The following is a 288,358-nucleotide window of genomic DNA, read 5'->3' on the forward strand; positions in this document are numbered from 1 at the left end:
AAGAGTATCCTTTAGGTGCTAAATTCTCTTCTGTTTCAACACGTTTGCAAGCGGCACTACTCCCGGATTTTTGGTTCTACTTAATTCCTGGCCAAGAGCTACTGTTCAGTTGTTGACCTGTTTTTGTAGGTAGAAACAAAAGGGTAAAAATTGCTGAAATTCAGTTATTCAGAATTATAATTTTACTAGTATTCATATGCTCATTGACAAAAAGTAGATAAAAAATAAACAAACTTACACATTAGAGCGATTATAAAGACAGCCTGGTAATTGTGTTACTTACTGTTTGCATCACATTAAGAAACTCTTTTAATTAGTATTGGTTCATTCTCAAAATCTCTTATTTCTGTAACAAGTGATATAGTAGAGTGTAAAAAAGAAATCTATAGCAGATTACAAAACTGTTCTCTCAGATAATGGACTACTTGAGTTTAATCCAAATTAACATAGCGAGTATCATTGGTATTCATGTTCTAGAGAGTAACATATCTAGTATTAGCTGTACTTACGTATTTATACTTTAGGTTGTAGAACATATCTTTTACTAACAGAAATGAGAGGGCTGGCATCACATGTACGAAGATTTTGGCATTCAGAAGATTTTAGATAAAATACTACACTTATTTCACAAATGCCTGAACGTTTAGATTCTTGAGGTAACCTGGAACATTTGAGGAAAAAAAAAAAAAAAGAAAAAGTAACACAAGTGAAATTCAAACTTAATTCTGAAGACTTGAAATCACAAGTACAGCACTAAAATTTTGCAACTTGCTACTCGCATATGCACCAGTAGGAATTTTTGTGCCCTCCACTAAGAAAACAGCTAAGTTTGTGCAAGAGATAAATCAACAGCAGCCTGCTGAACAGCACCGAAGGTCTTCAAAGAAATCAAAGACCAAATGCATAAATTCTTTATGGGAGGAAAAACTGAAAATTGTTAGTCCTGATTCTTAAAAGAGTTTTCTTGCATTACTGAAATCGACCTTATATGACAGTACGTTGAAACCAGGTTATAGGCCATTTCTGAAAAGTTAAAACAAAACTAAAAAATTCACAGCCCATTAAAACAGAAAACAAAACTCATGGGAACTGACTTAATCAGGGAGCTCTCTCATGTCCACACCAATAATAAGAGATGCTTGAGAAGAAGACAGAGGACAGTGGACAAGCACAGAATAAGCTGACTAAACTGATGGAATAAACTGACAAAGCTGACAGCTAACTTGACTTGCTGACTCATTGAGAAAGTTTGAAGCATTCAAAGAAGCATGACAATTTTTACTTATTCCAGGTACTAAAATTGTTAGTAACCTTCATAAACTGATCTCAAAATGTTTTGTCTGTTTTGCCAAATGCTTTGACTCAATATCCTGTGGCACTGAGCTTCCTTCATTATGTGTCTCTTAACTACTTTTAATAGTAGACTAAATGCAAATTAAAATGACTTTTATTTCTTTTTGGACACTTCCTGATTGTACGTTGGAGAGAATAATACGCAGGAGACTTACATTTTCCTTCTGTATACTTCTGATGTATGCTCTTCCTTCCTCGTCAGTCTCCTAATTTAAGAGAGAGTCCAAATTTCTCCGGGTATCATAGTCTCAGAAGTGATTTTCATCCCTTTCGTTATCTACACTTTTTACATTTTTGCTATATTGATTTTGAACTGAAACCATTTAATATTTATCTTTTCCTCTTTTTCTTGCTAATTTGCTGGAATGAAAGACTACACAAGACAGAGAATCAAATACCTGAAACCCGTGTTAGATTACGTGCCTGATGGTGCAGACTGTGGCCCAGACAACCTGCTGTGAGCTGTTCATTGTGTGGTGTTCTGAGTTGTGTAAAATGGATAGCTTCCAGCTTGAACTGGCACCCTGACTGGACTCTCTGCATTGCTAGGATGTACTAGACTTGCTACTGATGTGACCTGGCAGATGATGTTGGGGCTATTTAAAGCGTGTCTATATGTCACTGCACAAATGAATAGGATTTGCTGTACATCTGGTTTTCTCTCACTACATGCAGTTACACGGTTTGGTCATGTGGGTTCACATCTTTCCTTCAAGTATTCCTAAAGTTCCCTAAACATTGTGTCTAAGCACAGACTTGAATCTGTGGTATTAATGTGAGGTAGGACCCAACAGAAAGAGCAGGTAGACCCATATAAACCAGATACCAACCTGCAACTTACTGCAGCCAAACAGCTGCTCTAACAAAACTTAATGTTGAAGATGGGCCAGCGTGACCCAGCAAAGTGGTCGCCAACTCTAGAGGTTTTATGTTAGTCTGATGCCTTGGAAAAATGAGACCCTGTATCAATCATAGGGAAGGAAGTTAGGGCCTCAATCTGCAGATACTTGCATACATACTTAATTTTAGAACTATGAAGTACCATACATCTTGAGGTCAAAGAAGATATTTTTGTGCAGAAAGCATTACATATCGTTCAGTCTTCACCAGTTTAGAGCCAGGGAAAGAGAGGGGCCAATACAACAGTTCAGCCAGACTGAAGAAGTTTCAAGTTTTAGGTATCAAAATCTCTTAAGACAACTGATGAAAGCAACAGTACGGCATTTAGAAAAGTGGCCTAGTGAGGTACTGGAAAACAGCTTCACTAGACTAGTAAAAAGGACAGAAAATGCTGAGTATTATCACTTAGCATATACATAGGATTATACTTTTTCAGAAAAATCTACAAATATTAAGAATGAAAGGCAACACTAAAGATTTAAGGAAGAATTAAGCTGAGAATTTCCATGATCAAATATTCTGAAAGATAATCTCATTCTAGTCATCTCTGGTATTCACATATTTAATCAGTGTAAATATATCACAATAAAATATACATTGCTCAAAGACTAGTGAATTATATTCCATTTCAGAGGTCAGACTCCCCAGTACTTAAATTCCTCAGAGCAATACTATAAGCAGTCAGGCCAAAACCATAATTTTCTATAGATGGAATACCTCATATGAATTCAAACCACTTTTCATAGTTTAGAATCACAGTTCTCACTGATGCAAGAGATCAAGTTTACAGAATCCCAGTGATTTGGAGCCTTTTATTTAAAAATTGAATATTTAAATTCAAGTAATCTATCAGCATAGTCGAAATTTATTTCCCATATGAGTTTTACTGTAGGACAGGAGAAAAGAATTGTAGGAAGCCAATTTTTACCAGAAACCACTACATTTCTACTAGAATGAGTCTACCTACTACTGTCAGTCAAGCATGACTTACTGAAACTCTCATAGCCCTGGTAATGTTTTCCACAATACCTTAAAATAGGCTTACGTTAAAAACAGACTTACATTGTTGATAGTTTTACTGGACAAACTATCTTATTGTGTAGATATAGCTTATATCAGTCTGTACTAGTAAAGTTTATAGTTTCTCTAGCAAAAAAAAAAAAAAAAAAAAAAAACATGTAGACCAGCAGAACATCCATGCTGAAACAGCTGCACCTGCTCCAAGACTTTTTCCAGTATAGAGAGGTCATTAGAAAGAAAAATCCCAGTCTTACATGCTGTACCTCTAAATAAAACTGACCATAATCAAACCTTGTCTAGGGAGAATTCAAAGCAAAAATATATTTTTTAAAAATTCTATTGTTTCTTTCGACATTTTCAATTAGCTTTCCAGCTGGATTACAGGTGGTGAGGGAAATAAATCTTACTGAGCTCTTTCAGTGAGCTGAACAGTCCAGGCTGGAGGTACATGCTGCCTTAGGAATGGAATGCTACTCGTGGGAAACTCAGCCATGCAACAGCTGCAGACTAACCATGCTACTGGGCGACAACTCTGCTATGTAGGAAAGCCTAATTAAAAAATCTCCTGAATTTAGAGTAAGAGGGAAGGGATCCTGACTTCTGAGGCACCTCAATAAGCTGCTTCGGGGAGCAGGGAGAGATGGAGGCAAAAATGAAGATTGCGTGAATTCTCTTCCTTGGAGCAATGGTTTCAGAGAACTGCTTGAAGACAAAGCACACAGCTCTGTCACAGTTATCAAAGTATACACACACTCACAGAGTGAAGATTACTTGTATTTAAAAGTCTCAGAAGAATATGATAACAAAGCACTGCAAGCATCTTAAGGCATTTCCTGCCTTTTCGGTGTAATTTTTTCTAACCTAGAAAAGAGGTATTGGTAAAAAGGTATACAACTCCTTTAGTGAAATAACATCAGCAAAATGTACATCGATTTGCCATAGGACATTAGCAACCTCAATTATATTTTCAGAAACAGCATGTTTTTGCACTCACCTGAGCAGTAACAATGCTATTAAAAAGGGTGCAAAAAAGGATACAGAACCCATGAAGAATGGAGTCTATTTATTTTATTTCATCTTGCATTTGAGTTGTTAAAGCAAAGCATTCTATACATATTATTTAGCTATTTACTGCCATTCTACATCCATTATAGACTTTAACTGCAGAAAGACAAATGCAGGGACAAACTTGTTAAAATAAGCATACTGACAATGCTTCTCTGACTCCAACAAATATTTATTTAAAAATAAGATTCTGCCAGCAACTGCTCATGTGTTTCTTTTATTAACAGTTAACGGCTCAATTCACAGAACTTTGAGATACAATGAAACATGTAGCAAAATGCAGTGCTGATAATACTTGTTTTATTTTTACTAAGCATTCTGCATAGGCAGAATATTATGGTAACCGTGGAGCTACTGATTAATCAAACACCTAAATGGAAAGAACCTTGTGAATGATGGGAACTTTTAGATACAAGACGATCCTATATTTATTTATATAGGCAAAAAAACCCTCATTGTCACAGCTAGTAGGAGTTATTACCTGAAAATACTTGTGTGTGCATTTTAAAGTAATGTGAGGCAGCTGTACAGCAGATGGTCATAGTATGATTGCAAGTTAGCTAAGGCAAAAACCTAAAGAACAAATCTAAGTATTTTTACCTGTTTCAAAGCCAACTAGCATTGCAGTGACTTAAAAGAGAAAAAGCGCAATGCATTTTATTTTTTTTTTCTTACCATTGGCTCTAACTGTGCAAAAAAACACAACTGGAATATCTTTGAATCATTGCAGTGAGATGCGGAAAAACAGAAATTAAAATGGCAGCATGAGCCAGAATGGAAACTTTACTGCAAGAAAAAATATATCAAAACATTGCATTAAAATATTCTAACACATCATTTTTTTCTTCTAACAGCTTCTAACAGATGAAGCTAACTGTCAGCTTGTGGCATCTATAAGAATACCTGCTGGAAAACAGACAGGGTGTTTTTACCTCTACAGCAAAATCAATTTGACTAGTCTTAATGGCTAACAATTTCTCCCTAACAGACTGATTTAAAACAAGAAGTTATAATATTCTAGCTCTGATTTCTCATCAGACTAAATATTTCTTCCTTTAAGGTTATTTACTGGGTTAACTGCATCAGCATACCTGTATGAGCGGATGAATAGAGTTGAATGGCCTAAAGTGTTCCTTTCAAAATGTTTCTGTTATTACTCCCTTAACATTTCAAAACAGGAAAAATTTTCAAGTGCTTTTCCAGTTGCAGACTGATTTCCTGAAGAACTGCTGCTATGGTAAATTGCAAGGAAATACCTCAAACAGTGTTATATATGCCATACTTAGAATTTCCCACAGTATGTAGGTGCTGTAACCAAACCGCAACAATGGAATTTTAATAGAGAATAAATATTTCTTTATAGTTTTGCAAATACTCCTAGAACAATTAGAATGTAAAGATTCATTTCTGTCCTTAAATCACGTGTTGCAAATGATTTTAAGGAATTTTTGACTGTTGTGTACAATACACATAAGTCTTTGGAATTCAATAGTCCTTAGTAGCACTTTGCATTGAAAGAATGGGAGCATTCCACCACATTCCACATTAATTCATTGCTACAAAAAATAACCACAGACGGATACATCCACTAACTGCAGAATTCCACGTTCTTGGCCCACTGCAATTATGTGGTGCTGAAATTCTTTGGATTTGCAATGTATTTAACTCATATTAGTTGTGCATGAGAAATGTGAAGTGGTTAATTCACGTTATGCTAGGCCCTTAAACCTTCCATAAAAAGTACATCTTTGCTGATTGCAAATACCAAGTCTGTTCATAATTTATTATCATTACAAAATGCAAAACCACACCATGATAACATGTACTTAAACAGTAGTAAATAGCTCTCCCGAAACTCAGAAAATATGTGCATTCATCTATAATTAAAATTAATATTAGGCACTAACCTGTTACTCTACAGTATATAAACGGTGAAAGAATGTTCCCAAAATGACAGTACTCACACTGGAAAGCATAGGCATTTCTTTTAAACAAATTCGATACTATAATGCTGCTACTTTTTGTTTTCCTAGCATTATTTTTCTGGAAAAACTGGTGAAGTGGAGAGAAAAAGAAAAGCTATAAAAATGTTTTTTAGATTCATCATTATATTTCACAGCTACACATAGGAAGCTGTGGTCTTCTTATCCTAACGTTATCTTTGCAAGCATCTGGAAGTAAGTATTTGTGTAGGCAGTTTGGGAGCACAGGAGAGGAGAGATCCTCCTCTTGAACAAAAAAGACTGAGCAAAGAAATCCTATTCCCTCTTTAGTCAGTGTAAATATTGCCAGCTATTACAGCGGGGACAGGATTTTCTCCTTAGTCCATCTAACCAACAGTTCTCCTCAGTCCTATCATTTAATTTTAAAGCAGAATTTGTTTTATACTGCAGACAAATAGTACCCTAGCACCTTGATTGGTTGGTGCTTAATGAAGTTACTTGTGCTGTCATTAGACACACTAGATACCGATTAAAACACTTAATGATCCCTCTTGATTTTAAACTGCTGGCTTGGGTTTGTGAGATGCCACCAAAGTATCTTTTTCTTTCCTTCTCTCCACCCCAATCAAGCTTCTCCTTGTGCTTTTTCTGTTTCTTCAGGATCTTTAAAGATTGTGGCTCACTGGCACCATCACGATCACAAACCAAATAATATCACAATGTTGAACACTGCATTGTTCAGAATACATCAAAACCCAGTTTATAAACACTGCAAGACACAGTCATCTCTAAAATACAATTTGTGGGTTCCAAGCTGAAGCTCTTCCTAAATGTCAACACATTGACGATCATTAATATAAAGAGAACTCCAAACTCAGAATAAACTTTACATTTTTAAAGTATCTGCTGAAAAAGATAATCCTGTAAATGTAAAAACAATTTAAAAGATTTACTTCAGAGCTTGACCATGGAAGACAGTGCTACATTGCAAGATGATGGTGTTGGAATGGCATTCCCAGATGACAAGGCCATTTTTCATGCTCTTCAACAAAACTGCATACCATATCATCTTCCAGTGGGAAACATGTGTATCTCATAGGCAAAATGACAGTCAATTAACTTATACTCAAATACTGTTAATCTCTAGAAATATTAAGTTCGGAAATTTTATCTGAAAAGGGGAAAAACACAGTAGTTGTATAGCGTTCCACCTTCCTTGATAATAAATCTTATCAAGACTCTTGAGATGAAATTATACTTACCAAAAAAAGTGTGCTTAAATACTAAAATCTGCTGTGTCAGAAGCTTTTAAGAAAACAATGAGTGAATATACTGAATTTTATACTTAATACAAACTTTAAGACCACAGAAAATAAAAAAGTACAAGTGTTTGTATATTTTAGCACCATTATAAAAGTTAGGATTCATATGCCGATTTCGTCACTGTGGCTGTACCTTGCAGCTGGTGTAGCTAATATGAAGCACACTGACTTCAGTGATCTTTGAGAGAAGAATAATTCAATTTTCTGATCACAAAGAATAATAAAAGGTTTGCATTTTTTTTCTTTTTTTTGTCTTTTAAAATTAATTTTGATCTTGATTTTTATTTGGCAGCCAGAGTGCATTGCTGTCAGCTAAATCCGAGTCCGAGTCCTTTTGGTCTCTGGATCGCTCTTATTGGTTCTGCTATCCCTTTGCCGTCTGGTCCAAGACCTGTGCCAGGAGTCCAGCCCATACTTTGAAGCATTCTGTTTCCAATGTTGTTTTCTGGGATTGGTTGGGTGTTTTCACCTACAAACCCTGAGATTAAAGAAACACACAGCATTAATCAGCGCTGCCTGCCATGTGGAGAAGAGCAGGATAATCTCCCTTAAAGCTTTAAACCTTCTTATTCCCCTAATTCATCTAATAGGTTGCTAGAACAGGCTGTCTTTGCACATGTTGACCCTCCTGACTGCGTATGATTCTAAACTAGCACAGTCTAAGGCTTTGCTTTATTTTTATGTTTTTAAAGACTAGCTCAGTTTTAAAGCATTACAAATTTTGCTGCAGATCCTTTACATTCCAACAGAGCATTTTACACCAGTCTCAAGGAACACAAACCACCTGCACAAGTCTACCAATTCGTAGAAAAGATTACCTGAATTTATTGTGCTATATACAGTTACTAAGCTGAGGGACATCATACATAGTATCATGACCATCTTTCTATTCTTACTAATATTTATGAACACTCAAGTAGATCTCCTTCAGTAAAATATAACAAATCATTTTTGGTTAAGCAGTTACAGGTGCTCCAGAAGCAATACAGACAAGTGATCTAGTACTCTGAAATCCAGTTATATGTTTACTTGCTTTTGGTTTTATTAAAAGCTATCAGAGAGATTTAATACACGCAAGCACACTTTTTTGCATTTCCAATGCTGTTTAATGCTGTTGCCAGCTTTCCTTCTGTACCATAGAGATCTCAAGAGAAAATGCTGTGCACTCTCTGCAAAAAAGATTCTGAGGACTGCAAGCGTTCATATAAAGGATTCACGTTCTTACGAATGCAGCATAAAGAAATGTGAATGACAAATCAAAAAGCTGTTTTTTTCCCCCTCAACTAAACTCCTCAAGCTCAGCTTCCAAAGCTGATATTGGAGAAATCTGTCCCATACGCAGCTGCCTTGCATAAGGGATATAAATAATATTTGATTCAAGAACTAGCAGTAAAACTTAGCAAGTTATACTATACAAAAAACTTTTAAAAGGGCTGAAGCTTTTGCAGTAACATGAACGGTTGTAGGTATCTTTTTAGAATTTTGTTCAAAACCACCCTCAGCAACACAAAAAAGAAAAAAACATACTACTTTAGCTGCTTAACTTTCTACCTACTTACTCTGGCCTACTGTTTTTTGAAAAATACTGCAGGAGGAGACCTTGGTTTTGTGGTTTTGGAGACTATACTATCTCGAATCAATAATTTACCATTGACAAGCAGCTGGTTCATCGTTACGTTAACTTACTAAACAGGAACACAACAAAAGTTGAACAAGCACTTTTGAAAAGCCTCATTTAACACACACATAAAAAGAAAGCAAAGCCCCACAGTGGAAATGACATACACAGATAGAAGTTCAAGATGAGAGGTGCACACTAAAAACCTTGTGACAACTGTGGTGACAAATTTACAGTGCTTGAGCATTATTCACTATATATCTGTTTATATTCAGTAAAGCAGTGGCTACCTAAAAGCTAGATGGCTTCCTAGTATCTCAATTTCTGAGTCAAAGAAAAAGAGAGATGCACTGACAGAAAGCACCCTTTAATACTGGTTTGAAGCTATGCTTAATGCTAGGCTTAAAATAAAGGTTTTTAAGTCACTGGGTCCTGTCCCTAAGACACTTCCTCTTGAACTGACCAGCACAAAATTTAATGACGAAGACTTCCTTTCTTTTCAGGCCCACACAGGCAGAGGCAGCTTTCATACAGACAAGTCCTTTATACTGCCTGGCATAAACAACACAGGCTTTAGGACCTTCTTAATTATGTCTTCTAGGTCAAAAAAATAGAAGGAAAAAAGTCTACAGTCAACAAAAGTAATGGTACACATCAGAGCTAAAATCCTGGAAGGCTGTTTTGGTCCGCTTCTCACAACAACTTATGGTAAAAAATGGAGTGTGGTTCCAGTGTCTGTGGGACAAGGAAGGATGGGGACTTAGAGGAGAAGAACCAACAGATCCAACAAGCAGGAAAGAGTATATCATGATCTCTAAGAATATATCCAAGAGTATATATATATAACCTAAGAGTATATTATAGTATATCAATATTATACATACCACATCAATACTACACTACATAGCATATCAATACCATATGCAGTTTATCAATACAAAGAATATATCAATACATCTAAGAGTATACCATGACCTGTAAGAATTGGAAATATTTGACCATTCATAACTCTGTCTAGACAAAGACAGAAATGCTGCTGGAATGGTAAGCAAGGCATAGCTTGAGACAAAGTAAATAACTTTCTTGTCAGTCCTCTTGGGGGAAAAATCCAAAGACTTTTTCATGTAAAGTATGTACCTTTCTATATGAATTTCAAATTTCAAAACAGAGCAACCTCACAAAAAAGTTATGCAGAAGAACAATCTGTACTCTGACATATGTTATTTAATAAACTGATATTTCTATTTTTAAATTTTTTTGCAGCAGCTGAACATGTTTTTTCTTTCTCTGACTGACAGGATAATTGGAATACTTTTTGTTTTTAAAGGCATTTAAATACTTCTAAAATGTATAGTATAATTATTTTTCCCTTTACTATACATATTTTTCTATCTCCTATAAGAATAGCAAAACCTCCCCTGAAGCTTTCTGTTTTATTCTTACACTTAGCCAAGTTAAAAAAAAAAAAAAAAGGCAAAACCCACTAAGAACTTGGCCTCAGAACTCTCTTTGGGCACACACTCAAACAGTACGCTTTATCCAGACAGTCTGGAGGCCTTGTAGAACAGCAGGAAAAATAAAAAACCAAAAAGCCCCTTAACTCGTCCATATTATGGGCAGGCACTTTGACTAATTATTCTCTCTGGCAAATGACATGAATATGAATAGTTTACATTTTAATTTTTTAAGAGATTTAATATATACAGGTTATTCTTTTGCAGTATAGTCAGTTTTTATATAAATATATATCTATGTTTGTCTTAAAATATTTCAAATGATTGATGAAGGCCGCAGGAATGTTAATTTGCAATGCAAATATATTTTACTTGAATCAGAAGAATATTAATAGTTGTATTTATAACTGTCCTTTTCTTCCATTCCATGACCAATCAGCAATCAGAAAAAAAAAAAATCTGTGTTTGTTGTTTGTCTGCATAACGGGATAAACTGCTTTGGGCTTTTAATTTTCTAATTAAAAGCTGTCATTATCCTTGTAATATTCATCTTCAAGTTCAATTTTTAATTCATACCAATGGTACTTCTTGGACTCACCCATAGATCCTTTTCGAGAGAATGGTACAAGCACACTGGCCTTGTGAAGGGCTGTGCTACCTCTGGGATGTGTTCAATCTCGACCCATCCAGGAGCAAGAACAAAATCAACCCACTGTGCTATCCCACAAAAAACAACTATGCAAAATCAGACAAAAAGAAAAGCAGCGATACACTTTTCTAAGTTTACTGCAGTAAAAGGGTTGGTGTGGATGCACAACTTCTAAGGAATTCTCCATACTAATAATTTGTAGGAATCTCTTATGCAGAGTCTTTTCTTTCCACAGACTGATAATGTGTTAGCAACCATAATAATTTGCTTCCTGATTTATCAGGTGAGTAGTCTACCCACAGGAGTGGTTGCCATTACAAAAGCGAGGTGCAAACAGTGAAGGAACACTAACGTGCTTGACAGGATAGCACTGTAACAGTCCTTCACTTCTCTTCAAGGTCTATATTATGCATATGGCCTCACATACATAGAGTATAGAACCTATGACTGGAAAGAGGCAAATTTGAAAGGCAAAAACAAACAAAAAAAGCCTTTATCAGATTTATTTTATTTTGGTATAATATTTATCACGGCATTAAAGGCAAGTTTCAGGGAAAAACAAAGGTATGCAATTTTTCTTAACAGCTGTTGAAACAGGTATGTCCTGGTTAAACAGTACTCTAACATTCAGTGCCATACCCTTGATTTTACAGTGATTGCCATGAATTAATTTAATTCCATCTGTAAGCTAAAATCAGATCAGAGGTCTAATGCTGCTGCAGGCTCCACATCTGTTTAATCATTTTTGGATACAACAGCTTGCAAAAGTTCAGGTTTTAAATTTGCTTCATATTTAAGAAACAATGTTACACTAGTGTACAACACCCTCAGCAGGAAACAAATAAGCTTATGCACAGTTTTGATCAGACAGATCCATTTCACTTTACTTGCAAAATGCTTCTTCTAAAGAACTTAAAAGCTCACCAACTAAGCTATCATCTATTATAGATTAATAATAGAACTGTGATCGTATAAACCAATATTGTGACGATATTGACTTGGATGGTCCAACTTTTAGATTAGATTAACATCAAGCATGTTGGGTTTATATCATGGTAAATAAAAATCAGAATGTAACTAGGCTCAATCTTCTAAATAGTCACTATTTAAGAAAATGCTTCAAAATTTTTTTTTATTCTTGTTTTCAGTCATAGGAAACAAATGAAGGCATATGGAAGTAATTTCACCTCTGGCCACTGAACTATTTTTGATGCTAAGAAAATGTTTTTTTAAATAGTTGTGAGAAAATGACACTGTACAGAAATATAGTCTTGGCCTTTAATCTATCTTTTATATGATTAAGACTTGTGGGCAGAACACCAGTGCCACAGAGCATACCACAGCTATTATTTCCTTTTCTATCACTCCTAGCAGCCTTAAATCCTTTAAATCCTTTCCTAGAAGGATCTCTTATTCCTTGGGCAATTTTTGCAATACATAGCCTGCTAACCCTTACCCCCTACCCTGGATCTCACTTATGTCTATCACTGCAGAGTCAGTCTTTCTACCTCAAATCTTCCAAGGAGCATTGTGGATGGTAATTCACTTGCGTAATTGGCTCAAGAGATGAAAATCTTGTATCTGCCTCTCTTAGCCACTAATCTATCCAGCTGACTGCAAGCCTAATTGGCAGCTTGTTTAGTAATTTGGCTCCTAAAGTGCTGTATTGATGTTGGATAAACAGCCAATGGAAGGAGAAACGATACATGCTGCTTCACTTTAAAAGCTAGTGCACTTTCCCCCTTATTTTCTGAAAGCATTTAATATTCCATCTGATTCCTCACTAGATAGATGAACTCAGAACTGCAGAACAGTAGGGACTGATGCTGATATACAATGTAATTTTACGAAGAATGCAATCAAAATAATAAATTGCTATACTGTATCTTTTTTTGTGTCAATTCTCTGTAATTAAAAAATGGGAATCACAATAACGCCTAGATGTTTATATTCCTAAAACTGTTTTGGATGATTGTAGAGTCATTATGAGCACAGTTGACAGCCATATTGTGATCTTTAAAATCAGTACCTGCTGTGGTTTTCACAATTCAGTATATTATGGGTGTATATCTAAAAAAAAAAAAAAAGTAACAAATTCAGTTAGGAAAAAATGCCATATTATTTAGCTAAATATTTGAGATTACATTTTTAGACATCCCTCACCCTGAGTTTTCTAAGAGTATGTCTAAAGAACAACATTGCAATGATTACAGTTCAGGTAAGTCTGCTTGCATTGTATTTTATTCCAGCTGGAAGGATAAAGATAGCAGAGAGGACAGAGTCATAACTTCAGTGGGTGTTGCTAACCTCCATATCTACCCAGTAACCTTAGCAGAATTCTGTTAAGGTCTGAATTGTTTTAGCCTCATTCCTATTGCCCCATTGCTAGGCATATTAAAGGAACTGTCACATAAGGCAGCAAGGATAGAGGTATCCTTTCTTGCAGCAGAGGCCCTAAATTCACAGCCATTTCCAACCCTCCCAAATGTATAAATATAAAATACACACAGACGAAAATTCAGACACTGAACTGTCAGGTTTATCTGGTCTTCCAAGCTTGACTTGGAAATGGATTTGCCAGTGCTCTTCCCCTAGAAAAAAGTCTGTATTTTATTTTCATGCTCTATCAGACTACACGGTGGGTAAAAGTGCATTCTTCCACCTAATCAGTCTTTGTTACTAGGAAAATTTGTTGGAAAGAGTCAGAAGTACTAGAATCCCGTTCATTTCAGGTAAAAGGAACCTTTTCAATAACCAAGACTATTTTCGCTTGGGTCCAAACGGCGTCAGTTTTACTCCTCGTCTGTGCTGACAGAACAACTGTCACTGGCCTGCTCTTCTGAAGAAGCTTCTCTGCAATGAAACATTTTAAATTTGCATTTAAAACCCCTCAAAACTTGGTAAAATTGCTCCCTTCTGATAATCATTCCATGACCTTTATGAAACTAACTGTAACCTTACAGCAAATTGTAGAGGGAAAGGATTTAAATTACAGTAATAACTCTCAAAAATGGACAGCTCAGTTATTGTTAATTTCAGTAGAGAGATTAAGGATTAAATGGATATTAGGACTACGCACACTACTGTGGCTCTCTATCTAATCCAAGGCAAAGTCGAAACAAACTGCCAGTATAGTTGGAGGTACAGTTGCACTTTTGCTGCCTGTTCTGTGCCTAGGTGGTTGGAGTATTGTCTTCTGTCAAATTAATCTTAATTAAGGATAAAGATGAAGTCAATAAAACAAGGCAGATAAATCTGCATGTTTTTTACTACAGGCTGAAAAACTATTTGTTTATTTATTGGGGTACCCACCTATTATACTACTAGATTCTACTTTACAAAGTAGTACAAAAATAATGAATTCAAGCTAAGAACAAAAATGAACAGACTGGGAACTTTACTGAGATTTCTAGCTAAGACACTGCGACGAGTCTAGTTTTGGAGGGCTTTCTAAGAAAAGGAAGGCCTAGGAAGAAACTGAATTACCTCATTCCGTTTGAAAGTAATGTACATCATGACACATCTGGTGAACTGCTTTGCCACAGATCTCACTCTTACCAGTTCTCTTAAAAACGTAATCCTGTCACTTAATAAGCAAACAATGCTTACTGACGATCTCTCTGCTGGTAACGAAGACATCACAATGCAAATCTTGGGTATAACATTAGCATTGGCAATGTCAAGATAAATGTTGAAAGGTAAACTTCTCTAACAACCAAAAAGTCAAAATTTCTTCTCTTTGTACTGGAAAGCAAAAGCAAAAGTAAACATTTTCTTTATGAAATCCTAATACTACGGGTATCTATCACAGCTTTTATCAGAACCCTGTCTATCATTCCTAGAGCTTTTACAGAAAGACAGAAAATAGCAATCTAAACTTGCCTGTGCCTGGAAACCTGATCAATGAATTTTATATTCTCATATTACAAAAATATTTTCTCGTATCTTAAACAGTTATTTTTATTCCTCTGAAGTGGCAAAATCTTTTTGCATAAAGCTATCAAGTTACTGCATAAGCCTCTTTCCCTCTTCAAAAAGTAAATTACAGACCAACAAACCTTTAAGAAAGGTGATTTTTGCATAATCTGTGACTGGTTCTATTTGCAGCAATGCTCCCTGTTCCTACAGGAGAAAGAATAACTAGTCACCTACAACTGAGAAGTTGTTGTGGAGAGCTAAAATAAGAAGTTACATTGGCTGGAAAAGAAAAAAAAAGAAAAAAAAAGCACACACATTTATTCCTTGCAGATTTTAACTCCCAAACATCTTCCAGATAACAAAAGTCTTCTGGTGTCATCAACTTAAAGTAAAATGATAGAAGTATCATCTGCTGCAACTGTGTCCTTTGCTGGTTGAGTTCTAAAACTAAAAAAATTATCTAAAATGGAGGAATCTCTCTATGGGGAATCATTTTATTACGTTACCTAGTCGAGGAAGACTAGAACTCGCAGAGCACATAAATGACCGGGAAGATGAGTATTCCTACGGACACCTCTCAGTTTCACTGAAAGGAGAATTCTAACTCTCTAGCAACCCAACAGGAAAGTTATTCTTCATGTGTACAACTGTCTAATGAGAAGTATCTCTGGAATTTGGGGGGAGGAGTGCGGAGGGAAGAAGCCCGGTTAAGATTTTTTTGGCAGAAATTATTATATGTTGTCTTTAAGGACACTTGCTGGTGATATTCTGTTAGGCTGGTTTTCGATTCTTGAAAGTGAGGTCAAAAATCCCACAGGAGACAGTTTGAATTGTTTCCACAGGGAAGAAGAAACAGCTGCTGTAGGAAAGAGTCTCAGAGTCATCTGGATAATTGTTTTTGAACCATTTGCATTTAGGGGGAAGATAGCATGTAGGAAAGATAGGTACAGTCTTCTATTAACCTGAAAGTGACTTCTTGAGGCTGTACTAGCTGTGTGTACAGCCTGAAGAATATTGTCTTCTCTTACCCTGTTTTTCTCTACATCACAAGAAGTTCATGAGCAAATTCACAGTGTAAGCTCCGGTTCTTGTTGAATTGTGGGTCTTTTGAAGTTTGGGACTGAACTCTCCTCAATACTCTGATGATTATATGAAAGGGGCCCTGCCTGAACAAACAACCTCCGCTCAACATGAAAAGTCTTTGGTCTGCAGGGACAGCAGTTTCAACTACTGTATGGTATTCTGTGATCTTTTTATTTTTGAACTGATTTAGTGAAACAATATGGTAGCAGAAGAAAAAGAAAGGAATAGAAAGAAGTCCATAAAAATCAATTTGCTGCAGAATTAGAAAAGAAGAGTATCCACAGGCTGAGTTATGAAACAGATATGCTTCTGTACCCTGGAAACAATCTTGGTAGACGACAGATAAGAAATAGTGCAGCGCAAAAAGAAGATGCCTTCACAACTCATGCAAGTGTTATATTGGTCTGAGAAAAGGGATTTCTGTCTATAGAGCTTGTATGTTTAGTAGATGGAAAAGCAGTGAGTCAAGCCAAAGAAAAGCAGGCATAAAATAGTTTTGTCTAGCATCTTAGAAATGTATTGCTAGTTCCTTCAAGTAAGCAGAAGTCTGCCCCTTCTCTGCAACTATCTTGAAGGTTGACCTTCACCACAAACTTAGCCTCAGCCGCCTCTGTTATCACAGTGTAATCGTAATCTTTTTCAAATCATCATTTTGGTACTGCAGATATTCAGGTCTGATTTTTAATCACTGACATATTAAGCATCAGCAAAATAGTTTGCTTAGCTGTTCAACTAGCAATTTTTAAAAAGGAATGAAAATATGTACCCTTTTGATTACCTTGTTAAAGTGAGTCATGATGGCATTATGGTAGTGCTCAGTATTTCTGCTATAATTAAGAATCTGTCATATTTTTCATTAAAATACATTTTTTAAAATGAGATGCATACCTTGGTCATTTCAAACAGTACCAGCCTGAAGGGTAGCGTGAAATCTGCCAACTCAGTAAAGACATTAACACTTGAAATTTGCTTTTGCAAAAAACCCCCAAAAAACAAAAACAAAACAAAAACCACACAGTATTAGCTACGATACCCATAAAAATGTTTTGCACAATAATTTACATATTTTATCTACACATTCTCTGCATTTTAACTAGAAAATAGCTTTATCCTTTTAAAATCAGATTTTGCAGGCTTTCAGTCAGTCACTCCTGCTCCAAACTGTGAAGCATGCTAATGTGAAAAATCAGATCAAAAAAATTGTTTTCAAATAGAAGGAAATGGCTATTTACCAGGCACATAAGTAAAACATCCTTTTTATTCTGGATCAAACTTTCTATACTCTGCAAATTAATCTACTAACATCCCACAGATGTCAAGCAGAATTTGTACCCAAAGATAATTTTTTTTCGTGAATAAGATCTAGAGGTTTCTTATTTAAAAAAAATCTAACAGGATACAGGGATGGAACAGGAGCTGATTAATAGATAAGACTTGTACAAAAGAAGAAAGACAATTGCAAGGAAAGGAATTAGGGAAAATGCAAATTCAGTGCATGAAAATGGCACCTGAAGTTCTGAAACACCTACCGATTTGAAATGAGACTTGTATCTGGTAACCTAACATATTCACTGAAAATATTACAAACATTCCCTACGCATATGTTTCAAGTATTAAGAGTACTTTGTAGAGAATGACCTTTCTCTTACATACACATTTTTTTTTATTATTCATCATTTTCATTAGTGCTGGACACAGTATTGGTAGGGTTATTTCTGTGATAATGGATTAGTTTGTCTAGGAAGTTTTTATAGAAGCTTGAGGGCACTGTATTACTGCAATGAAGTACGTCAGGGTGTCATACAAAATAACACTACCACAGAAGTAGTCAGAAAGGGCAAGAAGTCATTGAGAATGACCTTTTCCCAAATCTGACTATATAATCATTGAAATAACATTGATTACATGGAGGAAGCTGTGCAAAAAAAGATGATGTTTATAATGTACAACACTCAAACTAAATCACAGGAAGTAAACAATTTCCCCTAGTATCTTTTTTTAAGTTGATAAATCAATTATCTACCTCAGTGCAGTGGCAGACAGATGGGACTATATCAAGCATCCATAAACCAGAAAATTTATTTTAGTAAAAATGCAGAATAGGATATTAGATTCTCTACTGTCAGCTGGTAACAATCCATATCTAATAATAATTCTTGTATTTTCTTCCCTGCTTTTCAACACAGCTTTTCTTCACCTTTACAGATGACATCTTTCAAACTGTAAAACGCTCTTTGCTGCTCAAACTTTCTTGCTTCAATAGTTTCTCACTGCTGTACAAGTAAATCTACATCCTTTGCTACTAATATACACAAACCTATTGGTATGTGACTTTGACTCCAGACTGAGAACAGGCTATAAATTTAGAAATCAATATCTAACTCTATCAATATTCATTTTACTTTTTCAATACCAAATACAAAGGTGAAAGAGCAGTAAATAAGCTAGGGTACTGAAATAAATTGGTTGTTCTTGTCACAATTAATAAATGTTTAACCAATAACACTGCTTGCTACAGAAGTCTATAGCTTTGTGGGTTGTCTGAAAGTAGCAGGTGCTACCCTTGCGAGTCTCAAAAGCAGAAAGCATATTTCAATGTTTAATTATGTCACCAGTCATTTTCTCTGTGAATACTTAATCCAAATATTTAATTTACCATTTTCAACCCTGTGCAAAGTGCTACAGGAATTAATTTACCCGTTTGCTTTTCAAACAATTTGAAAATGAAATACTTTTTAAAAATCTAATTGGCTCATGTTAGGTAAAACTTTACTGATTTGCAGTACACACAACTCAAGAAAAACCTTGTAATTAATCACTTATTTACAGACAGCCTTTCAGGTTTCACTATGGTGTTAGAAATGGAGGGAGATTATTACCAGAACGTTTCTTTTGGTCTGCAACTTTTATTTATGCAAATGTATAATTTTCTTTTTCTCTTTCTTTTAAGAAAAAAGTTTTCCTAGAAATTCTAATATGTAAAATCCAGTTCTTCTCTCCCTGCTGTCTGCCTAACTAATGCTGCTAACAGAAAAGGAATCCACTAGTGAAACAGTCATTCATTTTAATCCAAACTTTCCGAATGCATTTCCATTCTAATAGGAAACTCTTTTCCTTTCATAAGACGAAATACTGACACAGACAGGCAAGCAGACATCTTAATGGATAAACAATAATTTAGTTGTGGTGAGATTAGTGATGGAGAAAACTGTAATAATTTTCAAAATGTTATATATTACCTACCCTTATGTAAAAATTTATTTAAAGTTTACCAAAATGTATATTTGCTTAAAAATTCTCATGGATCAAATGTAGAAAAAACTCTTTAAAATAGAAGAACAAAATTCCTCACTTCTCTTATACAGAACAAAACTGAAAAGAGGAATTTGAAAATAAAAATAATTAGTTAAAAATACCTTGTATGATACCTTTACCCACCACTACACTCTTTCATCCACCATGTAAAGGTAAATTTGGGGGAAAAGCAGTCTCTAAAATGGTGAAGATGTGGATACATAATAGTGAATGACCATATGACATATTTGCTTTAGTATCAAAATATTGGCTTTGCAAAGATACGCAGGGGAGCCAACTTGTAAAATAAAATACTGAACACTGCAAGCCCGAGGTAAAATGAATAATAAAATGAATTTCACGATACTTCATACCCTCTCAGTACAAAATGACATCCTCTAGTACTTGAAAGTTCGGAAGTGAAAATCACCTTGTAGAAATAATTACATTATCCTCTCTTCAGCCATTAAGTATTTTTCTTTCTCACTCCACATATGTTCAGAGCCTTAGAACCTGACCCATACATTCTCTTCTTCTGTACTGCTGCCACTAAGGTGCTTTAAAAACATTTTAAATATTATTCTTGCTCTGCTCCTGCCACTGAGCTTTGAAACGCTGAAATTTCAGAAAGGGGAATTCAGCCGGAATGCAAATATTAGGCTTCTCTAAAGATAATCTACCTAGATGGTAGGGGTACAGATATGTTGCTATAATAATTGATATACGACTGCCATGTGCAATCCAGAGGCTCACATATTGCCAATAAATAAATAGTCTAACACAGAGACACACATTGTCTAATCTTTCCAGTATGCACATATATAGTTAATATAAGCAAACTGATGAGACTCCTGTAAATCACAGCTAGGTATTGAAAAAGTCGTTTCACAGCTGTGACATCAGCAAAACGCATGCAACAGTTGTGACCTCGCAGCCGTAAAAATCTTTCAGAAACGTGCCTGCAGTGTTCCCGATTTAATCTATTGCACTAATTTTAAAGCTGTTTCACAGCCTTATCTCCACATTTTCAATTGTTTACCCAAGAATTCACATTCTGCCTGTCCTGAGCATGATACTTATAGCGTGCATTTGCATTCCTCACAGAAAAAAAGGTATCTTACCTCTTCCTACCTTGTACTGCTTGAACCAACATGAGCAGGAATCTTTAGTATCTGTGGTTCTCAGTATATGAAAACAGATTTATTCTTTTTAAAGAAAGATGGATCTTTTAAAAAGTCTATAAATTGGAAATGTTTGAGGAAAAACTAAGAGAGTCTATTTATTTCTTAATCTCCTTTAATAAATAAGGATAGGATAGGTCTGAAGTTATTTGGAGAGTTACTGGATTTATCAAGCATTTCTCCAGGTCACTGACCTACTGCTTTGTATCTGAAGATTTAACATTTTGTGTTCTGTCCCACGAAATTGGTTACCTGTGGGTCCTGGCAGGGGAGCAGCTTTCCTTCTCCGTTTGATGTCTCCCATACACAACGATCCTAAATGTACGCTGGTTTGCCTGCAAGTAATTATAGAAGAAAACTATTAACAAAGGAAGGAAAACATCACATAAACACACAGCTTGTATAATCCGAACCTATGTCAAAACATTCTCAGCGAAGATGAAGCTGCACAGCCAAGCCACCAATCTTGTTTATATCGAAGCATAATTATGTTTGTTGACAAGCACTCAGTATCTAAATGTAGCATCATAAATTGTTACTTGAATGAATAATATAAAAGGAATGCTTTTTAATTTTCAAAACTGGCAATCTTTCTAGCTCAACATAAAACAAAACACTGTTGCTTCTGACAGGACAATAGCTAAGATTAATTATCTAAAGAGCTCACAATATTGTTGGTAGGTTATCAATTGGCTAGTAACACCTAACTGTCAGAACAACATTTATTACAGGAAAAACATTACCAATTTCTTTTAAGGTAGAGATGAAGAATGAATGAGAACACATGAAACAGCAAACTCTTCAAAGGTATGTGAAATTAACTTGTTGCACACCAATTTGTCCTTCTCTAATTCACTAGGAAGATGTGAAAAAGATGTATTGGAAGCACAGTATCTTGTATATTCATTAAACTATTATGAGCTTATACTTTTAGGCTGGAAGAGAAGTGGAGCTGTAGAAGATAGCAAGCAAGCAAATCTTATTGTGCCACAGCAACTGTATACAGTCAGGCACCACAGAAAAGGATAAATTCAGATTTTTCAGATCTGGAATTTTGGCATATAATGTGGTTTAAACTCTTAAAGGAGAACTATAGTTAAGATTTTTCTTAAAGTAATGTGCAATCTCTGCAGAATGGGACATACGTGGCCTAAATTTCTGAAAAGCATTAGAACAGAAGAGGGAAAATACAGAGTAATTTATGGAGACATATTAAAACTATGGAGTTTATAAATGTTACTCAGAACTGTGATTCTTTTCACAGTACTGTGGCGGGTTGTGATAAAACTACAAGCTGAAAATTGAATCTGACATTGTACTATAGCATAGCAATACACTCTCACTCAAGGGACCCGGTTGCATTTTGGATATAGGACCTATCCTTTACTGCATTTAGAAACTTTTTAAAGCTATGCTGCTTCTAAACAAAAAACAAATGATCAAGGATGTCCAGACACCACTGAGATCTGCTCAGAAACATAAAAGAGTGAAAACAATGCCTTGCTGAAAAAGATGACGGTGCATAAGCTTCTACACACTTCTTTTTAAAAGAGATATAGTAAATAAACAAGCACTACTTCAGATAATTTAAATAATAATAAAAGAAATTTAAGGTTTACACGGGAGTGCACTCTTGCTTCATTTAATGAACCCCTATTTCAGCACTTATTATTTAATTCTCTTATTTTAAAATGGACTTTTTTCCTTACAAGTTTGGGCGTAGCTTCAGAATTTATTGTACATATGAAGAAAAGTAGTATTTAAATAACAAACGAGAAAAACAATGCTAGAGAAAACAAACATTTATCCATTTAACATTATTATCAAACACGCCAAATAAGTTATGTGGTAAATTATATGTTAAATGGTGTTCAACTGCATGTTTGCTCTTCAGAATGAAAAAGGCAGAAAGCCTCCAGGAATACAAGAAGGATGAAAGATAAAAATTAATAAAGTCAGGCAATTGAACCTGAAGACCTGAGCTACAGGAGTAACAGCTAGCAGTGCTTGAGTTATTTTACACAGAATTGATTATCTGTTACGCTACATTGAGATATCTAGATTATCGATCTGCAAGATTATGGTACTTGGGTCTCCCCACTTTTCCTCTAGGCACACAGAATGGAGTTGCAACAAATAACACTAAGTAAGGACTACTTTGTTATTGTTGTCACCCTTCATGTAGAACACAGCAGTTACTTTTTAATTTAAAATCAATGAGCATCTGAAAGGCAGCCTTGTTCCTTCAGCACAAATGAATCATTCGTCTTTGCAAAGCACAACAATCTGATCACTAGCCAAGGTGAGAGTGGGTATTTCTTTGCTGTTGTTGGAAATTCTACATGCCACAAATAAATAACAATATGCTAGAGCACCAATTAAGCTTTGTCAGATTCAGTTTTACGGCCGCTAACGTCAAACATCAGACTAACTCCAGAATCTACAGAAGCATTTAGTTTCACCAGGTCTTAACATCTGATGCGCGCTGCTGAAGTAGATCGCAGAGGAACAAAAGGCTACATTTTTCAAGAGAACCAGACACAGAAGTATCACTGTTCCTGGACTGGTTAAGTCAGAGGAAACGAAGTAGTATATACTTCAGCAGTAAAACAAACACAGCCTCACGCATAGCACATTTTGAAATGCTTGTAATGGGGGTATTATAAAGTAAGGGGAACTCTGACCCTCAGTCAGGCTAACTTCAGCATCATGTTTCTTAACATTAAGTCAGAATAGCAAGGATTACAAAAAGGAAGAAAGCTATTTCTCTCTACTTATCCATAGCTTGCTTCTAGCTATCATTTATAAACAGTGCTCGGAGGGAAACTAGGCATTTTATTAGGGTTAAAAAAAAACAAAAACTTGTTAAGACCACCTTGCCTGAAAACTTGGCTTTTGATGTGCTGATGACAGGGACTGGAGCAAACAGTGTCAAATGGAATAATTTTTAAAGAAAGACAACAGGAACTTGTCGCCTCATTGTATGCATTTACAAACAGAGGCTTTTCAGAGCATTAGGCCTAGTTAAAGCTGCCCTCTGGATAAAAAGTGTTCCCAAGCAGCCTCAGACAAGCTGGGGAGACAAACAGATGTGACTATGGTCCCTGGCGTTTGGCAAGAACACTCACTGTCAATAAGAAAAATATGAGCACGGACAGGGCATCAGCTGCACCACGGTGGAGCAGGCCTGCAAGTGTCACAGCAGTGGCAAAGTTGCGGCAGAGGGAAATAACAGGGCTGCAAAAGCCAGGCTGGTGTGAACTTACACTATCAGGCCAAGAAATTGTTGTTGTTGTTGTTATTGTGTCATGCCTCAACATACTAAACAAAAGCACTGGAAAAATTACTGTCAGTTTTTATTCATTTTTCATCTTGCATACTGTATTTAAAATCCTTTCCACTCAGTAAATAAGAGCTTCAAAAATGATGACAGGCTGGGGAAGTCTGGTAATAATAACAAGACTTCATTAAAATAATAAGTATAATAAAAAGTAGTTTTGTTCCAGCAAGTACTTTTCTCCTCTGCATAGAAGTGATGATACCAAAAATAATTTACAAGTATCTATGTATACTTGTGCCAAACATTCATTTGGACAGAAATGTTGTTTCCTCCTTCTTAAATAGTTGCAGTCTCTGTACCATTTTTTCTCCTCAAAGTAATTGCTCTTACTATGGTTATATGTCTAGGGTAATATTGCTTTAAACTCCCTAAACAATTCTATCCATGCCTTCTCAGTGTAAACTCTTATTTTTCTGCAATTTTTGTATTTTCAGTAAGCAGGTATTTTTGATGAGTGCCTTTTCTGCAATTAAACATTAGCTTATTACAAATGGCTTGGAGAGGTTAAGTCATTTTTCTATCTAACCTGACCTTGTGGTCAAAGGACTGTTTGGTTACAATCCCCAAGCAGACTTCTGTTCTGTGAAGGAACAGTATTTTTTTTTAATCGAGAGTCACCTTGTGAACCACTGAACACATAAAGTGGTTCTTAATTTGTTTAACACTGTTGCTAGCAATTAGCACCTTCTCTGTTATCAGAGTTACAGTTTCACCAGCCCAGTCAATGACAAGGACCATAATACAGAAAACAGGGTGCAGGACAGCAAACACTCCTGAACACTCCTGAATGAGTCCTAGTTTGCTGACTGATTTATTGCATGCTTCTGTAACCACTACCATCCCACATGTAAAAAACTCCTCCTTCTGCAAAAACCCTAATCAAACCCAGTAATTCCTGTGATTAGTTGTTTCAGTCTCTTGCAATGGAGATACAATGCTATACAGTAGGCAGCTAGTACACTGCACTAGTACAATGGCCTAAACTAGTGAGACTGTCATCTCATTTAGAGGACCTCTGGGTACTAGTGCAGTCAAAACAAAACATTTGCATATTTATTTTACATTTCTCATTGTAACAACACGTGTGTTGATCATTTTACTCTACTGTCTCTCTGCATTTAGCAGCTGTCACTTTCCTTGCAAGCTCCAATCCTTCATCTGATACCAGCACAAACACTTTTGTTGATGTATTGTAATTGTGCTGTTGGTACAACATCATTAAATACGAGCTTAATCTCATCCCTTAGTATATTTAGGCCTTTAAAAATGTGTATATTTCAGCAGTGTCAAACCATTTGACAGACTATACTTTGTAGCTCTATGACATTGCAAAGATTACTTGCAAGTAATGAAGGTGATGATTGTGTTTTCTGTTTGTGTCAAAAATGCATAAAAGTGCTGATTACTAACAAAGACAGATGTGGAAGAGTTTATATTTTTGTTTAACAATTAATATTTATTAAATGTCTGTACTCTTTATTTAGAAAAGTGCTGCATACTAATATGAGGCAATAATGTTTTCAAGAAGACTAGATTTTTATATCATAATTAAATGAATCTGTAATGATCAATACCTGCCTATCCATTACATTCCAGTTAACATCTCTCTCACCTGAGGAATAAATTCATTGTTGATAGTAACACACTGTTCTGCCACAGTATCAATGCATTCCTGCAGATGGCTGTAGAACTCTTCAATTTTATCATCATGGAATGCTTTAGTTAAGGTAGAGGCTTGGTAAGTTTATAAGTGAACTTCTTTCACAAGAGATTATAATAAGGCAAGAGTTCATCAGTTTGCACTTGAGAAGGGACATGAGAGAATTATTTGGAAGCAGATATGTAACCATCACTGTCAGGTCTCAATCTCAGAACAGAAATAGATATGAAATGGATTTGAATGTGGATAGATATGAGTGAAGAAACAGCACAGTGAGGACTACAACTCACTTCAAGCTTGAAATGACTCGATAATTTCTTATGAAGTGTAATTGAATAGGGAGTATGTGAAGCAGTGCTCAGAGCAGCACAAAAAAAAAAAAAGAAAAAATAGAATTCACCATTGCATAACACAGAGGAAAGCCAGTAAAATGATTAAAATGAGTTGTACCTCTCAACTTTACAAAATCAAAATATAACCTGAGCAAATCTCCCAGAATTCAGGTATCTTTAACACAAAAATACCACAGAAGAGGCTCTCAGATCCTTAAACAGATTAGTCGTGTAGTACAGCTTGTCTCACTTAAAATATGGCTGAAAAAACACAGACCGCTGTGTCTGGTTGCCAATGGAAGTGCATCCTTTCGCACTACTTAAACTGGAAACTGGGATGTACTCTTACCTCTTACTATACCTGCCTAAATCTCCACAAGTGGCAGACAATGGCTTTAAGACCACCTGTGTCCATGCAACACAGTTAAGGAACACAGTTTAGAGGTAAATGCAATTAAACTCTGTTATCTAAGTACTTCTAAATGTCCAGTCACGCTATTATCCAATTAGATACGATGAACACAAAATTCTGCACTTCCATTTGACTGAGTCTCTGTAAGTATGGACTTAATCAAAAGTTAACACTCCACTCCCTGCCAAATCAAATACACACACTAGCCAATTGGTGCTGTAAATTTGGGAAGGCTATTCTGTACTACTTAGGCATAACCAGCACTTCTAATCTTTGCCTCAATTATGTATTTCAGTATAACTGTGGAAAAGAGACGATAACTTTACATTATTACACTGAAAAATGCAAGGGACATTTGTTTTCGAGGGAAAATATATTCAAAACCAATGGCTAAGGAGATTATTAGGAAAGATTTGCTTGCAAATCTTGAATTTCCTCTTTTTCTTGTAGCACACTACTTGGCCCCTGGTCTGCAGTTGAATGCTCACAGAATGGTAACCCCGCTGTAATGCATGCGTCACAATGACCATTACATAGAGGGATTGCCCTTGTCCATCCTGCAAAGGCATCCACGTTCTTTTGATCTCACCCACAGCGCATGCGCAGCACCAGTAGAGGTACAGGATACTACTCTGAGGACAATGTTTCTAAGCAATAGAGGAAGACAAAGAAAAGTGATCAAAATAGTTATTTTAACAATGAAGATTTGGACTCTGCCTCTCAGTATTATGAAATAGGGCAGTCTTGAAAAAGAATCCCGTCATGTTTTGCTAAGACTATTTGAGATAAACGTCACTCAGTACAATTGGATTTACCTGACTTTAGGTCAAATCAATGTCTGAAATCGGTTTTGTTGTTTGTCACAGAAACATGTCACATGCTATCTGGCTTCCTGGTAGTGATTTTGGGCAGTCAATGGGAGCATTATGAGCCAGAATGCTAACCAGAGCCTGCACTGATGCTACTATGATAGCTGCTTTCTTGGTGAACACTTTTTCCTATGAATCTTTCCAGTAAAAATACTGTTGGGGATGGGACACTGAGATTGTATGTTCAGTCTGTAGATGAGGTCTACCTCTACTTCCATCAGTCCTTTTCCATGGAGAATTAGAGAGATTTCATGGCTTTTATGGAACCAGCAAAAGCTGCCATTGATGATTTTTAACATCATGAGACCAATTTTGGATATCAGCTGGTTGAATTTTGATAATAGCTTAACTAGAGAATCAATTAACACACCCATTAGTGTTACCCTCTTATCACATATACCAGAACCTTTTGTATGGAGCTTGGCTTATGTACTCTGGCTTTAATCACAGGAAACTTACAGTATCAAATTGAAAGAAGAGTAAAGTGAAGAATTTTATATTTTGTATCACTGAATTAAAAAAAGAACTGGGCAACAGATAAATATATTAAATATCCTTAAATGAAACATTCATACAAATTTTGACCAAAATATACATATGATTAGATATTGCTATCTAACTGCCATATAGATTATGCCTATATGGCACTTTCATGTACCATTGTGGTGCTGACAACAGGAAAACTCTGTGAAAAAAAACTGCACATTCCTACATAGGAAAGTAGCTAGTAGTTTGTAAATGCAATGTTTAAAACTATAAATAACAAAGTACATAGGTGATCAGTACAACTTACATCTCTCCTGGAAAAATCAGAAACTTAAAAATCTCACTGTCTAGTTTGCATGATTCTGTTTTCAGTAAGTGAAATCACTCAGAAATACATATATATTCTCCCCTGCTAACTTTCTGGAAGCTGTAGAAAGAACAAAACCAAAACATGAGAGTAATGACAGTACTAAAAGGATTTCTGTCTTGGTCGGTAGTGGTACACCAGTACTGCCATAAATTAGTCTTATCTGCAAAATATGTTAAAAGTCTTCACAGAGATTTTTCATTCAGCTCTAAAAAGTGGCAAAATAATAACGAAATTATACAATTGACATGCAGCACATATATATTAATTTTGAATGCTTAGGAAGATGAATATAGATTTCTTCTTGCTATCCCTTCTCTCAGACAGGCGAAATCAGAATTCTACACTAGATTAATCTACTTCTTTTACAAGAATTGCGGCTTTTCTTCAGACTTGTCTAAGTAATGACATCACCTATATAAAGGATTGCAGCATCTGCCTTCACAAGTGTGGAAGCTATTACATTAACCACAAAAATTTTGCACTTTGTTTTCCCTTTATTGTTTTAAACAGATATGATAAAACAATGGAACTCTATCAAACTTCTTTCAGACTAAGCCAGACGGTTCACAATGCAACTTTAGACACGAATGACACACTTGTTTTAATGGAAGTCCTAGTGCAATCCCAACTATGAATAAGAAAATACAGTCCTTTGCCTCCCATCAGATCATCTCCTCACCAAATATTGTATCCTAATACTTGCCTTTATGTTGCCTTTCCCAGCAATTCTGAGCCTTATTCAACCATAAAAGTAGTCCAAAATTTACCTAACTAATCAACTCTACACAGGCATAATTTTAACAAACACAATAGAAAATTAAAAACTTACACCACTAAATATGTTGTGACACTCAATCTCAAGACACTTTTACTTTATCTGAGAATCAAGAGTCTCTCAAAAAAAAATGCATTAGAGGCTTACTGCCCTCAGAAAGGATAATGCATTGTTTTTTCTTGTTTCTAATTAGTAATTTAAGCATATGTTCAGCATTTAACTCTAAATGTTTGCCTTTTCCCCAAGCTCTAAGACAGCTGTCCAAGATGTGAATGCCAGAAAACATTTAAATATCAACATCTGTTGAATTATGTTAATTTAGTGTAATATAATTGGGCATGAGTTGGAATTGATCAAAAGTATATGAATTAGACAAAGGCAAATCTAAACCAACAACCTGGTGTACAAACAAGTCAAAGAACACTAAGGGAATAAAAACAATAAAAAAACACCTTATGTTAAAAATCAAATAGCTAAAATTATACTTTTCTTCAACAAATGCTATGATTTCACATTTTCAAGATAGAAAACAAATATCTATAATATCTCTTATTTTTTGACAGTAAGTTCCATTATTATTTTCTACCAAGCAACAGCTGAGAAAAATAAATGCTCATAAATGTGCAATTGTGAAATGTAGTTAGAAAACAGGTTGCTATAACAGAATATCATCTTGTTACAGGACAATAATCTATTGTTCCATAAATTATAAAGCAAATACATTTTTTTGTTTCTTCTTGATCTTGTGCCAACATTGTTGATATCCAACAGATACAGGCCCTGACCCAGCTCGCAGGTGCTTGGAAAACATTTTTTAACTTGAGCAATAACCACAGGCTGAAACAGATACTTCCACAGAAGGGCTCTTGACAGCTTACTCTGCTACATTATTTCTTCATTAAGTATTACAGTTACTAAATACAGTAAGTACAGGACAAATGTGTTTTGCTGAAAAGAATTTCAAAAATATGTCTTACCTATATACATCTAGGTTATGCTCACAGAGTGAGGTTAACTCAGTGCAAACATTAGTGTCATATCCCAAATCCTTTACTTATAGGACTAACACAGATCAGAGAAGCAGCACTGCAAAACTGCACCATAAATATCCAACATGGTAGCTTGAAACTGGGACAAGAGAAAGGACGGAAGCACTCAACTTCTATGCCAATTTCTTTCTTTGTCTCTATGCTGAGAACGTGAGCGAGCATGGCTAACTGGAATGGACATGGTCCACTAGAAGAGACCAGTAATACAGTTTACGTAGGTAAACAGCCAGCACAATATAATGATTTTTAATCGGTCATTTAGACCTAGATATACACCAGTGATCCTGAAGCTTTTCAAACAAAATCTAATAAACACTATAGTCAGTCTTTAATCTACTGCCTTCCAAATGGTTCCAAGAAAATAACTGTTGCACACCCAAACACCAACTTCACTCTCCTCTATAGTCCTTCCCCTTCCATTTTTTAATGCTGCGTTTGACAAATAAGCCTTCAAACAATCTGATTAGCTGTCCTAAATAGTACAGCTATAATTCAGTCAGTCTGGAAAATATTAAAGGTATAATTGTGTGCAAGAAGTGGTGGCAGAAGGATCACCAAAGCTGAGAACGAATGTTAAGCAAACAATGCGTCCTTAACACTCTGTAGCCATTTCCTTCAGTAACTACATCAAGTATAAAGGGTCTGCATGAGTAGGAGAGAATGCAAAATTTGACTTTCCAATAACAAGGAATAGCAGGTAGAGCACATCAAAGAAATGTTGATTTTTTTGCTCCTTTTTAGTTTCAAAATTCTTTAATAGCATTTTTAAGTACTGGTATTAGCATTTTGAAAATATATGTAAAGTAATAAGAGCCTTAGCAAAGCAAATTCTCAAATCCAAACATCAGCAGGCTGAAAAACATCCTTTTTTTCCTTTTGGCTTGGACAGTTGCTGAACATTCATTTTCAGAAAGACTGAAATATTACAAATGACCGAATTCAAATACCATAATAAAAATAAACACTGAAATTCTATATAATACTAAATAAGCTACTTATATTTTATTCTAACCTCTTTCTCTCCTTACACGAAGTCACAACATGAATAGAAGTCAATATATCTATCCCTGTGATCAGAATTTAGTGACACTGCATCAGTGATTGTGTCTCAGAAACGAACACTACTGCACCATTAGAGTGAATCTGCACCTGTGCTGCTTTAAGTGTACCAGCTTCAAGGATCCCTCCAAACTGACATAAAGACCGCATAAACAATTTAACAGAAGCCTTGCTACAGAAAGAGGCAATCCCACCCTTCCTTCATGCATGGATATTCATCCTTATGTTTGTGGTACGCAGCTTTCATGCACCTTTTGGGGAACTAGACAAGAGAAGATCCAAATTCAGGGAGAAAAAATACCTACTTTTGTTTCAGTACAGATCACTGCCCCCACGTGAGTGACTGTATGGCCACATAAGCATTCATGTTGGCACAGATGAGTGGCAGAAAACAAACAGGAGAACAGAAAAATGCTGCTTTTAATGGCCATGTTGGTTAATACAAGACTAAATTGTTTGTGAAACTACACTGCAAGTTACTGTGCATTAGCTCCTTCACAGAGCTTGAATAGTAGGAAGAGCCTTCAATCCTTCTCTGAAGTCCAAATTAATTTTATCCTAATGCCGTTAGCATTTTAACAGGTAAGCTAAGAGAAGCAAAGCTTGAGCTGTTGAGCTCAGACTGGAGCAAATTTCATTTTATTTAGTTACCACAATGCTAAGATAACGCACTTGAAAGTCTGAGAAACAAGCATATTATGTAATAAAATTCAGGTATCTGAAAGTGAAGTTTGCTATCTGTCTATCCAGGGGAAAATTCAATCCAGATGGAGCAGGAGTATATCATTTATCTTTTTCTTTCTTCTTCTTTTTCTTTTTTTTTTTTCTCTTTTTTTTGGTTAAATCAGGACAGATTGACTTTCTATTAGTTAGTGCATTAATGTTTACCTGTAATTCAATTTTGCAAAAATTTGCAATACTGTTTACTATTGAGCAGCTTATTTATGTACAATATTATGACGTGTATAAGCTTTTAGTAGAGTAATAATGAAGTTTTCTCTGTGGTTTTGTAGCTAAAACTTTACTTTGCATGAAAGCTGCAATGAAACTTTGGAGTATGTGGTAAAATATATTTTTCAGAAAGAGGGCATGGTGTCTTTGAATTTTCTGACACTTCTGCAAGTGTACTCATACGCTGAGTTGGAACGATATGATACTTTAATATACTTCATCTCCAGTGTAAATGTAATCAATGGATACTTTAAATCTGCTAATACACAAGCTTCAAGATTTTCATAAAGTTAAATCTCATTAAGTATCACATACTGGTTATATTTGCAAATAATAACCAAACAGCTCCCCCATCCTTACAGAGGTCTTTTCAGGACCTGACAAATAGGGCCATACTTTAGAAAACTCCATCAGGAACTACCCTTTTCCAAAATAGCAAAGAAAACAGTATGTCTCAAAAATTCATGTAATTTAATCTGGAAATAATTACTAAGCACCAATCATAACAGTACTGTTATTGCTTTGTGGCGCTCAAATGAAGAGATAAAACTGCTTAGTTAATTTTTAATGATGTACACACATTTGGATTTTAATGTTATATTTGAGTCTCCTGGATTATCTCTGGAGTTACAATTACTACCGCTAATAATCTTACACTTAAAAAGGAATTTTAAATATTACCTCCTTTTAAAGTATTTTTGTTGAGAATATGTGTACATGTGATTGCAAAAGTGAATCATGCAGTAAAAAAGTTTCGCATTCCTTAGTTTTACTGCAGGGTAAGTATGTGTACATTTTCACATATAATTTTCAAAAACAGGCTGAACTCACCTCCTCTTGTGTAATTTCATTCCACAAAAGCCACATTAAACAATTACAGTTCTTGTAATTAACCAGTAGTCTAATGTACAGTTTTCTTATCCCAATCTATTAACAGCTGCTCAAAAAATGTAGTAATTAATGGTTTCATTTATTTTTGGCAAACCTGCAACACGACAAATAGTTTTGTATCTGCTGCAAATTAGGACTCTTTCCCAAACAACAGATGACACGGTGGGAAAGAGGGAGCAGAGAGAATCCTTGCACATCTTTGCCTCTTTAGAAGATCAAATAAAGAGCAGCTGTAATGCTATTTGTCACATCTGTGTAAAAAGTACAGTGATGTGTATCATCAGATGAAAACGAATGAGCGCTGCACAAATCTACAAACAGGCATTTTCCTTACAAACTGGGAAAGGATAAAATTAGTATTTCTAACTAAAGCAATAACATATTTTGAAAAGGTCTCATATTTGGCGTCACTTTTCTCATTTTAGGAGCTTCCTTTATATACTAATTCATAAAGAATACCATTATTGCTACAAAATAAAATCACAAACATAAAAAGTAGAGACTTCCTCTTCTCATCAACGCAAGGCACCCAAATTTAAACAGGACTGAGAACTATGGAAAGGGAGGAGGGAAAGAGACAGCTAGCTACAGGAAACACTGAGGAGCTATGCAAAAACATTCCATTCTTTTTATTGACACTTATCACCATTTAGTAGCATCTGACATCTTCTCCTTGTACAACACTTCTTGCACTGCTCCCAGAATCTTCTTTCCCTGAAGGTTGCTTTCACATGTGTATTTCGGGCTGCGCTGTTACCAAGAACAGACTTCAAAGACTTCTCGCCAGCTCAACACAGAGCACCAACAGGTGATCACTGGAGGAATGGCATAGACTCCTCATTTCACCCTACAGTAACTGCTGAGCAGCTGGCTCCTGTTGATTTTTAAGGAAATATCAAGGCAGCACATCTAGCTCAGGTTATGGTCCATTTTGCAGCTCCAAGAAGCAGTTAACTCTCATACTAAGCTGCTGCTACGTTGACTAGAGTATTAGCACTACATCCATTAGCTAGTTTCAACCTGGCCTGCACAATGCTAAGCCACTTGGAAATCATTTTTGTGAGTGTGACTTAACCTTCTTGCCAACCAAGGCTGAAGTGCATAAAAACTGTGAGAAGCTTTTCTTCTTTCAAAGATTGGTGGGAGAGCATTTGAGTACGGAAAGCCAACGTGAAATTACCAAGATGACAAGTGACAAAAATGCTGGCATCATTTTTCCTTCAGTTTATCAGAACATGCATGTGTCATAAACCTCACTTACAGTACAAAAGGGAGAATTAAACATGAAGATAAAATAATCAAAGTCACTTAACAGAAACACACTGTAAAAGAAATGACAGAAGACCATTATGTATGGTTAGGAAGAAATTGCATAAGTTTAACTTACTTAGGAATCTGCTGCTTTTCCAATCAGCAATTGTGATACTGCCAGATTATAGCATAAGCTAACTAGTCTTGCTGCCCGTATGACCAAAGGCAAAATATTAAGTTGCCTAAGTATTCTGGTTATCCCTCCATCAAATGTGGATATAAGTACTTCCTAACTTTATAGGGGTATAGTGAGGATTAATACATTAAGAGACAGGCAAATATTTGTGTGACAAAGGCTCCCCAAATACTTAATGATATAATCACTTGAACAAGATAATTGTGTTATAGCAGCTCAGCAAATTACTGTTCAACTCTGTGTCCTTGGCCGACAAAATGAATGGTCTTAGCCCTGGGGATTTTTTTTTTTTTTTTTAGGTAAAACATATTTTCATAAAACGTTACAAAGAAAATGAGAGTAAGAAAATGTGTTTTACCTCCTGATTGGAGCATGCAAACAAGAAGCACGTGATCAGTTACAGTTGTTCAGCTGCCAAGCAGCAACTTGTTAACTCAACATAACTCAATCATGTTCAGTTGTTTGCCCACAGCCTAGGGCTACAGATAGACATTTGGTCTGCTAACAACTGCACCAGATGAAGACATTACTATCCCAGGCTATTTGTTATCACACATCTGCTGGAGATTATCATCTCCACAGTTCTGCCTGGGGAAGAAATCATGTGAGCACTCCCTAATCTGGTTTACACAAAACCAGCCAATTTAATTTAAATAGGTGAGTTGAGCTAACCAGGCTGGTTTTGCCTGAAGCAGATTAAAAAATGCAGACAAAAAACCACTTCACTGGCAAAAGAGTAGAGGATGAAAATAAGCCGCTGGGAGGGTTAACATCTTCAAAGAGTGTGGCTAGATTTGGGAGGGGACAGTTCCTGTCCTAATGCAAGGAAATTGCCTGAAAACAGACAACATCAAGACTATGCAGCAGAAAAAATGCAGCTTCAAAACCAGTAATATTTAGTACTGTCTATATATACTTTGTCATTGATTATTTTAAATTATATTTTTACACTAAAAATTATCTGTCAAGTAAGCATAAACAGATTTATTATTTAAGTGTATCCAATACAGAAGATAACGTGTTGAATTGTATCAGCATTAAATAATCTACCCAGGTTTTAAGTTTTGTGTTACAGGACTATTCCTCCTTAACATTTCATTCATCAGTAGCCATATCAACACTTCTCAACAGCTGAATTATCTTTCCACTAATTAAAGCTGATATTAGTTTGTATAGGATTGGCTTAATGTCTTGTTATAAATGCTGGAGCTCACTGTAATTTTTTAATTTTGACAGAAGCAACCTAATATAGGCAACCCAGTATAGTAAAAGCTCACACAGAAAGTATTAGCATTTTTCCACTAAGAAGAGACAGTTGCAGACCAATGCAGTGTTTAGACCTACCTTCCTGATGTAGTTCTTGACTAAGTTATTCCACAAATCACTGCTCTAATGTAATACAGGCATTTATTTACATACTGCCTACATGCTGAGACAAGAACTGTGTTCACTCATTGAAAAGGAGTAAGAAAAGTCAAGGCAAACATTAAAAAAGCATATATATCATATATATATATTTCATATACATATGAAAAAAGAGAAAATGTCTTTCAGAATAGCAAACAAAAAGATACATCCCCACACCCTAGAAATACAGGTGTCTGAAAACTATATAAAGAAACACCTGAAATTCAGTCTTGCTATAGCATCAGATTAAACTGTATTCCGGACAAGCACAGTATTATAGAACTTCCAATAGTTACTCTCTGCTGTTATTCTATCACTGCATTTAGCAACAAATAGCAAGACAATACAAAGTGTTTCTATTTGTAACAGACATTACTTGTTGTATGCCTCTTTTTAAGGCGGTTACTCATCTGAATTATCTCGATGTGTCAACTGTAAGAGTTTACAACAAGCACATCCTTTAGAATAATTTAGAATTAATTTTAGAATGTTTCAGACTTTCAGGTGTGTGTAAACATTTGCATTCAACAAAAACATTAACCCTAAATGCCTGTAGTGGACTGAAATCATGAAATGATTTAATGTTACAATGTTACTTAATTTTGAAGGGAGCTGAAACTTATTCTGATGTAAACTTGGGACTTTCTACTGGTATTACTGTAGCTTTGTGGGTTTTTTAAAAGTATTTGGGCATATGCAAACATCTACATGACATATTATTTCCATTTCAAGATTCCATACACAATAATGAAAATGCACATTTGCAAGGAAGGTGGAGTTCACAATTCTACTAACTCTGTGAACAATATTTGCTATTGAACCAATAGCTTCTATAGGTACCTTGTTAAGTAGAAACATTTTCTATCACTCTGTTAACTGCTGAAACTAAGATTAATCCTTTTAGTAGAAGTGACAATTTGAAATTAAGTCATGACAAAAGCAGCCTTCAGCTGCTGATTCAGTAAATCTTACTATGGGAAACCAAAACTTTTACTAAAACTTTACTATCTTACTATACTCAATGAATTTCATTCATAAGGAAAGAAACGCTACCGGAATTGTCTTGAATTAAAGGAGAGTAGGATAACTATGCATTTGTCACATGCTGGTCCTATGTGTGAGAAATGCATAATCTCCATTTTGTTCACAACAACTTCTAATAAAAAGTAAAATTTTACCTTACGGAACCCTTAAATCGTAGGAAGGAAGTAGCCACCACAAATGACATTGTTCTGAGAGAAAAAAGACTACAGGTGATTTCTACACATTTGAAAAAAGTAGCACATTAGCCCAGGAGACTTTACGCTACAATTTATGGACAATTACTAGGCCACAAATTACCTTCCGATGGCCAATGGAGAAAGAGAAAAATCTCATAGTGCAAGTTAAATCCTTATTTCCAGCAGCTAAATTATGACCCTAAAATGACTTAAAATATAACTTGTTTCTTAATACTTATTTTATCCCAACTTTATACTTTAAGCTCCACGTAAACAGCCTGATAGTTAATGCATGTTTATGGTGAAAATTCCTATCTAAAGGGGACTCTTGTATTACTGTTCTGAGCAAAAATACAACTTGACAGGTATGCATGCTAGAAAACCTGTGCAAAATTTTTCAATTCCTTTTGGCTTAATATAAATGGTTTAATAGACAAACAAAAGCACCATTTCTGAAGATGAACTACCAACACTTCTACAACCACCTTTTTTGAGTGTTTAATCAAAACTTGTATACAATGAAATAGATTCATATTTAATATCCATATTTTTGAAGAAAGGGTTGGTCTGACTTTCCTGATATTCGTCAAAGCAAGAATTTAACAACATTAAAAGCTTATTTCAGGATGGCCACAAACATACTGAAAGAAAAATACTTGAAAGACAAGTGTGTTGCCTCCCTCAAAAACATAGCCTTACGTGATGATACAAACCTATTATGACTTTTTCAAAAAAAAAATTTGATATCACACCTTCATATTTACAAGACAACATAACAATTTGTAAGGTATTGCGTGTCGGAAAAGAAATATTTCTGTAATTTCCCATTTTTTTAAAAAAATACTCTTTTAATAACGACTACAGAGTTAACTTACCTGCTAGCTGTTTTTACTGAGCTGTTCTTCTTGTGTCCTCTTTCTGATCGGTTGTCTCGTAAGAGTTGAAGCTACCCCAAAAAAGTTCAGAATAGTCTCATAAGCAATTCCTTTATTTAAGTTTTAGAAGTGTTATCCTGAAAATACTATTCTTTCCCATCTTGTGTAATGTTTTTAATAACTTAATTGGCTGCTTTTTCTATACTTTTCACCCAAGACTCTTAACAACAATTAAAGATGGCCACCTAATTAAATTTTGTTAAAATACACTAATAACTAAGATTGTGACACATAGCTGTCAGTTTAAATTCCTAAAATAAGTGAAAATGCAGAAACTTTAGCATTCTAAAAACATATTGGAAAGCCAAAATTTAGTGTCCCACAATTAACTTATCCTGAACTGTAAAATTTTAAAATTTTCAATATTTGCATTTCATAATTAATTTAGATTTTTAAAACTGCATAATGAAAAGTGTTAGAGATCTCCACTTAAAAAAAAAAAAGTTAAGGTTGGCACTTGTATTTAAACACTTATGAGGCACTTATAAATTCTTCTGAGCCCTAAAAACTTTTATAATTTGAAAGCTGTAGAACTGACAAAAGCATAGAATTAAGACTTCCCATAACAGTGAGATACTCAACTGAAATGGTGAACTCAGCTTTTAGAACAGACTTCAATTTACTTTCAGATAAATAGAGGAAGACATTTAATTCAGACTCCAATTCAGAAGTCTATTTCCAGCGTTATGATGTTTGTAAGTATGAGTAAATCGCTAGTAACAGCAAAAACTGTCAAAAAATTACATAAAGAAGTTAAAACTGGACAGTATGAAATAAATAAATGTTTCTTGGAAGTAACCATGTACTAAACAAAGTACAAAATGAAATACTGTTTAGAAATGGACTACAGATAAACGGAGCTAATATTCACAGGAAGCACATTTAAAGGTCCATTGGAAATTAGGAAATGATGAAGTTTATGATTTTGCCAACCATACCTCAATCTTGTGCATGAGCACGGACTCCAAAAGATTATACCTTTCTAAGAATTATGCTTGATTAATTTTTCCTCAACTATTTATAGTTTGTTTCTTATATAAGGAGTGCTCTGTCATTTCAGCTATCCAGTTTTCAGACGCAGTAAAACAGTGCAGTCTGAATTTAAAAGAATCTGGAGGCACAAAGATAAGAAACCTTATTTTGATATATTTTACCAAAATATTTTTTCATTTTCTAAGCTAACAAATCAGAATACTTGCAACTCATATCTAAATGCAGCCACAATTTTTACCAGTGTAGCAATCATATAATGTGTATCTCATGATCAGGCTGGGGGAACAGTGTTGTTGTTATCAACACTTTCTGGCAGATAAGTAAATTACAGTTATAGCAAGTACAAAATACAGATCATCTATGAAAATTTAGATGTGGCTGGTTAGTTATTTAATAACTTAACTTCAAAAGCTAATTAAAAGAGAAATTATTAAACTCATGCAAGTTGTATCTGTAGTTATATACTACAGACTTCCATAGCTGTAAACTTTAGTGAGAATTTTATAGGCTGTCAAAAGGAACAACCTTCACTATCATAATTATGTTGCCCCATCATTCTCATTTCTTTTACTTGCCTAAAAATAAAAAATACATTAGGTAGCAGTAGCACCTGTATTATTTGATGATATTAGCTGTACTTCAGGATTTACGATTAGTGTGTAAATTATAAATATAGTGAATGTCAGATTGTCTCTGCCTTTAGAAAATGCAAAATAAGCAAGTAAAATTTAAAAATAATTCAAACTTACTATTATCTGAGAAAAGATGCATATATTTATCATTGTATACAGGTCACATAGAGACTTTTCAAACTGTAAGCATGCTGAATGGACATTACCAATATGTATGATAAGTTAGAATATTTTTAACATGGAAATTTGCATGCTGTTTTAAGTTTAGAACCTTGAAAAGAGTACAAATCAGTTAACTACTCTGTTATTTGAGACAATATATTAAAAAAACACTTAAAATTACTCAAACTCATTCTAATCAGTAAATTTGACTACTTATAGCTACAAAATTTCAGGAATATGAAGAACATTAGCCCAACGGAACTTTTTCTCTTGTTTAACTCAATGTGTGATTAACTCAGTGCGTTTCTGTAAATACGGATCATATGAAGCTGTCTGCTAGAAGCTAAATAAGGGTTAGTCAGCTTTTGGTAACATGCTAGAAGTTCACAATTTACAGCTAAAACTATTTTTAAAACTTTTTAAAACTTTTTTTCATTCTGACAGTTTTGAGGAAGTAGAATGACTTTGAGAGATTCAGCTTGCTCTGCAGTTCAAAAGAAGGGGTGGGGGGATGAGAAAGAAGATACACTGATTTAAACTCTGACTTATGGGAGCTAGAAGTGTTCATGATGGTTCTTCATAAGATGAATCTTCCAAAAGATTCTGTATATCTTATTTCTTTTTGATGTTTAATATCTATTTAAACATGTAAAAGTACTAGTGAACTGACACATCTAATTAAATTAAATTAAACTCGGTGACATCAATTTTTATCAACTTAAAAATATACAAAGGAATTTCACTCTTAAATTCCAATACATTGCTAATATAGTGTTACTTTTACTGAATTCTTGAAAAATCTATATATTTAAAAAAACAAAAAGAGATTTATTTTCACATGTTACAGTTCCTGGACTGCATGCTCTCTTTGCACCTTGCTACCACTACAGCAAGGTATTATGTTGCTATTCAAATATGAACCTGCCTTCATATTCCCCCAAGCACACCTCTGGGCTTTGGCCTCTTAGGGACTTCATTTTAGGGTCTTCTCAGCAGGCAAACTGGTAGTTTTTCTCCCCAGTATCTGCGCTATTAGCCTCTTCGCTTGGCTAGATACAATGGAGATTTAATAGCTCCTTTTCTACTGTTGAGGTCTTTTTAACCAATGAAAGGCAAAAAACTGGAATTGAAGACCTTCCTGAAGGCTGTGCACTCCTGTCTTTCTTCTGTATTTCTGGATTTTGAGAGTTAAACATTTTTGCTTTCCAGAATTTATAGAACCACATCACTTAGAGATACTAACACTGACAATAAAATTAATTTAAAAAGAAAATATTCTATCTTTTAATTTAACCTGTTAAAACCCAAACAATCTTAACTAAAATTAAGTTATTAATTAAAGATTTTAATTAAGTAAAGGACTTTTTCAAACACACTGCTGTTGATAAGTTTCCTCGTGAAAAAGGATGAAATTAAACCCGTTTTGTTTATCCATTTTAAACAATATTAGTTCAATGCCTCTGGAGAAGAGGTAGTTAAATTCCTTTATATATCTGAAGTAAACCGTTCTTGACCAAAGCAGTTCTTACCTGGCTATGTTCCTTCCTAGCCCCAGGGCTAAACCAATGGCTGTGGGAGAAAAAGAAAAGACAGGTTTAACAATATAACTAACAAAGCACATGCTGTCATATGACTAGTATGTGCGTGCTTTTGGGTATTTTATTGTCTGCCAGGAAAATACAGCCTTCGGCTATGCTTTATTTTAATGGGATATATTACTGAACTCTCAAAGTCTGCAACAGTTTTGAAAGGACTGAAAGAATGCACATAGCTCTACAAACTGTAGTAGCCATCGGCTTTATAGGCAATTATATTTTGTCAGACAAGCTAAAATAATATATAAACGCTAATATTTTATTATATTATAATGAATGTGCTATTAATAAAAGTAATTCCATGTATATTCATCTATAGCTAAAAAGATTTTTAACTATTGTGGACTAGCTGGTAGTTGTCACTATAGTATTATTTCATAAACTAAAATCTGAATCTACAGTGAAATTCAAAGTCAATAAATTCAGTAGCTTCATTTCTCAATACAATTGCATAATTTGCACTATTGGCAGCCTTATTTTGCAGAGACAGAAGTTTGTAATAATAGGTTGATTTGAAGGTACAAGAGCTAACAATGGCTTTTCCCTCAAGAGAAATAACAGGATATTAACACTGCTTCCCATACACTATAGCCATATAGAACCGAATTAGCATGTGAGCATGGCTGTAGCAAGCATTATGCAAACCCAGGGCCAAATCCTGACACTTGCAAAATGAAAAGGAGAAGTAAACAACAACTAAAACAAAGAGGTCCTGAAACTACATATACTACCTACATTTTGCTCCTGTCACTAAGCATTAGATTTTTGGGGAAAGGGTAAAATAATTCCGTCCACTATAATAACGCATAGAAAGACCATCACATTATTTACACATATGGTTATCTGGTTCCTCCGAAAGTGACAATATAGTGAAAGACTGCAAGCTTAATCTTGTCATTTGATCACCCTTCTTCTGAAGTAATTAAATTCAACGCAGGTTAGTCTATAATCATGTATTTTTTCCACCGCATATTACATCAGCCGCAAAACGCCACCAACACTTTTAGTCTAATTAATGTACTTTGAGAAGAAGCAAGTCATGGGAATTGTCTCATCTGGCCTAAACTACACTTTGCTTTTGTAAGTCTCAAATCTGAAAGTTATTTGTTCATGATCAGTCAATCCTCTCATTTTTATACTGTGAGGATGTCATCATGCTCTAGAAGGAACGTAAGACCCAGTTGTGACAGAAACAGAGTAAATACTTCACTCCTTTTTCTACTTTTAAGGTGATGAAGGAAAAGGAGAGGTTGGAAATGAAAAAAGAATAATAGCGATAAAGTTAGACGTATACTTTGAGATGAAAGTTAGACATGAATACATGATGGACATGAAACATTCATGAAACTGTACTGAAGAGTAAAAATTTTACCGTAAATTAAAAGCTGGGGAAAACGGAGGGAGAGTTCATGCACATACAACTTTGATGGTGGCAGTGTATGAAAAGAACCATCACGTTTGTGAGTGATCCAATAAAAAAAAGGTCACAGACATTCAGGTGAAACTTTAAGGAAGCTGATGAAGATAAGAAATGTAATTGTTTAGATCTAAAATCCGTGTAGAAAAGTGTCTTGTCTCTGGCTATGGTCAGCAGCAAGTGTTTATGCACGATCAGCAGAATGGGATAGGTATAGAATGATCCTTCCCAGATAAACTCTCTGAGTTTGTGGCAAAACAGTGGATTACAGACTAAACGATTAATACAAATTACTTCTACTGAAAAAATATATCACGGTAATTTGAATGCGTTTCATATTTATATCTTAAAAAAATCATGTCTAGATAAAGAATAATACCCCCTCTAATGAGAGGGATATTTCGCCACACTGATTATTATGATTTTGGCAATTCACTCAATTCCAATTTTTTTTTGCTTGTTTGTTCTAATAAAATGAGCAAAAAATAAAAACCATTATGAGAAAGTCTCAGTTGAATTACTCTAAGGTAAAAATAACTATGAAATCACAACCTCTTTAGTTAACATCTATATCAGTGAGTAACGACGCAATAGAAGTAGGTCAGCAGAGTAAAACAGTTGGTACTGAGGAACTGATGCTAGTACTGTATTTTGGGGAGATTTGATTTTAAACGCTAGTCTGGGCCTATGGACTCTGTATCTCCATTAGCAGTTAGAACACGTAAATATACCCCCAGACGTATTATTTCTTAGTCATATGTGCCCTATGTTTTAGATTTCCAATGTGGAAAATACTGGAAAATTTCATCTTATTCTATTTAGAAGAGATTGTGAAGAAGTAATACTGCTAACGTTGTCAGCTGAACAGAATCACAGTTTACACTGATGTTACACTGAAGTATCTAAATAAACTGAATGATATTTTGTATTAAAATGTGTCCAAAAATTAATTCAACCTCTTTCCATGGAATTTATGATAAATTTCATCCTCACGTAATGTTTAAGATTCCAAGATGCAATGCTTGTTTATTTTCCTATATGTTAGCTTAGAATTTCTGAAATTCTTTCCTTTGGAGAAAATAAGGAAGCAAGCATTTTAAGCATCCTGTTATATTTATTATTTAGCCTAGTTTATAGCATTAAAGAACACTGTGCTTTAGAAAAGTATATACTTAAATTTAATAAAACTCATTTAGAAAGCACTAAACTTCATATATGAGTAAGAAATACACTATGAATTACAAAGGATTATAAATACAATTTCTAAATAAGAATCACTATGTAACTGTGCTGAGGCTCTCTTACTGGATGTTTGTACAGTTGTACAATGAGGCTTTGGGACAGAGGTACTACTGTAATGTAAACAATAATAAGAACAACTATAACTCCCATCACTGATACTCACTCATGGTGAAGAGAATCCTGGGATAAGTGAACTGTTTTCCTGCTACCACCTGGTCCTGGAGTAATCTAAATGAGAAAAGCAGGAAAATAAATCCTCTTTGAATTATGATATGGTATAAGCCCACAGTGATTATTTATCAGGAAAATATATTGCAGATACTGAGAAAAAATAGAGACAGCACACTAATACAGTAAATGCAATTAGCAATATCTGTAATTTTTAAGAAAAGTCTGACTGTAGAAAGGTTCCATGTAAGATTTACCAAAACCTCTTATGTCTAACTCTGAATGGATTTTATGTACGTCAGGGAGGTAGCTTACTTCCAAAAATTCCATGAAGCACTTACTTTCCTAAAAGTGGAAGTTAGATATTTTGAAAATCATATTCAGCGTGTCATCTTTAATTTATGGATAAGAACGGCAATAAATGTATTAAAAAAAAATACTCCCAGCCTTTGTATCCAATACAAAGTTTTAGAAGCTCAAGTGGATGTAGAATAAAAAGCAAAGATAAAATATTTACAACACTATACTGTAGACCTTGTCTATGCCTTTATTTGCACAGAAACCAAAATGACATAATACTCTCCATTTTTTAAGAACAATCACATGCAGACATCTGCTGCAGTGTGCAGCAGACGACGACATTCTGGCATTATTCAAAAACGCATTTCAGGCAGCTTCATTTTTATCTTTAGAAACTGCTTAATAGAACTATTTTGTTTGCATCTGAAGATAGGTAAAAGAAGAATTAGGGACCACCAAGTTGCACGCTTGAAGAAACAGAGCTGAAAGCAAGCTGCTGCTGTTGGAAAGAATGCAGGAACAAATGTTCAGTTCCCTGGGAGACAGTTTCAGAGTCATTAGATGACCAAAGGTGGGAAGAAGTCAGATATTCTCCCACTTTGAAAGGAGAACACAAAAGCTCAGCAAATAATATATATACATATATGGCTCAGGCATCCTGAAAGTGCACAAGCAGAGGATTCATAGATAAAGGCAGCCTACTCCTCACTAAAAGAAAAAATGCACTCCACTTTCAGAGAAAACAATCCCTATGCTCTCCTGGTTTTACAATGGGGAAAAGCCAGGGCATTTGGAGCTCCATGTCGGAAAACTTTCAAAGAACATTTCCTGAATTATGTGCAAGCTCCACAGGGTTAAAGTATTTAGCCAAATCTGCATCACTCACCTAAAGAATAACATTACAAAGGGCAGAATCGAGACACCCTAAAGGGCTGTTGCTTTTCTTGTTAATAACTTGCTGCAGAAAGGTCTATGCAAATATCTAAATCCCCGGTAAAGGGGATCATGGCAACTACATAATCTTGCTACCTCAAGGACTATTTTCAGCACAGAACACACACGGGAGAACAGCATCTACTCGTTTACCAGCACTTGGAATCTACAGTTTTACTAGATTTACTGAGGTCTTGCATAGCCACGTGATAGTAATACAACTGTGATCACACTTTAGACAACAATTTATAGAATGTTATAATCTATCTTATGATCAGAGCAAGAAACATCAATTCACAAGGACAGACCTAGAAATGCAAAATAAATATTTTAAATATGTAATTTCTAAATTTTATGATTAATAACTAAACTTTTGCTTTAACAGCATAGGTAAATATGTAGCTCAACTCTTGAGAGTTACATCCTGCATTAATCTCAAAATGAGGTTTTCATGCTATTCCAGTGGGTATCCCTGGAATATAGTAATCCATTTTCTACACTATGGCTATAAGAAAAGTCGACTGTGCCTATGTCATGCTTTGTTAGAGGTTCATGATCACATTATCTCATGGTGGACCTGACACTTTTATTCAGTTTACAGTATGTTCTGTGTACAGGCAACTTATTTCCTTTGCCAGGGCTGCTGACAACCTTTTCCACACTATATTAATCTTGTTTACAGACTTTATCTTGGTACAAATATCAGAAAACTGAACTTTTTATCTCAGGGAGAAAATAAACAACATGTTGACAGAAGCAAAAGCTATTTTCTGGACTAAAATTGGTTGTTTACCTGAAGCCATACTTATGGAAACAAGTTTAAGTCTTCAGCTCACTCAAAATACATAATCCAAAACTTAATAAGCATGGAAATTTCAAGAAAACTCAGTTGATAAATTGCCGGTTCTAAAATAATACATAAAACAAAAATGTGGCTTTCCACTAAATTACATGAGAATATGAATTTGTTTGGAATATAGTTACAATTGGCAAAAGTGCACTGGCTTAGGTTTCTCTTAACATACCCTAGACAACTTCAGACACTGAGCAGCCATAGAACATTTATAAAACTAGATTCATAAAGCCTACTTAGATCTTTATGTTAGACTGAATGCTGACGACTGCAAGATTCACAATCTTTTAATGCATATTCCTATTTGTAAAACTGCCATCCAGTACGAAAAAAGAAATCTATCGCCGGTCTTCCTCTGCTAAGTCACCATTAGCAAAATCTACTGTGCAGCCCTCTGGAAGCTCCACGGGACAGAGCGCCGACTGCTCCGGAAAGAGGCAGGGGAACGCTGAAACCAAAACAAACACCGGCTCGATTGTTCAGCTCCTCGACTCATGCAGGAGAACTGCAAAGCTGTCTGGAATTGTTTTACGTGATGAAGTCTCAAAGCTCAAGAAGAAAATCAGGGCTTAGAGTAAGTACTACACCTAGTTACCCAACAGAAAACTAAAGAGCATCAAAGTTTTACACAACTAAAATTTTGTAGGAGTTGTGTGTGTGCGTGTGTGAGTGTGCCTACCAGGGAATCAGAATCACAGTGAGTGTTTAGAAGACTGACAAATCAGACCTCCTTTGAACTTGACTGAATTCACTCTTTTAACAACACACTTGTCAATTCTTAGGCAATATTAATCACCACCTTTATGTATACATACAAAACTGCTAGCCTTCAATAATCATATTCTAAATTAGCTGGGAGCATACAATACCACGGAGCTGACGCCATATAGTTAGCACTGATGTCTGTAGTCCTTGATGGTTCTTAGTCACAGAGGTTAAGTTGATCAGCATGGAGAGCTCTTTGATGAGAGAAGCCGGAACTGAAGTGGTCCTGTGTTCCTTCTCATCAAATTTTCCTTGCTTATGCCTCATATTTTTATGCTATCACTCCCTCTCAGAAAGGGGGGAAGGGGTTTCCTTTGCTCCTGATACTGCGATACTGCTTTTCTTGTTTTCTTTTATCTTGCCAATCTTCCCTCCTGTGTACTGGGCAGAACTTATGTTGCACTTATCTTGTGCTTTGTTTGGCAGCTTTTTGGTTTTGGATGCGACCTACACGCAACTATACCCATCTTTGTTTGCCCCTCTTGCGATCACATTGTTCACACACTTACAGAAAATGTGCATATATTGTGTCTGGCTATGCTATCACACTGTGTTTTAACAAAACCAGTTACATACTGTTATTAGCTACACTATTTTAGTTCATTTAGGCCTGGTTTCAAGGCAAGCTAATATTAATTATATCCCAATTAATGCAGTTGTAACAGACCTCTGTTTTGGCTACAGTCTTACTGGTGTGAAGGTATCTGCTCCTCTGTGTTGGGATAAATGCCTGAGCCATAGGCAAGTTAGGCAAGTTAAGTGTAATCTGAAAAAGCACATTTTTACAACTATAATGTAATGTACTGCAAACTACTTTTGCCACATGCTGTACAGTAAAGATTACATAATACTTTTTTTCTGAGTGATAACAGATATAACAATATTCTTCTCAAATCTTTTGATGGATCCACGCTTGGAAAAAAAAATGCCACAGCACACTCTAAAGTTCATATACAACATGAACAGAATTCTGTTTTCAAAAGCTCATTCCTACGAGTCATTAAAATGCTTAGGAAAGGTCCAGTAACCTCTTTCAAGCTGTTTAGCAGCATATTTAATAGCCTTCAGTTCCAGGAAATAATAGATATTACATAGGTGGGTTATCCCAGAACTGAACATGATCACGCTCATACTGGAACTTAGGTAACTATAACTAATATGAAAAGTGGAAGCATTTCTAACTATTTTCTCCAATTAAGAAACGCAGCTTTTTACAAATTTACTAGATGTAGCAAACAGTCAGGAGTAACGGATGTCTTAGAGGATGGGGAACGATATCAACTTTCAAAAAGTTCAAGAGAAATACAATGGGTCTTCACACAAGTATACTCTGCTGCACTCAGCAACGTGGCTTAATTACACAAATCAATGTAACTATGAGTCTGAAGGCAAACTAGGGTTGTCCTTTCAGACCTCCTTGACCCTCACATTCCCCCTTTGCAAAGTCTCTCCAGCTACCCATTTCACACGAGACACTGTAGTCTGTAGCTGATATAAATGGTTGAATATGAGTAAAGTTTAGGGGCACCCTTGATACTCTTCACTTCTCCTAGCTACAAGTCCTTTTACAAGTCCTTGCTTGAGTAACAAGAAAAGGTTGCGGCGGCATACTGTTTAGAGAGTCTCTGAAACACTGGTACTAAAACTCCTCCAAATAAAAGTCAACATACACTTACTAAGGATTGCATTGCTTGAGAAATTAAGACCTATACTGACCCACAGAGTAAAATGGAAAAGCACTGAAGTACATGGGGTTTGCTTTGTGAAGTACACAGTGTGGTATCCTGCTACCTCAGATACTACATCTGATAAACTTCAGAAGCGATATATGGCAAGGATGATGGGTTAAGTGAAAAAAAGACAAGGAAGAAACAGGATTATGAGGATTTCACTCAGCAGAAATAATGCTGAGCATAGCAATTGTTACTTTGAAATGCTAAGAACATGGAATTAAAGATACGAAACAGACAATGTAGCTGCTTTCACCCGTTTCAGGACTCACGAAAATATGAGATTACAGCAAGGCATGGAGAGCTTTCTAAGTCAAACCCTACTTTTTAGTTCAATTTTCTTCTTTTCAAACAAGGAAGACGTTATTTACCATCCACTGTTAAGTATTTTGAGAGTTATGAACAAAAATCACCCCATTCTAGCTAGAAATGGCAGCAAGCTGCAGTTAAATGCTAAAACTGCTGAAATTTTACATTTTCAGAGCAGGTATTTTTGTCTTAAATTATAATTGTGTTTATAGTTTTTAAAGGAATCATTCCATTATATCAACAACTGAAGGTAGAGGGAAAATTTACTTTGCCAACAATAAAATATATTTTTGCCTATAAAACTACTTTCAAGCAATGAAACAGGTTGCCTAAAGAGGTTGTGCAGTCTCCATCCTTGGATGTTTTAAAGACCAGATTATATAAAGCCTTGAGCAAACAGGTCTGACCTCAGTTTGCTTTGAGAAGGAGGCTGGACTTTATGACCTCCAACCCAAATTCTTCTATGTTCCTAACTGAATTGATTTTAATATATCTATGTCTGAGTTTTTACAAAAACAGAAAAAGTACATATATGTTCGGGTACGTCCGCAAAGAAAACGAATCCTTTTAATGAGTATGGATCTTTTAATGAAATAAACCTAATAATGCTATTTTAATGTATATACTGTAGGTTGAAGAAAAGGTGTAGTCACCTGCCCACAAAAAATAAAATAACATTAAACAAAAAATAGTTGATATCAAGACTCAGCAATTATTTCTACCTCTTATTTGAGGTATATGTTAAACTTCAGTCCATGGAAAATATTTATTAGTTATTTTTAAAGAGATATATGATAGAGCTCCCAAGTAAGGCTGTGTTCCATACAGTTAGGGTTTTTTTTTTTTAATACTTAATTTATTCAGTTATACAAACTACCATTAAATACTCATTCAGCTATACCTCTTCCCCCTAATTTGTCCCATACTGTCAGGTGCAGGTATCTATTTTACGAGGTACAGGTAAGTGACTAGGTACATTTCCTCTTTATAATTTATGTTTAGCTTAGGAAGTAAACTTTTTTAAAAATATAAGCTACTTCTTATTGATAAGAGAATATATATTGGACCTTGGCTATGTTTTTCATTACTGGAAAAATACATTTACCTTAAAATTTAACTGATATTGAAATACTGAAATCGACTGGTTGCATTTTAAATTGAATTTTACACCAAACACTCCATAGGAGAGTCCATACCGAGAGGGCATTACCGAGCTCACTTTTTCCAGGCCAGATATAATAAACAGAATGTTTTTTCCCTACTATGCAAAAAAGTTTAAACAATCCACACAAATAATTACACACATACTTGACTGAAATGCCTAACTTAGCCATCACTGTGTCAGGTCCATAGTATACTCAAACAATAAAATTTCAACAAAAATATAGTTACGCAGAGGATGCCAACCACTTTTCTAAATGAAAGAATAGGTAATGTTTTTCCTTTCTGTAAGTCTGGTTGACTCACCATGAACAAATGAACACATATAAAACTTGATTTTATTAAGTAAATCTTCTCAAATCCAGGAGAATAAAAAGTACCCTTTCTGAGTTCACACATTTATAGTATCTTTCCATAAAGACACTAAGCTGATGAATACAATTTGAAAACTTTAGTAATAACTCCGTGCTTCTTAGGTAAGAATTTTTGCCTAACAAGTTGCTGTCCAAAACAAAATACAACTACAATCAAACCCCAGAAAATAGGATGCGGCGGTGGAAACTGATACAGTTTTAACTACAAAATCGTAATGGTACTTCCATAATTCACAGATCTGTAATTGCCAACTTATAGGAAACTGGATCAAAAAATATCAAGGGAAGAAATAAAATCTATTCTTTAAATTTTATAACCCTGATTAAGAGCATTCTTATTATTTTCATCATCAATTTATTATCACTAATTTTATACCCTTTTTTACTAGAAGCACAGGAAAGCAGATACTTCTACCACTAACTTCTTATTTTTGCAATTACATCAGCATAGTCAGCACACTAAGGCAAGTATCTCAGGTTTTCCTTCCCTCTGATATCGCAGTCTTTCCTATCAAAATTATTAGGCTGTTATATATTACATTATAACAAACAAAGCCCTGGATTTCAAATATGACTTTTAAAAGCCATAGACATAAGCTATTTAACTTGGAGTGATACAGAAAACTAACAAAATTAACACAGTTTTCATAGGCCAGATTTCGGCCATTTCCGAATATTGCCATAATCTTTGTTTGATGTTACCACTACGTACTTATTCCCTCTACAGACGTTCTCTTGCTGAAGGACCCAAACTGACCATTCCAGGGAAGCATTTCTTCATGGTACAGATTGCCCTTAAGTGCAATGCTCAGTCAAAGCCTGTTCTGTGAAGTCTTCATGAATCTACCGGCACTTCATGGTCCACTGGCAGAACAGTTAATTTTATGCCAGTTACTTGCTAATCTACTTATAAATTCTTTTAAAAGTGACATCCTACTAACATAAAGTGTTATGAAGTTCAAAAGAGGTCATTGCCATTATGTTTGCAAAATATATTTAGTGCTAAGGAAGGAGGAACATAAACTCAAGAAAATAGGTCAAAAGACATGAACCTTAATCCTACTGCAAATACACCTCATCTGTCTGCACATATTTTATTGTTTTGCATTCATAAAAAATTAAATAAAAATCTACACACCCTAGATAAAATGAGAATCAGTAAGTTTCTTGGAGTTAGCAAGCCCAATTTCCCCAGCCTCTCTAGCCATTTCACACATTGTTAAGAGTTTTCTCTACATTTCTTTTCACACAAATGATCAAAATATCTCTACCTTTTTGTACATGGTATTCGACTGAAAGATTAACAGCTGGAGAAGGAAAAACTAAGTGTTTTGAGACTACAAAAAGGAAAGTCTACTTGTGAACCTGGCTCCTTCAAAGAAATAGGTAACATTTAAATATCATTTATAGAAAAGCCAATTAGGGCCTCTCCCTATGAATCAATGTTATTACACATTTTTTATCTGTTGCTTTTAAGGCAAAACCTGAACTTGAAAGGCATATTAAAAAAAATGAACAAGATTTCTGGGAAGAGAATGGGATAAGTATTTTTTAGTTAAAATGGTTAACACTGACGGAAAATCATGTTTTGTCCTAGATCTTTGTTGAATGGAGATAATCTTGTATACTATTGAACAGGTTTTGATGATACATTGTACTGACATACTGCAGGGTATATGCTCCCTTTAGATATGTGAGACGATACCACTTAAGGGGCTGTTAAGCCAGAGGAATTAATTACCAACACATAACGCAAAATAAATTATTGATTCTGCAGAGAAGGCATCAGGTAACATGAAAAGTAAAAATATTAGTCCGGAAAGAAGTTAGTAAGAGAGTTTCTTTTGGGACCTCTTGTGTTTAATATGAAATAGTACCATGTAGCACCTTAGTTTCAAGAGCAGCTCAGAATGCTGCAAAAAATGAATTGATTTTATTGAACATTAGTAGGAGTCTCAGGAAGAAAATATAAACCAGAAAAGCTTCTTTTTTTTTTTTTCCTAATTAAGGCAGTTCTAGGTAAAAGGACACACATAACATCCACAGGTCTACGTAAACATACTGCATAGCATCACTATTTCAATTTGAGCTGCAACTCCTAGTTAAGAAAAATAACTATACTAGGAAAAAAAAATCTTTGTGGTAGCTGTCTGCATTATATTAGACATAGTAAAATAAGGTAACAGTCCAAAATCTGCAACTTCGTTACTCTGTAAACACAGCTAATATTGAACAGATTTTATTTAAATTAAATCAAATTGCCTATAGTGCAAAGAGCTATTGTCTAAACGCCGAGGTTATCATGGGGCATATGAAAAATCTTTATTACGACATTTTAGCTGTCTGTTTAGAAGTCACACTCATTCTAGGGTGAAATCTTAGCTTCACTAAGTCAACAGGATTTTGACTTCAGTAGCACTAGTTAAGAATGACCTAAAATGCTGGAAAGATGTCTTTGCATTTAAATATCCCATCAATAACCGAAGTTAGCACATGGTGATATAGACAGGAGCAGAGCATGGTGATTAGGATACCAGGCTTGACATGGGAGATATGGGTTCAGTTCCTTGTTCTCCTGCACACTTTCTGTTTTAACCTTTAGTAAGTCATTTTCTTCAGCTCAGGTTCCTTATTTGGAAAAAAAAAAACAACAAAAAATGTACAAACAAGACCCTCCTCCCCTCAAAAAACAAACAGACAAACGCAATAGTGTTTTCTTACTTCATTAATGTAATGTAACAACAGTAAAGATTGTATCAAAAATAAAGGATATAAAAATATCCCATCATTGAGGCATATACTTTAAGAGTGCTTGTAGTATATTATTAAAGGTGATTTTTACTCCTACTGCCACAAGACTTATTACAGGAAACAGAAAATGTCAATATTAAATGCATTCCACTTCCAATTCTTCCAGATGTCAACAGCTGAAGCATTTACGCGTATAAGCAGAATTACTCATAAGCAGAACTCTGTAAGTACAAGCCTTAATACTACGACAGTTTATGGCAGTGTAAGCTTACTCAGAGGGGATTAAAAAACACATGCACACAACAAAACCCCCATTTTCAAATCACCGTCCAGCTTCAGCAGCAAGCTATGAGTGGCCTCTACTGGCTGACCAAAGGCTACATAAGTCACTAAGCTTTTGCTATGTGTTATGACTGGTATCAAGTGCGTGAAGAAATGCTCATATAAGGAATATATTCAATGGTATTAGGTAAATCATATACACCATGGCTAAAAATAAAAGGCAAAGAAAATATGAGTCATACATATATAAAGTGGGAAAAAATACATTTAAAGTAATCTTGGTGCTCCTAAGATATGTCAAAATATATACTGTACATATATATGCACACATAAGTCGATTTTCCAATTGCTAAGGACTATACTACAATATACTGTGCAAGCTCTAAATGTGAAAACAAGCATAAATCCCAAGTAGTTCACAATTCATTCTGTTTATATATAAAGGCCAAATTACTTCAATTATGACATCAACATTTTGATTTAGATGCACACTTAGAAAGTTTGTTGCATCATCTGAATAGGCACAAAACAAGAGACTGTGCAGCTATTTGTGTAATAAATGTTGAGTTTTCCCCAGTTATAACATTAAATACAATACCTTACAGAATAACAATGAAAAAACTAAAGTATGAATGCAAGTGCCTCTATTGTTACGACAATCTAAAATTTGCTCAAATTACATAAAAATGTTACTTTTATTAACAAAGAGGAGAAGCATTATAATTAAAGATAAATAAGTATAAGTAAAAAGTTGTTTTCATAAGACAGGAATTGTGAATAGCACAACTTGAATAGGGGAGAGTAAAAGCTGCCCAAAGCAGAACTAACAGTAAAAAATACGTATTAGGTTATTCTAAAATATCAATATTCAACTGAAAAACCTAATATATGAGATGGAAGTTTAAAAAAAAAAGGATGAATAAAACAAAAGGTAGGATCACTAGGAAGAAAGTCATTCTTTTACTTCACCTTCCTTTTCTGTAGGAATATGTACTTGCTTTGCCATTCACCCACATTTTAATTGCACCCTAGTAAGAAGGATTACTGTCAAACATAAATGACTAATGATGCCAAAAGGTAATCACCTTCGAAAGCAGTAGTTCTGTGCTCACACACAACATTGCATTCTGTGATATCTCCAGCCTCTGTTCTCACTTCTTCCTCATTTCAGAATTCAGTCCCATTATCTTGACTGCTCAAAATTGTTCACAGGGTTATCTTGCTGACATATAAGATAACCCGCCATCTCACTAGACACCACTGGGATATGACATGCTGACCCACAGTAAGCCCTGATTATTAGCCTGAAATATATACCTTATAAATGGAGCTTCTAGCCAAATAATTTGTTTTAAAATCTTTTCATCTTACTCATACATTAAAACTCATTTCAAACATGCTGACAACAGTTCCATTAATACATAAAACAATGAATGTTATTTAGATGCATTGATGTTACATTTCTCGTATCAGACAACAGATGAAAACTCTTACTATGAATAGAATGCGGACTGCAAGTAATGCCTTTTAATTTTCAAGAGAGAACTGAATTTTAGTTTTATCAGGTATAACTAAATGAAAAAAGGGGGGGTCAGCCACTAGAATTAAACAGAATGCCTATATGCACTGAAGCCCACAGTCCGCTTTGACACAATAAAGGTTAGCAGCAGCAGAAGCACAGGGAGGTCCCCTTTGGCTGTTGCATCTTTTCCATATGACTACACTTCCAGCGTTTGAGAAAGTAGTTAGGAATACCAGTCATAACTAGAGGTGGATAGAATTGATCTGCTATTATAATTCATCTTTCCCTCTAAGCTGCAGAACAGTTTCTTATTTTAGCACCTAGAGTTCTGTACAATCTTAAAGCCTTTAACCGGGTGTAAATTTCACTTGCTTGAAAATCTTTGCAGCTTTTAAGTGCCACACATGAAAACCACTCAGAGATATTACAGACTGTTCAACAAAGCACAAATAACAACCTAATTATTGTCAGGACAGTGAGATGAGAGGAAGAGGGTATTAGAGAATGTTGACTGCAGCATACCTGAGAATTTCCCCCATGTACAAAACAATCCTGGTATCAGTAATTTTTGGTTTAAAAGGCTACATTTCACTAACATTTGGAATAAAATGTCTTTCAAAATTTGTATAGCTTGATAATAGCAAACCTTGTAAAATTACAGATTTGAACTACTGAAATAAAAGCCTGAACTTTCTGCATTTAGACTAGACAACATTTAAAGAATGAGTGTCCACAAAACAATTTTTGATCATTTCAGGTGAAATTCAATCCCATGAGATGGGCCCACACAAGCAGTATAACCAATTTGGCAAATTTCATTATTGTCAATATTAAAAGTGGATGATACTTTTCATTATTTTGAGCTTGCTCTCCCTTGTATGTTTTACCCTGAAAGCTTATGTATGATTGGCCAATTTTAGAAATCTCTGCATTTGCCACTTTCTCTGGCATCTGAACTTGTAACGTATGACAATAACCATTGTCTCAAACTGTAAACGTAAATGTCAGTCAGATGAACAGGGGACCAAGCAGAAAGCTCAGAAATCAACTTTTCATGGGGCTCTTTTAAGGTCAAGCTAAACTCAGACTTAAGATATCTTTTCTGTTTTTCTCCCTAAGCAAAATGATGTAAAAATAAAATACATTTTAAAATATATTACAGTAAATATATTTTTTTCTTGGTAAGATATTCTCAAACTTGTCCATCATCTTGTCTTCAAATATCAAATGTAAATAATTCATGAACTCTATTATAGAAGAAATGGAAACAAATAGGTTCTAATACAAAAAAAAAAAAATCAAAAGTGGTAATTCCACCTATACATTTTAAAAGGGACTGCCAAGCTTCTTTGGCTTCATAGTGGTCCCACACTGCAATATCACAGCTTAGAAAAGGTGGCGTTGCACTTGAAGACTTCTTATGTAATGCATGCATTGAAGATGTATCCTATGCCAAAAGCTCATGACTGAATTGTGCACAGTCATCATTAACTCAGATTTTAAGATTAAACTGCATCTATCTTGCTTTCAAGCCTCTTCTTATCAGTGAGCGTGCTTCAAGGTTTTATTTGTGTGATACTAAGCCCTACATAATGGAAAACTCTCGTAAGAGAGAGCCTATAGTTCCTTACGGTAATTTCAACTTGCGATGCTTTGAAACGATGGCTATCCTGAAAAGCTATTTCATAAAGGAAGGCAAAGCCTGTGTCTTAGAAACACACTCCAGCAAGAAGGAATATCACTGCTATTTTATTTTAGATTTTCTGGTTACTGATATGAATATAAAAGTCTCATGTTTTTCACAGTGCACTCAACGCCTATTTGCTTTGTTATGCAAAGCAAATCCTATGTTGTTATGTGTTCTGTTAAAGCACTGGATGCTTTTGAACTTGCGGTGTCAAGTTAAACTTAGTTTTACTATTAGTGTTATTATTTATCATTCTAGCAGGAAGTTGTATTTAGTATGTGAAACAAATTTTTGCTCTTTTATTTTTAAATTTAAAAATATGTAGAGGAAAGCTAGTTTTGTGGGAAGAGGAGTGCGCGTGGGTGTGTGTGTGGGTGACTGAGGAGGGGGACAGGGAAAGGTGACTGACTCACTAGTTGCCTCTGCAGCAAGATGGAAATCAGGGCACTATTCTCATTTACAGGCTCTTGTTCCACTCTCGGGATTAAGGTGAGTGGGTGACACCTTAGTTTCCCCCAGTGTCCCTGGTGGCATCAAGTTTACTTGGCTGGCTGGATCCATCAGAATAGGCTTTGGCTCTTATATAACACACAAGCTGCCTTGGGCTAATGAAATTCCTGATAAGACAGCTTACAGGCAGCTTCTGGCTGCTGAAAACAGATCCTTTACTTACGAGGCACTGGTGAAGTGCCACAGTAGGAGTTAGGACAAGAACAGTAACTGGTCCACTGGGTTCTGACTACAAGGGGGGTTAAGTAAAGAGCACTTTTCTCTTTGTTGCAAGTGTTTAAAGATGGTGTTGCAGGACAAAGAGAGCAACATCATTTCTCAGGCTCCCATCTGCTCATTACTGGGCAGGAGCATTCCACCAGTAAGGTAGCTGCCATAAAGCTGTAAAATACATTTGGCTAGGTCCTAGAGAAGACTGATGTTTCATCCACCTCAGGATGGAGATCACACATCAGAGAAGCACGGCTAGTGGCGATCAGCACTCCCTATCAAAATGCCAAGGGAATCTTGAGTTGCCCTCACTAGTGAATTAGAGGCAGAGATGCTAGCTAAACTACAAACGGGAGAGAAGATCTAATGGGCAGAATAAGGACTTGCTCTGTTATTAATGGAAAACAAACAAACAAATAAAACCCCAAAGTAAACAGAAGACAAGGAGAAACCAAAATCTAAGCATGCAAAAGGAAAAGTCACGGCCACAGAGAATATCTTGAATCAAATTTCAGCGTTTTGTATTTATATGGGTATGTTATTCTGCAAATTGCAAAAACTAACTCAGTCCCCGATAAGGACAAATCACCCTAAAGGCTTACAACTTGTATAAGAGCATGACGTGGCTCCTGAGACAATGTCTAAGACCCAGGGAAGGAGGGAGGGGAGTAATGACATGGAAATCAATACTATTAAGAGTTACAGTCACTGGCCTGAAAAATTCTACTTGTCCAGAAGTTTTGATTGTCTTGTTTGTGGTACAATCTGATGGTCCCCAAGATGCGTACTTCACTTTTCAGTGAAAGGATTCATTTTCAGTACCAGTGCAAAGGTAAATATTCCTATATGGGATGCTGCAATTCATACTTGATTTTAGTTTGGGATGGAAGAAAGAGGAAAATGAGGCAGAATGAAAGCAGAAGATATCAAACATAAAAACTACCGTGCTCTCACAACACACTTTTTTGGCATGAAGACTCAATTTCAATTCAAGTAAGTAAGTAGAAAACAGCCTTTAAAGCTCATTCCAGGAAAGAAAGATTTCAGGATTTTAAAAAAATATATTAAATATATTTCATATTTCAGGAACAGCAGCTGGAAGAAGTAAGAGCATTTAGAAAAAAAAGAGTAATTGGAAAAGCAAGCAAACCTTCCCCCAAATTTACATTAAGATTAAAAACTAAGAGGCTACTGAAACATAACAGTGACTAGACCCTTTGATGAACGGTGCCTGAGGAATTATTTGAATCTCCCTGTTTGTTTTGAGGCTCAAAGATATCAGGTTCATTAACTTGCTTCATCTTCCATACTATCTCCTAGATGCTTTAGTAGTAAGACCACCATCACAATGCTCTGCTCAATGCAGTACTTGTTATCTAAGTTGGCTGTGGTATGGTGTGGGACACAGTTTACAAAGTTAGTAAGTGTGCATTTCTTTTGCTGCCGATGCATAACTATGACTTTTGCTTACTAAATACAAAAATTTCAGGATCAGTACTTTTTATTTATTTACTGAAGAAAAATTGTGCTGATGGGCTATTCCATTTCCTGCCAAGTAGCTGAAGACTTAACAGAGTACTGGAACAGAGGCTGAACTGAGAACACTCAGCATGTTAATGATGACTGGTTTGGTTTGCAGGCAGGTTTGGGACTAGAAGGCATGGTAGGCTCCCAGCGGTTGGCAAGACATCCACGAAGCAGCCCTGAGTTCATTAGAAAAAGAGTGCTTGTCAGGAGAAAGTATGTCTATTTAGTTATGGAACTGGATATCACAAAATTAACTGGAAACTGCTGGTTTAAGAAAAGTAATTGCAGATAAACAAGTCAGTTATGCTTAGGGAAACATACATACCTGGGCAGAATTGAACATTTGGCTGAATCTCTTAAGAGATTGAATTGGATGGCAGCTTTGAAGAAGTATATATTGGCAGAGAGCGTTGTTGCATGCATCACGCCTCCTGACAGAGTTCAGTTGTGCAGGTGGCCAAGGGATAATCCTCAGAAGAAAAATATATGGAAACAGCCAGTTGGATTTGGCATTATGGCCCTGGTCTAAATTTGCATTTGTCAGTAGTAGTCTTCTGCACTGGAAAAGTAGTAAGCATCTTTGAATCTTCCTGGACTGTTCTCCTTCCACTGGTGTGACTATACTAGACGAAGGGATTTCAGTTTTTTCACTGAAAAGGGTGAAGACTGGAGGCCTTGGTTGAGGCTTTAGATACAGGACTTACGCCCCTGCTGTACTCCTTACGTGTACAGAAAAGTAAAAGCAATAAACTTCTCCCCAGACTAAGTCAGGTGTTACTAAGATTAAAAACGTTACAAAAGATGTTACAAAAAGATTTAAAAAAGATACTCTGGTGGCCAGGACCTATAGGGACAAGCGAGGCAGGGATATTTTACATAGTAGTAAGTACCAGAGAAGGGATAGAATGGCAGAGACTAAGGATGCATTGAATAAATATGTGGAAAGAATAGCATAAAAGATAGACATAAAATGAGGAGAGCTATGAGGCTAATATAGGGCCAAAAGAAAGTAGCAGACTTACCTTCTGAAATAAAGTTTTGACAATGATCTTGTTGATTTCTTTTTGTAGTTTGTATTTTAGTAGATCAATTAACTCAAACTTTGGGAATTGTTAGCTCAAAGTTGTTCTCAAATATATTTTTGAGGGAAATAATAAAAAAATTCTTAACTTGGCTTTCACATTTTTGAGACTTTCCTCCTGGAAACTACACAAAACTACAGGTTCTAATTATGACCCCACAAGTTTTTAAGTAGGACAAAACAAAAAATATTTTAAGAGCTATTTTTTTTATATTTTTAAAGCATAGATAGGTAGTGACATATTTATTGGGAGAAATCTTGTTGGCAAGAACAGAGATGTTCACTGAAAAGGTGCCATAAGTGCCATGAAATATTCGGGAACATTTTCAAGCTCTTTCTGCATGTGTCTCTACATGGTGGGAAAAAATTAGAGACAAAACTTGCAGAAATTTCTGAAAGTAATCAAATCAGTTTACAATCAAAAGGAATGATGCAGCATACTACTGAATCACAGGTCATTTGTCCAATGCTGGATCAGCAGATAGTACCTACTCAGGGATTGCCTGCCCTTCAGTAAATGGTACTGTTTGCATGGTTCACAACACTTCCTTGGAAAAGCAAAAAACATGAATGACTAGCAAACTTAATCTTTAGAAAAGATCAAGTCTGACATTAACTTATGCAGGCCTCCTTGCCCTGTTCTAGTTTTGTCAAGGAGAGCTAAACTAGATTCAAACAATATGAAATGTCCTGAATCTTGGGTATTTCACATTCATCCAACTTAATACACAAATAATTTTTTTGTTTGTTTTAACAATACCAATAAAATCATTTATCTTAACTCCTTCCTCAGATAAATAGTATTTCTGAATCTCTGATGCCAGGGTAAATTCCTTTTCCCATGAAACCTTTTCTGAGAAATATCGTTGACTTCAGTTCTATTACAAGAATCCATCCTCACTTCTTGCTTTTATTTGCAAACCTATGAGATTAGATTTGGAAGCTTCAGCTCTAACCACAGAACTATTCACTCCTATTATAAGATTTGAGGAAAGAACAACAACAGTTTTCACTCCTCCAAAGTGAAAACACATTGGCTCCAACAGTTTTCATATCAAACCACTTGGACAAATTTTAGTGCTACAATTGGCAAGAGTGTATTTTCCATTTGTATTTTATTTGAAAGTTTCTGAAACTATGATCTACTACTATAATGCCATTTCATCCCGATGAACAATCCCTCTTTCTCAGTAGAGAACTTACGCATGCTCCTTGAATTCTTTGAATTGACTCTATTCATCTTTAGATGAGATCTTAGTTAACCAAGTGCAAAAATATTTCCAACGAAAGGCAACGTATGCAGTCATTGCAATTTGGTTCTCTGGAGTGATTCAAGAACAAAACTTCTACGTAACTACAGCAAAGTAAAGCTTCCACAAGTACATAAGCAGAAAAAGGCAGACTAGAGAAAATGCGGACCCACTGGTAAAAGGACACAGAAAAGGCTGAGGTACTGAATATATTCTTTGCCTCAGTCTTTATTGGTAAAATCAGCCTTCAGGAACCCCAAGCCCCTGCTACCAGAGGGGAAGTCTAAAGTAAGGAAGACTCTCCCTTGGTAGAGGAAGATTGAAGGTTAAAAAGAAACCAGACATACCCCAGCCCATGGGCCCTGATGGGATGCAGCCACAAATGCTGAGGGAGCTGGCCAATGTCATTACAAAGGTCATGGTGACTGAAGGAGGTTACTGAGGACTTTGTAGAGAAATTGTTTTAATATAATTTGTTCAAATTGTATTATGCTTGGAAATACGGCAGTTCTAAATAAAAGAACTGTTTTTAATCCAAACATCTCAGTGTGTCAGGGTATGTGTTATCCTTTCACCTGATGTCAGAGTGAATCAATGAATGTCTTCATGTCAAAAGACTGGGCACATCGTCTGCTCTGTACGAACAATATTTTCTTCCTGTTGTGCTTTTAAGATTCTGATCTACACAGAAGTAATTGCTGCTTTCCTCAGGGAAGAAACTGGAGATTTAGATAGCATTAATGTGTCATCCTCTCCCCCACCATGTTATTTTATACAGTTCTGGAAAAGCAGTTCCTAAAAGTTTTAGCAGTGCATATTTTCACAGTTCCTCCGGAGTTAGATTAAGTAAATGACTAACCATTTTTGAGCTGAAAATCTTACCCCTAATAAGTTATAATGGAGTTCTTTCCTTCAAAATCTGGAATAATTTCTTTACATTAGAAAAACTTAAATGATGCTGTAGATAAGAAAATGAGTGGAAGACTAAAAAAGGCCTGACAAAACAAAAACTTAGCTTCCCAAAATCTGCAGCCATTCATTTTAACGAAACACTTAGGTCCTTACTAGACCACAGATCACTAAAGAGAGAACGAACAGAACAGCAACAAACTAGTATGAGACAATATCCATCAAAAACGTTTTGAAAGTTGCTCTTTTGCTGACCATATTCATAGAAGTGTGGGCTGGTTGTACCTGCCACCCTCCATAGACATTAAAACAGTTCTCATACCTCATTAAAACATCACTTGAATCCAACTCATGGAAGTAGTTCTAGAGGTTCTAGGCTTCTGAATTAGAAATTTTAAAGATGTCAGACAGTAGCAGAGCAATAAAATGGGTTATCTTTAAGGTATTTGAAAACAGGAGCCTTAAAATCCTCAACTGGCAGTGTAATTTTTACTTAATTTATCATATACATGTATATCCTAAAAGCTGGTTTTTTATTAATGTATAAAAGGGCATTCCTACTAAAACTATTTAATTTCTCAACCTTATGACTCAGATGAATAAATAAAAAAGTCTGCAGTGAATACTAAGCTCCCAAATCAAATTTTGTTTGTTAGCTGTCTTAAACACTTCTTTAGGGATTGAATGAATGTTAACTGTATTTTCTGAAACTTGCTGTTCCCGCCAGCTCTCCGAAGTGACTTGAAATTCCAAAAATTTTGCAACCCATGTGACAAGACAAGCTTATTTCCATACCAAAAAATTAAATTTCAACTCCACTGGTGTCTCCTTTTCATTCATGTGTTTCAGGAATACAACACTGTAATAAAATAGCGTATTTTGACATACCTATTACAAACATTTAATTGGAGAAACACACCCAGCACATCTACACATTCCCAATATAACCAAGTTTTAACCAAAGCCTTTCCTGTTAAAATAGTTCAGTATAATACATGTTTTCCTTAACAGAAAATTAAAAATCAAATATAGCATTAACAAAATTAACAGGTCATCTTAGCTTTTCCTGCACTTACCAATCTAAGACTAAGAGAATAAGCGCAAGTAAATGACAAATTTATTGTTTTGATGATACAGCTATATGTATCATCGGGCACTGTTTGTAGAACTGCTACAGCTACACTGGGAACAGATATGGACTTATATTCTATCTGAGTTTATCTAAATTTATCTAAAACGTGCACTGCGTATTACATGCTTATTTCAAAATAGAGTTGAAATATCATATTTAACTAGTAAATTACATGCCACATATTCATACCTCATCTCAGGCTCACAAAACTGAAAATTCCAACATTTCATACCATTAAGTTGCACCTATTTGACAAAGAAACTAACCACCTCTAGTATTTCACCAAAAAAAATGAACATGACTACAAAGACGTTGTACAGATATGTTACTTCCTGCTCTGTTAGTTTTGATTTTTTTAACCTTTGCTTACTTTTTTGAAGGGACTAGCTTTTCAGCTGGTGTAAACATGCACATTAATGAAATCCTTACAGTAGCTGAAGAGCCAGTTTTAAAACGTGCACCTGTAAATATTTACATTCACAGGACAGTAAACGTCAAATAGACTTGAGAAAGGAAATGTGAAGATCCAGAATACCTCCTGTCTCATTCTATATGGATAAACTATAACCTTTAATTATTAAACTGTTAATTATCTCACAGTGAGAAAAGGCTCATTGGTTTACATTTTGAAAATAGCTATAACATATATAAACTTTTAGTATCTTTTGGCTCTGTTAGCAATAACAAACAGACTGACTGCTAGATATTTGAAAAGGGCAGCTGCCACATTGTTCCCTAGGTACAACACAATGGCAGGTCAAACTTTTGTTCCTCTTGTCCTACAAACAATTTTCAAGCCTGTGCTCAATAAATAAATTTGGTCTCAGCACTCCCAATCAGGGCTGCACAATCCCCTCAGTAGCAGACCTATGATAAATGGACTTATTTTCCCAAATCAAACACTTGAATTTAAATTCAGATGAGTTAATGCAAAGGTCAACATTGTAATCAGTTCTTTTGATCTTTATAGAATTTCTGGAGTAATACATAATAAATCTGAAACAAGGCAATTTGCGGCTCTGTATGTGTGACTGGTAATAAAAATCTTAACGATTAGAGCCTTTATGTACTTAGGGAACGTTTTATAGTAATAGCTATAGTGAGAGCCTCAGTGCATGGGGAATGATGGCAATAGATAACACAAAGACATGATTGCTTGATTGTTTATATAGTTTATACAGTATATACAGATTATAAATTAAAGCACAAAGTTCCTGAAGAATTTCCCATTGCTTTTATAATATTCTATTTTGGATTTGTATCCTCTAGAAAATGTGATCTTGATAAAAACTTGTGAATTTAATGAAGATTTCATGTACTGAGAGTTTTTTTGTTTCACACTAGGATGTTATGTAGGACAATTTTAAAGTAAAAGAGATGAAAATATCTGTACACAAAGTATGTACGTGTGCCCTGTGCTTTTATAAAAAAAATTCCTTCTTCTAAAAGCATGTATTTAGAAATACAGTATGCCACATCCCTTAGGAACACAATACTGATCAAGAGACAAAAGGTACTCCCTTTTAAAGGGAATGTACAATGCTAGAAGTACACTCAAACATCAGGAATCATAAGAGGAAATTTCAAGACGAGTAGAATCTCTTCCTCTCTCTTTTTTTTTTTAATATCTTAATTTTCAAGTTTTTTCAGTAATCATCAGACCATTACCCAGCCAGTCCCCAAACACAAACACACACAAAACCCTTACAACCGTCTCCCTTTTCCAATCTTTATAAAACATGAGACATTTAGGAACTGGTGTCAGAGAACACCTTCCTCACATACAGTTACATACTAGAGAGAATAAGGGCTAAAGTTTAGAAACTGCAGCCAGAACACTTTTTCAGGAAAACCAAGACTAAGGAACTATTAGCGATGAGTGTATAGGAAGGACTCTGGTCCACAGCTCATTTCTGTGGCTCATCCACAGAAAAAACAACTGAGAAGCCAGGTATCAAGGCAGATCAGCTGGTCTACATCTATTCAGTGAAGTTAACAGATTAAAAAAAGGTGATTGTTTACTTCTCCTGCCTAAATACCTGCTATCCTTGTGTGGAATACACAAGCACCTTTTTGGTAAAAATAAAACTGCTCTTTATCCTACTCTGAATTCACTTAGGTGTTAATTATACAAGCAAAGTAAACACACCACCCCACAGAAACATTACAGGGTGATCAGGAAAAAAAAGATAAGGTTTATTACTAAGCCTTGGTAAAAGACACCATCTCTTTCCTCATAAAGAGGATGCCCTTTCACATACTCTGTTGGCATGTTTGGAAGATGTCTCTCAAGTCTCATCAACCAAGATATTACTACTGCTTTAAGCTGAATGCATTTGCTGCCTCATGAGGGTCACAAAGTACACCTAAGTCTTAAGAATTCTGTAAAGAATCTGACTAGATACAGCATGACAGGTTCATTAAAAATTATCATTAGTCATAAATCAATATACCACCTGGCATATATAATGGATCAAAATCACAACTGATCACTTATAGAAATGATTAAATATACAGAATCTTCTTCCAGTAGATGTAGTCCTAGTGGCACTCCATAGGAGTTTGATATAGATACTAAAAAGAATCTAGTTAAGAATGTCAAATTAAAAAAGAATAAAAATCAGTGGATAGCATGCAGCCAATGTTAAAATCGATATTGTGGCAAGTATAGACAGATCAGTTTTTACACCTCTCTCAAACTGACCTATTAGGTGAAACAGGCTGCTGCTTTTTGGTGATTCTGAATTATTTTGTTAAACTCTCATCTCCCTTCCTCAGAAAATGCTGGTTCATCAAAATACTGTTCAAGAGGATGAACCAAGATTGTTAAGACTGTCACGGTGAGGGCTTTCTCCACTCTTTCACAGGCATTTCTTGTATTAAAAAAACATATGCTACAAAATGGCCAATAGTCTTACGAACAAGACATGTTCTAGCAGCAAAGTGACTGAACAACGATGATAGAACATTGGTTCCCCGTACTATAGTTTGGAGAAGACAGAGGGAAAGCACGGCATACAAGGCTTCAAATACAACTACAAAAAAAGCTTGTAAGTCGTCCCTCACGCTTAGTGAAGTAATAGGCTTAAGACTGCAATAAAGGAGATTTAGATTAAAAAAACAGAAAAAAAAAAAACCAACCACCTTTCCTATGATCGTGGATGACTGGAGCAAAACGCACAGGAGGCCCCAAGAACGGTCACTCTCTTTTTAAAGAAACATACTGAAGAACTCACTTTAAGTGTTTGAACTGGAAAGCAAGTGACAGCACACAAGCGTAAGACTGTCTAAAGACCACTTCATCACATTGGAAGAACTGCTTTCACAAAACTGTATTACCATTGGTGTTAAGGTGACAGTTTGACTGCATTCATAGTAGGGGTACTTGAACAAACAGAAGACACCAAGATGAAATTGCTATCTTGTGCACAGGACTACATAGTGCAAGAGAAAATAACATACAAATTCCATACAAATACCAAAGTGTAAATCTTCAACCACATTTTAAATTCAGAGACCATGCTGCACTGGATTTCTGGCTACAAAAAAGTTGAGTCCAGAACGATTCTAAGAGAAAGAAAAGTAACTTACATTTGAAAAAATGGGAAAGGGAATGCAGAGGAAGGATGACATGGCAAAGACGTTCAGCTAAGAAAGCAATCTTTGTAACAGCATTCTAAATAGATATAAACAGGCAAGAATGATTTTGTCAAGCCTAGAGAAGAAATAGTAGCTGAAAAAACAGAAAAAAGGGAGCCTGAGCAAAAGATTAAAACTGTGTAGAAAGAAAAAGAAAGACTGTTTCTTAGTGAGACAACCAAATAACACGATTTAGAAAGAAAGCCAAGTCAAAGCTGACAAACACTACTGAGTGAAATGACAAAGGCTGGTAGCATTCTCCACAGTGACTTAAAAAAAAAAAAAGAGGATCATCTAAATGAAATAAATAAAAACTAAAATAATGAAAGCCCAGATAGTGTACCAGAGTATTACAGATAACGGTGAAAGTGTGTGAGAGATGGGGATAAAGACTAGTTAAGGATAATTTCTTGTTATGAAAACTGGCCTTATTATTTACTTTCCTATAATGCTTAAACCCCAATATTATAAACTATATTCTTTTTATTATTTCATCTACTGACATACTGGTTTCAGCTAGATTATCACAAATAATTCCCATCTGTTCTCTCAGACCACCATTTTGTTATTTTTATTCAAACTAAGACCATTATAATGGCATGCCATCATTTCTATCTAAAATATATTTATTCCAAACAAAACTATGCTTGTAGAATGCTAACTAGGAACTTATTTTCAGCTAGTGGATTAAAGGGTTTTTTTCCCACTGCTTCTAATATGCAACGGTAATTTAGTAATTAAACATTTTGGTAGTATAATTAGTGCAAACATATATAACTATCTTAGTAAGAAATATAATAATTAAGATGTGCAATTATACAATTACATGTAATTACATAGTCTTTCTGAAAACTTTGCTTGACATGATGTAAGACCATTCTAAGCAATTCTGAAGTCTTTCACAATATAATTTGTGGATTATATCCAATAAACTAGCTCATCATTGCAGATTTAAATGATGAAATGTTTTTCTTCTACACTACAACTGCTTGCAAATGCAAATATTACAGATAACACAGCAACCAGTAATGGTAAAATAGCAGTAATGATACGTACTCACGTTAACAACCTGAACTTTACCCTGAAACAAGTATATGCTTTCAAGCCAGTTCCTGGTGTAGAGTTGCTCTTACCATAAAAGGTGCTTTTGCTTACCACACTGAAGAAAAATTAAACGATTTAAGTTGTATATATGTCTGTACAGAAAGAGCTAAACAAGGTACTACCATAGCAGTTGCCATTTATTCTTTGGTTGGAATTATTTATACATTTTAAATATAAACACAATTGGAATAAAACAAAACAAAAAACCAGGCAAGACGTATGTTCGAACAGATATACTGTTGGACTGGCATGATGTACATAAAGTTTTAAAACCCTGAGCAATTTCTTATGGTGTAAAGATCGACTAGGGAACAACTGAATAAATAGAAATGATTGTTGCAAGCAAAATTTTGAGTGTTGAATGTACAGAATCAAAATATAACCTGTACTGCTGAGAATAGACTAGAAGACACCTGCCATGAACTGTTTTTATCATAATTTTTATTAAACAGCAGCTTCTTAGGAATATTATGAATTCACATGCTTTCTTTGTGCTAATCCTTTACATGCTAATAGTGTTGCTGTATAAAAAAAAAAGGGAGCTGTAGTGTTGTAGAAGGGAGAAGAATATCATTACAGTACAACAGGTACAGAACACTGCCATAAAAAACAACCACTCCTGGGCTTATTGGGAGAACACTGACATTCTGCAACATACAGGTTCTAAAAGTGCATTACTGCAGTATCTCTCGACTTCACTATATTAACAAGAGAATTCCATCATATATTAAATGTAATTACTGGACTTCTGACTCAATTAATAAATATTGCTAGCATTTAGATTTCTGATGTCAAATACTATAGACTACTGGAGTTCTAGGCACTACAATTTGAATTGCATGCTAGTGGGACGCAGTATGTTCGGATTCTCTTAAAATGCTGTTTAAAGGAGGACCAATCCAGAAAGCTAGAAATTATCAAATGTTTGTGTTTTCTCAAGAACGATTCTTGCTGTCACATGGCTAAACTGACCAGCAAGGACGTTCAACAGGAGAGAGCAACAGAAGAGAGGAAAATCAACAACACCCACCTAGCCAGAGGACCGAACTGAAGAAGGCGCAGGGTTATCAGAGAACTAGCTAGAGCAGAACTTGAAACTCTTTCAAAGGAATTTATTCCAGGCTACTTTTCTCTCCCAAATCAGAGATGAAACATATCAAAAGTTCATTTAGATTATAACCTGGGAATTTGTCCCTGTCACAAAGTGTCACATCTCCGTGACCATAAGCCTGCTCATCTTTTGCAGCTACACAGTCACTTTCTAACTCCTGAATTAGTGTGTGAACCCGCAATGTATCGGTTACTCCTATCTGTGAAAAATATTTTGTTACTGCAGGATAAACTGAATATGTATAAACTGTCCTGGGGGTAGATCCACACCTTACAAAATTACGATAGACAGTCATTGGAGAGACTCCAGAAATAATTCCAGGAGAACAGAAATCTAGGAGTTCTTCCAACACTATGTTCTTACTTGCTTTCCCTCTTGTCCACAAATGTTACCTTCTGCTCCGCCCAGTGTACACAACTTCAATGCAAAGACAGAAAGGTATCCACACACAACTCTATGAGCTGGTAGTTAAAGATACTGTTATGTCAGGTGCAAGGTGGGGGTTAAACAGCTTCACTAGCTGAGATGGACGAAGAACCTAGAGCTTATACTTTTCCTGATGCATACTCCAAATGGTAAGCAATTAATGCAAAGACTGGGATGATGCTTCTGCCACGACCACTGCAGCCACTCTCTCCAAGGGCACCTAAGCAGGTTTACACACTCTTTTCATGAGAAGGCTCTGAAATTTGAATTCCACTTCACTAAAGGAACCTGTCTACAACCCTGCCTTAAGTGCCTAAGCTCTGCAGAGGTAGATGGCATTTCAAATATATCTCTATACTTGATAATGCTATGCATTTCTTTATTCTATGCATGATTTTTTTTTTAGCCTGACATGCTGGAATGTGTAATTACCTACACATACATTGTATGGGACACCAGGGAAATGAATAAAAGTTTTTTTTTTTCCTCTTTATTCTAGCACCCAGAAATCTACAAGATATCTATTGAAGTGTAGTTTATAGATGCTTAAGTCTTTCGAGTCTTGCTATCCTCTTAGCGGTCTTACCATAATCCTCTGATGATAATAAAAAAATAAAAAACAGAAAACAGATCAAACCTAGGACAGTCTTCTATGCTTCCAGAGTAAATGAGTCAGTCATTAGTCAGTGGAAGAATAGAGCCACCTTTTGGAAACATGCAGCTGATCCAAATTTCTTCACCTCTTCAGTACTGCAATTTAGACTCAGTAGGTACAGAAAATGAACTCAAGAGAATTAAAAACAGGGAATGAAAAGAATTGTATCTTCCTTCCACAGCAAACATTTCTTAGTGCTTCAATTCATTCTGAAGGGCAGGTATATGGAGAAAGATTTTTTATAACATTAGCGTTTAAAAAGATGAACACTAGGCAACATTAACAAATATTATTTAAGGATTAATGCTTGCATTGCTTCCCAATTCCCAGTTATATTTCATAAAATTCTTAATGTCACCTTCATACCAGTTGCTACATCAGTTGTTACAGTGAAGAAAAAAAAGTACTTTTTATTTTTTAATAAATATCTCCTGTTTCTTTTTCAATTTAATTATATTGAATGACTTCTCTAAACTCTTCCCATTGTATCCTACTACCCCTTCCTTTTGTTTTTTCCACATTAGTCTCTTGCTGTCTTTCTGCTTTTTCAATTTATGCAGCTCGATCTTACCAAAAAGTAGGTGAAATGAAACACACCTGATACAAACACAGTACTGTTTTGGTTTCACTGCTTGTGAAATAAATCTTTTGCTTCCTGTTTTTACAGTCCTAGGTTTTAAACTAGTAAAGCTCCCTGGGTTTAGGATTATCATTCACTTTCTATTTCTGTATTGCCCAGCTCAATGAGAACCTGAAGCTTTGTGTTGTTTTAGGTACTCTCATGATGCATTGCAACAAGATAATCACTATTTATTTACCTTATTTGCTAAAAGTTGCAAATTTAATTGACAATTTGCAACCAGAATGCACAAAAAAATCTCAGGACCGTGTAAGAGTCACAGAACAATGCTAACTCCATGATACACACACTGATGAACACAGCTTAAACAAAACTAAGTAGTACTCTAAAATATCTACTTTGGAAGCTTGTGCATGTGGGTAGCATCCATGTCCAACAGAGGATTTCAGCTGGACAATGATGAAAAGTCCATATGTTACAGTGCCACCATAAATTATGTTAGAACGTATGGTCAGGCCACAGAGGGGCTCCAAAAATAGGTTAGAAGCAGCTCTCCGACTGAAAACAAATTGCCTAGATTCCAATATGAGAAAATAGTGTTCTTGACATATATTTTCATGTGGCTACTGCTGTTTTGAGCTAAGTCTATAGAGATGGAATACAATATGCTGCTGCTTTAAACTTGGAAGTTGTCATTCCGTCCAGATACTAAAATGCAGAGAAATCTGCATGGGTCTGATGCCTCTAGGCTTAAAGATTTATTACAAAATAAAGAAAAAATGAATGATGACATGTCAGTTGGCCTAGACCTCAGCTATTGAACCTGCATTGTGGAAGGACAGAAATCTCAAAAGACTCTTCTTAAAATCATCATAGACATTAGAATGTTTGTAAATCCACTATTATCACAATGTTTAAAGTGTAACACTTTTGAAATATAAACATGAGAATATTTCGTACAACCCAGAATGACACTGTCCCAGCGCACTTAATATATTCTCTTAAAATTAAAAGAATAACTGACTCCACATATTTATAATGCATCACTTTACAGCTTTGCATCGTTTAAAGCTGAGATTAAGCTTTTTAAGAACCTATTATGAATGTAAATCAAGACAGCTATACAGAAGAAACTGCTTTTAAGCAGCTTAAAATCTAGACATTATAAGATTCTCACCCCTAATAAAATCACCTTCATTTTAAAATGATGACATCTGATGGGATTTTTTTACCGCTTGCAACTAAGCATCTTATAGCACAAACACAAAACAAATTTACAAAGCGTAATTATATTGACTTCATAAATTAATTTTCAATAAACTCAATTGTTTTATGCTCAAGATCTGCCACACCTCTAAGGGGAAAAAAAAAATCAATCTGGGATTCGCTGATTAACATGTTATGTTGATTAATCCTATGATCTCATTGATATGTCTAAAGATCAAACGAATATTAGATAAACTGCCATGTTAAACTAAGTAGTATTCGGTTTTCAGGCTTTTATTTCTGGTGTACCTCATCTCCTTTTTAAAAATAATCCTTCATGCTTGTCTGATAAACACATTTGAAAGCTACACGTGTGATGTAAACCTGGTAGCCCAGTGTTTAGCAGAGAAAAGTATCAGGTTAAGAAGCATTAAGAGAATTAGGATTTATAGTAATTACAAGAAACTTGCTAGAGGCTAAACCACCCTACTGCTTCTGCAGTAGCACTTACAGTATTTTTGCATTTTCACCTATTTATTGGTTCTTTTTTGATTTTTTCAAGCAATCTAAAGCGTTTTGCTGGTTAAATAAATACAGACAAAAACATTCAATTGTGTATGCAAACACATATTTCTGAACCTTTCTGCATTACAGATCTAAAGTTTTTACTAACTTGGCACTGACCGGTTTAGCTTGGCTTCTTGGCTCAAAGAAATAAAAAGCTTTTTTAATGTAAAGAGCACTTAGATCACCTTTGGCTAAGGTAAAACAGAAGCTTGAAGTAAATGAAAAATTTAGTTATTTTAATTGACATTGCTGTACCAAACAGCACAAAGCCATATTGTCCCACAGCATGAAGTGATCAGATATCTGCCCAATATGATGGACAGCTCTGGCCCAGTGAACAGGCAAAAAAATCCCATTTACTCTCTGCCAGATGGGACCTACTGGACGCTTCAGCGCAAACAACTCATCCTTCTTCAGACCTTCTTGTCCGATTCTTGAGCTAGCTCCAGCTGATAATGATGGATATCAAGGCTACAGTAAAGTGGGTGACAACAGCAGCCTTGTTATAACTGCCAGTCTTTCAGTCTTGTCATTATTACACGCTGAAGATTTATTTGAGTTTATTGTTGTGCACTGGGTCTAGCCATTTACAATTCATCACCTACTACAGAAGGTTCAAGATAGTGGCTATAGCTATAATTGCCACCTCCACCTGCTTCTAGAAATTATGAGGTCACTAGCTAGGGCAGCCCAACATTCACAGAGCTTCACAAGTCATGACAAGCATCCACAGCAAATACCAACGATGTTACTCCTTGTATATCTGGAACCATTATTTTGGGTATTTTGGAATGCCAGATTTCGTCTATAGTTATAGTGCATAGCGCTAAAATATTTCAGAATGTGTGTGAATTAGAACTTCAGGAACAATGCAATAAAACTTTATACCTGCCTTAATTTAGTGAGTTAGTGTTGTAACTCTTCCATATTTACAAACTGCTATCTACTTAATCTAATATCTATCTATAAACAACTAATGTTAACTCTAGTATAATGGGTGTATGTGTTTCAGACAGACTTTAAGACTACAAAACAACATTAGGCCCAATGTGTTAAATAAGTCAGAAAAAAAAATGAAGCTAAAGAAGAAAACTCCATGCAAAGATTCATGTGCTTCTATCATGGGTTTCTTGCTGCATAAGTATTTTAAAAGTTGGAACTGCTTACTAACTGTTAAAGTTTTCTGCAGTATTGATAAATATTCACAAATATATTTAAAAGCTAAATTCATTGCAAAAAAGGAAATGCTGTCATGACAGAACAACACTGCCCCCTCATTAACTCCTGCATACACAATACGTACCAATATATATTCGAGCTTTAATATAATACTCCCAATACCCACTTAATTTTCTCATCATTAAAAACATCATTGTTATCTAAAATGAAAATCTGTTGGACGTATAGATTTGTCTTCTGTTAGTAATCATGGATATATTGCTAAGAAAACCCACCAGCTTCTCTATTGTTAACAATACTCTGAAAATCCTAAAACCCACTATATGGAAACCAAGAGTAATGCTTCTGCTGTTCATTACAGGCAGTCATTTAAGGGAGGAGGGAACAACTCAAGGTTTCAGTCAGGTGTCTTCATGAAGGAAAAAAAAAATAAAATTCTGTTCAGGCTTATCCTGGGCTGAAAGTCATCAATAAAAAGGGTTAAATAGGACCTCACCGTAAATGATAAGTAAACACAACAGAAAGGCTCCTACTGAAAAGCTATTCACAAGCGGCAGCTTTAGAAAAATAAAAATAAAATGCAAGTCTGATCTGGGTAACGGTTATGCATCTTATTTAAGCTTAAGCCCAAGAAATAACACTGTTAAACTTTCTGGTATTGTTAGATGTTCAGTATCCTTTCATTTCATATGTCAACTATATTACATTACTTAGAAAGAACTATGTGGTCTTTATGAGGAATTTACTAAGTGTGAACTTACTACACACTCTAGAACTTACAGAACTACCATATGACCATTGAGGTCATGAAAAAAAACAGTTCAGGCTTCAGGTCAGTCATTAAAAAGGTATTTTCCAACAGTCTTGTACAGAAATGCAAACACGCACCAAATGATTAAATTATTCAGAACTCAACACGACCCAGCTTTATTAAAATATCATTGATGGATTTTCACATTTCCCTTTCAAGTAACTCCTTGCATCCAGGAGAAGGTCTTTGCTCTCCCTGCTCCCTCCCCTGCACCTCACGTCAAACAAGGAAGAGAAAGACAAAACTGTCTTGAAGTAATTTTTTTTAGAGCATTATTTATTCAGTTTCTAAATATAGAAGTATCTGACACAGGAAAATTGAGGTCTCCTCAGTCATGAGGTTTCCAGTAAAGGCTGACAACTTTCCTTCACTGCAAGATACAGATAGTCTGTTCAAAAAAAGAGCATCACTATACTAAGAAACTGAAGCACCTTTCAGACTTTACATCCCAAAGCAAAGCCTTATACTGATAATTAGTTATTCCCTAGTAATAGGGTGAAATAGGAGATGGTTTATTGAGACAATCTTCCATTGTTTCACTTGTTTAAAAGTCCAAATCAGGCCTGAATTTTATTATGTATAATTGATGCATAAATACATTTACATAAATATTAACTTAAAAATACATGTGATGTGAGGAAAAAAAAATGTACATTTGCTTTGCTTTAAAGCCTGAATAAAAATAGGGTTTTAGCAAACAAGGGGGTCTCAGATGCCATTAAAACTAGGAAGAAGTTCATCCAAACAATGTACAGGAATCATTTACAGAAAATGAAATCGGAATACTAAAAACTGGAAAAGTGACACTTCAAGCAGGTAAACATTGTGTTTTATTTTTGAAGTATATTTAATCCAGCACAAGTTGGCTGAGTCTGTTTTTCAATTTTACAGTTTAAAATATTTTCCTATTTAAAACTCCATCATAAAATATCATTCAGACTACAATCAAAACCTCAGTAAGCATCTGTATACTCTGACAGACACTATATGGGTATCAAACTTTCCAGGTTCCACTTAAGGCACAAGGCATATTTTCAAGAAGAAAATATAGTCTAACTGAGATGCTTTTAAAATCATTTCTTTGTCAAATATACTGTATATGTTTCATGAATAGCATCCCCAAATCACGTGAGAATTTTTGAGGAGTTATGAAAACAATACTGTGCAGGCTTAGCGTCAGATTTTGAAAACAAAGTTTTCTTGCTCCCAGCATGTTGTTAAGGCTTTTCCTTCCTTTTTTGTAGCTCAACCCTTTGGGCAAGGTAATGAAACCCCTGCCTCCAGCCCTAAGAGCACCACCACAGTTCCCACATTGTTCACTTATTTGATTTTGAACGTGGAAATCCAGGTTGTCCCTTTGCTTTAGTGGAATGCACAAAGAACTGTTTGTATTTTATTTGTTGTGATCATATCTAGTTTCGAGAAACTTAAGACAATTTGTAAAGAGATCAACACTGCACGTAAGGGCAAAGCAGAGAATGGGTAGGTGAAGAAAAAGTGGTAGGCCAAACGCTGTTGGCCATCCCTAGCCCTTTACCTCTGCATTGAAAAAGTGAAAGAGCCCCTTAGCACTCATGGAGACTGAGTAAAAAGTGAGTTTACTGTCCCCCTTTCAGTAATTTTCTGGTGAAAAGGGACTGGAGCAAAGATTAATACCAATACTAACCATTGCAAGTGCTAATCAATCTCTAATTTTTTAACAAGCAATTAAAAATCCCACAATTAAACTAAGTCATTTAAAAACATGCATGCAAGGGCAAAAGGGTAAAGCTTTAAATCTAGATGTTTGTTAAATTAAATATTCAGTAACAAAACGTATTCAGTAGTGTTTCCAGCAAACAAGAACCCCTAGAGAAAAGTTAAAGAAAATAAAACATTTTGGATTATGAAGTGCCCTTTCGTTCATTCATAATGTTCAAAAGGCATGAAGCAAAATGACTCGTACAGGTCTTTTCATGTGTTTTAAATAAAGGGATGGCAAGTGAATGGATGTCAAGAATCTTAGAGGAAGAATTAATTAATGCTGAAAATATAAATAAAATAGTGACACAAATGCAATGTTACAAATTACTAAAATAGATTTTAAAAGTTTTTATAATCCCGTAATTTGACATGTGATAAAAATCATCACTTAAAAAAGATAACATTATTTGCAAATTGAGCAAGAGGACCTGATGATAGCCATATATAATCAGTTGTCACCTTGCAGCTCAATTAGCCCTCATGTAAAAATGAGGCATGTAAGGAGAAATGAGGTTTTGACATTATCTCTGCCAGCAAGATAATTACACAGCCTTCATTTAACAGTAGGGCAACACTACTGTAGCAACAAATTAACTCAGCTCCATTTGCAATTCATGGTGTGTTTTCTCATTTAATACCATTTGTCTTACCCCAAGTGAATGTTTCCATTAGTTTTCTCCAGCACAGCAAAATACTGTTTGACTTCACACATTACATCACCAACTACTTTAGTTCCAGTAACTTCTAGAAAGCTGTATAAATTCCATTAAATGCTTTTCCTTCTCTCCTCCAAAAGTTTTAATAAAACCATCTTTTTTTTTTTTTTTTGGTTTATAGCCAAATAATAATACAGCAGGTGCTTTTGGATTTAATGAGTAAGGAACTGGTATCATTCTACATTCATTTTTCTCCTATAGTTGACACCAAAAGCCCCATCCTCCTTTGTTTTATCAAAAGTATATGCATACACATGTGTCCATTATGACTCCAAATTAAAATTCACCAGTGTTGGTGATAAAATAAAACATTGCTGAATGGAAGCATTATTAAATAGTTTGTGCACGAAACTGAGACCAGAAGACTTCTAAAAGAAGAAGGGATGATAGTCTGGGTTTATGTTTAGAAACTGTGCGCACAGATTTTTTATTAAATGTGCAACTTCTTAAACAATACTACGCAAGGGACTGCAGACCAGATCCGCCTTCCCTCAAACTTGGATATATGCTTACTTAAAACTTCTAGTCTTATTTAAATGCTTGTGTATCCCATAGCAGTACTTAATATTTGAACAGAGCTCTGGAGATATGATGTATTGTGCCTGTACAAAACATTCAAGTACAAAACCATACGACTAGTCTTCTTGGTAGCAGTCAGCAGCCTGTAGCTTTTCTAAGTTTCAAAAAAATAATCAACAGTCACCGTCCAGTGGCTCCACCGCAATTAACTCAGCAGCAAGTAGCGTAACTGTCTGAAATGTACAGTATTTCGTAGGCCTAGAAAAATGTTTATGGTGAAAGCTATTACATTTTTTGTACCTATTTTAATGCCAGTCATCTTTATAATTGCTAAACCTTTTTCTGAAGGCAATATCAATAAAGTTTTTCCCAAGTCTTAAAAAAAAAATAAAAGCCTCTAAGAGTAGGCCCAATTTGCATCAGAATTTGAATTGCACTGGAAACTGGAAAATGGACAAGCACTGTCTACGTCCCATGCGATTCAGCAGAAAAATCATTTACACGTTTCCAAGGCTGATTTTTTAGCATTTTCATTCCCTTCCTTCACTGTAATAAAAGAATCTACTTTATTAGTTATGCAAAATTTCAAGAGGATTCCTAACTACTGATCTTCAAGAATTCTTACTATAAAAGCTTAAAAACTACTACAACTACTATTGTGCTGACAAATACATAAAGGAGGCAGTAAGGGATCGTCCATCACAGTGACAATCCATCATAAAAATAACCCACCCAGAACACGTAGGCCTAAAAACTTAAAATGGTGACTGTTGCTATTATAAATTGTGGCACCTTCAAACGGTCAGTTTTCTCCAACTTGAGCTCCTGTTTGTCTGCTTATGAAATGTAAGACTATTCCCCTTCCCATTTATAAACAAATTAAAAAAAAAAACATTGTCTTTTAATCAAATACTGTAAAAGATTAGCTGTTGTTTTTTGCACCAGTTGTAGGTTAGTTATTGTTCTCATCACACTGAAAGCTTATCCAACAGATGTCCTCCTCTTACCCTCCAGTAGTTCTTTGTGCATTCAAGATTAACCCACTATCCACAGTGTTTTTCTGTATTAACGAGCATGAGGTATTTGGAGGAGTCTTTGTTGTCATAAAATAAGGAAAGCTGCACTAAAAGCACTCAAATTGTGTTCACTTGCAATGAATAAGAGCAAAATACGATGACAGCACTTTGTGTAAGGTATTCCATGCAAAAAGTAATTAAAGGAGTTGAAAAACGTATTATATATATTCTTTTGAAACTTTACTTCATTTGAAATTGGCTACCAATGATGTGCTGAATGTCACCTTTTTTCTAGTAAGAATGAACAACCTCTCTGATAATAATCTAAATCACTTTAAAAAACCTGTTTATGCTTTTTAAGGATTTAACAAACATGAACTGTGTGCCTGTCAAAGCAACAACCATTTTCCAAATTAATTAAACAGAATAACGGATAGAACTGACACACAGCTGATTTATTTAACTAAAGTTCACAAGATATATTTAGCCTATAGTAAAAGAAAGGGTGTCACTTTTTGTTATACGATTCCAAGGTGACTGCTTACATTTTGAACCGTTAGGCTAATTCTAGCCTGAGCACAAATCTGTCTTTTATTTCATAATTAATTCTAAGTGTCAAAACCAGTAGATGTCCTTTTTTGTATCAACCTACTCTGTCTGTTAAGTATACCACCATAAAAATTAGGTTTGAAAAACAGAATAATGTTGTGACAGACTGAAAATACAGTAAGAAATTTCTGAAGGAAATACAGAATTCAGGCTCAAGCAGGCAAGCAAAGTGAACTCCTTAACTCACTTGATAAAGACTCCACGCATACTTAGATTTCTTTTAATACAAAAACTGAAAGTTGACAGAAAATTAAACTCTTTAATCAAGCCAGTATCTTAGTAAGAAAAAAACAGCCTCGTTTTAAATATGTATGTATTTTAAATCATTACCCAGAATATTTGCATACAGTATGTAGGACCTCTACCATGTACCCTCTACTCTTAGGGGTAAAATGCTGAGAGGAGAAAGGAAGGGAAATGACAGAGCATGGGTACTCAGTTTAGGAGTCTTGCTTCATGTTAGATATTAACAAAGGAAAGTAGATTTAACAATATAAGTGCTCTAACTCACTCAAAGCTCCACTGTCTCTGCAAGTGCTTAAGTGCTTTAAAATTTAATTCTTAAAGAGTTGGATCCATGATACGACTTCTCCAGAACCAGGTCCTTAATAGCTGCTAGTCATCATTTGCAGTCAAATTAAGGAAGCACAGCTATGCACATCTTTTAAGAATTTGGACTTCAATATGCGAGCTCTAAACACCCATTCTCCCTGAACACTTCTTCCATTTGCAGAAATCTTTAGAGAAATGCTAAATCTTCCAGCGTGCTCAAAACATCAGATCTGAGCTCTACCTGGTTGATGTCTCAGGTGTCTCTCTAAACAGTCTTTCAGCTAATCTTGGTTTCAGTAGAGTCAGTTGGAGCACGTCCTCCTATAACAACAACTCGAAGCACTTATAGGGCTTAAGTTAAGACAGCTTCACATTCTAGAGGGGGTTTTGATCTCCACTCTAACAAACTGAGAGGCAGTCACGGTTCTGTAGCACCGGACATTGCTATGTTGATTGTTCTCAAAGATGCCTATCTTCCATTTGTCACCTTTCATGTTAACCCAGACCTCAACACTTTTCCTGAAGTCTCACCCCTGATACCTCAGCATCAGTTAACATTAACTTAATCCTCAAAACTGTTCCTTTTCGTATTCCCAGAATCTCTCAATGACCCTTTGAACCTTACTAGCAGTGATATTGAGGTCTCAACCTTCCTTCTCTGCTGTTCTGATCTTAGGCAAAGGTTCAGGTTTCACATTCAAAGATAACAGAATTCTGTGAACACTACCACCACTGTCACATTATCTAATCATCATATTGATTAGATCCATCATCTTCCACGCCCATACACATTTCCCCCTATTCTGCTCCATTACATCTTCTTTCTCTTGTCACTGAGATCAGACTGTTGTTTTTATGCTTCTAGCATTAGCAGCTGACTTGGTCCAGTGCCTCATACACAGAATGTTTTTCCTGAACTCACCTGTATAGCTTCCACCTTTCCTCCAGTTAATTCCCTTTGGAAGATTCTCATCTGCCATGCTGCCCATTGAAAATCCAGCTAATTTGTATTGGCAAGTTAATTTGAAAAGTCAGCTTATTCTTATTTACAAGTGATGGTCAAATACCGTGCTATACTACTTCCCTTGGTCCCTTTTGTATGTCTGTTTTTAGTTCCTTGGGGCAGGGACTGTGCTTTTTATGTTTGGAAAGAACCTACTACTTTATGAAAACAATAGAAACTAAATACAAGTATATGACACTTAAGTCTACTAGGAACAAAAATTCTACATTGTGAACATGTTAGAGGTGACAGAGAAACTCCTCCAATAAAATAACAAAAATTAATTCTGCCAGTGTTTCTGCTAGCTTTCGTTCAATATCAGGCTTCTCTAGACTAAGGCAGCCCTCCAGTCTTTTGCTCTGGAAAAAAAAAAAAAAATTACAGGACTGCTTGAGCTAACTTAACAGCATGCTGCCACTGGAGAGGGAAAGGGTCTTATTAATCTCTCCTTTCCTATGTCCCTCATATTGCTTGGCACCTTTCATCAGCTATGACATTTATTGGATTTAGTGAGCTGATTCAACTCACTGAAAACGCTGGGAGGAGGGAGGGGGGCAAGTGTACAGTTTCAAGTTGAGTAAGTTCAGAGAAATACTTAACTACTCTAATTGGTGGAAAGGAGCAGGATCAATTGAGAATGTGGACCCTCTCTTACCTCCTCCCCCTTTAGGGGCTGCAAGCTGTTAAGCCAGCTCAGCTGTTCCGTTTAACTTCACCTTAAGACACTGGATAAATTGTTAATCTTCAAGGTGCTGGTAAGAGAAGATTAAGATAAAAGATGGTTTCAAATTCTCTGCTGAAACAAAGGCCATACTGCTGCCTTAATCCATTCCACCTTCAAAAAGATGGAAATGGAATCCAAAAGTCAACAAAGCCCAATCACAAGAAAAATCTAATTTATGCAAGGAAAAAGTAAACAAACATTTACCTAATGAATGACATCAGTAAATAAGTTCAGATGAATCACTCTGGATAAAAATTTTCCATTTTTATAATATTGTCATTATTAAGTGAAAAAGCCTCTTAACTCATTTTATAAATTGAAACAATATATTGCAATCACTTTTTAAAGGATCTCACACCTGTTTTAAAAATATTCGATGGAATATCTTAATAGAAAGATTCTCATTCTGTAACAAAAAAGGCTAACCTTTAAAAATATTCATTGTTTTTAATCTTCCCCTCATTTCATTTGTTGACTTTCTTGTAGGAAGGAGATAGACAAATGTACTTAATTTTTTTTGTCATTCTCTTGAATTTCAAATGCTTTTTCTAATTCGTCCAACAACTGGTTGGATAAAATTAATCCCATAAGTAAGTTGGAATGTATATTAGAAAGAAAACACGATTAAAGAGCTACGACATGGCACTTCCCAATATTAATAGGATCGTTGGATGGGATCACTGGATAATTCAGTTTGGAACGGATCTCAGGAGGTCTCCAGTCCAACCTCCTGCTCCAAGCACATTCAGCTCTGAGATCACCAGGTTAACTCAGAGCTTCATCCAGTCAGGTCTTGAAAATTGCCAAGGACGGAGAGAGAACGCACAATCTCTCTAGGCAATGTGTTCCATTACTTAACTGTCTTTGTGCTGAAACGAAATAAGACATTATCCGAAATCTGAGTTCTCAGCTCAGGAGATAATCACTATGTATTTCAGTCTGACAAAATAGTCAAGAAGAGAAAAAAATGAGACTGAAGACTAGCGTGCTGATGGTCAAAAAAGCTAGTAACCCTTTTTTATTACTATTATTAAAACTGTACCACGGTCTTACATTCAGATTTTTGTTCTGTGGAAGAGATTGTTTTGAGTTTCAGATTAATAAAGAAAGTAATTGCAGGGTACTTTTGTTCATCATTAGTTACCATATTCCTATTTCAGTCTAATTAATACCTGGGTTGTCAGCATTATTAATATAGAAGCCAGTAATACGTGCGAGTCTCAGAACAACAGAATATTTCAGTTAAAGGAGCATTTAAAACAAATACTCCTCAAACAGGGAACAGTGTTCAGCCACTCCCTCCAAACCAGTAGATAATGCTCCTGTGTACAGTGAGTGTATTTAATATATAATAACTATTATACAGTGCATGTGCATAGCTACATGAGAAATGCAGCATGTTTCCCTAAAATAGCAATGGTCTGTTAAAGATAAACTTATATTGGTTATAAGAATTACCTTACTGGTCCAATGAATATGATTATAGTTACTTTTCAGTGCTTAGACAAAAAATTTAGAATTTCCATGTATTGGTGTATTAACATATAACATTATCAAATGAAAATATTTTAATGTAAGAATTTAGCATAACATAATATTGTTGTTCTTGCAAGCTTAGATAGTTAGATAGTTTGTAGTTCTAAAAGTAGAGACTAACCTCTTAAACTGCTATTTTTTGCTTCAGAGAGAGAAAAGAGGGAAAAGTTAAAAAATGTTAATAAGGATAGATTACTATATTATGCTTTCTATGCTTCTATTTCTGGAAGCAGCGAATCAATATAATCAAGATGTCAATAAATAAGTAGTATGCATTTTTACTTATAGCAAACCAGTTTGTTGGTTGTTAAACTAAAACAATATTTCCTTAAGAATGTTTCACATAATAGGTCGTATCCTCAGAGAGCACAATCGCTTTGAGAACTAGCTGTACTTAACAGGTCAAATACCTGTGCGGCTTGGCACTAAAAACCCTAATATTGAAGATAATAACTTCTCTATCAAACACCAAATGCTCCATTTTGTCCATTCCCCCCCCCTCCCCCAACCCTTTCTAACACTCATGCAGTACTTTTAAGAGGACAAACTAATACGTTAGACTGACAGAAGTGCTACCAACGGTTTACTTCACTATAGTTGATCAACAACTTTCAAGAAGCAAAGGTTTTGGGCAAAGGGTAAGAGGAGGAAGTTTTGACAAGGCAGTAAGCCGTGCTATAGACTCTGCCCGGCTAACATTCTTTGCTGATTTTACAGTGGTAACTCCCAAGATAAGCATTGCTTTGATGCAGGACTACCAAAGCACTTGAATTTAAATGTTTCCCTGTAAAATTTAAGCACTCGGTCAAGTGCATAAATCTCTTTATCAAGCGACTGCATGCACCCCTCCAATATTGAGTAGCATTCAGTTAGCCAAAAGACTAAGCGAGATTAAGTCTCTGCCAAAACTACTCTTTGCTACTCAACTAAATCTGACATGGTTTAAGAAATAAAAGGTGTTTAATTAGTTGTTATGGTATTTTCTGAAACCTTGGGCTTATGCAGTCTACCCCACTCTTACTCAAGTCAATACCAAAAAACATCTGCAATGTTGCTTCAGGCCCACGGAAGGCAATGAGGCATACTTCTGTTCCCAAACTGGATACACACTGGTGCCAAAAATAAACATGAAGCTTCAGGCAACAGAAAAGACAGAGTAAGGTGTATGGGGAGGAGAAAGACTATCATTAGTCCACCAAAACCAAACGGGTTTTGGAATAACGGCACAAGTTCACAGAGCCCAACTTGTCCATTGTAACTTACATAACCAACTTACATAACTTTGCCTAAAGGCAAAATCCCACCGGCAGACATAGCAGGACAGTCTAAATGACTTACTAGTGCTGAGAGGGGCTGTTCCACTTCACCCTTTCTGTCCTGCTGCCAACTTCATATTCCTGTCATAGCTGATATTTCAGAGCTCCCCTACACCACTTCCAGTTCACCAAAAGATCAGAAAGCTAATACGGAAACAAAACTGGTATTTTTTTCTGTTTTGGAGAACTGAAGCAGCTCAAAAACAGGTCTTATAACCCAGAGCTACGGCAAGGGGAAGGGGAGGAACCATATGGTCTGGAGCAGGTGAGAGAAGGAGAAAAGATCTAGGATGGAGTTAAAGAAGGCACCAGGCAAGGAGAAATGCCTTTTTTTTTCTGGTAGCAGGAAATGATTGGATCAACTTAGTCACCTCAGAGACCTTGTATCTCCATTTTTCAGGTATACTTCTCTTAGAATCTGAAATATCCACTTTAATTTTCATTAACTGAAAAACGGAAATAACTGAAAATCTTAGCACACAAGCAATATTTTATTTCCTTTAAGCTCCAAACATAATTCAGATAACGCAGTAAACACCTGGAAAGAGGCTTACTTAATCTGTGACAATTCACATGCAGAACTGCCTCCTTTCACATTAAATGAATTGTGTTATAATGGAATGAGTGTGATACTAGAAAGAATTGCTTACAATTGCACATACAAGAAAAAAAGATAGCTAAGTCTAAATTAAGATGTTGGCTATGAAGTTTCCAATAGGACCTTGACATGACTGTTGACCTACTCATGACATGATCACACCAGTAAGGATTTGGAATTCTATTAGTATTACCAGAGGAAAAAAGTCAAGGAGTCATCAGGAAAACAAATCTATATCTGCTACTCCATCAGCCAATTACTGTTGTTAAAGTGGAATTAGATGGGTATTGACAATGCGAAGGGGAGAAGGATTAAATAGATGACTGAGTATACAGCTAGCATCACTTTTCTGTTTTTTGCTACAGAAAGTTTGAAAAAAAATCTCACAAGGGGAAGGAATGTACTGTACAGATTACAGGATTATAAACTCGATCATGTCCAAGAAAAGACAGGTATACATATTACTCTTTCAGAGAATCATAAAACCAGGCCAAGTACTAAATACAGTATTGAAGTGGAGTCCACTAAGGCAATAGTACGACTTGATATTAACTTGATAACACGTTTCAACCTCAACTATCCAAATGCCATAAAGGAAAGCAAATAAATTATCTAAGTATTTTGTTGTTTATATAATCAAGAACTATTTCAAAGAACTAGATGAAACTACAAATATTCTCAGTTAAACGGAGCAGTAAACACAAAAAACCCAATGGCTTTAACATGTAAGGCATAACATTGTAACATGGCAACATGTCTTTTTAAAGGCTCCAATGATATAAAAAAAACAAAAAAGGGGGGCTGGGTAGAGCTAGAATACTTATTATTTATTTTGACTGATATAACAGCTATCAGACTATCAGGATTTATCACAGGCTGCAATTATCTTTTTCTAATTTCTTCAAAAACAAAGACTAAATATGTGAAGAGGGCAATTACACAGGAAATTTTTTTTTTAACTCCGGGATCAGTAAGTCTGAACCATGAATTCTGGTTCTGTGTAAATTAAAGAAAGAAACGGGCACCATAATATTCAGTTTGCTGCATATTATGATGCCAAATAAATAACAAGGATGGCAGGTGATATAATACAACGGAAATAGAAATTCAACAACTCCATTCCTTTTCATTTCCAGCCATTAAAAATTCCTAGTGAGGGATACAAAAGATAGTATGAAAATCAGCATTATTATTTTATTTTAATACTTATTCGATCTGACAGATGTAAACAACTGTATTTCATATACAGTCGAAAATCAAGGAGTTAGTATGCTATCTTTTATATTAAAGACTTCAGCTGACTAAAACCAACATACAGCATCAATTCTTAATCTGGGCTTCCAGGAAGCATGTTTGCTTCCCCCTTGACCCATCATTCTTGAAACTCGAGAGACCCGCCCTTCTTGAAAATTTGCCAAGAATCTTCTTGGTATTATCGTTTATCAGTACCTCAGGGAAACTTAACCTTAGACATTATTAAAACAGGAGAACAAAACATTTTTTGAACCTTCAGCTAAGAACTAAAATAAGACTTAGAGGTCACTACAGCCACAGGTCTAACTGTATTCAGAAATAAAAGATTTTAGTATGACTTCTATAGATAAAAGCTTCATGTATAATGAACTGAAACACACATAACTGCCAAAACAACTATAGATAATAGGGGATACTAATTACTAAACATAGCTGAACTTGCCAGCATGTAATAACAAACCAGTAGGTCCAGTGCTTTTAAAGCTATTATTCTAACTATCTCTCCCTATTCATGATGTATTCTAGATACAGATAAGGGAAAGAAAACAAGCAACTCCACCTGGCTTCTCATGGCTTTACACCTGACATTTACCTGACTTCGAGGTCTAAAGAAGGTGCAAACATTGATCAAATATTGAAGTATTTACAAGGTCACTCCCATCTGGGTTTCTCTCACACTCATAACTTAACTGAGTGTACACTGCAGCCTTTCCTCAGGGGAGTTATTAAATTTAGATTTCTCTCCTCAGCCTGAAGTTTCAAGAAGTTTAAGGGATTTAATAATCTTTTATATCTGTAAGATTGTCAAATTTAGAGTAGGATTGTCAAATTAACTAGGAGTTTCTGAAGTTATTGGAATAAGGTGGGGGGGAAGAGGAAAAACTGACCAACGGAATGATAGCACATCTCATTTCCACAGGATACCCAGTTAAAAGAGCCAGAAAAAAATGGCTTTCCATTAGAGAATAATAATGATAAAAAAAATCATAAAAATATTTACTATACTAGTAAGACAGAGGTATCAGAACCATAGAATACACCTCCACAAAACAGGTTATCCAGTTCTAGTTATATATTTCAATTCATTCATTCATAAAAACGTCCAAGGTAAGATAACTTCAAAACAATGCGATCTGAAGAAACAATTTCAATAGTTTCTTTGTCTCTAAGCTGTACTGGCTGTACAGAAATGAAGAAACTCTGGGAATAAATAATTCTTCACCAAGGATACAGAATAAATAGCACAAAATTCATGGATTATTAAATGTTCATATGCTACAAGGCTCTGGCAATCACTTGTTAGTCATATCCATGTGGAAACTAAACACCCAATTTCCAGAAGTTTCTCTAACTTCCCTGCTAAACACTGCTTGAATGAAAACTTTCATCTACATAAGCACTTTTACAGTTTTCCTTTTTTTCTTTCTTTTAATAGACTATTTCCGTTAAAATAAAATAACTGCCACCATTAAAACAGACGCTTAGTTTTAAAACCTAAATAACATGCACGTTTAATATCAATAGACGCGTGCTAGGCAGACCAGAATAATCTAGAATGTTGACTTAACTTTTGAAAGTGAAAAAAGAATGACTGCCAGTTTCTTTTTCAGCAGAGAAAAACAACCCTGTATCCTTCATTAGTGAAGAGACTCTCGTGATGACGTCTAGAGTCTGAGCAACCGGCCCAAAAACATTTAAAAAAATACAACACCAGTTTTGGAAACTGGCCATTCCCCAGGCGGATTTACCTGGCATTTGGAAATATTTACATGTGCTAACTAAGCATGCTCTGCTAAGTCTATGTTTACAAATAAAAAAGAAAAAAAAAACAGCTCGAATCCTCTAAGTTATTTCATAGTAAATGGTTATGCAACAGTATTTAGTTCGCCTGCATCAGACAGATATTTCAACTACCAAATGTTACAAGATGGCTTCATCTTTTGTCAGTTAGGGAACATTTGATATATCTGTAACAGTGATTGAGAATAAAGGGTGAGAGAACAAGAATACACATACAGGTAACATACAGAAACATAAAGTTAAACCAAATCCCCTAAATGTAACCTGCCTTGCAGATCTTTTTAATTTATTGGAAAACTTGCTGTACTTAATATTGACATAGATGTGTAAATCAATACATTTGGAACGAGCAATGTATTTTAATTTAAAAATGTTCAAACTGCAGCAGTAAATCTACGCACTTAGCACACACCAATCAGAGGAGTTTGCTCAGTGGGTATTTTTGACAAAGTAGGACAAGATGCTAAGCAAAGCTCAGGTGCAAGTAGTGCATGACAAAAAATAAACTCTTTGAAAAATGTACTGGTTAAAAATACGGATACATGGAAATGAATCCTATTGAACATTAGATTGAACATAGTTCAATCACAGTACAGGATAGAAAAGTGATCAGAATTCACTAATTTTACATCTGTTTTGCAATCTATGCTCCACCAACTTGCTACTATCATGAAGTTCAGACTACTTTTGTACCTATGCAATTTCCAGCAAAAGGAAGGTCAGGAGGAGGAGGAAGAAAAAAGAGGAAAAAACAACTCTAAGTCTCAAGTATTAAGTCCCCCCGATTTGTTTCTTAATACTGCCCCCACACATTATCCACCTGCTACTTCAAAACTACCCTGACAGCTTTTCCAGTTTCACAATATCTTAGATGTATTAGGCTTAATAACTTTCCAGTAAAAATACATAAATCTAAAAGCAACAATCTCAATTTCAAATTTTAATGTTGGCATAAAAACACAACTACAATCTGCCACAGAGAAGAAAAATGACAGCTTTTTAAACATACCTACGGATCAGTCTATTTCTATATCAGCACAATATACTTTTAGCATGTCCAAAAATGAAACTTTGGTATGAAAACATTAATAAAAGGCATTATGTATTATATTTCTTTATTTTTGGATTCTATTAACTATGTATCCAAGAAGTAATCGGAGGAAAAGCAGCAGCCAAGCTGGGACGGTCTGAAAAGGATCTCAAGTTAAGAAAACACTAATTAAGATATTCCTTTACTACTTTTTTTTTCCGGTTCTCATTTTATGTTCTTTGTCACTATTTTGTCCTGTTTGCTACACTCTAGCATATAATCAAAATTTTTGCAGTTTCTCCAAAATAATTCATCTTTAAATTCTTAGTACTTTGAAATTGGACCACAACTTTGATCACAACAAATTAGTGCTAATAAGGCCAACTGTTCATTCACCATGATGTTACGCTAAATTTGTGATGAATGACAAAAGATTATTACTTTACTCATAAGTATTGTAAGAGAACATTAGAACTGAGAGCCAGTTTTAAATTACTCAAAATAGAATTCAGCAGCTGGCTTCTTCCAAAGAATGCGAAAGTTAACCTCCTTTCACTTCCTCTCCATCTTCTGTGAATAGTGACCAGTAATATGTTAATTTCTAATAGCTAGCCCCTACTTGAAACTACAATCTATAAATGTAAGCTCAGAAAATGCTTCCAGGAGATTGTTTTGTATAATAAAAAACAAAGGTTTTCTAAGAATTACCTCTAGATGGAAACTCCAAAACACATTATAAACTTTCACAGTATTTTCAAACTAGTGACGTTTCTCCAGATGCTGTAACCTGCCCAGCAAACTGACCTGGTACCCTTTAACATGATAGTGAGAATAAAGTCTACTGAATATATCATTATAGTCCTTCTAAAAAATTTGTCATTTGACATTTTAGGCTGAACAGAGTATTAAGCAAATAAGATGAAAGAATGTTTATTAAATGATTGCATTGCTTTAGTGACACAAATAAATGATTTTTTAAACCTATAACCATTGAAAAGTTGTAGAGTATGCCTTACTATGTTAAAGTAAAGAACATATTGACAAAAGTTGAAGGGTCTTCTCAGCACGTCTGGAAGGGAATTGGTTTTGGAGGTCTGGCTTGCTCGCTTTATTTTTGGTTCGGCCAGCATGTCCAAAAGCCAAGAGTTTTGTAGGCCTGACTACTTGGCTCTACTTACACCCACCTCCCCTCTTTCTCCTGCCCTTTTACCTATCAATGAATTAACTTGGATTCTATCAATATATGATATAATCTACTCAAATCATGATGAAAAGGTTCGTTTGATATTTTTCCTTTAAAATGGTGATGTTGTTGCAGATGATTATTTCCTGCTTCAGTCTTTCAGGTAGAGTCCTCTCCCAGACAACATACAGTAGCTGTACACAGTCACAGGGTACAGAATGCCAACTGTATCCTGGCAAATATACTATCTTTATGATTATTTGGATGCTGTCTCCAAATCTGGACTTCTCTCTCAGCTTACATACCTATCTTGTATCACATTTTTGGCTGTACTTTACATTGCGGGTGGGGGTGTGAGGGGAAGACCTGACCTTTTCTGTTCAGCTGCCAAGGATGTTATCAAAGTATTATGAAACTTCCATTTTGAATACCAGTGCACTCTTTCTGGCTGCCAGCTGCAGTGCTCCATCCCCTGCTATCTGTTTAAAACCCTCCTGCAAGGATGACTGTCCTGAGTTGGTCTTTGGCAGCTCAGACTCCAAGCGCTCCCAAGCAGCTGCAGTATTCTGTTTGGTGAGTACAGACTGACACGTTGCTAAGCAAGGTCTGCTACTGGTTTTCAGTCTCTGCTGCTACCATTCTCCAAAGGCATTGTGTACCCTGTTTTGCCTTAGGTTTATTGTGATAAATAGATTTACTGAAACTAACTCCAAAAATTGTACAAACAACACTGGTAAGAGATAAGTGATGATCAATTAAAAAAAAAAAAAACTTACAGAAGCCCCTCCTCCTTAGCCAAATCTGAACGCAAGTCTACTAGGAAAAAACCCACGTCATTAATATTGAGGCTTCTGTAATCCTGAAAATAGCAGTCTCAAAAAAAGAGTTGAATATTTCTATTGATAACTTAAATACGAAGGTCGTTACTGCTTCTCTGACAGTAAGAAGAAATGCCATGAAGTATTTTTGTGGAAAAGCAGAGTCCAGGAAACAGATACCAACGTACACCAGGTGGCTTTTATTGCTCTCACTGTCCCAAAGTCTTTCTTGTGTTTTCTCTTCTACAGCAGCCTCTAAAGAATGATACTAAATGGCAGTCCAATGCAGGCTCAATGCAGGAGAGAACAGGGTTTGTTTGGTGTCTTTTTCTCTTAAACCAAGTGATAAAGCAGCATACTCTTTAGCTCACATTTGGATTACACAGAGCTCTTAACATGGTTACTGAATATATGAAGTCTAACAGTCTGGGCCATGTAATGAGCCCCTCCATGCAGTAGGTTACGTGCTCGGAAAAAGACCGTGAATGGACACTGCTACTCATGAGCTCATACTTTATGCAAGGCTTCTCTGAACACTTAACACTGCTAGCATGCACACCTCCTCTGATTCCTTAGGAACACTACAGATTGTGTGTTGTTTCTGAAATTCACGTGCCTAAATCAGGTAGGGAGAGGGCTGAATGTCTGAGTTTGGCAACTGGGAAACAATGCCAGGGTTCGGAAGTATCTCAGTAGAAATGCAGAAGATAATGATACATACCATCAGACTATCAGAAATGAAAGCCTCAAGCATTAAGACTTGACAAGACTGCATTGCATTGTTTTCCAATATAAGTATTTCATGATTTTAATTGTTGCCAGTAAATCGGAACAATATGTATTTATTAAAATATTTAAGTATAAAGAAGTATTTTGCATCTGTTTCTGGCAACAGAGAGAATATGATCCAAATAATACATTAGCAACAACCACCTTTTCCTTTAACATTTCAGTATTTTCAAATTACTTTATTTAATAAATATACATCTTTTGCCTATGGGCTTTACATCAAGGCTCTTCTCTTCCTCTTCTTAAAGCACATGCACTATAAACCCTATTCTGCGTCACCGATTTTAAATTTCATCTATAAAAGTCATTTTACATATACTACAAATAACAATATATGCCCCAGTTTGAATATTACAGCTGTAATTCAATTTCAAGGTTCTTCTGTCAGTATTCCAGTATTGCTCTCTTTTTCAAGACGCTACTCAAATCCTTCTCAGTAAATTCACAAACTACCACAAATCAACAGCTTAACAGCTGATGCATTGCATCAAGTACTTCACTGTTTTTTGACATTTTTTTCCCCTACCCCCCCCCCATAAGTGAGAAATTGGTCCTATAATATAAGGATAAAAATTAAAAAAGTTTTAAAAAAAAAGTATTGATTCCACAATCATAATTCATACCCCCTGCAACCCTTTACTACTTGCTGTGTGTTCTCTCTTGCACTCCTACCAAAATGGAAGGGAAGGTCTTATTAGCTGTTGGACACAGAGACATGCAAACCCAGAATTACAGTCTAAATTCCACGAAATCCCTGTTGCTTGCATTATGCTAGCTTTAAATGCTCAGAAATACCTTACTAATACAAAATGCCAGGCTCAGACTGGATGGAATGGATAGAATTTAGCCTCTCTGAATCTAGATTACAATCTCAAGAAAGACTATTTTCCCTCTATAAAGCCTGAGATTGCATCTTATCATCTATCATTTTCACAGCAGTGATGGTATTGATATGATCACATTAGGTACAGTGAGCATATTTAGTAACACTAGACAGTTTTCTACACTGAAGAGAGAGCTTAGCTTTTTGAAAAGCTAACTACTGTACTTGGAAATTTATTTTCTTCTTGTTAGAAAGCAAACTGGTATCATAGAACTAATTTGGACTGCTCTTAAAATATTACTAGTAAGTGACAAACATGTAGATATAGCTGTTATCCACGCACACGTCAGATGTTTCTGTACAAAGAGATGTGTTGCACATGGTTACTTACTTATTTTTCAGCTCTAACTTACTTTCCCTAAAGCATTTTATTGAAGCAAATAGTTTGCATAAGTAATTTTAGCAGGAGACAAATGAAAAATAACATTTTTCAATATAACTCTTCCTCTCCTATTTTCCCTACTTTCTTTGTTCTACTGTAAACATCTACAAATACAAAACAAGAGCAAAGCTACGTACCCCTAAGCAGGAGACTTGCCAGCCTTTAAGAGCAGATGAGTAGCAAGTTTGTCATAGCACCACAGGACTTAATAAATTTACATATCTATTAAATACTAAATATTTTATGCTATACCAGAGCTTGCTTTCTGTGGAGACAGTTTCCTATTGTACTGCTTTTTCCATGCAAAGTCATTGTCCTACTTGGGATTTCAAAATATAATCTCTTAGCTTGGATTTCTGAGGAAGTCGCCTGCAACTTTCACACCTTCTACCACTCCCTCCCTAGCTTTTAAGCATATTAGCAAATTTCAACTGACAATGAAAGGAGAGGCGTCTCCAAAATAAGTTTCCATTTGTTACAGTGAGTAACACACTCAAATCGGTACTCTCACTCTGGGGAGACATCAGTATGAACTCAGCAGACAATTGTTATCCTGCTGGCTGGCCAGCCAGCCAGCCCGCCCATACATGGAGGTTGGAACAATCCACATCATATGCTGCCTCTTTTTCAAACCGGCAGCAAGTAGACGTGAGAATTGTATGCGCATGCAGATTTAATTGGCATCATCGGGAACAGAAAAAAGTGTGAAGTCAGAAGAAAGGGGAAGGGGGAGCTAAGGTTACGTGGCTAAGGGATTTGGTAAAGTGGCAGTAGAAAGTAGTAGTCCTTAGAAGTAGTCCTTCTTTACTGGTAATGGTCAAGAAGAATTGTATTTAATAAATGGATTTTATATACAGTCAAAATGCAAATAGGCATTTTTCACATCTTCAACCTGTTGAAAATGTGTGTTCAGAGTCTGATATGTGCAATTTAACAAGGTAAAGATATACCCCCAGATGATCAAGTAGGCACTTCAGTAAAACTTAAGAGAAACAGCACCCATTCTTCCAGCCCACAAATCCAAAAGTCTATCCTCCCCAAACTTCAGCAAAAATATACATGGAGTCCACAGACATCCAAAATATAGAGAGCAAACCAGTCACTTCATTAATACTTAAAGAGAATATCACTAGATATTCTGACTTCAAATCTTCTTAGTGGATGGCTATTTGAGAGAGGCAAATACAAGTAAAGTCCTATCTAATAGCTTATATTAGATAAGGAACGCCAAGGCAATGCAAAATCAACAGTAGCGATACAAGAAAGAAATCACTGCAAAAACTAACACTAAAATCCCATGTCTGCTCTTTGCAGGAGTTGTTAACAGTAACATATACTCCTTTTACACTCAAATTTGGTGAGATAAAGATACACAGAGATGATAGACAACGGTAATTCAGCAAAACTCTTGGCTCAACTTGCTCCACTTGAAAGAGGTTAAACATGGATTCACCAAAGGGAAATCATGCTTGACCAATCTGATAGCCTTCTATGACGGAATGACGGGCTGGGTAGATGAGGGCAGAGCAGTGGATGTTGTCTCCCTGGACTTCAGCAAGGCTTTGGACACTGTCTCCCATCACATCCTCCTAGGTAAGCTCAGGAAGTGTGGGCTAGACGAGTGGACAGTGAGGTGGATTGAGAACTGGCTGGATGGCTGAGCTCAGAGGGTTGTGGTGAACGGCGCAGAGTCTAGTTGGAGGCCTGTGGCTAGTGGTGTCCCCCAGGGGTCAGTCCTGGGTCCAGTCTTGTTCAATATATTCATCAATGACCTGGAGGAAGGGACAGAGTGCACCCTCAGCAAGTTTGCCGATGATACTAAACTGGGAGGAGAGGCTAGCACACCAGAAGACTGTGCTGCCATTCAGAGGGACCTGGACAGGCTGGAGAGGTGGGCAGAGAGGAACCTCCTGAAGTTCAACAAAGGCAAGTACAGGGTCCTGCACCTAGGCAGGAATAATCCCATGCACCAGTACAGGCTGGGGGTTGACCTGCTGGAAAGTAGCTCTGCCGAGAAGGACCTGGGAGTGCTGGTGGAAAACAAGTTAAACATGAGCCAGCAGTGTGCCCTTGTGGCCAAGAAGGCCAATGGGATCCTGGGCTGCATTAGGCAGAGTGTTGCCAGCAGGTGGAGGGAGGTGATCCTGCCCCTCTCCTCAGCCCTGCGGAGGCCTCACCTGGAGTACTGTGCCCAGTTCTGGGCTCCCCAGTACAAGAGAGACATGGCACTCCTGGAGAGAGTCCGGCGGAGGGCTACCAAGATGATTAGAGGGCTGGAGCACCTCTCCTAGGAAGAAAGACTGCAAGAGCTGGGCCTGTTCAGCCTGGAGAAGAGAAGATTGAGAGGGGATCTCATCAACGTGTACAAGTATCTGAAGGGGGAGTGTCAAGAGGATGAGGCCAGCCTCTTCTCCGTGGTGCCCAGCAACAGGACAAGAGGCAATGGGCAGAAACTGAACCACAGGAAGTTCCATCTGAACCTGAGAAAAAACTTCTTCACTGTGAGGGTGACAGAGCATTGGAACAGGTTGCCCAGAGGGGTAGCGGAGTCTCCTTCGCTGGAGATATTCAAAACCCGTCTGGATGTGATCCTGGGCAATATGCTCTAGGTGACCCTGCTTGAGCAGGGAGGTTGGACGAGATGATCTCCAGAGGTCCCTTCCAACCTAAACGATTCTGTGATTCTGTGATTATCAAAAAAAAGAAAAAAAAAATCGCACATCACTGGGAAAATTTCAGGGCAGTTCTCCATAATCTCAGCCTTCCATAGCCTAACATGCTACTGCATTTGACAGGAACACATGCTAATGTCTGTCAAAAAAAACTGTCTTTTAACTAGCCTCATTTATTGCCAGTTTCTAAAACAGAAATTGCTGCATACTAAAACAGAAATTGCTGCACAAAACCATGCCAAACTCTCAGCGGATTTTTGAGCCAGTGGAATTGGCACTGTGAAAATGAATGTGTATTCCAGGTTTGGATTATCACTTTTGGGAGAAAAGGTTTAAAGCACCTGTGGTTTGCCAAGTTTTCCCAGATTGCTCTTCACAGGCAAGTTCTTAAGCGTATAAGTGCTGCCACTCAAGTAAAGCAACAATATGCAATCTGGTTTTGTCAGCGTACACAACATCTGAGCGAGAGCACCTAGCTTTTTAGTCACTTGAATAAAAGATATATAGTGCCTATAGAATCTTCATAAGAATGATCTACAAATCTAGACAAGCACCACCAGCTTCCTCAGAACACTTAGACTTAAAAGATGTGTTGAGGAAAGCTCTTTAAAAAAAAAACCTACTCTGAGAGAATTTGTGCCAGGCATTTTGCCAAAGGATAGATCATTAATGGTTTCAATGATCTTCCCTCAGAGAGGGGGTTGCCAAGACAAATCCTCTTAGTTATACTAGAAAGGTTAAGTGAGGTCAAAAAGTCCCACCTCTCTCCAGCTGTGGGCACTTCTCCAGTCTGATAATTTTGATAAAGAAATAAATGAATGCTTTAGGTGTTTATGTTTAATTAGTCTGATGCCAGCAGAGTTTTGAATAACTGGTATTATATTTGGGCTTGCGTCTGATTTGATTAGCTCTCCTAACAGCCTACCAGCTCTGTCACCCTACTGGAATAATCTGTTTTGCAGAAGTCAAGGCCATTTGAGACCTCTGGGCTACGTGTACACTGACAGCATGGTTGGCCACTTTCAGTTTGTGCAGTAAGACCGAGTAAAATAAAGGGGAAACCAGATGTACCTGGATCTCCAGGCAGTTTTCTGTGTCCCTTGAGGTTATGCTAGGCAAGAGATCCTGTTTTTTTCCTTATGAAGGCATAAGAACTAATTGCACTTGTAACACGCTTTGAAAGTCACAGACAGCATACTGGACAATACCTCAAGGATATTATTTACCTTCCACAGCAAACCGTCTAAACCTCCACCTCTTCCCTAAAGATTTTATGGACAAAAGGCAAGAATTTATCTCCTCTCAGAATACTACTTCTGCTTCTACTTTATGGAGCAACAAGAGCATAACTAAAAAAAGAAAGGGCTTATCATATTTAGCACCCCTACGAAACAGTTAGCAAAAATGAGTACTGAGAGCTATTGATTCAACTCCTATTATTTTGAGATCAAGCTTCTTTGGCTTACCAGTTTAAAGAAAGGACTGCAGAAGAAACATATCCAAAAGAAATTCATTAATTTCTGGGAAAAAATACAGACTATTTGAACATAGTAAAAAAACATGAACATAAACTGAGGGAAGATCATCACCTTCTCTCAAAGAACCAATAAGAAACAGTGTATCAATTGCCTCTAATAATCTTGAATGATTTTACTAACATTCTAGTGAAAGCTCTCTATGAAATTAAGAAAAAAAATATATTTTCTACTCTCTCCATCACAATATGGTAAACTGGCAGACTAAAGATATAATGGAGCCAACTTAACACAATTGGTAGTTTCATAGCTATTAACCTAGTATTAAAATTGTGCTAAATGATTACGGGCCTACTTCTCCAAGGTCCCACAACCTCTGAATACATCAGCACAACTAAAAGCAGCAAGGTAGTCAAACCAAAGCTTTCCATGTTCAAGTGAAAGAGATCCTGCATTTGCTGCTCTCTAAGATTGCTCAATAGCTTTGACTATACCATCCACAGTAGTAATTCCTCCCAAATAAGCCTATCATTCACAAAAGCTTCTGCCCCAGCAAAATGCTAATCAATCCCCCTGCCTAAAACCGCAGGAAACACACCCAGACAGATAACTTTTCTTAGAATACATGTCTCTAAAAAAAGATTATACATCTGGACAGCCACTGGAATTTGCTAACAATGCATTATAGTGACTCTGCTTATGTGTTTTCATTTTTCATGATCACTAATGCTGTGTTAGTTTCCTTCCTCTTATGCATTTCTTCCAAGCACAGAATGTGGCAAAACCAGATTTACTCTTTCCACGTATCATGCATCCTCAGGATGTTCCTTGCAATGCTGCTTTCAAAGGTAATTTCTTTGTGGCTCTTTCTGATTGTTACTACTAGTTAGGTGATCTCAACTGCCCCATGACAATGACAAATATATATTTAAAGCAATTAAAACAGACAACATATTTATAACAACTTGCTTAAGGGAAAAAAAATGGACACACCACGTCTGTTGGACTCCTCCTCTAACTCTGTGGTGGTTTATGCTGCCTTTCTCATGTAGGCTGTGGGTCTACAGAGCACATACTTCAGCATAAGAGTCTAAATAGGGCTCTAGATAGGTTTATAAAATTGCTGTAAACTCACCTTCTACAGAATTGTAAGCTGCATGTTTCAGGTTTTTTGACATGCTCTATTATAACTGAAAATAGAGTAACTGGGTAAGATTGATTTTGAAACTTTAAAAAGATAATACTTACCACCTTGCTCTTGGAGAATTCTATAACTGTATGCATTATGACATGCATGTTGCCATAAATACCTTGAATATTAGATTTGAATTTGTAAATTCAATTGTAAACAATTAAAGTAAAGCTTACCAAATGTGTAATGGAATTGTGCTTCCATATAAAAATTAAAAATTAATTTTAAGAGACAGACATGAACACATTGACACTATTTTCAGATGAGCAGGTAAGACCTGTAATTAAAGCCTGATCTTTGCCTAAGAAAACATCTGTTTTACTCACTGTGTAATTAGTAAATTAATGAATTCTAATTCATCCATACAAATGATTTTTTTCTCTCCAAAATCAATCATTTCAACACCTAAGATGTTTTCAACTACGTAAATTTACCAATAAGTGATACTGTAGATCAAGTTCAAATTATGCATGTGATTTTCTTCATAGTTATGTTTGAAACATTTTCTAATCCTCTCCCTCTGTTCTGCCAACATTGGCAGTTACATTATAAATAAAATGGATCTGTGCATTAATACATTTTGTGTAGTACCATACCAGATTAAGCTTCTCAGACAGTTCTTGTCAGAAAACCGATCTCATTGCATAACTGGTTTTGAACAGGAAATATGCTTATTGGTAGATTTAAAAAAAATTAAGTCTATCCCTCTCTACCCCATTTTAATACGTAGAGAGCAGAAAAATGAACAGTGAACACAATTCACAAAGCAGATCAGCAGATCAGTCATTAAAGAACACAGTGATGATATATTCATTTCAAGCATTTTCTTCTAAAAAAAGTTACTTTTAAAAACACGAAAAGGTAGATGACCACACTTTGTAAGAGGTTAGCACTGGATAATTACCAGAAACAAGACATAACTGGAAACATAGTACTGCAGATCACAGAAGCATATTGTTATGGTCTTGCTGCTATAAAGGAACGACAAAGAAAGGCTTCTGCTGTCCTATTATGTACGGCCACTGCTGGATTCTAATTCAAAGAGGCAATTCTGCTTGCCTACATTAAAAACCTCTGGCTAAAAACTACATATCTATTCATTTGCTATAATTCTTTCAATCTTCCTCTGAATCAGGGAGATGTGTAGAAGAAAACCAGCTAACAACCTCATAAGTACTTGTTTTATGAATCTGGCCCTGAGTCAAGAACTTGCAGTGAAAAGTCTTTTAATCACCTTCTTATCAGAATTTACTGGATTGTATTTAAGTTCAAGGGTATTAAAATGTGCAAAGGAGACTATGAAAAAAATGGCTGGGTTATAGACTTTAACTTCTTAAATAGAAAATTGAATCAAAATAGATTTTCTAATTTACAATGAATCAAAAGAAAAAACATTAGACCATAGCAAAAGTGGCACAAATGTATCAAAAAGCAAATGAATAAACATTTGAAAAGATTTATTATTAGAAATAGTAATAAATTTTGGAAAGATGAATGAATTTTAGTTAAAAGGTATAACTGACAATTTATTGGGTGGGAAGATGCATTATTTTCCAATTGTTATCCACCTACAGTAAAACTGATTTGTGTCCTATTGTATTTTATGGAAAAGGAGAGAGCAACTTTCAGTGATTTAGATTAAATGTATTAATCATAACCAGGCACTGTGAACTATATATCTACTATTAAAGAAGATTTTTGACATTTAATTCTGTAGCAATATTTTGGCTCTGTACCACTCTTCCTAAATCCAATTCCTGCTACAGTTGGCAGATTTCTCCCTTTTAATTTTATGAGGCTTAAAGTAGCATTTAACCACCCAAGCGGTAAATAATGCAGGATTAGAAATATTTAGTGTTTTGTTTCCCTTTGAACAGTACTAATCCATCAACCCCCAAATATTTTTAAAACATTTTTCACATTTTAGTAATATTTAATATAAGATAAAATACGTAAAATACTCCATGTAGATGAAGTAAAAAAAACACACAAAAGCTTAAATATATGCATGTACATTACTGAAATAGAGGAATTAATTTAATAAAGACATCAGTACAAAGAAGTCTTTAGTAAACACTTTAGTATTTAAATATTACATATGATGTGATAATTACATAGCTATGTTGTCAGATTACTGAGAATAAATTAAGTGTTCTGTTCTTCCTAACAAAAGGTCTCAATACATGTCAAAATATTTATGCTCAACTTAACAATGAAATGACCTACTTTTTTTTTTTTACTTAAAAAAAATTTACTTTTTCTGCAATCATTTTCTTTCTATTGCATAAATGCTACATTTCACTGCATGGGAAAGCTGCCTAATGGTAACTTCTAACAGGTAACGTTCTCAAAACTATTCTGGGCACTGCAAATTCTCTTAAATCATCTTAATTTTTTCAACTTCTACAACAGTATTAGATCCCAGTTCAAAAAAAAAAAAAAAAAAAAGCAGCAGGACAGCAAAGTCCCAATCACTGTATACATGCTTTCTTTTTCAAAACTTAACACAACAAAAGTAAAAAAATTTCTTTCTTTCAGTTTGGCTATATTTTACAGAGAACAAATCTAATCATATAATTTTCCCCTGCACAGTCAGCCTACTGCATCTATTTAAGTCTTTGTATATGACAGCTCTTAGAAATAAGCGGGGGGGGGGGGTATGAGGGAGAGGGGAATGGTACACATTTTTATCTAATGCTCTTTTGCTCTTTAAAGTGAATTTTACAAGTGTTTAAAAAAAGTGTATACACATTTATATCAAGAAAATCATAGTAGAGCTTGCTCATCAGCTGGTAGTAAGAAAAAGAGTGCATAAATAGACAATTTCAATTCTGAAAAGTGAAGATAAGTTTCTTCCTTTACCCTTAAAGCTACAATCTGCGAAGGTGTTAAGTCAGCATCGAGAAACAACAGAGTAAGAAAGGTATTCTCCTATGTCTCCATACAGGTTTTAAAAGTCAGCTGTCAGTGAGGGACTACCTACAGTTAATACAGAAAAGAGGAAGAACAAACCATATGCAAAAAGAAATTAGTTCATCACAAGCAAGTTTGTAATTCACTGCATCAAATTGCAAAGGGCCAAGTGGAACAGATTTTTGAACAACTATTGAGACTGTTGGACTGAGAGACCTCTTGTGATCAGTTATTATGGATTAAGCAGGTCTCCCCTACTCCACTTGGTAACAAATTAAGACCAGCAGTTTCAGTGTGCTAACTGAAGATACAGTAACTAACAGGCAAGGAGCAGCAGCTTCTTGAACTGTTACAATACAGTCAGAAGTGCTGATGTTGAACAAACCTTTTTTTTATTGTCCTCTGTTTATTTTGATACATGACATGAAATTCAGTAATAGGACAAATGGTTTAAGTACATAGAAAAACATAAAGATAATACAAATATTGTGTAGTATATGCAGTCTTTTCCATTCCAAAACATCAAGAGACCACTAAATGCACGACCTTTGAATCTTCCTGTGACTCACCTAACAACCTGGAGCATAATTAATTTACTGGGAGCCTTCATGAAGTGGCCTTTCCATTCTGTGGCTGCATATTAATCGTTCATTTAACATTATTTTTGCAGTCTCTTGATACTGGATAAACATATTTACGTATCCACTTCTGCAACTCCTTCTAGCTGAAAATCTCAGAGAAATATGACGTGAATTCAGCAACAAAGCCTGCAATCCTGTGAAGAAAAGGATCTTTTCTGCCTTCAGTTAGATGTATGCACTCCGTTGGGTAGTGCACTTTTCGGAATACACACTGAGGTTCCACATAAGTTGGAAGCAAATGTGAAGAATACCATATTCAGCTGAATAGGTAGGAAGAATATAGATAGGCAAAATAATTTCTAGAATGGTAATTTATGTTCAGTAAGAGGCCAAAAATTTAATACGTTCCACAAATGGATTAAACAGTTTTATTACTAGTCAGAAAATATCTTTTGCTATACTGTATTGCTATAGGTTCTGTGTTGCTTTGGAGTAAAGTAGCAAATCGCTACCTGTGTTACTTTTACCACTTTCAGCCTACACTGAAGTGGTGGTGAACTGAGGTAGCTTAGTTTCATATATGAAAAACACTGGGGTAGGTGACATGCACAGAAGTGGGCATAACTGTGCCACGAGTCTTGAGAGAGATGATCTCTCCACTCTATTATAGACAAGAAACAGAGAAAAAGGTTGCGAATGTGAAATGAGTTAAAACCATTCACAGCATATCCTACTACATTTGAAGGGATGTTATTTAACATACTCTGGAGGAGGAAGAGGAGAGAGGGTGAGATAACACTTTTCTCATCATATAGTCGCAATACTAAAAGATATTACTATCTGGATCTCAGTCCTGTTAGTCTCAAAAATTAAGATGTCAAAGGCTGGAATTTCAGAACAGATCGTATATTAAGGAGAACTAGTACTAAAATAAAAGTTAAAGTATAGCCAAAGTTAAAGTTTATTTGCTGTAAACACTGTATGATAACTATTAAAAGACTTAACAGTTAGTTTCTGAGAAATTTTGGATACTTTCTTCCCTCCTCCAGTTATGTTCTCAATGCTTAAAACTTGATTTTTTTTATTTCAAGAAACAAAACGGCAACACATACATAATTTTCCAGAGCATTCTCTAGAATAGCATTTCACATTGTAAAAATTGAAAATGAGTCTTGAAACACTCTTCCACCTCTAGCATGACAGAACATGAACTGAGGGCATAGGTTTTTTTTTTGTATGTATCTTTTGGTAGCAATGTCAGTTTAAGCATCCTCTGTGAAATTCCTAATTACTTGTTCTCTTCTTTGACTCTTCTCCTAGTTCTGTTGGAACAAATATTGGTGGGAGTACAGGGTGAACCAGAGAACAGAAATAATTTAGGTTATGAATATGGGTTTGGGAGGACTTTCGATGCCGCCCTCCGGCCCTTTTTTATTCCAGATCTCTTCCCTTGTCTCATTGCCTTTGAAGAATAAATCTATTTGTTCATTCCACCTTAAGTTCTCCTTAATTTAGGATTTCAGACAAAGTTCACAGTTACCTTTTCTTTATGGTTTTTCAATCTAGAAAAAAAATTTTCCTTTGTAAAATTTAAAGGAAATTCAGAACTACTCTTAACAGTGCATTCGTCTTCTACACTGATGATATCTAGGTTGGACAGATAGCAGTTAAGTCACAAGTAGGTTAATTGTGACTACAGCAGCTGTGGTTCTCTCCACTACTTTATAATTATTTTTAACCATATGTAAAGGTAGTGCTCTATTATCTGTTTAACTAAAGTCAAAGTAATCAAATAGAAAGGTAGAGGAGTACCTGTTAATTTCCATATTATACCTCACATTACAGAAGGAACAGAACGACTTTCTTGGGAGATTCAATTTCATCATAACATACCCTGTGTTTGCTACTTCATTTTTCATGCTGTATTTTGAACTTATTTGATATATGCATCTCCAAGATAAAATTTTGAAGAGGATATTAAAGGTTCAGTTTAGTTCACTATTCTTACAGCTGCCTCCTACACAGTATATAAGCCACTTATACTCAGAATGTGGATATAAAAAAAGATACATGCAAGCTGCAATTTGTATTTTCATTTTTATTATACATGAAGCAAAATTATATGACATTAATTTCCAGTCTTTGCTTTATAGTAATGACCTGACAGGTGACCTGCTAAAAAAACCGAACACTGTCATCAGATAAGAATTTTTTCATCTATAGTATATAAAAATCAAGCTAGAACAGAGCTAGATAAAAAAGAGAAAATATACATATTTTTTGAGTTATATCTCCCAGATGCTGAACAGTATAAGTTCAGAAGTCTACTAATAGGCTTAATCTAGACTGCTTTAGATGCTGGAAAGCTAACTGGCAGGGTATTTCTATTAGATAGCCTAAGTGTCATTATGAAAATTGTGTCCCTAAGAATGACAACCATATGAAAGGCAACTAACAGCTTACCTATTTTAAGTTGCTCTGTGTCTATTGGTAGGACTCATTCTCCTACACTTCCCTCTTTCAGGCAAAAAGAGGATGTTTCCAACAGAATGGAAAAACTACTCCTGTGAATGAGTTATTATGGTTTAGCATATGGTTATCAAGAAACCATTTCAGGAGTTAAAGAGTTGTACCTGATGTTGTGCATACTTTCAGTTAAAAATGCTAAACTTAATTTTGTAGCTTAAACCACTGTCATGACTTAATGTTTATGATAATACTACAGCATAAATTAATGAGTTACTGCTCATCAGCTAAACCACATTAACTGCATGTGTTCCTTGCCTACTACACATAATATTTTCTGTCTGTTCTCAGAGTTAGATGATCAACTCCCCCATCCCATCCCAAAAAAGCTTTCTTCTACCCTATCAATCAATTTTAAAGGCTAATACAAGGAAATACGACTCCTAACTTGACACTGGGATATGAGATGTCATTAGTTTATTGTCAATTCTTCAAGATGTCACTGTGAGCTGTTATTAGAAGGAAGCTTCTGGGAGAATAGGTGGCATTTTAGGAAAGGATTTTTTTAAAAAAAGTTATGTCTAAAGACAAATTCTTTCCATTGAAGTTGCATTAAAACATTTTTTGTTTTTAATCACAGAACCAATAAGGACTTAAGAAGTCAAAGCAAGCAAATTCCAGATTTCTAGAAGAGCAACACAACACATTCAGCCAGACACTAGAAAGTGGGATTTCTTTGTAGCAATCAGCAGAAAAGAGGAATAATTACAAAGCTGCATATTTTAAAACCAAAGGTTTTAAGAAGTCATGATTACCTTTAGAGAGAGCATAGACAGAACCACAGTTAATCTGCTCAAGACAGACACATACTGAAGAATAAGAGATGGCATTATGCTATTTGCCCTGGTTTAAGAGTAAACTTCAGTGTAATTTTAGATGACTATCATTTGAGTTGTTAGGTTAAGGTGAATTACAAAGAAAACTGTTCAGACTAACAGTTCACAGCACTTGTCACTATGAGTAAACTGCTAGATACATGAAAAAACAAATGAACAAAAAAATACAAACAGCACATTTGGCATTTCTGAGACTAATGCTTGAGGGCAATTATTTTACTGAAGTGAGATGTCATTTTTGACACTGTACTTAAAGTGAGAGTCCAGGAAAAAGATTTTAAGTCGTCACATTAACATCTGCTAGAAAGAAGTTAATCTTTGATATTTTTAAATGTTTTGATCATTGTGGCAGATGAAATACACCTAGAAAAACAACTGAGAGTTCTCTATTGTACAAATGACTGTTTCACAAGCTGTACTTAAGAGATATCTTTATCTTAACTGATGTTTAATGTGCTACAATTTGTTGGCAAAGTGTAATTGTTACTTCTACAAACTATGCATTGGCTAATGCATTAAAAAGATTTTTTTCCTTGATAGGCATACATTGTATAAGAACGAACACAGGCCACGTTTCAAGGCTATCTACACTCCACTTCACAGGATAAGTGACATTCCATAACTTTATTTGCCCTTACAAGTTACCTTCCCTTCATCATTTATAACGACATTGTATTTTCAAGCCCTTGGGATAATCATAGCTCAACCAGTCTGAGCTAAAAGAGAAGAAATTAACTGCTAAATGTTTTGGATGCACAAGGAATATTTAGAATGGTGTTAGTAGTAAGGGTAGGTCAGAATCATTACTGAAGACAACACTCTTGAAGAGGTTATCTGTCAAGAATTTTTGGAACAAATCTATATTATTTTTGTTGACTCTTTTTTTTTTATTTTTTTTTATTTACTAGAAGCCAACCAGAGATGTTTGGATTTTGTAAATGTTTGCATCTGTGCCCTGCGGCAGGAAAGGGTGAAGAGGGAAGAAGGAACTGGGCTGCCAGTTGTTTCAGATCTTTATTACTCAAATCAAACTTTGGTACCAAGCCTTAAAATATGGAATGTAAATAACTAGAAGAATGGCTTATGTTAACCTTAGTAATCAACGTTTCCATTTGTTGAGAAATCAGATTGCTGACTGGTAAAAACTTTGTCAACTGAAGTAACACAATCAAAAGAGATACAGGAGTGTGGGGTGGGTGCGTGTGTGTGGGGGGAAGACTCCCCCGCACATGTTCTCATTCACTAGTAAGTGTCCTTATAATTATTAGAAACTAACTGTATATATATGAGCTATATACATATATGTATATCTATATATTATATTTTAATGCCTCAGTAACAGAACTGAAAAAACTGAACAGTCTTAAACTTGTTGAAATTGAACCATTTGGTGTTTGAGTTATTTGTGACTTCTGTTTGGCTAATGAACTGCAGCTTCAAAGGAGGCAATAGTAATATTTATGCCCGTTTACTGGTTTGATGACACCAAGATGGTCATAGCTTTTCTTTAAGGAATTATTATAAACGTGACTCAAGGGTTACGGTAGGTTAAAAAACATTGCAAGGAAGACTTTATTAAACCTTTCAGATCCAATAAAGGATATACAGAATCCAAAATACTTTGTATATCAGTTATAACTATACTGATGAAACTGATCTAATTCTAGTATTCTGCCTTAACCAACCACACAACATTTAACTGTGTCTTGAGCAGTGGTCCACCACTGACAGGTACCACTAAGAAATACTCATCTGCAATGAAACATAATGTAGGCATGATTATGATTCATTTGATGAGTGCGCTAAGCTATTATTAAAGTCACTAAGAAACATTTACTCTTCCATCAAGCTCTCAGCCATGGCAGGTAAAAGAAATGATATCGAGCTTTTGTCAGTACATATGAAAGCTTCAGCAAAAATGCACTTGAAAATTTATTTGTGGAAACTAGAACATCTTAAAACATATGGCAGCTGTAAGAATAGCAAGCAGTTTTCCAGTAAACGAAAAATGAAGTTTAAGATGATCATGGGGAAATATGCAATATCCTTAAAACTTACATTCCATATTTGAAATCCACATTGTTTAGAATGGGGTTTTGAAAACTGACAGAAGCATTTTTTTCCTTTGCTTTCTCAAAAAGGAAAATATTTCAATTTGACCATGTTCTGAAGACTAGAAAACAGCCACCTGACTCACTTCGCAGGATAATTTTAGCATTCTAGCCAAGAGTTACTGATCACTGGCAGAATCAAAGGTGTGGCCCATCCTGCCAAAGCAGCATTCCCTACGGTACCAGCCTGAGCTTTCTGTCCCTGAAAATAATATCTGCAGGACATAAACAAACGTACCTACCTACTCTATGAAAAAAAGTTCAATGGACGAAACCAATCAAAAAAGGTTGTCCCTCCACTCTGTGCTGTAAAACTAAGGTACTAAATTGATTAGATCACATTCTTTCAATTTTTGTTATACTCAGTTCATTTTGCCTAAGTAGATACAAGTTTGAGACAATTGCAAATAAGAACATATGAAAAATTAAAGAATAGCATACTACAAAATGCTTTAAAAAAAGAGCTCAAAATATATGTGGTGACAGGGAACTAATACAAACATTATAAAAAATAAAAGACTCTACCCTCCTAGTCACTTAAGAGAAATTTAATTCACAGCTTTAGCAGTATAAGGTTTCAGAACGTCATCATCAGACAGAGGTCTAAACTTCATGATCTTGGGCAAGCGAAAGTCTGGAACTAAACAAGCGTTTAGTCTTATCAGACTCTAGTCCGACATCCTGCTGGATATCAAATAACATCACTCATACTTCTACAAAGTTTGAAGTACTGTCTATTGCTCTAAGTGACAAAGGTTATCTGAAGAAAGTAATTAAAAACTGCACAAACAAGTTTTATTTCATATACTTAATTGCAACTGAATTCTGTTTACCTGACTGTAGGTCTCACATTAAATCTGAAAGAACTCTCCATAATACTGAACTAAATTTAAATATGGGAAGCGGTGGTGTTTTCTGGAAAGTTGCAGAGCATCCATTAAAAGGCTTGCTCCTGATACTGTAAAAGCAGTCCCAGTTACTCTTTAAGAAAAGATTTCTTGATCTGTAAGTAGGTTTCTTCTCTAAAGCCACTTCACTAAATTTTCAAAATATTTTTTATGGAAAAGAAAAAAAAGTGCCTGCTTCTTCAGTTAGAGAGAACTTAAAAGATGAAATATTTGATCTGATTTTACATTTTGAAAGCAGTTAATCTTGTGATCTTTAAAAAGAGTCATAGGATTTGACGAACTATCGAGACACCAGACCTTGGAATAACAAGTCTCTCAAATGTAGCTTTCATGCCTGATGCATTTTTGCATAATTACAACAACGTGTAGTCAAGCTCAACAGTACAACTGCGCTAAAAGAAAAATCAATCCTGAGAGTGCAAGATCTAAAATATCTTCAGTATCATGAAATCAAAATCCGTGACAGACAAGGGTGAGAGATGGAGAAGGCGGCCGGGGGGGGGGGGAGGGGGGGGAAGTAGTCAAAAAAAGGTATAATTTTTATAGGACATGTCTTTTTGGAGTTTAGCCCAAGGAAAAAACTCCTTAGATTCCTGTCCAGATAGAAAAACTAGTGTAGCAAGAGATGAGACATCCGAATGCCTAGACAAAACTCTGGAATGTGTCTCCCTGTCTCAGGAACGGAACTGTATCTAGAACTACACAAATAACAGCCCAGAGAGCAGCATTGATTTTTAAATCCTACATTTGCACTTACTCGTATGGAAGAGTTGTAAAGAAAACAGAGAAACTGTTTAGTCAATGAGTGCTGAGTTGAGCAAAATATTAAAGAAATCACTTCTATTTTCAGTAACTATAGTTAGTGCTAATTTTCTTTTATTAGGGCTTGTGTGATCACTCCAGGAACCCATTCAAGAAAGCATGTCCTTAAACATTGAAGGAAAAGAGTTCACCTATTTTACATGATAAAAATAAACACAGGACAAATTCACATTTCTAATGCATCTAAAATGTTAGATTCCTCATTTTAGTCTGCTAAGCACCAAATTTTCTCAGGTAATTTGTTGGAAAGGCCAGAAATATAATACTGCATAAATGATATGCAACAGAACAGAAATGTGTCTGGGGGAAATGGTTAATCAGATCATATACAACTGCAGAATTCAACCAAATACAATATGATGTCAAGCAATAACCTTGTTAAAAGACTTCATTAAATGCTGATATGTAGCACTGATGTGGTAAGTGCACATACCATGTTTCTGACTATGATTACAAAATCGCTACTACAAACTTGACATGGGTGGAATCAAAAGCATAATATATAGAAAAACCACAAGTGCTTATTTCTTTTCAAAGAAAGGTATGTTACAAATTACGCTGCCACAAAACAAAGCAAAAAGGCATGAAATGTCAGCATTACCGTTGTATACCATTATATATGCCTGACAAATACTATTTAATTAGATAGGCACATTTTTTATGGAATCCCTATCTTTAATGAGTAGGCTGGACAATCCAAAGGATATAAAGCACTTTCATGACATATTTTTTTTCATTTCCTTGCTTAGCTTTTTATTATCTCCTTTATCATGACTCATTCAACCTGGACATTGGATTAAGCAGGGATTTTTCAGTATTTGCCTTTCCAACCAAGTTTTTACAACACTGGACCAGCCAGAGGCAAGTAAGATCACTAAAAAACGTGTTCTGATTCAAAAGCAATACACTAATGACAGAAAGACAGTTTGTTCAAACTAAGCAAGTAGCCTACTGAAATACAAAAAGAACATCTAGACAGCATCTGAGTGGCAAGTATGGCTACTTCAGATTAAAATTCACCAACTGGTCCACAGAGAGCAGCATGCTTCCTCTGATTCTCAGCTCCCGTTGCTTTAGAAACAGTGGCCTAAGTTGGCAATTTCCTTGGTACCATACCTAGCCTGTTGGTTCTCTTACAGGAAAAACCCAAACAGTTGGGCATTAAACATTTTTAGACAGAAAGAGATGATATAGTACAGTCTTAGCATACCTATGCATTTTGCCTTCCCAAAACTAGTAATCTCTTAATGGCTTTATTAGCTGCTAAGGTTCAGAACCTTCAAAAGTATCTTTTCAAAAAAAGATTCTTAAACTTACCCTATGTGTATGTAAAGGGCTAACTAAAGGTTCACATTCCCTGGGTATAAGATATCCTTAGACTGAATCCATCTCAGCATATAGTGTTTAGGAAATGTGTCTTAGAAGGAAACTTCATTTTTTGCCTTATCTCACTTTAAAGTATGTGTAAGAGCAATGATATAGACATCAGACTCCTTGCTGTTAAAAATGAAAGAAGCAGGTCACCATCACAACTCTGTTCAATGAGTTGAGTCTGCCCTGTTCATTCCTCAGGATATTAAAATTAATCTTTCTAAAAGCATTTTTGCTGCTCTTCAGTGTTACCATCTAATAAGAGTAATTACTTCTTGTTCTGTGTTATCAGATATCACAGGTATTAAAAGACTTTCTTTGTCATCAGATTGAAGTAGCCAGGAAAAATTTTCTTTACAAAGTGACAACTGATTTAAAAAGCAAGTTCGTGTGCTCTGACTTGTATAGCTACATTTTCAAAGACTGATGCAGCACAACAGTGCCCACAAACATAAGTATTCATTAACAAGGTTAGAAGATCAGAGAACTCTGCATTTGAAGCACTACATTCATTCCATATATGCACTCTTGCCTAAATATAGTGGTTTAAGAGGTGTGCTTACATGTCAACCTTATTTCACAACACTATGTAAAAGATGTATTTAATAACTGGAGGTAACTGAATTATCATTCTTTAATAGATCAGCTTGCATTTTTCTCATAAAAGGAACCATGATACCATATATGAGATATGATCCCTGGAAGGCAAAATGGGCTGCTAAGGACAATACAGGAAACGTAGCAGAAGATAAACTTTCTTTTATTATATATATGCATTCACAGTATATCTTCATCAATTGAAACTTGATCACCTTTTTACAATTTGGAAGAAAAGGCAGTTTTTAGGGTAGTTAAGCTATGTATCATCAATGCCATGAAGCTAACCTATCAGTTATAATAGCTCCTATAAAATACCAGAGTGAAATTGCAATAAGCCTAGAAAATGGGCTACAAATCCCAGATATGCTCAAGCAAGCACTGAACCAAAAATAAAAATAGGAAGATAGGAAACCAAGAACTAGATAGCAATCATCTAATTCATGACCACTAGCAGCAGAGATCATAGGTCAAGGTTTTAAAGTATCTTATTCAGCACAGCAATTATTGAACAGATACTCTGATTATCAAAAAAATCCCTCCCTCTTCAAAACAAGTTAAATTTCTAGCAGTTCTTTTCTATTATCTGCACATGCAGTCTCTCTCATTTCTCAACAGCACCTTATTCTGTTTAGGCAAACTAACAGTGTTCTCAAATAGTAAAGATTACTGATGCTGCAATATTTAATCATGCTGGAATGTTTGTTATACATTGATAGAGAGTCTCCTAATTTTTCCTCCTCTTCCAAATACTATTCATATAAGAAAAGAATAGAGAGCACTACAGTGAGTACATTTGATCTTAAAACGTCCACTCTTCCCCATGCCCTCCACCTACAACGAACAAACTCTTAACGATTCATTAAAGTTTTATTTTAGTAAAAAGCTGCAGGAAAATCTCACTGTTTGGACTGTGTATAGAAGCAAAAATAGCTAGATTTTTTTTCTTTCATTATAAATATAACTATTCTTAAAGCTGAAGACCCTGAAAAACAAACAACTGTCATTTGTAATCAGATGCTAAGTAGTTTTGTCTAAAGGTATGTGATGGGTATGACAGGTGCATTAATAAAATTACTTTTAGTTTTCTAAGGGTATGTACCCTTTCCCTCTCAAGAAAGAAATCAACCAAACAAAGGAGAATAAGGATAGATTTTTCAAAGTGGACTTTGGAGAGGAGGAAAAAAATAGTACAGTATTGTACCATATATCCATCCTAGAATGCTTTTAGTATTAAATAAAATTGAACAACTTGGGTCTGATTTTTTCTTCTTCATAAGAGAGGGAAAACATGCTTTCATGTTAGATAAATACAGAAAACTTTCTTAAATAAAAGAACAAAAAACCCCTCTTCCTTCATACAGCTCAGAACAAGTAGTGAGGAACAGTCTTAGACTATTTCTGCCATTCAAGTAAGTATATACAAACATTCAATTGAAACAGAATGGCAGTAGGAAGTAGTAAATGGAAGTAGTAAACTAGACATTATTTAAAAAAGCAAACAAACAAAATAAGCAGTAGTAGCATTGTAGTCTTACCATTCAATTATTTATCCATACCATTAAGACAGAAGCATAAGAGGAATAAATACATTTTTCAGTTGTAAGAACAGCTTATATTAACTTACGATAATAAAAGCACCTACCAATGTCGTCTGGTTTCCTGAAGCCTTTTTTATGTTTCTTGCTGGCATTCCATGAAGATGACTAAATCTACTCTGGAAACCTACAAATAAGAAGTGGGGATTGATTTAAGAGTATTTCCTATACCACAGGAACAAGAAAATTATCACTACACAGCAATCTATTGATCTATGCCACTGACTTCAATTTAAAAATATATTAATATTAATATTGCCAAACATGGCACCTACGAAAATAAAGAGCAGAGAATGGGAAAACCGTGAGAAAGATTAAGGTGTCATGAAAAAAGAATACTCTCCATACATTTTCTGACTGCAGTTCTAGTTCCATGCAGTTTGCTGCATAAGCTGAGCAGACCATACTGAAGCAGGTGAATGACTTTGCATCACTTACAACTTCTTTAGTACTAGTACTAGAAAGTTTAAAATCTGGTGAACAGGCAGAGACTAGATTCAGCAGAAAATAAGGCTCACAAAAGAATCCACTGCATAGAGAAGTAGAAAGAGAGAAAATATTCTTTCTGAGCGTAAAAGGTCCTTGTGGTAGATGGAAGATACAATAAAATTCTTTGGCAGCAAGCTCAGGTCCGACAACATCAGCCTTCAAATGAGTGGGTTCCTAGCTGTGAAGGCAATCAAGTGCGGGAACAACTTACCATTGGATATACTGGATCCATAGTTGTCAGAAATCTTTTAAAGAAGGCGGGGGGGGGAGGGGGGAGAAGCATAGCTTTCTAAAATGTATTCTCAATCCCTGCCATAAAGAAACCCTTCACTCCTCTCCACAAACAATATGGCCTGAGCATAAAGCAAAGCAAAGCAGATGATCATACTGATCTTTGAATCTACAAACTAAGATATAATTCTAAAATTATCACAGAAGCCAGCAACAAAACGTAATATAAAGACTCCCTTTAAGTAAGTCTCAATAATTCTCAATGCAAAAATTGTGACAATAACAGAGTAGGCTATCAAAATCAGCAACTCTTACACTTTCTGACTTTTCTAATCACTGCTGTCTAGTCTTAAAAATTAAGTAGTTTAGGGATAACAAACTGGTAACTCCCAGATTTTGTCAACATTTTACATATTCTACACAATCCACAGACATTTTTCTACGAAATCCAAGTGATTCTAGAGTTTGCATTTGATTGTTACCTACCTCTTCTCCCTGAATGGGACATAAGAGGGAAAGTACCAGTTAAGATACTTTCAAAGACGGGATCAGGCAATTCTCTCTCCAGTTCTGTAGCGTCCTCCTGTTCCCACCAAGGAATGACTCCTGTAATTCCACAGGCTCCGCCAGGTTCATTTTCATGAAACCAGTCACTCTGCTCATCGTCACCTGTGTGAGGACAGCATCCCCCCCAAGGCCCCCAAAAAGAAGGAGGAGCAGAGAAGATTTAAAAAAAAAAAAAAAAAAAAAAATCAGATGTTACCCTCAAACACTCTGACAGGACAGTAATTTCTTTTGCTTTATAGTTGTACAACATTGTATATAGCAGTTCTATTTGGAAAAATATTTCTCAGTAGGATTACGAGCATTGTCATCTATAAAAACGTATAAAATGTAATGTTTTAAAACTAACTTAGAATAGTGAAAAAAACAATAATAAACTAGTTAATCCTTTGTTGATAACTGCAGAGAAATCCATTTAAGCAACTGCACTTTCCGTATTAACAAAACAAGCCTTAATTTCCTGCAGGGAATTAAAAGGTATAAAACTGAAACTAGTTCTTTGCAGCTGATAATAGTATATAATTAGCTTAATTTCATGATTTGTATGGCTAGCAAAAGGGAAAAACAATCATGAACAGATGTGACTGAAATTAATCTGATTAAGTTCATTTAGAAATAAGTTTTGAAAAAGTTGATTTTAAATGAAAACAGACAGTGCCATTTGATTGAGAATCATACTACATTATGCCGTAAAGCTTGTCATTTTTATTAACCATACCTATAGAACTAATATTTAAATATTAGGACTCAAAGTCAAATGCAAGACAAGACTGAAAGTCTAATCTTAAACTTAACTGATATAAAATATACCAGCAATTGAAAATAAACGTTTTTTAAGAGAAATAGCAATTCTTTTATACAAACTGGCAGTTGACAGTAGATCAGAAAGTAGCCTCATAAAACATGGCAAGTATCCTTTCGTACACTCAAAAGTTACATTCCAAAGGACGTCTTCTATATGCTAATTCTACTTCAAAGTATCCAAACCATGCCTCACTATTTCTGTATATATATTATTTCTGTACGTGGTGTTTCAATTTTTAAGTAGGTGGGACTAAACAAGAGACAAATGTAATATTTATTAGATGCTTAATTTTCTGTAACAAAAAGCAACTGCGTAAAATTTCATTGCCGCTCAGCCCCATAATGGGAAAATATAAGTAATGAAAGCCAAAATTTGAGGAAAAAACACAAGATTCAACACACCTTTTCCAAATATTCTTCTCCATGCAGAAACTTATTTCAAGACCAAGTGCAAGAGGAAACGGCCATAAATATTTGTTGAGAAGAGTATAAAAAATACAGAATAATTAAGGCCTCTCACTGGTCGCTTGCAGGTGAAATGTGACCTTTAATTGTTGAATGGTCACTGCTAACACCAAAATTACTAAAGGCTAGAGAATAGAGGAACTTTTAGAGTAAAGAAGGAAAAAAAACAGAGTCAAAAAAGGGATTCTTAGGTCCAAGTAGTATTTAAATTTCTTTGTAGATGACATTTCAGTTGACTCTCCATACTTCCTTTGATCATCATTTATAGCTATGACATTTAACTAAAGCAGTCACCATTAATTCTCACCTTGTTTTCCTACAGACAGGCATGGTTTCTTTGGAACATGTGTGAATACTGAACAGAGATAGCATCAGGAAGAAGAAAAAAGCAGAAGCACATCTTTTCACTAATTCTGAATTGTGGATCTTCCGAATCACGGAAGACGGACCTTCCTGTGTTTCAGTTTGTGCCCAACGACTCTTGTCCTGTTGCTGGGCACCACTAAGAAGAGTCTGACTTTGGCTTCTTTATATCCTCCCTTCAGATATTCATATACATTGGTAAGATTTCCCCCTCAGCCTTCCCTTCTCCAGGCTCAGTATTTTCTCATATGGAAGATTGCTCTAGTCCCTTAACCGTCTTTGTAGCCCTTCCGTGGACTCACTCCAGTAGCTCCATATTTCCCTTGTACCGGGGAGCCCACACCTGGACCCAGAACTCCAGGTGAGGCCTCACTGGGGCTGAGTAGAGGGGCAGGATCACCTCCCTCCACCTGCTGGCAGTGCTCTCCCTAATGCAGCCCAGGATACCTTTGGCCTTCTTGGCCACAAGGGCACACTGCTGGCTCATGGTCAATTTGTTGTCCACTAGGACTCCCAGGTCCTTCTTTGCAGGGCTTCTTTCCAGCAGGTCAACCCCCAGCCCGCACTGGTGCATGGGGTTATTCCTCCCCAGGTACAGGACCTGGCACTTCCCTTTACTGAACTTCATGAAGTTCCTCTCTGCCCATCTCTCCAGCCTGCTGAGGTCCTTCTGAACGGCAGTATTAGCCACTCCTCCCAATCTTTTATCACCTGCAAACTTGCTGAGGGTACGCTCTGCCCATCATTCAGACCATTAACAAAGAAACCGAACAGCATTGGACCCGTATTGGCCCCTGAGGGACATCGCTAGTTACTGGCCTCCAATTAGACTTGACTAAGGCATATAAAGATGCAAAAACATTATGCATACAAGAGGAAAGTGTTGAATATTTGTTGCACTTTAAATTACTGAAGAATTTTTAGGTACATCACACTGTTCAAATGTTACCAAGGAGAGATCTGTCAGAGAAGAGAAACTCTCTAGATGCATGCATTTTCAAATCTCAATCCTAGACTAGTAAAAAAAAAACAAACTGGTGTTTAGAGAATATCTCTGAATGAAAATAAGCTCTAAAATACTGTCACATTAATTCAAAGAGCAAATAAAATCCAAAAAACTCACACAGTAGTAGTTTGAAAGGCAGTACTTTGATCACATGGTCTTATGAAAAAATTGGAGCAACTGAGGAATTAAAACTTAGCCAAAAGCTGTTTTGAAAATCAACCTTTGTAATACAATAAACCTACAGACAATCTTTTGGAGAGTAAAGTCACTTATATTACATTGAAGTTATTTATATTAAGTTATAGATTCAGGATACCCTGCTACAGCATTTCAAAAACCCTGAAAGAGAGCTATACTTCAATTCATTAAAATAGTAATAACAACTGAAATACAGTAATTGACCTATGAAGTAACTTGTAACGCTTACAGAATTTCAACTGATGTGGTTTGAGGGGTGGAGAAGGGAAAGATTGTTTCAATACCTTGTCTTCCCTCATCATTGGTAAACAAACCAGCATCACTGCTGCTCAGACTGCTGGATTCACTGTAATAAGAGAAAGAAAGAAACAGATCAAAAGAGCAACTGATCTTTCAGTTGTAAAATTTTAAGGAGACAAGGCTGTGCTCAGATGGAATTTAAGTCCAACAAAGAACTAAAAGAAAATAAGATTTTTTTTTAAAAAAAATCAAATTGCAAATATCCTAGTTCCATTAACTACAAAGCATATTATTTTTGGCGCATAAAACCATGGGAATCTAATGGTACCCTGACAGTAAGCCAGATGCGACTGCAATGAGGCGCTGACACAATTGATGCATTTTATTATCTGCTTCCATCAAACGCTCCCTGGTCCTTTCTTATGGTGTGCAATTCAGCTTGATCCTGGAACACATCACTGCTCAATAAAACAGGAAAAATCTCAATCAAAAGCAGTCCAAGCCTTTCTTCAGCACACAAAATATAAGAGCTTGAAGACAGAATTATCTTTGCAAATATTCTGGAAAATACACTGCTTAAGGATTCATTACATATTACTTGGGGAAAAAAGAAAAAAGTTTACAACGGTAGCCCATTAAATCAAAGTAAAGGTCACCCCAGAGAAAATGAATATGATCAATAGGATCATAACACGAACAAAGAAAGGCAAGTTACAATTTACTTTTCCACAACTTGTCATGGCCTTAAAATTAGAACATGGGCATACAATACGCACACACTTTTGAGAGCATACTTTGTTCTTTGTTGTACACACGTTATTACAAACAACATTCCATCTGTCTCCAAATATTGAAATAGCCTCTTGTCTTTTAATAACACAGACCACAATCTGATGAGCGTCACATTAAAGGATTTTTTGTAAACTAAATATTTTGTCTTTTGTAAGTAGAGTAGCTCTATTAAGGAAGCAATATATCACCAGAATTTAATCAAGTTATACTTACAGTGAGATGCAGAAGAATCTGAAAAGGTCACCTCAGTTCACCTAACAAATTCAAGTACAAGTTATAAATCCTATGGCTACTCTCATTGTTGTATACAAGCTATGTAAAAAGTTGAGATCAGTAACCTTTCTACGTTTATTCATACTAAAATAGACACTTGAATTCAACTGATTTACTATGTCATTTTTAGTTATTTCCTCTACATATTTAGATTAGTTTTAGTTTTGTTTCTAAATATCTAGCATGCTTAGGAAAACTATTTCTTTTTAAATGTACATCTCAAAAGTAAGCCTCAATAATTTTCAAGTTTCTAGAATCAATTATATAAAATAGACTAATTTATGTTCAACTGGAACTATATACCTGTTTTTGTATCTTCCTTTTGGAAGCATTCCAACAGGATTCGTACTTAAATATATCAGAAGCCACAAACAGTCTTCTGCAGCTATCATTTATATATATAAAAATGTATTTGAACAATAAGTTCAAATACAGGAACCTTAGCTGTACCTTCTACTTATACGAATTCTTACTGCATAAGCAGTATTTATACCATATTTTATCCATAATACAATTAAGTGAGACCTAAGAACTCAACTTGGATAACTGCCCTAAATAGAAGAAAGATGACAAGCACTGAGCTATGAGAATGGAACCATATTTAAAGGGAGTGACCAAGATTTGAACCTCCTAATATTGTAAAGCTAGGCAAATCCTTAGTAGCTTCTTTCTAGAAAGCATCTCATCCTCGCTTTAGTTACAGCATAGATGGCATCACTGTCCTTACATTTCCTTGTGTGCTATATTATATCATATAGCTTTCTTTAAAACAGAACATCCTTTTTCATGGATTCTTCCTGTCAATTTATTGTTGTCTAATTAAACACATTTTTTTTTCTTAAAAAATGAAAGAGTTAGGAAATCCTGTATACATTTTAGCTCTCTCCACTAAAAATTCCCAACTTGGAGAAAAATAGCCTCCTTTTTCTAAGGAACAAAAGGAAAGAGACACTTTAAACGTGCATATAACTCTTACTGTAGGAATAGCCAGCTCATGAAGTCATAAGCACTGGAAGCTTTCAGAGGTACACCTAATGACAGGTTTTTTTTTAGTATTCTGCTTTTTTTTTTTTTTTTTTTTTAATCATAAACTACAACTCTGGCATATTCATGGCAGCCACAGCATCCATTTTGCTCAGGCCACAGTCAAACAGGGCAGGAATTACAGCTGAGAGCTGCTACATGGCAATCCCTTAACTGGATTAAACACAAGACCTTCGGAATTAATTTATTACTTTTTAAATATAATGAAAGCTGTTATGATGGAAGTTACTTCCAGTTTTAATATAACTTTGCACTTTAGATTGTTAATTGCTTTGCAACAAAAATTCTTCTTCCAGTAAGACTTCTGGGGGGAAAAAAACTCCAAAACAAACAAACAAAAAAATCAATCCCCCAGATTTCTTTTCTATAAAATAAGGTGTGCAAGTAAAGTCCAAAGGAACAACTCTCCCCATCCCTCCCCAAAAAGAAAAACCCCAAACCTACCTTTCACAGCTTTACTTAGACATCTATGAAAACAAGGAAGAGGACATAATTTTTATTACTAGTCACTGTTCAAAGTAAGTTGCCCTATGCCCTGGTTTCCTATGGACTTGTGACCTTTGTTTACTCATTAATCCCACCCCAAGAACTGACCAACCACTGCACTCTCAGTGATGGGCAAGCTGGTGGGTGCCTCTCAGAGGGGCAATTTAGATTTCTCCTCTGTTCAGCCATCTTTATAAAAGTGTCTAGGAACTAAATATCATTCAGAACTCCATGCCTTGTCAGATTTGGTTGAAACTGGACAAGGAATTAAGTACTGGGGATGGGGAAGAATGAGGAAAAGGATAGGTTCTGATCACAAAAGTCTTATAGTTCTTAGGCTCAAAAGTAGCCTGACATGAATTCATCCTATTACTTAGATACTGACATTTTAACAGCTTGAAGATTCCTCCTTCTACTACTGAATCCTGCACTTAAGAGCATTACTGTTGCGTGGCACCGATAAAACACTCCAAAGAAATGTCACTTGCTCATTAAGCATTTTTAATATGCACTTCAAATATACATTATGCTAATTTAAAATAACATAATGTTACATTGCATACACTGCAGTGCATACACCGAAACCTTCTCCTCACCAGCTCTGGATCCAAGGAATTTAACTCCCACTTCAGGCAAAAGCTGTAAGGATTAATTATTGGCTTCGTTTGGTTTTTTTTTTTTTTGAATTAAAAAAAAAAAACACACTCTAATTTTGAGGTGTAAGCGTTAAATTGTATGCACACAAATATATAAAACTTTTTATTTTGTACATTTTTTACTTTGTATTTTTCTCCTCCAGTAATCATTGCTGAAAACATGAGTCTTACTAAAGACATTGTTCTCTCTCCATACCTTGTGTAATCTTAGAAGACTCCTATTCTCTTCTAAAATCTCAGCCTTTACTTATAGCACATTCGTGTAAGATTTTGATAGTTGTTTCTGAGTCTTCCAGTTAAATGAGATAGATGAGCAAACAATACAGTCATCGTTGTATTTAAGCACAGCTAGTTTAAAAATCGGAGTTGCTTATTCATATACAAATTGTTTAGAAACAGTAGGCACCCCAGAGGCTTCAGTCTGATGGGTGTGTAATCACATTTTTGAATAAGAATTTTCTAATTCAATGATTTCCAAACCTTTTGGAACAGATGACCATTGCAGGAAGTTTTCCAGAATTATGGATCATCATTCAACCATGGTCATGAGCAGAAAACACTATGAAGATGAGATGGTTTTCAAGGCCATTTATGGGGTCAAAGATAAAATTCTGAAGTATAATATGAGAAATGAAAACATTAGGTGTAACAAAACACTAAGCGTTTCAAAAAGAAGAATGGATTTGTAAATTCATGATGTTTCTTCAGCATAAAAGGATAGTCTGAATGACCTGGAAGCAGTACACTGTTTGAGCGTCTACAAGATTTTCATATTGGTCATGCCTCCCTCCACTCAAAAATTAGCTACAGAATTTTTGAGTTTGATAACTGTTACCCTTGCAGCTTAACAGAAAATCATTAAAAATTAAGGTAAAAGAGTCATAAGAATATATACTTATGATAAACTATGGAATGATTTATAGCTCCAAAGAAACTTTCAAATCACCTATTTCTAGGTACCAAACTTGGCAACACAGATTTCCAGTACTGAAGAAGAGGGAAGTCTTCTAAAGGCTCCCTGACAATACATCCTCTTAACTTATTTGCCTAAATGAGATGTCTGAAGTTAAACTGGCTGCCCTAAAGTACTGCTTCTGCTCTAATTCAATTATGAAGACATTAGGTACAATCTTTAAGGCCCAGGTTTATATGGCTGTTTCAACGGCTTATCTTCCTCAGGTGAGAGACAGAACTACCACGTAATAAAAAGACTCTTAGAAGAACTTGTTTAACAATAACTTGTGTTAGTCATTTACCAATACTGCTATTATTACAGCAACCAACCTGCCTATTTTAGCCAAAAACCCTGAGTTCTATCCTTGCATTTACTTATCCAATAAACAAAAGGCTCAATAGTATGGATAAAATGCCTACGAGAAACAGGAACACTGTTGCTGTCAAGCAACTGAGCAAAATTATGTGTTTTAATACAAGTCTTTCCTGATGACAGTTCTGCATTCAGAATAAGACACACAGGATAAACGTAATCAGGCTTACCAGACCCTGCAGGTAAGATCCCTTGTGTATAGTGGAAAAATGACTTACACCTTACTGTGTTGTCAAAATGGTACTTTGGAAACAATTACCATTGTAGCATGCCTGCTGTCTGCAATGGATGGATGAGGTGTACTGCCAAAGGGTCATCATTCTCCCATTTTTCTAATGGCAAGCTCAGGTGTTTCTGAACTGTAAATTGGTTTTTACATTTCGTAAGTGATGTATATCCTTGGCAACCTGCAGACTTTTTATACCCATGACACATAAGAACATACTGCCTAAATGGTGAATCTAAACATCAACAACCTTTCTGATGAACTGGGAACAACTAAAGCACCAATGTTTAGCAACCGGAAAAGTCTTAGTTTTCTGTCTAGAAAGTCTTGAAAACCGTCACCAGTTGAAACACACAGGAAAACAACATTTTAATCATTTGTGTGTTCTATTTTGTCATTCTTAATCTTGAAACAGTTGGAATATATTATTTCAAGATGTTTTCTAGGTTATTCCCCTGCCACTTGACTCTACATCTGAATTACTAAACCCGATCAACTCAACATGCCAAAAATAGTAGACTTAAGTCAAAAAAAAAAAACCAACCCACAAACGATAAGAGTAGCTTATTAAAACAGGTACAACTGATGTTTGCATTTTGACTCTGAAATCAAAAAGAATTCCAAAGGCTGCCAATATCTACACTTACAACAGTAATATAAGCAAATATTATCCAAAGATTCTGTAAGAAGTAAGAGAAAGAATAACCTGTCACTCATGTTCTCATCTGAGCCCTTTTGCTCCTCATACTCCATTTTGTCCTTATTTGCTTGGTTCACTTCTTCATTTTCTATAACTACTCCTTCATCCAAGATTTCTGGTCCTTGTCGAGCTGCAGCTACTTTTCTTTTTTTCACTTTGCTCTTGGAAAACTCTTGATGTTGGTATGATTTATTGTCATTGTCCATTTCTTGATCTCTCCTGTTATCCTGCTGTTGAGTTATTGTCAGTGCATTAGAGACTTCTGACGGCGGGTCTATTGCCATCCGCTTCACCTTTCTTCTCCTACGCAAAGTTCTGTTTCCTAAACTGTCAACAGCCAAATCTGGTTCATGCCATAGAGGTCTTTTGCCTCTAATGTTATTTAAGTTTGAGGAAGGTCGACGCTTAGCAACCAACAACTGGTCATCAGAGTCACTGTGGTCTTTCTTATTGGCATGACTTTCCCTGTAGTCTTTGCTTGATTCTTCCAAACTGGAATCAGAACCTTCACTTAAACAGTGACCAGTCTCCCAGGGATGATGGGTGGTAAATGAACGTCTCTTTCGTCCCCTCCTTTTTCTTGCCTGTCGCTTTAGAAGGCAAGACACACTTCGAGAATGATCTCCAGTATCAGCAAAACCTCCTCTGGCTTGCTCTGAACTTTCTTCCAGTGCCGAGACCAGATCATGGACTAGCTCCTCCATAGTCCTACTGAAATGCCTGTATTTTCCAGGAAAATAAAAAACAAAATAAAAAATAGTAAATCAGAGATGTGTTAATGCATCAATTCTACAACACTTATCTGCCAAAATTACCTGAGTCACTGCAAGGTAGTCTCAACACCCACCCTATAAAAAATATTGTGCTTTTACTGCGAGATAAAACTTGTCAGCCATTCCTACATAATTCACAATCTATACTAGTATACATGACTTTTAAAAGGCATCATGCCTAATTTCTGTCTGGGAAATAAGAGTAGCATCTTTTTCTCATTTGCTTTTGACCCTACTTCTATCGTTTGATTTTATTTTATCTCATCACATTTTTATGTTTTTCAGAGATTCAGTGTGGCAACTGCAGTAACAGACTAAGAACATTCAATATAAGCGTAGGCAGGGAGCACACTAATTTATGAATAGGAAGCTGAATACATAATATTCCTCCTTGATGGTATATTATGGAGTTCTGTTTAAGAGTTGTCACTAGGATAAAAGACTTTTAAGGATAATTATCTCTTATCTCTAAATGCCAGGATAGAGTTAAAACAGCAATTCTTTAATTATATAAGACTTTTTTTTTTTTTATAGTGACTAATTTTGTCTTTCCAAATGGCTGATATCTATTTGTTTTTTTTAAAATAATGATTCAGTGGAGTGATACTGAGAGAATGTCCTGCTACAGGTAATTCCAGAGGAGGAAATGTGATGTTTCCCACCACATCCAGACACTCACTCCTACCAAATAACACACTTGTGTAACGAGAGGGGAGAAAAACAAAACAACCACCCCCTCCCCCCCCAAATCCAAAGAACAAAACCAAAAAAACCTAAACTCACAATATCTGATTAAGGACCTATCTTTTCAAATGTTTCTCTCCTCCCTCCTCAAATGTCACTAGTATTTAGCATGTCGTCAACTCAATATGCTTCAGAAAGTTCACCTATGTGTTACAAGAACACAATTATGAAAAAAGAAAAGACATTAACAGATTACTGGTGAACTCTACAGAGAAGGCTTATAACCTTCAGAGAAGGAGTAAACATGCTGATCAGATTCTCACATCAAAGTCAAAGTATTACAAGTCCTCTTTCTTCTAGGTAAAGTTGAGAGGAACGCTCATGATCATTACTACATTATGCCCACTGATAAATATGGAGGAGTGAGTAAATTATGTAGAGGTACGTTTAAAAGCAAGACTATTCACATTGTTTTCCAATAAATGTTGAAGGAGGCATCAATGAATAATTTTCTACCCATATTAGTGGAGCTATAGACAGAGAGAAATTATGGATGCCACACTCTCACCACATACTCCAATGTTAAAGGCGCTTAGATGGGATGCCTGAATAGACAGCCATGAACACAGAGCACACAAGTTTTAAATATTAATGGAGGAACTGAAGAGCATGTTTATTTAAGAAGAAACTCAATCTTACCTTAAGAAATGCTATATTCTCCTTTTAAAAGGCTTCCAGAAACATTTATTTTAAACGTTTCAGTTGCATGATATGGATCACCAAAAGAACAGAATGTGACAGAAATTCAAGCGCACTTTGAGGTCCTTAAACTACTGTGTCACTTGCATTTATTTCTATTTCTTCTGTTTCTAGCTTGTTCCAATCTCTAGTCCAATAGTAATAACTCCCTCTTAATCTGACACTTTATTTGGTTCTTAGTACAGCAGAATCTTCATATAATCTTTTTAAGGGGTGACACACAGCTCTGGAAAAATAGCACAGTTCTCCTTAATCCATTTGGTTCTCAGGAATCAAAACCTTCATAATCACAAAAAATATTTCTTAGAAGTAAGATATGCAACATAACCGGAAAAGCATTCCAAACTAAGCAGTGATTAGCAGAAAATTCAGAGAGAAAAAGAGACATAACAGCCAATTAATCTAGACCATACTTTCAGAGGCACGTGGCGCTATAACAATTTAAAACCAGTTCTTATTTTTAGTTCTCAAAGCTTCAGTCATTGCAGGTTTTTTTTTTTTTTTTGCTTGTGTAGGCAGGAGTTTTAACCATTAGTAGAGACAAGCCTGTGTATATTTGTGCAAGTCTTCTATACATGAGGCTTAAACAGTTTGCAAAGTCAAATACCTCAGCACATGTTTCTTTGCAGTTAGAATAACTGCACTGTAGCGAAGGCACTAGCCTCTTTAGTGTCATTTTTAATGCCCACAGCTATCTTTTCAGGTACACATACCAGAAGCGATGCTCTTGAGATATAAGGGGCTTTCTACTACTTCTGCACTGGTGTAACAGGAGTGTCGGGCTCAGATAGATGAGCTCCACTGGATTTATTTGGGTTAGTTCAAGGAATTACTCTCTCCAGCCAGAGGTTTTTACATACATAACAGAGCTGAAAGAAGTGGAAATGCACCAACAACTCAACTAGTGAGCATAAACCTACTCATCTCAAAAAGGACAGGCTTCTGCTAACATGCCAGAATGAACTGGAAGAAGTGAGTATTTAATCTCTTTCTGCCCGTTCTGCAGCAGGGGCAGTAGAAAAAAGTAAAAGAAGAGGGGGAAAAAGGGATACTAATGTCTTAGGCCACAGTTTATGATGAATTTGTTCAACTCAGTCCCTAATCCATATGGATAACTATATCACCAAAAAAATCAATGTAGCAATTAGTTTGTGGTGGGCAAACCAATTTATTTCAGATAACAACATAAGTACTGTAGTAAAGTTACTCTAGTTCTATGAAATACTGTAAGACCAAATAGAATATTACTGAATATTACACTTAGCATTCATACATCTGCTCTAACCTTGTCTTGGATTTCCCAATAAACACTAGCAATACAAATGGTGCCAGTTCAAAAGATGAAACTTAGGAGGAGTTGAACATCCTTAAGTGTTTTGGAAGTAAGGGGATAGTATGATTCTTAAAAGGTCCTGGGCAGTAAGGCACTTAGTTCCTATCAGACAGCCACTTTAAATCTTATGCACTCCTACAATTAATCTTTTCTACTGAATATTAAGTCTCTTCATTGATCAAAGCTGCAACACCTGAATTGAATAAGAGCTGTAATAGGGCAATGACCTTGTTTACCCTACAAATTGCAGCCATGATCTCATGTATAATAGAGCTGTACCCTAACTGCATTACGTCTCAGAGATCAAACTCATTTTATAATTACTTTAGCATATTTCCTTAGTATGATTATGAGAATTACTTCATCAGTTGGGACATCAGAAGCTCCTTCGTAACAGGCTCAGAATACACAACACACTGCACTTTTTTACTCTCACTGCTCTTTCAACGTGCCAGTGATCAGCATTAAACCTATACGACGGAAAACCCAAGAAATCACTTTTGTGTAATTTTATTGGATCTTTCATTTCTCCTGCTATGGTTAAAGAAAAAATGGCAACATTAACCAGGAAGCACAGTTAGTCTGAATATTTATTTTTAAAATTCAGGAGCGCTTTATTATGGCATTATTCATCAGACAATTTCAGTTTTCACAACTTATTATGTTGTTCACAACCAACTGTCAAGCTTTTATTCCAAACTTATGAAGTTTATTTTAATTGTTTCTGCAGATGTTACTTTAGTAAAAATATCTGTGCGGGAAATTGGTTGAAAAATAACTACAATAATGGAAGCCAGACAAAAAGTGTTAAAGATGTAATCAGCAAGTACTGACTGTATTCAGTAAGATGAGAAATTTTAAAGCTTGTAATAAGGAACGTAGGACAACATATTAAGATACATAAAATGTTAAGCCACAATTTAACATGACTCACATAAGGCTATGAAAATTCTGTTACAGCAACAGCCCACAGCTAGCAATAAACTGTAATGTCTTTGCTAGGAGAAGATACTATTTTACTGTAAAAAAAATACAGTTTGCCTACACTGACCTTTACGTTTACCTGAAGCAATTTCAGTGCAGTTCACCCATTCCCTCTCTATCTGTTACCCCAAAACAACAATAAAAGTACTGTTTGCAGGAAACAGCGTAACTGCTTTTAGGTACTCCAAAACAGTTAACACAGCGTGTGTTCACCATTATCATTTAGTATCGAAACCACAAATTGAAATAGGCATTTACTTTTTCAGTGCAATCAAATATTATATTTCTAGTTCACTTCCCACCTAAAATGCCTGACAATATAGAAGTCTTGTCACTCACAAAATATTTAACACATTTACACACTTGTGTGAAAGCTAGTTTAGTTACACCCCCCTTAAAGAGATGTGATATCTTTTATTAAACCAACTGATAGAGCTGCATTTCCATTTACTCTCTAATTCTGTATTCTTTTGTTAAACAGATAGAGTTTCGTTCAGCAAAAGCTATGCTGCATCTCTCACGTCAATTCCGCAAAGAGTAGGGTAACCATCAATAATGAGTCTAGAGGAAAGCAGTTTCCTCAGAACCACGATTTTTGCTCTCTTCACAGCCAACCTTGATGACCATAAGCTAAAAGCACAGGAAAAATCAAGTAGCTCCATGAACAATCAGACTATGAAACATGATTTTCTATAATCTTTTCTCATATAGATTCTCTGATGTCTCATAACATGGCTGTACTTACACTTTACCTTCATCCTCAGACAGGCACTAAATTGAGTTCCATTTCTCCACCTCAGAAGTTATTTTCACAATGGCTTAGAAACATAATTTTGAGATCTCTGCTTTACTGCTAAACATGAACAGACGTTGATTTAAAAAAAAAGTGAGCGAGAAGGAGCGCGAGTGAGAAGGAGCGCGAGCACTGTTCTTTGGGCTATACATAGAGGGGAAAATACAATATAAAACCCATCTTAATAAAAATTTTAAACAACCCGTAAGCGACTATGGTAAATGAGGGAATAACTGATAGACCCATGTCCTGTAAAAGCTTACGGCACGCATCAGCTACAGAAAATGGGGCCAAGATTTTGTAAGTTTGCCTGTCATCACATGGCCATCAATGAGAGGAGAATACAAAGCATCCAGTCCACATCTATCCATGTTTTTAGGTGTTCTCCACTGGACAACCAGCTACACAAAAACATAAAATGGCCAATATGCATTTTGTCTCTGTACCAAACATTGCTGCGTGGCATAACAGCTAGCTATCAAGCTATGTAGAATTGCAGTATCCTTATTTACTCTTCTACCCCTAACAATCCTGCCCAGGGCTTGCTGAAGACACTAAGAGTCAACAACATGCAGGGTAGCTTTAAGATTCAGATCAAAGAAACTTAATACAAATTTAATTTTTGTTTTAAGAAAACAATAAACAGACAAGGTCACAACAGACAAACGTAGAGAAACCGAATATCAAAACTCATAATTACTCTGAGTTGCAGGAGACTAGAACTCTTGAGACAAGTCAGGATATTGTACTGAAGCATGTCCATATACGAAAAGGGAAAAATAAAACCAAAACCCCAGGCTATTTTTCATCTTCATGGTATGTCAACTCTCCTTTTTTGCAGTAAGTTACATTTGTATATAAAACAGTTTTGTAAAATAAAAATATCGAAGGATTTTTTTTAAATTAAATTTTATAAGAATCATCATTCTTCAGCTAAGGACATATCTGCTACCTTTGCTGGAATTTTCTATTATTCTTTTGCTATCAGATATACAGCTCCCATACATTTTGGCAGAAAATTGCTAGTAACTTTTTGGTCTTCCCATCACATACTACCCATCAATTGCTGGTACCATCTCTGCATTTGAGAGACTTTTTTAGACAAGCTTTGGAATTCCTCTACACTTGACCTATACAAGAAAGTGTTATAAGTATTTGAGAAACAACGGAATTTTAACTGATTATGCTGATGATCCTCTTAAAAATTAGCACCAGGACAATTTGTAATAAGTACATCTGACTTTTCTAAAATTGCTGACTATCTAAGAAAGCACAACAATACAGTATATCCAATTCAAAATTTCAAACAACATTCTCCAGTAATATTTAGCAGAGGAAAAAAACCCACATCAGTACAGAGCAACATACACAGTCAGAAAGATGCTGACATGAACTGCATTTAACAAGGCTCTAATGCAAATGAATTGGTCAGCCAGAAATGAGATTTGGAGCCATTTATCATGAGAGGTGGCAATTCTTACAATCCCATTGCTGCCATTTACTGATATGCTTGCCCTTTTCAGAAGTCAACTTCATTAATTAATTGTCAAGGTGGAGAATCACATGAACTGTCAAATGATGGCAGCATCAAAGTCATTATCAGAAGAATCAGCGTGCTCAGGACGTATCCAAAATGCAATCTATTTCTAAGTTGTCATATGTACTCATAAAGGAAAAACATTCAGCTTCAGAGGAGCTTTAACACCCAAAATAAAAAATTTCATTCTGCGGAAGATCAGAATCTACCAACTTCTTTACGGTCTTAATGTTTTTAGGGAGCTAAAATCCTTGAGTTTCTAAATCAAGCATTACACCTTGAAAGAATATTTTCCTTTGTTTCTTTAATACCACATTTCTCTCAAAAGGATCTCTCTTAAAGGACAGCTTCTGAAATAACTCCTGTATAAGGACAAGAAAAGACAGCGGCTCCAATGAGTAGTCAGAGATTTAACAGACCTTCATAGCTGTTAAACTAATATTCCAATAGATAATAAGATTTCAGTTATTTTCTCTGTACTGAATTCCTCTGGGCTGCGTATTTGGACAAACAAAACCATTAATATCTGATGACAGATAGAGAAAAACATCAAGTTTCCATCTTTTGTGTTGCTGAAAAGTTTTTAAAACCACTGGAACTAAATTATTTTACGTGAGCACAAAACAATAAAATTTAAAGACAAATGACAGGTCAGGTCTACAATGAAAACTTTGAGTCTCAGAGTACAGATATACCTTAGGCATGTCTTAGGCAGTGGTGTTCTTACTGCATGCACACTAGTACTGAGATAAAAGACTTCTGCCAGTACAGCATACATCATTCTCTGAAAGTGCTATGAACTATACCAGCAAAAGTAAAGTTATATTTATGCAAGGCAAATTCACATGCCTAGCAAAACTATCAAACTTTTTCTAAAACATATATTGCATGTTGGGAAATACAACTCTTCTAAGAAGGCTCTTTAATTAACAAAAATGTAAGAAAGCCATGAAAACACCCACAGGAAAAAGAAGTGGTGGTAGTAGTACAAGTGGGGAAGGAAAGGAGTTTACTATTTAAGAAAGCTGAACGCTAAGCTTTTCCTCCTCCCTCTTCTTCTTCATCCACAGAAGAGGAAAGCAGATTTAAGATCCGGGTTCCCACCTGCAAGTGCCTGTATACATAATACAATGAGATCTCAGACTTCTTGCTCAGCAGTTACGGCTATAACTTTTACCATTAACATAAAAAAGCCTCCCCGTAACCATTAATAAAAATGAAATTCACTAGAAGTTATCAATTGGAATACACAACACTTCAACTAACGCAAGCTTTCATAATATACATAGAATAATCTCAGGACCAGTTTTAACTGAGAAAGCTTTTCACAAGAATGATTTGAGGTTTACACTAACAATAAGATACGTAATTTTGAGAAGTTTCACTGTTTTTAATCTTTGGAGGCATATAATGGGGAAAAACAAAATAAAACACAGCATTCTTTTTATCACTACTTAGAAGGATAATATTTTGTGATATTTCTCTTCTATTTCATATGAAACATTCTCAATATTTTACACAGTGACCTGAAGTTTTCCAAACTATCAGCTTCTTTTAAGAAAGTTAACATACTGTTTACATTTGGAAGCCACAAGACACTTAACATTTCATGAAGAAAACGGAAGGCTTCCCTGTTGCCTGCTTAGGCCATCTTGCTTTCATCAACAATCGCTCCGCTACCAGTCTTTCTACCTCCATCTCTATGGCCTGCTAACAAAACTTGCTTTTCCCTCTTCTGTGCATATGCATTCCTCCCATCTTTCCTCTTTCAGTTGCTCGATTTCTCCTTTCCTCAATCCCATAAGAAAAATAATACGCTATTTAGAATCATTATGCTAATATCTGGAATTACATAAAACAGTAAATTACACTGTACTAGAACTATGTATATGTTTCTTGCTCACAGGTTATAACCACACTTGTTGATTCTTGTTTCAGACAAAATATAGTAACTTCAGAAAAACAACTGCACCTTACTGCCTGTTTCTGCAGCATACATCACAAAGGATGTAGCCCTTCAGGGTCAACAATTAAAAAAATTAATAACTACGTTTGTGATGAGTTTTTGTTTTTCTGCAAACAGGATAGGTTTCTTCTCCCACCCCACTGCTCGCTTATAGGCACAAGGGAACCTTCGAGACGTGCAAGTGGCACTTGCCAGGCCTCGCAGCCCTCCTCCCCCGAGGCCTTTGGCGGAGAGATAAGCACCGCGCGGGCCGGGGCAGGCCAGGCCACCCGCTGCCCGCCGGGGTGCTGTGAGGGCCGGGGGAAACACTTGTCCGCAAGTTTTTAAGCCTCGCACCTGGCACGGAGATGAGCTCCCTCAGAGGCAGCGGGCTCCCCCCCCACCCCCCGCCCCAGACACCGTCCCTTCCCCCGCGCCCTGCGGCAGAGACACCCCCCCCCCTCCCCGCGGGCGGCCCCGCTCTCGCCCCGCCGCCTCCGGCCCGGCCCGGCCTCACCAGCTCTTTCTCGCCGCCTGAGCTCGGGTCGGGTTAGGCTCAGCCACCCGGAACATGAACCCGGCGCCTCCCCCGGCCGCTCCCCGGGGAGGCTGGCGCCGCTTCGCAGAGACTGGGGCAAGCGGAGACGGGGCGAGGGGCGCCGCGGCTGAGGCTGGCGGGCGAGGGCCGGGCGGGGAGGCTGCGGGCGGCCGGGGCTGCTCCTCACTCCCCCATGATGAGAGCCCGGAAGCAGCTGCGGCACCGGCAGGAAACCGGGCGCCACCATCGCGCCTTCTCCCCTCCCGCTCCGGCCCGCTGCCCGCGGGCGGCGCGCCCCGGCCCGCCTGCCGCCGCGGCCCCGCTGCCGCCCGCAGCCCTGCTCCGCGCGGTTCCCGCTGCCGCCTGCGCCCTCCTTGCTCTGCCGGCGGGACGGCGGGAGGAACGGCCACCCCCGCGCCCGCGCGGAGTGGTACGGCCCCGTTGCCATGGTGGCGGCGTCGTGAGGGAGGCGGAGGGAAGCATGGCCACCTTGGCCAGGCTTCAGGCGAGGCTGCCGGCCCTGCGCGAGGAGTGTTTCCGTCGGAACAGGTAACGGGGGCGGCGCGGGGGGCCGCGGCCAGACGCACCTCCTCGGGCTGGGCTGGGGCGCTGCTCGCCCCTCGCTGCCGCAGCCCCGGGGCTCCCTCCGTTAACGAGATGGCGGCACTCCTCCGCCCTCCCCGGCGGGCGGCGCGGCGCGCTCCCTGCGCCTCGCCGTGCGCTCGCTGCGCTGCGCTGCCGGACGCCGGGGCCGCGCGCGCGCCCAACCGCCGCGGGCTGCGCGTGCCCAACTGCCTTCCCGCGGTCGGGCGTGGCCGCCATCCCGTGAGCCCCCCAGCCCACCGCCAGGGAGGTCTGAGGAAGCACCGGCGTATCGGGGCAGGTCTTTTTAGGGAGTGTGTTTATACCCCGAAAAAATTACCGACCTTCCCCTCCCCAACCTCCGGCTAATCTTGAGCGGAAATTAGCCTCCTGAAACTCAACGTTTAGCTGCTGAAACTTCTGAGTGTTTTATGCAGTGCCTTTCTTGATTTGCCTCTCCCTTGTTTATCTTAAACAGAACTGAGTTTGATGTTATCGCTACAGTGATATAACTCTTTTATCAAGGGTACTTACACAGTATAAATCCCTACTCAATATCCATAAACTATGAACACCTCCTCTTGTGGCTCAAATTTCTATGTTACTGGAGATTTAGTTTATCCTGTCAAATGATAGCACTTTCTAACTAAGCGACAGAATCCTCCGGCCTCAAAGTGAGTTGATGTTTGTCCACACTGTTAAAAACAGATATATTTCTAAATTAGATTATGCAGCTTGGGATAAGTTTTGTCTTTTTGTACTAAATTAAAGAGATACTTCTTCTACTAAAGATCTGAAACGTCCTGTACTACAGAATGGCAAACTGTGATCAAATCACCTGTTACCATTCTCTTGACTAAGTGGGACTGTTTTGCTGCTTATTTCTTTATAAGGTGGTGGTGGAGGCCGACTTTTCACAGATCATATTTTAAGAAATCAAAGCTTTGACACATACTTTTCATAGGTTTCTACTGAAAACCCTTTTATACAAATATATTGTTGCAGTTACTAAATATGTAACGTTAATATCCAAACAGATTAATGTTTAGAATAGTTATAGCTTTTTTCTTTACTGTTCATTGACTCAATCATTTTAGAAACCAGTTACAACATCATTAGTATAAATAACAAAGCTCTCTAACGTTGCTAAAAGTTACACAGAGTTCAAGTCTTGCCTGTGTATGAAGCATCGTGTTTTCTTGTTCTTTCCCTGAACTATAGCTTGTCCTCTTGTGGATGTACACGCAGCAGTTCACTAAGTGAGCATCAGTTACAACAGATTATACTTGTATTTTGCATGTTTCGGGTTAGAAAGAGCAGGCTGAGCCAAACATGGAAATTCATTGGAGGGCAGCACGCTTGATGTTTCGGGATCTGTTTTTTGGCACAGCTTTCTAAAAATGAATTGGTTCCTTTTTAAGAACAGGCTATAATCCATCAGCTTCTTGAAATCCACAGACCTTCAGCTGAGAATTTAATTGAGAGCCTTCAAACGCTCCAGTTCAGCCACTGAACAGCTGATCTGTAATCTGATCTTTGGTCTTTAGGGCGAGAATTTTGGACTTCAATGAAGTAGTCAGTAAAATCTTGAAACAAATCAGAATGTCTTTTTCAGTGCTTTTAATACATCCTTATTTAACTTTTAAATTAACAAATTAACTTTTGGCATTGAAGTGTGTTTACATCTACCTTAATCTAAATCATCGAAAGGTACAGCAGAATATAGATTACCAAGTATTTGTCTTATTTATATGAGTTGTCTTGGTTGCAAATAAAGTTGCTTTGTTGCAGGGGTAGAACCTGAAGGATTTACTTCCATGTGTGTCAAGCACGTTTTAAGAAAAAATAAAAATATTTCTTTCTTCACCTGTCTGTCAAGAACTAAATACAGAGCTGTGTAGAACATCGAGAACGTGCAGAGCGTCTAACACAGCCTGACATAAGCAGACCCTTGTGGAAAAGAAGTACTTTGGCTAATACTTACTGTTGCAGGAGGAACAGTGCCTTGAATTAAGTCCTCAAATTAGAAAACTAACTTTCTTTATCTTTCAAAATGCATTTGCTATTTTGGGACTTTACATCTATTCTATTAAGGATTAGGGCAGGTTGATGACTGCAATATCCTGCCTGTTGGTTGTGGTTAGATGGGTGATCAGTTTACCAATTTTTTTCAGATCTTAGTAATGTTCCTGACATTCTTTATGCAGAACTCCATTTATATCTGAGGTACAGGGGCTCCTAAAACCAGGATGTCTTTTTAGGAGAAGTGTCTTTTTAGGAAAGGACTTACCCAATGACAGCCCCATGGAAATACCTTGAGAAATACCCGCTTAGGATAAGCATTAAAATGTAGAGGATCTGTGTAACACTTAAAATTTGAGAATGCACTGACAAGTTTATAACTTATTCTTTCAATAGCTTACTTTTATATGCTTTAACATCTGTAGGTCAGATATTGACTTTGAGCGTGCGTAGGTAACATTCAGTAAAGTCTTTGAGAAGCGTTTGTGACTATATAAAAGCTTGATTCAAACTGTGTGGCAACTATGCAGTCTGATCAGAATGGCAGATATCAGTTTGAGCAACCTAAACCCCAAACCACTCCATTTGCTAGCATTGTTAGTTGAAAGTATTTGTGGAACTATAGTGTAAGAAAAACAAGTCTGTTGGTCTGCTCAAGTGAACTTTGTAGGGACTTGTAAACTGACTCAGCTAGGCAAGACAACAGTCCGACTAGACAACTAACATGGAGTAATAGAGGAGAGGGTTTCTGCCCTTCCAGAAGCAGACTATTGTCATTGGCCATTGCCAAGTAGGTAGGATTGGTTTTGGAGCTGACATCTCGACCTAGGCCAGTCCCATGTGTCGTTCGCTTCCAGGCTGTAATTGTGACTGCCCAGCCAGGCCCAAACAGCTCATACATTTTACATCAAACTCATTTCCCTTGGGGTAAAGTTTTCTGGAGGTGTCTAGACTGTAAAGTCTAGGAAGCTATCCAAGAAAGGAACAAGAGAGCTCTTTACTATAAATGGCTGCTTTGGTATTGACTTGTTTTGTGGTCTTAGTAAAAGGATGGTTTGTTTTCTGCAGTTTCCAGATATTGTAATGGGTCTGATGCACATAATGTGACAATGAAAATCTATGTTCATGTTCATGTCCATGTAATGTGATGTGAGAGCACATGCTGCAATAGCAGATACAAAATGAATGGAGCTAATGTCCCTTTAGGAAAGAGACATTAAAGTAGTAAATCAGTAATGAGGATAATATTCAGTTATCAGATATAAATGACTCTTGTTAGGGTTCACCAAGGCAACTAATGTTGACATGATACTTAGATAGTTAGAAAGCTAACCAGTATTAATCTAATTGTTATTCTGTGAGAGGTGTGACAAAGTAAACTATTTGGTAAAATGTTCCAAATAAAAATGTGACAGATTTAAAAATGTGTAAAAATCCATGAAAATTACAATATAATTTTAACTTCATCAGCTTGACAGTTCTTGACATTTTATTATGAAAAAAACATAAATAAAAGCTAGACGTGATCTTGTGGCTAGATTCCACCCCTCAGCATTGAAACTGATCATAGCCATGATTTCTTCCTGAACACTCTGAAAACTGTCTTTTAGATTCTTATTTTTCTTTAGGTGTCTTTTTACTTTGTCCCAGTTACAGTTCTCCTAGTAGAAGAATTCACAGAAAAAAGAAAGGGGAGGACTATCTCTGGGAATTATTTTCAGAATTTCTGATGGGGACTTTTCACTTGTGCTTCTTTCCCCACCTGTGCACCTGCCATTTGCCTGTACTACTGTATTTAACACAAAGCTTTGACAGCTAGTGCTTCTCTAAGATCTGCTTGAAGTCATCAGTTCTCCACCTATGTCTATCGTGTATCTTCAGCTGCTGCACTGGTATCTCTTTCTAGATAACCTTTTTTCTTTTGTAACTTAAAAATAAATTCCTCATCTTTCCCTGTATTCTCTCTTCATCAGTTTGTTTCCTTTTCTTCCCTCCTTGCCTGCCTACATCACTCCCTGATAGTCTGCCAGATTTGTTTCTACATTATCTCCAGAATCCATGTCTCTGAATTCCCACTGTGAAGTCTTGTCAAGACTCACAATCTTTTGCTTCAACTACTGTAATCCCATGCTAAAGATCCCCATCATCTTTCAGAATCTGTCCAAATTACTTACTAATACCGTTTGTTTCCAGTTCCTCTTCAGATCTCTTCCCTGCCTTATTCTTTTATGCAACATTCAAATTTCACATCCTGACATTCCAAGCCTTCTAAAGGTTGGAAATTTCTGCATCTTATCTCCTTTCTGTGCTTTTATTGCTCCATGCTCCAACTCGTAATATTCTTTTCTTCCACTTTCCTCTCACTTTTTCAGTCATCTCTTCCTCTTCATATTTCTCTTTAAATTACTTCCAAAGAAACTAGCTAAAAGGCTAAATTCTCTACTTTTATCCTGCAAAATAGTTCAAAATTCATACTAATTAAAAAAATCTACTAACAAGGTCTGTCACCATTAGTGATGTTATCACTCTTCAGTGATAATATACAGGTAATGTTCAAATACATTTTTATGACGTATACAAAACACTTTACTTGCACAAGATCTTACTCCTAATATTCAGTTCTTATTAATGCAGTTGACATTTATCATAATATTGACCATGGTTAATTTATTTAATTTTCCTGTAGCTATCCAATTTGGTACATAGTTATGGAATTTCTATTCAATTGAGGACTAATTTTTGTTAGAGCAGTATTCATATTTTTCACCTTCAAAAAAAGAAGTCCCTGACATACTGGCATGGATATTCAGTATTACAAAGGAGCACATTCTCCCCAAACGTATGTTAGCTGCAAGTTACAGTTACTCTAGCACTGAAGTAGCTTACAATGATGTTTATTTTTCCTTATGTTTTTTAATAGTTTGTTTCTGTAGTAATTTTTTAGGTAGAATGGTTTAGGATAATTTATGTATTGTTCTGAGGCTGTCTGATGTTCTTTTTCCTTATTCTCTATTCCTAATAAAGTTTATAAATTTTGTAAATTTTTAATAGTTTACAAATTTATAAATAATTTTTAAACTCCATATTTAGTTTGTTTTTGTTTAGTTTGTTTGTTTTTGATTCTAAAATGTTTATGATTTGAGTACAGCCTCTCGAGTGACCAGTCCTCTACTGGGGACTTTGTTATCTCTATGGTATGTAATTTATGTAAATTGTATTGTTCTGCACTGTTATTGAACTATGTAGAATTACAATTTTAACTACAGGCAAAAAAAACAGTGAAAAGGATCACAAGCTGCAACAGTAAAAGAAATCCTTATAAGCGTTTTTTCTTTTGATACTAAATTATCATGCTAACAAGTATTAATACTTTTTATACTTTCTATATCTATTGTAAAAATATTTACTACTTTTAATATTTTCAGATCTGTAGATGAATACCGAAAGAAAGAGTATAAAGCTGCTGTCAAAATCCAGAGCTGGTTTCGAGGACACAGAGTCCGAGCCTATATCAGGTAAATAATTTGGCCTATTTTAATCTCTATTTCAATCTTTAATTTTTTTCCAAAATTTATCATTGTATTACTTGGCTTTAAGAAAATGGGAGGATTCTGAAAAAAAACTAACCATTATTCTGCTTTTATGTAGAAAGAAACGTATGCTGTCCCATGTGAAAAACAATAATTTTTTATTTTTAGAACTGCATGTGATTAAAATGGCATGATACTGGTAAGTAGCATGGAAATAGCCACTTTTTCAAGACAGATATTGTTTAAGAAATGGCCAAAATTTCCCTCATAAAACATAGGCTACAGCCATTCTGTGCATTTGTTAAAAAAACACTGATAATCCATTGTCCATTGCTGGTTCAGGTGTGTCATCACAGGATGCAGTCATCACATGCATGCATTTGGTAGGCATACAAATGTGGTATTTCACTCCTCAAAGGAATAATATGTATGTCAGAAACCCCTACAAAGACAGAGGATTGATTAGGCAAACTGTTCCTCTGGGTTGTCAGCACATGAGCGACTACAGCATGCAATGGAGGAAAGTGAAAACCTAAGTGTATTTGTCAAACTGTTCTATAGGCAAATTCTCTCCCAAATGCACGTTTGTAAATCATAATGACCCAGAGCATGTAAGAAGAACTAAACCAATGAAGTATGGAAGAGGATTTTCTCTGCCACTGTATATGGACTAATCCTGCTCAGTGTCCTGTTTCCAAAGTTGAATGTGGTGTCTGACTTGAGAGCACAGGCTAACTCTACAGTCAGTTGAGAGCGCTCAGAATTACCCTCTCATTTAGGTTCTCTTTATCACCCTTTAGAAAAGCCTGCTTTCAGTGAGTTATGCTATAAGTACTGCAAGGTTTCTAAATTAGGTGTTCATAGGTACTGTGAACGCCCTAACACACAGCGTTTTGTAAAAAGTCTCAAAATAATAATTGCATTATCTTATGCAAAATTGATGTCAGACATCATTTGCAGGATTTTTAGTCTCATAATAAAATATATATGATAAGGACAGAGTAAAGGTTTACGTACAACTAAACTGATTTTAATTTTAAATGAGGAAAAAGGTAGTCTAAAAATCTCAGATAACTGAGGCTTTTGTCAAATATCTGAAAAATAAGCAGTGGAAATTTTGCATTTGACTGAAAAGATTCTGAGCTGGTCAGATATGTTTCATTATGTTTCATTAAAACCGTTCACGAAAATAAAATGAACTATTATGCACATTATATTCTTAAGAATATTTCATAAATCTTTTGTAATGACAACTGGAACAGTATATGAGTAAGTTTGCAGTGGCCCTTTTATTCCAAAAGCTAAGTACTTGTGGGTTGCGTATAAAAATATGCACATATGTATAAGTTTAAAAGTGTGTGTGCATGTCTACATATACTTTTGCCTAAAGAGTATGTTTGCAATGGCTTGTTTATTTGGAATAACTATTGACAATAGACTGTATATTACTTTTAATATTGCAAAGTAAAAAAGTATTTACAGTTATTTTAATAATGTCCCAATATAATTATAGTTTTGTTAACATACTTCTTTTTAGATATTTGAACAACGTGGTAATTATTATACAGAAGTGGTGGAGAGGTTATCAAGGCAGAAGATACTTCAGAAAAATGGTGGCGGTAGGAAACAAGTTTTTAAATTTTTTGTTTACATATATTATAGCATAAATTTAAAGTAATACGTTAACTCATCCTGAAATTAAAAAGCTGAAACTCAATCCTGTATTCAAACATAAGCGTGCTTAACTTTACTTCCATGAAAAGCACCATTAATTTCAGTGAGCCTACTCATGATGGTCATGTTAAGTTAGTGCCTAAGTGTTTGCAGCTCTGGAGCATTAGTTCCCAAACCAGCAATGAGATCTGCTCATGCAGAAGCCTGCCTGCATGATGCTAATTGCAGGATTGGAGCTTTTGGAGATGCTTTTTTCCTGGCAGAACTTTTAGTTCTTAAAATAAAATAAGCCAATGTTTCTACACATTGCTGTTCTATGTTTTAGTGGTTTAAATTTCTTACTTTATGAACCCTGAAATACTTGAGGTTTTGCCTTAAAGCACACAGCAGATCACAGTCAGTCTAATTCCCTTTATGGACTTGAAGATAGCAAAAATGTATGAGAGCATACTAGCTAAAACCTCTGTTAAGCGGTTTAGGAGATTAAGAAGAAGCTAGTTTGCCTTTAGCATAAAACAATAAAATTTTTAATAAGTAGTTTATTGCACTAATTTGTCAATTTATGCTAACATTTTACATTGCAATAGTTTTTAACTTATAAGTCATTTACTCTTGATTAGTTTTGTTAAAGCTGAATTGTTGCCTTTCATTCAAAACAGACAAGTCAAAAAAACTGAGCAATAATAGCTCACATATTACAGCTAAAGTCCATACCTCCTAGTAAACTGTATTTTCAAGCCTAAGGACTTGTATGCCTGAAAGCTTATGCGCTTTTCACCAAGTCTGTCAGTAATTTAATAAAAGGTTTTACCTCTTCCGACTTATATTTCCTAATTAATAAACTATGAGTTATCCTTCAAGGCTAAGGTTTTCATTTTACCTTCCACAATATTCTATTTTTTACAAAGTAGATAGCTGGATGCTTGAATTGAATTCTATTTTGAAAAAAAGGTGGGCCATCAATTGAATATTGTCCCTGAGTTTAGGGAAGGATTGTTTAAGCTAGAAAAACCTTCTGTGGAAGAGGAGAGACATGATAATGTTGCATATGTTGAGATTTGTTAATAAAAAGAGAGGACCCTTCAAGCCACGGGGAAAAAGGAAGGATGAAATCAACCTGCTTTGAAACATTGACACAAGTTGACAAAGATATTGTGGAACCCCCTCTACTGTAGGTCTTTAAGAGCAAGTTAGACAAATGTTTGGCATGGATGGTTTAGATATACTTCGGGCAGAGTTTTAGGCCAATTTTTCTAATAACATCCTCTCAAGTTCTACATTCCTTCGCAGTTAAAACACTGTGGAGTGGTGAATCAAAAGCAGGGTGATTTATGTGTTTCTGTGCCTTTCAAGATTTGAAAATAAGAACCGTCAGTGTCAGTTTCTGGCATCTGATCCTCAGGTCATTACGAGGGCTTAAGCAGGACAGAAATCTAACGATGATCTTTGTATGTTTTTTCAATCACAAAAAATTTTAAGGAGCTATCTTTTGGCCATTGAATGTTCAAATTTCTTTGTAGGTAGTAGTAAATTTCCTATTTTAATCAGAATGATGTCAGTTCAGACACTTTTTTTTTTATATGAGGGTTGTAAAAACAGCAGTGCCCAAATAAGATACTGAAAGAACATATGCTCACCTCGCTTGCTGTCAGTGCTTGCACCACTGTTCAAAGTAGTGCCAGGTAGCTCAGATGGCAAAACAATTCTTCCTAGAAGGTCAACCTGCAATATCACCTTGGAATAGGCACCCCATAACAGGATGAGAGGCAGCGGGCACAAATTGAAAACAGGAAATTCCACTTAATCATAACAAAAAATGTTTTTTTTTATGCGAGAGTAGTCAGATGCAGGTTACTCAGAGAGGTGGAGCCTCTGTCTTTGGAGATGCTCAGAACTTAATGGGATGATCAGCTTGCTATAATTGAGCCTGCTTTAACCAAGGGTTTAGACCTCCAGTGGTCCCTTCCATCCTCAGCTATTTTATGGTTCTATGAAATTGAAGCTATTTTACCTCATCTCTCTGTTGTATTACCTCTTTCTTCTTTTGTCCTCAGTTTTTAAAAATGCTCTGACAGTTTAGTTTTAAGACAAAGGAGTCTTTTAAATTAACATAGATTCTCTGCAATAACCAAGCCAAGATAACTAGCATCATAAAAACCCCTTAGTGTTACATTTAAAAATAAATAGTGTCTGAAAAAATGTTAGTGATCTGTAAAGCCCGGTTTAAAATGTAGTTATTCAGATAAACATAACTGATAAGACCCTGCCAAATCTGAAGTTCTGTAGAATAACGCAGGACAAAAATCAAGCAAGCTCACCCTTAAAACACACATTCTGAATCAGATCATGAATCCTTTCTGTTTCTGGATAGCAGCAGTTATCCAATATTAGCAAGGGCTTTAGAGAAACTGAAGCTTACCAGCAAGCTTATGAATTGTACAGCAATAAGCATTGGAAAGCCTTTTTCCTCAAATGCTTCATTTTGTGCTTGATATCTCTTTGATTGAAGAGCGTTAAATTTCACAACCTTACATGCAGGCCAACCCGAAAGCCATGTAAGTAGCAGATAAAAAGGCACCTCTTTCTCCCTATAGACTGCTATATTCCGTATTGTCTGTTCAGAGATTGGACTTAGATATAAAGATTAAGTTCATTCCTTCCATTCATTGTTGTGCTGTCTTGATCATGACTGGCTAAATTTGTAACATTTGAAAATGAAACAAAAATCTTTCAGTGGCTTAAGGCAACTTTTAAGTTAAAAGATCAGTTAACATTTGCACTGAATCTTCTTAATAACTGTTGTGATGACTCTTGATAATGAAACACAAAGATATGTTTTTGACATGATAGTTTCTTAAATACAAAAAAATTTGATCACTTTAAAATTTGTCTGCTGATAATGACTGGATTGGTATCTGCTGCCAGCAAACAAGGCAAAGCATATGTACAAAATAGCCATGATTACGTGATAATAAATCATTTTAATGATTATATTCAAAACTGTGAAATGTGAGCGGTACTGATGCGGAAAATAACAAAGGCTGAGGCTCATCATATTGGCTGTCCATATGTGCATCACTACTAGTGTTTCGTTTGTTACTTTTCTAGTGCCTCTTCCTGTGATCGTTAAAATACATACATACAAACTTTTAATGTTTCTTGTATGCCTAAGTTATATGTCTATATTTTAAATATAGGCAATTCAGTAAAAAAGTTTTTTCCTAATATTAGTCTCAAATTAAAATTAAGAATTGAGCTCATAATAGTTTTCTTAATGCTTTAATTATATTGTTAGTCCTGGTTTCTGAAAGTCTGCATGACCTGCAGGAAAAGATGAATTTTACAATCAGATAAACACCAGAACATAAATCAAACTATATATATCAATGTCTTGCTTTATAATACTTCTTAAAGACAAGAAATTACCTGTTAAAGCAAATAGAATTCCAACATTTCAGGGTTATATGAGGTTGGTAACGCAAGATGGGCACGTTTGCAGCTCACTTTGGAAGGAGATGCATTTGAAAAAAGTGAATATTTTTTGTGGCACCTTAAATATTTTAGCTTCAACTCCATAATCATGTATAAATAACCCCAATCCAATAGGAATACATAGGCAAATGCCTATTCACTCTGTAAAAAAAGTGCCTGTCCCCAGCTTAGGCCACATGTTGGTGCCTTCTCTCAGTCAAATTTCTGCTTCTCTGTGGAAATTGTCACTTTGAAAGTTCTGTATAAAGAATAAGAAGACTTATCAGGAATAGATCATGTTTCTTTTGAAGGTGGAGCCCAAACGTATTTTTAAATAGTAAGAAAAGGAGAAAGTAGATTAAGAGCAGTACAGCAATTTATATACAAAAGGTCCAAATATATTTTGGAATCATAGCCTTTAAAATAAACTAATGGGGAACTTATATGTTAATATCAGAGATAAGTACAAACAATTAATGCTTCAGAACTGGATAGGAGAGCTCCAGTTCAGAAATGAATTTTCATTGGGTAGGCACAGAAATATAGGCTTGAGTTTAAGCTTTAAAGTTATGCTAGTGCTTTTGTGCATAGGGATGAACACATTCTCAAGCACTTGTCATATCAGAATTAGTACATCTTACTCAAATTGGGATTAGAAAACAGAAGGCAAATCCGTTTGCCAAAGAAACTAGGTGGACACACGGGTCTCTCAGCTCAAGAATAAGGTTTTAAGACAAAGTAAGTTACATGAGTAATTATGTGAACTATTCTAATTTGGCTGACCTGTGATTTAGAGGACAACTGAATAACAGCAGGAATGTGTGGTTTCATTTCTGATGTGAGTGACCTTGGTAAGTAGTGTTAGAGTAAGGCCTGAATTTGTCACACCTAACTTTGGTATGTAAGTTAATAGCCTAGTTGCCATTGGCTAGCTCTGTAAAAAAAAAATAGAGGGAGGTGCATTTGCAGAGCTCTTCAAATCTTAGTCAGCTCCAGAGGGCGGGGGTGGTCCCCCTGTCTTTCAGTACTGGTGACATAAAGTTCAGAATGATATTACGTCTCCAAGTTAGGTGCTTCAGGGAAATAGGCCTAAGTGCTTACAGCCTTCAAATATAGTAAGAATAAACCAAAAATGTGTGAGATTGTTTAATTTGATCACTTGAGGGACAGAAATCCAATGATTACTTTTAAACCTAGAAATTTCAGTTAAAATGTAGTTTATCTGTTTGATGGTGCCGCAACTCTTGTATTCCCTTCCAAAGAAGGAAAAGATGATCTGCAAAGCAAAATTGTATCAATTTAATCCAACAGTTTCAGGATGTACTTAGGCCTGGCAACCCTTATATCATTGCTACATTAGCTTCTTACAGATAGTATCACTTGGAAAATATTTATGGAGAGAAAAGTGAAGACAGAGTCTACTAATTGTAGTAATTCACCTTTTGGACTGAGTTTCCCTCTTTTATATATATATATATGTGTCTGTATACATATATGTATATGTGTGTATACATACATACATATATATATATATGAAACTTTTTTGGAAATTTAGCAGTCCTGCATTCTTCGTTTGTACAAGAAATATCTTTTCTATTGTTTGTGTTACTAGTAGAACTGTATGATATTAAAGTGAGCATTTTAAATGCACCTTAATTAAACTGCAGGAATTATGCCTTGCTTAATGTAATGAAGAAAGAGAATTTAAAATGAAGTAGCATCATTGTGTTCATTTGTAAATAACATATTGCGGCCAACTGTTTCTTAATTGCCCAGACTGTTGATAAATAATCCAGTCCTGCTGCTCTCCACAGACAATTTGCTTTGGATCAGACTAGGCAATTCAAATAACACTAATTACAGTGAAACCCTTTTATAGAGAATTCCTGTTTGCCATGGGGGAGAAAATCACTATATCAGGGGAAAGCACTTTTGCCTTTGATTTGTGTCTAAAACATGAGAAACACATAAAAGCTGCATGTTGTGCTAAATAAAGGACATACTCTTGCATTCAGAGTACTTATATTTTACTTTTTATGATACAATTGTGAATTATGTTCATTTTGCATTTGTAATTAGAGGGCGGAACAGATGTGAAAGCTTAGTTTAAAGTGATGTATCCATTAAAATAACCTATGCTGCCAAGTGATTGCTTAGTATAATAGGGGTTTCGTTCACTGGGAGAGGAATTCTACTTTATTGGAAGGAAACCAGGACTTCAGGAAATATTTTCTATATCAGGGGATTCACTGTAACATGATATCATTGTATTTATGATTTTATGATGTTAAAATGAATATTAAATGAAACAAAATTCCCAAGGATTACTCGGGAGGCAGCTAAGTACATAACATTTAGTACAGATGGTTGGAAGGCACAATTTTGCTCCATCACTGCATCCGTATCCTTGAACGATTTCGACTGAAGACAGCATTTCTTTGAATTTTTCATTAAACCAGACGTCTTGAAATATGAATTCCTTTTATGTTTCTGTGAGTTTTGGCTAAAAGAACCCCAGTGAATAAATCATACAATACTACGTGTCACCAGCACTTGTGAATATTTCTGCTTTGTTATTCTACTCTCAGTAGAGCACCATTGATTATCAAACTCAGCGGAGAGCATTTTATGATCATATATCTCCATTAGCTCCTAGTTTGACTACCATAGATTTTTCTGGTTAAGCCTGCATTATGTATTAGGAAGCCTATCTCTTCAATACAAAGTTTGATTTTATTCTCTCTAAGCCTAGAACTCTTATTATGTATTATGTATAAAGATTCCTATCTTTTATATGTAAAAATAGGAGCACTGTCTTTGTGTAACTGAAATATATGCCGTCTTTTTTTTTTCTTGATTCACAGACAGCATATTTTATTATGAAGATGAATTTCTACAATGAAATGGCTGTCAGGGTAAATATTTCTTCACTTGTTAAACAAATGAAAAGTCAATTGTGCTCCGAATTTGCTTTTAATAAAATGAGCAAACCAGAATAATATACACTTGATTGATATGCTGATGGCAACAGCAGGAAATAGTACATAGTTAAAAATTAAAGTTACACTCAGTTATCTGGGATATATTTGAAAGCTATAGCTGAATTTAAGGCATTTGTGTGTGTCTTGCCCCATTTAAATTTTAATTGTACGTTACCGTATAGATAATGATAAAACAAACAAATGTTTTATCTGAGTACCCTAACAAATGTAGACATATATTTACAGTTCTAACAAACTACAGAGCTTTCACGTCAGTTGTTGTATCTGTGCTTCTTTTGTTAGTACCTTATTATCATATATTGAATCTCAAAAGGGTTACTCAGATAGCAAGCTACAAGTTCAGTCCCTAACTGTGCTGATCTCCCTGATGTTGTTATGAGTGATTTTTCTAGATAAATAAGAGTATAAACAGTCTTTGAGCTTTAGTAAATACAAAGCAAATGACATTGCTCATGAAGAAAACTGCAAAATATATTTAACAATACATTAGCATTTTTTTTCCTGGAATTTGGATCTGCACTTAAACATATAATATGAACAAGATAAGGACATCAGATAATCTTTGGGGTTAAATCTTTTTACCTTCTTTAATTCTTTCATTTTTTAGAGAGGAACTGCTTTACTTTAGGGGCTTGGCTTTACTCTCTTTTTAGACAAGGTGTTTGATTCTTTTTAGAAAAAGCCATAGCCTACCGTTTAAATTCCACCAAAAGCAGGGATGTAGATGGAGAGTAACCCAGGAGAACTCCTATAATTTAGGAAGATTCCCCACACAGGTTTGAACTTTACAGTGGTCTTTCTGGTGGCTATTTTGGCACCAGAGTTATTTTACCCAAAATCTCAGAGTCAGGAGATGTATCATTAGGTTCCCATCAAGTTTTTGGCTTGGTGCTGCTTCTCCCAAAGGCACAAAATAGAATCTTACACTTAGTGCAAGGTAGGTGAAAGCATTCAGCAACAATCTAATTGCTCAGAAATTGACTTTTTAATTCTAGATTATTCCTTAGTTGGCTGATTTAAAAGTATTCCACAGTGGATAAATGCTGTATACTGATACTGTTGAAATCAGTGGGAAAGCACAAAATGTAAGCCAGCTCAAAAATTGGCTGTGTACTTTTAGCAGGCGTTTCAAGACCAAATTATATATTCTCGTTAAATGAAGTTTTGCATTTGGTCTTTCATTTGTAAAAGAAATTGAATGTGTTCCCATTCATTCGTAATTGAAGTATAATGTTGAATCATTAGCTGATATAAATCTTCAAAGTGCCGTTGTTTTCAGTCATGTCTTGTTCTTTAATGGAAATTTATAAGTAGAAGACAATAGAACAGATCTTTATTTAGGCACAAATGTCAGACTCTGATTCTCCTCTGTCTAAATCCTCTTCGCCCATATCTGCAGAGCAAATTTAAAAAGCTACTATTCTGAAACAGTTGGGGTTTTTTGGTTTTGTTTTGTTTTGCCATCATCCAGTTATTGAAGAACTAACCAAGGTACAGAACAGTAGATAATAAGGCCTGTTGGGTTTGTGCACAGAAGAGACTGTGCAGCGCGAGACTTTGTTTTCTAAACCAACAATGCGTTCCATTCACACACTGTGAGTTTGATTCACAATTAATACACTTCAATGTTCTGAAAATACCACAACAGCTGATGTATATACTTTTCTGACTACTTCATTTTGCCTCATAACGTTATTAAACAATTTAGTTTAGTTTCCAGGCACTGATCAGAAAGGCACTTTCAATTTCAGCATTAGAAGTATAATTGAGGGCAAACACATGGTCATAGCTTAGAAGTCTACATCTTTACCTCCCTGAATTGCATTTAGTTGTAACCAGTATTATCAGTTTCACCTTTTAAAATTAAAACAGAGAACTTATCTTAATCAATTTTAGTTTTGACTACTGCATTGCAGTATGGTGCTCTCCCTTAAAAGATTTAAGGTTGCTATAAATTTTCTGTAACAAAAGTAATCCTAGGAAAAAAAAAATATTTCCATGAGCAGATGGCTTTTGATATATGAAGGTTTTGCCATTTGTTTTAGTGCTTAAAATAAACATTATTTATAAGACCACTTACATTTTGATGTTACTTAATGAGGAATATGCATCATTGATTTGACTAGCTTAAGAGGTCATTTAGAACTTGCCCGTTAACAAGCTGTAATCTGCTGAGCACACAATGACTTTGTTTAAAATTATCTGTTCAGTGCTGATCAATGACAATAATTGTTTTGTACCAATCACTGTTGAAACTTGCTAATTACTTTGAAGGGCATACACACTTGTCTTTTCTCCCCAAGAATTTTTTGAACATTCACCTTGGAATTAAAAAGAAGTATATTCATAACATATTATACTTCCTTATGAAAGCAAAAACTTAGAACTTTCTTACTGAAAATATGAACGTCATTGGAGTCTTTTGATAAAATATTTTTTTCCAGAGAAATTAATCTTCAGTCTTCTGATCTCTGAGACATAGAATTAGGTAAATAGAAAACTAGCATAAAATAATTTGAGGCATAATGTACTCTTTCCTACTTATGTTTCATTCAGTTGAAATAAGTGAGTTCGTTCTGGACTGACAGTGGTGTAAATAAAGGTAGACTGCGACACTTTGTTGCTACACTGGGCCCATTGAATTATAGTTTTATACAACTTTACTCTTTCATCTCTCAATTTAACGGTTTTGATCCTGTAACCCACAAATATCCAGTTCTACATTTGTAGCTGTAAGGTGAGGCTATCAGAAAGAATTTCAAAGGGACCATAATCCTGCATTAATGAGAGCACAGCTATGTGGAAGCCAAGTTGCTCTTGTTGACTAGCAATATTGCAGCCAAAGAGAAAAACAAAGCTAAGACCCTTATTCACATGCAAAGGATTTTGCTTAATCCCAAATCTCTGAAGACATACTTATTCTTTGCTCTTGCTCTATCCCTTTTTAACCCAACACCCTTGTGTATAAGAAAATGGAGTTGCGAAGAACATGACATTTACTACAATATAGTGCAAAGTAGCACACCTAGTCCTTAACCTTTCTTATCCCCATGTGCAGCTGCCCACATAACTATTATTTGTTCATATTACAGCAATGTGTAGAGGTACCAACCTTTTTTTAATAAAAAACAAACACATGGATTAAAGAAAATAGCAACTTCCTAAATTAATTTTCGAGTTCAGTTGAGAAGAGAGGAAAATAGATGGTAAAGTAGAAAGGGGAAATGAGTAAGGGTATACCAACACCAAAAGTGAACATCCTCCTATTACTGATGACTGTAGTGTATCAATTTATTTTCTTGATGTACAACACTCAAATACTTATTAAAAGCTTGCCTATGATACTTGTTCTCTTGTTTACTATTTTGTAAAGAGGCGATTACAGCTGTGCCACTAGGTACTATCAGTTTAGACCAAGTGCTTATTTTTACTTTAAAAAATTACGATTTGGCTTTTGTCTTTGAAAAATGGTACCAAGCAAAGTTTGGACATTTGCAACCCTGTGTTAGTAAGTCTGCAGATAGATGGCTCTAGTGTTTCTGTTACGTGTTCAGTTCAGGAAGTGGCAGCAGATGGACAACTGCAGTAGCTTTCTTCAGTTATCTTATCTAGCTAGCGGTACAGAAATGGGCTGCAGTGGAACTGGAATGAGTAGAGATCATTTTGACTGTAACTTAAGAGCACTCCCAACACTTGAAGATGCAGGCCATGAAGTCACAGAGTACAAAAGCTGATTAATAGCTTGTGAACAAAGGACAGCTTTTTTCCTTGTCTTCTTCCTGATCCAAATACAGTAAAATATGACTCTTTCTTCATCTTTTCATGCTGCGTTAGAGTAAGAGATGAGGAAGAAAAAAAAAAGTGGATTTTACTCCACTTATCCTTGCAGTCATAGATTGATTCTGGAAAGGGAGGAGTTGGTGCAAAGGAAAAAGAAAAGCATTCCTTGTAGATCTATTGAAGAATTTAAATTCTTGAAAAGTCTAATAGCCAGAGGCCCGTGGAAAAGGAGAGCTCCTCGCGAATTCTGAAATTCTTTTCTTCACTACACATAGAGAGTAGTTTCTCATCCTGGAGTTGTTCCTGGATAGTAAGACCTCAATCTTTTTGCCTTTTTAATGTAGTAGATTTTGCTTTTCTGCTGTTACGTGTCTTAAGATTTCAAAACTGTAAAGGTCAAAGAGATGGAAGCTGGAGCAGGAGTGAAGGTAATACAGACTGGAAGACAGAAATTGAGAGATTATTTTAGAAATGTATTGAGAAAAAAAGAGAAATGTAAGGAATGAAGTAAAGAATATTATGAAAGAGGATAGGTTTAAGGGTGGAGGAAAGAAAAGACAGAGGAAATAGTGAAAACAGAACATAACAAAAGATCATTAATCTATTTATAAGATATATTGATATAGCATTCAGAGGTCTGTTACAGGAAGGAAGATGAGGAGAGAGAGCAGCCCTCAGCATTAACTGAGGAAGTTATGTCTTCCACCTGCATCAGTACATGTCATGGCATAGGGATGAATTTGGCTGGCCAGTGAAATGGCAATAGTACTAATTCTTTACCTAATTAATGCTTACTTTCTATTTCAACAAAATGGAGAGCCTGTGATCACTTCAGAAACATCATGCTCATAATTCTCAAGTATCCAAGAAGGTTTAAACAGTTTTGTTAAATTAAATTATTCAGAAAAATCAGGCTAAACTGAATCTTATATTTTAAAATGCATCAAGCTGTGAATCCTTTGTCCTGTAACGAGGCTACATAATTTCTATTCTTAATACAACATTAGAACTAGTTAGTTACAGATAAAGAGGTTTCCTTTTCCAGCTTAAATTTCATCTGTTATGCAGGAAGAATTGTATGTTATTAGAAGATTATAATTAATATATAGGAAATAGACACAGATCATTTTTTCTCTTAGTTGGGGATGTCCAAAATGTTCATCTCATAGAATCACATCTTATATGGAAAATGAAAAAAAATGCAATTTGTGAAAGATTTTTCCAGAAAGCCTGATTCATTGAGTTACGGGGAAGGCTTCCATTGGATTTAGATCATATCCACAGCATGAAGCTGAGAGTATAGCGTAAGACCTTGGTGAAGTGAATGACTCGGCTGAGAATGCTTGTTGACTGAAACAGGCCTCACTTCTGTTAGGTGGGTTTTTTACCATTCTAATATAAAACAATGCCACTAGCAGCAGCAGACACTTCTTTACATGGCCACACCCCAAAATAAACACTGGCTTAAAACTTGATTTATGTTGACATTTAATATTAAATTCACATCACCATTTAATTACAGTATGTTACTTCCTACCCTCATTTTCTTTATGGAAACATGTTAGTGCAGCTACTTAATAACACTTTTAAAGACATCAAAACCTTTGAGAAATGAAGCAGGTATTTGATATGCATATTACAAATGTTTGATTTGAAATATACTAAACAATTTCTGTATTTCTTCTAGATTCAGAAAAGATGGCGGGGCTATTATGTTCGAAAGTATAACTATAATTATTATGCACTGAAAAAATACCTGGAAGCCATTTCTGTGAATAATGAGATTGTCAGGTAAAGATAAAAATTCCATGTGGTCGAACTTAAATTTCCTCTTTTTATTTGTAGAAAAGTTTATGATACTAATTAAACTATTTTTTCAGTGTAGGATCCCCTCCATTTTCTAACACATAGATAGCAGTCATCATTCTCTGTTACCTCGAGACTATGCATGTTGTGCCACGTTCTCGTTTACACTGTTATGAATTCAAAGTAATTCTTTCGAATTAATTGAAAGTACTCTGGGTTTATACCAATTTAATAAAACAGAATTTAGCTCTTCACCTGCCTTCAGAATTCATAGACAGTTATGCCTTGGAAATAGTTTGTTGAAATAGACTTTTTACCAGTATACACAGGCTAAGGGGAACTTCTTTTTTTTTTCCTAATTTGTTTTGAAAATTGATTATTGACAGTGAATCAAAGTGCAAACTTCTATCTAACTTATAATCATGTACCATACTATGAATATTAGTTGGTTTTAATTGTTCCTTGCCTTTGCTCAAATTCTTACAGTCATTTGGGGGGAGGGGAAAAAGAGAATCAGTGTGCTAGGAACCCTGCTTCTCGTGATGGCTTATTGATGATGTCATGCAAATGGGCTTACTCGGTGGAAAACAAGTGTGTAAAACAAAGGTTCAGATGGATCCAGCACACTTTTGCCTAAATGCCTGGATACTTGTAGCACATCAGAGCTTCATTAGACCTAAAGACTGTCTACAGATAGTGTATAAGCAGACTTCAGAACATTTGAAAAACAATGGTGTGGACACACGGCAAAGTAAATTCTTCTCAGAGTTACAGAAGAGATTTGCCTGTTTGGGATTACTAGACAGAGCCGTTACTAGCTCACTACCATTGCTAGATTACTAGCTAGAACCATTGTTGCTATATATTCCTACTGTACTTCTGGCTGTCCCCTGTGCTTAAGTTGAAAGCTCTCTAGAACAGAGGCAATTATTTCCCTTGTTGTCCATACAGTACCTAGCACACTTCATGTCCTGATGCATGAGTATTCATGTAACTGCAGAAACTGACAAAATACTCCCCAGCTGACCATAACCATTATTTTCTCTTTGTTAGTGAAAATGTGTTGGACAAAATCCATCCAGTTTCTACTGTTTAAAAATACTGAAGCAAATCTTTACTTTCAGAAGTATAGAAATATAAGGAAGTCTAATAAAAAAAAAAGTTTCTAGAGGTCTGATCTAGATCACATGGCAAAGGCAAATCAGCCAGAAGATTGTGTTAGAGGAGAAAGCATATACAATGTCTATATGAAAAGCACTAATTATCCAACTTTTTTGAACACTATTTATTATTTTCTATTAGTTTTCCACAATTATAGTTCATGCTACATTCTCTGTGTCATAGCATTGTAACTCCTATATAACGTTGTTACTTATAATGAAACATCCTCATAGCTGCCTCTGATCTTTGATTACTGTTTATTTAAATGTATTTTTATGCAGAAAATTAGATCATAACTCAGCAAACCAAAACTTAAAAAGTCAGTTAATCTCTTCAATTATATCTTCCTGCTCTGAATTTCTTCAATTTTTTTCTGTTTTTGGAAAGACAGAATCCTAGGAAGACTAGACTAAATCTTGGAAAAAGTGTAAGACCATAGCTTTTCTGATCTAAAATGAATATATCTAGATGAACTGAACAACCTGCTTATCTGTTCAAAATAGTTCTATCACTACTTTCCAAAGTAGTGTTCTAAAACCTAGAACAACTCTCAGAACTGGCAGACGGACCTTTTGATGTTTGTGAACAGAACAAATTAGTAAGTGATATTCCTGCTGTATTGAACACAGAGTTATGGATGCTTTGTGTTTTATTTCCCCACAATCGATCTCTGTTAGGTACACCTACCTTTGGAAGACGACAAAAATATTTCTGTGTTTCAGTGTTTCTGTGTTTCTGTGTTTGACATGTTCAGCAAATTCCCTAGTATTTGCTCTAGGTCATTAAAACCCATAAAACTTATGTATTAGATTTTGATCAGGATCTCTACATTCAGTATATTGGCCTGGTTTTTGCATTATTTTTCTTCTAACACATAAAGTGAGCAGTATGAGTTCACATACATTAAAAGTGTGTCAGAGTTGGTCTATGTGAGCTCTTACTTGGCTACTGATAGATAGTTATTCTGCTAATTGAAGTTCTGTCTTCATTTTTGAAATACATGGTTTTGGTTTTTTGTGTTAGGAAAGTGTAAGAGTATTACTATGGAAGCCACCAAACAAGTCTTGGATTTACTTATAATTTATCTGTTCCAGAGTTAATAGTATGGGGTTTTTTATGCATATGCAAGAACAAATTTTCATACATAGACTAGATGTTTTAAAAAGATAAATTAGTTTGATTAATTTAAAGGATGAATTTGCATCTGGTGGACATGCACCCTTGTAACCACTAGTCTCATGCAAAAATTGCCTTAGATTAATGAACATTAAAATGATATCATGAAATTAAAAATGAGCCAGAGAATTGCAGATTGGTGTTAATATGTTAAATAAATATGTTAAAACATATTAAATGTCCGTGAAGGACAACTAATGTACTTCAGTTGACAGAAACCCAAACTGAAAGTCATTTTCTGTATTTTTTGGGGGTTATAAATGTTGATTTAAATCATTACTTTGTCTTGTAGAAGCCTTCACTGTATATTTCATGTTACAAGGAATAATACCTACCTAAATTCATAGCTGAAATGTTTTAATTAGAATGTTTATGAAGTGTTTGTTACTTTTTGTTTAGAATATTTATCTTTCAGTTAAAAAGCAAGTTAAAATAAATTTTCCAGCTAGTTTGGTCGAATATATCACATCCTTTCAGTTTTAAGAAGGTAGCACTTATCAATCAGGTATCAGTGCAGTAATTTCTTTGTTGTGGTACATTTAAAAAGAAAAATATACATTGCCTTCAACATTCTTTCAGTAGAATCCATCAGGTGCTTAGTTAAGATCAGCTGTAGGCCCTCAGCCTAGCAGATTTTTCCAGTCTTTGGGCTAAGGATCACTGCCAACTACTTTGGCCCCAATGTGGCCCAGTTGATCTTTTTCCTACCGGGAATATAGAACAAGGTAGAGGAGAGATTTCCTGCATATTTCCATCCCTCATCATATCAGGCCTGGGAGAGTATAACTTCCTTGTTCATAAATACTTTTTGTATATAAAATTGTTGCAATTGTTCATTATGAAAAAAAAAACCCAAAAACAGCAGGACTCATCTGAAATTGCAAAGTGCATCTTTATTTAAAGTGCTGGGTTTTATTCCAGCATCAGTGTTATGGAAATTTACATGTTGGTGAAGAGAATCCCTAGTACACTATCTGCAGTCAAATTAAGCCAGATTTGAGTGTTTGCATCTCTACATCTCTAGAACTAAACAAAATAACAGAATCATGATACACAAATGATCCAATTATTTTCTCATTCATCTTATGGCTGCATTCATCAAAGTTTCAGCATTAGTGCTATGTCACTTGCTAGTAAAGACATAAGTTTCTCCACATAATACTGAAACCACAGTGAAACACACACTAGTAGTAAGAACTCCAAAGTGGTATAGAAACAAAGCAACACACACACACGCACACACACACACAAAAACACACACACACACACACACACGCAGAGTTTGTCTGTTCAAAAGTTAGTTTAAACTATATTCTTTCCGGTATTATGGTGTAGTCCTAAACGGTAACACAACATATTTTTCAATCTTATCTTTTGGAAAAATGCTGATAGAATTTTTATTTATCAACAGCTATTTAAAACCACATTGCAAATCCTTCTGAGGTACCATTTTACACATCTTGGTCTCCAAAACCAAGGGTTGTGGTTAATTTTCTCCATTTTCATTAAGGGAGAGCCTGTATCAATTTACCATGCATTTGTTTCTGTCTAAGAGTAACTGCAGAGGCATATTACTGTGAAACTTTGACCGTTCTGTTAGTTTACCACCTTATATCCTGTAAGAGTTTGTGAATAATTTTATGTTATTTTCTTTTTCCTCCTCCTCCTTTTTTTTTTTAAAAACATAAAACACTTCCTTTACTAAGGGGCTAAGATGTGGCTTGTAGCCACATCTTTACCATTTAGCTTTAATACAAGCCGTCCTTATTTAATAGCTGCCCTCGTTTAGTAGCCAGACCTTTATCATTTGTCCTGACTGTGAAAACCCCAGGAGAAAGTAAACTTAATAGAAGCTGCCCCAGTTTAAAGCCATAGAGGGACATAATTAAGTTTAACAGAAATTGATTTAACAGAAATTGACCTAAAATATAATTAAATAATAATAGTCCTATTATGTGAGCGTTTGCACACCTTAATAGACTGCTTATCCTAACTTAAAGGTATTGTTTTCGTATGAATAGAAGATATATCCATTTTAACTCCCAGACTAGTTGAAGAGGAGGTGGATCTGCCTCCAGCACTCCCATTAATTTCCACTGTTGCAGAAACAATAGATTTGATGCTTGCTGGTGTCCACAGTAGAGTCCCTGTAGATAAGCTGGGAAATGTTTCATAGTGTCCCTTGATAGAAGGCAAAAGAATGAATTTGAACCCTGAATTCTAGCTACATAAGGACGTACTTAGAGTTTTCTTGTCATTTGTCAGTTTAGCTTCAATATAACTGTGAAATGGGTTCTTTAGGCCTGAATTCTGATTTTCCTAGAAGATTCAGGAAATTTTAATCCAACCAAGTAGGAAGCATCTACTTAAATATTTATTTTCCGTAATCTTGGGATGTAGATTTCAGTAAAAAGTCTTCATCTGTAGCATCCATTAGTATTTAAATAAATACCAATGCATACCATATTCTATCTGCATATGGATAAGTTGGGTGGTTGCATATGTAAATGCATGCATTAAATTTTTTAATTCGATTACTTCTCCCTGAAGTTAGCGTATTTCATTCTAAGGAAAAATACCTTGTTTAGAAACATTCTTAAAGCTACATTTAACATCTCTTAAGAGTTGGCAAAATGGTTACAAGGGGAAATATACCCAAAGCGATTAGCATAGGCTATAACTCGCTGTGATGCATTAGAATTTTGTTTTATGTGAAGCAATTTCCAATCCATGATAAGCAAATGGACATCATTTCACATAAATTAGCATGCTACTGTCATTATATCAGAAGAATTTACAGATGTTGCCAGTTGCCCAACTGTGTGATTAACTTGCAGTTCTTTGACCAAGGTTATCTACTCACTGGCCTTTAAACTACAGTAAAGCAACCTTGCTATATGTCTGGTGTCCAACTAGAGATAAGATTTTTGAATGTAGTGCATATTGCTTTGCAGTGCTCCATTTATTGGAGAATGGCACCATTTAAATTTTTCCCTAGGCACTGAACTCAATACGATTGCATTCTCAGAAAACTAACAAAGCAGAGGCAAAGTGACGTTAGGGTTCTTGTGTAAGCAAGGCAGGTAGTTTAATTTTCTTTGCTGTTGAATAAACACTAACTTAAATGTAGCAAACTTTAAGAACTGAGTCTAGACTTAGCAAGCATCTTGATGTATGTAAACACTGTTATGAATGGTGAATTTCACAAAATTTCAGGATTGACACCAAGTTCTCCTTTCCGTTGTTGTTGGCTTTAGTGGTGAAGAGGCCTTGAGAGTGACCCTCAAGTGTGTGACTTTCATTCAAATTTGACTAGCTGTTTTATCAAGAGATTTAATATCATAATCTTCATTAAGGCCTTTTAGTCTTCAGGTAAGTTCAGGGAAATGGTTAATGCAAAGGCAGATTATATAAATCACTTGTTTGGCAATACGGTGAAATTCTGTATTCACAAATCTTTTGCGCAGCCTAACTTTTAGAATCTTAATGAGCAGTGAAATAAAGTACATTATGCATTGCTGGTGATCTAGTAGTCTGATAGTTTTTCTTTTCTCCAAATATGCCTGATCTTGTAGTACTGAAATAACTGAGAATATCTAGCCTTTTCTTGAATATTTGAGTGTTATTGAGGGTTATTTACTTTTAACATGACACTCACTTTCCATCATATATCTTTTGAGGTATTTCTATTTTCCATAAAGTGGTTTTGAAATAAATCCTTTAGTGTCATACTAATATGAGGAGAACTTGCTCAACCTCCATCTGTCTGTTTCTTTCTCATAAAGGTAAGTCCAGGTGCTGGCCATTTTCTCAAGTGTCAAAGTGTTTTGAAGAATGTATATATTGTCTTATAATTCAATTAAACTGTTCCTCATCATTGACTGCAGAAGCAATTGATTCTGTAGTCTATTTTCAATTAGTGCTAAAACCTTTCAGACAGCTCCTTGGAGTTCTTGGAACAATAAAAAGCTCATTTTTGTAATGTTGTCTTTCCCTTCACATTTAATTAAGTAATTTATCTTCAAATCATCTTTTTTTTCCTTGTCCTCAAAGATAACTTGAGAAAATATGTTGTATTTTTTAAGTTATTTACCTGTAATTAGAATTTTCTGAAGGTAAACTCCTGCAGGTGTCTTTGGGAGTCGTGTAAGTAGACACAAGCACCAATATGCTTTCTTTTATTTAAATAATTGTGAATGGTCGTAACTTGAGCCACTTACACCTTTTTCAGAGGATTTCAGATATAAAAGCTGGATCCTGAAGGAAACTCAGAACTGGAATCCACTGAGGAACCCGGAGTACTTCCATAATTTACAAACCTGTTGTTATTGGGGTGGGCTATATATAAAAAGTGAGTTACTAGTTCGCTCTGTGATTTGATCTAGTTTCCATTGATCTGTATTAAGACGCTCGTATTAGTCTAAGTAGGAGTTAGACTAGAGAAAAGCTTTAAAATAATGAATTTTAAAGAGACACAAATTTAGTTAAGATACTCTCTGCAGCCATGTATTTTGTGATTGTTTCCTCTTCTTAAATGTGTTACCCAGAAATCCATCTTTCTTCACAGATTCAGCACCTAAAAACTTTTTTGACAGGTCAGCACATTTTTAACTCTTACCTTCACCTATCTTTTCACATATAAAAGCCGGTGCATATACATACATGCTTTTATACAGCATGTATACTTATGTGCATGTATGCTTTTAATAATGCATTTTGTAAAGCAAGGCATTTTAGATGGAGTCTTTGTCTTTCTTGTTTGATCATGAAATTGAAAGTAACTGGCTAAAGCTATAGAGGAGATTATACTCTGTTCTAACTCCATAGCAAAGCACTCTGGTCACAGTGAGATTAAAGTGGAACCATTATGATTAGACAGTAAGCTGAATTTCCAGTGCAGATTCAGTTAGACACACCTCAGATGTGCCTTATTCTATTTGTGTCTCTCTTGAGTAAGTGGCAGGAGCAATCTTACCAACCTTTTAGCTAGTTTTGTGAAATAAAGATCAAATTTTTCAAATAAACAGGACTAACATAACTAATATAACCAGCTGGCTAGATTGTAGTCTTTAAAAATATGAAGGCTATGTTTTCTCATGTGTTTTTGTACAGCACTAAGCACACCGTTGGGATTAACAGATTAAACTTTAAGATGAATTTCACTTGTACCCAAAGGGAAATTTTGAATCTCAGTCTGTAGAAAGAAATTAGAGGCACTTGTATTCACTCACTGAACCATGTAGTTTGTGGTGTGGCTGATTGCTTTTAATAAAGGTAGAATAAACAGACGTGACAGCATAGTATTGTAAAATAGCAATATTTTTATACCTGAAAACTTTGAAGGCACTGTAATATCAACATTTTTGGTTTTGAAATAGGCCTGTTAGAATTACTGATAAAGTGTTTTCTGCAGACCAGGACTGACTTATCTTAGCATTTCATGTTGTCTCATATAGACAGATTTCACAGTCTTGTGTTTTGTCTGAAGTGGGATCTTAGGTGTAAAATGAGTAGAAAAGAAGGAAGAGGCACAGTTTCATTCAGCTCTAACATATCATTGACTGTCAGGTAGGTCTTGTTATGCTGTCCATCCTCATTTAACTATCCCACAAGATCTCTTAATGAAGTTAAGCCCCAAGTTCACTCCAGTAATTCTGTGGCAAGAGTTTGTGCAATGTAACAATTCATCACTTGTCAGGAAGGCACTTTTAGTTTATACATTTAATAAGGGCATCCTCTAGCTTGGTTAATTAGAAGTGAACAGTTTGCATATTTACTAAATGCGGAGTGTCATTGCCACCACGGCCTATTGCCTACATGAATTATTTCTCTATCTGCAATAAACAGCTGGGTAATTATTACTGCCATAATCAGATAAATTCCCTCTGTAAGGCTTTTCTTACATGGCAATTCTTTGAACTCATCCAAAGCTGAACAAAATTTATGAACTCCAGCAGCTAGACCACTTTTTCATGGTGTAGTGTCCCTGTTCCCCATTTCAAGGACATGTAGAGTATCATAAATATTGAGTAAATTAGGAGGATAAATATGATTACCTAAAGATTACATATTAATAAACTTGATTTTCAAAATATAATTTTCAGGTTGTAACTGATTAAATTATATCCTTTCTGATTTTATCTAATTGTAGAGACATGACAGGCCATCTATATACAGGCTATACTAGGTTATCAGAGAATGGCTCTGGTACTTCAAGACTAAAGACTCATGGGAAAGTACAGAAGTATTCTTAATATATCTTTTGGAACAATAGCCATTTCAACTGTTTAGGTCATTAGAACTATGACAAATTTTATCGGTCATACACTCAACTCACTTAAAGCGGTTCTTTTTTCATTAAAAAAAGGTGATGGTTCTTTTCAGTATGCAATTTTCAGTTTAATTACGAAGCATAAAATTTAAATGCATGAGTTCCTATATATTGCATAAAAAAATTAGAGATTTCATTTATTTGTAAAAGCAATCTGTGTGCAAAAGGTTATGTAACTAAGCTTGCTCTATGCTATCAAAATTTTCCAGCTCATGTGTGAGTGTATCTGCAGATACATCAGTGAGTACTTAATTTACACATACACACGTGCTCTAAAGATACAACAACAACAACAACAACAAAGAAAATACATTTGTCTCTTTTAATTTAAGCACAACAATCCGTTTGATGTAACACCACAAATGTTTAATCCTAACATAAAATACAGTGTTTGGATGTAACTAGGAAATTACCATTAACTGCTCATGTACTTCATAGCTCATTATTAATTACGGAATATACCTCACAGTTTGACAAAAAGTGCGGAGAGAGCAGGAATATTAAGGAAGACTAAACTAAGCAAGGTGTTATTTGGTACTGCTTTACCCAATGGGAGGCTTCTAAAGCTAAACTGCATTCCCCATTTGCCGTCTGTGTGGAAGAAACAGAGGCTAGAATGTTTGTTTGTTTATTTGTTTGTTTTATGATGACACTTCTAGAGGAAACAGATGTCCAGGAGAAGATCTCTGAAAGCCTCACACCACAGTTATGTTTTGCTGTTAAGAGTGTGGTATTCAATAATTCACCTTTCTACAAATTCATGATCTGATTTTTTGATTAAAGATGTAATTTTTTTCTGGTGGCAATCACAGTCTTTCCATTTGTCTTGATAAATCCTGTGGTATTCTATGAATTTCCACATAATTTCATGAGATACAAAGCAATATGTAGTCTCTTCTGACTACAGGCCTAACTAAAAGGCCTAACTTTCAGTTTTTCTAGATTATTAAAAATAGAGGCTTCAGTTAACTAAGAAGAATTAGTTCTCTTAAGCATTCCCTTACGTATTTCTTAAGTATCAGAGAAGTAATGGGAAAAACTTATTGTCTTCTATGTTTATAGCCTAGAACAGTAATGAGGAACAAAAAATAAATGTTAAGAATTTTTTTTATGTTCTGTGAAGCTCAGAGTTATTCTGAATCAGATGATCTAGTCTGACTTTAGATTTGTTGGAGATATCATGTCTATCAATAACAAATCCAGTAAGGTTTGACCAAACACAGTCTGTTCTTGATTTAAGAACGTTAAAAGATAGAAAAATACCCTTTTACTGTTCAAAGTATGTCCCATACTTCCCGACTGAATTTGTTTCATTTCATCTTTGAACTATTGCTTTTCGTTATGTCCTCTTTTACCAGACTGAAAATGCCTTTATTATCCAGAAGCCATGCATTAATATAGCCACCTTTTAGTTTTCTTTTTGAAGGAACAAATGGAGCTCATTGCTAAAGCAGTAGAGCTCATTGCAAGGCATTTTCTCTGTCCCTAAAATCATTTTTGTGAGTATTTTGGACAAGCTTTCAAACATCTTTAAAAGTATTAGCATCAGAACTCAGCACAGTTATGCTGTGTAAGTATAACAAGTAAGAATAATTTTTCTACTCTGATGTATTACCAATGTATGTATTGGTTTATATACCTTTTCAGCACAAAAGAGCTTCTTGATCTCTATAAATCCTGTGCAGAATATCCACTTTACAAGGCCTAGTTCCTCATCCTGTGAGCATGATTCTTTTTTTTTTCCAGCTGTACAAACCGTTTACCTGTTGGTACTCCCCTTTCAAATTCTTCAGACTCTTTACCTTTTAGAGATAATTATGTGTATCCATTAGGTACCCTTACCCTTGACAGTACAGCTAAATCACATTTCTTTTACCTTGAAGTCCATAGTTCCTACTGTCTTCAAACGAAAACAGCGTGATTTCAAGAAAGCAAATTTCCACCTATTTTCTCCAAGTAGGCTATTCTTTTTTTGTCCAGTCACTAGCTGATTGTTCATAGCTTTATCTAACAGGCTGGTTTGACCTTTCAGCTGCATGACTCCCAAAAAGATCCGACATTCATTAGCCCACTTCTGCTTGGTGGTAGGAGGGCTCACCACCATGTAGCATGGTGCTTAGCTACTCAAATAGGGGCCTAGTGCTCAGATCAGAAAATTGCATGCTTAGGTATAGACCAGGGTGATCTAAATATTGGATATACTGTTGAGGCATGTATAATTAGGTGCCTAAATTTATATTTAAATGTCGTCTGTTGTATAAAGTAGGAACCAGATTTCAGAGTAGGCTTTAGAGTGTCTTATTTCCTGTGTGTCCATTCTAAAAAATGCCTGATTTTTGGAGATTTTTATCTTGAATATTTTCAAGACAGTAAGAGGTAAGGGTTTCTAGCAAATTTGGGGATCTGTAATTAGCTGCTGCTATGAAATGACATGCATACAAGTAGCACTGCAGCGTTTAAAAAATGTGTCAGATCCCTCCCAAAGTAATTGCATTTACTTAAAAACTCTCATGTGAAATAAATAATTATTTGCTATATCTTTCATAAACTTTTAAGCTTCATCAAAAATGACATCATAGATCCTTAAGTGGTAGCACCGTTCCGTAAATATGGAATTCAGGAAAACCATTAAATGTCATGAGAGCAGCTATGAAGTTGAGAGAGTTAGCATTACTACTAGGGAATACAAATGGGTCAATTCAGAAGGGTCTCCCTTCCTTCCTATTGTAAAACCTATTTAATGTGAATGAAGTGCACCATTTTATTAGCAAACATATGCAAACTTTATGTTAGAGTAAGTAAAAATGTGAGTCAGATGGTAGGCCTCTCAGTCAAATTGTTTCAAAATACCCTGAGAAGGAAAATCAACTTAGCTGATGACCATTAGAAGTTACGACGTCACATTTACTTGATAAATCACATAATGTTCAATATTGTAAATGTTACCAAGGACAATATATTGAGGTGGAAGGAATATGGATATGTCTACATGGTCCTTCACTTCATCAGAGAGATAACAGTTAGCTTTAGATGAGTTCACTTTGGTACTGGAAGTAGCTTAGCCATAGCTAAACATAGCAGTGCACTTTCCTATGGTTATTACTGTGCAGATAGTAGCATAGTCTTGTGAGAATCGCAGTGCCAAAAGATAACAGATATTTTACATGACATTTGCTTGAAAATTTTCTGGCATTTCGCTGTAGTTAGACATCCTCCTTCATATGTTGCTGGAAAAATTAGGAACATAACTGCACTTAGCAGTTTAGCACTGCTGCTGTGCTAGAAATGACCACCACTGCTAGGCTGCTATCAGAATAGTTTGTGTTAGGGGTCTCCAATTCATTTAGGGCCAAATCAGCTCTTTTACCCTAAATACTAATTTCACTGCATAAGCTAACGGTGCTTATTTTCCATGAAGGGGTCAATAGCAAACAGATGTAGAATGATAACATCTTAAATAGTTGCTGCCATTTGCAAAATGAATGCCTGTCAATGTTTTTTTTTCTGATAGAGTTAGCTGTATTAATATAAAAGCAAGCATAAATACAGTTGTACCAGTATTCTTCGTTCCATTTCCTCAGCCAGCAGAAGCTTCAGTCCTGTAGATGCTCTTTTTGCCATTGTAACTATATCCACAGTGGGTGGATTTTACAGTTTAAATAAATCAAAATAATTAAGCTAACATAACTTCATAGTGTAATCCAACCCTTTTACAAAAGTGATTTTCAACTACATAACACTTTGTGGAATCCTATCTCTGCCAATGTGTATGAAGTAAATTCAGCTTAAGAATTTATGTACACAAAGGAAAGCATTTGCACAGAACAGAATTTGGAGAAATATGTTCCTTTTATATGTTTCCAGAAAATGATATAATTTGATTATGGATTACTTATTACCTTTCCTTATCCTTTCATTAAGGATTACTTATTACCAGAAAAGTAGGTCTCAGATAGGTTGAGGAAAACTTCTTTATGAGTTGTTATTGAAATCTTAATTAGAATTTTCTGGATTAGGGAAAATGTCCCATTTTTAGTTATAAACTGGCTCTGCAGCCAATGTTTTGAAAAGATATTGCACTGTCTGGAGGAACTATGCAGTTGTGGAAGTTGGAAGGATAGGGAAGGATACATCAGTCTGTTCTTTACTATCTTCTGATATATGCTGTGTCCTGATCTCGAGCTGCACGCAGTATTCATTTTATGCCCTTCACCACTACGTTCATCACATTTCCTACATAGAATATTGATCACATGTGGCCCTTGACAGCAGAACTGGTATGTCACCTCATTCCATTGGCAGTGTAGACTGTATGGTTAAGGCAAGATGGGCAGAATATGTCCTATTATGCACAAATTACAGTGAGATTTAAGGTATTTGAATTTCTTTCTGTGAAATTAATGCTAATAGAATTCATGGGGTGTTTTTGCATGTCTATGTACTAGCTTTATTTTTAATTTCTTTGATTCTAAGGAGTCATATTAGTCTCTTGGTCACTGCATTGCAATAACAGAACAGTACAAACCCTCCAGATTTTGATGAGAGATGTCATGATTAAGTTGCCAAACAGATTGATATAAACACTCGTGTAAAATTAGTAAGAGTTTTGGAAACGCATTTGTGGTGTGTCTCTTAGGAAGAAACTTTTAAACACTCATCCATCAACCAGTAAAATAGGTAAATTGACAGAAGTTTAGAAAGGAATAAAAGAGAAGCAGCCTATTGACTCTGTGTTGAGATCTTAGATACAGAGGCTCTAATTTTTGAAGTGGAAATAGGCTTAGAGACATACATCATAACATCACATCTTGGTCAGTTTGGAAGATTCGTTATCATCTACTTTTCTTTTAGTAGCTGAACAAATTTGAACTAATGTTATGTTAAAACAGTATTTAGGATGTAATACATTTTATTTGTATGATAAAAAGGCGACAGCCCTCTTAAAAGTTGTACCTGAACAGCACAACTACTGGCGCAGGCATCAGAAAGTCTAGCTCATGTGACGGTTTGATGATAATAAGAGGGGATCACAGTCTGACTTTGTATGTATACATGTTAAAAAAAATATTGTGAATTGGTTTTCCTTCTTGTCAATATGCATTTTACTCTTGAGTATCCATGTTTTAATCTTGGAGCTGCTATTTGCACAAGGTAGTGTTATCATTTAAAAACAATTCTCCTGGAACACGAGAAATATCCATGGGGTTTGGTTTTGCCTAAACTTGCATAAGGCTAAAATAAAGCAAATAAAGCATAAAATGAAAATGAAAGCTTAAAAAATAAAATAAAAATGAAGATGTAAAGCAAATCATTTTTAAACTCAAGGATTTCTTGACCAGAAATTTATCATAGCAGCTGTGTGAAAACTAGTTCCTTTCTTGCTTTTACATGATCTGTTTATAATCCTTACAGAATTTACCTATTACAAAATGTCATAGTTTTGCCTATACGGCAATAAAACTGAAACAAATGTTTTTTGTTTTTTTTTTTACCGATATTAATTTTTAAAATGATTACACTGAACATGCAGGTTGATACAGGTATTATGGAAGAGCTTTACCAAAACTCAAAAGCCTGTGTTTATGCAAAACTATACATGCTGTTAAATGCGCATGGTTACACTTATAAATCTGTTTATAACACTAGAGAAGGCTATTTCTCTAAGATTGAAATGCTGTTAGTGGATTGGTGGTGAAGTCTGATTACTATTACTAAAATGCACTATCGCATTATTCCTGGAGTTTCTTTAATTGAAATGTATGAGTCTCTTGAGTATTCCTGGAAGGGCTTGGACATTTCATGTATTTGTTTCATGCCAGAGTGTGAGCAAGGTACCTTCTAATACATATATATTAACCTTGAGGATCCCTATGAAATGACCATAGCAGTGAAAGATGTTTTTGTTGAAGGGGAGGGAGGGGGATGAAGAAAGCAGTTATAAATATATGAGACATTATTTTAGCATCTCACATGTGCTTTTAGGGAATAGTTAGTTGTAAAAGAATATGAGGACATTCAGCTATGCAGGTTACAATTTTGGGCTTTCAAGCACTTTGGGTCTTCAAAAATTGTTTCTGCAGATTTTGCTTGTGGAATGCCTAAACATAGGCATGCATATAGGCATCTACACTTAATCACAAGCTGGACATATCTGGAAAGCATAGCAACAATATGTACTTGGACTCCTGCAGCAAGAGCTTTACTTTTTTCCTTTTTTTGAAATAGCACTGAACCACAGCACTTACGTATCACAGATACAGACACTTTAGAAATGAAAAGTAAATGATAGGTTTGAAACAACACATTTCACGTTTATATCTATCTAAAACAATAAGATGTCTGACACCACTAATGACTGACTTCTCCTTTGAGCAGCTGATATTTTCCCCTGCAACCTATATGCTTTAGATGGAATATTTTGGCCAAGAGTTTCTGATAGGATGCACTCAGTGTCCAAGGGCTGAAAGTTGCCCCCTCAGTTCTTCTTACTGCTGAGGATTATCTCTAGGTCTTCACATTTTTTTTTAAATTTAAGTGTGTACATGTGTTCATGCATGTAGTAGTGTTAGAAATAGATTACTAAAGGGCACTTGCCTGAGCAAGATAATTTTGTTATTCAGTTCAGGTGTTCTTGCCAACTCACCCTGCAGAACTTCAACTGCTTTTAGTGGACTTTAATCTCCACTGACAGTGGAGACCTGCTTAGAAGTTGACATTAAGTGACCATGCTCTTTGGATGTCTAGAGTATTTTAATTTGAATTAGAAAGGATTTCACAAGGCTAAGCCATACCGGTTAGTGAGAAAGATACATGGTTTGGACTTAAAACACTATCTCTTTTGGATACTAATATTCTCAGCTATTCTAGACTGAAATCTTAAAAAGATAAGGATAATATTTTAATTCTATAGGAGTACACTTGGTGTTCACATAAGTTTGCTGTTTCCCTTCATTCTTCCAGAGCCATGTCTTTTCTTAGTGGTATCTACAATACTAAAGGTTCTCTCCCATTTTCTGAGTTATACAGCCAATGTCTTCATAGAACAACACTGTGAATACAGCATGCATGTGAATGCAGAATCTGGTGTTAAGCGTCTTACAATTTGTTCTCCGTTACATTTGTTTCTATACATAGGCAGTTTGTGGCAATTCCTCCAAATGCAAAGAATTTGAGAAATATGGCCGTTCACAGAAGTCCCTTCTTTTACCTTTTGTAGATTTCTGTCAAAAGACATCTAATATTTCTATTTTAATCAGACACCTAATTTGTGGATTTTCCTTCCTGAATTACATTTTGGGCAAGTAAATGCTATGTTAAATTTCAAACTTTGGATGCCGTTAGACCCTTATTGTTTTATTTGCATATAACCAGGTTTACAGGGTCTCTCACAACCTCAACGTAGCGACTGCAGATAGGCTAAAAGTAAAGATGTTTCAGTCCAAAGACTCCTAAAATAGCTGGGTGGTTATATTATAATTAGATACTCACTAGCCCACTCAGACTCCACAATGATAGTTCACCTTTGTTTTTAAAGTGTTTGTATGGCTTCTGTGGCTTCCTTTACAAGGATAATTACATGGGGTTCAGTCCATTCCTTTGTGAGACAACATTCCCTAATGCAACTGAAATCTGATTTTTCTTTGTATCTCTGTTCTGTAGTCTTCGAGTGAACCCCAGCCATTCATTTCCTTTCATCACATCCCCAGGAATATGATTACTGTGGATTTTTTCATTTCCTTGATCCTCAAGAAGCAAAAAGAAATGAAGGACAATTGCTCCTGTCCCATCATTTATACTTACAAAATGTACATGAGGACATTCAGGATGCATGTGTGACCACAGATTATATTACTGAGAATTATGATTTTGAGCATAAAAGGGCCAAATGAACAAATGCATAAGGATATAATATGTAAAGATAGCACATATGTTACGGTAATGTATGTACCCATTTTTAACAGTTAGTTAAGTGTTAGACCTACTGTTTAACCTTACAGTTTATTTTTATTTTAAACATACTGTTTAAAATTAGAAAATACTGTACATGTTTATGCTGTGGCAAATCATAGCTCTAAAATACTAACTGTATAACATTTTTCTTATTTTTGCAGGATTCGTGTGGCTCAGCATAGGATGTTGTATACAACAAAGCTGGCCATTTATTCTTTTCTCTAACAAAATGATCGTATATCAGACTTACTGTAAAGAACTGTGATGTTTATTCCTACTTAAATCAGTGTGATCTTAACCGTGGAAGAAAAAAAATGCTTTTCTATATGCAAAAAAAAAAACTGAATGTAAATTAATGCATAGGTCTGCAATAAGTGTTGTGGGGTTGATGTTTTCATTTTGTACCAGCTAAAACCCACCTAACAAAGTAATTATAATTTACAGAAGCACTTTTTGGACCTTTCTCACTTATATTTTGTTATATTTGGTGCAAATATATTATGGAATCCTCTCAGTGTTTCTCAGATAAAAGAACAATGTTTATCAGTACATTACTGGTGAGTGCTTTAATTTTCAGGTACATGAATAAAAGAGTCTAGCACATATTTCAAAACAAATAGTGTACTTTACTTTAATAATGAATATAGCCCTGATTTCACTGGGCAAGGCTGCACAGCTGCAAGCATGTCACGTAACGTGGGAGGGTGCACTATGGTGGACTGGACTAGGGGACTGCAGAGCTGCTCTGTCTAGCTGAATGTGTCTGAACAGTTGCATACAAATAATCAAAAACAGGTTCAGGATGATCAGGCTGTCTGGTGGTACATAGCTAACATAAGAATGTAGTATGTGTGTTCTTTTAAAAAGCTGTCTTTAATCATGAAGCTCCTTAAACTATTTTTACATTCTAGGTTAGCCTATAGGTGTATTTAATTTTTTACTCAAGTATAGTAGATAAAGCGAAATGATGTAATCAAGGCAGGTCATATTCTGTTCTCACATAGGTGAATGTAACGTGAAGTCAAGTGGCATGCAGTGGTGTATCAAAATGTTATCCCACTAATTTAATTTTTAGTTCCATATTCTGTATTTGAGCGGGGAGGATGAGGAAGGTAAAATCTATTTAGGTTATCTTCTTTTATGCTAAGGTTACCTACTGCCTATGTCAAAGGAATTTGGTGATTCGGGATTTGAACTATTTAAAATCACAATAATTTTATATTCTTTCTGGCAAATTATACTAAATTTAGATTTTCCCAAATCTCTTTACTTTACTTAATATTATTATAATTTTATGGTTATCTGGTCACAAGATCACAAAATTCCAGTGAAAATAAAAACAAAATACAATGTTTTGATAAAGTTCAGTAAATGAAGGTCAATATAGATTTGTAAAATGATTCATTTCTATGCAGAAATGCATGAAATGCATGAGACATTCCCTATCACAAGGAACATACACTTTATGTTGCCCTCTATATTCATTTTTTTAACAGAAGAATGCCTCCTAAACTTGTCCCAATAAACATTGATGTTCTTTTGATTTGTTGAACCTTTTTCAGATCATGATAGGGCACTACATTTGTCAAAACTAACATGTATTTCCTCTACAAAATAATTCAATAAAAAGCCTGTGTAATAGTAACTCTGATTGGACAAAACTTGTATGAGAGGTCAGGTCTGTAGGAAGTTTTTCAAGAAATGGCATTATTTATCAAAATATTGCCCAGTTTTTCAGTTGTAACAGTTAGCTTAATAAACAGTACTTTCCCAACTCTGAACCATGCAAGAGACAGATCATTTGTAGAAATAGAACAAGAAAATTAATTAATGTAAAGCATTTATTGTATTTACAGAACTCCTCTTTTTCTCACAACATTTGGTGAAGCTTTAAACATGCAGGCCAAATTATTTTCCCATGTTCAGTTCTCCCCCTTCACACATGGAAGCTTCATCCTGAAGGAGTGAGTCTGATACAGAGTGCACAAAGGAGAAAGTTATGTATCATGCATAATTAGAGATATCCGTTATATCATATAGTTCCAGGAAAAGGTTACTTGCTATTGCGCGGTGAACCTGAGATGTATAGAAACAATGAGACGGTTGGGGTTAAGTGTAAGGATTGAATCCCAAACTCATTTATTTTAGTGGTATTTTCAATTGTCTTGAGCAGAATTTGGATTTTTTTTCTCTAGGCAGACATACATGTAGAAGGTCATGAACATGAAACTTCTTGATAAACATTACATGTAAGCTGTCTGAAAGTCGACCTCTATCTGGAAGTTGAAGTTTATGTCTTTAGTATCACTTAAACACTATTTTCCATATGATAACAATGAAACCCACTGAGCAGTGTGTTAATGTGTTAGTATTAATTTACTAACACATGAAACAGTATAGTCATATTCAACTACTTTTAGATTCTTTGATTTTGTTCCTTCTATTCAAATCCCTTAAAATTTTGTAAAAGAGACATGAAAGTTTTAGGTTCAAGTAACTTTAGAATAAATCTATATTAACGCTAAAATACCTATACTTTCCAGGGTAGCAATTTTTGGAACACCTCATGCTCCTTATTTTGAGGTACTCCCCATGAAAGAGTCATCCTGGAGTTATCATCCCCAAAATAAAATTGTGTGTGTGTTCGCTACAACTATCTAGAATAGCATAATGTGTGAAAGAAATACTATGCAAATAATACTAGCATGATTGGCTAAAAATATGTAGGCTGCAAAAATGCATTGAAAATCAGTTGTATCTACTTAAAAGAAATGGACTTTTCAATGGATTATGTTACAGTATTAATGAAGAAATATGTGACATTTGGGAAAGGATCATGATGATTTGGATAACAATACTATATTAAAAGATCCTGAATTGCTTTGAATTTCAACAAATATTCTAAACTTCATTTAATTTCAGCAAATAATGATAATTAATCATTCATTCAAAATAATCTGGTAAATTAAAACTGATGACAGTGAAAAACATTTTACCTCCCATTATCACTACATCTGAAACACAAATTTATATCTTTGTCAACATTTTTCTTTAGGGGTTTTCATCAGCAGTTATATACTGGATAACGAAGCTTCCTTTTCCCTGTTGGGAAGAAGTAGATAAGAACCTGAAGATGCTGTAGTAATATATTAATAGACAGTTTACAGCTATGGATAGTGGTACTAAGGCTGAATAGATGACTCTGTAATGAAAAAGAGCAAGTAGCAGCATTAAATATGTACAATCTTATGCTCTGATTTTGAAGCTAAAGTGGCATAAAATAAAAGAACAAAGTTGATACTATATGCATTGTCTATGTATTCATTTTTTGTGATGGACTGATATAGAACAAAGAGTTTCCAACTAAAATCCTTGTGCTCCCACATGCAGTGACTCTGAAATCTGTACCTTAAGGACAAAGAAAGGTCGCCAGTCTCTCCAACTCCTAGTTCTTTGTCAAAAATGGACACAGTTAATGAGGTTTGTTTGGTACAGCACAAATTCTCAGACACAGATAGAGATCCTTTCAATGGAAACAAATTTGTTTGGCTTTACCAGGTTACTTAGCGATTAATAATAGCCTTGAGATGCAGGTCAGAAAGGTCATCGTACCGCTTGCCAACACAATCTAAAATGTGCAGCTAGTCCGGTTCTGTGGCTTTGAGGCCCCAAAACACTATGCATAAAGTAAAACAGGCTATTTTCCAACTTCTTTTTTCATATTAATAAGCAATTTTCAAGAGAAGGGTGGCAAAATGGGGGCCATGCCACTCTAAGTAATTCATTTATTTTGCAATTTAATCTTATGTTGGAAAAAAATTACACTGCTGCAAAAGCATAGCATGGTGATTTTTAAACGTCAGTGTGCTTCATAAGTAACCTTGTATGAAATATTGTATTAGCAGCCTTTAACAGTAAACTGAAACAAAAAATATTTCCAGAGATAGAAACAGACCTATACATCTTTTCAATCCTTAACTTATATCCTTTTCATTACGTTTTTGTCTGCTATATTTGACATAAAGCCTGCATAATTACTTAAGATTTTCCTTATGATACTTCATTAAAAAACTTTAAAGATTATACCATGAATAAATAAAATTCTACATTGCAACTTGCATTTAGGAATGTAGTTTCATAATTTTGTATTTTATAAAGCAATTATTGCTCTTTCACATATTTTGATGAATTCAGCATTATGATAGTTAAAATATTAAGAATAACAGGTTAAGTTATGATGTTGAAAGCACTTTCAGGAGCAATATGACTTTCTCATGCTATAATTTATGTCACTAAACTTATTCGTATGCATGTTTTGACAGGATTTCACCTTCTTGCTCAGTAGCCATTGAAACCAGTGAAACTGTTAATGTGAAAGTCTCTAAATAATCCATTTTGCTGGAATATTTGAATTATCCAGATATGTGAATAGTGAATAGAATTTTTCTTTGCTTTTTCTTTTATCACATACTCCAAAAAAAAAAAAGGACTAAATTTGTTCACTTAATTAACTTTTAAACAATCTAAATGCTTGACTAAATATACGTGGTGTCTTTGGCACACAGGTTGATTTGAACTAGCCATTTCTTAATAACAATAACAAATGTTAATCAAACTAACCTTTTTTACTGGGTCAGAAAAATTCCATTCATGTACACTGAACAACAGCACAGAATTATGTTTCTTATAGAACATGTATTTACTCCACTGTTTGCATAACATAGGGCAAACGTGGCCCTATGGAGAAAAAGCCATTGAGGAGAAAGGCTATGCCCATTTTGTCTTGCAGTTTCTTCTAGCCATTCAGTTCGAATCATGAGTTTTCTCCACTCCTTGAAAGCTGGTGTTAGGTACAGCCCCCTATTTATTTCCTTTACAAGTTTCTTATTTCTTTTACAATGAAAAAATTTTCTAAGACCTATTGAATGCCTAGACCCATTCATTTAGAAGACACTATGCCCCTGCAAATGTCTGTCATATGCTGGCCTGTGAGACAGTTATGTTCTAGTGATGTTCTTGTTTGTTGTGTTGGCCTGTACCATGGCTATCAGATCACAGTAGAAAGTTGACCTGTGCAAGAAACTTAATGCTATGCAAATTTCTCTTAAGGACATTACTTAAAGGTTTATATCCATTTCTTCTCTGTGCGTACATACTCCGTCTTACAAAAGGCTCAAACGTCTAGCAATGAATGTCAAATCTTACCCACTGTCTATTACCCCTTTTCATTTTGCAGGGTCTTCTGTATTTACAGATCAGGCAATGTCCTAAGGCACTGTCTGAAACATGAGAAAACAACTTTTACTTTGAGATTGTTTGAAGGAAATTTGTTAAATTAAAGTGACTTCTATTCAGAAAAATTCAAGCTGAAATGATGTTTAAAAAGAAAAAAAGTATGCATGAATCCTCTTTTATCAAACTATTAAAATACATAAATTGATATAATATTCAAAATAATAACTAAACAATATGAACTAATACACTACTGATAGACATGGTTCATTGAAAGATACATGTACAATGCAGCTTTCATCATTTTAATCCTATTTCTTCATAGTTGTATCCATGTAGAATCCTGCTGCTGTGGAACTGAATGTACTCTAATTTAGCATCCCATTGATTTTGGTACACTGTTAATGAATAATAGCAGAACATCATGAAGAAAGAGCTATTAAAGGGTTAAAATAAAGTAAAACATTAGCAGGACTTTTACCACTGTACTGTACTTAGCAGAGTTATTTTATTTCAGAAACGAACTGAAAGAGTATGCAGAAATGAAAGAGAAAGAAAAGAAAAAGGAAGACCTAGAAAAGAAAGAAAAGGAAAAGGATCACCAAGCCCGAAAGATGCATTACCTCCTTAGCACTGAGCAGGTTGGTATACCTGTCCCTGACAGCTCATGCAAACCACTTGGGCCCCCAGCCTGACAGAGATAAACTAGCAGGCTGAATGGGACATGACTTGTTGAAAAGATATCACAAAGACACTACTTCGAGTTCAATTTAGTGCTTTTCTATAGGCAAGAGCAGGTACCATGACTATTCTCTGACAGCAGCTTCATAGAGGCGGCATCAGCACTGCTGGCAGAAAGAGTCCAAGTCAGCAGTTTGATCTGCCACTGTGATAACACAACACGAAGGGCATAACCTCGCTTTAAAAACTCATTTTGACTGGCTTATTGTTGTGCTGTTGCACTTGTCAAGAACTAACAAGTTATTAAGCTGAGGAGGGATTTCATTTTTTCCCCTTTTTTAATTGAGCTAATGCTTGGATTGGTGTTGTGTTCTGCAGTTTTTTAAGATAGATTGTAAATGCAGGTTTTCAGGTAAAGCTTTTGCTGGAACAGCCTGAATCGGCTTATTTGATTGTTTGCACATAGAAATATCATATATGTTTTGAATATTTGCTGATTATTTTGTTGTGTACTGATAAAAATTTCAGATTTTTTCAAGCTGTCTTATGTATGTTGCTTTGCAGATAGATGAATATGGTAGTAAATATATCTTATAAAAATTAATCTGGTTGGTAATGGTTGTGTTTTTGCTTTTTGTTGATCCTTCTGTATAAATTTTTGTGAAAAAAATTTATGTCCATAAATGTTGGTGACTGAGTGTTCTTCATATGAATACTGCATTGACATGAAAATCAAGGTGTGCTGGTGTGAACTAAATGCTTGGTTTTTGTTGCTTCCTACTCGCTGCTTGCTTTTCATAGTTTGTTAGTTGTAATTGGTGTGTAAGAAATATTAGTCCTAAAGAAGCAGGAAAAATACCATAACATTTTGTGACAGAAAATTTAGTCTTTTCCTCTGGGAATCAATTGTGATCAATGTATTATTAGAAATATAGTTACACTGACAGGATATCAATTATGAAAACTGAATATGTAAATCAAATTAAGTATTTTTATGAAAGGCTTTTAGACAGCAGAGTTACTTAATAAGTGAAATTAGGCCACAATAAATAATTTTTCCAAATGTAGAACTAGAATATTAAGAATATTCAATGCAGTGTTTTTATATTATTTTGAAGTATAGAAAATGGAAGTTCTGGTGTTGTGCAAAACATTATATGCATAGCAAATGTGTAAACATTAATATGCTTGCCAGCAGCACAAAAATCGGCTGGTTAGAGACATTTAGTGATTTGTGGTCTAAGAAAATTTTAGTAGACTCAATTCACTACTGATAATACTAGGTTAGCAAACTATAATGCATTTCTTAGGAATACTAAGCAGTGTCTTATGTCAGCCATCTACCTGGAGGACTGTTGGTAAAGGGTGGCAATAACTATTATGTTCTGATGAGTCTAGCTTTCCAATTTTACAGAACTGGAGTTTAACTGGCAGTGTTTTGCAGAACAAAATACCCTTGACTTTGCTTACTGGAATAGTTTATGTATATCATGACTCAGAGCCCACAGAATTTTTCCTTTGTCACATAAGTGTGCTCCAAAAGCCATCTTCTCATTTTGCAGATAGTATTTTAAAACATGAATGAGTGTAAATCAATGCAACATCTAGAGACAACCTGAAAAACAACCATGATAAATATGAAGTAAACTGTTTGTTGTAATCAAACTGTGTGTATTCCAAAGTCATTGTATTCCACAATTCCACAGTCATAGAATTTGATATCTTGCTAAGGTACAAAGTATATTATTTCAGTGAAGAATTTACTGTTTTGCTGCAGCTATGTCTGTCATTTTGCTTTCTCTATCCCTGGTCTTCTGATGTGACAAAAGCTGCGTCTTGCTTTCTTCAAAGGATAGTTAATTGGATTACTGAGCAGAGTCCATCCATGTCTCAGTAGAACCCGGCAGCCAAAGTCAACACTTCTGAGTGAGTTAAGGAAGCAGAGGGCACAGCAAATGAAACTAGGAGGCTGATGAGCTGGACTTATTGGAGAGTTACATATCAACTAAAGCCCAAAGAGCTGTGGAGATGATGTGTAACAGTTGGCTACAAGTGCCTCCCCTTCCTGCCATGCATAATAAGGTACAATGATATGGAGCTGAGCCACCCTCAGAAATCAAGGCTGCAGATATTCAGACAGGTTATCTGGGCAGTGTTACAAAATCTCTATTTGAAATAACTGTTTCAAATATGTCCTAGAGCTTTGAATCTTCTTGTTGTACTACCGGCATGGAAAAAGGGGTGTTTAGTTATTGACAGAAAGGAATTAACAAGTAGTTGGTCTTCAATTTTAGTAAAGAAAGGCATGTCAAGTTCTACTGCCTACATGCTGAAGCCCACAACCATCTCAGAAATAAATGACAGGTTTAACAGGAACACAATCAAACACTGTAGCGCTGCGTGAAGTAGCAGATGATACAGTGATCCTTTCTGGCCTTAAAGTCTATGAATCTTTTACTGATCATGGAATTTGCTTTTCTGTGCCACAGGCTATATGTATAAAGTTGTGCCCATTCCTAATTGCTAACAGTATTCTGCATTTCAAAAGCAATGTTTAAAAGATAAAATTTAAGAATGCTAGTGTCATGAATGTTCAAAGGTGTCTAATATGCATATAATAGTATGACCTATGATGAAGTCAAAATATTTTATCTTTCTCTTGAATTAACTTCGTATTCAAGCATATATTTCTTCCATAAACTAACAATTACCTTTATAAAGAAAAAGACTGAGGAAGAAGTGGCTATCAAAACCTGAATTAGCATGCATTATTTGTTGTTACCGATAGCAGGCATATATATACACATAGTCTTATATAGACAGATCTGAGCTTGCTTTGATTACTTTCCAAGCCAATTTGGAGCTAAAACATGGGGCTGTACCCAAACCAATTAGCCCTGTTGAGAGCCATGTTATATTAGCTCTAGAATTAATGCAGTTACACAGCTTCTGATCAACTCAAAATACGGGCAGAAGTGTGTTTATACTTTGAACTCAGACACAGTAAGTTTGATTTGCATGCAAAATAATATATAGACATACCTACATTTAAGCTATATTTTCTTCTGCATTTTACCACCTCTTTTTTTTTTCCTAATGTACTGCGTTCTTTTGCTATGAAATAGTGACATTCAGGGAAATCATTGGATTATAAAAAATGTATGGTATTATACTATAATTTACCTTTTTATCTATATTTTTGTGAATAATTAACTGAGATTATTTTTGAGATTATAATTAGCTGAGATCATTTTGTCGTAGGAATGTACCAAAATACAACTATTTCCCTTTGCTATTTGCACTTTGCATTTACCCAAATATTTTAATGCAGATAAGAACTTTGTGGCTCATTTGAATAAAAGAAATGTTATTATTTTACAAAAATAGTTTAAAGAAAAGGAAGTTAACCAAGTTAGGATATTTGCATAATCAATATTTATTAACAGTAGTAGTGTTCATTTGTTGCTGTAGACTTATTGACTATCTTTCTGTGAAAGTACATTTAGTTATGCATCGTGCTAACTTCAACACACAAAAAGCTTTATGGCTTTATAAAGAAACAAACTACTTATTTTTGCCTCTGCAAGCAATGTTCACACAAAACAAATACAACGCTCTTTATAGGTGTAAGAGTTGTCTTGAAAAAACAAAGTATGTTTTTATTTGATTGATATTAAGTTAGTTGCCAAATGTCTGAAGAAATAAAATATCAACTCTAAAACTTTATGCTTATGAAATATTGAGCTTTTAATCACCTTGCTTTGTATGACAATAACTTCAATAACGAGCCAAGTAACATCTGAGACGCATGAGCTTCCTTTGTTTGAAGAAAATTTCTTCTACATGACTCCCATAATTGTGAAAAAAACACTACAGAATCCATACTATTGTTATCATGTGGTAAATTATGCTGTCTACTCCACCTACTGGTTGCTTTTTGCCGGAGAGTCTACTGTAAAATATAGCAAGAGGTAAATCTGTGAGGTGTCAAAACTGTGAGTTCAAAACTTTGAAACTAAGTTCCATTTTAAAAATAAGATTCTCTGTTCCAGATTTTAAAATTGTATGCATATATATAACGTGTATGTGTAACAACATTTTCCTTATCTGCTTTTACGGTCTGAAAATTTCTGAATTTATGATGAACATGATAAAAACTGCACTATACATTTCCTAAGCCTCTGCCTTTGCTCAGGATATTTCTTGTCATTCTATATTCGTAGCACAATAGAAATCACAGTGCAGATCTATCTTTTTCATTATTTTTATCTATCAAATCATGAACTCCATTGTAAGTTCATGTTGAGACATGGAACTTACTATAATTAAGTGCATAAGTGGTCCGTAACTGTGGTGTATTATTTCCGCTGCAGTGTGAATGATCCTTTTTTTAAGTGTCATTAGTAAACGAACTGGATATTTAATATAATGTTTTCTATTATAAATGTATTTATCTATCTATATAGATTATCCATCTATATTACTATAATTTCCCATTTTGTATTAATGAAGCTCACTGTAAGTGAATAGGTTCTTACTTCTGCTCTGTGTCATATTAGCAAAGGTGACATTTGTAGAAAGGGCCAAAGTCTGCCAAGTGCTGACAAACTATCTTTAAAGTTAATGAAAGATAGAACCATTAAATATATTGATGGCACTTCGTAGAAGTAGTTATGAAAACCCCACATTTTTTGGAATGTGTGGTTGCAGGAGTCTAACAATTGATGTTCCTAACCATCCAGTAAGTTTTCCAGTTGGTCTTTGACTTACAGTGGTGGTTAAAATTAGGTATATAATAGGCTAAATCCAAAGTACTAGCGTCAAATTAGAATACTGGTCTGTATGTTTAAGTATCTCATGGTAGAGCAGGCAGAGCTATAATAATGCTGAGATGAGACTGAGCTTGAGTGAGAGCAAATATGGCAGCTGCTGCTACCATTGCGGTTGCTATCCAGGGAGAGGGTCACCACACTATGAGTAGAAGGCAGTAATAACAGGAAGGAGTGAAAGTTGGAGATGTAGTGGAAGGAGCAGAATGGCATGTGTATTGTTAAGGCACGGAGATCAGGAAAAGATTCCTATAGAAACAGTCTTCAGAGTGCCACAGCTGATAAAGCCTTTTGCTCTTGTATTTCTCCTGTTACTGAGAAAAGAGTTAGAGAATCAGCAGAGCAACAGATCTTTTCCCATACTGCCAAGAGTAAGGTGAGGTGAAAGAAAATTTTAATTCTCTATTTTGAAAGTTTTCCGGCCTCTAAACATATGAATTTAGTTTGATTAACAATTTCTCAAATTTGCTATACCAAATTTAGTTTTCAGAGAAAATGGATGTAAAACTGTAGTCCAAAAGGCAAAAGTTCTGTGTGAGGTAATGTCCACAGAAGCCTGAGGGCTTTGTTGTACACAAGTACAAAACCTATTTTAACATTATTGAGAATGTGATGTTATGCCTACATCACTTAAACTTATCATTGCCCTGGCTGGTGGACTCAGTTCCATGCTTGTTTGAGACCTGGATTTCCTCTCCTATGATCAATCATGCTGAGATGAGGTGAGCTCCCTGTTCTGTGGGATCTTCTATACCACCTAAACTCTTTAAGTTTTAAAACCTCGAGAAAGATCAAATCATCCAGATGTGTTTGTATGCCTGCCTAGACTCCTGATTTCTGTATAGAATCCTCTCTTGGGCCCTGATCAATTAGAAGAACCAGATGAGTCAGACTGAAGGTTCATCTGGCCCAACATCTTATCTTTGACAATGGCATATGCCCAGCGAAAAGTATTAAAAATGGGGCAATGGGGCATACCCCAAATTCTCTTGCCGTTTGTAGCAATTTGCAGTTGAAGGACTTGTAATTTTTTGTTGTCGAGCTTCCAGTTTTTGTATTATTAAACTGTTCAGTTTTTTGGCTCTGTATTCCTCCAGCTCCGGCCTCTCTAATATTCAGAGTAGGAATGTCCTGAATAGAAAGAGTTTGATAGCAGATCTAGGCCCACAACTCTGACTAGCATAGGTCTACTCTTCCTTTGAAGACCAAGATAACTTATTCTCTTTGTAGTATCTTTTTACAGCATGTGTTGTCTCTGAATACCTTATTCTTTTTCCACCATTTGAAGATGTTGTGCTGATGACCTCTTCTACTTCAAGCAACAGTTAAGTCCATCACTTTCAAGCCCTGTTTAGTAGGGTAGCAATTTCTCCTGACATCCTTTGGCAGTTCACAAAGAGATATACTCATAAGCTCCTTGGGTCTGCAGAGCTACCAGAGAACAAAGTTCCTATTAGTGACTGCTTGCTAACATGCGCTAAGGAGGTGTTGAATTTCTGAACTGCTCTATCTCAGAGTGGGTCAACTCCCTCTGTGAGCAGTTGTGAGAGAAATTTGAATGAGTTTTCTGTCTTTTACTGTATACATTCTAATGATCTCAGCTATGACTGAAAGAATCCCGGAGCGATTTCTTCTTATCCCAGTGAAAAAAAAAAAAAAAAAAAATTAAACATTGACTTCTTGGGAGGAAGGCTCATTCATAGCAGCCTTGACTTGCATGTTCCTATTTATGGTGTGGTGAGGCAAAGCACAGGTTTTTTTTGTGGTTCAAGATATCCTGAGTACTTTCCTGGGAACAGAAGTAAAAAAGAAGGTCAAGAGATGTTGAAGCATACTTCTCAGGCCCTTTTCTGAGATCTCTGATATGGTTGCTAAATCTCTGGCTACAGTTGTCACTTTACAGAGATATTCCTAGCTTCAGAATTCAGGTCATTCTGCTGAAATGGTGTGTAATTTGAAGGTTCTGGCCTGTTCAGTTAAAAAAAAAAAGTGAGCTTTTTTAAGCAGGAGATCGGAATTGACTGTTATAATAGGCCCTGCTTGTTGCAGAAGCTACAAAATCTATGAAGTTTCTGTAGCTTCCAGTAACTAATAATGTATTTTAATTTTGGACTACTGTAGGTTCTTTGGTTTTCATTGATTACTTGACTGTGTCAGCATTTCTCTATTGAGTCAAGGCTAATGTGTTTAGACATTTGATTGATATTAGTCTATATTTATTCCCATTGACCATACATTGGAAAGGACCATTTATAGTGATATAGTAGTTGATGTGGTAGAATAAGGAAGTATTTTTAATAAAACTAGTTTTAACTAAGATAACACTTTCCAGGGAGACATAAACATGTGAGACAGTAACTGTTTAATAGTTTAGTACTGTAGAAAATGATTTTAAAAAGCCCGTAAGAATAAAGTTTTATGAGGAGGAAGGAAATGCTATCAAGTGAGAAACAGTGAACTAATTTCAGCAATCAGAAGAGAGTTTTTCCATTCCTACTCACTCTGTGTAATACCTATACTTCATAAACAATTCCATGTTAGGGTAATGGGAGCCATTCAAGTTCGTGGACTTTAGAGTAAGGCTTTTGTGAACAAAGGTTGCAAAACATGACACAAAGTTCCTTTGCAGCTTGAATATTCAGACAAAACTGTTTAAATTACTCCCAACCTAGTATGCTGTCCTGTAAGAAGCTGGAAAAAAATTGATCTAAAATGACACTGTTTGACACCCACTCTGTCTCTGGACACCTGGCAGTTTTATTCTTATAAAGGTGAGGACTCAGTGGATAAAGCACTGGCCTCTGATCTTTGGATCCACAGTTTAAGAGACAAGGCTACAAGTTTGGTCATTTGAGCTTAGTCCCGAGTGAACAGTCCACATCACAAAATGATTATACATAATTTGTTACTATTGTCAGTATCTGTTCAGGAAAGGCCAAGGACTGAGCTAGCATGAAGAATGAATTAGCTCTTACCTTTTACATTTTATTTCCTCCCTCTTTACTGTTATAAATTTTATTAACCTGCCTCTAAAACATTCAGGGGATAAAATTATCATTCATTATAAGTACTAATATTTCCTGGAGATGAACTAAAATGATCTTTTTTTTTTTAATGTAGGTACCCCAATCACTGAACATCCCTACCTATCCATGGGTGTTTAATACCCCCTCATCACTTCACTACCGAGAAGTCAGATGTTTCTGACTACTTACCAAAGCTCGTACAATAAAAAATCCCATTTAAATTAAAAGAGAAGAGAGTGAGCTTTCCTAGCTCTCAGGTAGGCTTGCAGCTACATTTCAATAGCATTAGTATATAAAGAACTTTATGCTATAGTATTCTGTTTTTATAAAATATTATTTTCAAAGGATTCTCAATTTACATTAGATCCTTCTTACAGTACTTGCGACAACTATGTCTGATCAGCAAGCCTACTTGGTGTGTGTGCTCACTTCCATGTGAGGCCAGATATATCAGCCTATTCACAGGTATGCAGTGTAGGAAAATTATTCAGCTCTTTTGCCTCATGAGGAACTAGGCATATTTACAATCACTGTTCGCTTGTTAGGAATCTTGGTTAATGTTGCTTTATGTGTCTGTCAAAAAGAAAGACAAAGTAAGGTAAACTGGAAGTGTCCAGTAACTGAGCTGTTTGTGATTCTAGAAAACAATTATCTGAACAAAGAAAAATATATATATCTAGATGACTGGTTCAATTATTTCTGTATTCCAAAAATGTCCTGTAAGCAATTTGTGCACACAATCAGAAATCTTCAGTTCACTTAGAATTTGCATCCAGCTCTTGCCCTCAGGGGATACTTGTCCTGGGAATACTCAAGACTGTAATTCTGCCTCTCAACGCAGTATTGCAGTATCGTGGTGATGTAAAAAGAAGACAAGGTTTAATTATGCTTTATCTGTGTGAAAATCAATACTGGAAGCCAAAATATGCCTCTAGCATCAATCCTGTGTGCATGCTGCCAAAACCATTTACTGACCAAATTTCCAACTTAACTTTCATAGATTTTCCAGTGTTTTACTCATATCTTTTCCAGGTGATCTTTCTTTCTCTTTAAAAAGGGGTGATTGTCTTGCTAGAGAAGGCAAGTACTAGCAAAGCCAAAACTAAAAGAGCAAGGTAGGTGAGCTTCAGGCCTAGAATGCATAAGTTAGGGAGCACTGAGAGGGAGGATGGAGGAGTGCTATTTGCTGACACCTTAGCCCCTATGTATAAGAAATAGATGGCTATGTACTGTGCCAGTGTATTATTTTCCCCAAGCATTAGTAGAAAATACTTGAAACAGCAATTTCCGCTGCTCCCCAACCCTGGCTCCATTCTATTCACTTTTCTCTAAAGTCTCATTTAAGTACAGGTGGGAGGTGAAAGTGCTTTCAACAGAAGTCAAGAATTTCTCCATTTTCCACACTCCCCAGATACTCTCTGTCTATTTCATAAAGGCAGTGAGAGAATAAAACAGAACAAATTTAACGATAATTTTATTTGAATTCTGCAACAGTACTGCAAATTCTATTTTTCCTAAAGGATGATCATTTTAAAATCATATTTGTTTGTTTGCTATCTTTTACTTTAATGCCAGCAGGAAAATTTATCTGTAATTTACTGTGGAAAGAGGAGAGTGTTTACACTGAAAAATCATCAGTCATCACAAAGGGCTTAACACACAAGTAGATGTAAAGTTGGAGTGCTGTTTTGTGCTTATCTTGTGCAAAGACTTAAAACTCAGCTACTTAAAGGCATGTCCATGTAGATATGGTAAGATGTCCCAGAGCTTCTGCTAAATTGCTTATTATTAGGCATATCACTCATAGTAAGCATATGTTATTGCAGGATAGTGGAGATCTTCATATCTAGAGTTAGTCATTGTGAAATACAGTGGCTGAAAGGTCGCTCTACTTAAGTCTTTTCAGCATCAGAATTGCAAAATCTGTAGTTGTAGTTTTTTTCCGGACAATGAACTTCTTTGCTCTGCTCCTGTGGGTAGGATTAATGGCAGAGTTTAAAGGACAAGCTGTGTGATCTATCACAAGTGTACATGCTGAGATCTTGGAAAAAAACATGACCACATTTTGTTTATTACTGTCAGTTGGGATGGCTAAAGGCAGGGATTGCTGCAGGGTCAGAAAACTTATAAGAGGGAGTTATCTGAATGTTGGCTTTGTGTATGATGTGGTACAAACATTTAGGAAAGAATCTATATTGCAAGGAATTTACAACATAATACAAATATGAACGAAGTAGCTCACACAGAGCCACGTTCACACACGTTTGTACACAGTGGAGCTCTACTGATTTCCTGGAATTGTTACTGGATAAATCTGGTAGATGTGTAGTAGTTTATCTAGTGTTGATAGAGTTTTGATGTGATGTACGGTCTTGCTGAGGTTATTTTTGAAACTACAATATCAGAAGAAGTCCGTGTTAAATAAGAGATAAGTGCAGAAGAAAAAGGAGATTAGGAATGGCATGGAAGAAGTCATGAAGATAAAATACTGTACATTTCTCAACGTCAAACCTTTTCATTCATTAAGGAGTGGCTCGGACAATATGCATTCTTACTTCCAAATGAGTGATATACACACCAATTCTTTTGTTTTTTTGCTCTTGGGCAAGTGAACAGTATTATGCTGAAGTTCTATCATTAACTTGCACAGTTTGTTCAATGTTTGATGTTTTTGTTTAATATGCATTATTAATTTGGGAGGTGCAGTTCAGTCTGTCCTGCAGTGGACATCATGAAAACTGCTGTACATCTTCTCTCGTCTATCGTTCTTTTACCTTTATTTTGCATCTTTTCTTTGCTTCTAATTTTTCTGTTCTGATAATCATTTAAGAAAACCTTCACCATTTCCTTTTTTTGTTATTATATCACTCTTTTCCATTTCTAACTAACTTTACTAATCTAATTAATGTGGCTCTGTTCCCTCTTCATTATTTTTTCCTGTACACAGTACTATGACCATTTATTGAAGCTTCACCTCGTTGCTCATTGATCTCATCCAAGACTGCTTTGCTAAATGTTCTGCCCCTTTGAAGGTTTTTAGTCATTGCTTAATCCCATAGGTTTACTGAAGCAAATTGTTTAACCAGTTGGTACATATTTCACTGAGGGAGGAGGAGTCACAAAAAAATACAATGTAACAGACAGATTTAAGGAACACTGAAAATCAATGAAACGTTACATTGCTTAATTACACATAGGCGTTTTTTGAGAAGTGAATGAATTCTCTATTTAGCAATTTTTTTTTAATAAAGAAAATTTCCACGTTTTCCATCTCTATCAGTTAAAAATAGCTTCTCCTATCTTCTAGTGTATTATCCTTGGTAAACTATAGTGTCACAAATTCAGAGATATTAAATGCTCTAATTATAAGAATTTTTCTCAGTCTACTAAGGAAAAGGAGTGATTTTCAAGTAGATTTTCTTCTTACAATGCTAATCTTTTCCATTATCACAATAACAGCAAATGAAATTTTAATATTAAAGAGGTAAATAATATCCAGCATTCGAATAAGTGTTTTAAGGGTCTGAAAACTTTTCACAAGTATAAATAATTTTAGCCACAAAGTAACCCTGTGAAGTAAGGAAATACTGACTCTGTTTTCACATGCGGTTGTTGAGACTTGGGAGAATAAAACCATCTTCAGAGATTATTCCTCAGACTAAGCTCTTAAATTCCCATTTATACAGAGTGGTTGTAGAAGCAAGTTGATTTTCAAAGGTTCTTAGTGTTCTAACACAATCCCATGCTCACCCCCGACACTGCTTAAGAAAAGGTGATAACACTAATGGAATTCCCAGCTCCTATTTTTAAAATAAAATCATTAAGTAACTACATATTTATCTTTCTACTTGTTTTTAAATTAGTTAGAAGTCAAATGAGAGGTCAGTAAAAGGACTTTGAATGGTCTAACTCTGCTTTCTGTCTTCATCATAAGAATGTTGTTTCCCATGCCATCACTCACACATCCAAGTTATTATTCCTGATCTGGTCAAGTTATCAAGAGCCTGCATTAGAATTAGATTTGACAGAATAACCCTCAGTGAGTGAGAGAGTCAATGAGAAATGGATGCATTTATGAGATGCCTCTACGTATACTGGGCTGCTGTGGTTTGGATATTGCGCCGGTGATGTTCTCTGCATTAAGCTAAGAGGTTGTTTTTTCTTTTATCTTGTTGCCTAAATACCCAAGCAATTGCTACTTGTTTGAAAACTCAATTACAGTTTTTTTCCTGCAATTGGACTTAGTGTCTCTGCAGGTTTAGTGGTCGACTTTATGATCTGTGGCAAGGATACCAGACTTGAATGTTTCCTTAACAACTCTTTGTATAGTCCATAAAATTACAGCCTAGTTTATCTTTAAATATGCATTTATAATATGATGGCACTATTATTTTGATATCAAGCAAGCATTTCACAGATGAAAAGGACTGAACTGTGCTTTACAATCTGAAGGCAGAATAACAATAATTAATGCTTCTATTACTCTGTTTAAACAGAATTTATATTAAGCAGAGGACAGGTAATTAATCCCACTTGAAAGAATATGCACTACTCATCACTCATTTATGAGTTCTTCAGTCTCTGCATAAAAGCAGTATCTCAAACAAAGCTAATATAGCACAGCTACAATAACATACTAGATCCTCCAATTCTTGTTTAAACAATTCCCAAGAGTATATTTTTATAAGGATTACAGGATCAGGCCCAAGGAGTATCATTAGCTCAGTGAGAACTGGACATAGATTTGTAGAAGTGGGTGACATTTTTCCCATTGTTTTTCCATTGTTAGGTAAGAAAATTGGATCTCAGATTGGAATGTTGAATTGGACTATATTTTTCTTCCACTCTCTGAATACATTTGCACTATATTTCTTCAGGATTAATATAAAAATATGTTGATATTAGTTAAAAAATGAGAGAATATTCTTAATATGAGAAGACAGTCTAATGTGGCTTGAATATATTTCAAATTTGAGTTCATGGACTTAATTTTGTTATACTTGTTGCTAGAGTAGTATATGTAGAGATTTTATAGAGGATTCCTTCCTAAATAAATCTTATATTAAAGATATTATCCTTTTATTTTAATTTTGTATGGCATATTTTGACAACCTGCTATCAGCTAGTTGTTTAGATGTTTTAAATACCTACTCTTTTACAGGTGTGACTATGGCCTCATTTAAGCAAGGTTTTTCCTTCAGAATCATTAATGTTTTAAAGTATTTCTTTTACCTCCTAGGGAAAGAATATCTGGGGATTAACAAGATTGTTCACTGGAATTCATGTGGAAGCATAACTGCAGTAGCTGAGAAATGATCATGTTTCCTTTTAGTTCTCAGCAAGAGTAATTGAATGTTGAATATCTTACTAAACGCTGGACTGTGACAGTGTGTTAACACTCTGACTATCTCCTAACAGCAGGGCAATTATTTGCTGAGTGGGATTTTTATAAATCCCCTGGCAGTAGTATGTCCTGATAATTATGATGAAGTGCACTGGTCAGTGTTGATTCAGCAATCCAATCCCTAGCAAATATTTCATTCACAGCTCTCCTTCATGCTTTTACTTTTATGGCTTTAAAAGATCTCGTCTGTCTTCTCTCAGCTTGCTTAGCTTTTTACAAATTACAATGGAGCAAAAAAGTATTTTCCAGTTAAATTCCTATTTTGTTGACCTCCTTTCCTTCTTCAAAATACGCTATAATGTGCAAAATGTGTTTTGAAGAAGAAGTCATTTAAATCCTCATTAAAAGAGCAGAGTGAGAAAATGGAACATTATTTAGGTTCTTACTGTGGTAATCACTTGCTAAGCCTTGCACCCTCAAAGCTATTTTTTCAAGATAAATAACTGTAAAAAGAGACATATATTCAGGTTTTCAGAGTTGATTGATAAGGCAAGATATTTAAAATGGAGCACACCTTTGTTATCGTGTAGTTAAACTATAGTTAAAAGTATTTTAAAGATATGAGGATACACATTCTATTGACTTCCTGCCTACATTTTATTTTAAACTCAATTTCATTGATTTTTAATTTTGCATGTATGTAAATATCTACAGCGTAGTAGCTACACTGCATCTATTAGGGTATATTTTGTTATTTAGACCCTTGGATGTAGATTTTAGTATCTTAAGGTCTGGAAATAAGATTAAAACATAAATAAAAGTTCCAACATCTAAAACTGCTTATGTTTTATTATACCCCTCATAGTCGTCAGTCTTTCTTGAGGAACTATCCAGCATAACCAACAAAGCCTTGTCTTTCTCTTTTCTACCTATACGTTTTTTCTTTCTTTCTTTTCTTACTCCCTTCTTTCTATTTCCTTTTCTGCTCTTCTTCTTCACTGTTTAGTTTTCAAGTAAAGCTCCGAAATCATTATTTTATTGTATTCTTAATCAATGAAGTCTTTATCTGCTCATGGAAATAATAAACAGGAAAAGGAAAAAATGGGTATTCTTCTGCATGAACTAAATTTAGGATTAGTGGTGGAAGTGATATGGAAAAAAAACCCAGAAAATCTTTATTTAGATAATATTCAGTAAATTCATGTTTACTTTCTTATGATTTTTTCTTTCTTTATGTGCCACAATTAATTATAAAGATAAGAAAATGACCGGGAGGAAACTAAAAGATAGAGTGTTAGAAATGCAAAATGATTCAAAATATTAATGTAATGTTAAGGATGACTAGGTAACAAATGGTACATTTGCTGGTATGCTTGACCTGACACAATTAATATTCCAGGTCATGCTTGGGTTTCCATGATGGAAGGTCTGAGGCAGAGAATTCTAGGCGAAAAATATATCTATTGTACAACTCATTTCTCTCCTTTTTTTATTTTCCCTGACGAGTCAGAACCATAGTCTTAAAAAAAAAAAAAACCTGTACTTTCACAGCTCATTTGCCATATTCACCACTGGGCCACCATTCAGCAGAAGGGCCTGGTATAAGGAGGTCAATAAGAAGCTATTAGCAGAGTTCCCTCCTGAGATTTCTTTGGTCTTATTGAGTTGGAAGTTAGCATGACAGTACTGCAAATAAGTCAGTTGTAGGTTTTTTAACAGTTAGCACAGATTTCCCCATAGTGTTTGTCACTTTAGGTAATTGTTCCTGGAAATGAAGTCCCAGAAAGATGGCTTTGACAGAGGCCTTCTTAGTAGGGAAAAACATGGGTATAGAAAAATGTATCATTCTCCCTACAGACGAGAAGTACTTTCTGTAACCGATAGCAATATTTTGGAGGGTAACATATTTTTCCTATAGACTTTGTCTAAAGGTGGGGAAAATATTGGAGTCAAAGTATGAGGTAATTTGTCAAGATAGTCACATTTCTACCACTGAAAAAGCAGTATTAACTACAATGATTTTGTAGTTCAACGACTATTATATTGAAGTAGGGGAAACATGAAATAATGCTTTTAGGGTATTGGTCTCAAGAAAATATACACATTTATTAATTAGCAAAGGCTTTGATCCTCCAGATTCTTAGATTTCTGCGAGCTGCCGTCTCCCTGCAGAAGATGCAGTGAGTAGGACATCCGTCAGCACACAGCATTCAGTGCATATGCAAGAATCTGCAGAAATAAGACTGTTTTGCAGAGATATTTTAAAATGAATGGAAGCAATTTTGCCAGAGATGGATCTGAACTGCAAAATAGAATCATACTCATCTGCTCTTCTCTTCTACTAAACTTTCACATTTTTAAATCTGGGCCTAAAACCTTACCACAAACCTTGGGGAATTTAGAGAAAATTAGTATTAATTTTATCAATCTAGACGCGAACTCTGCTGATTGCTCTGCTATCTGTCTGTTTGAATACTTAAACATATATAATTAAAATGTAAAGCAATTAACAAGGATTGCTTGAAAAATGATTACTTAAAAATGCACTTCATAATTAATTTTGACCCAGATCTAACAAAGAGATTCAACTACAGAAGAAGCAACTTCCTGCAAACAGTCCAACTGGCCTCACTAGGACTCTAAATCTGTTTTCATAGTTGGGGAGATAATCTTAGGTATTTAACCTGATAGTATGTAAAAAAGAACAGCAAAAAATATGTTAAGGCACCTTTTCAGAAATAATAATTTAAAATTTGCTAATCATTGGGTTCCCAAACCTATTATGGCTAATTTTGCTGTCATTAAAAGTGATAACAACTAATCCTATTTGCATACATGGAGAGATACTCAGCTGCATTTCACAGTGTTTGAACTCTATATTGAACTATAGTTCTCTCTACTGCCAAACAGTTAGTCAAAGAAATGTTCAAGTAGAACATACATTGTACCTCAATATAAATTACAAAATGAAGTTTCAGAAAGTCATTATACTCCCGGGGGCATTTCTATTGCTCTAAATATGAAATAGCAGAAGCAACACCATGTCTTGTAGCGCAGATAACAGATCACTTTAAAGTTTTTCTCATTGTAATTCCTGAGACGAAAAATGTTTAAAATGTTTAAGTTGTTGAATTTTTTCCTTTTGTGGCAAAAGAAGAGCAAATTAAAATCACATAGATTGCAATAATCTACATTTTCTTTAGGTTAAAATTCCTAACCAGTTTGGTCCTCAGCATTTTTTAATAAAGGCTTAAAAAATGGTGAAAGTTTTGGGCAGATGAAACCCTAATCTAAATTTGCTACTGATGAACACATATATGCCTGCCAACTTCAGAGAGCCTTTACTATGCCATAGTGGTTTCTTCCAGACCATCCTGATTCTTAGTGGTGAATGTGGAGATGTTTCTCTTCTGTAAAACTTTATTTTCAGTGATATTGTAGTTTTCAATAAAATATGGTGGCTTTCACAGGCATGCAGTCAGAGACCAGTATCTCATTGAGCTGGGGACCTCTACAGACGTGAAGTGACTGGGATGCACAGTCTCCGCATTAGACAGGATATAACAACTGAACACAGGTGACCCAGGGCGTAGGAATGGGTGGAAAGATAAAGTAACGATACAATAAGCGGTTTAGTGAAAAGAAGACAATCACAGGCAATCACTTTTTTAGTTTACCATCAGCAACTGAGTGAAGGCAAAATTTGAATGATTGGTATGTAGGCAGATCTGGTTGCCCTGGTAAGATGAGCTGGTAAAGAGCCATAATGGCTATGGCACAGAGTTGCTTTAGGCATCTCCAGCATGGAACCCAACTTACATGGAAGAGCTTGTCTGGAGCATTTCGTATTTGCAGCTTCTTATTATCTACACAGCAAACGTTTAGTGGGAATGCATTCCCTAGCTGTGAGACAGTACAATAAAAGCAAGTGACAACGTGTAGAACTTGAGTTGATGTAGCACTTGTAGATGGCTGAATGCTTGCAAGCAAAATATACTAGGCTATTAAGAAAATTGTAACAGGGCAATGTATGAAATACTACAAAAATAATCAGTAACGACATAAGAAGAATATGTAACTTTATGAGTTGTTTATGGGAATAAGAGCCAGACTTGTACAACCAGATTTTAAGATGCAGATGAATTCTACACATCACACAGATGGGCTTGCAGTTTTGCATACACTCCACTGACCCTGCTTGCCTGCTATTCAAAGCCTGGATCCCTGCCATTTTAGTTTGGCATCCTATAGAGCTGAAGGAGCAGTCAGTGTTTGTTTGGCATAAATATGTTTCTACTACATATCTCTATTCATATCCTCTTTCCCATCACACATTTACACCAATAGCAGAGTGGAATAGTTTATAGGGTTTCCTATAGGAGGGGAACACACAACGCAAGGTCTAAATAAATAGTCATTATGGCGAGGTCACTTACAGAGTTGGAGAATTTAGCCCATAAAATTTGCCATCAATATTTTGAATAAGCTACCATCTCTGACTATCTTTGTCAATTAAACAATAACTTTTATAAGGGCCTTATTTAACTTTTTTGACACCAGGAGTTGGAATTTCCCCATAGGATACGCTAATGAAAAATGCATTAGAGCTAATTGGGGAGCATTCAATCCTCTCAGCCTCAAGAGGTTAATACTTTATGAGGAAGCTGATGTTCTACTTAGTTTTCTCAGGGGTCCTCAGCAGTGTGCCAGAGGAGAAATGCAAGATTATAAACATTTACTCTTTTTCTTACTTTTCCCACACCTTGAAACTAATGTCTTTTTCTACTATATTTATTCAGTAGTTCTTAGCAATTACAAATATGATAAAAGCAAAATGCAATGTATTTTCACTGAGCAAATATTGTCTAAAAGTGTTAAGAATATTCCAAGTAAATCGTAGTGGAAAATATTACTTGCCCTTAAAGCAATTCAAAATTGTTAAATTAATTTTTGCCAGGTGCATTTTAAGCAGATGTCATCTGATTTATTGGAGATGCAGTAACTTGGTACAATACGATACAGCAATTCTGATGTTTAGCACATAAATCGATAATTATTAAACCAGAACAAATATCTAACTACTCATAATTTATTCAGTAAACTCACATATGTCTATCTGTGAAATCTTTTTTACATAAATGATAAAATTCCTCCATATGTTATTATCCAGAATGATTTGGGAATTCTCTGTCATAAAATTCTGATTTCCCAGATATTCACAGATTGTTAATGACAGATTACTAGTTTCAGAATTTGAAATCTGTGCTTTACATTAGTAAATATTACATTGCAAAAATATTACAATAGTGAAGCAACTACTGAATAGCATACTGCTTCTATATCCCGAAGATATAAAATAAAAAAATTACTATGAAAAATGTGAATTTTTGGGTTCAGTTCTCAATTGAAAATTCAGAATCTAAATTTTTGTTTTTTGTGAGTTTTATACTAATAAAACTAAACACATTTGAATAGTTAAAGGAATTTAATATGAAATTTTTGCAGGAAAAAAACAATTTCTGTTTTTTGGTATTCAGTAAATCTTCTTGCATTTTCCTTACTTAGTCAATCAGTTTTACTTCTAAAAATACTGTAATTGCCATTGTCTTGCGGCCACATTGTGAATAAGGTAGCATAGCGTTTAAAGGTATATGAGTTATCTGTTTCCTTGTATAAACCTTTTTTTTGCTCTTTAAGTATGTTTTTAGAAATAACAGGTAATGTTTTTATTCCTATTGTGCATATAACACTTCAAATTCAAAAACAAACATAGTACTTTTACTTTAAAACCATAGCCAAATTTGTACACATTCAATTATTTTTAAGGAAAAACTGGTGTGTTTATTTGACTACTACTGTGGAAGGTGAAAGATTGAATATGACTGAAAGAAAAGATGGATTTGAGATACACGAAACTCAACTTTGTAATTCTTGCTTCCGTAAAACGAAAGTTATTCCAGTTCCAAAGGATGAAACCTGTATTATACTTGAGATTATCATATTTAAACCCTTTTGTAACTATAATGGAATTGCTCAGAGATGCATTTAATATGTAAATCTATCCCATGTCAGTAGTCATCAGAAACTTTTTGTGGAAATGTTTATTGTATAGCTTTTCATAGTGTATTGATTTGTAGAAGAAGTTGAGTAAAAAAATTTAAATTAGTTGAAGTCAAAGATAACTCTATCTTCTATTCAGATTGCAGGTGTATACAATTCACCATTCAGAAAATCCCCAGATCCAATGGAATTACTGTTACGGAAGTCAAAGCCATTGAGTCACAAACAGCAGCCAATAAAGAATCACCTCATAGGTGAGCTCTGTGACTGGTCAAATCGTTCAAGGTCTCTGACTTGCCCCACAGCACAGCCTCTGCCTCCTATTGGCAGACAGAAACCTCAGGTAACATTTTTCAGTGTTTCTTAGGCAGCCTTTATGTATAGTATTAGTGCTTGCACTTGGGACATAAAGTCTTTGAAACAGATTTCTTTCAATGAAAAGAAAGCCTAGGTATGTAAAAGCAAAGAAATGTGACCTTTTTAGACTTTACTTTTGTCCTTTGGTAAAAGAACAGCATTTCAGAGATTGCAAAGGGAATATCTTTATTGTTAACCAGCTATAATAACTTTTTCCTCTTTTTAATATTGTTTTCCACATGAAGGCCAAGAGACATCTCAAAATAGAATAGTTTCTGTTCTTTCACCACCTCAACTGTGTGTCAGCTTTAATTACAAAAGTTTCTACATGTTCTGCGTGATTTGCCAAGTTGTCCAGCTCCCGTTCTTAGCTGTCATGGTCACAATTTTAATTTTGGTTGATGTTAACATATGTTGCAGACAGCTTTTTTTCTCTTCTGTAAAGTAACAGATATCTCTGAGATAATGCATCAGAGTAAATGTCCCACAAGATGACAACAAATTATCTAAACTCACCGGGCATATGCCCGGTAAACACAGCAGATACATAGACCCTTGACACCTTTATGTTGCTGACTTGATGACAGTAAGAGTGGATATTTTTTCAGGAGTATAGTTTTTGCCAGTAAATGCCTGAAACAGTTACTATGGGGTTAAAAGTACTCTATCTTTCCCTGTATTCTGCAGAATTTTTCAGATTACCAAATCTACTGAACTTCTACTTACTTCACACTTTCCTGTGCTATTAGAGCCTATTTCACTTTGAATGACGCAATGTCTTCAGAACCTCTCATACCTTCCGTTTTTTTAGGTGTGGGGGGATTCCATCCTGTCTTTAAATTTTCTCTTCAGTATTTTGGCTAAAAAGAAAACACTTATAAATGACTCCTCCTAAGTAACTTCCACTGAAGCTATCTTTTAGCTTCAGAAGTTAAACAACAATAATGAGCAATAAACAACGTATAATAGATGTTTATAGGTATTTTACTCCTCTGAACTGATATGGCTATTCCCACTATTTTATGATAATCCTTGGTAGAGGTGATATAATCTTAAGTTTGAACTACTGCTGGGTTCAAACCAGGTTCAGTCAAGGCATCTGCCATAATTTGCCTGTGGCTTATTGACTGCATCCACACTGCTCTTCAGCAGACAGACTTGGGCTCACTGGCTAACCCACGTGGCACAGGCTCTTCTCACCTTTACGTCATGCCTTGCTTATGTGTAGCAGGCCAAGCATGTATTCATGATGGGAAGCTAAGGCAAGGGCAACTGGGTTAGAGCCTGAGGAGCAGATGCAGGTCTGCCAACATATGTCTAGAAAAGTAGAGGTGAGCCATGCTGGATCCATACTACTTAAATCAGAGAGGATCAATTTCAAGACAGTTCTCTATCTTTGTCCTTCATTCCTACCCTCCTCCGCCTTGACTGTTTGAGCTTCCTCATCTAATGAGCTCATTGACTCATATTATATTATATCATAGACCCAAGACAAAATGTGAGCCAACAGAGAGACAGTACAGATGATCAGGGAATTTGATGTCGAATGTAAATTCGAAAACAAATGAATATGACGTTATAGCCTTACCTAGTGGGACCAAAGGTGCTATGACCATCTTTCGGTGGGATGTGACTGAATGCCATGTAGGTTTCTGAAGATAGAGGAATATTTTTGTCTAGTGTGCATGGTACATGAATCATGCTTTTAATTAAAGAGGAGTGTTTTTCCATTGTTAAGTTGTTCTTGCAAAAGTACTTTGCTGCATGCTAAGTATCTTACCAGCTTCTGTTCTGATTTGGAATATTTTGTAGAACTTGCTAAGTTTAGACACACACAGAGCAGTCATACACAGATAGAACAAACCTTTAGAACAAACCAGAAGAGTTCTGTTTATTTTCCCCACCTCAAAGAGGGAATTTACTATATAATACTTTAATCCTTTCAGCACCCTGGGATATACACTGTGGGGTAAATTTTCAAAGCACAGCGCGTGGATTTAACTGCGCGACTCTTATTGATGTTAATGGGAGTCACACGGCTAAATCCCTGCACAACACTTTGACAATTTAGGGTTGTAAGTCTAAGAAAAGGACACTGGTTTGAGCTGATGAAACAGCTGGAAATGAAAACCCATCAGAATGCATCAGACTGCAAGTTGTTTGGTGTGACAGTAAGGAATTTAATTACTGGGTATACTTGTGTCCTAGTTCTTTGTGATAGCACTTTTTGGCACCAAGCTTCTTTTTCTAATATATATTGGGCCCCATGCAAGTCACTTGTTACTTTGCTTTTCGTTCAGATATCTATAATTTCCATTGCCCATAAGGATGGTTATTTTATATGAGAATGCAAATTACATATCTTTAAGAGAACAAAAGTTAGCAGTCTACCACTTTTCTCTTAGGTATTTGGGAAGCTGGTATTTAGCATTTTATAGGTAAGTTCTGTGTATGTAAAATAGTGTATTTAAAGGAAAAGTTCAAATGTTTCTGATATATCAGTTAAATCTATCATTATTATTACTGAATTAAGTAGAATTATGGTCTGATGGAAGCACAGATAATACTAAAATTAGTCATCTGTTCATTCAAAAGCATTAATAACAGGAAGCACATTGCTATTTTTAGGGAATTTTTTGCATGCTGCTGACTGTAATGGAGACAGTGAATTAACATGAGATTTCATGTAGATCATAATTTTTACTACAAGTTTCTGATTTTTATGATACAGTAGTAATCAGGTATCTGTTAATCTGGCAACCCGTTTATTTGGCAAGCTGATTGGTAGCCAGAAGATTATGCTATTCACTATAAATTCTAAAACAAGACTCGTGCAGAGTTGCAAGAGTTGCTTTCAGGGGGAGAACTGTGGGTTGACTCCCTCCTTTACCCAGCCTGAGCTCCCTAGGGAGATTTCTTTCTTAAGGCAGAATGCCTGAAATGCTTGCAGGCATTGCCACATTGAAAAGTTTGTAAAGCACCATTCTGCCACAGGTTACACAACTATTAATCTTGTGAAATGGAAATAGGCAAATGGATTTTTTAGAGGTCTTGTCAGCTTAGATATATTTCTGAGGTGCCTGTTGTTGGGTAAGAATTCTTCAAATACATGTTTCAGAGAAAGGAGAAAATCTGCAGGGAAGATTTAGAATATTTTAATATTCTACAATATACCCTGCTTTCATCAGTGATAACACAGTGTTATTTGAGAGACCTTTGCATAGTTGTACTCTTTTTCCCCCTTCCTTTAGTATTGCTGCACTCTGTTAATTTCATTTGAATTATAAATTGAGAAAGAGGTAGAAGGTCTTAGGAATTAAAGATGGGAGGAAAAAAAAAAAAAACAAAACCTTACTTGAACATCTGATTTGGCCCTATCACAGGAGGAATGTGAGTAAATATTTTATAATGAAGAAGATATATAATATTCTAAAAGATGATTTTCTAAAGGCAAGCATACATTTATCTAGATATTATTTGATAACAGAACACTTCTTCCTCCTTTCCTCTGCATATCCACCTCATGCAAATATCTTGTAATACAGAGGATTCATCTCTTTATAATCAAATTTCAATTTCTTCCATAACTTGATCATTAGATTATATATTGCCAGAACACTGTTTACCAATTTTAATAACCTATTCTTGTACTGATTGTTCTCTTTTAGGCTATAACACTTTTCATTCTGTTTTTAAAGATGCATTGTGACCATGTAAAACAAGTGATTTTTTGTGCAGATTTTTAGAAAGCAAATGGAAGAAAACACCTGCAAGAAGTGTAAGGACTAGGCTGGCTTACTTACTAGAATCTTTAAACAGATCTTCAAATCATGGTGCTGCGCCTTTAAAAAGTAAAGTTCCAATAAAAATCCATTAACTACTTTCAAATATAGCAATCCTCCTGTCCAGCTGTGAAAAGTACTAGATGATACTTATTTGCCATTTGTGTTATTTACGGTCCATGACTTTTATGGTAACTGGTTCCTATTATTGGTTTCTATTAATGTAAAACATAAGTGAACATAAATGAGGCGTGAATCATTTCTTTTTATTAGCCCACAGTCTTCACTCAGTGCTTGCAGTAACTCCAGCTGTGACTTGTTAGTGATAACCTATTTAAAGAAGGATATCTTTTAAGACTAAAGGCCATGATTAGGATTCTTTGTCTGCTCATGTTTTTGGAAGGTTTCAGTAATTCGTTGCAGGATCAACAACAGTAAAAATAAAATACAAGTTATTAGCAACACTACTAAATCAAGAGTTGCTACTAAATTGTCCAAAGATTACTATGGTACTAATTACACTCCCAGTGAGTTCATGCTAGTTAGTATTAAAAGCAAGACATAAGATATATCACTTTGACAGTGCAGAAAAGGACTTTCTACTGCTATTTATCTGTGTCATTAAATAGTAGAGACAGGTGCAATCAGTTATTGAACAATATAATCTGAAAAAATATGTATATATAATTGTCAAAGAAGTATGAGGTTTCAGTTCTTTTTTTTTTTCTTTTTTAAGAATAATGAAATTAATGTGGAATTAGACTTCTTAAAAAATGGACTCTACAGTATTGTAGTCACTGAGTTAAGTGGTAGTGGAAGGATTGAATCTTAAGTCATGTATTGAATTCTCTTCCAGGTACGTTTATAGTTAAAATTGAAAAGAGCATGTTCTTTAAGTTAAAACATGATTTATCATGTGAAAAGTAAGTAACTTAAGCTCTTTCAGTGTCTAGATGCAGTTGATACTTGTGTATCAGACTTTATTTCATCAACATTTTTTCCACAGAAAAAGCTATCCTGATCAGTTCTAACAATGTATTGTTTTAAAATAATAAATATTTATTAGTAGTTAAATCTACATAGTTAAATAAATGTACAGTGCACGTTTCTCATTCCGTGAGTGGGACTTTAGAATGTGTTACCAGCCTTTGCATTATTTGTAACTCTCTATCAGAATGAATGGCTTTAATTATTTTGGAAGGAAAGTCTTGCCACGCTTCCCAGACACTGTGTCCTCTTTCATGAGTGATATGTCATGAATAAAAGAAGGAAAGGAAAGAACTATAACCCCACAATAAAATATGTACATTATCCTATGCCTTTCAGGGGCCGTTCCGTGATACTGCTGAAGTATTGCGGCAGCGCTACAAGCCTTTGGAACCAACCTTGCGAGTGGCAGCATCAATCAATTCACTAGAGAAGGCCAGAGAGGAAATCAAAAGAGAGGAATGGAGAAACCGTATACATGACAATGAGTAAGTTCTTTCTTTTTTCTTACATTGTTATGAGAATGTTTTTTTTTTTTTATTCTGTTGCTTTCAGAAACCTTTCATGCCTGACAAAATGAAATGTCAAACCTGACAGCTTACTAGCAAACATTCTGTGTACATACTTCTAAATTCCATGTCCTTAGATTATAAACTGTTCAGGGCAGAGACCCTGTCTTGTAATTGTATGACATGTGCCATCCATTTCTATGGAACTATAGAAAAACTGTTAATAATAACAGGTGATGCAACAGATGAGTTTAATGGGAAATGAGCAAACAAATGCAAAAAAGAACCTTTTCCCCACATGCACCTTGCCAAGGTACTGTTTCAGTCCTCCTATTCAGGGAGCTTAAAGCCTATGGGAGAAAAAAATGGTATTGCATACCAATGAGACTTGCAGTCTCTCCCAGTAGACTACCAAAGTTCACTTCAAAGAGAAAGGAGCATATACCGTACACGTTAGAATATGGTGCAAAAATTGTAGTCATCTTTGAAGCAGTTTGATTTCCTGAGCCACAGTGTCTGTAACAGCTTCAGAGGGGCAGGTTTTTTTTACATACAACCCCCAATACAGATGTAATCTGTCCCAATAGATTTAGTGCTATTGCCAAAATATTTCCAGTTCTTTTCTTAGCATGGAAGGCACTCTTTTGGTCCCATCATAACTTTTGTCAACATTTTCCTTGAATTTGCTATTCTTGCCAATCTTGTGACATTTTAATACCAGAATTTAGGGCAGAGAAGAATCACTTTTCCTTAAGAGCAGCCTGTGACCTGTTGTTTCACTGGGGCATTGGGGCACTATGCTTTGCTATCATTGCTATATTTCAAGCTTTTTTTGATTAGCTCTATGTTGCCTATGTCAGCTTAAGGACTGGCACTTAAAAAGTTCTAGAAGCGGCTATATTTGCATATTGTAGTGTTTATTTTGATTGTTGGGTCTTTTTTCTCACTTTTTCCCTCTTTAGTATTAACAGTGACTTCAAAATGAGATGCTACTCAAAAACAATTTTGAAAGAAAAATTCTTTTAGTTCTAATATTTTGTGAGTTTAGATGTTATTTTTGATATTTGCTGCCAAAAATGGGATGTAGTACTCTTTGCTCCTTTTATACAAAAACAAAACTGGGATAAATTCTAAGTAAAAATATACTTCAAAGTTCTATTCTCTGTATTCTAGTTTATTATTGGAGAGGAAAAAGCAACTGAATTTTCAGATCTAAGCTGAAATTTGAGCCAAATTTTTTAAATATATTTTTATTTCTAGCTTCTACAACTGAAAACTACAAAACACTGGGAAATAATTAAGGTTGTACCTCACAATTAAAGTATTCTTTACCCTGAATCAGTTTTGGTTATATCTCCCAAGTGAGGATAGATCATGCCCTTCGTTTATAGGCACAGCTATATTGCACAGCATTTGATGAGATCTGCCCTAGAGATCACTTTGCCAACAGTCAACAGTTCAAAAAGTAAAATCCTTTATAAAGATTTAACCAATCATTTTCACTGGTTTCCTTATGGAGGCCTTAGTCTTGTACAGCTTAAATTCGTAGTCTCCAACTCTGACAGGTATTAATCGGTCAGAAGTCTTTATTAACATTATCGATAAGGAAACATTTAGTGCCATCCTCGGTGCACAGAAGCAGTGTCCTAACACCAGTGATTCTCAGAGTCATTCACACTAAATGCACAGTGTGTTCAGGCTGTGATCGTTGTGTATGTGCTTCAGATTCAACCAGCCATATGAGGGTCACATCTGTAACCTTGAGAAGGTGATGACAAGAGTTGCAGGTCATCATCAGGACTAACACTCACTAGTAATGCTGCAGCTGCTGTGTTGAATGCTGGCCTCAAGGGAGGAGTCAACAAAGGGTTACTCAAATCCTACAGTATTTTTTTTTTTCTCAGCTGTGTCTATTGTGAACTGACAAATTTCTGTCTCTTTCTATGTATTTGTGTACTTTGGGAATGTGTTTCTTCCCGGTAGTGATTCCTATGCTGATTAGTCTTCTATTTTAGCAAATATGGAGAGAAAGAACAGAGAAAGTATATGGTTTTTGTTGTGAAAGCTTGTTTTTGCATAAGATGACATCAACTGAATTCTTGAAATCTGTATTTTTCCAGCATGATTTGTTATGTGGTATAATGTCTTTTAAGATATGAAAATTATCGATATTGCATACCTTCAATTTTGTACTCTGAAGACAATGTTCAGAATTTCCCCTCACCTCTAATTATAAGGGTTATTTTCCGTGGTTTGCTGTAAGTGTCTCAAGCTCTAATAAAGCTCTTGCCTCTGGTAAATGAAGAACTAATTGAGAAAGCTATGATAAAGGTTGAGACAGGCAGAGGCAGTACAAATGGAACACAAGAGAATATTGTGCTTGCCTCTACACCTTATGCTGGAATTCCCTGTTTCATAATGAAGGATCTACTGGATAGTCTAGCCTAATGAGAATGATTTCTTTTTCTCATGTAATTGAATCTGTTCCTGCCTTACTGTACCATTTTCACACAAAGGAAGTGATTCCCCCTCCAGATGGACTGGAATAAGAAATTGAATGACCACTTAAACTAGTGTCTAGTTTGAGATACCCACTGTTGGGTGCAATAGATTTGGATGACTAAGTATGAAAAGTTCTTTACTCAGTGGCATGCAGGAGCATTCTGGCCTACTTTTCCAAAGAACAGAAATGTAGGTTATTTTTTATTAACTGTGCTGAAATCTGTGTCAGGTAACATGTGTGATGCTTTGAAGTATCCCATTAAACATCTTTATAAAGACAGAATATGTCAGAATGAGGTGCAGTGTGGTGATAGAATAGGGATAAACTGGTAGTAGTGTGAAGCTACAGAGATCTAGTTTTCTGTTTTATTGTAGACTTCTGATGTGCCATCAGGCAAGTCATCTCGGCTTCTGGCTGTGTCTGTGTTCAGTGCTGGAACAGCCAAGCTACTCCTGAACAAGCTGGTTCACTTCTGTGCAGTACAAACAGTGCTTTGCACACCCTGCCTCTCACAAGGTGTGTGAGTGTTGCAGCACGAACATCCTTGCGGGCTTATTCTCAGCAAGATAATATTTTCCCTTAAAACCACTTTAGGTATTTCTGTGCTAAACAATGCAGTCCACTAAAGGTATATGTGCAGAAAATTAATGATCCAAATAAGCTGTCTACTTGGAGAGAATCAGTGTTATGAGCTTCCCAGTATTAAGGGGAATAAAATTTAAAAAGTAAGTCACTTTGCACTGATTGATAACATTTAGCATTTTAAATCTTTTCATTTCCACATTTATAACATCTCTTACTATACTTCTGACTTAGCTGCAGTGAAAATGGCTACTACATTTTATGTCATACAAATATAACACATCTGAAAACTTTTTTCAAATTATACTTACTTTTTCATATGCTTTGCAACTTCAGCAATTTGCATATTTTCCGGACTGTTATTGTATTATGATAAACAGGGATTATCATATATTTTCAGATAATGTTTTCTTAACAATTCAACTTCTATTTGTAACTCTTCCATTTATTTTAATTACTAGCACAGTGTGCAACATTTATTAATCAGCAGAGTCTTTTTAAGTTAAAATACTAAATTAGCTAACCCCATTAACACAGAATACTCCAAACAAGCGGTAATAGGAGAGGTAGTTACTGTGCAAATCGTATTATACATGCGGGTGCTCTAGGGCACAGTTAAGCATGATTACCCTCTTTTGATCCAGTATTCCTCTGCTTCTTCCAGCTAATTTCCAGTGGAAATTTACAAAGTAGCGCCTTCATTTTTCCATCTTAATTTTTCTAATGAAGTTCTGGTACTTTATAACACTGGGGATGCAGATAATAAGTCTGTGTATAATTAAGAAGTTTCAGAATTTGCTGCAGAAGAGATCTCCTTTACTGCCTACCAGAACTAGACTATGTTTTTCTTTGCTACTTTACTGCAGACATGAGTTAAACAAAAAAGGCCAGAGAATTCTTAGATTTACTGACCATGGGATACTAAATCATTTATTGGTCACTGAAAAAATACCAATATTTATTTAGCATGCTATTTTGGACAATGTTTGTGATAATGGATCTAAAAAGTTTCCTGTGGAAAAAATATTGCACTAGAGGCAATCGGACTAGATACGTTAAGTATGTTATGCTGTCTTTATATTGTAAATAACACTCTGATTTTAATGTGAATTCATTATGAACTAAATTGTGGCTGGCCTGCTGCAGTTGTTTTACTATGGAAAGCCATTGTAATTCTTCCTTTTTTCCGTCAGTGGAAAGATAAAGAAATTGTTGGATTAGATAGAGCGATGACTTCATATATTAGCCTAATTTTAAAGGTTAAAATTCATTACATGTTTTATTTAGAGGAAAAAAGAATAAAAGAAGATTCACAGATGCCAGGTAGTAAAGCATAGTTTGTTTGCAGCAAATCGTTCATGGACTTATTTAAGGTGAGGAAGTTGTATCGCTCCTCTCACGTTGCCATAGGCACAATAGCCTTAGTATCTACTGCTCCTTCTATCATCTCTGTCAGGCCACCTGGAAAACCTTCAGAGCCTAAGAGGCCTCTTCCATCTTCTGCCAAAATAGTGAGATAGAATAGAATAGAAGAGACAGAACAGAGGGAAAAAATGACGGATGATAAGTTGTAGGAAGAAAGAGAATGAGGGGGCCAAAAGATAGGGGAAAGAAGGAATGGAAAAATGAAATTAATAGTAGCAAGGGAGGTGCAGGATAGAATATTCATTCTATGGGAAGGGAGAGAGAAAGCAATCTTCATTTTATTTTTTTTTAACAGCAGATATCAAAGATATTTTTCAAAAGTTAAGTACATACAACTCACAACTGTCAGGTCCAGGATTGCCTACTAAGTCAAGATTTCTGTATCTTTTTACTCTAATTAGCTTCAGCATAGTGTGAACCTGGCAAAACCATATCTGGCCTAAATTACCACAGACACTGCCGGCTTTTGGAGCTTCAAGAATTTCTGAATTTACACTTAAATCACAATGGAAAGTTAAATGCTAGATATAAGAATCTAACTGGAGTGAGCGTTTTGTATAAAACTGTTCAAGTCTATACTTGTGCAGTTTTTAATAGCATCATACCATTGTCTGCATTTAGTTTTCTTCCATCACTCTCTTCTGTCACATTCAAAGCACGTATTGTCATTAATTTGGGGGAAAAGCTGTGTCGGGTGTATATATAAAGTACAAAACACAATACCATTATTAAAGTATGTTGCAGTGCTATTAGTTTTTACTGTTATTATTGGTTGTGGAGATATAATGACTTTTGTATGACTCTCATTAATTTGGTTACCCTACTTAATATTAACACATTTTTTTTGTGTTCTTTTTAAAAACTTATGCACACTGAATAATGAAGAGTCTTGCTTGATTTAAACGGACATTGAATTTGCGAACATATGATCCTCTTCTGTAGTTAGATCCTTATCCCTGTAAGGATCTGCTCACGTGGATTGGATAGCAGAACTGTGGACAGAAGCAGAAAAAGAAAGTTTCAGATTATTTTGTACTAGTCTACACCATTATTTTTTGTAGTGTTATTTCATTTTTAATGTTTTCTGATGTTCAGTATTCTGTCTCAGAAAGCAATAGTTGCTTTACTTTTTGTTTGTTTGTTTTCTCAGGCCTAGATATGCACTCAAAGCTCTAAGACATATTCTGATTTACAGTATTAAAGGAGATATGCAGTAGAATGCAGAAGATCAAATTTGTGCAAAACTGCATGTATATCATACTGTTTGTGGCATCTTAAGGTGTTGGAAAAAATATGTATTTATTTATATTTGGAATTATGGTAGTTAGAACATAGATTATTCTGAATGTTATACCAAAAAGACAAAGCTGAACTCCTCCATAGTAAGATCAAACCCTGTATTGTAAATTTTATAGAATAAACGGGGCTCATTATTGTTTTCCTTTACTTTATCTTCCACTTTTCTCATGAAAATTTTTTACTGTTTTGTGTATAAATTTTACAGAAACAGTATTCATGCTGAATTATGAATGTTATGGCTTAACTAAATTCTATGCATATATCGTCAAATCCCTAAACTGCTACCCTTGTCTTCTCAGCTATCTAGTCCCCTGAGAAAGCCAATTTTCTTTCATGTCTGAATAGAAGAAAAATGTACTATTAAAATGCAATTCAGAAGTGATAAAAACTGCAAGTGGAGCAGCCAGCTCACAGCACCTTCAATGTTTTCTCTGGGACACTGGGGCCACATTAATTTTTGTGTGTGTGTGATGTCCATCCCATGTGAAAATTAGCATTACAAGTACCATAATCTGTCTTATGTGAGAGTGTCCTTTCCCATGATCGCATACATGCTACTATGGCTTTGTATAATTTAAGTCTGCTAACTCAGTGTTTTTTGTTTGCTAACTTTATATGACATTTGTTAATGGTACTTGATATAGGTGGCAAGATTTTAAAATACATTTTTTAGGAAGAGGAAAGAAAAGTGTATAATTAAAAAAAACTCCACAAAACTAAAAACCAAACAGTTGCTAATGGTTTGGCAACTGCAAATAAATCATTTTATGAATTTATTTATCACCTGAGAGACAGAAAGAAAATTTTTTTTTCTTATTGCTCATCTTTATAAGAAACTTGTCGACTAACTCCCAGGGACTCTGAACTTCTGAAAAACTGTCAACTAGAAAAAGGTTATTAACAGCATTAACAGCACCTGTTGTTGTGACAGTTAAAGTGATGTGTTAAACTTCTGAAACATACTTCTTATTTTACTATATAATCATTCTTCTAGCTCATACCACACTTGCAGAGTAAAGACCACCTGTTGCTTTTTCAGAATACCAGCAATGATACACTTCATTCACAAGAGTTTAATTTATATTAAAATGTACCTATTTGCTCTCATAATAACTCTTCTCAATCCCATTTTGAGTTTGCAAAAATCTTTGTAGGGTCCTTTGCAGACCCTTTATATGTTAGATATGTCTATTTCCTTCCTCTAAACAGTTTGATGTGGAACCTACCCAGAAAACCTGTAGTTATCTGTGAGAGTGAGGGACATCTGTCTGAAAACTGAGTGCCCCCTATGCCCAAACTGAGTAGTTAGAGCTTTACTATTCAGTGGCAGTTTATTAGCAGAGAGTCTACCCTCAGTATGACTAATGAAGGGAACTGGGCTGTGAGAGTTTGAGATTAGGACATGAGGATAACTTGTGAGTAAAGTATACAATTTGTGATTTCAAAAGAAACCATTGCTTTGCTTTGTGGTCCACCAATACATGGAAGTCAACAGTCCTATTTGTGTAATAAGTTTCTATTCTGCTTAAGAGTGAAAAAATGGTACCTTACTGTATAAGGTGTAATTTCTAAACTAGACTGAGCTTTGGTTAATGGACATCAAGAGATGCATCTTTTATTTTAGTGTACAGAACAAGTTCTTTCTGATGCAAAGTTACCTTGTTTTATACATGGAATTATGTGTCAGAGTTCACCACTGGTGCACTTGAAATGTTTCCCTCCTGACAGAATCATCAGGATAAGGTTATGTGTTAGGATGCCATTTGAGGTAGACCACTTATAACGTGGATGTGAGGTTCTCCAGAAGTTAGCTCTCTCCACTCATGTGTGGTGCATGCCTGCCACTGACAGGTGGCATGGATTTAATTGCCAGTTAAGACTTGAGGTGTCTACATGCAGTTCTGCAGGCACAGCAGATCTCAGCAAGTTGAATCCTGCTCATTCCATCTCTACACCCCGCCAGCTGGTAGGGCAAATGCAGCTAAAGAAATCACCTGATAATGCAGTGTTGTATCTTTACACAAAAAGTCTTTCTTTTATCCTGTTGAAACTCTATGGCTCTTTGCTCAAAATTTCATTCAAAACAGCTAGAAGAGAAATTGCACCAGTTCTCCTACACTGAGGAGGAATATTCAGAAGTTAGTGGAAAATGACAGGAAAATATGTCCACATCATCCTGTAGCATGGGTATCTATGATTTCATCAATCATGTGGCATCCAGTGTAGAGTAACACTGACTTTTAAATATTCTTAAATTTCAGATTTTTACCATTTTCTTCATATCATAAAAATGAGAAGTATGACCCATCAGTTCATAGATCAAGTAAATATGGCCAAGAAACTTACGGAATTAAACATTTCCGAGAAGTACAGCCTAAGAAGTGGATAGCAGACAAGGTAAGTCACTGCAAAAATTAAAGCTTTGTTACTTTTTTTAGATTGTTACTGTATTAGAACAAAATAAATCTGGGACTGATCCAGAGATCATTGAATGCTATGTCACATGCTATAAAATCACTTAATTAGAGTTGATTTAATGAGTCCAAGCTTCCTTGATTGTCCTTCTGGTAAGTTAAATCTGAGGACATTCAACACCTCTCTCACTTACAAGACAAGGATTTGAGAGCATGCTTAATCTAACCAACACTAGATTAGGTTTGCAAAGACTTGTTGCCTTTCCCGATTTAAGACATATGACGTATTTATTCTTCCATGTTAAGGCAATTATTTCATTGAGAAATTGTGGCAAAAACTGGAGAAAAAAGTAACAAATCGTGTTCTTGTATTTTTTAAAAAAATTCTAAAAATGAACGAGGAGCCATATTTATTTTAAGATATTATCATGAAACTGCCTGATTTGTCAGCGGCATCTCACATTTTTCTATTTTTGTAGTACTACGAGAGGTGACGTTTCTCAGAACTTTCAATATATAGATAATACTCAGTGGAAGGAATCCACTATTGTATGGGTTTTCAGAAGTTTACAAGGTTCCATCACGTAAAGCATCATTCACAAAGCACAAAATAGAAAAAAGACAATTAAACTATTGCTTCTCAGCTATTTTTCTAGGTTCTTGTCAACTTCAGGAAGTAAAAGGTTCTGAACTTGTGGAACTTCTTGCTGGACTTGTCCTAAAACCGAGAAAGAAAAGTTTTCATGTATCTACTCATGCTAAACCAGATTCAGTTCTTTTTTATGGAATTTCATGAAAAGGGAATCGTATGCCTTCAGGATGTTACACTAGTGTAGAATTAGGGAAAGAGGATGAAGAATAACCAAAACCATGTTCTAATATGAGATTGTGTATGTGTTTGCTTTGGTTCTTTTTGTATTAGTATCATACTCACATTATAAGATATAATAAGTTATTTTCGTGAAAGCAACTCACCCTTGTAAATATATCAGACTAAACTCCTTGGAGCTTGTTATAAGTAATATATATTTTTTTAAAGATTAGAACTTTTTCTCAAAATTTTAAGCTTTAAAAATCAGATCGGAATAAAACTTTGCTATTTTAATTAAAAATTGCATTGCAAATAGAGATACAAAGAACGTCATTCAAACAAAAATATCTGACTTTATCTTTTAAAAAAAGGTTGGAAGATGTTATTGACTGCAGTCTGATGACAGCATAAGCATGTTATATAAAATAAGCTAAAATATTTACTGATGCTACTCATCCCAGAAGGACTCCGCCTTTTCCAGTTCTCAGCAGTTTTTGATCAGGCTCAGATGATGGTATCAAACAAAATGAAGGTTATTGTATATCATATAAATTTTGGGCGTAGCTGAGACCACCAAACTCATATTACTTGTGATCTTGGATAGATTTCAAGCTGAATTTCTGGAGGTGAATAGCTGTATATATTAACCCAACATGACATCCAGCTTTCCAACTCCAATTCTAAATCAATGTGAAGCTTCAATTAGGAGCCACTTACCTAAACAGAGAGATAAGAAGAAAAGAGCTATTTTTAACTTACCTGCTGCTTTTATGGGTCATTATTACCAGTAAGAAACTAAAAGCTCCACCTCTTTGCCATATTTTAATAGTGGAGGTCATATAGAGACAGGTGCGAGATCATGCTTTCATAACTGTTGCATTTAAGAGAACGCTCTGTGACATTTTCTTGATTCACAAATATATTCCAATTTTGTGTATATCAGTACTATGGCCAAGATTATCCTGTACTAATGAAGCGCCAAGCTCCATGTCGAAATATTACCAAAAACAACCAGACTTTTGCCTAATGGTTTATATCTGTGAAACACATCCCTTGTTTGAATTTCCCATGAAGTGATATTTATGTTAGTGCAATTTCTATTACAAACTAAATGGCTGAATACCCTGCCAGGATATATATTCAGCTTCTTACAGTAGTGTACCAGAGAAGTTTGTCTTATCATTGCTAATCATACAAGCTATAGTAAAAGCTCTCCCAAAACATCAGTTCAGTGATGACTGGATCAGAGGCCCTGAGGTATTATTTGGTATTATCTGTCTTTTTTAAATTATATATTAAAAAGTTTCCTTGTGTTTGTGAGAACATTCTAATTGCATTTTCTTTAGATTTATATATATATATATATATATATATATAATATATATATATATATTTTAATTCAGATCACATAAAGATTAGTATGTAAATTATATAATTACTTTAGAAACAAAATGAACAAGGAAAAATATTACCTTATTATATTTCTTCTGAAAAATGAAAGGATATTAGCATAGCTTTCCTCTGAACATGATTACCATATATGTGTGAGAAAAGTTACTAATGTGTCTTTTCATCTCGTTATGATCTGAAAATTGTTATTTGAATCTAAACAGATTATGATAAGTTACTAAGCAAAAGGAAAAACTGTTGGATTCCAATTCTTAATTAAAAGACAAGTTAAGAAATTAAAATACTGTAGTTCTAATGGAAATTAAATAAGTTAGTTTACTCAGTCTTAAACTACTGTAAAAATATGCAAGCATTTTAATTTTTAAAATTTATATAATATCATACTGCTACGTACCTTGAATACCTTAGATAGTTAACATTTTTTAATACTGATACTTCTCACAAGAATTCTATGTTAACTATAGTTAACTTCAGTCAACTCTGATTTTAATTTAGAATGATAGGTCCCATGTAATTGTACAGTCACAGGATCAAATATACTAACTCTAGTCTTTCAGTTGTCAAAACACTCACATATGTTCATATTTACTGAAGCACAAATGATAGCTTACAGCTTTTAATCGGTATTGGAATTAGTTTGCATATGCATTTTAGGAAACTGACTTTAATGACAGCGTTTAATGTTTTCTTATTTGCAAAATTCAGGAAGTGGCATTTTAAGAAGTTCTTTGCTGCTAGATTCTTTCCTTTGATGCCTTATTATAGGTGAATTACAGTATGGCTGCATCACTGTTTCATTATTTGCAGAGGCATTTTGGCCCTAAACAGAATTTTATTATCTACAAAGCATAAAAATATCCAGTACTGCAAAGAATTAATTTAGAGAACCTAAGCATATTGCACAGAACATAAAGTTGACCTTTACCGTCTGCAGCTTTTAGAATGGAGTGGGATGTGGAACACATCATAGGTTTAATGTGGCACAACGCTGTCTGCAGAAACTTGGGTGGGACTGTGACTGCCTGCCCATTGCACCCGATGATTGAATCTGCTGTCACCAGCATCCTGATAATAATGAACATTCAGCTTAACGACCGTGATTATGATTATCATAATTGATGTGCAAGTGCAGTGTGTGGGGATCATTACAGCTGAACTGTACAGCAGAGAAACATGCCTTAGTTATGGATAATTTTACTTTTATACATTGATTGGGATAAAATATGCCTTGCAAGTTCAACAGGCCAGCTTAATATAATTTTCGGGAAAACTTCTCTGTGTATAAGTTGATGATTATCTGCTTCCTCCAAAACAGTCATTCTAGCTGTTTGTTTTGAATTTTTTCATTCCATTAATAACAGGAAATAATTAAATAATTAGACATTATTGAGTGGAAATCACTTAACAGAATACTGCCATCATCAATCATGTATCGGGTTCAAATATTTCTAATTGTTTTGGCTTTGGCTGGGCTAGGAAAAATAGCATGTGTAGTTGCCACCAACACACTTCTACTTTTGGTGGAGCAGTAGAAATTGGGTTGTAGTAGACATTATTGGCATTTTCACACTGTATTGTGTAACCATTAGAGCAGGCAATAATTGTTGGTTACATATCTGTCACCACCTCTGTCACCAGAGGCAGGAAATCACAGGCCTAAATTCAGCCAATGTAGAGAAAAGCACAGTTAACGACTTCAGTCTATTTTGTTTGATAGTGATTTCCTTCAAATGAGATTATAGGAAACTGCAGAAGTATTTCAGTAAATCATATAATGATATATGCATTTATAAACATAAAACAATTAAAGACCAGTATGTATACGTACTTTAGCCTCTGATTTTTATTGTAAGTCATATTATGGCCTAAGTGGAATCACGTCATCAGTTAGGGCCCTAAGTTCTAGCGATGTGAGAAAAGGTCCATGAGGACAACATAATATAGCCTGAAAATCTCAGTGCTTTAGAAGATGAGAATGACTTTTCTGCGTGGCCTAGGCATTTGCCTCCAAATTCTTCTCAGATTCTTCTTTTGCATAGTATGACTGGGAGGGGAAAAAGAATAAAAAATAAGTAAATTATTCTGTTTGAAAGCTAGCTCCATTCCATGTGGGACCAAAAACATAAATATGTGCACTGCAGTCGTGTGGCTATTGGATAGTGTCATTATATGGCAGAATTCTTTGATACGTTATTCATGATTTTCCGTCCCTGACCAGACTCAAACATGTTTACATTTAACCTTAAGTTAGGAAAAGCATTAAGGTATTGTTCTGATTGTACTTGAGATAGGTATAATGTATGCGTAAAGTTTTAATCTTTTTCACTTAGACTGCAACTCCCTGTCAATTTTTTAAGGAGTTTGCTCCTTTTCTTGTCCTTTTAATTAGGAAAAAAGTTACAAAATAATATTTTTAATACAGTATGATATTGCTAATGAATGCATATCTATATTATCAGCCTTATTACATATGTTTTAAAACTTTTAAGGCCATATTTACTAGTGCGCTTTGTGACGGAAGTTACTAACATACAATGAGAAGAGCTAGCACATATTTTGAGTATCAAATTCTTAGTTCCCCAGTCCAAGCCCAATGCATTTTCGTAGGCAATGCAAAAAGCTGACATAATGAGACAGCTAAAAGTGACTCTGTTTTAGGGGAATTATTAGGGATGTTGCCAAAGTGTGTTTCACTCCAGCAATCCCTGGTCAATGACATGGCTCCTGTGTGATTATTACTGCTGGCATAACTTGATGTATCTATTCAGATGCTCCAAACAGTGCCTTAGTTTGAGTTATCAGCTATCTGATTCTAAGATAAGGCTGCTTTCTGCCACTTTTGTTCTTACCCTGAGCCTGCACTGGCTTAAAGTCACTCTTGCAACCTTTATCACTCCTAAGTTTTGCCCTTTTTTGGTAAATGTCACAATGCACTGTTGAGTAGCAAACATATTCCAAAAGGTGAGAATGTGTCAAATCCAACAATAGGGACACCACACATAATTCACCCCATGTCCTGTGAATTAGACATAATCTCACATTATATGATGCACCCATTCAGTCTTGTGGGAAAGTAAATGACAACTTGTATGTTTGACAGTTGACGTAAACATCAGGTTTCCAGATTTCTTACTGAATGACTGTGTCATATTTACAGAAATTCATTTTCTTATGAAGATCATTTTCAGAGCTTCCATTGGCAATGTTCCTGAGATGTAGATTTTTAACTCTGAGACTATCTTTAAGGTCATAACTGCAGGGCTTCCTTTGAAAATGCTACTCTTGTGTAATGCAAATGATGATTAACTATAGGCCATCTCTCAAATTATTTTCGTAGGTGCATAAGGAAGGTTAAAACTGTGAAGCAGATTAAAATCTTTGAAATGTATCCCTGGCTACTGTTTTAACTAAATATAGAAAAGAATGTATGAATAACTGGATGATCGAAAAGAAAGGCTGGAAAAACTTTCTGTTGAAGGTTACCAATGACTTGCAGAATACGTTTTTGAAGAAATAATACAAAGTAGTGACTGCAAAGATGCAAACCATTCAGTAAAATTGTTTGCCTAAGGAAGGATACTGTTACTACTCTTCTAATCAAATCCATTCTAGTGGTTATTTGTAAGGATTTTTGAGCAACTAGTTGAATATTTTATAAAACCTGATTTTCAGTTCTGTAATTTCTCAATGGGAAAATGCAGTCCCTTGATGATGACCCAAGGCTTTGAAGAATAAATTGATTCGAAAGAGAGAATTAAATGGTACTTATTATACTGTCTAACTAACAATCCAATGTCATTTGTCTGTTGGATGATAAATGTCTTGCTTTGCCTACCTTCCTCATGTAATAGTGCAACTCGCATATTAGTGACACAGAAGGAAAAACTTGCTTCTTTGTAAGAGCTAACTTTAGCTGATATTTCTTTGAGGGACATGTGATGTATGTTTTATCTTTCTAAATAATTTCCATTGAACAAATTACTCAAATGTTTTAAAGTCTCTTGTTTAAACATAAACACTTTAGATATAGAGTATCTTGCCTAATCCCTTCAGTACATACTTAGAGTACATTACAGTGATTTGTGGCAGAGCTTTTAACACAAAAAATCATCAGTTGAGCTGGAAGCTGTAGTGTTTGCTGAAGTTGCACCTAAAAACAGTATCAACAAAAAAGTATTAGGCATTCACTATTTTGATTTTGTTTGGTTTGCTGGAGTGAGAAGTTCTCATACTAAATAGGGTAATCCCTATTTAGGGAAGTCTGTTGCTTTTTGATGGCTGTTTTGGATGGGCTGCTTAGCATCCCTGGAATTAGGGAGAATTGTTTCTACATCTGCCAAACAAGGTATATTTCAACTCAACTCAATATGTGACAATATTGAATTTACAAAGCTACATTTTGAAGTCAATAGCAATTCTTCATGAAACATATCTAGAAGAGAAGGCTACTTATTATTTGATATTTACCTTTAGCTTGATTATGCTGGTTAAACAAAATTGAAATGAAAGTAACAGAAAGCTTTTCTTAATCCTCTAAGAATTACATGGTTAATATAATTGTTCAGAAATGCCTCCAAGTTGTGAACACTGAGCCTCAATAGCTCTTTTTTATGTAGTTAAGAGATGCCAATGGAGCTAAGCTAATTTGCATCAGATAGTAATGTGGCCCATGGTTAATTAACCAATATGCAGAAGAATGCTACCTCTTTTGGAAAGAATATTCCATGAATATTCATGGAATTGGAATTCCATTCCAATTTGCAAAGAAAAGTGACACTTTTTAATGTCTTTTATCTCATCTTTAAGTGCACACTGCTAATAGATTTATGAATTGAAAACTAAGATCAAAGGTGCATCTTATGGCTGTTTCTTGCAACAGATGCACTTAGAACTACAGAATGTCACATCTTAACATGATGGTTGAATGAAATATTTTATTGCACTGGCTCATTACAATTGAATAGTTTATATAATAGTTTATATAATTTATAGTGTTACAAGTACCAGTTGCTGTTCTGAATAGATTCTAAGAGGGTATGCCAGGGGTATGCTCAGGCTGAGAGAAAGGTTGCAAGTTTTTGTTGTTTTGATAATCACTCTAGAGAGCTAGGGTAGATTATTCTCACAGCAGTAGAACTTTAATGCAGTAAAATGGATTTTAGAGTAACCTATGTTATCTGAACAGGGAAAATCATGGTAAAATGTAGTTTTGTGCACTTCTGTAGGAATGAATAAGAAGCTGTAAGTAATACAGAGAGTTGTCTTAATGCTTTGATGTAAATGTGTACTACTTCTCTTTGAAATTTAGATCATGAGTCAACTCTAAACTCACTTGATCAAATTTAAATACTAAGATGATATTCACTTTGGAATGCAATTCAGTGTTTATTCATTTAATGTAATGAAGAGCCAGTTTCAATGTGCCCTTTAAAAACTTATGTTAGAAGGATGTTCCACCGTGATGGAGATAAGAAACTATATTCTTTCTTCTCTTGTATATTTTATAATCTTTGTTGATATCAGGAGAAGATATGTAGAAAGGCTGAAAGGCATATCTGCATAAGGAGTTATTTACGAAAGGACATATTACTATGTGCTACTATTCTGGAATGAGAGTTATGGAGTTATTCAGGAATAACCTTTGCACTTTAAGTTCTGACCTCACTTCCATTTAAATTACCTTACAAGCTTTGATGAGTTAATGTACAGAGATAATAGCAGCTAAGGTATATGGGTTAAGACATAAAGGCTGTAATGCACACAGTAGCTGTGTTTCCAAACTGCACTGTTTTTGTATACTCCATAACGAGTCTGTATAAATAGTATTTTGCATTGTGACGGTGATAGAAGGAACTAATAATTTTCTCAGCCAGTGGCTTTGAGCTGCGTTAGGGTCTCTCACCTGCAGTTATATGAAAGAAAGGCAGTGTAAGTAGTAAACAGTTTTTATCATTAGCAACTGAATACCCTGCTTTTCTAGAGTATAACTAGCTCAGTATGAGAGACTCAAACTTAGAAAACCAGAAAAAAAGTCAAACAATGAAAATACTGCATATTAACAGACTTTGTGCACTAATGTGAAGCTGCTTGATTGAGCAGTGCAGTGTCAACCATGTCTTTCTTCTAATGCTAAAAGTAATGCACATAGACAGAGTGACAATCAGAGTACAGCCTCCCATCAGCTGTAATTAATCTTTTAGTTAACAGAGACCAGAAAAGCTTCTCATCAGCCCCTTCTGAAGTCTAAGGGACCCTATTTTTTGATGTTTGCATTCTGAGTAAAATTGTCCCCACCAGTTCTAACAAATTGAAACACCAGGCTAATTATGGCAGCTAATGAAGTGTGTGGAATGGTCACAGCTTGTCGTGAAACTGTTCCTTCAGCTCAGATTAGAGTTTCATCAATCACTTTTTTAAACTGATCCAGAATTGCTTCTGCCCAGTGCTTGGCATTTTTAATGCTGTTTCTGTAATTGGTTTTTTCCCCAAAGCTTAGGCTATTTTTTGAAATATTACATTCTTAGGACAGGACTTAGAAACTCTAGTTTATTTAAAAAAAAAAAAAATCATTATTGCCTCTATCAGCCGATCAAGTGCTAGAAAGCTAATAAAAGAAGCAGAAATAAATAAAATTTTTGATATATGGCTTTTAATCCAGCTAAAGGTAGCAATAAAGCATATACGCATATATGTATATGAATCATTATTACTGTGGGCTGGATGTATACTGCAATCTCATGAGACATGGTTTGTGGGCTGGATGGTTCAAGTCCCACTGAAGGACCTAAATGAAATGAATGTTTTGGTCTTAGCTTATTTCCTAGTGGATTGCACTCCTCAGTATATCATTCAGAGTTTGGCATGATTTGTAGTTTTTGCAGATGCCCAAGCCTTTGGCAGCAGGAAGACCAAAATGTGCTACTGTTTAAAGATCTTCAACACTTCAGGTCAAATCCAAAGTCCTCAGAGAAGTATAGGAAACTTGACAGTTTTTTGTTACTACTACTCTATCAATGAATAAATTTGCATATAAAGCATTGTAAAAATTCCTATTTCCTGTTCATTTATAAAATATAACAGCATTGTGCTGTACATTAAAAGTTCTGCAGAGATGTTAAAGGTATAGATGTTAAAGAAAGTCTAAGGCTAAATTTTTCCTGGACACTTACCCTGGAGTATAGAATTTGGTTTGGAAATTATCCATCTGAAAAATGAAGTAAACTTTTGCTTATAAGCGACCATAGAATATGTTAGCACAAGTTGTTGTGTTTATCATATATAGATATGTCTTCATATCAAAACCAAGACAGCATGATTTTTAGTTCATGTGTGCTCAGCAATTCATTGATAATATTTGTGCTAATACATGTAATCCATTTCATTTTTCTGAACGCTATTGATTTTGGAAAAATGTTTGGCTATAAATATCAAATGTTCCTCTCCCTAAAATTTCTTAATCAGCTGCAGTTTGATAGAATTAGCTTCATGTCAATGCCAAAACAAATCTGTGGTAAATGAGTGAATATTCTGTGCTGCTGCTGCTATTTCTGTTGTGTAGTAAGGAGTTGGTGGATTTAAACAGGAGAATAAATAAGTTAAGTACCATTGATAAATGAAGAAAAATACGATACACAGAGAAGATGTTATTATATACATATTTGTAAAATAACCATATGTTATATATAAATGAAAGATAGGAATAGTAGCAATAAGTATTAGCCTAAAAGCTATTGTTCCAGTTTTATTGATTAGTGAGAACATTTGTGGTCACTGGATAGGAGAAAAATAGTTTTTCTAGTGTCAGCTGATCTCCAGAGTAGTTGCCTGCAAAATAGCAAAGGTTGTCTTCTGTTCTGTCATTTCAGTGTCTTCTGAAGGTAGCTTGTATTTACAAAGTAGGAAGACTGTCTGACTCTTTAAGTGTGTATTTTGTTGGGAGAATAAGGAATATTTATTTTTCTCTAAGCCACTCTGACTAATCTTGTCCTTCCATTTTAGAATGAGAGTATAAGAAAGGGGAGCAGGAAGCCTTCCTCACCATGATTATCCTTCCATGATACTTTTACTGTTTTTTCTGACACACCTGTTATTCCCTTCAAGTCAGGTTCCTTAAAATATGTTCCCCAGAGGTCCCCCCCTACACGGAACTTGACAGTGAAGCTCCCTCTCTTATAGCTCTGAACTTCATTGATGCTCCACCAGGCATGAAGGTGTCACCAGCTCTCAAGGATTTCTGGCAGCAAGGAACCTGTGCAATGAAATCAGCGCTCAGAATTAGACCCATAAAGACTTATACTCTCTGCACTGTACTTCTCTCTCTGTAGTATTGCTATGTACTACACTACTTATCTGCATTAAAAAGAACATAAATAATAATAACATTGATTTTTCCAGTAGCTTTCAGAGAAAGAAAATTCTATAAAAAATAACACATTATCATCATCTTTTGGCAGATGCAAAGGAAGCTCTTAATCAGGTTAAATGAAGGTCTGTGAAAAGAGCCATATGAGAAAGTAAGCTAGGAAGACAGAGGTTTATCATAGAGTGAACTTAGCTTTTATAGAATTCCTTTTGATGGAGCGAAAATAAGAATCAGTAGAATTTATTCTCTCCTCTTTTTGGTAGAGATGGTAGGCAAGAACGTCTTCAGTTATTTCTTCTGTTTGAACTAAAAGGTGTTTTCATAAGCAGTTACATAAAAATGCTATAAGAAGGCATACTAATAATATAGAATTGCACTCTTATTCACAGAATAGATGGCTATTGAGCTCACCAGTCATCACTCTTCCAAGTTGTGCAGAGGGTCTGAAAGATAACTTTATTTTACAGTACTAGATTATATTTACAAAATCCATTTTTTTCCCCTTAACTGCTGGATGAGATCAGTGTTAAGCTGTAGAAATCAAAGACTAATTTCAGAAAAAAACTGGGAAACGTGATTTTAGTAAAATAGGCACAGTTTTCAAAAATACTCTTCATATTTCTAACTTACCATCCAGTGGTGTGCTTTTCACAGCTACCACTAAACCTGCAAGCACCCTCTTATCAGTTGAGGACGAAGGCCACTTTTTCTGAGACTGTAGCAGACTCTCAAAAGATACTGATCTAAACTCCTGTTATTAACATATATTGTGGTGCAATGGTTGTATGCACAGATATATTAATAAAAATTGCAATCAAGCTTTCCTCATTCCAGTAATAGCATTTTTTTTAGTGAAACTCCAAAGTCAGATATACTGTATTTTGAACCAGTCTTTTCATTCTTCTATAAAGCAGCTGTTTGGACTTCCTACCCCCCTTCAGGAGACTCTAGATCCTTTCCCTCTGCATACAAGTACTAGGATTTGCTATTTTAAGATGGGACAAAATGCACATAGGAATAGTGTGAAAAATATTTGCTTTGCTCTATCATTACTTACTTCATTCAGCTTTTACCTATACTTACATAATTTGTCCTAAATTCCTAACAACTGGAAGTTTTCCAAGGATCCCTGTCAGAAATTGAAGTCGTAATTATACATATCTTTGAGCTCAGTGGATAGCATCCCTTTGGCGCATTTAGAGAAATTAGAAAACTAGAAATTGAAGATAAATCTAATTAGATGAACAAAAGAGGAGACAATCTCAAGAAAAATGTCATTTGAGCAGCAGTTTCTGATCTAGTGACAGTCTGTCTCTTCTCTCTGTGTTACTATAGAGAAATATAATTTTAAACTGTTGTTTTAATAGTGTATGGTATCCTCTCAATTTATAAAGGTTTTCAGACATGTCAGATTCTTTGGAGAGTGATGTGTAAGGAAAAGTGCTGCATACGTAGCTGGACTGTTACAACATTCAAGAACACTGATCCTGGATGGCTAATAAGAAAAAGTCATACTATCTTATTGTTCACTTGGTGCTTATAATAATATTTAGCAAAGTGGACAACTCATTTTTTTCCAAAATGTGCATCAAGATGTGCATTTGATGAGTATGAAAAAAAAGAAAACACGCCTGGTAATATAGATGAAAGATATTCTAAAACACAAACCTAAAGTCTAAGAAAAATCTAAAATTTCTCTTTATTGCAAATTGATTGCAAATTTATAAAAAATTGATTGTTTTTCTCATGACTAGAAAAAAAATCTGTTTTCTCTTTAAGCCTAAGTCTCCCTTTGAGTTAATTTTTAGTACTTTCACTGTTACAGTGTATGTTTCTGTGTTTACTGGCTCGTGCGTAACTATGTTCAAAACCTGCCACCTACAATGGCCTTATTCTGCGACCGATTGAGGAATATTTAAGCTTTTTAAATTAACTTTTATTCTTTTTCAGTAGTTTTAAAAGCTAATTAAACACCATAAAATTATAAAACTCATAAAGCTCATCAAATTAAATTGATGCTGTCTTAAAATACTATGGTGGCCCTGTTCTGGATTTGCTTGAGTTTATCCACACTTTTCTTGTACTAGGGGGCCAAAAGTGGATGTTCTATTCCAGATATTGTCCAGTAAGCACCAGCTAGAGGGGATTATTACTTCTTTCAACCTACTAATTATGCTCCTGTTCATATAGTATGTTTTTAGTTTTCATTTCCACTAGTACCACCAGGTCCTTTTCTGCAGAACTGCTATCTGACCTGTCTGTCTGCAGCCTATATTGTTGCAGAGGTTAGTCTGTACCAGGTGCATTTGTACTTACTGATTTTGGTGAGGTTTCTGTCTGGCCATTTCTCTAGTCTGTGTAGGTCACTCCGAATGATAGATAGCCCAGCCCTCGTGTGCACCAACTGCACCCCTTAGTTTGATGTTGTCCATTAACTTGATGAGAGTGCGTTCCGTCTCCAGCTGTAGGTCATTGATGAAGATATTAAACAGGATAGGTCCCAAGATAATCGCTGAGGAAATTCACTTGTAACCAGGTTCCAGTCAGAGTACAAACTATTAATCACTACCCTTCGCTCCTGACACTCCAGCCAGTTTTTCACCCATCTAGTAGTCTACCTTTCTAGACTATGATATGTCAACTCAGATACAGAGATTCTGTAGGAGATAGTGTCAAAAGCCTTGCTAAAGTTGAGGTAGACAACGTTCACCACTCTCCTTTCATGCAGAGATCTAGTCATTTCATCACAGAAAGCAATGAGATTTGGCAAGCAAGATCCAGAACAATGTCAAACCAGATGAAATCTAGCTGGAGTACTATTTTAGGTGTATATGCCAATTATAGTGCAATCAACATACATTTTTTATTGGCGCTAAGTGGTTTCAACTTTTTTTCAAAGAGGTACAGCTCAGGCTGATAAGATAAAAAAATATTTTTGGCTGAGGGTTTCAAAATCAGAATTTTTTCTCCTTAACTCGTAGTGGCACTATTTTGGCAAGTTAGAGATAGCTTCAACTTGATCTTAGCAGGTTAAACATTTTCTGGCTATAGTCCAGGAGGTTAAAAGTGGTTTTGAGTTTATCTTGGCAGTCAACACTTGGCTCTGGCTTATTTTCTGCTGGAAAGAGAATGTTATGGTTGAACAGATTAGACAATGAAAGGCACAGCTTATAAATGGCATAAGTCAAGATACTTATCCCTAAGTGCATTATTTTCTAGTATACGTCCTGTTGCTAGCAGAGTGTCTGTGATGGACAGGACAAAGGAGTCGGTTTAAAAATACAAGCACTGTAATAAAAATGTATCCTTTACTTTTCATCAGAAGCTTTAAGACTCCATATATTTTTCTGTACACAAGAATGTAATATTAGGCATAGTTCAGATTTAATACCTTCATGAAAGTTTTATATGTTACTCATCAATGTGTTTTCATACTTGACAAAATGTTGTTTATACATCTTAGATAAATTAAGATGAACATCTACTTCCCTTTTCAGAAATGTTTTTTTTAAATACCCTGCAAGAAGTAGAGATTTGAATGACAATAGGAAATAAACACCTCTTGATATTCTGAATACCGATTGAACTATTTCAATTGTGCATTTGTTTTTTAGCCCAGATTCAGTAAAGTTCGAGGGTATCCAAGTATGAAATAGCTTGTGAGGAAATTCACATTGCTTTCTTAATTTAATTTACCTGTAAAAAAGGTTGCATTAATTAAAAAAAAAAAAAAAGGAGTATTATCTTTGGCAATTTTGGTTCAAATACAGACATTAGATGTAACAGAATTTGGGTGATGCTGCTTTCCCATAAAAACAGCATTAAATAAAATATGATAGAGCATGTATTGTAATTTTCTGTGTGGCAAACTATATTTTCGATATTGATACAGGCTCTGAATATGTCTCAAAGTACCTGAAAAGTGACTACGTAAAGGTGATTTCTTCTCCTCTACTAGACTGGCTTTACAGATAAAGAAATTCATTGTTTGAATCATTATTCATGAAGAATATATTTATTTTTAGAGCACTGCAAAATCAGTACATGTTTAGGAGAAGGAACTGGACAGTGTCTGCATTGCAGATCATCAATAAAGGCACTAAATGAACTTAGAGGGTACAGCTGTGGATTCTACCCTTCCTTCCTCTTTGGCAACCACAGTAACCATAGGAATTCAAAGCAAATATAACAAATGCAAGTTTGGACCACATATCTTCATTGCTGGTTATATCACTCAGGAGAGAAAGGACAGGCTAGTTTCAGATTCCAGGTTAATTTTAGAGAGGCAATGCTTGCATGGAATCACTAGATCAAATCTTTCCTCATTTTTCCTTTGTTTATCCTTGCACAAAACTTCCATCACAACCAAAAGATAATTTGCCTTTGATTGTGAGAAAGAACTGCCAGAGCTGACATGTTTGTAATCCTTAATAAACCCAACTGTTGAAAAATATATATATTTTTTAGAAATATTTTTGTATTTCTGCACAGCGGCTCAAAAACATCATTATATTCTATCATGTCACAGCTTAATTTGCAGAGCTATGGAAGGTTATAGTGTTCTGTTATTGAAACTGCTTCTAACCATGTAAGAGCAGAAATAGGTTCCTTTCAAAACATGAAACCTACCTTGTACTGAGGAGAAGGATAAGATGGTTTGAGCTTGAATTTTAGCCAGTTTTCTCCAGTTATCTCCAGAACACCAATTAGCATGGCTCAGCTGCTAAGCTAAGAAAGCAAACTTCCATGAGCACAGATTAGTAGCAGAGCACTTCCTTTTCAGAGCAGTGGAGAAAGTGAGGAACAGAGTTATAATTTCCATGTTAACCTGTTACAGAGGAGCACAAACTGCTTTGCTCTTCACACTGGACACATCATACAGTAGAGTATCAAGACCTATGTGATTATCAGATTAGTCGTTTTTCAAATTCATGAGCTGTAATTAGAAATCTTTCATAATTTCTAGCAAGCACCGTTTGAGTTTGGTCTCCTTATTTATGATTTCAAAAGATGAAATATGTAAGAATCAGTTGTAAAGCTCCATGAAAATTTAAGTATAATAATAATGAAATGTTTGTTGCATAAATTAAACAGCAATTAATGTTTTCTACTTCTAGTTGAAAGATAAGATACTAAAATAGTGTTGTTAGACTCCCTACTGTGAACATAATTTCTTAAGTTTTTTTACAGCGCATTATCATATACTTTCTGTCAATGAAAGAGTAAAACTAACAAGCAGAAAAGAGTTGCCTGATGTAAGAGTAACACAGAAGGTTATAAAGTTGCCTTTTATGATGGCTATACAATGTCATTTTACTTTAAGATCTAATGACAAGTTGATTCAAAGGGTAAAATTTGGACTTACAAAGTCATTATAGGAAGTAGAAAACTGCCCTCTACCCTAGTCAGCCAGTCTTTTTAAATCAAAGAGTTTTGTTGTTGTTGAAGTTGTTTGCATTGGCAGGAGGCAATTAGGAAATGAGTTAGACATCACACTCAGAGCCCTCAAGCTTGTCAAAAAGAACCATAAACTTCATTTGCAAAAAAGGCAGCCAGTTTAGGAGGGAAATTGCAGAGAAGAGAGGGAAAAGGATCATAATATTTTAGGTCGGTTTGATCAGCACTGTGTTGATCCACAATATGGAGAAGCTCATAAAGTCTTCATGGAAACACCAGCTCATTCCTTGCATTTACCCAAATGAACAAAATGTAGAGGGTTTAGAATTGGTAATAGTCCAAAGAAGAAATGATGGCTTTTTGTTTTTCTCCTCTGCACTGTGTTGGCAAGCTGAATAGGCAAAGGCATAATTCTACCCCCGTCATCACAGCAGTAGTCACTTCTCCACTGTAGTGCAAGGAACACCGATTAGGTACACATCTCCCTGAAAGTCAATATGTCTGCATTGACACGATGAGATACAGTCCCTAAGGCATGATCCAGGCTTTTGTTATTATTGCTTATTTGAAGGGGCTAGTTGACCCAATTGGTTACAACATTAGCTTTTCATTTTTATAGCCTTAAGTCACAGAAGACCTATTCCTGGTTTTTGGACATTAGCCCACATCGGAAAGCAGAATTGGCAGTCTGTGCCCACCAGCCACAAAAACAAAGTTACGCCAAACAACTGTGCCCTGAACTTTACGGCTAATTGACTGTTGAGGCTAGACTCAAGAAATAGGTTCTGTTGCCCATGGGAAGAAGTGTGCAGCCATTATTAATGTCCCAGCTTATATCTCTCAATAGGTCTTTTGAGCAAGGCTGCTTAAAGAGGCTAAATGTACAACTGGGAATTAAAAATTATAGTACCCGTTTTACTGACTGAAATATTGTAAACCTGTTTCACTGGGGCCAGGATTGGTGTCAATGTATTTTGTGTGAAAAGTGCAATAGAAGCATTAGTATTTGACAGCCCTGGTTGAAATAAGTGAAATTAATGGAGCTCTTTTCATATACGACAAGGCCATGGCACCCCTTTCATGCTGCTTACAGACAGAGAAAAGTCAATACTTTTTTATTACTTGATGCTGACCTACATTCTGCACTACAAGTGCCAGGCCCACTAATTGGTTTCAGTTGTGAGAAAAGTTTGCCCCAAAGAAACATTGGAGCAAATAAATCAATCTTTTTTAGGGTAGCTTAGTGGGTTTTGAGCACTTGAAATGACATTTGTGTTGTATTGACAGAATGGGTTGTTACACTCGTTTTGTCATGTCAGAAGGCCCTGTACTAGTTGGAAGTATTGTTAACCAGTATTGATAAATTTGCTAAGAATAAAAGTTAGCTAAATCAACATTTTACTTGTATAGCAACTTGCCATTTCTGGTTTGCTTCCTTGTTAGAGACCTCTGTGGCTATTAATAGGTCAGGAGGCTTATGATGACAGCTCAATTTAAAACTCTAATTTTACTATTACAAGCATTAGGATCATAGGGAATACTTTAATATGAACACTTACTATTAAACAGAAGGGGTTGTGGACTATGGCTCTACAATGGCATTTGGCAGCGCTGCTTGATTGTCAGATGAGGTGTGCATGTGAGCTGTGTCCCAGCTTAAAGAAGGATGAGGAAGCAAGACTGCACTGTGCATTTGTCATGCAGTAAGGACATAACCAGATCACCTCATGGATTTTTTTGCAGATTTTTATGTCAAATCCTGTAAAATCCTGTTATGTATCTGTGGGTATTAGTTCCAAAATAAGGAAAAGTGTGTTTTATTCTCTATTTTCACTTCATGCAGTAGCATGAAGATAAAGCGGGGATTCTAATAGCTGTGCCCACTTTTCAGTTATTCCTTCTGCTGTTGATTCTTAACAGAAGTTATCTGCAACTATAGTTCTCTATTGGAGCAACATCTCATTGCTGAGATGTTTTGAAGTTTTTCTGAGATCCAAACCTTGAACAGAATGGCTTATGATTTGCATAGCACATGGTGTCACAGTAGAAATCATGCAATTATACAGTGTCTGCTGTATTGTTTGTGTTGGCTCAGAAGAGGACTTGGTGCTCTGAATCACCAGTACAGGAAGAATATTTTTCATTATAGAGGTTATACAACTGATCTGTGAAACCACTTCATATGTTGCTTCTAAGCTATCAGGGAAATCTGTATTCATGCATCCTTATGCAACTTTAATTTCTATTTATTCTACCAAATCTATATTCATGCAATAAAATGAAATTGTGCAAAAATGTATACCAGAAATCACAGGTTTATCATATGCTTATTGTTCCAAGTTTATCATATGCTTATCAGCTTCATAATTATTTATGGGCTTGATAGAGTTGTTGTAGGAAATTACCTGAAGCGTGTATTCAGGAGGTCAGAAAAGATGGTCATAATGGTACTTTCTGGCCTTTAAATCTGTGACTGGATATGCTGCTGCTGTTTGCCTGCTCTTGCTTTGGATTGAAGTAGTTGAGTTTCTACCTCATTAAATTTCTAGGATGATACTTGATTGTAATTCCTATCTCATTCCAAAGTGTATTTTTATGTTATAGGATAGGAAATTATACAGTACCCTCAAGATTGTTTGGAAAGAAGCACTATTAGAGCAAATTTGTCACTAGAAATATAAAGGAACACATTTTCAAGGCCTTTGAGCTGATATTCATACCTGCACATGTAGCTTTGCAAGCTTGTTACTGGTTTGCCAGTTATTCGTACATTGTCAATGTATTTATATATGTCCCTGTACTCAGATACAAAATCTCTCTACAGTTTCTTTAACAATAACATTCCAAATATAAACTGTGTAAGCATTTATTGAGGAATTTGCGACAAGTCTAATCTGTGACATCTAGTGCACTGATCAAGACAAATCTGTGTTTGGTAGCTTCATGCTACTTTTTTTTTTTATTCCATTGTCCAGGACTGATGAACGCACACGACAGTCAAGTAGTCAAATACATTGAAGAGGTCCCTAGGTCTTGTTATACTCTGTCAGTTGGACTACAGTCACTTGCAATTTACTAGAGTGAAAGAAGTCAGAGCTTGACAAGTTTAAAAGGGAAGTGATATATTAACTTGGTCTGGGATTTAAAAATAGGTCTCAGGTGCTGAGAATTACAGATCTTCTGATACTGAGAATTACACGGCACAATTTAAGAACGTATGGTGGAAAAAATTCCGTAAAGCTCACATGACGCTCCTATGATCCTGAGACTGCTAAAGTGTAGGGTCAATCTCACCAGTATGTGAGAATTCTTATTTGTAAGCTAATTCATTCCAAACAACAAGGGATTAGCAGGATGAAAGTAATGTTGATCAGGCCTGTTTTTTCTCTATTGACATCTTTTGTTCGTGCAGCTTCAAAAGGATTATATACATAACTTCTATGGTAAGTAGCAATCATCTTGAACTCAGTTGATCCTGGCCGGGCTAGGTGTGTCAGTGTGCCAGAATCAAACAACAATGCATTGCAGTCCTTTACTGGAGGAGCTGAAACTATATTTCACCATCAATTTAGAGAAACATAAGATCCTGGCTTCCACTTGTTCTCCCTTTTTGCTGCTGTTATGATATAGTGGGATGGGCTCTCTTCAGCACCGCAAGGCAAATCTTAAAAGGATAAGTGGCATTTTAAGCTTTAGTTTCCAACCACTGAAATCTGATTAGAATCTGTAACTTTAATAAATAGTTAGGGTTCTTTTTTTTTCCTCATAAAATATATTTTTATATTTTGAGTGAATATCGTGCAACATTTATCCAGTATTCATTGTAAACTTCTTTAACCAGCCTAACTATACAGCCAGCACCAATTTATTTACTCATCAGTCTGTGTGATGTTTCCTAAATGTAGTCAAACATAACTGCTGTCGTCATAATTGAAGCCAGTTGTTTAAATGCTCAGTTGTGAGTATCTTGTGAAATGGCTTTAAATAACAAGATAAACAGTACAGCTGCCAGCCCCGAGTAATCTTACACTGAGGGGGCGTGTGGCACAGAAAATTTCCTCTTTGTCATTTTGATTTGAGTTTGAAGCTGGACCTGGGCTTAGTTCCAGCTCAAAAAAACTGTTTACTTCAAAGGCTCCTAAATTGTCCCAAGGAGCTAATTTTGGCAGCCAATTGTTTTTGTTTGGCCAGGCATCCGAATAGCAAAAGCCGTCTGCTCTAGCAAATGAAGACTTCTTCAATGCTCAGACTTCCCATTCCTGATTTTATCCTGATGCTGGGGGTGTACACCTTTTACTGGTTTCCCCATCTCCCCCCAAGTTCTCTGCTTCCTTTTTATTGAACTGTTAAACTGTACCTAATTGTCCTGTGTGAATATTACAAATATATTTCCTATCTGCAAAATAAAGAATAGTGAATTCTGCTCGGAATTACTGATCAATCTAAGTTATAACTGTAATATGTTTGCCTTCTCTGCAACTAGAGCTTTCTTTTAATGTGCAAAAATGTATTGCAAGGATATCTTGCTGTCTTTAACTTAACTGGTTCCCAGGGCAGAGGATATAATTTCGTATACCGTGATTCAGCAAAGACTGTAAAATTTAGTTTATTGGGAAAGAAATCTTTGCATTGCTTATAGTTATACAGAGTTTGAAATACATTTTTGCTTGCAATTCAGTCAATCAATTTATAATGTCCTCTCCAAAATAATGTACATATCATATAAAATGTTTGTTTCATATATACATAATTTTTCATAATTTACATTCTAATTTGTACAGTGATATTGACTGGAAGGCAATATTTATAGCTCTAAAATAGTTTTAAAATGCAGCAGATAAAGCCATAAAAGCCATACTTACCTTTTTTTTTTTTTTTTGTCTCTCTTATTTCTCTAGGACTTTCAAACAGTGTTACCATCGATTGTTCTCTTTGAAAGGTTTGGAAAAACTTATTCCAGAGCTGGGGAAATAGTTTAATCATTCTGTAAACTACACAACAGAAGATTCCTAATAATTAAGCAATAAATATATTTCAGCAAATGCAAAGCAGTTTGTTGACTGAATGTTCCGCAACGGAGTATTTTTGTAAAGTGATGTATACTGTATCTAAAGTATTGTTACTTGATTTTGCTTGATCTTTAAGCAATACAGCTTTGAACATTAATCAAAGACTTTTTTGCAGATTTGGCAGTGTAATATCTTAGGAAAACTAGATGACTCTTCAAAATACTTTTTGAATATAGTATCTTTTATTTGAATATAAATCCTTTATGATACAAAATCCAGTGTAATGATGTAAAAGACTTTGGATCACATTCTGTGTATTACAGGTTTATAAGTGAGTAATCTAAGTTTAAAAGTTACGTCTGTTTTTTTTTTTCTGATATCTATAAATGGATTTGGTTCATCATTATTGTCAATTATTTTTAGTGCTAGCATTCATCTGTTTTGGATGTCTACTGATCCATCTCTTATTTCAGTGGAATTTGATAGACTGTTTACATGGAAGATTGTATTTTAAAACCTTTTTAAATCCTTTGAGCTCCTCTGTGGGAGGATCTTATCAATGGATAACTTCATTGCTGAAAATTTACAATTCTAACAACTTCATGTTTTTCTATATCTACTTTTTTTTTGCTTCATTTATAACTACGTATTTAGTCCTCGTCCTGTGTTAAGCTGATTGATATGTGGGAATATGATCCTGTAAGGCCTGGGAAAGATGAAAACATGTTTGATCATGCAAACCTGATACCTGACTGCTGTGTTCACTAGCATACAGTCCTACAAAATGTTGAGTATCTTCAGGTACCATTAACTTAAAAGGACTCAAAGAACTCATCATTTTGGGAAAACCAGCATTTTCAGGACCAGATCATAAGATGTTTCTTCACATGATGTGAGCGGGTGGTATTTTTACAGGATGTTTCTGCTGAATTCTGTGGGATACCATGAGAATTTCATCATATCATTTGAAGATGTTTGAATCAAATATATGATATTTGAATCAGTTGCTCAATGGTGGGCTTTGTATTACAAAATCTTTATAACGTGACTCTTGTGCTCTTTAGATGAACAAGAAAACTCAATGTAATTTCTGTTTGTATAAATACCTGTGAATGCTTTCTGCACTAGGCATTACAAATTTTGCTTTCCCAGGTTTTCAGCTGTCAGCCTATGTGAAACAGTACTGAAAAAAGTATTCCTGGTATCATTCACAAGGGCTGAGTTCCATTACAGTACGTTATAACTGCAGGCACTAGACGGAGGAGACTACAAGCAAAACACCTGCTAAAAGACCAAAAATGCCATGTCATTGGAAAACACCTGGAACTGGGAAAGTAGTGTTGAGTGTTACCATCTTTCTGTAATTGTTGATTTTCCCATTTTAAAGCTTTGAAAAGTTTATTCTTTTGCAGTGCAACAAGAAACTAATTCTGGAAAGTGAGAAGCAGTGGCTTCATCAGTGTTTGATTCAGTGGATTCATCAGTGGCTGAATCTTCCTATTAAGATTTAATCTGACCAAATGTATCAGAGTGCTTTAGTTGTTAGTGGAAGGGACTAAGCATGAGAGACTTGTGCAAAACTGTTGATGAATAAAGGTGCTACAGTAATTTTTATATGTGAGAGCTGTCTATCTGATTGCTTTAGCTTTAAGGTGGTTCATCACTTCACAATAACTCACCCTGTATTGCCTCTTTAACTCCATATCACAGTTTCCCATCAGTCCGATTAGAAATGGCAGTGTCTTTATCAGATTAATCTTCCTTTCTCTTTCTCCCTTTCAATATCTCTGACCCCAGGACAAAACAAAACCTACCATGCAAACCAACATTGCACTAGCTGTGGTGTTCCACAGCTAAGAGTCTGCAGAACAGATGAAAATTTAAACCAACACTTGCAATTTATTTTCACTGTCTAACACATATCCACTTTTTCCTCCTCTTTTGAAAAATTATTACTTATTTTTAGCTTATAAGCAGCTACCTACTTCTCAGAAACATTCTTACATACAAAAGGTCTATTAATTCTATTAGATAACTAAACATCCACAAAGTTAAAGAAGTAGCAATGATATTACCTGCTGTTTGGTTTTGTTTGTTTGTTTGTTTTTTGCCATATATATTTCATAGGGAAGACAATCCTTTTCTTTAATGGGAGTTCTTGCAGAATTTATTAATTTGTGGCATATAACATCCAAAATGTTTTGCGTGGCCACTGTATAACCTGTGAATCCTTTTGTTTTGCGTAGTATATTTAGCTCATGATAGAGGAAATGACCCCTTCCATTCAGTCACGGCTTTATTGGTCAGATGATCAGATGACTTTGGTAGTTAATCTTCCTCTTGTGCAGAAAGTCCATAGCTCACTTAGGAAATGGAATTCAGTATGAAAAAAACCCTGAGGAAATCATTGTAGAATCTCTGTCAGAATCCAGAATTGCCTATACATTTATATAAACCATTTGATATTTATTCTAGTGGGACGTCTACTAATTCTTCCATCTTGTAGAGATGTTCTTATTATTATTTTTGCCATCTTGTATTGCAGGTAAACACATTCACCAAGGTAAGAGAGAATGAACTTGAAGATATTTTCAAATATAAAAGCATATCAGTCAATGAAGCTTTAGCTGGATCTTGACTTTTTTTAATTCAAATTTCCAACTAGATGCTACGCATTCCAGAAACACTTGACGGCATGGAAAGGGTGGAAATAAATAAAAGATAAATTTCAGCCCTAAGATGGTCCTCACTTCTGAGACTCTGGGATATACTACCACTTACGTTTGGTAATCCTCTGTGGCAAGGCAGTGAATGTGTCAGGTTGTCTAAGAAAATTTTGTGATGACCTCTTGTTTAAATAAAAATGTTTGCAGGTAGCAAATGGATCTAAAGCCTTTTAAAGCTAGAATTTTTATATTTTATGAAGTATTCACTGCAATATACAGTGAATAATACAGTAAGAATTTTGATGATGTCATTATGTAACCAATCTATCGCTATAAACACCAAGTGATTCTGTAAGTGATTTTACTGTATTCCTATGTAGTTTACTATATCATTTTAATTATCAAATTATTTTTTGTAATATATGTAAATAATGTATTTTAAATAATGTATTTAGTGTAGGTTTTCCTCATTAATAAAATTATTGTTCCGTAGCATACTAACACTGAATGGCGTGTATTTTTAAGATTTTTCTTTTCTGTTTTGTAGGGAATGTTACAATCTGTTCTCACAGTTCAAAGTCTTAGAAACACAGGATGGTATAGATAAAGGCACTGGGAAAGGAGCACTCTGAAAATTTAAAATGAACTCATGGATCTTGATGAATCTGGAAGACAAGTAACCTCTTGGAAGTATAGTTGGCTGTGATTCTTAGCAAATTACTTGGAGCAGTATCTGAATATCAAAAAGAATCACAGAGGTGCCAGAGAAATGGACAAATATAAGAAGTTGTATGTCAGTCCTTATAAAAAGAGCAATTACTATAATAGCCTCATTAAATGTAATTCAGTCAATTGTAGTTGAACAAATGTGAATAGCAAAACATAGAGAATCAAAACTGAACTATACAAAATCAGCCTGGTTTCTGTTTCCTACAATAATAAAATATGGCTGTCAGCCTACAGCTTGAGCTGCATGGTCCTTGCTTTTCAGCCACAGAAACACAAATACTTTTTGTGATTTGGAATGGATTTAATCCACCTTCACAGAGGAAAAAAAATTACTGTTGGGCATTTTCATGCTGCATGGCTGAAGTAACTTATCAAATGTCTTTAGGAAGCAGCACATACTGTGAAGAACCGGTAATACCAGCTCAGTAACAGAATGTTGCTGATATGTCACTTAGATATCTTTGTCTAATGCATAAAAAAGCCTAGAACTTAATACTTTGACACCCTCTGCTATCTTAGCACTTAATACAGTTGAATACTATGGTATTTATTTCTACACTGGCTTGCATGCCAGCTGCCAAGGATTCAAAGCATCTCTGCTAATGACCAATGTGCTGATGATCTTTGGGTTTAATGACCACTGGGAATCACAGCACTCATAAAAAGGACTAAGGAAAACTCACTACACCTGAGCATATTTATATACCGAAGGTTGCTCACAGGATCTCACATGATGATGAGATGTTTCAGGGCTATTAGGAAACTTCTGATAACATATTTTCTTACCAAAGCTATCTGCTGTTTCTTTGTGAATTAAAGATCTTCCAGTGTTGCTGCCTAAGAATTTTGTTGCCTACCTCATAGCTGATGTTGTGAACACAGAAAATCTCTTAACTTAAGCAATTTAAGAACTAAGTATCTTCTGGGCTGATCCAACATGCTCACCACTTGTCAGAGATAACATTGCAGGCTTGTAATGCCCTCTAGAGGCAGAATTGCTATAATAGCGTTGACCACATTTTGTTGCTCTGTACACTTTTGTGGTCCAAATGTGATGCTGTTGCTTTCAAGCAACAGTTTTCTTTTCTTTCTTTCTTTTTTTTTAATAGGCAACACTTCTAATTTATATAGGAGTGTAGTTCTAGAAGTGGTAGGGGCTCTACAACTGATTAGAAACCTCATTATGCACTTAGGCTGAAGGTTGTCTCCAACTGAGATGTAACCACATTTAGACTGCAAAGCAAAATGATGAGGCTTTTCACTTGTATGCTGTTTACTGTAGAAACTCGTACTTGGGCTTGGGGAAAAGTTCAGCCTCAATTTAAGAGTAATTTGGAATATTAACAATATTGGAGTTTGACACATCTATGCTTGATGTTGAATAAGACTTTCTGAGAGCACCAAAATTCTAACATTTCTAACATATTACTGTTATTCCAAAAGATCCATTTGCAACATGTCATAAATCAGTTGTTCTCAATTTAATGAATTAAGGAGTTCTGCATAGTGAGAAAGTAGCTATGTTTGTTAGAAGGAGGAGGAGCTCCGTCTCTTAATGGTACCCATGTGTTCCTGTACTCAGAATGTTAGAGATTCAAAAAGTCTGCATTAGCCCATATTAATACAGAACCACTACAGCCTAAAAGGAGTCACATCCATGTAATCAGAAACAGAATTTAAACCTTGAAGCTTTTATTTGTCTTAACTGCATTCTTAAAACATTTTTTGTGAATTTTATCTTTCACTAATTGACAATTGGAAAAATGTCAGCAAAGAAACTCAGACAATGCAAAGCTGGGTTGGCTTTGTATTCTTTCATCTTTTAATAGTTCAGCTCATTAATGAGAAAATCATCTGGCTGCTGGCACAATCAGATACAGTCACTTATCAGTACATTGAGTTCAGTTTATAGTACTCTGATTCATATTCATGATCAGAGGATGCAGTGGAGCAATTCATTAGTGCACTGCTGCATTAAGCAATCACTGCCAAAATGTGACATATTGAGAGTTTGCATTAAACTGCTTCCTTTGAGAATCTTTTGGTTAAGAAATTCCTAACTGTAGAAATCTGTTGCAGTAAATCATTGAGGCACTCAAATGTATATATATATAGAGAGAGAGGCTGTATGTATAGATCAGTTTAAGAAAAAAGTTCACCAGTGCTATTATATGTATGAAATGATAACATTTTCCAATACAAGTTTAGGCTAATGAATGTTAAGTTTTTGTTTTATTTCAAATTATTCAACATCAGCAGAAAAGCCCACTCTGTATCTCTGCTCCTAGTAAAAATAAGGGGCAGGGACAAGTACAATCCATGTAAATTTACCTTATAGGGACTCTGTTTTTAAAAAGGGACAAGGCTTTTCAATTAGAAAGACATACTTCTTGTGTACTGTGGTGAAAGGAAGGTGAAGCTAGAGTTAGTTGCCTTTTACTTTTTTCTTGAAGGCTGTAGCGCAGTATTGTGGCAATTCTTTGTCCAGATGCTTCATTTGATTCCACCATATCATTTTCTACTAGCAAACTTTGTTCTTACAGTTTACTGTATGTTCTTTAGATTTATAAAAAGTCCGAGCTATTCATCTTTAGAATATGCTCATGAATCATGACTATAGTCTTGACTATCCTCATCTTTAGAATATAGAAAGTAAGAGATAGTCATCTGAAAAGGGGCTTTCAAATACGAAAAGTGTGAACGTTGCTTGAGGTGTATACTCACTGCTCTCCACTTTACCACTGTTTTTGTGTTTTGCAGTGTGTGATGCAGTCTGCAGAAATATCCCCTTCTGTCATTTTTTCAGTGCTAATTGGCCTCTGCATTCAACAATACCTACACGTGCAGGAAAGATTCTCTGTCATGACGCAAGCTACCATCATAGCAAGTCTAGTTCTCCAGGGCTGGCTGAATGGCCAAAACATCACCTTTTCGACTCTTTACTAAAAATATGGTGATAAATCAAGGCACTTGTTGGTTTCTCACTACTTTGTGTTATTTCTTCTTTCCATGTCCATCTGCACTCTCTAGTTCTAGTTAGTTCATCAAGGAAATTTCCAGAAATAAGGAATAAAGATTATTAGACTGAGATTCAGTCTTTTGCAGACTAAGTAATTATTTCATGTGACGAAATAAGATAAAAGAGAATCCAACACTTTGTGCTTACTCAGAGCAAAGTCATGAACTTTGGACCTTGAATCGTGGTGTGTTGACCCAGCTAAGATGACTGGTTCCTTAATGGCAAGCAGCTAGCCTGCTCTTCCCTCTCACTCTCTCCCTTTCATCATCCTTTTTTGTAAAGTATCATCCACCTTCTGTAGCATAATTGAAACATCTGACCGTAGAATTTTTGAGGTTGGCAGGCACCTCTGGAGATCATCTAGTCCAATCTGCTTGCTTAAAGCAGGGTCGGCTACAGCAGGTTGCTCAGGACCACGTCTACTCAGGTTCTGAATATCTCCAGGATGGAGATAATCTCTCTGGGCAACCTATTCCAGTGTTTGATCCCCCTTTCAGTACAAAAATTTTTATTATGTCTAAATGGAATTTCCTATGTTTAAACTTTTGACCATTGCCTCTTGTCCTGTCACTGGGTACCAGTGAGGAGAGCCTGGCTCTGTCTTTTTACTCCTCCCATTAGGTATTTATATACACTGATAAGCTCCCCTCTCAGTCTTCTCTTCTCCAGGCTGAACAATCCCAGATCTCTCAGCCTCTCCTTGCATGTCGGATTCTCCAAGTCCCTTAATCATCTTTGTGGTCCTTTGCTAGAACCACTCCAGTGGTTCTCCCTTGTACTAGGGAGCTCAAAAGTGGCCGCACCATTCCAGATGTGCCTCACCAGTGCTGGAGTCAAAGGAAAGGATCATCTCCCTTGATCTGCTGGCAACGCTCTTCCTAATACAGCCCAGGAGGCTGTTGGCCTTTGCTGCACAGGGGCATTGATGGCTCGTGGTTGATTTGCTGTCTACTGGGGTGTCGAGGTCCTTCTCTACAAAGCTGCTTTCTAGCCAGTTGGCTACCAGCCCGTACTGGTGCATGGGGTTATTCCTCTCCAGGGGCAGGACTTTTCATTTTCCTTTGTTGCACTTTATGAGATTCTTGTTGGCCCATGTCTCCAGCCTGTTGCAGTCCCTCTGTATGGCAGTGCAATCATCTGGTGTTTCAGTGACTCCTCCTGATTTTATATCATCTGCAAATTTGCTGTGGGTGCACTCTGTCCCGTTGTCCAGGTCATTAATGAAAATATTGAACATTACTGGATCCAGTATCAGTCCCTGGGGTACACCACTAATGTTTGGGTTCCAGATAAATTTTATGCCACTGATCACTGCCCTTTGAGCCTGGCAGTTCTTCCAAGTTTCAGTCCACCTGACTGCCCATTTATCTAGGCCATACTTCATCAGTCTGTCTGTGAGGATGTTGTGGGACAGTATCAAAAGCCTTGTTGAAGTCAAGAGATACAATACCCACTGCTCTCCTCTCATCCATCGAGCTAGTCACTTCATCACTGAAAGCTATCAGGTTGGTCAAGCATGATTTCCTCTTCATAAATCCACGCTGACTATTCCCAATCACCTTTTTGTCCTTGATATGTTTGGAAATAGTTTGTAGGAGGATTTGCTCCATCACCTTCCCAAGGATTTAGGTGAGGCTCATCAGCCAGTTCCCTGGATCCTCCTTCTTACCCTTCTTGAAGACAGGAGTGGCATTTACTTTCTTCCATTCTTCAGTAACCTTCTCCAAATGCCATAACCCTTCAAAGATAGTTGTGTGACTTCACAATGACACCTGCCAGCTCCCTTAGCTCTCATGAGTACATCCAGTCAGGTCTCATGGACTTATGTATGTCCAGTTTGTTTAAATGTTCCCTAACCTGATCCTTCTCCTTTGAGGGTAAGTCTTTCTTGCTCCAGTTTCCCATGGATCTCAGGGACCTGGGATTCCTGAGAGCCAGTCTTGCCAGTAAAGACTGAGGTGAACAGGGCATTGAGTATTGCAGCCTTTTCTGTGTCCTTTGTCATCAGGTCCCCTGCCCCGTTCACCAGCAGATCATGTTTTCCCTAGTCTTCCTTTTGCTACTGATATACCTGTAGAAGCCCCTCTTCTTGCCCTTCATATCCCTCACCGGATTCAGCACCTGATGGAGTTTACCTTTCCTAACCCCATCCCTACTTTCTTAGACAGTGCATTTATATTCCTGCTGGGTCACATGCCCCTGATTCCACTGCTTATCTGCTTCATTTTTATGTTTGAGTTTTGCCAGGAGCTCCTTGTTCATCCATACAGGCCTCCTGCCACTCTTGCTTGAATTCTTGCTCACTGGGATGGACCATTCTTGAGCTTGGAGAAGGTGATCCTTGAAAATCACTCAGCTCTCCTGGATTCATCTGCTCTCCAGGGCTTTCTTCCCCAGCATTCTTCCAAGCAGATGCCTTAAAAGGCCAAAGTTTGGTCTCCTGAAATTCAGAGTTGTGATCCACCTTTTTTGCCTTGGTCTCTACCTTCAGGATCCTGACTCCACCACCTCATGGCCACTGCAGTCAAGACTACCCCTTATTCCTGTCCAGTCCTTGTTTGCAGGTATCGGGTCTAGCAGAGTACTTCCCCTAGTCTGCTCCTCGATCACCTATATCAGGAATTTGTCATTGACATACATGAGAAACCTCCTGGATTGCTTATGCCTGCTGTGTTCTCCCTCCAGCAGATATTGGGATAGTTCAGGTCCCCCATGAGGACCAGGAGGTACAAACAAGAGTCTTCTTCCAGTTGTCTGAAGAAGGTCTCACCTCCTCTGTAGCAGACATGCATCACAACTTCAGCTATGGTCTGCCCACTAATGCTGACCCATAAGCTCTCAGCTGGCTCATCATCTATCCCAAGGCAGAGGTCCTGGCATTCCAGCCCTCCTCACCTTCCTGCCCTGTCCTTCCTAAAGATCCTATATCCACTTGTAGTAACACTCCAGTCGTGTGACCTATTACTTCTCTGTGATACCAATGAGAGTGTAACCCTGCAACTGCACACAGATCTACATTTCCTCCTGTTTGTTCCCCTTGCTGCATGTGTTAGTGTACAGGCGCATCAGAGAGGCATCCAATAGCACTGATTTCCAAGAAATGTATGAGAGCTTTCCCCATGATGCTATCCTGTAGGCACTCTCTTATTTATGTGTGGTGGTGTCACTTCAGCCCTGAATCGCTGATTAAAAGGTCTCCTTGTCCGCATCACCTGGCACCATGTGCTTGCCATCCTGGTCCACCACTTCCTCCCTTTATTGTGGGTTGTCATCTCTCTCTCCTGTCATTCCTAGTCTAACACTCCCTAGCAGGTGGCCCCAAGTGTTGACCAAGTTGCCTTTTCCCAACTTTGTCATATGGGTCCTGTCTCTTCCTAGCAGTCCTTGATCCTCAAAGGTCCCAAGGTCATTAAAGCCAGGATCCCTGCTGTCAACACAAGCTGCACCAAAGGCAGTGTTCTCATGTCTAACCTAGACCAATGGAATTCTGATTCTTCATTGGTCCCTAAGAAAATACAAGTAGTGAAGAAAAGAAAGAAAGGATTAGGACTGTAAATTTGTAGTCACTCATACAAAGCAAAACTGGTGCTCAGCTAGTTTTTAATGCGCCCTAGCATAAATAGTGTGCCTCCTCTCTCCTGAGTAGGATAATTCTTAGTTTTTCTCACTGTTACTCTGACCAAAACCTAGGCCAATGATTCACTGCTAAGGGGAGAAAATACACATAGAATGCAAGCAATATGAAACAAACTGTCCATATTTTATGTTTTGCAGGAATAACTGCATCACACATGACTAGTAGTTTTGAATTAAAGTATGTAATCATCTATGTTTCAGACACTGACCATATAGCTTGACTGAGTTATCTCATTGCTTCAGAAGTAGTTTACCGGCTTCATTTTGCCTAGTTTCTAAAACTCCATGCCAGATATATGAGAGTCCGATGTTCCTGCTGGGAATTATTCACCTCCATGGATTTATTTATTTGTGTGTTTGGTCTTTGCTTTTTTCCTCCCATTTGCTCTATTTTCACTGCAACATAGGATACCTCCAGTTTATGCTCATAAATATATAAGATATGCTCATATATATATATATATATATATATATGATATTTAAAAACTGGAAGGGAGCAAAAGCTTAAAGATTTAAGAAATTCATGGCTCTGTAAAACCTCGTTCCCTCACCACTCTCTTAAACTCTTGTATTTGTGTATAGATTTCCTCCAGCACAGAGTGTTGCTATTGGCAGATAAGGCAAGAAGTTTTTTACCCTCAATCTTTTACTTTAGGCAACAGATGAAATGGAGTATTCTGAAACAGTCAGTGTAGGTGTTAAACAACATATAAATACTTCTTTAAAACAGAAAGATCTGTCTTCCCAGTCCACTGAACACCCATATGACAGTGCCACAAACATATACATTTTGAAACCATGGTCTAAATGGACAGCTTGTATCTAAATCATATCAAGAATATTATTGAGAATAAATTTAATGATAAACATATTTTCTAAAATTTAAATATCATTTATAGGTCTTCCTCAATCCAGAAGATTACCTAAACTATCCACATTCCTAAGCTCTATTTCCCTAGTCATTTACAATGGAAGAGAGGCCAGTACTAGACTCCATATACCTACAAACTTGTCAGAATGTCTGCCCATCACATTATTGTGTGGTTTCTGTTGTGAGGACAGAGGATTATTGTTTCACAAGAGGGTTCATGTGCCCCATTCAGAACAGAAACCCTCCTTTGCTACTGCTGCACAAATCTAAAGGAAAAATTAACTACTTAAAAAGAGAAAAAGGCAGTACCACAAGCCTATGATACAGGACAGTCAGGGAAAGCAGCAACAGGAAGAACCCTGGAAACAATCTTCCTTATGAAATCTAGCCAGTGACATATGTCACAAATAATGAAAACATTTAATCCAGATTTCAAACAGGAAAAAGAAAAGGAGGTATTATTGTGGGCAAGGGTATGAATCAGTTCCTGCTTTATTCAAACCAGTAATGGCAATCATCAATTTATAATGGGGTGACTCAGAAAGTTTGCATCAAAGAATGAACTAAAAAGTCACAGTTGTCCCTGAGAATGCAGAAATTCTGACTGAGGCCACTTTTCATGTAGATGCTTTGGGCCACAATTGCTAAAACTTGTTAGTTCTTCACTTGTAGTCTAATGACTGTTGAAGAGGGTGACCGTGGCAGACAGCTGTGACTGTAAACATCAAGACAGAGCGTATGTTTGACCTAGTTCTGGAAATGATTAACACATGATTTAGCTCTCATTCATTTCTATTCATGTTCATATATCTCACAGCTGTTGCTAAACACCAAGAATCAAGGAAGGTCTTTGATAACTTTATACTTTACAAATGCATGTTCAAATGATGGGATCTGACCATTTATAGTGACAAGATATGTTTATTGTTAAAAGACAAGAATATTTGCTCCTGTTCCATTTGACCTCCAGTATATTCTGGTACTGTGAAAACAGTGCTGGTATATTTCATTTCTCATAAAATATATCCATCCACTTACTTTCATTCTTCACAGCTACTACACACTGATGTGAAATCGCCTATATTATAACAAATGCTGAATCATCTGTCCCTAAAAATCTTTAAGATATTTGAAAGGATTTCTAAGTGCAACCCTTTTTTTTTTTAATATAATGTTTTTACAGTGAAGACTGCATTATTCTGCCTCAAGTACAACGTTAGCTAAAATGACAAGGTGCTTTGCTACATCTAAGTTTAACCGAGTTCTAGTTCTCTAATCATAAAAAAAATGTTAAACCTGTGGCCAGTTATGAATCTCACAGTACCACAATGACTCAGTGCACGCACTTAGAAATTCATAGCATCATTTGGGATAGCGTGTGGTAGGTCAGTCACTAGGTAGCAACCCAGTAGGTCACAGCATTTGAGCTGAAAGAGGATCTCTATTGGTCGGAAAGGTTTATGATAGCTTTAGTTGTTTCTCCTGATTAAGACAGTGAGACACATTGTACGAGCATAACTTTCTGGTCTGGGATGTTTTTAGATACTATGAGTTACTGCGGGCATGCCTGAGGATTTGTAGCCTCTATAGCAATTTATTTGAATTCACAGATTATTATAATTTTCACAACTCCTTCCTACAATATTACCCTTTCAGATCTCCCATAGGGAAAAGCGCAAAAGTTGGCTCTTTCACATTATTTCTGATATTTCTGATATACCAGATTTTGGATATTTCTGTCCCCTAACATCTTCTTCCTCTTTTCTGTCTAGTCTTTTATAAAAGAAAAAGACTTTGATATCAAAGAAAGTAAATAAGGTAGAAAATAAGGATAGTTTTTTACTAAACTGATTGCCTTAACAAGAGAGTAAAAATTTGCTCTGGCATGTAAAGAACTTAGAGAAATTGGAACTTTTTGGGATCTTATGAATGTTTACTTAGTGTCATGATTTTATTCTTATTATATTCTTCTCAAAATCCAGCCAGACTCAAAGTTAGCCAGAATTAATAATACGTATTTTTTTTAAACTGACAAAAATATGTGTTTATGTCTGGGTAGGAAGCAAATAATAATATCTCTGCCAATGATTCTTGAAAATTCTTCTTTCTGAGGAATCTCAGACTCCATCATAAATCTGAAAATCTCAAATAAACAGTTGAAATTTGAATGACTCACATTTGTTCCTCATTATTTAAATATAAAAGTAGATCGAGCTGGATAATTTTTATCCAAATCCAAATTAGTCATAAATTCCATATTACTAATAATCTAGAATAAAGGTAACATAATTTTCTCAATAACATAATTCTCTCTGGTTATAAGAGGCTAGTAATGTGTGAGAGAAGATTCACCTTGAACAACTCATCATAAAAGCAGCTCTGGAAAGGGTTTTAGAAATTAAAGAGAAATAATTGGGGTTTAAAAACCCTCGAAACATTACAAATATGAAAATAGTTTTATCAGAAATATTTAAAATATTTGTTTGCATTCTCAGAAATGTTCTCCTGGTGATCTCCAGCACATTCCTGACTAGGCAATGGCAGTGATTATAAAATATTTGTCCTACTCCAAATCTGAATGTGTTTGGGATGTAAGAGCACTTCTAAGTGACTGAGAAGCAAAACGAAGGTGGAAGGTGATGGCCTGAAGAAGACTCCAATCCACTGATGCAACAGGGCTATGGGAATCACTCACTAATTGCTTTGTGTACTTATCTCTTCATTCTTCTCACCTTCTGTAGAAGCATGGCAGCTGCCAGCCCATTATGTACTCTAAAATACATAGCAAAATAGTATAGATAGGATAGCCCCGCATTTCGATAAACATTAGAAACTCAGGAGCTGGAACATGATTTTGCACAGTATACAATGCAATGGTTTAGTTCAGAAGGGACTGGAATTATATGTGACTCCCAAGCAACTTAATGCAGAGGGCAGTGGGATTGTGCTGGGACAGAGAGCTGAGGGGTGAACTAAACTGCCAGCTGTGGAGGGAAGTGAGTCAAAGAGACATGGGGATTAACACTGCTGAGGGTCCCAGCTGTGTGCCTAACTCAAATGGCAGCCTTGATTTACTGGGACTATTCAAAAGCTTTTTGCTGTCTTTCACTTTGAATCAGTCCTGGAACTTCAAAGGTAGAAAGTGTGTGTTTTATAGCTCTTAGACATAGAGGTTTTGGTGGGTTGCTCAAAGAGTTTGTAGAAATAGACATTCTTGCACTTTTTTACTTTTGACAGAGCTGACTTTAAAAAATGCTTGTAAACATCGGAATAATAGAAAAAAAGAAGTTACTTCCTTGACATCAAGGGGAAGTAGAAGGTGAAAATAAACTGTTCATCCTTTTAATTCTAATGTTCTCTACTCTGATAATGAAGTTGCTTGGAATTTGTTACTCAGGGTTCTGGGACAGATATATTCTGGATTTTCATAAGCCACAGAAAATGATTGTGTTCAGTTTTCCAAAACACAAAAATGGCACTGAAGGTGCCCAAATATTCCAAATCCTTCTTTAGGGACCTGAAGAGGAACCTATCAAAAAAGAGGAAGATATGGAGCAGAGCAAGGTCTTGGAAAGGTATGGAGCAGTGCAGATATCTATCTTTTCTATAGAAACTGTGGTAAGGGAGCCTCAAGTAAAGAGTTAGTCTTGGTCACAATGTATATCTTTTCTCCGAAACAGAATAGGCAAGAGAAGTAGTGATGCATGTCTGATACTGATAGAATGTGAGTATGTACCTCATCCTTCGAAAACACTGATCAAGACCACTTCACTCTTTCTTTAATGGTGGCCCCATAAATCTGCCAATGTCAATGAAAGTTACTGTTATCTACTCTAAGTTCTAAATAACTAAGCTAAGTTGTACCTAATGGTTCTTTACATTCAGGAAAGATAACACCATACATTTCTCATTTGAAAACTCTCCTTCTGCTTTTTTTTTGAAGAAATGTGAGCACAGTAAAGGTCACAGTAAAAGTCAGAAATAAATTCTATACATCCATGGTCATTTTTAGTGGTTTTAAAGTTCAAAGCTTTTTTGCGTGTCTTTTGTCTCCATGGGTTTCAGTCAAGGAAGGATGAGAATCCAATGGGATGCGGTATTTTTCCATGCATATAGTCTATTGTCTGTGACAAATAGAAATTTAAATAAAAAGTTTGGAAAAGTGATATTCCCATTAAATATCCATGTGCAGTTGATGATTCAAGGTCAAATCAGAAATAGGATATCAGTGAAACTTTACAAGCTGTTATTACATTGTTCTGATCAAAATGCTATGGAAAAGAGTCCCTTCACCCTGGATCATCACCCACTGATGGGAAGACATCTTGCACGGCTGGCCTAAAATTTCATAGGGGCAGTAATTCCCAGGAGTCTTTTGATGTCATCCAACCCAAAACAGAACAGAAAGATGGGAATGGGCCTGAAATGATAAAATAAGCATCCATTGCCATTTAGGTGATTCGTTCTGACTGCTATCTTCCCATAAACTCTTTATGCCTTCTTTCAATGATAGGATGAGGGCAAAGGCTAACAAGAAGTGTGTACTGTGGTTGCAACAGATCCCAGATCACAAGGGCTGCAACCATAAGATCCCTCTAAATAATCCATGATGTATGGAGTAAAGGGGAGCGATCAGGAAATCTACTCGTCTGGATGTATGATCATTTTTAAAAGTCACCTCATAACTATAGCCAAGAAAGTGTTACAACTATTAAAATTCCCACTTGCAAAACATACTGTACCTTGTTTAGTAAAGCACAGCATTCAATTTGTTTAATTAAGTCAACAAAGTGCCAAAAAACATATGTGCGGTGCTAGGGGGATGTGAGTGCACGAACCAGCAGATGGAATTGAGCTCATTCTGACTCAGGATCTGAGTTTAAATACTCGGTCCTGTTTTGCACTGCAGTACTCCCTGTCAGCAGCACAGTTCCATAGTTCCCATTATTTCACCTTTGTTAGGGACAACTTGGCAATACCCAGGGTTGGCTGAAGAATCCCTTTCTGGAATCGTAGTATAAAACAGGGATTACTATTTCAATATTTTAAATTAAATTATTCAGTATTGGGATATAACGGCAGTGGAAGACTTTACCTCACAGAGTGGAAAGCAATAAACACCCCTCCTCTGAGGAGACACTGATAACATTTTGAAAGGGATTTCTTTTTTTCCTTGAGAATATCAGAAGGATTCTGTAGACAAATCTGACTATATTTTAGCTATCTTGGCAATGAAATCCCTCTTCAGCCTTGCCCCAACACACATTTTTGTGTAATACGTACATGAATCTCAGAAACAGATGGAGTACACTTTACCCAGAATCTAATCCTAGTGAGGTAGAGAGGCCAGATGGTCTCACTTTCCAAATGAAAACTTTCAGAGAGTCTTAAACTAAGTAAAAATTTTATTAATGTTGATGGCTGGATATAGTGAAATACACAGACAAGATTAATTAGAAACCCTAATTAAATGTAACAGTGTAGAAGAATCAGAGCGCTGTTTGGCATCAAATAGCTTTTTAAGATTCCTGTTGAAAGCTGGAATCTTCAGCATGGTTGAGTTGCAAAGTGAACAACAGAAAAGCAGAAACAATGAGATTTACTAAAAGGTGCCCAACTCAATTCTATATGCAATCACTTAGTGCATTTTTTATAGAATCATAAGAAAGAGGCCTGAAAGGAACCTTTAGAGGTCGTCTGGTTCATCCCCCGACCCCAAGGCAAGATCAACAATACCTAAATCATTCCTGACAGATGTTTGTCTAACCTGTTTTCATAAAGCTCCAATCATGGAGATTCCAAAACATCCTTAGGCAATCTATTCCAATGTTTAACTATCCCTGTTGTTTGAAAGTTTTTCCTAATGTCTAAATCTAAATCACCATGGCTCCAATCTAAGCTTGTTATTTTTTTGTCCTGTTGACCAAGGGCATGGAGAAAACTTTATGCTCAGTAGAAGGAAAGGACTATACTACATATTTTAGGGACAACACTCCTTAGGCATAATACTAGTGATGTAGTAATGTAGGAATACCAGTACAAGGCTTGCTTCTTTTCTAAGGCTTGGCTTTGTTGATCTGTGCTAAACTCATATTCCTCTCCTGCAGAACTCTTGCCTAGACACTCATTTCCAGCTTATTCTTAATAAAAGGTGACTGACTATATAAAAGAAAGGATTTCTTCGCTGTTTTCCACTGCAGACACTTTCAAAAAAGAACATTTATTTGCACAAAGACATTATCCTATCTCCCAAGCAACTGAGGTGTCTTTTTTCTTCAGCATCTTAAAGAAACATACATCTGGAAATAATGTTTTAGTTGTCAGACATACAGGAGTGAAGAGCTTGAGCATTCAAACTTCACACATCACCTCTCCTTTTCAATTCCTTGCTCATATCTCTGGCATACAGCAGGAATTCTTGCGGTCCCTGGACAGTAATTGAAAAAGTGTTGCCACACTTTCACAGCCTCCTAACCTATAGACCGATGCTGATGAGTTCATGATGCTTCTGCTCTCCCCACATGGTGGTACCATCTTACTGAAACTAGTATGGCTCTTCAGAAAGTAAACAGCATAGGTAGGTTATGCAGCTGCAGCTGCCCCTGCAGCCACCGGCACAGACAATGACTTCCAGGAGTCTCTTCTTGATCCCACCTGCAAACTGCACTCCTCCTCCAACTCGCACACAAGCTGCTGCAGCGAAGTGTTGTGGACAAACACAGGAAGAGGCATCTGGACCCTCACTGCTGTGAAGGTTTGTTGAAAGAAACATGTTTGTAGCTCACTGAAAAGGGAACAGACATGCAGACTGAAGGAATTTTATCCCTCCAAAGGCTGCAGTCACAGCAAAAGCAGAAGAAAAAGTAGATGCTGCTCTGGGAGCAGCAGTGATAGCAAGGACTAATGCTAATAAATGAATATGGAGAGGGAGGAGACGACAACTTATCACAGAAGCAAGGATAAGAGAGGAGGACATTAATTATGGACTACCCCGAAGTACTAACAGCACCCAAACTGACTCTTTAACAAGTTTCCTTTTTTGTAGCTTCCCAGCATCAGCTGCATGCCACCCTTTCCCACCACCAGCGTGCAGCACATATGGCTGCCTTGCAAGAATCACACAAATTATCCAGTAAGTTCATTTTTATTAGTAGCTTCTGCTTAATTAAGGGATGCATTATGCTTCATCAATCAGCTTCTGTGCATTTGATTTGGTCTCAGACACTCTGCTGATTCAAACTCCAAGCAGATATGTTTCTTGTGCTGTAGGCAAGAGGCTAGTTAGCTTGACTTCAGGAAGCAAAGGAGAGAACCAGTATCCCAGATGTACCAGAGAGGTTTCATACCATAGCTATGGCAGTAGTAGGTCCACAATGACTTACTGCAACAATGCACTGAAAGAGTGGTGGGAAAAGCTAATGTAAGTAAAAGATTAGTATTGGACAAAGTAAAACATAATTATAGACTGAAAGCTGTTGTTTCTTTATGAATGTAAAACTTTTTCACCTTTCAAATTTTTAAAGAAACCAGTTAAAAGAGCTTATGGAGTCACAGGAGGTTTACAGTGGTGCAATGCAACTCTGTATAATAAATTCCTGCAGGTATTCTAACCAGGTAAGTATGTCTAACATAGCACAGTGTAGTGCCAAACGGAGATGGTCTGGACACAGTACAGCTTTATTTACCAGAATGAGCCTACAAGCCTATAGAAGGATGTACATACTTAAAGGTGCTGAATCTGGCTAGTTTGGAGTTGGCTTGGGATCTTCTTATGGTGCTGCACAATATGTAATTACACATAATTGCATTCCTTGGTTTCACTTAATGATAAAAAAGACTGGCTGTTTACTGCCAGTCCCTTACTGGCTCCTGAATAATGCTCATAGAAGCAACTCAGTGAATTTCTTTTTATTTGCTTGATAACATTAAAGATATAATTGGTCAGATGAAAGCTTCGCAGTTTAGCTCCTCCATTGGAACCCCTTTCATGATATATTTTTCCTGGATTCTTCCTGTGCAGGAAAGGTTAATTCTGACGAATTATGCCAAACCCTATGGTAGTTTTGCTGTTGAAAGATTCATTAAGCAGTGGAATCCACCAAAACCCAATTCACTTACTTACAGCCAAAATCAAATTTCATTTCAGTCCTCCGAGGTGCAAAGATAGTGCATTAACCCTTCAGGTTATCTAACCCCTAAATACATCTTTTCAATAAATTGTTAAGTAAATCTAAGTAACACTATAACATACATGTAAGCTACATCCTCTAAAATACACAGGTCATCATTTTCCTCCGCAATTTTCATGGTAGCTTATCTTCAACACGTTTTATTATTAATTTTTATGATAGCTATTAAAGGCCTTCAGATGCTCCATGGATTGCTTGCGAAATAGTGTATGTACAGTATATATGGTTTTTAATAGTGCAATTAAGGTAGATCTAACAGCTCTACTATATTATTGTATATATATCTCAGCAATTAATATATTGTAAATGCTGCAAAGGGTACATATGAATTTTACAACTGCAATGCATATATCAGGGCAAGTATATTTTATTTTTTGATATGTTCAGCAGAAAGTAGGAAAAAAATTGATTTCTCAAGATGCCTCTCACCCATGTTTCCGGTACTTGCAAATTCATAAGTTCAGCCCAGCCTAATTGAGGACAGGTGTTTGGTTACTAGCATCACTAAACCTGACCCAAGATGGGTGATATCTTGTCCTTTGGTCATTCTGCAATATAATACTAAGAGTTAGTGACTCTGGAAAGTAATGCTAGCATGTGTTAGTGCCAGAAACTATTATTCACTTGAGGTGAGAAGTCACTCGTAGAATTTACATATTCTATGTAGGACGCAACAGAGACAGAGAACCGCACTAAGTTTTGCAGACATCCTCTGTGTAAGGCTCTACTGAAAAGTGACTATTCCAATGAAATTTATTTTCAAGGAAATAAATTCTGTGAACCAGATGATGTGCAGCTGTTTAGTTCTGCTCTCTGTTAGGTAGAATCCAGGCAATGCAAATGTTGGTCACAAAGGCTAACAAAGGAACAGTGATGATCCTGTTTATTGCCTGTTGTTCATAAATTAGTGACAAACAGCGTATCCTCATTCCAGCTTTTGTTTTGATTTGTTGTATTACCCTTAAAGCTATAAAACCCTCTTGGAAAAGCAGATCAAGCTGTTTCTGAGCTTCTCTACAAATCTTTGTAAGTAGATTTCCTAATGGCCATGAATTTTCAGGCATTCCTAGTCAATTGATATTTCTGCACAAAAAGCGAACTTCTTTGAAACTATTATTTTATCTGGGTTCTCTTTTGTACTGAAGCTCAAGGGCAACAGACCTGTGCTTTTTAAACTATATTAAAGAACACAAAAGAAAATGACAAATATCCACAGAGCCTTTGTTCGTTCATCATCTGTCAGTTACAAAACTAAGTTGTTTAACAGTCCTTAGGAGTAACTTTGCAATACACAGTTTTGGGCTGAGCTTATTTCAGAGAATCACAGAACCACAGAATGGTTGAGGTTGGAAGGAACCTCTGGAGATCATCTAGTCCAACCCCCCCTACTCAAGCAAGGTCAGCTAGAGCACATTGCCCAGGATTGTGTGCTTTTGGATATCTCCAGGGAAGGAGACTCCACAACCTCTCTGGGCAACCTCTTCCAGTGTTCCAGTCACCCTCACAGGAAAGAGGTTTTTCCTCATGTTCAGATGGAACTTCCTGTGTTTCAGTTTGTGCCCGTTCCTCTCGTCCTATCGCTGGGCATCACTGAGAACAGTCTTGCCCCATCCTCTTGACACCCTTCCTTTCAGATACTTATATGCATTGCACATTGATAAGATCCCCCCTCAGTCTTCTCTTCTACAGGCTGAAGTGTCCCAGCTCTCAGCTTTTCCTCATATGAGAGATGCCCTCTCGGTATTTCCCAAAGATCAGTGATGAGAAGGGATTCTTCAGACAAGCTCCTCACACATGCAAGAAAGTAAAGATTTAATTTCTGCCTTAGTCCAATTCCTTACTCTCTCTTATCCCTGAGGTGAAGGGAAGGTAGAGAAATCAGGCTACAAGTTGGGTAAGATAGCCCGAAATAGTTCATATAATTTCCTTCCATCTACACGGTTCCCTTATCACAGTAGGCTTGTGAAAATATCTATGGGAATTTGCTGGTAATCCTGCTCCAGTGGAGTCAGGCTGCTGGGAGGTAGTTCAAGTTACTGTGGCAGCGCATGGCTTTCATACAGACTGTTCTAACATTACATGAATCTCTTAGGAAACCCACCAGTTTTGGGAGTGGCTCAGAAAAAAGGAGGTGCTGTGCTGATAGCATGGAATAGAAATTCTTTTCCCTTAGCCCTACCTTACATTTGTCTACTGAAGCCCCAGCCTATCGCTTCATTGATTTACTTATCATACTTTCATACAAACATATGCTCAGAACAAAACTACAGCTCTTGGAGGGGTTCCCCACTAATGTTGCGGGCATTCTGGTTTTGATCAAGTTTGGGACCTGCAATATATCTGCAATTCATTACAAAATATATCTATCCTCATTAATAGGATAGATTTGTGCACAAATAGATTTGTGCAGAGGCTAAGTGGTGAGAGCTTTCAAATGGCAGATTCACAATAATGTTTCTCTGATGAATTTACTAAATTAGCCACTGGAGCCACAGTTTGGCATCTGCATTTGGAAAGTTCTTTTGAAATGTGCAAATGCTTCATTCAGTTGTCAGAGATTAGTAGGTAAACTTAGCAGAGGAATCATTCATAACTGTGTAGTATTAATTTGTGTTAAAGCCTTTCTTTTCAAGGCCTTTGTTTTTCATTATAGAGTGATTAAGCCTTTCTGCTGAAATACTACTCAAATAATTCAGGGAAAAGGGAAAACCCCTTGCATCAAGGACACGTTCCCAAAAGACTGCCTGATGTATTTTGCCAGGGAATCATGCTCGACACATAGGGATGGAGAACAAGTCCCCATAATCTATGACTTACTAGCCGTTTCTAAGTGATTCTGGCTGTGTCAATAAATTTGTTCACAGCTCTAATTGTGTTAATGAATTGAACATAATTAAACTTACAGCATGTCACAAGCTTCCTTTGGCAACTCTAGTAGGTTTCTTAAGTAACAGCTCAGGATGGGGGGGAGTGACTTCATCAGCAGCCATCAGTGCTGCTTAAACCTCCTTACACTTCCATGGGAACAAACTAAAACTCAGTTGAATTCTAAAATTTGTCTTAAAATCCACCTCTCTTATGTTTGCAACATAAAAGTGGAGAATATATAAAATGTACTTATCTTAAAATTGATTAAATCAGAGTGTTTCATTCATTTTTTCACCAGTCATTTATCTGGGATGATACATAACTTATTGTACGCAGGTATACATCTAAGAGTGACAGATCCTGCCATCTATCTCCACTGAGGTTTTGGGAGTCAGTTTGGTAGCCTCAGTTTGGCTACCATACTTCCTAAGGGTTTAAAGAATTTTAATTAACAGACTTTACAGGCTATTTATTTCATTTATCTTGGAAATCCCCATGTTTGATCAAACCTCAGACAATGGAAATATTATATATCCTTCTTCACAGAATTTTTATCTCCTCTTTGCTGCACATAGAAATCTTTTACAGACAAAAACTAGGCAGTATTACTAAATAGGAAAATATCATGACTCCTTTTTAAATTGTATTGTCACTTAAAATATACCCTTAAACTTGTATCTTAGATTAGCCATTATACTCCTGTTTATCTTCATGCTAGACTGTTGTCTTACAGCATGTACAGCATATGTTATTTTAAATTTAAAATGTAATCATAAAGTGGTGGCTATTCACTCTTTACTGGTATCACTCTCATTTGCTGAAGGACCTGAACAGGAGCTATAGTCCCAGCTGAAAAAAATTGACAGTCTATATGTCTTCTTTTTTAATCAATAGGCTATTTCTATAAAAATACTGATTCTGCCTCTGTGTTTTCATAAGTAGCACAAAGCCTTGTAGGAATTATTGATGGTATGGAACTTGATCTACTGCACACAGCATGATGCTTGCACTGTTTTTGCAATGTAGCTTTGAAAGAAACACCAGCAACTAACCTTTCTGATGCAGCAGTAGATAAAAACACGGAACAAATAAAATGATCTAGGGGAAATGTTGCCTGTAGCACAAATGACTGAATTTCATTAATATCCATGCAGTTACCTCCAGACCACAAAAAAATGTTTCTGTGTATCAGCTAGCACAGATACCACTGTGCAATACTGCATTTAGGCTATATAGACATCCACAAAATATTTTATGCTTAAACTAGTTTGTGTCAGGTTCTGAAGTTTTTTTCTTTCTGTACCTTCATATCCTCTAGAGATACAAACAAACTACAATGCTCTTGACAGCTTACCTCTTTAAAAGGTACTTTTTTAGAGTTTTTTCTTTTTTTTTTTTTGCAACTGTAAGCTGAGAGTGAGCCTTATTTTCAATATCTGACTTAATAAAAATTTTGTGATGATCTTCAACACCAAATTTTTGGCTTGATTATTTTCGTTACTAAACTGTGTTATATAGACTAAATACTATTGAACTCTCAGCGCAACTTAGCCTTTTTTCACTACGAAGACAAGGTTGGGTAACATCTTAAGCGAGTAGATAAGCCCAACACAATCAAACTTGTAGGATACACACATACTACGTATGTCAGAGACATTTATGTGATAGATTACACAGAACATGAGGCAAATTGCAGTTTGTGCTTTTGACTGCCTCATCTACCCTCTGCTTACTAATCTGCCTCCACTGGTACTACTATCATTTAAAAGATCTGATCAACATCAGATAGCTCCCTCAAAAAAATAAAACCCCAAAAATCTGCCACTATACATAAGGCAGGTTTGCCTAACCATAGTAAATGCTGGATATGTCAGAAACTTCCAGCTAACCCATTTCACATAATTTTAAAAGGCTATAAATGGCAAAAATATTGGAGCAATATATGTAAAGGATTTCCCACAATTCTTAATAGAGATCTCACTGCCTCTGGAAAAATCTACATGATGGAATTAATAGACGAGGTCAGTCTTCCAGTATATGCCAGGCTCCAGGCTCTCCAATATTGGTGGCTATTAGTAGCAAAAATATGTAGAAACCTCAACAACAACAACAACAAAAAGGAAAATCAACACGTCCCCACTCTAGTCAGAAATGTTCTGAGAGTTCTCAAAGTCCTAAGCAGGAAAAGTCGTCTGACATTAGATGCAAGATTGAGACTAACTCACTAATTTCACATGGTGAGATTAACGTGTGAGCTATTACTAAGAATAGTTTTGTATATTGTGTTTACACCTAAAATATTCAGATTTTTCTTACGAGAAGTCAAAAAGAATAAAGAGCTTTGTAATACTAAAAGTAATTCCTGTGACTGATAGTTAGCATTGTATTTAACTCTCATTCTCATACTGGATTTTCCCTTGAGTAAAGCAAAGTAATATCTTCTTCTTGCCAAACGTGGTATTAGTACCTCAGAATTGCACTGCTCTGGAGTCCGGAATTAACTAAACAACACGGTTAGAATCAGACGATATCTCAAGATCATAAACGAGAGCTCTAACGTTCTGGAGGGGAAAGATTCTCAGCTTTCTAATGCAAATAGAATTTTTTGTATACATTTGGAAGGTCCTGAAAACAAACTTGAGCATCAGCATAAATTAAGTACAGAAACGGTAATCTAGGTACAGTCAGTCTCTTTTCCTTCTGTGCCTTGGTTCACAAGTGGAGTTTCTGAGTGCACTGGCAATGGTGCTACAGGCAATAACATCACCAATAACGACAGCAGACAGATTTCCATGAGCTTCAGATCAGGCCCTCAATTATTGCAGTTGGTAACTGCTCTTTAGGAAGAGAACGAGAGGAACTTCACTCACATTAGTTCTGGGTCCCTTCTGTTGCTTCTCCCTGCCTGCTACTCCATTTAATCAAGTTCAGGGCACTGACAACCTCTGGCTCAAGAACTCACATTGACACCGAGGACATCTGTAGACATATCATAGTTATTGCAGAAATGTGCATGTCTGTAAGAAAAAGCTAAATATAGGCCAATGCCCAATATGAGAAAGAACAGCTTTTTCTAAAATATTCAATTTCCTTCGGAAAACAGAACATAGAGACAAAGAAATCCACTTCTTTGCCTTCTTCTGATGACTCTCTACTCTGCTAATAATCTTTCAGATATTGTTTCAAGCTGGGCTGATATTTAAGGTATGGTTGACAGATAGGAAGATACTACCAGTGTGTTTTCCTCTACAGTAGTGAAGTCAGTGTGTAAACGAAGCTGCTATATAGAGCAGGCAGAGACTTTCTGTGTGTGGAGAGATACTCTAAGGATTAGACCATAAATGTGAAATCCATTTGTCTGGTGGGACCAAGGGAAATACCACAAATTAGGCAAGCAGTCAATAACATTCAGATTTCCAAGAGAACAACACAGAATAGAAACTTCAAACTCATTTTACTGTGTCTCTGGAAAGTTTCTTTCTGTTGAAAACTACAACAGTGCTTCTTACAGTTTTGTAAAAGATACTCTTAATTTGATTGTGACTGTTTTTCTAAAAAAAAGATAAAGCATGATTATTAACTTCATGCAAACTGTTATGCATGGAGTAACTCATTCTGAATGAACTATGCTATTTCCAGAGTCGATACTTGGGAGGTTAATACCACTTCATTGCAACAAAGGTTGAAAGGTCTGAAGATACATAGTAAAAGCCTGGCTAAATGACAAATGCAGGAGGATGAGCTTAATGGTTGGCAATGATCAGTAGGGTGAACGAGCCAGAAGGAATGAAGAATTTTAGAAAGGTGCAGTAAAGTGCAACAGGGGCTAATGGAATGAAAATAAGAAATGCAAAATTTAGGCTGAGCACATCCGGAGAAAGTTTTTTAACAAAATGTATTAGTTGGCCAAGCAGCCTCCAAAAAATCATTTGGAATCTCTGTCCTTTGAAGTGGTTAAAATGAGTCTAGATGAAATAGAATAGACCATGGTGGCAAGAATTATATCAGGCTGGGTGTCTAGATAGAGGTCTCAACTTTTTGGCCTCCTGATTTCATCTTCCCATTCCACCGATCTTTTACTCCAATGGAAGCACCGTAATGTAAGTGTGAAAAGCAGAAATAACTAGTGAACGGAAAAGGAAAAAAATCAATGTAAATCTAGATTTCTTTTCCTTCACTAGTGTTTTCTGCTCTTTCCACTTACTTTCTGCCACTGAAAACCGTATACTAATGAGTAGGATGCTTGTGAACACTTAACTAATGCTGTTGCTAACACTGCCTGGTAGTGTAATTTATTAAGAGCAGATGACTTGGGTTCAGGCACACACAGTGTATCTGCGCAGAATGAATCCAGCTGCAACATCTTGAGGTTGCAGATACTGGGGTATGATTGCAAGAACTGAAACTATTTTGAGTCTGGTGCAGGAGTAGGAACTGAACAGATGAGGGAGAAGGGAAGACTCCTTAGCCCATAGCTCTTTAGCTTTTCAGTGGTTTCACATGTGATCACTTGCAGGAGCAATTTGTTCCTTTGGTAAATGGGGAAAAGGTTTATTTAGGTTAAGAGCTGTTGATTATATTAGTAGAGACTAACACTAAAGATACATTCCAGAGGTGCATGTACCACTACACACACAGGAATGGAGCTGTTGATGAAAACTTGTCATTGGTTGTTTCAGAAAGGAGCCTTACAGGAAATACATAGAAAAAGCAGAAGAATCAGCAGCACACTTCAGACAGCAGATTAAATAGATTCAAGCAATAGCCTGGAATTCCCCCTCCCCTCCCACTGGAATTTCCCCCCACCCCCACCCCCACCCCCCCCCTGCAAAAAAAAAAGAAAGAAAGAAAGAGAGAAAGAAAGAAAAAGTCAAATGGAATAACAGCGGAATAACAGCACTACTATTAAAATCTGTTGTTCAAGACAGTAAACAAGAAGTTTCGAAAAAAAGATGTGTGACCAGGAGATCCAAGAGTAAAGACATCTGGAGATGGAGAAACATAAACATTTGACCACTGTAACTAGCTTATAGCTGCATTTGACTATTTTTTTTCTATTTTCACTCTTTCATATATTTTCACTTTTTTCAATATGTAGCGCCCCAAAAGCTACCTTTTCGTATAGACTTCGGAGTCCAACTATTTTCACTGCATATGGGTATGAATCATGAACATGAACATATTTTATTGGCTAATATTAAAAGCTGCCCAGTGGACTGTACAAGTCTATCAAGATTTTCATGTTTTGAAATCAGCATAGTTGTACAACAGTGATCATGCCAGCTAAACTTGGGGGAGTTCATGGTGCATGTGCTTGGTTTGATTTCTGATTCTACAGAGAAGAGAGTCAGACGGTGAGTTTGAATTGATATGATGTTAGAAAACGTACAGAAGTCTGATGGCTGGGCTTTTTCATAGCTGCCTGCAGGATTTTGATACTAACATTTTTTGAACATCTTCTCTTTAGTTATTGAATGTCTAATGCCACAGCTATTTTGGTAATGGTATACTGAGCCACCTGATATATTAATAGAATCAGTATTAAGTCAACTATAATTCTTAATTCTAGTCACTAAAGTCCCCTATTGGAACCTGTGGGAAGTTGTGCAATTTCAAGTATCGTTAAAGGATTGCAGAAGTATCGTATGGCCCTTTTCACGCTGGAAAATAATCAAGCTTCAGAAAATCACTCAAATGATTTATATTATTAGGTGAAAATTAGGAATTATTATAAAAACAAATTATATTTTATTAGCTTGCAAATACACACTTTTATGGCAATATCGCTCATCTTAATTTCAAATGATAATACTTGATCTGATATTGACTACATAAATGTTATACGGGAATTAATAGTATCTCACTACTTTTAGGGAATTGTCTGACTGCTGCTATATATTCTGTTGTATTTTGACAGCAGAAATATCCCCAAGTTGTCTGTGACCGTGGAAGGAGAACAACAGTAATTTTTTTGCATAAATATCAGCCTTTCTGCACCTAAAATTAGTTATCCTTTATACGTCTATTCAGGAAGGATCTTTTCCTAGAGAATGGTGATTATCCTTCAACTTAAGAATTATTATCTCCTACCTTTATGGAACCTAACGCACATCAGAAATGAACCTGACACCACTTTGCTCTTGAATGATCTTCCTCAATCATTTTAAGAATGAGGTCTACCACTAGAAAAATTATAAATTATAGAATTCCCCCACTCCCAGGTTTACTTTGATTCTGTGCAAATTTGCCAGAATGAAAAGATTACATCTTTAAAGTAATCAAGTTAAAAAAAAGTAAATTGAGGTTTTTTAAATTAAAATATTTCTTTTGACGAAGGGATTAGTCTAAGTTTGCACACTCAGTGTAATTAGTGCATATGGTCCAGCTGTGAAGAAATAGCTGAGGACTTCTAACTTATTATTAATTAGGCTCATTAAAATGCAAGTAAGAGAACGATGCCTAGATAAACAATACCTTATGTCATAAAGTCATTACTTGACAAGAGCTAGTCTTGCTAACAGAAGTCATTACTGTTATTTTAAAGGAGCTTTTTTTTTTAGACTCCATGGGTGCCAGTTAACTACTTTTGACTGACATCAAGGACAGACATGCAAAGCTGTAAGGAGCCAGCCGTACAGCACAGCAATTCTTTTCACATCATTTCAAAATATGTCTGGTTGAGGTCAAAGGTTGACAACCAAATGACAGGCCTTCTTCAATTGCTGTGGTGTCACAGCGGGAGTGTGTCAGGGAAATTTTCCTGGGCCCCTCTGTGAATTTTTACATGTTCACATTTCTTTCCTTGTCTTGTAAGTGGGACAGGATTGGCAGATTTGTGATTAACATCTCAGAAGGAGAAGCGTAGACACCATCCCAGGTTGGGAGCTCATGGTAACTGTAGCTAATAATCAGCAGGTTCTCCTTCCACATTAGCAGAGTACAAAAGACCAACATTTTATTTGTATTCATTTGTATCAGAAAAAGGATATGAGATTAACTGGCATTTTAGCTGTGATCATTGATATGACTTACTGCATTTCTCACTATCAGGATTTCTCCTTGCTGTACTAGCGTAATGAAAAACAGCCTCTAGACAAACAAGGAAAACAAAATCTTTATTAATTTACGACATAGCAGACAACAAACTGTTTTTCAGAGTTTTAGAAATATTTCCCTTTCTTTAAAGTCCATGAGTGCTCACTTATAAATCACTCTACAGATACAGCCTCCAGTAGAAATACATCTATTGACAGGTGCTGAAATGAATGTCTACCCTTAACACAGGGTCAATTGATAAGTGTCTGACCTAGACTTTTGACTGACATAAAGAGCTGTCAGGCAAGGTGCATCATTGTAAGTGGTGACTAAGCACTGAAAAGGTTTGAGTCACTGGTATGTTTGGAACAGTAATTTGTGATAGGAAGAAAACCAGATTACAAGAAAATAAGAATGCAATGAATGTAATTTGACTGAGATTTAGACAATTAAAGATTGATGCAATAAAGCCTTCCCGTTGTCTCTTCACTATCCCTTTAAATCATTCTGCTTGGTGAATAAGTCATAAAGGATATCTCGAGTGGACCTGAGAACCAGTGTAGGTGTAAAGTACCTTCTTGTCTTGCTTCATTTAAGAGAATCTGCTCGCTTTGCACACCACCCTTGCTGCCTGTCTTCATTAGGCATACATTTTTAGGAAAGCAAGGTATGGTTGGGCCCTCAGGTCTATTTTTCATCAAGTACTTGTACTATGCATCTTACTAATCAAACACATCTGTGGCTAGATGTAGGAAAAGTTATTTCCCCTCTAGAAATGATATAACTTATGGAACTGTAAGCAAGCACAGAAATGCCTAGGAGATGCAGTGAATTAAGCACTGAGAAAGACTGGCAGATCTTCAGATATATCTGTCATTGAAACTGAGTATTACAAACCCAAGACTTTGAAACTCTTAAGAAAGAGATGCCTCCTAAGAGTGGGCAGTCATCATCCAGATATGGGTCTATTCCCCTTCATAGCTTCAAGAATGGATACCCACATCCTTTAAGCAGATGCAGAAATACCATCGAAGTCAGTTACTATTTTTGACCACACCCTAAACTCACTAGAACTGTGAGCTGCGCGACCGACAAATAGCAAAAACAGCTTTGCTCTAACTACTGGCAATTTTCATGAACTCCAAAATATCCTGTCCCAATCTTATGATATCTGTTTTACTTTCATAACAGTGGGAAGACCTCAAAACCAAGCAAGACCATCTTTTCTCATTCTTCCTGTGTTTACTCTTTAAGCATAGGTGGAAAACAGTGGTAGGACAGAACAGATAACACAGTCCTTCACAATGTATGATATGTTTGTAAAGTAAAGTATGATAAGACTCATAAAGTATAATATGTTTGAACATAGGAGTGAAGATTTGAGTTAGACCTCAAGATATCGCCAAGACTTTGCAATCTGTGCAAATCAAGAATAAATTATATTCAAACCATATGACAAATATTTGTGACTAAATTCTAAGGACGTGAGGGTTTATGAAAAGACCAAAAGTTTTAATATGATAACTTTAACTGTGCATCTTCTCTCCAGTCCAACTTTAACACATCTCCCCATTATCTATAGGGTACTGGTAAGAAATAAGGCATGTACAAAAGTGGGAAAAAAAAAAGCACATTCATCCTCATGAATCTAGAAAAATCTGATGAAATTACCAGTTACCAATATGGATGCTCTTGTTCAAGATAGTCCAAAATTTGTCCAGATATACCTACCAACTCTCTGCTGGACCATGTAGGTATGCACCATATGTAGGTGTGCACATCACATATGGCAACCTACAAAATCCATGGTCCAAACAATTAAGGGCTCTATAAGTCCCACAGGTCAAATCTGTGTATTAGAAGAGCATGGTCAGTAGATCAAAGATAATGGATGGCCAAATCTGTTCTGGCATCCAGGACTTTGTTTTCACACACACAGGCACACATATATGTGTGTATGTATGTGTGAAAAAAAAAAAAATATATGTATACACACTTATTTGTAGCTTGCTGCAGCAAAGCAAATAATGTGCATTGAAAAAACAGATAATTTAAATCATCTGTAGTTTACAGTATTTTTGAATGCATTAATTGCTCAAAATAATCCCCCTGAGATTAGCTCATAATGCATAGCTAACTATGTACATGAAGTGTTTCGTTGTAAGCATCAGATAGTAAAATCAGAGTGCATTGATTAGCTTTGATGTGATGAGTCTGTTGTATGGTATTGCTTCTCTTGTCTGAAGGCAAGATAGCAAGTCAGAGTCCAGTGGTGAGAACACAGTTTTGCAGAGTAAAAATTATGCTCGCTGAGAATATTTCACTATACTCGCTCAAAGTCGGTTGCTTGCAGACATAATATTATTCATAAGCTAATTTGAGCAAACGCGCACACGAGTGAAGGGGTTTTTTTTTATGGAAATGCCTATTTTCAAAATATTTTTGTCTTCACTTAGATGCAGTATTACTCCACTATTGTAATTCTTCTAAAGATTCTTTAGATGGCTTTATGATGCACTTATGCTTATCACTGGAGAATGATTAAGAAACTTTAGAATGCGAAGAGCCAATTTCCTTGTATGCAACATAGATATGCACAGTTCATATATGACCAAAGAACAATATAGTAACAACAGAAGAAACACAGGTCATCCCCAGTGTGACAACAACTTGCAAAGCTTGAATCTCAGCTTGTTTTCATCATTCAGTTATGCATTTGTTATTGTTAGCAGTAGTCTTAGAAATACTTCAGCAAATATCTTCCTCTCTACTTTAAACATCCAGTAAAAAGAAGCAGAACAAAGGAGCTATGACAAGTTCCCAGTGAACAAATGCTCACTTAATTAAAAATAGCAGTGCTGTGGAAAATGCGTGATGGGAGGCTAGAACAACCTCATCAGAAACTTCCGTAATACACTTACCTACAAATTAAAATACTATCTAGTCATACTTTCAAGCTGACATCTGAGTGATGCTCACAGTAAGCTAAAACGCACTCGTATTTTATCCCTCTATTGACAATGACTTTAGAGTACTGATGCAAAGTAGACATTTCTATCGTATGCAGGGTGAGGGGAGTGGGAAGGTTTGCTGCAACTCAAGTTTTTCTTCAGTTAAAAGGCTTTTGCACTGTGCCTCTTGCAGCACATAGAAGATTGCTTACCCTCAATTGCAATGCTGTGAGCATCCTCAGAGTGCCTCCATGACCTTCCCTCTCCCTCCCCAGCACACACTGACATATCTAGCCTAAATTTGCGTCTCGCATCACCTCAGGATACTCATGGCTAATTTCATTATTTTGGAGAGAAAATGCAAATGAAGCCAGACAGCTGGTGCTTTCCTTGTGGCTAGGAGTGATGGAGGGGCCTGAGGCCTACCTCATCAGAGGCTCTAATACCCTTTTGCTTAGACAGGCCCTGGCGGGAAGAGAGCAGGGAGGCTGCTGGAGCAGCAGGAACAGATGGCAAGAAAGGTAAAAAGATGGAGAAGCAAGACTAGCTTTAGTTATTCAGGGGAAGCTGTAGTGTCAGTTACCTGTAGGCTGATACAGCGTTACAGGACTATGCTGTATCTTTCAGGTTCCTTTACTTTTCAATTTTTTAAATCACTGCAGATTTGAGAGTCACTCACTGACTACATTTTGCACAGAGTCCTTAAATTGAGGCTATTTAAGAGTCTGCTAATGCTACTTTAAAACAGTAAGGATCTTGGTTACCTATTAACTCTGGCCAGTTGATTGCCAGCTCTTAGTTCTAAGGGTGTAATTCTAACTCCAGCAGTTTTGGAAATTTTTTTTGAAATTGCCTTTCAAGAGTAGGAAAGATTAAATTTTTTTTTTCTCAATATACAAGAGAGAGAGATTTTAAATCAATTTCTCCAATTATTCATGAGAGAAGGAAGGGTAAGCAAAATCATGCCTGTAAAAAAATCTGTCAAAACATCATCTGCTAAAGCACCTTTACAAGAGGTAGGTAAGAGTAATGCCACTCAACACAAACCACTGCGCATTTCAGAGCAGTTTAGACTACCTTGTAAGACCACATTTCATGGAAATGTTTTCTGACATCTAAAAAGGTAACAAGACCAGGGGCATTTCAGTTGGTAGGAGTTTTAATATTACTATTTTATTATTATTATTATTTTTAGTGAAGTTGTTGTTCATGGTGAAGTCTGAAATCTTCTTCTATTCGACATACCTGCAGGCAGATAGCAGATGTAGAATTTTTTAATACATTAATTGGAGAGGTAGGTATTTTCAAGGGAGTAGGTATCTCTCTCTCTCTGTGGGTGGTATAAACAGATCTTTTTAACCAAAAAAAGAGAGAAAATTAGATTTGAAGGTGTTATAGTGAATAAATGTTTTCAAGCATTAAGTGGGAGCTGGAAGAGGCAAGAGAACTATCTCACACATACATAACCCTTTCCCCATCCTATGTTAAAAAACCCTCTATGCCCACAACAGAGTTCTCTTAGACCTCTCTATTCAATAATTATTCGGGCTAGAAATTGTAATAATATATTGATTGTATGCAAAAGCTATTCTCTGACCCACTAGGTGATTAATCATAAGGCCAGTATTATCACTGAAGCAGGTTCATAGACTTTAAGGGAGATGATAGCTAGTGTTCTGCTAACAGAACTAATAACTGGTGTCTGGTAACAGAATTAATAACATAGGATTCAGGAGACTGGATTCCTAATACTTTTTAGATATAGATCTGAAGTTAAACTGCTACCATAAATCTTGTGTTTTTCAGTTTAGAAATATCCAAATAAACACGACTTTTAGACTCCTTTTTGTACAATGTGCAAAGGACTATCAAGGACTGTTACTGTGGAACTCTCCCACTCCTCCTCAGTCTTCTCCATGTCTCAGTGACATTTGTGCAAAGTCAGATACTTTCCGTCCACCCACTCCCACTCTTCCATTTCTCTTCCATCCATATTACTCTTCCATCTCTCCCATGTGACTATTCTTAATCATGTGGATAATGCGCCTTCCCTATTCCTCCAGTTTTCTTTTTCTATTTCTTTTCATGAGGCTATCTAAGATCTTTCCAGCTTGTCTTCCTTTCAGCTGCCAAAGTTGACAGGTAAATAGGCTGCTTCTTCTGATGTCACCTCTGCAGTTCCTCCATCATAAATTGCATGTCCCTTGTATGCAAAAGGCTCCTCTTCCTCCACTGCAACCTTTCCACTGTTTCTCTTTTTTCAAACAAGACTTCAGTTAACCTTCATCCGCTTCTCAGCCCCCATGTAATTCTGTGTTGCCACCAGTCTATTCACTGAATTCCTCTCCTTAGTATTCCTCTCTGATTTTAGCTTGAGGCCTCTTTGCTCTTCTCCTCATCATCCTTCCTCCTCTCACACTTAAGCATGCATGCTGAAGAGTCAACTGAATGTCAACTGCATGTTTGCCTGTCTTGACATCTTCCATTTGTATTTGTCCTGCAACCCTATTTCAACTCTGCTACCCTCTCTCCTGCAAAAAAAGGGCTCTTCGTTTCACTTGTTCTATGCTAAATATTGTTCCTATCCTCTGGTCTCTTTGCAGCCTAATGTCATCTCTCTGATTTGATCCCCTTCAGCATTGTTCCTCAGCCTGGCATCTTACCAAGACTTCAGCCCATCAGCTTTGACATAGTCTCGTCTTACCTCTCTAAGCATACTACCTGGGAATTCTCTTTATTGTTGCCTAACTTTTGGCTCTTGGTCACCACAGCCTTTTTCTCTACACTTCTCCTCTGAATCCTGCATCCCTGTGCTACAGCTTATAAATTTGTCACGTATTGTCCAAACTAAAAATCCTGAAGTCTATGATTTCCCTTCACATTTGTTTAATAGTAGCTTAAATTTAGTATGAAAAAAACCAAATTTTATTATGTCTTCCTACCTAGACTTCCTTACTTCCTCTCATTCACTGTTAACAGTTGTTCTGGTGCATATCTTGGACATTATCTTCAACACTGCCTAGATAGGACTCTGTGTCTAAAGCTTGTAGATATTACTGTGTAACATCTCCATGACACATGCCTCACTTCACATCCTGATTATTGCTACATCCTTTTGACAAATATAACCTTCTTCTTCTCATAGCTATTTTGAATGCTGCTGCAAAGAGTTTTATCTTGTCCTATCAGTTTGACCATGCCAAATTTTCTTTTAATTACTTCACTTATTCCCACTCTCTGTTGTGTCAGATGCAACACTTCCCTTCCAAAATCTCTCCACAAACTATCTGTCATTTTCTGGCAGGTAGAAAGCTGATTTCCATATCATCTGAGGAGTAGACAGGTAGCCTTCATCACATACTCATATTTTCAGTCACATATATGCTGCTGTTCCTGTTGTTCCTCCTACTTGAGAGGAAGTCCTCAATAGACTCCATAAAACTACTTCATTGTCTTTAAATTTCTCATTTTCTATGTATGCAACAGCAGCAACAACAAAAACACAATGACTAGGCTTTAGATGTGTAGATCTGACTTTGCACACTGTAACATATCATGCAGGCTGAAGATGCCTCATTTTTTAGGTTGTGCTTTTCTTTCACTTTGTCTGCATCCACTTTTTGTCACTATTTCTAATATTGAGACTGCACAAAAGTTGGGGGCAGACTGTCATTTGGTCTATGTGTTCCTATGTAGTACAACAGGTTTTAAGCAAAGACCAGCTCCTACAAGCTATGGTAATGTAGAAAGCCCAGTAACACGAAAAAAGAGAGCACAGAAAAAGATGGGGTTGTGAACATGCACCTGTTTGTCAACAGAAGAAGGATGAAGGAAATGTCAGCAAAAGCCAGAGTTTAAAAATCTATATTGTAGGCCATAGTGATGAAGCACTTAGGCCATTTCCTATGCGTTATTTGATGTACTGAACACCACTTAAGTAGAATAATGAATATCTTTCAGTTCAGGCTTCAGGCAGCCAGAGCAGTGTGCAGTCCATTTGACAGTCCTACATACTGGCTTCAGTCAAGAGTTGTGATGCTGGAAGCACTGGAAGACCTGATCTCTACAGACAGTTTACCTACAGAAAAAGTGGTTCAGTGTTAACGTTGGCTAAGTGGTTACAGTGTTTGCTGAGAGATGGAAAGGTATGGTGCAATGTTCTTTTCATTAGCTTTTCATTTCCCCACTAGCTGTTCTAGGTAGGTTACTCTCCACTTATCCTACTAACTATACTTTCCTTTAGTTGAAACAGTTTCAAGTCTCCCTCGGGAAAGGAAGATGATTTTCCAATTTAGGGAATAGGCTGTTCAACTGGAAAAGGGTCAGCCTTGAGTCTGCTTTTAAGGAACAGTTATGAATTTCTATTAAAGAGCACTGGATAAAGAGAGGGGAAGAATCACAAAGTGGCTGAGGTTGGAAGGGACCTTTGGAGACCACCTAGTCCCCCCACAACCCCCTGCCAAAGACAGACCAAAGAACAGCTACAAAAAATAAACAATAAATGAGAGGGCCTAGTCATTATATAGTTAGATATATTTAAATCTTGCCAAACTGGAAGCAGTTCTGGGGAAGAGCAGTAATAGAGTGGTAAATATCACAGGAATGGTAGACACGGCAGCATGTCAGCACTAAACAGAGATGTATTGTATTACAGATCCCTCAGCCCGCTCCAAATGAGGTTGAGGCATGGCATAGCCCAGCTCAGTGCAAGAGATACCAACTGGGGACTAAAAGTATTTTAATCTGGTCTGCTCTACACCTCCAGCTGTGCAAATAACACTCACACAGGACCCTGCTGACAGATTTCTACTGCTTCCTGTTCTGGAGATAGCTTAACAGATGTATCTGTGCACAGCTCTGCATTGTAAGGTGCAGGATAATACTGGGCACTGAAGAATGCAGCTCCCTAAGGAGTTGTGAAATTAAAACTAAAAGTTTCCAGTGTTAGAATATCTTTTCTCTTCAAATGCCCTAGTTCAGGAAGAGAGCCAAAGTCAGACTTGATGGTCAATCAGCTTTGTATTGATTAAGCAAATAAATGATCACTTTATCATTGCATCACTAAGATTTATAGCAGCCTTCTTTTTGCCTGAAGAGACTCTGTGTTTAGCTATCAGCATTTACAAAAGCGGCAGCACAGACACGTCAAGTTCAACATGTTTTCATTCTGTGTTACAGGGCTCAGTAGTTAGACTGTTCATTAATTTCCTCTTCTCCTCTGTAACGCCGTCTGTGCACCTTATTTATATTCACCTGCTGACAATTTAGCTCCCTTAAGATGCACACCTGCGGTGGCAGCAGCTTTACATTATTGCTCTGGCTCTGTGGATTCCATATTTTAGTCACTTCTAAGGTTGCTTCTGTTGTAGAGCTTTCTATGTAGCACCCTACCTTTCTTGAAAACTTCTCTCAATACATCCAGTTCTTTTGGCTCACTGCAGTGTGAGCTAGAGCATGAGCTGATTTCCCAGGTTTTGCCAGAACTACACAGCATTTCATGTTCTGAGTTCACATACTCTGCTTGCTTCAAGAAACAAACTATCCTGCAGTACTTGAGAGAATAGTGTGCGGGCTGTCAAGTAGAGAAGGGACCTTCTCCTCATTCATGGGACTGTGGATATTTGATTTTGAATCACAGTTCTTGCAGCCCCTCCCCTCCATGTATGGTTCATAAAACATATCACTAACTCAATGGTAAACATGCTGTATTTATCCTATAGAGTCTTTTGGTTCGAAGGCAGAGAGAGAGGAAGAAAAGGAACTAATACATTCTAATACTAATACATTCCACAATTTTATTCTACTTCTTTTGGAGTGCCAAATGGAAACCACAGTCTCTAGAAAGGTGTTTCTCTTCCTCCAGGTGGATCTAAGGTTCCATCTTTTTGACAACACCCCCAAAATCCAGCAACCTTGCCTTCTCTGAGCAGTAGCAGATGCCAAAAAACTAGAAGAGGAAAGGAACGGATCATGCATCTTGAAGGTTTTGTTATGTAGCAGCATTACTTACTATTGCACTGAGCCTAGGTTCTGCTCAAGTCAATGTGATTTTTGTTAGCAACTTCACAGTCCTGAATGAACCCTGAAAGATCAGGTTAACATAATATTTTCTAAAAACTATTTCTTTGGTCTGTGCCTTACTTATGGCGAAGAGCCCTCTTACGCTATGTGCTGTAGAAATACATAAATTACAGCCTTCATTCATGACAGCACTAGTGAATGCACAGCACATTGGTGGTCACAATGCTCAGGCAGAATCTGGGAGATATGGACTTAGCTCCCTTTTTCACATGACAGGATTCAAACTATCACCTTGTGTATTACAAGCAGCTCATCTGTTTGTTAGGCTGCTGGGTGCTCAGAGGTAAAGGTGCTCTCAGCCTTTCCAGAAGTGTGTGAAAGATAATGAAAGCGCACCGGAAGGGTAACTTGGGTGCCGTCACAGCTATGTCGTTCAGCACAAGATCTAGTTCAAAGTTCTGGCCTTTACCCACAAAGCAAACTTTATTATCTTCATATTAGGCAGCTGAAATCCCATCCCCCAGAAAAGCAGCAACAAAAATCCCGTACTCTCACACAAAGCCTGGATCACTTCAGGCTGTTTTGTAAACTGCCTCTTTCTCCAGGCCCTGATACAGTAGGACACAATCAACAGGGCTCTGGAAATTGATGAAGCCTGCAGCATAACTTGCAGGGGTCACAGAAGAAAGCGTTCTAGTTAAAGTGCTCACAGTTATCAACCTGGCCCGCCTGTCACTCTTGGAAGCACAATGCCGAATGATTCTCTTTTGGCAAGCATTTTTATAACGATTGGATTTCCTTCTATAGTTTAGATCTTGCTATCCAATGGTGAGAGGGAAAAGCGGCAACAAGCAATATCATCTGTCACAGGAAATGCATTGAAATATGAGGAGAGACTCTTCAAGTATTTTACTATGAAATACTAGTAATTAGAACAATAAGTTCTGAAATTGCTTCTGATTTGACAAACAAATTTTTATTTGAAAAAGAGCATAAATACTATACGCACATAAGGGGAACATAGAAAGTAACCAGAATCATGTTGCTTCTCATTTTCCATGAGATTCTGTTTCATTAAAGGCAGGTATTACTATTTTAACTATTTATTTTGAGCTACTTCACAGTGAGGGTGTGACATAGAGCTTTCTCAGTGCGATATCGACTTACCTGTGTAACACTCCCATGTATTCCACATCTACCAGTACAACTAGTCAATGAATACATCAGAGAATTCAGACTATTTCTTGCCTCTCTCTAACCACACACCACATAATGTAGGTAGAACTTAGCAGCTATTTTCACATGCCTAACTTTAACCATGTGAGAAATCCCATAATGCTTATCATTAATCCATGCTTTAATACATGCTTGTAACAAGATATTAGTTATCACTCTTCTTCCTACACAGGGCTCAGGGAAAGAAAACTTCCAGCAAATGTCGGCTATCTTGAGCTATGAGTCAGGTCTGTTTTGTTTCACCTAAAAGAGTCAAGAATTCCAAATGTAAGATGCAAATTTTGTATATCAAAAGATAAAGACTTCTTGCAGCCAGCTGTCCAGTTTCACAGTATGTCAGGAGTTAAGACTGAGGTGCTTCTATGCAGAGGAGAGTGGTTACTGACTCTGGAGTCAATCTGGTCTGCCCTGGTCTGGTTTTGACAGATATTGTTTTCACGGAAGAGCCAACTTTTGTGTGTGGGGGTGGGGAAGAGAATTTCAAAAAATTACTGCCTGTTTGAAGCTGGTAAGGGCATTAGAAATGAGAGAGGAAGCCCATGGAGAGAGAGATAAACGGACAGGTGACCTCAGTCACAAGAGGTAACACGAAGTAGTGGGGTTACATGAGTTAGATGGATCATGGAGGGTAGCTCTGCACTTCATCCTTTGTCCTCTCCAAGTTACTACTCAAATGTAATTTCCTTGTACATTAAAGAATATTGTTCTCTATACCAAGAGTTAAAAACTGATCTCTCTGAGCATTAGTCTAGGAGAAATGATCCAGGACAATATGGTCAGTCATTTCTCGTAGAAAGCATACTATTATTTAAATCTCATGTAAATATTGGTAATCAAGAATTATCCACAAGAGTGAGTGCTTATATGTCTTATGGTCTATGCCTAGTCTATGGATGATTAGGCAAAAATTTTACTGGGAGTGTAATAATAATAAAAAAAAAAATAAAGGATTACCACTTCTGCTTTATAAAAGCAAAATTATGTTTTCTTATTTTTGAAAGAAACACAGTCAGAACCAGATTGTTTCAGACTGGTAGAGCTTTGTCCACATTTTGCTCTCCTATACTGGTTTCAGCCCAATTCACCCTAAACTAGTTTAATCCGTGTTAAAAATGTGCTGGAAAAGGCTGTAAGAGAGAGTATTTAGACACTGTCAGGATCAGGCACTACTGCCATTTACTTCCAAGTAAATAGCAAGACTGCTTTCCTCCTGAAAGCTGCTGAGCACTAATTAAAGCTCCTGAACTTTCTTCATATAAATGTCGAAAAATAAAATGGCAGAGAACAATAAAAAAAAAGGTGATAAAATATATGTTATCATTACATATCAAAGCGCTCTTTAGTCACCTTTGCTTCTGTTGAAGGGTTCAATGAAAGCCCAAAATTAATGTCAGTTTTTAATCCTGATTAAGGCACAAAACAGAAAAGGATGTTTTCATCCAGAAAACTCTCAAGCACTGCTGTGTGCTCAGCAAATATAGCAATACAAGAATATTAACACGTATCTGAAATGAACTTTCATTGAATCCCTTTCACTGCGACTCCGCTCTTTCAAATCTGCACTCGCTTTTGACCGCCGTATTAAAACTGCGATTTGATATCTCATTCATAGCCCAGCTGTGCATGAACTCTGTTTAGTGCAAAGCTTTGCAAAAAGAAAAAAAAAATCTTATTTGACCATGAACTTTAGATGATCTAGTTAGCGTTACTGTCAAGCATCCCGTGGTCTTTTTGAAAAGCAGGACTTGTCCATGTTGCCCTCTGGCCAACTTCAGTGGGATTGAAGCACTAGCGAGAGCCATCAAACTGCCTGACAGCTTGTCACCAGTGAGGCTCCATTAATTTACACACATTTTCCACTGTTTGGCATTTACCATGATAACTCTTTTCTTTCCAAGCAGCTCCTGTTTGCATTTAACACTCGGGTTAATTTTCATCAGAGTTTAAATTTAGCCATCAGTTATTTCAGGGGAGCTGTCAGCCAACATATGGAGGAAAAAAATCCTTCTGAATTTATAATAAAGTGGAATCTGTTGAATGTGAAACAAAAACCAACTGCAATATACTGCAAGGCCCCGATGGGGGGACCAGGGTCAGCAAAGAATAGCAGAGTGGATTAGTTGTTCTGTTCGCCAGAGTGGCATCTGAGCACCTCAGGAGCTTCTTGATATATCAAAAAATGATGGAAAGACACAGTTCAATTTGTCCCCCTTTTATAAAGGATAATTAACCTGTCAGTCTTGCTACTTTAACAACTTCATTAAATTGGAGCAGAAATGGGTGCAGGGAGCCCCTGTCTTTTTCCAAAAAGAACACACGGCACTAGTTTAAATGGCTGAACCACCACCTTCTTCTATCCTCCTCCCGCCCACAACAACCTGATGTTATTTTTTGTAGCTGGAATCGAACACCCCGCCTTAAAGCACAGACTCAAGCTGCCTTGCATACGGCCATCACTAGGCACTGTCTTAACTCGGGAGGATGAAAACAACGAGGCGAGCAAACAAGGAAATAAAACCGTATCAATTAAAAAGGGAGCTTACAGGGTTGTTGTCACATTTCAGAGATACTGTCATCCTTCTTAAACAGGAGGTGATTTCACGGGTAAGTCAGAAAGAAACAAACAAAACTCTCAGCTCCTTCTAAAGAAAATGTAAACTGTGTGATTCGTGCTCTGAAACTGGTCATAAATGCTGTCTGTAAACTGAAAAGTCTCCAAACAATTTATATATCAAAAGGAAACATCAAATTAATGTGTGCCCCTTGGGAACACACGTTAAAGATTTTGTAAATAAAACTTCATATTAGCAATTCGCTCGATATGGAGTAAATTATTGGACAATTCAAAAAGCTTCATCTGGTACTTAACTGTACCACGCTGTGCTGCAAGATATTTTAAGCACATTATAATATTATCCTCTTCAGAGCAATCATATTGACATAAATGTATCAAAAATACCAGAGGGAAACTATTCCCCGGAATATTACCTTCACAACAAAAAGAAGAGTGAAATAATTTCCAAGAATACTGCATCATAATCTTGCATTTTAGAAATGGAACCTTTTATTGGTGATTACTCAGAATAGCCTTCGGATATTACTGTGAAAAAGTAAATGTTTGTGCCTGGTTCTGCGTAAAAAATCTCAACACTTTTATCGGGAAACATAGCTCTGTATAACCTAACCAAATATTCAACTGACAACAATCATATAGTGTCACTTACTGCCGTTGTGACTCTGGCTATTTATTTATTATAAATAAATCAAGTTAAAATAATTTTGTTTGGTTTTGTTTCTGTTCGTTTGCTTCCTAGGTTTTAAATGTTGATATGTGTTCAACCTTATGAATAAAATCCAGTGGCCAATGAGACCAGAATTTCAGCATCTTAACAACTTGAGAGGAATGTAATTGGAAATTATCGCCACCACAATGTTCCCTGTAAGAATAATAAAACTCGCTCTTATTTGTATTAATTATTTTTTATGGACTGTTTTGGTATACTTTAATCATAGGCAACCTACTAATGAAATAATGGGATTACTATCTACTTCTGTATCTACCGCCTCATAATTGCAGCAGAGCACATTTTCAGCTGTATTTTAATATTCCATTTTTGGAAACTCTATACAGATTTGCCACTACATTTAAAAGTCACTTCAATTTCAGTGTTTTAATTTACATTTACCAATTCAGGCACAGAGACTGAAGATATTAATGTGCCAGAGCAGATTAATGTGCCACATTGGACTTGCATTTTAACTAGATAAATATGCACAATCAGTTTGCCACTGATAGTAACATAAAGATAAATTGGTTAAAAAATAGGATATTAATATTCTCAATCTTGTGAGAGCATGAAACAAATTAAATTTATATAGGTTTGTAGTTGTGGGAAGCATTCATCCGCACAAAAATATAAGAAAGTTCTTTATACTTCAAGCAATGGAGAAGCTTCATTTTCTATAATTTATTAACCTGTATTCTTTAGCAAAAGGTGAACTGAGAAATGTTACACTGAAGTCTGAATCTAAACAGTGCAGTGTCAGGAAACTATTTCATAAAACAAATACCTGCTTGATTATCCCTACACTTACAACTTTATAATGACTAAAAGTCCAGAGTTTTCTTTTACTCATCTATTATCGTTTATATTTTAATTTGTTACATTTTTAAAGAAGATATCCCGATATCCTCTCTAAATAGATGAAAAATGTACAGCCCCAAACTTACACAGTAATTGATTTGGCATGCTCTGTATCATTGCAACTTAGACCACTGTCTACCTGCATTTGTAAAGAGAAATTAAAAGCTTGATAGTCTTTTCTGCAGTGTTATCGTGAGAGTAGGAACAAAATTCAAAATGGCAACTGTTCTTGCCACTGGTGGTTTTCCGACTTGTACACTGCCTCAAAAATTGGGGTTGTAGACATGCAATGTCAGTGTTTCACCAGTGCACTGACATCTCACTTTTTTATATAATGTGGCATGTTTGTTAGCTTTTTCTTTTAAAGAAAGGCCCAGGGGCCAGTAAGAGAGGAAGAATCCTCTGCTCTATTAGACTCGTAAGCAAGGCTAGCATACAGAGACACAGCAGTCAGGAAAGAGAATGACTCAAATTCCCTGTGAAATAGTGTTGGAAGGCTGGAAATGTTATGAAGGCAACAGAAGGGAAAAGCTGTCAGTCAAGGCTTATTGGACATCCGCTAAACGTAAATGAAGTACAGCAGGTGTAAAGTTGGAGAAGCCATTAGGTAGATCTTGCTCTGCATTTGAAGCATAGTGTAGAACCTCATGGTAAGGTTTCTGTAATCAAAATATATTAATTCCCTGGGTCTAATTAACCAAAAAATAGTATGTATATGCATGAATATATAGTGGATGTGTGGGCACGTTTGTATAAATCACCGTTTACCTAAAGATCTGAATTTCCCTTCAGTTCTCCAGCACGCTTTCTCTCTTTATGTACTCATATCTGATAGTTTAAGATACGTTTTGATATTCTTCAGATCATACACCCTTACTGGATTATACCTTTGTTTAATTTTTAACCTCCTTAAAAAATATGCTATTTCTATATTAGTGTATTTTATGAATGTGAGATATTTTAGTTTGCTAAAAAAGTATCTGTGAGCATATAAAACATGGGAATAATAACTACGATGGGTAGTAGCAAGTAAGCTCAGATAGCCATGAGTAGGAAACGTCCACCTATACCAGTACGGCCCTTTATGTTTAATTAAATGCTTAAAGTGACTTAGATTTAATCACTATAATCTACACATTTTAAAATCATGGGTCAGCTCTTCAGTAGCTGCAGTACTTTTACAAAGGACAGAAATATTTTTCTTCAATGACTGCGAATCTTTAATTTGCAGTTGCTTTGTTCCAACATTAAAATGAAAAATGCAATTAAAGGCATATGACAAAAATGACACTAGCAGTCTCATATTTGGAATAGCTATTAAGGTTTGCTAATTACGATGATATATTATATAAAAATGACATCATGTCATTTTATGCTATATAAACTATATGCTATATCATAAATGCTATACATCATATAATATATAAACTGTGTACGACATCATTTTTATGTGATATAAAAATGATACCTTACTAACATGGCGATGATTCTGTGTTACGATAATCTGCAGAACTATAGTTCATTTTAATTCTAGGTCCAAACATAGAAAAATCTTAGTCGATGGTATTTTTAAATCGCAGTTTCTCTGTCCCTCTTACTCTACTCTTCCACACAGCAAGACGAAATAAATATTTAGGAGTACTTAGTAAAGTGAGGCACGGAGAGAGCAGTATTTGGAATCACATCAGTCCTTTGGCCATCGTTCTCTTTCTAGAGAGAAAAGCAGAAGCAATTTATCCTCCTGCGATCTGGAAGATTGTTCCAGTGGTGATTACTCTCATAAGATTTCAGTCCAGAGGAAAATCAGTGATAAACCTCACAATATAAGGTACCGAGGTATATTAGGTTCCATTTCATCCCACCTCTCACAGAAGTTTGACATACAAAAAAACAGTAACCACTTAGTTCTGATTTGACCTGTTTAAATGCCTCCTAATTTTAATGAAATACCAATATTTAGTCTTTTTCTCTTTCAGGGCCCTTCCATACTCATGCTGCCAGTTTCCAAACTCTTTCCCAAGGTAAGTTGCATCTGTCAAACTACCCAGCAGAGACTCAATCAAATGTGATGATTGTAATTATAAATCAGTAAGTTACCTATACAGAAGTTAGAGATATACGAGACCTACAAAGCTATCTAATCCACCCTTCTGCCAACACTAGACTGTTTCTTACCAAACCTTTTTTAGTGTTTTGTCCAGGATGGCTTCAAAAGCCCCATTACATTACTTCTACTATTTCACTCTTACTTACTTTGACTAAGCTTTCTCTCTCTCAATTTTTTCCACTTAATGTTTATACCAACTTTATCCCACTCACTTTCTTTTGTTCCTTTCTGTTGCTTTTACTATTACCTTTGTTGCCTTTCATGACTTCTGCTTGAGATAGAGCAAGAAGATGAGTGTGGTGATGTTTGACTTTGACTAGTCTGAGTCCAAGTTAGGTTTAATCCCGGAAGGGGATGAGGGTGGGGAGAAGAGAAGGGCTACCGTGAGCTTGCGACGTTAGCAGATGAGAATTCCCCTCATCATTTAGACGGTGTTTTTTGTTAGGAGGCCATCTTGGGATAGTCGGCCTCAGTTTTAGTTCACATTGCTCTGGACTTCCTGTCCTCAGCTTTTACCCAGTTCTGTAGCTTGAACATGATGTATTTTCTATTCCTATGGATTACTCTCAGTTCAGACTGGGAAAGGTAAGAAAATGAAATTTGTTTTAGGATTATCCAAATGAAAAATACTTGTTCACTGAATGCCAGGAAAAAGGAAAGACTACCAGATTGTTTTTGAAAATTTAGGCTGGACTGGTTTCTGAATCAGATATGAGGCTCTTCACAATTTGATATGTTTTTATCACGTGCTCTCAGTTTCCTCCTTCATAGGAAAAAAATACATATTGTATTTTTCCCATTTCATTTCCACCTTCCACCCATCTCCATATTTACCTGAAAATCTTCGGAAAAGGTGAGTGTATCAGGAAATACGCTCCATCTTTTTAAAACCAGTGCAGGTTTAAATCTTTTTAAAACTGCAGGCCTGCAGTTAGGAGAGCCACTTGTGAGAACTCCTGAAGAAAGAATGCAATTTGCGTCAAGAGCAGTAGGTGCGTAAGACACTGTCACAGATGAGAGAAGAAGGTGCAATAGTCTACCTGCAGGGTTTGCTTTTCTCAGGGAGCGTTCAGTTAACCTGGAGAGCGCACAAAACAGAGCACTGAGAAGTTGAGGGAGTTGACAACTCCCCTTCTTTAGGGGGAGCATTATGAGCATTTTTTTGTAACAGATTTTTGATATAATATTTTGGGGTGTAAAAGGCAAGGATCTGATTAGATCATACGCTCCTGGCCCTCTTATTTTTAATGTACATACAGTAGTGAGAATGAATCATATGGTAGTTGTCATATTTTTGTCCACTGCAGCAAATCCTGATGTGATAAGCATGTGATAACTGACCAGAAATGATCATCAATTCTCAAGGCTGAGGTTCTGCAGCTGCAAAAGAGCAGTCTCATGAAATGAGCAGTCCCATAAAATGTCAGCAATGCTACTCACCGGAGAAAGATTGCAGAATCACAACCTTGCGCAGCCATCTAAAGCAATAATGTCTTGCTATAACAAAACAAAGCAGACAGAATAGATAGGAATGACAGCCTCAGTTTAAATGCAATCTCTTATTTCCAAGTGTAAAACTGACTTTCTTTTTGATCCTATTTTTGAACACACTTGAATCCTCACTTCTTTATTTTGGGAGGGGTATACACTACATACATTATTTTTGTTAACAAGCATTATGAAAAGACTTTTACATTTCTAAAGTATTAATTTTTCCAATCTGGTGCTTTTTTTTTTTTTTTTAAGTGTTGGGGATTTTTATTTTAGCCATCAACGATCTGTAGATTGAAGTTGCTGGTTTGCTATACCTACTCTGGAAGGTGCAGTGTATTTGCAATAGTTAAGGAAAAGCCATTTTTTTTACTGACATGTTAACTCTCGAGTACAATGCAGATAAAATCTCTCCTTTCATACACTAATTTTACATGACAAATTTTTACTAAGAGTGCTGTTTACAGCTGTAATTTACTGTACATGGTAAAAAAAAAAAAAAAAAAAAAACAAGCACGCAACTGTGTATTTATGCAGAGAAAAGTATTTATATCCCAAACTTCTGAGGTGACTCACTCAGTATTTCAGTGACAGAAGTACCTGCACATGCGTAATATGGGCCCATTTGCCAAGAAGCTGCTAATATGGATGCTAAAACTTTATTTTGCATCAGAACAAAATAACCCAACCTCCTAAAATCTCATTTCTCCCTATGCCTCACCCTATTTCAGGACAGCCAAAACGAAGACTTCTGACATTGGAATAGTTCGCTCAGCACTTCAAAAGTAAACAGTTTGAGCTGCAGAGATGGGAGGAGCTGACATAAGACAGTAACGTAACGAGTCGGTGACACAACTGGAAAGGTAGTGATAGTCTCTGGCATTACCCTCTGGTTAAAGTACTTGCCTAATATGAAAGCAACCCAGATTCATGTCTGCTCCCCACACTGACTGGAAAGCCCTTCCCCTTTGCTGAACACCCTGATCTCCCGTCTGAGTCATTCTGTTTCTGGTCCAGTAAATATGCAAGTATACTATGTTAAACAATCAAGTTTCAGGGGAAAAGAAGAAGAGAAACCATCTCAGATTTTGCCAGGACCCACTGCTCTTAAGCCTTAAAAAGGCCTTTTATCTTACTTCACTGAACCAGAGGTGCAGGAGAGAAATATCTGAGTGTGGCCTGACCTGCACATAGACTGCTACATTATCCTACTGCTTGCAAAATTCAAGGTTAGTCATTCATAAGAATGAACTTTGCAGCAATACTTCACAAATGGGAGAAAGCTGACTTGCCTTTAGTTGGTACCTTGTAGGAACCTGCTGCTAATGCTCAGAAGACAGTGCGTAGCTTAGCTAATGAGCGACGTATCTGTACAGCTGTCCTTGACAGAATGGAATCGGTAAAATGCAATGACAAGAAATGGAAGTTTTGAGTCCAGGTGCTTTGCTTTTAGTCACTTCCACCAAGCTTTATATCTTGTAATTCTAGGAGCCTGACATAGGCCGAAATAAAATCACGAAACCCTCCCTCATTGGTCAGAGATATGTTACAACATGCATTTTCAGAAAGGTTAACAGAAGCTTATGAACTGCACTGCTCAGGCACAGCAACAATAATTTCACCCTTGTTCTCTGTTTTTCCGAAGGCTAAGTCAAATCCATCATATTGCTTTAAGATGTTTCTCCAGCTTCACACTAGTAAAGGATTTTGTAAGTAGCTATGAGAACACATTCAGGCTCCCTGATAGAATGAAGTACACTCTTACGCTAGGTGCTATATATTTACACATGCATATATACATCAAAGACAGTGTGCTTTTTTAGGCAGGGAATATCTAAGATATTGCAGATTTATACCCCCGTTTTACAAGCAACAAAAATTAAGGAACCTGGTAGAAGGGCAGAAACTGGAGCGTCCTCTACTTCAACATCACAATTATACCCCATAGCCAGGTTGTGTTATTTCTTACTTGCAATGTGGTAATAATCTCTACTACTTGAAAGAAAAATATCCCTTAGCTCTTTGTAGGTGGAGGGACTTCAACAATGCTAGAAGGCATTATGAGTTAATTCTGGATTCATTTCTGTTTCTAAACACTTTAGGAAATTGGAAATCTGTGTAGGAATATGTACATTTTGAGAGGACAAAATCAAGCAAGTCTAGGCAAATCTCCTGTAAAAGAAACGGGCGCTAACTCAGATATAAGGAAAGTGGAGGCTCTTCTAACTCACGTGTCCCAAGAGCGTTCAACAGGCCTGCCTCTCCGAGGAGACGTTCCTCTCGGGGAGTCCACTAATCTGGTTTGAGAAAACTGCAGTAGTGCTGTCATTATATGACTAGCTGACAAGTGGATGATAGAGTGATGCATCTCCAATTAGTCAATAGATCAAATATGTTTATAGCCTCTGCCAAATGAAATCTATGACCCTTGCAATTCTGTTGTCTGCAATTTACCAAACAAAAAAAAAAAACAGAACAAAGAGCTAACAGCTCATCCTTGAGCTTCTTCTCTGCATTTTTTGTATAAGAGTTAAGACTGGACAGATAATTTACAAAATGATTATCATAACTTATTCCTTTGCTATTATCCTTGTTAGAATCACAAGACTATACATATCTGACATATTTGTATTCCACTGCAGTGGACTTCTCTCCTCAGCAGCTGGTACCTGGGTATTTATGCTGTGCACTGATCTTTTAACTATGTGTACACAGTTAAAATTATTAATACTATTAAAATTTATTCAACTCCTTACATTTAAATGCAAGTCTATTAAAAATATACCCTGACAAATGAAAGCTGTGTTCCAGGTAACCCGATGCTTCATATTTCCTAACATTGCTGCTTCCTTCATGTGCTGACAGAAATAATCTATACACAGTAGATTAAGTCACATATTTCAGAAACCACGTCTGTCTTTTTGAGCATGCGACCCACTATTCCTGTGTATGGGGAGGTTCCAGGAAAGGCACCTGTGGTGAGAAATGAATATTCTAATGTTTCTGAACCTTTTGGTGAAGGTGAAGGGGGCTTGTTGAAAACATTGCTGTGAGCAGATGGACCCCTGAAACCATCTGCTATCGAAGCAACTAAATGTTCAATGATGCATTACGAAATTATTTAGCTCTCAAAGAGCCTGAAAGTAGTTAGTAATGATGGCATCTGTACTGAGAGCAAACAACCTATTTATATATGATCTATCACTTCATAAACCGTTTGGAGACCATCTTTCCTTAAAGAAGCAGTAGTCTTCTTGACTCCCAGTGTGAAATAGAGAGAGTTACATGGGATAACTTGTAAAATTCCAGCTATTTTTTATTCTTTTTTTATTAATGCACTCTTTTTGGTTAACATGCTTATGCTAAGCATGCTAAGCATGTTTGGTTAACATGCTAAGGTATACAACCTTATTTTTTGGAGAGAAGGGATTGCACTGGGTGCTAAAATTACTTTCTGTGTCAATGCACAAACATAGCAAATGCAATACACAAAGATGTAACATGTTTACTCGGTCTTAATCAAATTAGGGTCCTAACTTTTTCTTTCCTTTGAAACATTTCGTCCCACTTAGTAGAGTTAGGAAAGTAATAGGCATTTAAGAATCAAGGCTTCCAAATATGAATTCATTTTTTTATCTACTCAGTTGATTCTTACATATTATGTAGTTACCATGGGAACTATTAAAATTTGTGTAGATTCAGTTATTTTCTAGGAAGGAGGGTTATTTGTAGGTAGTCAGCTGCTTACTAGGTATATAAAGATACTATATGCTGTATTTTACACATTTTTACACATGAAAAACACTGTATCCTACTGACTGTTTTGCATTACACTGATTTTTGAAGCATCTGTGCAAATAATCACTTTTGAACAAATGTCTCTTGAAACCCAGGTCGCGTTACAGAGAGTGAGAGCAAAGAAACTGGAAAGCTATGAACGGAAGATGTCAGGGCCCTGAGCGCCCTGCCCGACCTCACCAAGGAATTCCCTCTCACCCCTTGCCCTCAGGTCCAGGAGCTCCACTTAAGCACCAGACCTGGCCTGAGCTGTGTTGTGGGTGCACCTATGCCGGCCCTGTGTACTGGTCTGCTGCCTGCTTTGCCTGGTGGACTTGGGCTCGTGAAACAGGTGGCCCTATCTCCAACCGCTCCTGACTGGGCTCTGTGGATGGTCCAGGACTTGGTGCAGCCTGGCCTTGCCTGGGGCTGTCGACAGACCCTATTACCTGTTAGTCAGAAAACTCTTTTAACTATAAGAAGTTTGGATTCCAGTAAAAGCTCTTTACATAACCATGAAGAAATGCAATACTATGTTTTAAGCAAATGCTATGTTTTCAGCAAAAAAACCCCCATTACCATCAATAGAGACTTCTTACCAGCTGATCTTGTGCAATATTTTTGCTGTTTTTGTATAAGTTATTTTAACTTCTTATTTGGAAGCAAAAGTTCCAGTCAAAGAGGAATTTATCCAAAGAAACACTGCAGCTCAATGTATGAACCATACTTAAGCAGAACCGCTAAGGCCTAACTTGGACATATACAAGTTACTTCATGAACACGAACCATCCCATCCCCAAGGCCTTCACTGAGGCAAAACTCAGCCCCCTGCAGTTAAAAGGACACACTTCTAATCTTTGCTTTGCGCCACAGTCACTAGATACCACTGAACATCTTGAGCTGCTTCAAGAGGACTTCCTGTCCTATCTGCACTTTTACTGACCTTAAACCTGCCTTCAGACACTGCGTCATTCTTCCAGGTTAGAATAGCCCTGACCTCCAATCACCACCTCTATGTGGATGCTTGCCAGCCGCAGGATTGCATCAGTGAAACTGCAAGTTGGGTAGCCAGCAATGATCTTATAGTTATGAGCAACTGAAAGCATTCAAGTTAAAACAGATGCAAGTGCTACGGAGAGGAAAATCGTATCCTGTCCACTCCCATGACATGCAGCATTTGTAAAGAACATGCACTGAGTATTCATGATTTAACACTACATAAGGGCTTTCTTATGTGTTTACGCTTCCAGAATCCAGTTTACTCTATGAAATTTTAAAGAAAACAGACTTTACTCAGCACAGTTTAAGGTTAAGTTCCCTCAAATTCTCAGGGGGAAAGAAATAATTTAGGCCCAAGTATTTTGCTGAAGTGGAGCAATTTGAACCCTTGCAAGCCTGTTTATTATATATTTTCCATCAGTCAAGCTTCTACCTCTTTAATTAAAAAACATTTGGAAAAGGTGTTATTTAGCAGAACTGACAGTGGCAAAGCAATAATTATTTCCTACAGCCTTTGGAAATTTGGGCATGTGAGAAAGGGATGACAGGACAAAATATCTTCTTTAAATTATAACTTTTCTTTTCATCATAGAATTAAACTGTGAAGATTTGCAAGAGTCTTAAGTGTTTGGTCAAATACTCTCCATGCTTTGCGGTTCTTCTCTGCAGACTTCAGGTCTACTTGAAATGGAGGCTGCAGTGTCAAAGGAACTGCAAGAAATTGCCCCCATGATAGCTACATACACCACAAAAATTACTGGACTGAAACAAAGGCTCACATGTCTGGCTGACATACTATATCCCTCTTCTCTCTACCACCTGTCAATCAATCACCAGTCAATCACAAAAAGCCACAATCAGCCACTTAATGACAGCCAGATGGCATCTACTTCTCATGAACTGTACTCCTGAAGTCATGTTCACTCCCTGTAACTAGAAGCATTTCCTATCCAGGGTAATAATGAGATATTTTTTGTATTCAGGCTAAGCCATAATGCCTTACACCTCTGACAGGACACCCCTGTGAACAGAATACATGTTCTGTAAGAAGCTTTGTTTTGTTTCAGTGAAAGAATCAATGTTGCTTTAAAAATATTGATACCCTCCCCTCCGCACAACTGCGCTTATCTCTCAAACTTAGATCAGAGAGAGATCCACTGGTTTCTGAATAAGAATTGTGAATAATATGGAAATTTCGGTAAGCATTTCTTCTGTGTCTCTTATTTCTCTGCAGTCCTGACACAGGGAGAGAATCTACACAGAGACCAATGTGATCTTCTTCACATTGGTTTACCAATGATTTCAACCTTGACCCAAAGGGAACACCTCTTCTGGAAGTGACAGGTAATTTAGCTTTCTTGCTTAGTTCTGGGGCTCTCTTGTGGTGAATTATGTATAGTGCTTCTGCGAAATGGACCTTTGTCCATGAAGGACCCAGCTGAGGCTGTTAAACTTCTTTTAAAGACCTTTTAAAGAGTCAATCTAAGCTATTTCCTTAGCATTTTATCCATAAACACCAATCAGCCATGAGGGCTCTTGGCAACAAAAATTTTCTGTCTCAGGGAACCGAACGACAGACTCAGTTCTGAAGTGACCACGTTTTGGCTTCTCTTGTTCATAGGACTTTACCAGTAGTTGAAGCTTTTCCTCTGTTACATGTTTGCACTACTACTACTGCATTGTAATTGGTAGATTTCAATGACTTATTTGAAATTTTAACTTTTCTGCAAAGGAAAAAGAAAATTTATGATTATCATACATTCTCTGAGCCATACTGCTTATTGTCTAAGACGTATCTAATTCAGTTTAGCACAAAAGAACTTATGACCAGAGTAGCTAAACATGGTTCTCATGTGTAAATCTGGGGCATGGGATGGCCAATACTGGCCAGCTTTTCCAGATTCAGTAGCTTTCACCTTCTTTATGAAAACTGCTTGACGTTGGCTACGTACAGTTTAGGAAGATAATGCTTGTTTGGCCGGGAATAAGTACGTATTGGGTGTCTTGCAAGCAATGTGTCACTCCCCTTTCATAGGACCTTTTGAAGCCTGTGGGCTCTGTACTCACAAGGCAAGTAACATGCTAACGCCTGCTGCTTAACAACACAAAAACTAAGTTATCCACAGCTCCTGGCAGTTCCAACTCAGGCATATCCCTTCCACACACCCTCCACAGCACTTTAGGATACCTTCCTGGTTTATCAGGGTTTGGGAAAAGCACAGCACCTTCCCAAGAAGATTCCTTCTTGTTACAGCTTCTGTGCTTACATCTGTTGCCGTTCCAAAGACGTACTGGCGTTAAGTGCACGTATTTTTTTATTGTTAATTTCAGAAGCTTCTCCCTCAATAAATCTTTTGGGTGTAGATGCCTTGCAACTCAAGGACAAGCAGCTTTTATCCATTAAAGATGGGATGTAAATGGAGGCAACCTTCTGCAGTACCCCCACCACCACACACGTGCACGCACGCGCACATATACATACATTTTCAGCCCTGTTGCTGGAGTGCAGACAGAGAATCTCATTAGGAATCTAATATAATAAGGGCATGTAGATACTGGGGTTGGGGGCGGGGGAGAAATCAGATTAGCTTCATTACTTTATTCTGCACCTCACAGCGCTTCTGCCAGTGGACAATTGCATTAGATCAGAGAGGAGATCAAAAGGCAAAAGCTCCCCAGAAATACTGCTGCTCATTGTCTGAGACAGGAATGGGAAAAGTGCGCTGATGGAGGACGCAGACCCACAGTAGATATCAGCCACTTTTGGGAAGGGCAGTGATTCATATCTTTAAACTTATATGATACTTTTTCCTGTTGAGATCATAGGACTTAAAAGGCTAATTTGAGGCTGACGCACAGGGACACGGAAACTAAGCAACTTGTTCAAGGTTATGCAAGTAGGTGCCTGGCGAGCCAAGAGGAAGATGATGCTCTGACCGCTTCAGTCACCACTACCTTTTCTACAGGCATTTTCCCCAGTGCACCTCTCAGTTTTGGAAGTGGGAGCAATAGCCCAGCTGAGAGGTCTGTTTCGATATTGCTCACCGGAGTAAGGAACACAAGGGAGTGCATGCAACTTGCTAGATAAAACATGAAACGTCTAGATCAGTTCAAGGCCCTTCTGCTGCAATAATTTTATACCAACTCTGCGGTGCACAGTGACCACAGAATCAGCTTAATCAGCTGCTCCGAGCTCCTTCACTGTGAGGAAGTCCAGATAGCAAAGGTCTGACATTTTAATATGCTCCTTAGTTGCACTTAAAAACCAGTCACTGCATGGTGTCACCATCGCTACTAGAGAGCAGGAGAAAAGAGCTTAAATAGCTTCAACTTCACACCTCTAACTCTTCACTTTAAAGAAGCAAATTCAAATTTAAAGAAGCAGATTCAGATATCTGAATCTTCATCAGGGAGCAGATGAGAAAGAGTACAGACTGAAAAAGAGTAAGAAGTTCCTGGAGCCAGGCCAACACAAGTAAGCCATGCTGCTTATGTCTGAGAGCACTGGACACACTGCTATATCCCAAAGCATTATCATTGTATTTTTTTCATTTTTTAAATAGGATGTTACACATTCTATTTCTTACGCACAATTGGTGCTACCTTTTCTTCCACTGCCACTATCTTCTTCATTACTCCTACTGCAAACCCTGTAATTTAAACAAGAAAAATGAATGCTGAATTGTATCTGCCACTGTTTTAACCAGCACCTACCAACCCTCCCCCCACAACCGACACACAAAATAGAAGTTGAAACATAGGCAGTTAAATCAGAAATATGAAGTGACATATATGACTCATATTATAAACGAGGCATTGCTTATGAAAATAACTTGTAAACAAGTAAAATCCCTGTTAGCTGGGTAATGCTCACAGGATCAGCTTACTGAAGGTGTCATACAGTTCCTGAAAGTGTCGCAGGTCTCCTGAAGTCTATCATTATTGCTCCAATATTTAATCAAATGACAAATTCAGGGGGATTTGTCCTACAAAGATAGAATTTATTCATACTCCAGATTGTGGTTCACGAGCTAATGTTCTCCAGTTTGCAACTAACAGAACAAAAATACTATTACAACATCATTTAAATTTATAAAAAATTAAAAGTGCTGTTTACATGAATCAACAGATGTGTGCAAAAGTCTCTATCTTTTATGCTTACTAAGATTTCGAAGTACTCCAAAACAGACAAGTAATCTAAGATTTTGTAGTTCAGATCTAAAGGTCTGATCTAGCTAACCAAACAGCGGTCTAATAAAAACGTTTTACTGGCATAACATATCATTAATATTAACTTTGATAGTTTAGTGACACATGTGGGCATAAGCTATGGTATTAGAGTGCCCTTTTTGGCATATATTATATTATTTTAGATGTGATTTAAACTAACCCAGAAAAGCTACTCTAATTTCAAAATAAGTATGCCCACTTAGGAGGCATGCCCGCCTGGTAAATACAGAGAAAGATCATCTGTATTGCCCAGACCTTATGTTTATTAGCGGTCCTATCGAATTCCTCTTCCTTTGAGAGATTAGAGCTCAATTTCTATTCAAGAAGTACTGCTATTAAAAACACACCAGTGAAGGTTTTATCACCGTGTATGAAAAATACATCTGCTTCTTCAACAAACATATTTGTGGATGACAGAAACAGAAGGTGTCAGTAAAACATGACAAGAGAAAAAACTGAACACTGAGGGGTAAGAAGAGGCTAAACAGAAACAAGATGTTTGAAGCAAGCAATGACATGAATTCTCCAATAATAATGACAACAACAAAAAGTTGTTTCAAGCTTCTTCACAACTGCGTACAGAAAAAAAAATCTGTGTTGTGAATTTTACAGACAGAGGTAGCTGTTATATATTCTTTCACATTTTTAAAAGTCTAATTAAAAGCTTATTTTAGTGTTTTCACAGACATCAGCAGTTGTGTACTGTATTCCTTCACTAAAAACACCAAACAGAAAAAAATACCTTCCCTGAAATCTCCTCATACCGACTTCTCTTCTTATTTCCAAGAGCACATTGCAAAATACCTCCATTTGCCTGTATGTTCACTTCTGAACTGTCAGAAAGGGTTTAAAGGCTAGATGTACTGACAAGAAGAATTCCTTGCTTAAAAGCTCAAGTCATTGGGCACCTTTAATTAAAAACTGCATTGATTTTTTCCCCCTGCTTTTAATGACAGGCACTAGTCTGTGACTTCCATTGTTAGCCATTGACAGTTTAAGTAGTGAAACAAAGGGCACTTACACAGCACTTAGTGCAAAATTATGACTGATTAAAAAGTGATTTATCATGGTAACAGCATCTGCTTAGACTGTGCAAATTTTTAAATCACTGTTGCAAGTGCATGTAGGAAGGTGTGGTACAGGCAAGTCTCCCCATAGTCATGTCCCTCAGCAATTTATTTAAATACATGACTAAAGTGCCATGTGAATCAGATCATGTAAGCAGCAACCAGCTTTTTCATAATATTTATTTGAAAAAATTTGAGCTCTACTGAAGCTTCAGCGTTTGTCTCCGAAGGGAAACATGTAGTAGAAGGGCAGGTACCTGTGTCCAAATCTTTTAAGAATATTGTTACAGATTTCAGGAAGAGAAGCCAGGACTCTCATTTAACTGGAAATGACAACAATGAACTCACAATTTTAGTACCTCTATTTTCCTTTCTTTTCAAAAGCACGTGCCTGACTTCAGATGTGCTGAGAAATCACTTAGCATACTAAGGTGCAGATAGCTCACTGAAGTCGCTGTTCCTCAGCTGCTGTCAATGGACCACGTTGTTTGATGATCTGTCCAATAGATATGAGCACAGCTGGAAAAAAAAAAACCTAATCAAACTCAGGGCAAGCAAGCAGACTGGAGTCCTGTTCTCCTGCATGACTATACAAAGGGTTTTGCATTTGTTAATTTCTTTAATAGAAGCTCCAAATATATATTCTGAACCATTTTCTTTGTATTGTACATTGGAAGCTTCAGCTATTTCCTGGAAGCATCCACCATAAGCTGAGCCTAAAAGTTACTTCCAGAGATGGCTGGTGTATTTTGGACTTGCTCCTTGTTCCTTAGGGCAGAAAAAACAGGGGAACATATTTCCAGGAAGATCAACCGCCATTAGCGCATTCGAGATTCTTTCCTGCCGACGTTGTGCCTGCACTTCTGTGACTGCTGTTTTTAAGTTATCATCTTTAATGAACTTTAGATCAAGCCTCAGAAAAGATTTTGTTCAAACTTATATATACCATTTCAGAAATGGATGATACGTTTAGTCTTGACATACTAGAAGTGCCCTCCTGCTTCCATTTTCTTATTCTATTTTCCCAGGTTTCCCTCTCCTCAGAGCACTGCTGCAGTAGTGGGCACCATCTTAACCTTCATTTGACCATCACTTCTCCAATGGCCTCAGCATTGAGGAAGGATAATCTTGCAACCCAAGAAATTGAGCAAGACAGAAAGAGAGAACACCATTAGCCAGAAAGCACACTTCCGTTTTGTGCTGGTAGGAAGAAAGAGGAGCATATGCAGTCAGTATAACCTCTCGTAAGACAATGTTAGCCCTTCAAAGTACCATTAAAATGAATCTAAGTGAACAAAAAATACTTGTACTGACTCAGCACTTTATGCCATGCTACCACTGAATTTTTGATCTTTAATCAATCACTCTAGAATCAGCCTAGCCCACAGACCTACAGTTTGAAAATCACGTTCATTAATATAGAGGTATATAGGCCAAAGAACCATTTTCTCACTACAGTCAAGGATCTTCATTCACATTATTTCTAAAGCTACTGCATTTCCCCTTTCTCATCGAGGTTACAGAGAAAACTTAATCCAGCTCCTTCCTTTGTTGCTTTCATAGTTTTATAGCTTTTATAGTCTTTTTTTTTTTAATGTCAGTGAACATAACTCATCTGCATTCTCATTAGATTTGTGTCTAGCACAAGTAGGCTGTGCTAGCATGCCAATTTGTCCTCAGTTCTTCTCTGTTGGAGGCACATATTTAGAAGAGTCTAAGTCAGAATATGAGAGCATAGTGTTGCCCATGCTGCTCAGTTCCTTTTTTAACACTGCAGAACAGAGACCCAGAGCATGCCATGACTAGATACAGCACAACACCTCCCTTAGCACAACTCCAGGCAGGCAACCCCAGAAGATGCTGTAGTTAGCTGGCTGACCAGCCGTATCTAATCCTATGCCCTCCATGACTGAGGCATCACTAAAGTCTCAGCACCTGCCCTTAGCACTTTGCCTTCTTTTACCCTGAAGGATTCCTCAGCACAACTTGTCTCCTCAGAAGAAGGAAACCAGGGCTTTTCATCTCAAGGTACCAGCAACACTCAGGTACTCCCCTTTCCCACCCCAAATGAATAAACTGAAACAAATTCCCCCCTCCACATCCTCAGGCTTTTAATCTACCTGGATTATTTTAGATTATTTTCTCCCCTTTTCTCAAAACAGAACCTCACACCTTTTTCTAGAATGCAGAATAAACTCAATCCCCCTACATCCACTGCAAAATCAATTCCACAGGCAGCTCAGCCTTTTTATCTGCAGCTGAACTCACTAGCTTAGTTACCTCACTAGAACCCAGGTGGAGCCATGAGAACTAATTGAGCAGGCTCCTATTAACTATTTTTCTGCTATGGGAGATTTCTGCACTCCACCACAGTGTCATTTTGAAGAAGTCTATGCAAGAACCTCTCTCTTTCCCTGATTCATTCATTGCAGGAGACCGATAACGCTTACCAAGTAAACTATTATTTAAGATTTCATTTCTCCTCCTTGTTCAGCGTTTGCATAGTACGTTATTTAAATCTTACTTTGAGGATTGAATTTTATATTTCCTTGTGTGACTTTTTGCAGTGTTCAGGATTCACAGAATCACAGAATGGTTGATGTTGGAAGGGACCTCTGCAGATCATCTAGTCACAAGATTCTGAATGTTTCACAAAAGTTTGGTAATGTTTCACCTCAACATCCTGTGAGCTGAGATCAGTGGGAGAAACATCTCCATTTTGAAGTCGGCGGGCTGAATTTGAGGAAAATAGAACACC

The 288,358-nt window shown here is 36.1% G+C and overlaps 2 protein-coding genes across 8 annotated transcripts; one reads left to right on the top strand and one right to left on the bottom strand.

Annotated features, from left to right (window-relative positions):
- Positions 1 to 7,780: 7,780 nt before the first annotated feature.
- Positions 7,781 to 132,351, bottom strand: GPATCH2 (G-patch domain containing 2). 5 transcript variants are annotated; one of them, XM_068939860.1, is made up of 12 exons: positions 132,039 to 132,274; positions 122,720 to 123,433; positions 117,254 to 117,315; positions 114,056 to 114,238; positions 112,897 to 112,976; positions 44,208 to 44,272; positions 41,320 to 41,359; positions 37,944 to 38,014; positions 21,053 to 21,135; positions 15,383 to 15,446; positions 13,354 to 13,394; positions 7,781 to 8,081 (listed from the first exon to the last, which is right to left on the bottom strand). In XM_068939860.1, the coding sequence occupies exons 1-10, from the start codon at positions 132,092 to 132,094 to the stop codon at positions 15,385 to 15,387; spliced, it is 1,416 nt and encodes a 471-aa protein (XP_068795961.1). In that variant the 5' UTR covers positions 132,095 to 132,274; the 3' UTR covers positions 7,781 to 8,081; positions 13,354 to 13,394; positions 15,383 to 15,384. The 5 variants fall into 5 exon arrangements, with proteins under 5 accessions (XP_068795961.1, XP_068795963.1, XP_068795964.1 ...); XM_068939862.1 differs by lacking the exon at positions 15,383 to 15,446 and having other exon boundaries at positions 132,039 to 132,351; XM_068939861.1 differs by lacking the exons at positions 7,781 to 8,081; positions 13,354 to 13,394 and adding an exon at positions 14,068 to 14,177.
- Positions 132,352 to 132,407: 56 nt separating this feature from the next.
- Positions 132,408 to 231,725, top strand: SPATA17 (spermatogenesis associated 17). 3 transcript variants are annotated; one of them, XM_068939866.1, is made up of 10 exons: positions 132,408 to 132,608; positions 138,089 to 138,178; positions 139,731 to 139,812; positions 146,203 to 146,253; positions 151,808 to 151,911; positions 174,294 to 174,417; positions 193,856 to 194,059; positions 199,182 to 199,330; positions 207,422 to 207,557; positions 228,453 to 231,725. In XM_068939866.1, the coding sequence occupies exons 1-10, from the start codon at positions 132,541 to 132,543 to the stop codon at positions 228,531 to 228,533; spliced, it is 1,089 nt and encodes a 362-aa protein (XP_068795967.1). In that variant the 5' UTR covers positions 132,408 to 132,540; the 3' UTR covers positions 228,534 to 231,725. The 3 variants fall into 3 exon arrangements, with proteins under 3 accessions (XP_068795967.1, XP_068795966.1, XP_068795965.1); XM_068939865.1 differs by having other exon boundaries at positions 231,109 to 231,723; XM_068939864.1 differs by lacking the exon at positions 228,453 to 231,725 and adding an exon at positions 210,730 to 210,776 and having other exon boundaries at positions 132,421 to 132,608.
- Positions 231,726 to 288,358: the final 56,633 nt, after the last annotated feature.

The sequence above is a fragment of the Struthio camelus genome, chromosome 3, assembly GCF_040807025.1.
Source record: "Struthio camelus isolate bStrCam1 chromosome 3, bStrCam1.hap1, whole genome shotgun sequence".
Classification (NCBI taxonomy): domain Eukaryota; kingdom Metazoa; phylum Chordata; class Aves; order Struthioniformes; family Struthionidae; genus Struthio; species Struthio camelus.

Excerpts from the sequence above, each read along its gene's own strand:
- GPATCH2 (XM_068939863.1), bottom strand. The coding sequence starts at position 132,094 with ATGTTCCGGGTGGCTGAGCCTAACCCGACCCGAGCTCAGGCGGCGAGA. Across the intron at positions 41,360-44,207 it reads CAGGATTCTCTTCACCATGA|CCATTGGTTTAGCCCTGGGG; the intron begins GTGAGTATCAGT and ends TTTCTCCCACAG. Across the intron at positions 38,015-41,319 it reads CTAGGAAGGAACATAGCCAG|CTTCAACTCTTACGAGACAA; the intron begins GTAAGAACTGCT and ends TTTTTGGGGTAG.
- SPATA17 (XM_068939865.1), top strand. The coding sequence starts at position 132,541 with ATGGCCACCTTGGCCAGGCTTCAGGCGAGGCTGCCGGCCCTGCGCGAG. Across the intron at positions 132,609-138,088 it reads GAGTGTTTCCGTCGGAACAG|ATCTGTAGATGAATACCGAA; the intron begins GTAACGGGGGCG and ends TAATATTTTCAG. Across the intron at positions 138,179-139,730 it reads AGAGTCCGAGCCTATATCAG|ATATTTGAACAACGTGGTAA; the intron begins GTAAATAATTTG and ends ACTTCTTTTTAG.